We start from the raw sequence: 257,919 nt of genomic DNA, 5'->3' as shown, positions 1-257,919 counted from the left end.
AAATCACCAGAATAATATCTTAAAAAGATGAAATGCTGGGCAAAGATCACTGTAGGACTGCTTGCATGCAAATACCGATGTGACAGTCATGACTTTTGAGCAATTCATGATCACAGAAGGGTGGATATTCATTCATTCATTCGGTCAGTTTTATTCAACAGATATTTACTAAGTGCCTTCTCTGTACTGTGTGAGTGACGAGGATGCAATGAACAGAGCATTTCTTCACCCTTAAAAAGCTTTATGTGTCATGTTTCTTTCTGTTTTGTTTTTTTTTTCCCCCCTTTGGTACCAAGTTGGGATTTCTGGTTGATACTAAAAAACAAAAACAAAAAGACTCCTGGGGGGAATATTGGAGGCAGTGATGTGTCCCATGTTTCATCTGACAGTGGGTGTAGGTCTGACTTGTATAAGAGAATTGGGGAAAGCAAGAAGACCTGGCTAGGGCTGGTTTTAGGAACCACTGAGGAAAAATGAACTGCCCAATTCTCACATGAGCACAAAGCCCATGTCACAGATGGGATCTGAATCAGGGGATCGGAGAGGCAGCCAGGTTCCCAGGAATCCTTCCTGCAGGTACCCTATGTACATGTTTTCCTTTCAGTGAGGCTGTGTGTTCCTGGAGTGACTTCTGCCCATGACATCTTAAAGCCTCTGAGTGCTCTGGGGGAATGAGATCAGATATAGTTTTGGGTGTTCCTCACCCTGTTACTATTTTCTGTGGCTTTGCAAAACAAGTTCTAGGTGACTAAGACTTCCTAAACAACCATTCACTGAATGTTTAAAACACAATTGTATTTTCTTGGTGGTGGTTGTTTGTTACTGTTTTAGATGAGATGAATCACTAAGGTTCTAGAAGTCATGACACAGAAGCCCCTGTCATGGTTTGTTGTCTTTCTCCAATGGTCACCAGCATCTAGCACTAAACATGGCACATTATGAGCTTTTGACATTATTTATTGAAAGAAATAATAAAACCTGCAAATGATCATGGATTTCATTCACTAGGTAATAAATCAGATTTGCATTTTTAATCTAGAAGGGAATGATTACCAATTCCTTAAGACCCCACACAATTCTTTTGATCTCTCTCTGTTTTAATTTTCCAGGAAATAGCTTTTAACAACCTACACCTTGTCTATTGAATTTTCCACCAGTTCTTGCCCTTATCACCGTTGTGATACAGAGTATAGTCCTTCTTACTGGTGACAATTGAAATGAGATGATAAGTTCCCAGAAACTGCCTAGAAATAATCATCACTTTATTACCCTTTGAAAAGAAGATTGATAGAAAAGTCATTTGAAAGATGGTTCATTACCATGCCCTAGTACGATTTCTTTACTCACATCTCTCCAAAGCATGAGAAAGGGAGGATTATTCTCTGAGGTCGGAATTTGAAGTCTGTGTGTTCGCCTCTTTGAAGTCTTGGTATTTAATTTTCTGTAGTCATTTCTTGGGCAATTTTCTAAGAAACTAGTTGAAGCTAATTTATCATAAGTTAAAGTCAAATGACAGAAAAGATTTTTTCCCCCCTTAACAGTCTTTTATTCCACAGAGGTTAGCTTCTGAAGGAAAATGAGGCTTAAATAGCATTTCAAATCTCCAGTCACATGGGTGGGTACATAGAATAGAAAGCGTTCTGGAAACCACACTGTTTTTTTTTTTTTTGTTTTTGTTTTTGTTTTTGTTTTTGTTTTTGTTTTTGTTTTATTTAGCACAGTTAATACTTTGTGACTTTTCTTTCTAGACCATGATGTGCAGATAAAATATATTTTTGTGAAATGCCCTCCTAAAAATAATTAGTAAGTTGCTTAATTTTTCAAAGCGAGATTTTTCAGTCCTCAAGGGGTAACAGCCCTTGGTCTGTATCGTTGGCAGACTTTGGTATAACTTTGTATAATTTGTTTAACCTTTCTCTTAACCCCTAACTCTGAAATGGAGATGAGATACTTACCTTTTTTTTTAAAAAAAGGTGAACAATAATGAGAGGGCATTTATCAAGCCCTTTGAGAATCTCATTTAACAGGCTTCTTGTGAGCATGGGATCCAGTTCAATAAATAATAAGGGTTTTTCATTTTTGATATTATGTGATCATTATTTAATGTTTACAGAGGATGCTCAGTGGACCTGTTTCAGTATAAACACAAAAGTGGTCTTTGCTATTTCTCCCTTTCCAAGGGGAAAAAGCTCATTGCTCCCTTATTGTTTTGAAGCTTAATTAAATAGTTCAAAATCAGGAAGTTCACCATTTCACAGTGTCTTCTGTTTATTTTGTTTTCCGATGAATTTAGGTTTATGCAGCTAATTTCTTTGGCCATCTTCTGCCCAAAGAAAGCCTCCCATAACAAGTAAAGCCCAAACTGGGCACTATCGTGGGTGATGTTTTGGGGAATAAAAGGAGAGCAGGTTTAGAATCTTGATGCTTGTAAAGCCTGATGTTTTACAAAAATTTTAAATAATGGTGATTAAATTTTGCCTGTAGGGGGCTGTTTATTAACAAAATTCTGGCCTCTAGCTTGCCAGCATCTTTTAGCAACTGTTGAACAACACAAGTTTGAACCGCGCACGTCCACTTACATGCGCATTGTTTATAGCACTGTACTGTAGATATATTGCCCTTGATTTTCTTAATAACATATTCTGTTCTCTAGCTTACTTTGCTGTGAAAACAGAGTTCATCACACATATAACATACAAAATATATGCTAATCACTGTTTATGTTATTGGTAAGACTTCTAGTCAATGGTAGGTTATTGGTAGTTAAGTTTTGGGGAGGCTAAAAGTTATGTACAGATTTTCAGCTATGAGGGGGGGTTGACGCTCCCAATCCCTCTGCATTGTTCAAAGGTCAACTGTAACCTCTTTTAGAATTCTCATCTTCTCCCAGTGACTTTTTTTCATTGTGAAACTTTAGAAATTCCATTTGCTATATTAGTATCCCAGAGGCCTTACAAGTATTATGGTAGAAACCCTGTGACTAATGACTGTCCAAATGTGGACATAACAATTGCCTTTCCTTGCATGTATTTGGGGAAATCATCATTGATATCATGTGGTTGCATTTCAGCTACTAACGAGTCTTTTTTCTCTGTTTCCCTATCGCTCACCAAGTAAGAGGTTACAGAGCCTCAGGATGCTTTGGTAACCAAAAGAAACTCTTAGTGTGTGTTATAGGCTAAAATATGCCTTCCCTTCCTTCACACCCCCCCCCCCCCCCAGATTCATGGGTTGAAATCCTAACTCCCAGTACCTCAGAATGTGACTGTATTTGGAGATAAGGTCTTTAAAGAGGTAATCAGGTTAAATGAGGTCATTAAGGTGAACCCTGATCCGTATTACTGATGTCCTTATAAGGAGAGGAGATTAGAGCATGGACACACTCAGGAAAGATCACGTGAAGACACAGAGAGAAAGTGGCCACCTGCAAACCGAGGAGAGGTACCTCAAAGGAAACTAGACATGCCAACACCTTCCTCTGGGACTTCCAGCCTCCAGAACTGTGAGGGAATTAATTCCTTTTGTTTAAGCCACCCAGTCTGCACTACTTTGTTATGGCAGCCTTAGAAAACTGTTGTAGTTTGTCGCCATATTTGGGAACTCCTTACTTACTTTCGAAATTTTGTAGATAAGGACTTGAAGAGCAGAAAGACTGGTAACAACAAAGAGGAGGAGGAGGAGAGATGATTGTTGGATGCATTCATCTGCTGGGGGAGAGCATAGAGAGTCCTCATGGATGGTGGTAGGATTGTAAATTGTTTTATTGAGGGAGTAGAGGGCGGTGTGTTCTGGAAGTTCACATGAATGCGACAGACGAAGACAAACATGGGCTGGGGCTTCCTGAGACGGGATGATGACTGCTGAAGGGCTTCTGGGGATATCTTAGGGGATGGGTCGGGGGAGGTACACTCCTTAGTTTTGTACCACTGTTCAGTGTATATCCTACTCAAGAAATATTTATAGAGCCTTGCCATATCTTATGCCCTGACACTGAGGTTAGCCTTATTAGATAAGACCCATTTCTGTCTTCAAGGGTCTCCAGGACAAATAAGGAGTTTACAAAATGCTGATAATTATTGCCAAGCAGTAATAATTATAATGATAACTTTTTAATACTATTACTATAGGTAACATGTGTTGAGCACTCATTGTGTTTAAGGCATTGTGCTAAATGTATACTATGTGCAATTTCACTTATCTGAACCCCAACGTGATGGCTATGCCCATTATAAAGATTTGAAAATGCTGGTTGTAAGTTAAGTGACTTAATTAAATCAGCTACCCAAGGGAGAGCTAGGAGTTAAAGCTAGATCAAATTAGTAACAAAGAAGACTAGGCAATACTAGCCAGCATACTTGGAATTACTAGAGCATGCCTGAAAACTATAAAACACTTATTAAAGAAATTGAAGATTAAAAAAAGAAAAGGAAAATCATTCTGGGCTCATGGATTAGTAGAACAAATATTGTTAAAAATGGCTATACTCCCCAAAGCAATCTACACATTTAATACAATCCCTATCAAAATACCACCAGCATTTTTCACAGAGCTAGAACAAACAATCCTAAAATTTTTATGGGACCATAAAAAACCCTGAAGAGGCAAAGCCATCTTGAAAAAGAAAAGGGAAGCTGGAGGCACCACAACTTCGGTTCAAGTTATATTAGAAAGCTATATATATATATATTTATATATTATATATTTGGTTCAAGTTATATTAGAAAGCTATAGTGATGAAGACAGTATGGTACTGGCACAAAAATAGACACATAGGTCAATGGAACAGAATAGAAAATTCAGAAACGGACCCACCACCATATGGCCAACTAATCTTTGACAAAGCAAGAAACAATATCCAAGGGAAAAATGATAGTCTCTTCAATAAATGGTGTTAAGAAAACTGGACAGCAACATGCAAAAGAATGAAACTGGACCACTTTCTTATATTCTATGCAAAAATAAATTCAAAATAGGTGAAAGACCTAAATGTGAGATAGGAAACCATCAAAAAACCATCAAAAACACAGGCAGCAACCTCCTTGACCTCAGCCCTAGCAACTTCTTACTAGATACATCTCCTGAGGCAATGGAAGCAAAAGCAAAAATGAACTATTGGGGCCTCTTCAGGATAAAAAGCTTCTGCAAAGCAAAGGAAACAATAAAAGTAAACAGTAGCCTATAGAATGGGAGAAGATATTTGCAAATGACATATCATATAAAGGATTAGTATCCAAAATCTATAAAGAACTTACCAAACTCAACACCCAAAAAACAAATAATCCAGTTAAGAAATGGGCAGAAGACACGAACAGACATTTTTCCAAAGGAGACATCCAGATGGCCAACAGACACATGAAAATATGCTCAACATCACTCATCATCAGGGAAATACAGATCAAAATCATTATGAGATACCACCTCGCACTTGTCAGAATGGCTAAAGTCAACAACACGGGAAATAACAGATGTTGGCAAGGATGTGGAAAAAGGGGAACCCTCTTGTGCTGTTGGTGGGAATGCAAACTGGTGCAGCCACTCTGGAAAACAGTATGGAGGGTCCTTAAAAGGTTAAAAATACCTTATGACCCAGCAAGGTGCTACCAGTTATTTACCCAAAGGACACAAAAATACCAATTTGAAGGGATACATGCACCCTGATGTTTATAGAAGCATTATCAACAATAGCCACATTGTGGAAAGAGCCCAAATGTGCAATGACTAATGAATGAATAAAGAAGATGTAGTATGTGTACACAGTGGAGTATTACTCAGGCATCAAAAAGAATGAAAGCTTGCCATTTGCAATGATGTGGGTGGAATTAGAGCATATTATACTAAGTGAAATAAGTCAGTCAGAGAAAGGCAAATATCATATGATTTCACTCATTTGCAGAATTTAAGAAACAAAACAGATGGGGCACTGGGGTGGCTTAGTCCGTTAGGTGTCTGACTTCAGCTCAGGTCATGATCTCATGGTTCGTGAGCTTGAGCCCCACATCAGGCTCTCTGTTGTCAGCACAGAGCCTGCTTTAGATCCTTTGTCCCCCTCTCTCCCTGCCCCTCCTGTGCTCTTGCTCTCTCAAAAATAAATAAACATTAAAAAAAAAAAAATCCAGGCGAACATAGCAGGAAAAAAAAAAAAAAGGCAAACCATAAAACAGAATCTTAACTATAGAGAACAAACTGAAGGTTACTGGAGCGGGGAGATGGGTGGAGGGATGAGTTAAATAGGTGATGGGTATTAAGGAGGGGACTTGTGATGAGCACTGGGTGTTGTGTGTATGTGATGAATCACTAAATTCTACACCTGAAACAAACAAAAGAAACAACCAGAAAAACAAAAGAATTGCTAAAGCATGCATTCCTGAATAGGCTGAAATGCATATTTGAATGTCAGGACCTAACTTAGGCCATCAGATGAGAAAATCCAAACTGTCCTCTGTGAAATGTTACCTTGTATCTTCGGCATCTGTCCATTTCAAGGGGGGGGGGGGATATCTTTCCTGCACAGTTAATGGCCATTTACAGACTATGTGAGTCCATGGTAAAGCCACTCCCTTTTGACATCATCACAATGTAAGTGCAAAATGATGAGTGGGTTCTTTTAAGTCTGGCATTGTGTATGCCAGTGAAATTTTCTGCCTCTACTATGCTCTTTTTTTTTTTTTTTTTTTTGCCTTCCTAGACAATTAAATATTTTTTGGTGAACACAGCAACTAACTATTGGATAGCATCTCATGACATTCCAGTTTCTCAAATTACAGTGAAAAGTAGAGTCTATGAAAACTATAAAAACTTAATCAGCCTGACCATCACACTGTGTCCCGGGAGGCCTTAGAAGATGGATTATAATCAGAGGGTTGCTTGAAGTACATGGAATTAGAACAAAGAGAGTTAGATAAATCAATTATTTAATGGTGTCTGACTAAGACCTCCTGTTTCAACCCATCTCGTCCAAAGGGATGGGCCTGCTAGGGGGAGTGCAATACCAAAGTTTATAAAACTCCAGACTGATTCCAGAGGATGCGACAGAATTTCAGTTGGACTCTTAGATTAGCCTTAAGAAATATGGACCATAATTTCTTATGGAAATTTCTTATGGAAAATGTGGAAATGTTTTCTCCCCTCCTCTTCCCTCCCCTCCTCTTCCCTTTCCTTCCCTGACTGCAAATGTGGACCAAGAAACATCATTAATTTTACAAGCAAGGCACCAATTTTTTCCAGAAATGTAGAATTAGAAAATGTGAGAGCAACAAAGATAGATGAAGTAATGAGATCCAAAGAGACTGTGCTTTGCCCAAAGTTAATATAACTATTTTCAGAAGAGGGACTAGAACTCAAGCCTTCTAAGTCACCATCATTTATCTTAATAATGGCCAAATTTGTGTTAAGGCAAATAGTGGTCTCTTGTTGTATTAAAATATTTCTCTATTTTCCTGGAAAATATGCAGAGGTTTCTGAGACTAAGTTTTTAACTTGGAAATATTTATATGGCTGTCGTTAAGATGAGTCCAATAAGATTTAATTGTCTATGCTTTTCCATGATGATAATTCATGAGATATGTGATTGCAGAATTCTAGTTGCAAAATGATATTGCAAATTAATGCTTTTAACAATTCTCTTTACTTATTTGTATGTGTATATGTATGTATGTGTGTTTGTGTAAGTGGAAAGTAGTTATTTGAATACCAGGCTTGGGTAACCATTGAAGATATCAAGTGAAAAGATTCTCTAATGCTTGGAGTTCAGCAAATCTGTGAGATATTTCATTTATTGAGGACGATTTATGATTATTTCCTATTACCACAAAAAGCCTCTTAGCCCTATGGTATACCTTGAGTTTTCCCAGAATGGGTTACAGGGAATGGTAGAAAATTCTCTAGGTTTTGGAGCCAGATGGACTTAGGTTTGAACTGAAGCTTTACCACTGAATAGTTTGTGATCTTGGGCAACTTGTTGAACCTTTCCGAAGCCAGTTGATCATCTGAATATGGCAGGATAATCTGTTCATAAACTGACTTGTGTTTCTTCTTGCTATTTTCCATCCCAAGAACATAGGTGGATGCACTTGTCTCAGAGCATTAATGGCTTACTTCAGAAGTTGCAAGGTCCCAATATGCTAACCCCTTACTAAGATTTCTGGAACATTGATGAGGGCTGGAACTCGGAGTTGATGAAGCAGAGGAAATCTACCCCGGGAAAGGAAAGAGGAATTCATTCCTAGAGATAGGAAAGATGGTGGTGTTTTTGGTAAGAGGTATAGGGCTTGTGAAAGGGCTAGTTCATGGATGTTAGGAGGAGTGACTGAGAACTATGGCCTGAGAAGTCATAGGGAGAAATGTATGTCCATGCTAGTCATGGACCCAATGGAGCCTCCTGCCTGTCAATGAGTCACATGGGCTGGGACCCTGGGCCTGATGGCCTAAAGGTTAGAAACCCTTCCCTACTTTCCAAGTGCCCAGTAAACTACCTTCGTTATTACATGTTTTATAATTGTTTTATAATATGGCTAAGATTGACCCTTACCGTTTTAGAGAGAGGGGACTTCTATCTAGATTTAGAAAAATAAGGAAATGTGCCATTTCTTGTACCTGAATGTTGTGGAGAACATTATCTCTGCAACCTAATCTCTGTCAAATAGGATTATTCTGAGAATTAGAGATAACATGCCTAGAGCACTTAGGGCAGTGTCTGGCACAAAATAGACATGCTGAGCAATTATTAATAATTATTATTTAAGATATTTTTATTTTGTCATCAAAACAACCTCCAACTCAAGATTGGTGGACCTAAAGCTACTTCTCTCTTTTTAAAAAAATTGACTTTATTTTTTTAGAACAATTTTGGGTTCACAGGAAAATTGAACAAAAGATACAGAGATTTCCCATATACTCCTTGCCTCAACACATACATAACCTTCCCCATCTACTTCTCTTTTCAAACAGAAGAGTAATATGATAGTTCATGAGATTGATCCTAGAATGCCAAAATTGAAGGAGTCCTATATTAGGGAATACTAAGCAACAACGGTAGACACCAAAATGTGGTGACTTAACATTAAAAAAAAAATGTTTATTTCATGAGAGAGCACAAACAGGGGTGGGACAGAGAGAGAGCAGGAGAGAGAATCCCAAGTAGGCTCCACACTGTCAACACAGAGCCCGACATGGGGCTTGATTTCACCAAACATGAGATCATGACCTGAGCCGAAATCAAGAGTTAGCTTCTTAACCTGCTGAGCCACCTAGGAGACCCTTTCTTCAGAAATCTTTAATAAAAAATTCTCCTTATTTAGGAAAGGGCACACTTTTGACTAGCTGTCCATATCTTGCACCAGGCATCTTCAAAATATCATCAGATATATTCTCTTTTATTTTCCCATTATTCACTTACAATGGCAAAATCTGACACAAGAAGCAAGATGCAATTAAATGAAAGTAGGCTTTACTGAGCACTGCTAGTTTGGTAACAGCTACAAAATATGTCCATTGTAACTTTCCTTTCGCTGCTTGAACCCCACCCATTTTCCCCCTTACCATCCCTCTAAGCAACATCATGTGAAATCAAACATGTCTTGCCCTCATTTCTCAATTGCCTACAACCAGCTAGCAGGCATATAAACAGTGAGGTAAGAGTAGAAATTTACATAAGGAGCCTATTAATATACTATACAAATGAGGGTCCTGTGGAGAATGTTAATTCATTTCTTACACTGAATGGTCATGATCACTGTAAATTTTCATCACGGCAAGAGCTAAGATGGAGGTGGAAAACTTGGGATATACCTAAGAGATGGGAATTGACTACATTTTGTGAAGAAAGTTAATTATCACCTACCTTTTCCACAAAGTAGAGGGACTTAAAGGGTGCTTTGACTTCAAAGCTTGGGTGCATAAGCTTGGGAATAATTTTTTTTTTTTTTTTTTTTTTTTTTTTTAAATTTTTTTTTTTCAACGTTTATTTATTTTTGGGACAGAGAGAGACAGAGCATGAACGGGGGAGGGGCAGAGAGAGGGAGACACAGAATCGGAAACAGGCTCCAGGCTCTGAGCCATCAGCCCAGAGCCCGACGCGGGGCTCGAACTCACGGACCGCGAGATCGTGACCTGGCTGAAGTCGGACGCTTAACCGACTGCGCCACCCAGGTGCCCCTTGGGAATAATTTTTAAGAGTTCTCTTGGATCATTTCTTGAAGAGCAGTGAGTGGGGAATTGAAACATTTTATTTCATTTTATCAGATTTTAAAAGTGAACCCGTTTCTACAGTACTATTATGAAAATTTATGATCTCTTTTTTAAGCTGCCTAAGAACCACGGCTGATAGAGCATAGATAGACTGGACTAGATGTTATCTTTTGTGACCCTCTCCTTCCCCTGCCCCATAGCAGCTGCTCAATTACTTTATTGGTTAGTCATTGATTCATTGATTTAACTAAGATTTATTCACTGTGCCAAGATTAGCAAGGTGGCTACTCACAGGTCTGTGGGAAGACACATGTTTAAAAACCTCACTCTACCGCAAGCTACAATTGAGCCATTTGCAAAATGCTTTTGAAGTCAAGTGAAGGAGGGACACACTCCCTCGAGAAGGAAGGGAGGGCTTCACAGAGAATGATAAGAATTTTACCTGGAGAAGGGAATGGCAGCCAGAAGAGATGCTTGGGAACTGATGAGTAGTTGTGTGGCTATTCCTAGGGCACATCATGGAATAAGGTAGGAGGTGGTAGGAGGTGCAAGTAGGCATGACCCTGTAATTGACTGAGTTCTAGCCAATGGTATGAACAAAAAGATGTGTTTCACTTCTAGGGATGACTCATAAAGCCTCCCATGTGTTCTCCTCAGTGTTCTTCTCCCCTCCCAGCGACTGGACTGTGGATACCCAAGGGCAATCTTGAGATCCATCTGTTGAACACGGAAGAACCGCTGTCAGCCTGGGCCCTAGACTGTTAAGTAAACAAGAAACAAATGTCTATTTATTCTCCTTTCAAACAGGAGAATTTTTGGGGAAATTTGTTAAAACGTCTTCCATGTAATTCTAAGGAGTTAAGTTTTACCATGCAGGCTAGGGAAGTTAGGAACTGTTCTCCACATATAGTTAATACTGACTTAATTAATTAATTGAGCAAACATTTATTAATTATACACTGAGTATAAACTTCTTGGCCTTAGAAGCAGGACACTGAATATGATGTAGACCCTGCCCATAAGCAAGTTGCGGTTTGGTGAGTAATTACAACCAGGAGAGATGGCTCTACGGGTTTTTTGGGAAGCCCTTTAATTGCTCATCCCAACGACGCCTTCCAACTTCACTTCATATCACCGTTACCACCATTATTTCTTTGATGTGTCTGAAAGAAGTTTTTCTCAATCTATGTCAAGTACATTTTTAGAAAATACTGCTATTTTGTTGATACCTGTTGTGTATAGGAAGTCTGAAGCAGCAACAATGACAGGTTTTACTGTCACAGGGTATTCTAGGAGGTGTATACTGAGGGACACACAGACCCAAATCAATTGTCATAGCCCAGGGTGGAGAGAGAGAGAGCAAGTACATGCAGGGGATCTCCTATGGGTGCTTAATGTGCCTAGCAAGAGGAGGCTTCCTGGAGGGGCTCAAGCTTGCACTGAGTCCTGGGGAATGAGAAAACTAGGGAAAGGCAGGGAGAAGGGCATGCCCAGCAGAGGGCGTGGCGGGGAACAGGAGCATCAGTGTTTTGGACCAACTGCTGTGGTTGCTTTGTGGAGGAGAGAGCAGAGGTTGAGAGTGGGAAACGATACGGTCGCCTTGATAAGTGAAAGGTCTTGAAGAAAGTGTTCAGGCTTGTTTGACCAAGATCTGTTCCTTGATAACTATATAATAATTTAAGTGAGATGTGTAGGGAGAGAGGGAGCAAGGAAGGAAGCCCACTTTTATTGACTCAGCATAGCTGTCCCATAAATTCATTCTCTTGTTCCAAGAAACCTCATAAAACAATGAACATCATGGCCCCGGTATAAACTGCCAAAGATTTCTTTGGCCACAGTCTACTTTTCAAGGTTGTTGGCACCTCTCTCATGGTCTGCGTGTCCTGGTCTGAGAAGTGAGTGTTGCATATTTGAGCCTGGTTGGTATTCCTCACCTACTGGTTTAGTAAGAGACCAATTTCATTGTACCTCAGGGTCTTAACTTGGGATTCAGGAGAAGCTTCCTGAGCAAAACACACAAAGAACTGTAGGTGCCCATGATTTTAAACAATGAAAAATGTCCTTGCCCTATTTCATTTTTAGAGGAAGTAATGATAACGGAGGGGTAAATCCTCTAGCAGGGAAGGAGCATTTCAGCTGACCAGGTAGAGTTTCTCAAAAGGCCATGGACCATTGGTCCTCCTCATTGGGGTCATCGGCTCCACATTCTCCAGGAGTTGGAGGAATCTCCTGATACATGCTCTGGCCACAGTGCAGTCTAAGTTTTCTTTAGCAAGACAAGACCAAGGGTTTACTGGAAGGAAGGAGAAAAGTTTCACGAACTGTTCTTAACTTTAGCATCAACTTTCCCAGCTGTGGCCATTTCAAAAATGCCCTCATCTGGTGCTGCCTTCCAGTATCTTCTCTTTTTCTACCGGTATTAACTGATTGACTGTTTTAAACATCTGTGGGCTGTGTGCCTGATCCTTGCATCTCTGACTCCTGCCCCTGTTGAAAGTAATTCTTATATCATGAGAAAGTCTTCACGTTGGATATCTCTGATGTACCTCCAACTCCTGCAGAGGAAGTATTTCATTAGATTTTGGAGAATTAGCAGAAAACTCTGTCGGTCGCTGGGCAAAGGGGGATTCTACTGTGTGGACCTCCCCTCACAGCTGCTTGCCTACCTGGGAAGGCTACTTTGGCCCTCTCTTCTGGGAAGAAGGAAGCCAGATAAATGAGCAGTATCTTTGTTCCTCTCTTCTGACACAGAGAGCACCCATGCCTTCTGATCTTATTTTTGGCCCCACTCAGGTACAGTTCCCTCCCCTGTGTCCAGCGAGATCAAGAAACTCACCCCAGCCTCCACACTGAGCCTTCCGGCCCCACCAAGGACTTGAACTCGTGGTCCCAAGAGCAGGATGGATTAGCGCTCAGGGCTCCCACGCTGACTCTATCAAAGCTTTCCTCCGCACATCTCCATTATGTGAACAGCTCTGTTAACCAAACCTATTATCTTTCCCCCTTGGTTTCAAGTTGAGAAAGGGAAAGCAACTTCTTTAATGGCCCACAGATTGATGATTAACATTTTACATGTCCCTGCTGCTAAGTAAAAGAACTGCTTTGTGGACAGTGAAAATGCCTAGGAGAAAGAAGCGGGAGTCAGCTTGGTTTATTAAGTTGTGCTGCCTCATTAATCACAATCTTTTTTTATGGCCGTACTTAAAGGCCCATCCATTGTACTTCTCGGGAATGGGGTAGATCAAAAACAAGTGCTTTTAGTGCACCTTTGACATCTGGCAGAGCAGCCGGCTATGTGCGATATTGCTCTCAAGCAGTGTGGGGAGCTGCATTTTCTGTGACCATGCTGGCCCTTCTGATTTAAGCTACTGCAGAGGGCAATGAATTACCTTAAAGGAGCTCCACTGCCGAACTCCCAAGTTTTATGCCGGACCCCTGCCAGCTTCCCCACTTTATGAGTATGAACAATCAGACAATTGAACTGATTTGACTTTGCCACTCCCGGAGTTTCACTGCCGCGAACCCAGGGATGTAATGATGACAATGCCATGCTAAGGGCTGCCCTGCCTAGCAGCAGTGCCCGCTGCCCGTTCAAGTAGGGCACCCATTCTTGTTAGCTGAAAACTCTTCTGATTTGCAGCAAGGGGAAAAACAGATCCCACACAATCCGATTAACTCAGCTCCGAATGTTATTTTCATTTAACACTGTGGAACTAGGCAGTGTCCCAATTTTTGTTTTTAATGGTAAACTCATTAAAAGACAGGGTTCTTTAGCAAGGAGTCTTCTAGCACGGGTGCGGAAGGCACCCGCCAGGTCCCGATGCAGGTTGTTGACCTGCACACTTAGAAACTTACGTGCATAACGCTCTGTACCTACCTGCTCCATACACTGGCTCAGGCTTAACTTAGCATTGTCAAAAAAGGGCATCCGGTCCAGTCACAATCTGAAAATGGGTAATTGGCAATGTTTACAATTCACGTCAGTGTATACTCATTCTAGCTCTTTGTGTGAAACTGAAGAGAAGTGCTAAGGTTTAGATCTTGTAAATTTTCTGTATCAGAGACCATATTTACTTTCAGGATTTATTACATGTAAAACAAATTTCCTCTAGAGGCACCTGGAGGGCTCAGTCGGTTGAGGTTGAGTGTCCGACTTCGGCTTGGGTCACGATCTCGCAGTTTGTGAGTTCGGGCCCCGTGTCTGGCTCTGTACTGACAGTTTGGAGCCTAGAGCCCGCTTTAGATTCTCTCTCTCTCTCTCTCTCTCTCTGCCCCTCCCCTGTTCACACTTTGTCTCTCTCTGTCTCTCTCAAAAATAAACATTAAACATTAAAAAAAAAAACCCAAAACAGATTTCTTCTAATGTCTTTTGAAAATAATGTTATTGTATAGACAAAAACAATCCAATGCTTGTTGTAAAAAAATAAATAAATAAAACTCAAACAGTGCAGCAGAGAATCCAGAAAGATTGTGCAAGTAATCCACTATCTTACCACTTAGAGATTCTGATTATCAAAACTTCAGACATCTCTGTAAATGTACACTGATGGATTGTTTCATTCACTCATTTTGCATCTGTAAGTAATGTAAATATAGTTAGAACAGTGTGGAAAATGTGATCCAGTGTATGTAAAATGAACACACACAACACACACATTTAAACATAAAAACACCCTGGGATATCAGTCCCCTATGTTTAAATGTTTGCTTGACACTGACTGCTAGCCCTGGACTCCAGCAGACATCTAACACGATTTAATACCTAAACTCTTGATTTGTCCCTCCTCACTTAAAAAAAAAAAAATCCTCTGGTCAGAAGCTGCAAAAACTGGGGCCTGGGCCTGTGTTTAAGCTCCTTCCAGGTAAATACTGGTGACTGGGCTAGAGGGAGAGGTGGGGGAGGCATCCACTTGTCTCCCCAGTCTCTGGGGAGAATAGCAGTCAGCCACTATTTTTTTTTTTCTATATATGAAATTTATTGTCAAATTGGTTTCCATACAACACCCAGTGCTCATCCCAAAAGGTGCCCTCCTCAATACCCATCACCCACCCTCCCCTCCCTCCCACCCCCATCAACCCTCAGTTTGTTCTCAGTTTTTAAGAGTCTCTTATGCTTGGGCTCTCTCCCACTCTAACCTCTTTTTCTTTTTTTCCTTCCCCTCCCCCGTGGGTTTCTGTTAAGTTTCTCAGGATCCACATAAGAGTGAAAACATATGGTATCTGTCTTTCTCTGTATGGCTTATTTCACTTAGCATAACACTCTCCAGTTCCATCCACGTTGCTACAAAGGGCCATATTTCATTCTTTCTCATTGTCATGTAGTACTCCGTTGTATATATAAACCACAATTTCTTTATCCATTCATCAGTTGATGGACATTTAGGCTCTTTCCATAATTTGGCTATTGTTGAGAGTAGTTAGTCAGCCACTATTTTGATGCATAGGTGTTGCTCAGCTCCTTTTGGATTTATTTCAAAAGAAATTGTTTGCTTGTATATAGTTGTGCATTTGGTATGTCCACACGAGGAGGGGAGCTCAGGAGCCTCCTATGTCACCATCTTGGACCAGAACTTGAAGTGGATTATTTTTTTGAGTCTTTTCTCCTTGGGAAGTCAAGGCAGAGGAGAGGCGGGACAGGCTGTTCCCCATGTTCCAGGAATCCTGGGCCAAGGGTCCGTCTGCTGCCCTGAATCTCCTGACCTACTGCTGTTTAGCAGTTTTAGATGCCTTCCATGGAAGCTTGATTTGAACCATAGCTAGTTATCAGTGATTACATTAAAGCTTTTTTTTTTTTTTTTTTTTTTTTAAAGAACATTCTTGGGGCGCCTGGGTGGCTCAGTCAGTTGAGTGTCCGACTTTCGGCTCAGGTCATGATGTCACGGTTTGTGAGTTCGAGCCCCGTGTCAGGCTCTGTGCTGACTGCTCGGAGCCTGGAGCCTGCTTCGGATTCTGTGTCTCCCTCTCTCTCTGCCCCTCCCCGACTTGTGCGCTGTCTCTCTCTGTCTCTCAAAAACAAATGCAAAAAATTATTTTTCAAAAGAACATTCTTGAGCCTATATTTATCAATACCAAATCATAACACTTAATTTCAATTCTTCTTTATAGGCAATGAGTTTACTGTCTTTGCTTTAAAGATGTATTCTCCACTTTTTAATCTTCATTATTTTTGTCTGGAGTTCTGCATTGTATCATTTGAGACAAAAACTCTTTTTTTAGTGTTCAATTTTGTAATAACTGAAGTAAGGATTTAGATTCATCAGTCAACTCTTGTGATTCTTTAAAGCTTTATTAAAGGCAGTATAGTGTAAGGTCAGCAAGTTTCAAATTTGAATCCATAGTGCTGCAGTTCAAATCCTGGTGCCCCTTCTTGTTGACTGTATGATTTTGAGCAGAAAAGCGAACCTGTCTCTGTCTCAGGCTCCTCACTGGAAATGGAGAATAATAGTAGTAGCTACCTCATTGATTTGCACAAAAAGATTGGAATGAATGACTATAAGCACCCAGGAGAGTGCCTAGCGTATAGCAAGCGCTATTAACTAGTATTATTTTCTCTTTCCTTTGTGTTTGGCTCATCCTTCAGTGTTTTGGTAAGTGTTTTGGGGACGTGTCTTCTACTTTATCCAGAAAAAGTATACAGTTACTATTATTCTGCAATCTTGCATATTTGAATACGATTTTTATTTATTTATTTATTTATTTATTTATTTTTGCATCTTCACACAGGAACAAGAAATTGGTGGAGTAGGAATCTTGGATAATAATTCTTTTTCTCTGAAAGCTAGTAAATAGTGTTTTATTGTCTTTTAGCATTTACTGTTGCAAAAGTCAATGCAATTTTTGTCCCTTGAAGGTGAATTGTTTTATCTTCTTGGATTAATTAATCAATTCGATAAATATTTATTACGCTGTTTCTGTGTATGAGATGTAGTTATACGCTTTAGGTATATAATAGCAAACCAAACCTTGTGAAGCTGACCACCTCATTGAGGTATAGGGTGGGAGGAAGAATTAGCTAACTCTGGGTAATTGGGTAATAATTAATTAGCTAAACTCCAGGGTCTGAGGGAACAGTTCCCACAAGACTGCTCTCACTTCTGACACCAATTACAAGCTTGGGGTATTCACAGAACCACCTTCAGATTTGATGATTCACTAGAAGGTCTCACAGAACTTGCTACAGGCTTTTATGCTCATGGATATGGGTTATTACAGGGAAAAGATACAAATTAGAAGCAGCCAAAGAAAGAGATACATAGGGTAGATACTTAGAGGAGTACAAAGCTTCTGGTTGGCCTCTCTCCATGGAGTCATGGTGGCATTACCTCCTCTTGATCATGATGTGTAGCAATTGCCGAGCCAGGAGGCTCATCTATTTTTTACTGGGCTCAATTGCATATGTAGCCTGCCTTGCTGTATTTTAGTCTCTAGCCCCTCCTGGAGGTTGGTCTCCTACCTTTAGTCTCCTATCTCTCTGGAAGTTGGAACTGATGTGGCATGGCCCAAAGCCCCCATCATAACTCACATTGTTAGATTTTGTTGGATCCGGTGACCAAAACATCTAGATTAAGACACTCCTATTAGGACATTCCAGGGAGCTGTAGTTCATCTCGAGGAGCCAAGGGCAAAACCCAGACCTCCTTTTGGGTGAGGTTAATTCTTCACTGCACACCAGTATGTATACAACAAGTGCAGTGAAGAGTAACAAAGCATAGTAAGGGGGGTAGAGAGGGCAGTGGAGGTGCTTTTTCTTGTAGATGGGATGGCAAGAGAAGTCTCTCTTGAAGTTGTCTGTTACATCGCTTTTTTCATAGTTAACTTTTTGTCTTCTTGATAAATCTACTTAATTTTGGTTAATTTCTGCTTTTGTCTACATTATATCTGTCTACTTTGTGTTTATTTTATTCTTGAGCTGAAAGCTTAGTTTTGTTTTTTAAAACATAAGAATATATATTCACATATATATTTATTGGTTCACACATATACATATTGCATCCCATTAAGTATTGGTATTTAGAGCTTAGATTACTTTCATTTCTTTTCTTTTTTTCTTTAAGTTTATTTATCTTGAAAGAGAGAGAGAGAATGCGAGTCGGAGATGGGCAGAGAGGGAGAGAGAGACTCTCAAGCAGGCTTTGCGCTGACAGCGCAGAGCCCAAAGCAGGGCTTGAACCCATGAATCATGAGGTCATGACCTGAGCTGAAAACCAAGAGTTGGGCGCTTAACTGACCGAGCCACCGAGGCACCTCAGATTACTTTTATTTCTAAACAATTTTTAATTTAAGAAGTTTTGATTTCCTCTTTATCCAGAAATTACTTAGAAGTTTATTTTTAAATTTCTGGGTGCTTTTTTTTTTTTTTTTTTTTTTTTGGTGGTAGTGGTGTTTTTATTTTGTCCTTTAACTTCTAATTTTTTCCCATTGTGGTGAGTAATTTCTTCTTTTAAGAATTCATTGAGAGTTTCTTTGTGACTCAATACACAGTCCATGTTTACAAATGTTCCGTGTGTTTGAAAATAATGTGCATTCTTTGTTTATTGGGTACAGAGCTAAATATTTATCTCTTAGATCAAAGTTGTTAACTGTCTAAATTTTCTTGAAAAACAATTAATTTTATCTTCTAGGACCTGTGATCTGTGTGATCTATTGTAGCTTTTTCAATTTCTCCTGGGAACTCTGATGGATTTTGATTTATATATTTTAAAACTACATTGATAAGTACATTAAAAAGTAGATGACTGTTGGGTGCCTGGGTGGCTCAGTCAGCTGAGTGTCATACTCTTGATTTCAGCTCAGTTCATGATCCCAATGTTGTGAGACTAAGCCCTTCATTGGGCTCTGTGCTGAGTGTGGAACCTGCTTGGGATTCTCTCTTTCTCTCTCTCTCTCTCTGTCTCTCAAAAAAAAAAAAAAAAAAAGACTGCTCAATCTTCTAGGTGGATTTGAAACTTAAAAAAATGCTAAATAGTCCATATTATAATGTTCTTAAATTCTGGTTTGTCTATCTTTGTATATACCTAAGTGATATTTTTGTTAGCAATTATCTAGGGCATATTTTTAAATTTCTTTATTTGCAATGTTCGTGTGTCAATTTGTTTTGAGGCTCTCTTAAAACAAGACATACTTAAATTTTTACAAAAACCTGATTTGTGCCTCTACCTTTAAAAGGGAGAATTAACACATCTGTTTTAAATTATTACTATGCATAAACTTCTTTTTGAGTCATTTCATTACGTTTTCTACATATTATGCTTTCTGTTGTTTTTGTTGTTGTTGTTTTCTTCTCATTTTTCCTCTAGGAATTCATTGTTGAGTCTTTTTCTGCTTTATGAGAAAGTTTGTTCATATGGGCTCTGTACTTTTATTGTTAATTTGTCACTGAACTTTATAGTATTATTAATGTAGTGAATGAGATTTTTTTCCATTTCATTTCTTAGTGATATAATTTAAAATTTAGGTTTCTGCATATTTATTATCCATGAAGCTAATGAAATTATCTTTTTACTTTGAATAGATTTTTGAAAAGTAGTCTTTTGGATTTTCTAGATATTGTTTAGACTGTAAGGATGATTTTGCATTCCACAGCTGGATTTTTCAAGTGCTGATTACAAATATTGATGATCTTCTTAGCACCCGTTTTTCCCCTGATGGGCTGTTATGATACTCAGATGAGGGATATATGTGAAAAGCATTGTAAGGTGTAAAGAAGTCTGCTATGGTTGGTCACTATTATCAGAGTGGGCCCTCAGTCAGTATGTGCTGATTCAGTCTGATACCTAACTTGGCCACCTTTACCACATGTTTCCTTTTTCAATTATCTGTGACCTTTCCAAAAGGCATATGGGATCCTGTGCCCAGAGACTTAGTGGGTTCTGTGGGAATTACTTCTTCAGAAATGAATTACAACATACAACTTCCTTTTAGAGGCAGACATTAGGTTTTTTGGTTTTTCATTTTGTTTTGTTTTTCTGTTGATTCTGACAACACATCTGTGTAACACATGCATCCCTGTGGTCATTTGGTCAAATACAAAGCTGAGCAATTGCTTGCTTGAGCCCCAACCACCTGGCAGGACTTTGTTGTCTCAGCAAGAGTCTCTAGACTGGGAAATCCAAGGACACATTTCATTCCAGCTGAAGGCAGGACTATGATCTGATGATTTACTGTGAGACCCAAGCTTTACTATAGGCACCATTTGGAATGGAAAGCTTGGGGATTTGCATCCATCGGGCACAAGGACCAGGAGCCAAGAGGTGAATAATAGACCAAAGCTGTTTCACCAGCTGGTGAGACTTTGTGTTTGAATTCCAATGCAGGTAGAGTTGTGTTCATTACAAAGGGCAATTAGGCAAGCTGACACAGACCTTGCCTACAAGGGCTAGGGTGTTGGCCTAGAAGAGCCCTAGATTCCCACGAGACAAGTGGAAACTTGGAGAAAATATCCCCTGGCTTCTCCTAGGTTGAGTTCCATGAACTATTTCCTAACTAGAGAACTGGAGAGCCTCTGAGAGTCTTCTTCTGCTTTGTGCTCATCAGACGTGTTCAGGTGTCAAAGCTGCTGTGACTCGTGTTGCTCCTTACACAAAAATAATACATTATTATCAAATATTAAGATTATTCATGAAATAATAATCATGTTTGCCTCATCCCTTGACCACAGATATACATATAAAATTATTCTGAACACCCAAGAAATCTGAGGACTGAGAGAACAAACTGAACAACTAGAGGAAGAAAAGATGACACATTGTAATGTGGAAGGTAGGAGGTACAGAGATGTGATTTAGGGAAAAAAAGAATCACAGGTGCTGTAGAGGGGAAGTAGTCCTGATCACGGTGAGGGGAGAGAGAGAGAGAGAGAGAGAGAGAGAGAGAGAGAGAGAGAGATAAGAAAACAATATGCAAAGGATTGCATAAGAAAAATATTCACAAAAACTATTGGAGGAGGAAACATAATCTGGTATTATCCTAACACACAGAAGACAGAGACCTAGACAAAATGCCAAGATGAAGGAATCTTCCAAAGAAAGAACAAAAGAGGTCGTGGCCAGGGATCTAATAAAAACAAATATAAGCAATGTGCCTAAATCAGAATTTAAAACAACAATTATAAGGATACTAGCCAGGCTTCAGAAAAGCATAGAAGACACCACAGAATCCCTTACCATAGTGATGAAAGATCTAAAAACTAGTTAGGCTGAAATAAAGAATGCTATAACCAAGATACAAATTGACTGGATGTAATGACAATAAGAATGGAAGAAACAAAAGAATGAATAAGTGATACAGAAGATACAATTATGGAAAATAATGAAGCTGAAAAGAAGAGGAAAAAAAAATCGGATCATGAAGGTAGACTTAGGGAACTCAGTGACTCTATAAAGCATAATAACACTTGTATCATAGGAGTCCCAGAAAAGGAAAAGATGGAAAAGGGGGCAGAAGGTTTATTTGAGCAAATTATAGCTGAAAACTTCCCTAATGTGGGAAAAGGAACAGACATCCAAATCCAGGAGGCAAAATAACTCCTATCAAAATCAATAAAAGTAGGCTAGCACCAAAACATATTGTAGTAAAATTTGCAAGAATACAGAGATAAGGAAAAAATCCTGAAAGCAGCAAGGGAAAAGAAGTCCCTAATTTACAAGGGAAGACAAATCAGGCTTGCAGCAGATCTCACCACATAAACTTGGCAAGCTAGAAGGGAATGGCATGATATATTCAATGTGCTGAATGGGAAAAATATGCAGCCAAGAATACTTTATCCAGCAAGATTGTCATTCAGAATAGAAGGAGAGATAAAGAGTTTCCCAGACAAAGAAAAGCTAAAGGAGTTTGTGACCACTAACCCAGCCCTGCAAGAAATATTAAGGGGTGCTGTTTGAGTGGGAAAGAAATACCAAAAGCAATAAAGCTAGGTAGGAATAGAGAACATCTCCAGAAACACTGACTTTATAGGTAATACAATGACACTAAATTAATATCTATCAATAATCACTCTGAATGTAAATGGAGTAAATGCTCCAATCAAAAGACATAGGGTATCAGATTGGATAAAAAAACAAACAAACAAACAAGAAACTCATTGTAGAACTAAAGACACCTGCAGATTGAAAGTGGGGATGGACAACTATTTGTCATGCCAATGGATGTCAAAGCCAGAGTAGCCATACTCATGTCACACAAACTAGATTTTAAACCAAAGACTGTCACAAAAGATGAAGGGCACTATATCATAATAAAGCAGGCTTTCCAATAAGAAGATCTAACAATTGTAAATATTTATGCCCCCAACTTGAGAGAACCCAAATATATAAATCAATTAATAACAAAGAAACTCGATAATAATACAAGAAGAGCAGGGGACTTTAACACCCCACTTATAGCAATGGACAGATCGTCTAAGCAGAAAATCAACAAGGAAACAGCTTTGAATGACACACTGGATCCGGTGGACTTAACAGATATATTCAGAACATTTCATCCCAAAACAGCAAAATACACATTCTTTTCAAGTGCACATGGAGCATTCTCCAGAATAGATCACATACTGGGTCACAAATCAGGCCTCAACAAATTCAAAAAGAATGAGATCATACCATGAATATTTTCAGAATACAACATTATGAAACTGGAACTCAACGGCAAGAAAAAATTTAGAAAGACCACAAAAACATGAAAGTTAAAGAACATCCTGCTAAAGAATGAATCGGTTAGACAGCAAAGTAAAGAAAAAAAATACATGGAAGCAAATGAAAATGAAAACATGACTGTCCAGAACCTTTGGGGTGCAGTGAAATCAGTCATAAGAGGGAAGTATATAGCACTACAGGTTTACATTAAGAAGCAAGAAAAATATCAAATATACAACCTAATCTTACACCTAAAGGAGCTAGAAGAGGAACAGAAAATAAAGCCTAAAGCCAGCAGAAGGAAAATAATAAAGATTACAGCAGAAATAAATGGATATAGAAACAAACAAACACCACAGTAGAACACATCAACCAAACTAAGAGCTGGTTCTTTGAAAGAATTAGTAAAATTGATAAACCCCTAGCCAGACTTACCAAAAGGAAAAGAGTAAGGACCCAAATAAATAAAATCACGAATGAAAGAGGAGAGATCACAGCTAATACAACAGAAATACAAACAACTGTAATATTATGAAAAATCATACACCACCAAATTGAACAATCTGGAAGAAATGGACAAATTTCTAGAAACATACAAACTACCAAAATTGAAACAGGGAGAAATAGAAAATTTTAACAGACCCAAAATCAGCAAAGAAATTGAATCAGTAATCAAAAATCTTCCAACAAACAAAAGTCCAGGGCCAGATGACTTCCCAGGGGGATTTTGCCAAACATTTAAAGAAGAGTTAATAACTATTCTTCTCAAACTGTTCCAAAAAAAAGGAAGGAAAACTTCCAAACTCATTCTATGAGGCCAGCATTATCTTGATTCCAAAACTAGACAAAGACCCCACTATAAAGGAAAATTACAAACCAGTGTCCTTGATGAAGATGAATGCGAAAATTCTCAACAGGATACTAGCAAATCGAATCCAACAGTACATTAAGAGAATTATTCACCACGATCAAGTGGCGTTTATTCCTGGGCTACACAGATGGTTCAATATTCACAAATCAATCAACGTGACATACTACATTAATCAAGGAAAGATAAGAACCATAAGATCATGTCAATACATGCAGACAAAGCATTTGACAAAATACAGCATCCATTCTTGCTAAGAATCCTCAGCAAAGTAGGCATAGAGGGAACATACCTCAATATCACATAGACTATATACAAAAGACCCACAGCTAATATCATCCTCAATGGGGAAAAACGGAGAGCTTTTCTTCTATGGTCAGGAAGATGACAGGATAGCCACTCCACCATTGTTGTTCAACATAGTACTAGAAGTCAGCCTCAGCAATCAGACGACAAAAAGAAATACATCCAAACCAGCAAGGAAGAAGTCAAACTTTCATTCTTTGCAGATGACATGATACTCTATGTAGAAAACCCAAAAGTCTCCACCAAGAAATCTCTAGAACAGATATGTGAACTCAGCAAAGTCATAGGAAATGTACAGAAATCTGTTGAATTTCTGTACACCAATAATGAAGCAGCAGCAGGATAAATCAAGGAATGGATCCCATTTACAATTGCACCAACAACTGTAAGATACCTAAGAATAAACCTAATCAAAGAGGTAAAAGATCTGTACTCTGAAAACTTATGAAAGAAATTGAAGATGACACAAAGAAAAGGAAAAATATTCCATGCTCATGGATTGGGGGAACAAATATTATTAAAATGTCTATACTGCACAAAGCAATCTACACATTTAATACAATCCTTATCAAAATATCACCAGCATTTTTCACAAAGCTAGAGCAAACAATCCTAAAATTTGTATGGAATCACAAAAGTCCCTGAATAGCAAAAAGAAATAGAAATAGAAAAAGAAAAGCAAAGCTGGAGGCATCACATTTCTGGACTTCAAGCTATATTAGTTGCAGCAATCAAGACAGTATGGTACTGGCACTAAAACAGACACATAGATCAATGGAACAGAATAGAAAACCCAGAAACAGACCCACAACCATATGGCCAACTAATCTTTGACAAAGCGGAAAGAATATCCAATGGAAAAAAGACAGTCTCTTCAACAAATGGCAATGGGAAAACTGGACAGCAATATGCAGAAGAATAAAACTGGACCACTTTCTTATACCATACACAAAAATAAATTCAAAATGGATGGAAGACCTAAATGTGAGACAGGAAACCATCAAAATCCTAGAGGAGGAGAATAGAATCAGCAACCTCTTTGACCTTGGCCCCAGCCACTTCTTACTAGACATGTCTCCAAAGGCAGGGAAAATAAAAACAAATGAACTATTGGGACCTCATCAAGGTCCCAAAAAAGCTTCTGTAAAGCAAAGGAAACAATCAGCAAAAATAAAAGTGGCCTATGGAATGCGAGAAGATAGTTGCAAATGACATATCTGATAAAGGGTTACTATCCAAAATCTAGAAAGAACTTACCAAACTCAACACGCAAAAAACAAATAATCCAGTTAAGAAACGGGCAGAAGACATAAATAGATACTTTTCTAAAGAAGACATCTGGATGGCTAATAGACACATGAAAAGTTGTTCGACATCACTCGTCACAGGGAAATGCAAATCAAAACCGTGGTAAGATAGCACTTCACACCTGTCAGAATGGCTAAAGTTCACAACACAGGAAACGACAGATGTTGGTGAGGATGAGGAGAAAGAGGAACTATTTTTCACTGTAGGTGGGAATGCAAACTGGAGCAGCCACTCTGGAAAACAGTATGGAGTTTCCTCAGAAAGTTAAAAATAGAACTACCTTACAACCCAGAAATAGCATCGCTAGGTATTTGCCCAAATGATACAAAAATACCAATTTGAAGGGATAGATGCACCCTGATGTTTACAGCAGCACTATCAACAATAGCCAAACTATGAAGGATCCCAAATGTGCATCGATTGATGAATGGATAAAGAAGATGTGGTATATATATATAACGGAATATTAGCCATCAAAAAAGAATAAAATCTTGCCATTTGCAATGACATGGACGGAGCTAGAATGTATTATTGTAGGTGAAATAAAGCCAGTCAGAAAAAGACAAATACCATATGATTTCACTCATACGAGGAACTTAAGAACAAAACAGATGAACACAGAGGAATGAAAAAAGAGAGAGAGAAAGAGAAGCAAACCACAAGAGGCTCTTAACTATAGAGAACAAACTGAGTATTGATGGAGGGAGGTGGCTGGGGGATGGGCTAGATGGGTAGTGAGTGTTAAGGAGGGCACTTGTTATGATGAGCACTGGGTGTTGTATGTAAATGATGAATCACTAAATTCTCCTGAAACCAAGATTACCGAATATGTAAACTAACTAGAATTTAAATCACAACTTGAATCAAACCACAAAAATAAAAATAAGCTTTCTATTAGGCATTCCAGATCTTTTGTAACCAGCCTACTTTTGACTTTTTTTCTACTAATCTTCCACCATTGCTCACCATCAATTCAATTGTCTAAGGATCCAGGCAGGTTAGGAAATGAGTAGAGAGCAAAACTAGAGAAAACCCATCTTTTCTAAAGGGACAATTTTTCCAGATGAGAATATGGGAACATTGTTGTTAGATCTTCTGTTTTGTATAAAAGAATCTGGAGATTCTGATTTCATATGAAATTTACTATTTAAGTAAAGCCCAAACAAAATGTGTCTGAGGGTCATATTCAGATCACAGCTACCAGTGCTCCATGTTATAGACTTCTCACTGTTTTTGCACGTTCTTTTCCCCCAACTGGAAATATTCCTTTTTCTGACAAACATCATGTCACACAGCTCAGGGCTCAGTTCAATTGGCACTGTTTCTCTGGATCGCCCCATTTTCTCCTACAGCGATTCCCAAATAGATATAATTACTCCTTCTTTCCGGTTATCCGAACCCTCTGTTTAAACACTTTGAAATGTGTCACTGCTTTTGTTAGCTGGTCTATCCACCCCACTTTGCTATGCCATGAAAATCTCAAGGACAGGGGCCATGCTAACCGCCTTTTTATCCTCTGGATCTGGTATAATGCTTAGTGCATAGTAAGCACTCAATGTTTTATTGAATGGATGAGGGAAATAGACATGACTTTGGGATGTGAGGCCTGAGCTCAGCTTTTTTTCTGCTTAACTTTTATACGTTATTTCAGTTTGTTTTGTTTTGTTTTTACAGTTGATCGCAATGCCTTGCCTTTTGGCAGTTGTTATCCCTGACCTCTAGGGAAAAGCATAAAAGTAGCTAATACAATCTATGTGAAAAACTAGTGTGGAAAAACAATTTACTAGTTGTTTTGAACAAATGTCTGGGCTCTTTCGTTGAAGAGTTTATCTTTAAAGAGTATTTTACTGCACAGTCCATTGAGGGCAAACGTTTGTTCTTGCCAGGGTGAAGGGGAATGTGTGAGTGAGGTAAAAGCTGGATATTGGACAGAACAGTCTAGATAGCACCCGGGACTCCTCTCCAAAATGTGAATTAGAAAGAGTAATCTGACTGCTACCTTGAATCTGTCTGGATAAGAGATTTAAAATCTAAGAAATAGAGAAGTATTTCCCATAGAGCGATGCAATTTAACTATCTGAGGGTTGAGTCTCCACAAGTTCATACAACATTACTTGTAGGAATGTAATTCTTAATTTCAGGGGGGAAACAGTATTTTGGAAAGGAGAATTTGGAGAGAGAAAACTTAAAACCCCCATCTCCTCACTAACCTGGAATAATCAATTTTAATTAAAAAAAATCAATAAGGATGAAATTTTATTGTAGTTGGATGATGTAGAATTAAGTCCTACACCAGGGGATTTTTTACAGGGGGATATCATTTTAATAATTAATATTTTTATGACTGGTTTCTCCAAGACTCAAAACATCTTAGGGCTCAGTTACTTTAAGAACAAAACAAAAGCAACAGTTTCCATGTGTGTATCATGTTTTTATCTTGTCTGGTATGTGCACAGGGAGTTTCACTGTGTAATGAGCAAGAATTCCCTAATCATGTGGATGTGGGGCTTGTGGAGGGAGAGTTTCTGCAGTCTGAGGGTCATGAGAGTTACCATTTATCTGGGGAGAGTCTTTCCTGACTTTGCTTCCCTCACTTATCTACCCCCCAACCCTCAGTCAGCTCCATCCCACCTTAAAATGGCATTCCCCAACCCCCCAAGATGTCAGAGAGCTGCAGGGTTTCAGGTTTGTAAAGTGTGGTGAGGATGGAAAGTACCAAGGAGGAAGTTGTTAACACATTCTAGATGATACTAAATAGTATCAGTATGGATCACAGCTCAGGTAAAACTTTCCTGCCACTTGGCAGATGGAAAGGATTGTTAATTCCCTTCTCCATCCTGCTGGTTAAATATTTTTAGCTGGCTGTGAGGAAGTATAAATTCTCGGTTCATGTTTGGATAGAGAAGTGGGACATTTCGTATCTGGGAAAAGTACATGGAAGGATGACGGAGGGTTTGGGATTGGCCAGCCATATTTGAATCTCGGAATTCACACTTAATTCACTTACCTCTTAAATGCCTCCTATAGCATTCTTTAAACAACTTTATTTCTTCCCTCTACCCCGTTATTTTCTCATGCTGCTTCACCCTCTTTCCTTTGCATTCTGAACAAGTTGTGTGATGTGTGGATTATTGGTTCACACAGGTGTTCAAGAAAAACCTTTATTTTCTTGAGATCGATTTTGAGTGTCATCTCATTGAGTGGGTGGGAAACTACAAAATATCATTGGAATGAACACTATATGAGAGGAAGTAACTTGTCTGTTTGTTCATTACTTCTTCCCTAGTTTTTATCAGCTGAATCGTGTCTCTTAAAAAACAAACCACAAAATATTTTGGCTTCTTAACCCCCGGTACCTCAGAATGTGATCCTTAGATATAGGGGCTTTATAGTGGTTATTGAATTAAATTGAGCTCATTAGGGTGGTTCCCAATCCCATATGACATATAAAAAGAGGAAATTTGGACACAGATACATGCACAGGGTGCATGCCAGGTGAAGGTGAAAGCAGACATTGGGATGATTTCCAGAAAACCTGAGAGGTTAAGTGAGAGGCATGGAACAGATTCTTTCTCACAGCCCTCAGAGGAAACCAACCCTGCCGCCATGTTGATCTTGGATTTATAGCCTCCAGAACTGTGAGACAATACATCTCTGTCATTAAACCACCCAGTCTGTGGCTCTTTATTACAGCAGCCCTAGTGAACTATTATTGTAACGACTGACACACTGGCTGGCCGTGGTAGGTGCTTAATAAATAAGAGCTGAATGAATTAATAACTGGTGTCCCCCTCACAGGGGAGGTCTCTGCCAGGCCTAGAAATTGGGACTAAGTGCCTGTGTTCTAGTCAACATAATCACTGTGTGTATCTTCATGATCCAAACCTCGAAGATGAACATTCTCTTCTTTGGTGTTCTGTGTGAGACAGAATCATCCTTGCTGGGACAGGGACGTAGGAGCCTGGGACTCAGCTTTCTACTTTGTAAAAATCCTTGAAGTAAGGAATTGAGAGCCTAAGGTGTGAGTTTGAACCCGAGGAGGGAAAATGGAAAAACACAGATGAATTTCTCAAGAACAGTCTTTCCACAATAGCCAGAAATTGTTCAATTCTTCACATAAAAGGTTTGGGATCAGGTCTTCTCTCCTGTGGGTCAATAGCACAAATCAATGTGTATTAAGTATGTCTTTTTATTGTGATGCTTTGACATTTGGGGCCTTGCTGCCCCTGCAAAGACTAAAGACTCCCCCCTCCCAGGGCTAACCAGTTCCTAGGATAGTAAATGATGCCCAGAAGTGATCCCTTCAAATGTCTAGTGGCCAGTTGGAGCCCCTGCCCCAACCACTTCTTGTACTGCGTTCTCACAATCTGCTTACTGTCCCCCCTCCCACCCTAATTATCCAGGGGCCAGGTATGGAGGAGGACTAGAGACGGTTCCTATACCCCAGAGCCTGCTGAGATTATCCAGATCCAATGTTCTAAATTAGTCAATCCTAAACCTGCTCATCTTGCCTCATCAGTTCCTTGCCACGGAAACCACAAGAAAAGCTCTTTCCTGGTTTCTCCCCCATTCCTTCTGCCTTCTGACCAACCTGGTGCTTCCCCACATGGCATGGCATGACATGGGTGCCCCCTTCTCTTGGGGACTGTTGGCAACAAACTCTTCAATGGTCACTATCTCCTGATCAGTTGGCCTCACTGTACCTGAATAATAATAAAACCTAGGTTTTAAAACACAGGTGTCTACAAAGGCCATGTTCTAAATGCACATATGACTTCTACCATTGATATGGACAGAATCCCCAGTTGCCCCTCATGTCACTGATAAGCGTTACTGGTTGTTCTGAAGAGGTTCTTCAAATGAACAATACTTGTTATGAGCAGGTTATGTTGTGAGAGATGTCTGGGATAACTGTGAATTTTTAGTGTGTGCAAAGGAAGACTGGGGGTCGGAAGTGAGAGATGTATTTTATTTAAGGCATTGATATGGTAAAGAGGTTTAGTCACACAGTGCTCGGCTTAGTCTCAATAAACCAAACCAGCTTTTTTACTGGGGGTAAAAGATAGGACAAAGAAGATTTTGTCTATTTTTTAAAATTATTATTATTTTTTTAACGTTTATTCATTTTTGAGAGTCAGGGAGAGAGGGTGAGTGGGGAAGGGGCAGACACACACACACACACACACACACACACACACATACACATACACACACACACACACACACACAGAATCTGAAACAGGCTCCAGGCTCTGATCTGTCAGCGCGGAGCCTGACATGGGGCTCGAACTCACTGACCATGAGACCGTGACCGGAGGTGAAGTCGGATGCTTGACTAACTGAGCCACCCAGGTGCCCCTGCTTTTGTCTCACTATTAAGAAATTTATTAAATAATTAACAGTGTTTTTAAAAAACAAAACAAAAAAACCAGAATGGCAATGATGAATGAATGACGAGTGATAATGACTTCAAGAGTAGAGTTAAATAGAGAATAAATGACCATCTGTAGGAGTATCCTGTAGTTGTTTTTGTAGTTGGTAGATTGGTCGTAATAAAATTGATCATTTATAGTTATTTGTATTATGTCTGTGTCCTCTTGTATATCCACCTCTCTTGGACCCTAAGAGCAGAGTCTAATCTCTATCTGTCATATTTCATGATTTGTTATTTCTGGTGAACAGTGCCCGGCATACAGGAGCGGAAATAAATATTTGTTGAATAAATGTTTGTTGCAGTACCTGGTAGGAAATGAAATGAGAGACTTTCTTGGATGCCTTTCACATTGGTGTCGGGACTGCTAAGTGTTTCTAAACCCTGGTTTCCTTTACCCTGTGGCCGTACAGGTGGACAACATTCCCCACAACCTTTACTGTTGTTAAGCCAGGGGCCTAAATCTGATTGGTGGAATGTGGGTAGACCAGGTCCATCCAAACCTACTGGGTAATCTCGAATGCTCTCTCTTGCTTTCCACATCTCCTGGCCACACGCAAAGTAGCCAGTGACTAAGAAGACGTGTAAGATGAGATTTGGCTTACCACTTTGCTGCAACGGGAATGCATGATTACAACTGTAATAATTTCCATCTCTTAAAAAGCAGTAACTCCACTAAAATTTCTTACTTGTACAGTGAAATAGCTAAATAAGTGATCTGTTCTCCAGATTCTCTTTCTCTTTTTTTTAAATAATATTTTATAATGTTTATTTATTTTTGAGAGAGAGAGAGAGAGAGCACAAGCAGGGGAGGGGCAGAGAGATAAAGGGAGACACAGAATCCGAAGCAGACTCCAGGCTCGGAGCTGTCAGCATGGAGCCTGACATGGGGCTTGAACCCACAAACCGCGAGACCATGACCCGAACTGAAGTCAGACACTTAACCGACTGAGCCACCCAGGTGCCCCAGATTCTCTTCTTTTTGACTGAGACTTTGTGATTTGATCAGACCAGACTGGGGGATTTGAGAGGGGTATACCAAGCCCGGGCTATTATGTCCAATTTGTTTTACAAATTGGGCTCCCTGGTTTTTCTTTATTTGTTTTTGTTTTTGTTTTTGTTTCTTGCACAGCTGAGTCTTCTGTGAAAATCTGGGAAGTTATGTCTAACCTCTAATAGCCACTCAGGCTCCTTCTCTTATTGCTTTTGGTTAAATCTTTCGAGAAAAGAGGAGAAAGAACATTCTTCTGGTGCCCTTTGCCGAGGGACTGCCATTTACACTTTCCCTGCTTATGGTAAAAAACATGTCTAAATGGGGTGCCTCTGCAAGAAGGTGATTTGCTCAAGGGTAAAACCAGTGACATGACAGCAAGTAGCTGGGAAGCTAAAATTACAAAAGGAAAATGGACTTCAATACATGTAGTGGACACATGTATTCAGTGCTTACACAATGCCATGCCCTGCTTCATGAACTCGGGAGATTTAAAGATCTGTGAGACATAGCTGTAAAGAATTTTTACAGTATCTTATTTTACAGTAATAGTTATTCAACCAGTTATGCTTACCAAGGTCAAGTTCTGAAAACAGTGAGAGAAAACTTGTGTAGCCCGGTGGCTTGGTCATGTGAGACACCCCCTGCCTCCCACCAAGTTGGCATTAGGGATCCGCTTCACTTCTGCTTCTCTGATTGCGTCAGGCATCTGCTGCCATGTAGAGTATGGTGACAAACCCTGGCCACTGCTTTGCTCTCCCAAATGTCTCATGCACTCTAGTGTGGTGTGACGATGGGGACATGTCGCCAGTTCTTACTCTTAAATAGAGAAGAGAATCTATGGATGGAACAAAGCTGTGCACACAAAAAATGGCTTACTTCATAATTTTTGATAATGCTATCAAAGGTTAGTAACTGTCATCCTGTGTGGTCCAACCGGAGTTGAAAAGGGTGAAGTTTCATTTTGTGTTTCATTGCTCCCTCGATCTAGGTTTCTGGAAAAAAAAAAAAAAAAGATGATTTTACAGTAAAGAGTTTTTTTGTCAATTGTTGGTGCCAATTGGCATGAGCCTGGGATAGGTGGAGATAATATATGTGCTGTCTCCGACCAGTCATTTGAAGACCTGATCAGAAACCATGGGACAGACATGGTGCTCTAACAGAAAGATCGGGGAGGTTCTGTTTTTGTGTCCTCTGATCAGGGCCCCATGCAATCTGGAGGTCTGGAAAAGAGACGTTGCTTGAAACATTCTGCAAGGATTTCCACTGTTTCCAAAGACTGAAGTTGGGAGGAACGTTACCGAAGGCTCTCTAAGGCTTATCTTGTTGTGTGGGTCAGTGCCTTCAGTTTTAAAATCTGTTAAATCTTGCTTTAAGCTATTATTCTTGGAGCATTTCAGCTCTAGCGACGCCAACATGCAACAAACTCCAAGCACCTGAACAATCACCAGCCTCTCTCAGAATTGCCTTTTTCAGCATCTCTGAGAGTCTGTGATTATCCTCAATTACTTTCTACCACATCTCCGCATAAAACTCACGGTGTTCATATGTCGGAGCATTGAATTTGGTGATGGAGCAGCGTGGTCTTGCTTTGTTAGGAAAAATCAGACCGAGAGACTTCATCATTAGTTATTATCTGAAAGCTTTCATCAGACATAGGGATTGTCACATTTATTGTAAACCTGCGGCAAGAGGTTCCAACAAAGTGTTTGCAGAGGCGTTGCTACGGCTTTGCTAGTTGGGGCTTTCTTTCATGAAAATTCTAGAAAAGGAGGGCCACCATCTTTGAGAGCTGCTGTTCTTATTTCTTTAAATTTCATTATTTATTTATTTATTTTTATTTTTGAGGGGTGGGGGAGAGAATGAGCAGGGGGCAGGGACAGAGGTGGGGGGAGAGAAAGAGAACCTTAAGCAGTCTCCATGCTCAGCATGGGCTCAATTCCATGACCTTGGGATCATGACCCGAACCAAAATCAAGAGTTGGATGCTCAACCGACTGGGCCATCCAGGTGCCCCGCTGCTGCTTTTAATTGTAACTACAGTGAAGTGTGGGTCTTCTCTCAATGAGCACTTCTAACTCAGGCCAGGTCCATGAGGGCAGAAGAACTGCCAGAAAGAAATTACCCATGATTTCTTGGAAAAGGGGCAACTCTGTAGGTGAGGGCCCATGGGATAATGTTTTGAAAGCCAAATTTGTCTTTTTCATTCCCTCCTCGTTCCCTGTCAGGGGAAAGAAAACGACTAGGCAAGATTTTCATCTTTTTCTTCTTTTAATTTTGTTCAGCATTAAAGGAGGGAACTTCATAAACATTGATTGTCATTTACAGAAAACATTCAGAAATCATGTGTGCATTATCAGGGAATGCTAACAGTATTCAACTAATAATTTACAGGACATAAAATAAGGACAAAAACCTATTACATTCTAAAGTAATATAAAACTCTTTTTTTTAATTGTTAGGGAGTGCTGTTTTATTCTAGTATATTTATAATAAAAAAAACCCAAAACAACAACTCAATGCTTACTTCCTAAATGACTCAGGCTGCAGTTTTACTCACGTACACAGAAATTAGGGCTTATATATTAAACAAGGAGAGAGAAATCAGAAAATTGTAGATTTTAAAACTATGTCACTGGGTTTATTTGTGGTTTGCCTTTTGCCTCTATAGGCCAATAATAATAGTAATATACGGTAATAGTGTAATTAAGCTCCAGAAAAATCAATGGTGACTATGGGAGGCATTATTCTTTTTTAAAAAAGTACAATTAATATGCTTTTTAGAGTGAATGCTTTTATTTTTATGTATGTTTGGCAATGCAACTCTTGTGCATTGCCAGCAACGGTGTGCATGCTAACAAGAGATGTCAGGGGCACCTCACGGCCGCCCCTCAAGGTGCGATCCTGGTCGGTAGGTACAGCCGAGCCCCCGACAGTCCCCGGTTCCCAACCGCTGGGGGACTTGGAGTCATTCTTCACTTTAGACGTGCAGGTTGGAGCTAACATAAAAATTAAATTTCTGAATGTTGGAAGCATATGAAAATCATTTCTCTCAATCCTAAAAGCAGGGAAGCATTGTCAGGGATTTAAAAAATACTGGAAAGTCTCATTTAAATCTAAATATCTTTTTTTTTTATTATAAATCGATCATCATAAAATACTAGCCTTTTAAAGTCCTATTTGGGATGCAGGAAAAGCATCAGGTTCATCGGACTTGCTCCTGCCTGTGTTGTTAGAGCTCATATCACCTTCGATCTTCCTCCCTCTTGGGCTCTCCCCCAACCCTCCCCCAGGTTCTTTACAGCATTTATTTGGTGAAGGTCAGTTATGGCTTCAGCGAATGAGTGATCTGACCTCAGGCTACTAATACGAAATAAACGTGTATAAAAATATTTTGTTCATCAGAAAGCAGAGTTTGTGTTCCTTAAGCTAGTCCATGCAGAAAGGATTTGGACAAAGCCATTTGCTACAAGGAAAGATGACTTATTCAGGCAATGTGTTTTTTTGTTTTGTTTTGTTTTGCTTTTGTTTTTGTTTTCTTTTTAACTTTCCTTTTTCACGTCGTCTAGTTCAGATAGCGTTTGCAGGTCTTAGAGGCCAATCTTCAGTACAAATTCTTTGGAGCACATCTAATCGACAGCCCTGTCCCTTTCTCAGCTGTATTACAAAAAGAAGTGTACACATGACACCAATGGCCCGTCAAGATACTTAACCTGTTTACAACCAGTTTCTGAGAAGTACATAACACGCAGAAAGGAAGCAAGTACATATTTGCTCTTTGTTGGTTTTCCCCCTCTAAAAAAATTGTTACAAAGTCTTAAGCTTAAACAGAGACATAGAAAAATCAGTGTATTCACTGTCTCCAGTTATTTACAGCAAAAATTACAGAGACAGCATACATTGTATTAGACCTTCCACAAGCATATATTAAAAGTAATTACATTTGAAAAAATATTTTTATTTTTCCTCTACATTTCTACAATACATACTCAGTTTTCTGTGGGTGTGGTTTTCATTCTTGTGTGTGTGGTTCCTCGGGTGGAGGAGACAGGACTGTGCTTGGGTGTGGGGTCTGTAGCTTTTCAGACATACCTAACGTGTGTCACGACAGAGGCACGCAGATGTCCTCCGTCAGCTACTGCCAGAAGAGTATGGTTTCATACAGGGATCGCGCTGCCCAGCTGGGGTGTAGACACCCCGTGCCTCCCTCAACTGGGGGCTTTTTCAATTCTGGTAACCTTGTGCTTTAGTTTTGGCCATGAGAACAATCACTGAGCTGCTTCTTCTGACCCACTGGAGGTCGTGCTTACAGTCATGCAGGAGGCAAAGATTACTATGGCCAATTCACTTCGAAGGGATCTCAGCAGCTTAGGCAAAAAGTGCACAGACAGATGACCTCCATCTGTTGCATAGGAATCTGAGGTCCCGCACTTCAGAACACGGAGGGGACTACATTATCACGACTATAGGATAAATTCTGCGGATACGACTAAGGGAAAAATGAAAACTTGTCACAGATAGTGAAGCCACACATTTAAAGAGACACACCGAGACTCAAAAACGTAAAAGTCGTGCATTTGACGTTCAGAAAAAAGTGGCAAGAAATCTAACCACCTGGCTCTGTGAAGCTAAGAGTTTGGGCAAGGCAAATAGAAATGTCCTTTATATGCCATCGTTAAATGAATTGTCTTCATTTTTAGACTGCTGTGTTTTCAACGGAACTCTTACTATGTCCTCCGGTAGTGATAGTCAAATATGGAAACCAAATTGAGTATCAGTGGGCAAGAGTTCTGCCCCCACCCCCCCAATTCATTCTGAGTCCTGTCTGGCCAGACTTGCTGCCAGGAAACAGGCCCTTGGATTCAATTTTGTGCTAAACCAGAGGTTGCAAACTGTGAACCTTTTTCTGCACAGAGATGTATTTGTTTCGTCTGCATTAAGCTCTGAATCAACTGACATCACTTACAACTAGACAGATGTTATAAGATTCAGAAGCTTTAGCCACACTTGTGCTTTAGCTGACTATCGGATGTCCCTTTTCAGATGGGGCATTTCCTTGCCAGCTGGCCATTGGACTGCTTGCGCTCATTTGCATCGGCTCCCTGGCCCTTTTAGGCTCTTGGATTTTTAACTCTTGCTTTAAGGGAACACGTGCCTCTGGTCCTGAGACCTGGCCCCTGCCTGCCCCTCCAAAAATAGGTGGTCAACTCTTGTCTAAAGGCCCATGTGGTTTCCCATATCAGGTTGCTGCTTTTATTAACAGCTGGAAACAGAAAATTAAATACTACTTCGTCTAAAGCAGATGGTGGGCTTTTTTTGTCTTCTTTATACAGGGGGCTTTGTGCAAAGTTTCACTACAGATGCATACTTTCAAGTTATTGCTGTTCTATTGAACGGTGGCTCTGTCAGGGCACAGGCATCCTTGCCTGAATTCACTGCCAATTGTAGTAACTTCATTGGAAGCGAAAGTGTATGGAGAAAAGAGAGTCAGGGAAAAGTTATTTCTTCTTATTTCCAATAGCAGTGGAATTTTTCCTTGCTTCTATAATAAATGGAAACAAAGAACATGGAACAGAACTGATATCATTTGCATCTGACTGATGTTTTTGAAAAAAGCTGGTTAAGTTTTAGGTTGTCCTTGGGACGGAAGAATCGCTTTTGCATTCAAGCCTGGTACGCTTGGGACTGTAGAGAGTGAGCGTGAGTTGACTAGCCATGTGCGTGGTTTTCTACAATTTAGCTTGACTGCTGTGAAGTTATGTGTCGAACAAGGCAGCTACGATAGGAAATGTACGGGTGTCTCCCTGGAATCTCTTATTCATGTCCAGAGTTGACTGTGATTTAGGGTGTCACAGATTGTGTCCAAGAAGTTGAATTACCCAAGAGACCACCACATTCTCTGTTTATACCTACACTGTGGTCCTTTATTCCAGAGTCCTGAAGACCAGTATTTCGACAAGGGAAATCCAGAAAGGGTATGTTTGTAAGGGACACCTCTACTCTCAGCTTTCAGTCTCCGGGGAAAAAAGAGCCACAGAATAAGGGACACAAAGATGACCCAAGTCACGGGCAGTAGGAGTTTGTGTGGCATATTAAACCAAATTTGGAATCCCTTCTTCTCCTACATTCCCTCCAGAATCACAGTGGAATTTGAATTCACACAGCTTTACCTCCCTTGTCAGATTCAGGTAATGCCACTCAGATTTCTTATTTTCCTTGCTCAGGACTTGTACAGGAAGCTTGGGGCTGCTTGGGAGAGACACATTCCTATTAACAGGGTAGCTGGATTATTTGGCTCTTAGCAGATTTCAGAAAATGAGGCTAAGTTGTCCTTATTCATGTGCAACTTTTCAACAAGTCCAAACAGTTAACAACACAAAGTTACTGCCTACTGTTCTGAAAGCCTTGTCAGAGAGGTTCTCTCCCTGGCGTATTTAATTTGTGCCATTTACGTTTTGTTGTCATTTTCCTGTTTTTTTTTTCCCCTCCTTCTTTTTTTTTTTCTTTTTCTTTTTTTTTTAATGAAACATCCCTGAGTGGTTACAGTGCAATATCTGTGCCAAGCAGTGATTGTCATTTACGAAGCAAGAAGTGAAACGTACAGATCATGGGTTCTTCCTCCCAGTGCCCGTTTTACCATGAAGGTGTGGTGAACATTTGGGAGTCTTCGTAGGGAAGGGACAGAGATTGCATGTGGTAAGGAAAGGCGATCTTAGCAAAATTTCAAAACACCTCGAGATGTAGTCACAGGAGGTGTTCAAAAAGGCAGCTTTTCAAGGCGTTTGTCGTTACCACTGAAAATGTGATTGGTGGTCTTTTAACGGACAGATTTGGCAACTGTGGCGAAAGATGGAAATCTCTTTTCTCAACCGAAGTGGGCTGAGCGTGTACTCGTTTCCACTGTTTTGTTCTGGTTCAGTCGCTAGCTGTTTCCTGTCCCCTAGCTTCAAAAGGTTCATGCGGTCCCAGTGAAATGCCTGCACTAGTAGAAACGACAAACACATTCAAATCGAGTACCTCCTGAGGCAAATGTGGGGAGCAATCCTTTTCCTACATCACCCATGGGGCAGGGAGGAAAAAATTCTCAGCCACTTCATCAACAGAACCAATTTAAACCCTCTAAGGTAAATTGGAGGAAACAAACGATTCCCTTTGCAACTGAGCGGGAATTACAGGCGGACGATGGAAAACACTAGGCCAACAGAACAATGAAAACAAAGTTTGACATAAGTTCAAAGCTCAAAGGGAAACACCAAGCAGACACGTTGAGCATTGCCTATCACAAGCCAATCATAAAACATACATTGCATTTGGAAACGGCTTGGTTTAATTGAGCGCCTTCCATTACCCTGTTTTCCTAGCAATCAGTAAAGTAATCTTTCCATTAGAAGGAAATATGACTCTTGGAATTAATTCTTTATACAAAGAGCTAGCAGGAGTGACATTTACACCAAAAAGAACTGAGTCTCTACAGCCACATAATAAGCAGTCTGCAGCTGTCTTCTTAGACACCGAAGGTAATTTGGTTCAATGTAGTTAAATTAATTGAATATAACAGTAGTTGAGAAAGAGAGTCATTATTTTAAAGCCTTTTTGTTTTTCCCCATTGGTTTAGCATTCATCAATCATGAGGTGGGAAAAGGCTCTGTTTTCTAGAGAAATGACTAGCACTACTGTCTGATCATCAACGAGGGGTTTTGTGGCCTTGCGGAGACAGCTCTCAAGACCACGTAACTTCAGGAGAGCGTCAGAGATTAAAAGGAAATCAAGGTTTCCACCGATGGAAACTACTGAGCAGGTGTGCGTGTGTGTGTTTGACGAGGAGAAAAGGGCGGGTCCTCGGGAGCTGGCTGCTGGGCTTTACTCACAGGACAGCGTGAATGTCACTGTGTTACATGAGGCTCTGCTCCGGCTTCCTTTTTAAAAACTCTTAATTTTGGATCGGCTAAGACCAAAGGCATAGGGCCTCTGGAGCACAGGCAGAACAAGCTGCTTGGGATTTATGCTTTTCTGGTATTCAGTTTGCTTGGGGAGCAGGTGGAGAGGTGAGACTTACACTAGGAAGTCTTAATACTCCAAGCCTCATATCCCCTCTTGTATTCTGTGTTTTTGACAAGTTGCTAAAAGAAAGAATCCCAGGCCAGACGGATGATCTAATTGCAAACTGCATAGGAAATAGTTTGGGCTTTGGGGTGTATTAGTTCTATGGAATAACTCCGATGTGTTTTCGTTATCTGTCAAGTTCTTGCTCTGTGTTTGTAGTACAGCACTTTGGAGTTGAGAGAAATTAGAGGACCCCCCCCCCCCCGCCGCTAGAAGGACATATCAAATCCTGCCTCCCCTTTTATTGCTGCTTTTTCTAACAAATGTAGCAAAGAGAGTGAATATAAAGAACCAAGCTCTTTCTACCTCTTCGTTGCCAAAAAAAAGCCCCCCAAAACAAAAAAAAAACCCTCAAAAAAACAAAAAATATCAAACCCAGACACAACAGGTTAGAGAAAAAATGTCTACATGAAATGGCATCGGGGCCCTGGGTTCTGGTTTCCTCTGTGACTCTAATTTTATTAGAAAAAAATTGCTGGTGGTCAAACCTACAGACTGCATTTCTCTGGTGACAACACAGTGAGCACCAAAATCAGTTTCTTTACCCACTTGAAATCCAAAGGAAAAAAAAAAGTGTTTTATGTGTCCTGGTGAAAAATAGGAAATAGTGATTGGTCAAAAAAGTCCTGGACTCCACAACGTTATCTGTGGCCGAATTCTTAAAACAGGAAAATGGCTCCAAATATTCCCCCCACCCCCCCCCCCACCCGCCGATATTTACCATCCTGACAAGGCTTTGATGTCATTGATAGAAACAGAGTTCTTATACAGAGGCCGTGCATTATATTTATTCCTTTGTAGACGTTATCTCTGAATTGGTACCATCCTGCCATCGACGATAGTTGAAGATTCTGGCTGGGAAAACAAAATCCTGATTGTCTAACATAAAGGTAACATATAACACAGAAGGTAAATAATATAAGAGAGCCTGACTGAACCTCCTTTGTTAGTATGTATGGGATTTTAGGTCACAGTGCATGTGCATGTATAAGTAATAGTCATATATAATATTCTCAGATATTATATGCTTATTACATACATGCACAGTGCTTTCCAAGACAGCTACAAATTTACACATGCATCAGCTATCTAAAAACATAGAAATAGGTAAGCCTATTAAGTGGAATTTTCTTAAATTATATTTGAACAATTAACAGGAAAAGTAATCATGTAAAGTACCGCTCTGTTCTTGTACGTATCTACAATAAAATTCTATAAACAGTTGTCTCCCGAAACATACCCGAATAAAATAAAATTAAAAAAAAAAGATAACACCCAGTGTCCTATATTCGTATATTTATGGTCATTTCAAAAACAAACAAATAAAAGAGCCCCACTCAGGTGCGTATTTACATTCTTCAAACTGTAGCGGTGAAAAATAATTCTATTAAGTGCAGGACATTCCTAATGTTGCAGTAGTGACATTTTTCTTAAGTCTTCATGAACACATTGCTTTTGTCTTAATGGTGACGCATTCCACGACTAGGAGACAGTTCTCTCGTTGCCTTCATTTGCAGACGGTGGCACAGTCAGGATTAAAGAGCTCCTTGTACAATGGAGGAAAGAGTGTATTCACTATGTCTGGATGTGATTGTTTAAATACCTGCAGCTTCTCCCCGTGCAAGTTGCAGACCGCCGTGATGGTTGGTATCTTGGCTATTAACTGCGGAGTCGGGAGACCAGGGTCGGGTGTTGTGGGGGGGGGGGGGGGACGGGGAGTAGGGGGGTGGGGAGAAACAAAAGGGGAAGCTCATTAGTGCTCTGGCTTCTGAATCAGGGTCCTTCCTGGCCTGGGATGAAGGAAAATGGTTTTGGGAAAAGACGTTCACAAAGAAAGAAGGCTCACTTTCAGCTTCTCCTTCCCAACAAAACAAAACAAAACGCACCTCCTACCCCCCTCGGGAAAATAGAGAAGGCAAGCCAGCGGGGCCAAGCTTCCTGAGTCACTGCTCTTAAATAAAATGTGTATGGGAGGTAGTCGAGTTTAATCGATACGAGTGGGTGCTTTGCAGCCAGGCTGACTGAGTCAGAATCCTGGTTCCAAAATAGCTAAATGGCTGTTTGGCTGTGAAATACTCGGTCTCAGCTTTCTTATTTGTAAAATGGGCCTACTCATATTGTTGTGTGCACTGAGGTAATTCATGTAAAAGTGGTAAGAACACTATAGGTGTGAAATGCAATTGGGAGCTAATATTATCTATTATTTCCCAAAGATTTTTATGATACGAACACGAGATTCTCGGTTTTGGAAGGCGACGTTGTTAGGAAAGGTAGGACCTAAACTGTACGAGCCGCGATCCGTAACTGTCAGGACTAGCCTGCCTGAATCTTTCTAGTTCTTTCCCACTGTAATGCATAGAATGAAACCTATATTTAATCAAGAGAGAATTTCAGAGGTCACTGGCACTTGCTTCCTTGAGGCATTTAAAAAACTCGTGGGGGAATATCCACTTACCATTGGTAGGTTTTATTGTATATGTATCATGCAGGACGTGATTTTATTTTATTTTTTTTGAGTTCAAATACCCAGAAGACATTTTAAAATGTCCACGGTTTGCAAAATGCTATAACGTTCTTAGAAGATGAACAGCTCTAGCTTTTCACATATTTATAATTTAGGAACATGTAGAATTCATCATTTCATGTCAAAATTAGCTTAAAACCAAGTATCATTGTGATCAAATTACTGTTGGAATCAGATGTGTTCTCATATAGAGAACACTCTCAGAAAAGATAAGCCTGATAGTTTATATAGCTGACCATAGGAACACTTGAAAGTGACTATAAAAATAAAATGAAATAAACCCCATCTAGTCATCAGTTAGGCTCATTGTGCCCCCTCCCCTATTCGGTAATAAGAAGCAATTTTCAGCCTTTGGACTAAAAGAGCAAATAGATAATTAGTTACTTTGTGGCTCTTCAAAATCAGAAATTTCCACATTTATTAACTTTCCTTTTAACAACTCATGACTATGTAACCACACTATGAACAATTCAAAATACCATAAGGATTAGAGCTGTTGACATATTCTTAAAGGGATCTAGAACACATAAAGAAATTTGGGGTGCGGACTTTCCATTTCCAGGGCTATTTAACGATAGGGGTAGCAAGAAGAAATGTGAAATCTTTGTTTATGGAATGGATGTTAAGTTTTAGACTGAGAATCCAGACTTTCTTTCCAACATTATGAGTTACTTAAACTCGTAGCAGGCACTCTGCTAGCCGCCAAAATGCTCAAGACAGTACGGTTCTTTGCTTACAGCCACCTTGTGAAGACAGATGTGAGTAACGTTACTACACAGTCAAAAGCAGACTGAAAACCTGCGGTGGGTGCCATGCAGGAATGATCTAGAAGTGGTAGGTAATAGGACGTTCTGACTTCTTCTGTCAGGCCAGGGAAGGCCTCCCTGAGAAAGTGCCATTTAAGCTGAGCTCTGAAGTAAAAGCAAGAGCCAAACAGATGTTGGGGTCCATGATATGCCGCAGGGCCAGGCATAAAGATGGCGTCGTGCTTAGCGCACTGGAAGAATTGAGCAGTATGGGTGAGCAGGTCTGAGGGAAAAGCTGGAGAGATGGACGTGACCAGAATACGCAAGTCTATGTTAAGACGCTTCGGAAGGGTTTCGGGCGAGCAAGAAAGATGATAAGAATCACACGATCAAAGAGTCACTTTGGTTCCAGGGTGGAAAATGGTGTCTTTTCTGTATTTTCACAGGTAAAGATTATCCCAGTGTCCACATAGCTAAAGTCCCTTGGGAAATCATCCAAGCTCTCTCAACCAACTGGTTCACACAGACGGAGACGACAATTTGGAACACTTCTTATACATGACGGTCTCCCTGAAATAGCTATTGAATGCAGGGAGGTTTTGAAAGCTTTCTATAATCATCTGCAGTTGAACTGATGCTATGCAGAGCTCCTGAAACTTCCAGATGTGATTCTATAATGACTGCCAACCTTTACTCTGCATAAGAATCACTGGGGTGCTTCCTAAAAATGCAGATTCCTGGGATCTACCCCTAGGGACTCTATTTCAGTAAGTCTGGGTGGAGCTGAGACTCCACATTTGAAACAAACATCTCCTGGGATACTGATGGACTCGGTCCATGGAATGGACATTAAAAGACACTATTATAGGGGCTTCTGGGGGACTCAGTCGGTTAAGCATCTGACTCTTGGTTTTGGCTCAGGTCATGATCTCACAGTTTCGTGAGTTCGAGCCCCGTGTGGGGCTCTGCTGGCAGCAGGGGACCTGCTTGGGGTTCTCTCTCTCCCTCCCTCTTTGCCCCTCCCCCACTTGCACTGTCTCTGTCTCTCTCAAAATAAATAAACTTAAAAAAAAACTATTACAGAGGTTCAAATCATATAAATTTACAACTAATTTTCAAAATTGAAAAGTAAATTCTGTATCAAATTTGAAACAGTCCTGGGTGCCAAATGGAAAGTCAGCTCCTTTTCAGGAGGCAGAGACAGAATCATCATTCCCAGAGAAGGGAGGTTCCATTTGCTTAGCTCTATTAGTTTGCTGGGGGGACCGGTAATGGGATTCCCTGAGTTCCCTATGACACACAAATACAACATAGAGAAGATTAGCCTAGTGATAAAACAAAAACAAAAACAAAAAAGCTATGGGTTAGAAAGCCCAACTGTTGGGTTTGAATCGCGGACCTGCTATTTACAGCTGTGTGATCTTGGGCAAGTCAGTTAACTTCTCAGCTTCCTTATCTGTCAGACGGTCCCTACCTCAGAGGATTGTTGTCAGGGTTACCTGGGTCAATACAAACTGTCTATAGCGGTGCGTGGCACATGGTGGCTATATATGTGTTAGGTGTTATGCTTCCGTTTCCACATAATGTTTCCTTCAAAGAGAGGAATAGTCAAGGCTATGCTCGATCAGGGGGCAAGAACCCAACGTAACCCTTAACTGAGCACCGAAAATGGAGTCACGTGTTAATGTATGGGGAAATCAGCCATTTACTTTTGGTGAAATGAAAAAGCAACATCATATCGATGATCATTTTTTTGGAGCAATTAAAGTAACTTGCTGATTTAATAAACTGTGACGGATAAAGTAGAAGTCTATAGAATTCTTTTTTTTAAATTCAATTAATTTTTTAAATTTACATCCAAGTTAGTTAGCACATAGTGCAACAATGATTTCAGGAGTAGATTCCTTAATGCCCCTTACCCATTTAGCCCATCCCCCCTCCCACAATCCCTCCAGTAACCCTCTGTAGCATCCTATATAATTCTTAAAACTTTTTTTTTTTTTTTACCTTTAGTGAAGGGGAGATATGAGAAATTAGATGCATAAGAGGATGACCCTTCTGTAGTTGCTCATTTGCACTGGTAATATTTAGCCGTGTGTTTGGCTTTGGAAAGTGAATATGGACTCTTGCTTCCTTCCTGCTCCAAACTGGGGTTTAAGAAACGTCTGGTTCGGGTCCTAGTTCTTCCCTCTTTTATGGGATTTGGATCTTATCCCTGCTGCTCATCTGTATAATGGGCCGAGATGGTGAGGATAACTTTTTCTTAAGGGCAATGGGGCTGCTTGAGCAAAGAGCACCCTAACCTGCGTGCTCTTGGAAGAGGCTGTTTTAGAAGCCTCCAGTCAGCTGTGAAAGTAGAAGTTCTGACAGACAGGGGCATCCATCACTCCGGAGGCGGGAAGGGCCAGGAGGCCATGTGGACACAGCAGCAGCACTTGTCAGAGCCCAGAAGGGCCTGGTGGAGGAAGCAGCAGGCAGTCACTTACTTGCTCATTAATATTATGTACCGCAGCTGGGGGACCCCCATTTCAAAGGGAGTTTAGAGCAGCCTCAGCAGCAGTTAATGGCTCAACAACTTTTTAAACAGCTGGGGAGGTGATCCAGAAGCATTTGGAGATGGAGGGGGTAGTCGATTTCAAATCATCATGAAATGTCTTCATGTTTAAATAATCCCCATAGCAGGAGTAGACAGAGGGTCTAGAGAAAGGCATTTTCACCCTCCTCTTTCTCTTATGACCAAGCATTTCCTATAAGATAGGGAAGCTTTAGCTTATACCTACAGGGGTTGACCAGAAGAAAAAGCGGCTGTTGGAGAAGGGCTAATAATCCTATGCTTCTTTCTAGGGAGTGGTTTTATGAAAAAATCCACAATTTTATAACTAGTACATTCGCTATGGAAAATGGAACATGCAGAGGGTAAAACTAGTGATTTTGTTCATACGGGCTTCCCGGCCATTGCGATGCCCTCCAACCTGAAGCAGGAAGCCAACGATGGTTTGACCAAAGTGGAAGAAACTTCAAAATCACTGATAAACACAGGGCACATCAAGTGAGGCTAACTATATCCATTTCACTTGCCCACTCGCTTTTCTATATTTTTTATTTTGCTATTTCTTTATTTCTTTATGTTTAGCTAGACCTAGACACATGGATTAGAATTGGAATATCGGATTTGAAATATTCATCAGGTCATAAGCCTTCGCTGCCCCTCCTCACCCCATCCTTGGCATCCGTGTGGAGCTGGCCAACTAAAGTGGCAGTGGACATTGATTCATCTGCGCTCGGAATCTGGAATTGGACCGAGAGCCAGCAGCTTACTTTCGAAATGTAGCAGAAACTTCCAGTAAGTGAAGAACCTGAGAGCTGGCTGTATTTCACCACGAGGACCAGGGAAGCAGACTCAGCTGGTATTCAGGGCGGGGGAGAAGAAGGAAGGCTTTCCGATTTCTCGTTCCAGAGCCACCCTGAATGGTGGCCGAGTTTTCATCCTTAGGTTCCATGAGATATCTCTCCGTTATTTTATTTTTTTCTTTTTGCTTAAGCTAGTGTGAGTTGGTTCCTATTACTTGTTATCACAGACTTCTAATGAATGCACCAACTTCCAACTTGACATGTGGGAAGTTGCATCAAGACCTCTCTTTTCATTTACGGACCGTTAGTCTAATGGAGAACCTCTGGGATGTCTGGGTGTTAGACATGTGGCGCACGCCAGCAAACTCTGGACGGCTAAAATGGACCAAAATAATCTGATCCTTCACAGGAATTCTGCAGGGGAACCGCTCAGGAACACCACCATGTGTCATCACCACTTTCTCCCTTGCATCTGGCACAGAGCACATGCTCCTAATAAACATACGCTGAGGTGGAAAACTACCCCAGAAGAAAGCTGTATTTCTTGAGTATGGATTCAGAATTTAAAATCTTGAGCGACATGCTGAATTGCTTTCTATAGTTTTGCCTATGCTTGGGTTATTTTAAAGCATAAATACCATTGTGAGGAAGCCGGAGAAACCGAAGTAGGCCTTCTGGGGTGCCCGGTTTCACCCGGGGAAGTGGTTATGTGGGTATGTTACTTTTGTGATCGTTCACTGGGCTATCTACTTATCATTTAAGAGCTTTTCAGCATGTGTTATACTTTAAAAAGCATGGGAATTTTTTTAACATCTATTTATTTCTGAGAGAGAGAGAAAGAAAGAGCATGCACGGAGCAGGTGCACAAGCAGGGGAGGGGCAGAGACAGAGGGGGAGAGAGAATCCCAAGCAGGCTCCACACTGTCAGTGCAGAGCCCCACATGGGGCTCAATCCCACGAACCATAAGATCATGACCTGAGCTGAAATCAAGAGTTGGATGCTTAATCGAGTGAGCCACCCAGGCGCCCCAGAAAGCACAGGAATTTTCAAGTGTGAAACAAAGCCCTAGCCAAATAGAAAGAGGAATGAGGAGGCTCATCATTTGGGTAGGGGCTCCCAAGTACTTGCTGGACAGACTGCTCTTTAAGATTAAAGTGACCCCAAATCCCTAAAGCCACCTATTAAGAATTCTAGTATAACATCTAGTGTCTTCCAAGAAGAAAGCAGACTTTAGATAGCAACATTCCATTATTAGTCAGGACATAGTCTGTTTTGACCTCATTGAGAAAACAACGAAGGTCAATGTAAATGACGCCGTGCGGTTCTTATCCATCTCTCAGTCAGGATTTGCTCCATAGACTCTATCTGTGAATCAACATGGTTGTTTTTTGTTTTTTTTTTTTCTAAATCTAAATCAGAAGCACACCATTAATGTGAGAGTGACCAGGAACGACTCCTTTCAGGTAAAATTTCAATTTGTTACCATGTGAAATAGGGCTGTCTAAGCCTTCCATCTTGTAAGGTTTCATTTACTATCTTGGTTCTTTTACAGCAGAAAGAGAGGCTTCCCTCTCTATGTTGACAGTACAGTTTTGCTGCTGTTATGCTAGAAAGGGCCTCAGGATTTAAGACGTTAGTGTATCTGTTGGCTTGTACCTCTCCCTGCTCCACCCCTCACAGTTCTCTCTGGGAAGGCTAGAGCCTTCCAGATCTGAGAAAATGAACCTCAAAGAAACAGATTTGTCACCACATGGTGCAAACATTGTTCTTGTTCAGGACAATCTCTTTCCACAGTTTACCTGAGCTCTCTCCTGTGTTTTCATTAACATGGTGCAAACTTAGACGACTACCTTATGGATTGAAGGGTTGTGGTGGAACACCTTCCCTGGCAGCAAAGGCTTAAAAAGAGTGGAAGAGAGAAAGCCACAGGGGCAGGTAAGAACTTTTTGGCCATCCAGGAATAGGAGGAAAGAGAGGAATGAGAGACATTCTGAGCTTTAGCATAATAACTAGACTCCTCCATATTCTAGAAGAATTAGAAGTTCCGTTGGCACAGAGCTGTATGTTTAAAAACACCCAGAAGGGTGGTGTGGCCCATCTATAGGGCATGACAAGGCACGAGCAATTGAACACTGTTTGGAGAAGTGCATTGAAGGCATGGTCGTCGCTGAAGTTGTGGTAAAATAAAATGGCACTCCCTCCAGTCCCTGCATATGGCAAGATGAGTGAGCTTGGGGGTCCGACTTGCCCTACGAGCTCTCCACGCCTTTCCATTGGATATGTGTTGTTACGGAGTTTGCTACTTGTAAACTTCTCAGTACAGCCTGGGGCAAGAACATACCTTCAGGAGGGCTGCGTGTCTTTACAGGAGTGCTAGGAAAAGTAAATATACTGCCTAATATCTCATGACTCTGATTATCCAGGAGACTCAACAGTAGGGGCTGAAGACTTTACCAAACAAGCCTCCAGCTATGGCCTGACCCAGAGGCTGCACTTATGGTAGGGCTGGGATGTGAGCAAGTCGTCCGGATCAAAGCCCTGCCTTTGGCCATGAGTGTGCTGCCACAACCTGGCCCGAACTAACTTGGCTCCTTTGTTTCCTTCACCCTCTGTCCTCTGGTCTGAGCAACAAAAATGGCAGATTTAGTGACTTGTCATAAAGGAAGCCCAGAGGCCAGAGAATGGAATTGTCACCAGTCTGCAGCTGAAATAGTCACTGCACCCTGGCAGTGGTCATGCTGGCCTCAGCTGAGCGGAGAAAGAACCACAGGAACAGGAACTCCCCCAGCACGCTCCTCTCCCAGGAAGTAAACACCTCAGACTGAGCCACCACAGCACCCAACGCACAAGGTGATGGAGCCCCGGCTGAAGGCCTGACAGGAATGCTGAGCTCCGGCCGGGGGCTTCGAAAACACTGTGCTCTTTGCAGCTTTGGGGCCAGAATATCATCCTAAGCTAAATCACTGTAGCTTCAAGACTTTGAAGCTTTAAGACCTGGTGAGAGCAGTCTATTTCTTTATTAGCTGTAATGGTAGAATTACTAAAAAGTCTTTAAAATGAGTCCGTTGCGGGGCACCTGGGTGGCGCAGTCGGTTAAGCGTCCGACTTCAGCCAGGTCACGATCTCGTGGTCCGTGAGTTCGAGCCCCGCGTCGGGCTCTGGGCTGATGGCTCGGAGCCTGGAGCCTGTTTCCGATTCTGTGTCTCCCTCTCTCTCTGCCCCTCCCCCGTTCATGCTCTGTCTCTCTCTGTCCCAAAAATAAAAATAAAAAAAAACGTTGAAAAAAAAAATAAAAACTAAAAAATAAAAAAATAAAATGAGTCCGTTGCACCGAGTATTAGAGGATGAATGAAGATGTCAAGAGCAAGCTTTGTTTTTCTCTCTTGGAGTCAAAGAACATTCTACAGAAGGGACCTTAATGACCAGCCAATCCAACCTACTCATTTCCTAGACAGGGAAAGTGAAACTCAGAGAACAGATGGGAGCTTAAAAATATATATGTTGTGGGTTTTTTTTTTTTCATTTTTTATTTTTATGAGCTTAGCGAAAGTGACCAGTGTCCTCTTGTTTCCTGGCTTTTCAAATCCAGGATGCAGACAGATCTAACCATCACTCATAGTTCAAACATACCTTGTACTTTCTTACCTCTTATCATTTCCCCATCACTTAGAATGCCAAACCCCATCTCCTCAGCCCTCCAACTTGCATTTTTTAAAAATGTTTATTTACTTATTTTGAGAGACACACAGAGAGAGGAAGCATGAGCAGGGGAGGGGCAGAGAGAGGGAGAATGAGAGCATCCCAAGTAGGCTCTGTGCTGTCGGCCCAGAGCCCAACGTGGGGCTCCATCCCCCAAACTGTGAGATCATGACCTGAGCCGAAATCAAGAGCTGGGTGCTTAACCAACTGAGCCACCCAGGCGCCCCCAGCTTCCATTTTTTGCGTTTTCATCCATTCGTGATTAACTCAAAAACACCACTTCCAATAAAAATTTCCCTGCCGAAACAGAATTTCTTCCGTCCACAGCTACAACAATAGCACTTACACACCGTACCTATTATGGACGTGCAGCTTGCTTGCACGTAATACCACTCGGTCCTCACAATAACCACAGGACCTTGACACTACCCTTAGTCACATTTTACAAATGAGGAAACTGAGGCACAGAGAAGTTAAGCCACTTTTGCAGGGTCACTCAGCTAGGAAATGGTTCTGATGGTTTATTATAAATATGCTACATACCATCACGATGCTGATAAGGAAAGGAAAATAAATTCTCCAAAAGGTTTTTTGTTTTTTAAATATAAAAAACTAAATCAACAAAATGATTACTATATTGGGATTGAAATCGTCTAGTGAGTGGATACAGAATTCCTGAATTCTCATACCGTCCCTAGGTCCAAGTTTGGTCAAAAGGATAAGGCACGGCTACTTGAACTTTCATTTCAGGAAGTGAGCACGGCTGAAGTGTGGTGGAGACTGTTCTTTCAGGATGAAGCCCAGTGACTGTATCCGAGCCCTGCCTCTCTCACCTGATGTCCGTTACATTCCTTCAGGGGCAAACTGGTCGGCACTATAAAAAGTCTTTGCACATCACCCAGAAGGCAGATGTACCCCAACTACCGCAGACTTGAATACCACAGTCGGGTATGCGCACATTTTTCTAGAGATGGGTTTCATGATGTTTGCCAGGCTCCCCAAGGGGTCTATAAATAACAAATATTAAGAACGGTTGGCACTGTTATAGAGGCACTGTAGAGGCCGAAGAGTTCCATGGCTATGAAGGCAGAAGGAGAATTTCTGCAAAGATGAGAATTTGTGGTAGGATAGAAAAATAAAATGATTTCTTTTAGCGGGCACGATGAGAGGGCGTGCCTATACATCGATAGCACAGGGTCCTCACAGGGTTAAAGCAGTCAGGAACCTGAGACACTTACCCATCCCTCCTGCCACCCCCAGCCCTTGACAGCTGAGGAATCTGAGACTTAGACAAATGACTTAGACAAAAAACTTAGACAAATGATTCAGCCAAAGCCACAAAGTTCAGGACTGGGATAAACTAGAATCCAGCGCTCATTCTGTTTCATGGTCCCTCCACCTTAGCTGGTGGTCCCTCCTTAGTTTCATGGTCCCTCCACAGAGCATCCTATTAAAATGGTGACTTACAAGGAGGGGCCACACAAACCCCTATACCTACACATGACCTGTGGAAGCAATGCTTTGTCATCTGGCTCCAGTGAACTTTATACAAGAAATAATCCTCTCCTAACTCTTTCTCTGCTCCCCAGTTTTTTTTTTTAATTTTTTTTCAACGTTTATTCATTTTTGGGACAGAAAGAGATAGAGCATGAACGGGGGAGGGGCAGAGAGAGAGGGAGACACAGAATCGGAAACAGGCTCCAGGCTCTGAGGCATCAGCCCAGAGCCTGACGCGGGGCTCGAACTCCCGGACCGCGAGATCGTGACCTGGCTGAAGTCGGACGCTCAACTGACTGCGCCACCCAGGCGCCCCTCTGCTCCCCAGTTTTAAAACACTTTATAAGAATAGGACTGAACTGTGTACTTCTCCCCTGAAAGATAGCGAGTGGAGAGGGGAGGTGACCCACAGTCAGTGTTTTATTTTTATTTTTTTGTTGCCATTAAATATCTTTCATGCTTCAATTTCTGTCTCCTTTCTATAGCAAATACCTCCGACTGCCACCCTTAGAACACCAGGAGGTAGAAGATGGTGTAAGCGTGAGGATTTATGCACTGTAATATCTTAAACCTCAAAACATCTTTACAAAAGCAAAAAATGATAATCCTCATTATCCTCACATCAAGGCCTTAATTTTAAGATGGCAAATATGGGGAGGTCTTTGGGACATCCGAAATGCAGGAAACATCCCCTTCCATTAAGTGGCCAGATGTATTTATGGTATATTCTGCAGAGCGATTATAGAAACAGATGCATATATTTCTATAACCATCTTTTCTGCCCAGGAGATCTGCAAGCATGTGGAAGGTTTGCCTTAGACCCAAAGAAAACTGAGGTGCAGAGACCAGGTGATTTGTCCTTGCTCACATAAAAAGTAGAAAGTTCGGGGCGCCTGGGTGGCGCAGTCGGTTAAGCGTCCGACTTCAGCCAGGTCACGATCTCGCGGTCCGTGAGTTCGAGCCCCGCGTCAGGCTCTGGGCTGATGCCTCAGAGCCTGGAGCCTGTTCCGATTCTGTGTCTCCCTCTCTCTCTGCCCCTCCCCTGTTCATGCTCTGTCTCTCTCTGTCCCAAAAATAAATAAACGTTGAAAAAAAAATTAAAAAAAAAAAAAAGTAGAAAGTTCTACCAAAGGTAACTATCACTCTTCACTGTAAAATGAGGTGTTCATTTTAATAAAAATGTCACCATAATGAAACAGCATATTTGATTCATAGAGGTTTTTTTTTTTTAAAGGAGCCTCTGTATGTGTGAAGTCATATCTGATAATATCTCAGAGAGAGTCTTCCCCCTTTTTTAAAAATAAAGAACTTTAAGAGCAAAGTGGGAGGGTTTTAATGTTTATAAATATAGACTAGGATTCCTATCATCTTTAACCAAGAATATGCCCCATTTCCTAGTTGCTTACCGGCTAAAAAAGTCCAGTTCTTAAGAAATCAAAGATACTTTATGATCTAAAATAATGCTGAGTATCAATCATGAGAATATACTTCCTCTTGTGAGGATTCTACTCCGGTAAACATCTCTTCTTAAAGATCACTATTGTTAATTAAGCCGAACCGAGAAATTGATGGCTTTTGCCCCTGGGATTCTTCACCATTTTGAAGGGACCCCAGGGCATATCTTGTGTGAAAAGATTAGAACTGAAGGAAAATGTACAAGTAATCAGTCTAGCGTTCTACTCTGGGAAGGACTCTGATTTACAAGACACCTGAGAGGAAACCAAGCGGTATCTATTCGACTATGACCAATGTCAGGGAGCTCACAACCTCACCATGGTGTACCCCTCTGGTCAGCAATTTTAATCATTAAAAAAATTTTTTTTAATGTTTATTTATTTTTGAGAGAGAGATAGAGCGTGAGAGGGCGCGGGGCAGAGAGACAGGGAGATGCAGAATCCGAAGCAGGCTCCAGGCTCTGAGCTGTCAGCACAGAGCCGGACGTGGGGCTCGAACTCACAAAACCGCAAGATCACGATCTGAGCCAAAGCTGGCCGCTTAACCGACTGAGCCACCCAGGCGCCCCTCTTATCATTTTATAGTTCTCTCATTTTGAATAAATATCTACTTGCTCTTAACTTTGGCCTGCATCTGACTTCTGAAGTGACACAAAGTCTCCTCCTTCATCACATGTCAATTTTGAAGGCTTGATTCCCTGCTTCATGCTTTTGTTCTTCAGATAAAATGCTCTAGGTTTCTTTGCTTGTCTTCCTATGCCTGGGGTTCAGATCCATCAATATCATCCTTTCCTAAGAAAGTCATTCTCCTCTCAATCTATTATAATTTACTAGTCTCCCTTTTAAAATGGCCACCTCAACATTTATGCACCTTTGGTAACTTCCAGAAATTGTTGCTGCTGATAAATGCCTTTGCTTTATAACTAGCCCTTTTTGGCCACGGTGCTTTGAGCGGCCACAGCTCTACGATCTGAGGACGTACCTTTGCCAAGGTCTCGTCATCCAGGTGATTCTTCTGAATCACATGTTGAAGTGCAAAATAAATTTTTTCCTGAAGCTTCTGGACCTTCCTTGGTTCTATCAGCCAGGCTCGGTCTGACAAAGGAAAAGAATTAGGTAAGAAGGGAGGGGATGTAAGCTTTTACCTACATATATAAGTGCTTAGTTTCCGTTTACATAACCGCACATATTTTATAAGAAATACCCTGATGACAGTAATGTCAGATACATTGACACAGGAAATGAGGATGGAAGTAGTTAGAACCCAATGGTTCCAATAAACACCAGTATTTTTTTTTTTTTTTTATTGCCTGTGACCATTTACATCTCTCACTCTTTTTGGGGGACATATTCTTAGATTCTTTCAAAGTAGAAGTCAGTGACTTATGAAGAAAATGAATTATAGAAGTAAGAAAATCTGCACAGGACTGTTTTTTGTATTCAGGATTCCCCTTCCCTTTTTAAACTATGCTATAATTCATAGAATCTGCATGTATCAGTTTCAAAAATTTAATCCCCCAAATTTAACTAAGCTGTTTTTCTACATGGAATTTTAAAATGGTGAATAAGATAATCCCTTCTTTCCTTCCTCCCATCCTACCTTCTTTTCTTTTTTCCTTCCAACATCCCTCTCTTCATTCCCTCCCACCCCCTCCCTCCTCCCTTCCTTTCTTCCAAGGAGCTTTATATGCCATGGTGACAAAATTCAGCCCAACATCAATGCCTCAGGTTGGCGCTTCAATGACGAGACATCTAGAGTCTCCAAATGATGAACAAATACTCATGGAAAAGAACTTGGAAATGATCCATCTGAACACAGTTCAGGTCAGGCAAGAAACTCAATTCTGTAATCCTAGACAGGGTAAGGACAAGTCTAGCCAACAGTTAAGCAAACCCTTACGTAAGTGAGCACAAAAGCCTTCAGTGACAATTGTCAATCAGAATAAATTAAGTTTCCTTCCCTCTCCCTTCCCTAAACTATCTGGAGCTGAACAGAGCGTGGCTATTAGGGTAAGAACTGGGGGAAGGGTGGGGTCTGGCATGAGATAGAGCAGGACATCTATCTGTCTTTCCTCTCTTTTTGAATGTGACACTAGGCCAGGGTGGCAGACGAGGTATTTGAGAGTTTCAGAAGCCTCTGAGTGTGGGTCTGCTACAAGGACTGGAAGATTTTCCACTAGGTAGAGTAAGAAATGTCCTGTTTCCAAACCCAGCAGAATTTGATGGCTATACTATGTTCTGTTTGGAAAAAGGCTTATAATTCAACTGAGTTCTGACCTATAAACAACAGGCTTGTCTTACATCTCGGGCAATTATCTTCATGGATTATTTAGGCTTGATATACCATGTCTTAAGTATTTGCTGCTAGGAATTTACTGGCTTATTACAAACGTACCTAACAAGGACAGTGAACTTTGGCAACACCTTCTTTGAGCAAGCAGGAACCTGAATGAAACCTCCTCCCTCATCTTAGAACCACAGGCTTAGAATGAATCTAACGCTGAACTATATTCCATAAAAACAGTCAAATGCAATAAGAAAGTGGTAGCAAGGAAAATTATTTGGCATGTGGTTGCTATCAGATATAAATCTTTCTTGTCACTTCTCCCATTTATCTTTGTGCTTCTAGGCCTGGGAAACTTGGTCAGGTTCAAAAAAAAAAAAAAAAGAAAAAAAGTAAAACCAAAAGAGGCCTAGAGGAACAGCTTGATTGTAGACAGAGCCACAAAAGAAACTGTTAGTGATAACATGCCAAGTGATAATTTCCATTTTTGATAATGTGGTTAAATAAAAAACAGAAGCACATTAAAAAAAAAACCTTCAAGACTTAAAAATAAATAGATAAAGCCTCACTGATAGGAAGGGTAGAGGCTGGGGTTATTGGTAGATATCACTAGAATGACACGTCAATGTACCGTCACCGGTGAGATTAATTTCTTCCAGCCCCACTGAAAACTGTGTTAAGGTATCAGAAGGAATCTCGTCTCTAAGGTGGATTTTATAGAAAGAATGAGGCTCTTGGCCATAAAAATTATTAGGAATGGGTTCCAACAGAGAACTGTAAATGGCACCGCCATCTCCTCACCGAATTCTAACCAAGCAGACAGCTGAGAGACTGAGTTCTCCTTCTGGCTGAACGAACCACGTATTCATTAGCAATCTATACATTTTCGAGCTGGCATATACTTTTAAGCAGCATTTCAATTGCTACGATTCTGTGTGGCCTATAACCGTCACCCCTTACCTCCTCTGAAAATTTTGGTATTTTATTGCATTTTAGAGCTAGGTAGAAATGATCTTCATTATAATGAAGTCAAACCCTATTTATAGGCGAGGAAACTGCGGGTCTGGGAGGTCGAGCATTTAGGGTCTCACAGACAAATGATGACAGATCCCCGTTCTGGAATGTCCACTGGCACATCAGAGACTCTTCCTTTTCCAGTCTTTAGAGGGAGTTATTTTCCCCTCTGTTGTCCGTACCTCCTTTTAAAGCCCCTAATATCACTAATTTAGGCGGAGAAGCCAACACAAGAGGTATTTAAAGAGGAGAAGGTGTACGTTTTATTTACTTTTGTCCTCATGCTGGATCTCTCATTTAAATACATTTCTACTAAGTCTCACTTTTCTTCCTGGGCATTTTTTTTTTTCTTTTTTTGCGATGTCTTTTATTCTCAAAATCAAAATAGGACTTAGCTGTAACTCAGGCCGCCGTGTGTCCTCATTTATCTGTTAAGAAATGCTTTCGCTTGTCTGAATCTGGAGTGACCCTTAGCACACATCCTACTCTTGCTTGTGGGGCAAAATCGGTCATTTTAATTAATTTAAGGCTACTTTCCTTTGAGTGGTCCATAAATATCACAAGCTTGTCAAAGTAAACACAGTTCTTTTAAATTTCTGCTGACTAACTAGGTTTAGTGGGGATAATTCGCGTTAAAGATAGGACTTTTTTTTTTTTTTTTTTTTTTTTTTTTTTAAGACAGAGCCTCAGACCTCCTTACCTGGAGATATCAGAACAGCAGATGAGAACAAAGCAATCTCCTCCTCAGTCAGCTGCAAGGAACACAAATTCTTTGCAAAGTCAAATGCTTCATTCACTAGGTCATCAGAACCTGTAAGAGAAGGCAGATTAAGTGAGAACACTTGAATGGAATGGGGCAATAGTAAGAAAGTCCCATAGTCGAAAAGTTACTCAAGGACTTGCACACGAGGCAACAATATTTCCAAGTTCCTAATAATTATAGAATGAGGAAATTGGGAAACGTCTTGATCAAGTACGGAGTGTTGACGTCACCAATGAGGGGCTGACAGAAATGGTGTATGCTCATTGCCATATTCCCCTGGGAAGATGTAAACTAAATCTAATCTTGTAATGTTGAGATGAGCTCCAACTAGAAAAAATTTAATACGTGATTTCGGGATCCTTTGGTATAGAGACAGCATTCACAGAAAACCTAAAACATGATGTATGAGGGGCCAAGGGCTGTCAGTCTTAGTGGCACTTGAACTTGGCAATTTAGAACGCCGAGAGGCCTCAAACTGAGATGTTAAAAACGTCTTATAGATGGAAGATGAGGTACCTTTCAATTTGGTAACTTCCCTGGAAATCTTAGGGAGGGGGCAGGCATTCATTGCTTTCTACTTTCTGATGGATGCTTCAGGTCAGTCGCTTAGCAATTGTGAATTTTGGCATAATAATGCTTCATCCCTACACTGATCCTTGGTAAATGTTTATTTTATGAAGCTGGAAATACAGCCAAGTTGCCTGCCAAGACTTTTCCTCCTTTCTTGAAAGTCTAGCCTTGTAGATGACATGGATGTGTATCAACTGCAGAAGGCAAACGCTGCCTGTCGGATGGACTTGCTGTTAGCTACCGTATCAGCTAACAGCACAAAAGGTGAAAGGGCACTGGCCTTCCGTGATGCCCGTGGGCCGGGTATGGAACAAGTGGCACCGTCATCGTGAAAACCTTTCCTGGCATCGGCCCATCTTTGCTAACGTTCTTCTTATCTGCACCGTGTACTGATGACTGGATGTGAATGGTACACAACACTCCCGAGGATTGACTCTGCCCGTGCCCACCCACAGGAAAGGTCTGGGGATCATTTGGGGCAGGTTGGCACCCACTCTATCTGTGCTTCCAGAGCTGCATGACTTAACAGGAAGAATGTCAGTGCTCTTAGCAAGAAGCCAGTGAAGAAGCTCTTCTTTTAATTAAATATCTTAACTAATGATTATGGATTTACATAAGAAACTTAAGAGATCACCCATGGACCACCAGAGGTCTACCTAATATACTCTGTGGGGCAGTAAGCTACAAGGAAAATAAAAATTGATCCTTCAAAGAATGATCTAGAACACATCTCAGCTCTTCATTGATTTCTGAATGAGGTGTGGTCGATCTCAATGGGGTCTGTGGTTCTCTCCTGCCTTTCGTATTAGGATGCACGATTGTGCATCTCACAGGTTGGATAAAATATTGGAGGCTCACCTGGTCCAGACCTTATCAAATGAGATACCAGGTCACATTAAAGAATCAAGGCATCTCATTTACCCACTTCGATATGAGCGGAGAAACTGAAGGCAGCTAAGAAGATTATGTCACCACCAAAGGTAAACTTACCTAAGGCCTTGAACATCTGCATTCCTCCATATTTTCCTTCAAACAGAACAGTGTTGTTTAATGGGTTGAAGGCACGGCACATTCTCACTAAAACCACTTCCAGGCAACCTATGTATAAAAAAAAAAAAAAGAAAGAAAATAGGTATATATGTGCAATAGTAAAGCAATTCTTACTGTATTTAGGTCAACAGACTTAAAAAACTTTAAAACACACCCATGCAGATGCACAGACACACACATTCAGAAATGCATCAAGATTTCTTCCCAAGTAAAAGATAACTATATTAGAAAGAAACCTCTCGACATGCTTACATGAGGAATTAAAGATAAAATATACCTTAAAGGTGGCTAAAATGCAGGGCAGCAACAACACGTGTTGGGGAAGCATACATAGTTTTTGTTTTTTGTTTTCTGGACTAGTATTAAAGGTATTTTCCACTCATGAATTCACAAGGAGCTTTGCAGTTTGTTAACTTTTGTAGAAGTTTTGCTGTTGGGAAAACTTGCTCTCTGTTTCAGTTTTGAACATCCTCCATGTATATTTCAGCACAGGATGACTTTATACAGGAACCCCTTGAGGGTGTTTCTTGAGGGCACCATTTACATCTGATGTCTTGGAAATGAAGTTTTCTTGGTCAAATGAGTTTTGGCAAAATACTGAATATTATCTCACTTCAGAGAGTTATAACCCACATTCGCAGATCAAAGGCTTGGGAAAGTCCCAACATGAAGGAACTTGTTCAAACTCAATGGGCCCAGCATTTCTCTGAGTTCACTGTTAGCCCGGTGAGGGCGGGACCTTTGTCCGCAGCCACAGGTAGTGGTGCTTTTTTCATTCACTAGTATAGCTCCAGGACCTCGAAAAGTTCCTGGCGCGTAAATAAATAAATATTTAGTGAGTGAATTAGTTTGCCACCTTTGTTTTTCCCTCTGAACATTTATTGATGCTCTGAGGAACCAGCGCTGTGCAGTTTCTCCACATTATGGACAAATGGGCTTTTGCCCCAAAGTGTGTTGGAAGGTGACGGCCAGACTCAGAAACCACAAATTTGCAGGAGAGCATGATACGGGTGCTTTGGTTACATCCATGGTGTTCCCAAGGGACCCGTGGTGCCTTTCTTATGCTGCCACTTAATATTTGTGTCTCTGTCTTCCTTTTTTTGATCTGCTGATTTCTCCTTGCTTTCCCTTATATGCCACCTAGCACAGGGGCTTACACATAGAAGGGGACTTGTCAATATTAATTAAAACAGTGTTTCTCCGACAAAAACAATAATAGGTACCGTTTATTGAGTATTTATAGGGTGGAAGTCACTTTCCTTGGCCCCTTGCATTATTTTATTTGTTCCTTACAATACCATTTCAGGTAATTTTTTAAATGTTTATTTATTTGTCGAGAGAGAGAGAGAGAGAGAGGATCTGAAGCAAGCTCCACACTGACAGCAGCGAGCCTGATGTGGGGCTCGAACTCATGAACCGTGAAATCATGCTCTGAGCTGAAGTCAGATGCCTAACCGACTGAGCCACCCAGGTGCCTCCTGGGTGACTTTTATTAGCCCTTTCTTATAGGTGAGTTACAGGAGGCTTAAGGAGGTTATGTACTCTGCCTTTTATACTAGAGTCAACATTTTTACAGCAGTAGGGATGTTAAACGATTATATGGTGCAGTGGTTCTCCAATGTCAGTCTATGGACTGGTTATATCTGAGACTTGGCTGGAAAGACAGTGAAGTGGGTTCTGGGTTCTCTTCTAGGAGATTCAGATTCATGGGCCTCAGATGATGCCTCCGACTCAGAGCAGTCAATATTCTCCTCTGATGCTGCTGATGCAATTGTAAGTTTGGAATTCATTATTTCTGGTCCATCTCTTCATTTTTGCAAATGAGGAAGCTGCCATCTACAGAGGTTAGCTCAAGGTCACGTATCAAATGTGGCAGATTTTTTTTTTTCCCAAGGAGAGCTGCAAAAATATGTTCCATCCCACATGCTTTTTAAGAGCCTTACCACTCCCCCATCAAGAAGGATCCATGTTCAGGGCGCCTGGGTGGCTCAGTCGGTTAAGCGTCCGACTCTTGGTTTTGGCCCAGGTCATGATCTCACGGCTTGTGAGTTTGAGCCCTGCATCGGGCTCGGTGCTGATGGTGCAGAGCCTGCTTGGGATTCTCTCTCCCTCCTTCTCTCACTGCCTCTCCCCTGCTTGCTCTCTCTCTCTCTCTCAAAATAAATAAATAAACTTAAAAAAAAAAAGGGTAGATTCCAGTTCATCTACCCTTGAGCCCAGGTGAGCCGTCATGGCTGCCTTGACCAATAGAGTGGGGTGGAAATAGCACTGCATGACTTTTAAAGGTAAGCCAGAAAAATGCGATGCGCTGTGGCCTTGTTCTCTTGGCGTGCTAGCTTTTGAAACCTCGCAACCATGCTATGAGAAAGTCCAAGCGGCCCATGGAGAGACTGACATGGAGAGGAACTGGGGCCTGTGGCCCAGAGCCTTGGCCGAACTCGGGATCGTCAATCAGCACACAGTGCCAGCCGTGTGAGGGAGACAATTTAAAAGCGGATCCTCCTGCCTTCCTTCAAGTCCCTCAGTGAACACCACATGGAGCATTCCTTGCTGAGCCCTGCTCACATTGTAGCTTTGGGAGCAAAATAAATGATTACTGTCATCTTAACTAAGTTTTGGGGTTGTTTTTAGCCAGCAATAGATAACTGATAGGTCAAGTCCATGTTTGGGTCAAGGTCTGCATCAACTTTAATCACGTGGTGAGGAAGCAGCAGCGACTTATACCCTATGTGGCCCAAGTTCAAATGCCAGCTTTGCCATACGCTGGCTTTGTGATATTGAACACAGCCCTTCACTTCTCTGAATCTCCCCCTCCTTCCATAAGACGGAAATAATACCGGTGTCACGAGACTAAACGAGCTGTCATGGGCAAACATTAACATATGCCGGTGCGTTATCACACGCACACGTATACATGTTATGCTTAGTACTCTGGCCCAGGTCCATGAGGGTTAACAAACACCATGGCGGCTCTTATTTTCTACTTTCAAAGGTGGGGGTCAGGGAAAGAAAATTTGTTTCCTGTTTGGGTAATACCATCTGCGAGGTCAGTCATGTGCGGAATTTCTTGAGCTCCTTCCTAAGTGTGCGTGTGTCACAGAGCATGTGTTGGAAGAAGGGGAGGGAAGGATTAGAGCTCAGGGAGTTTCTCCGGGTCTATACTGGCTGCAGGCTATCCTCATTAAAATGATTGGAGATGACCACAGAGGCAGAGCTCTGCTAGCCTGGATTCCCCACCCCCCCACCCCAACAGAAGGCAAGTAGTGCATTTTAGAGCCAGCTCAGCAATTCAGCCACCTTGACACGCTAATTACTTGCACTGCCTGTCAAGCTGGGTAACTCAACCTCCGCAATTAATAGCTCCACTTTCAATAAGCAAAATTGTGTTTGACTTCAAAGGGGAACTGAATGAGTATCAGGGCATTTTTATTACTGAGAGTTTCCTTTGGGAGTTGGCTGACAGTGTGGGTGGTAAAAATGAACTACATACTGGAAGGGAGATTTTTCTACAGCCAACACTGAGCAAAGGGTTGACCACCTCCCGGGCTAAAACAGGTGCCCCACCCATGAATCTTCTCCTCGCTTACCTGACTTCAGAAGTAGAATCTGATCATTTTGACAGAGCTCCATGAAGCCCGTTATCCGCTTTGCAAACTCTACCACATACTGGATGGCGTGAGTGATCTGGATGGCGCATTGCTGCCATAGGGCTTCCCTGGACTTCAAGAGACGAGACACACAACGCACATGGAGCAAAAGCAACGTGGAGAGTCAATGAAACATTCAGGGTTTCCCTCCTGGAGCTCACCCGTCACTTGGGGCCCAAGGTGGGACTCTACCCCATTCTTTCCAAAGAGGAAGACAGTATTTTCGAACAGACTGTTTTGCCCTGTTTGAGCCTTGCTACGGCACAAATGTCAATGTACTGAGACTGAAATAATGGAAACACTGCAATAATATGTAAAGATAGATATGTACAGTTTCTTTACTCTCTTTCTCCTCCTTCTGCTCACCTAAACAAACTCAGGCTCTTAGTCCGTTTTGGGAAAACAAACTTTTGCACTGAGGACTAGTGATTTCGTTCCCAGGCTTCTGCACGGTCACTTTTATGTGTGCCTAGCAGACACTAAATCTGTAAGATTTTTACGTTGTGTTCTTTTCCCAGAACTTACGGAGGTTGCTTTTTTGGTATAAAAAGAATTTCACGGGAAAAGACCTCAAATCAAATCACTCTCTTAAGTAATATAGAATCTCAGAAATGTATTTTGATCCTGGGGTTATTTTCTTTGGAAACATAAATCCAAGTGTATTGATTCTGCTTTTTATTGACCATAACAATACCTATGCTTTTGTTTCCTTATTTACATAAAAGGGGTAAGATATGATTGTTCCCGTGGATAAAAATCAGTATTTTGTAATCATATGTTCAGATTTATATATTTTATATAAATATAAAGACACATTTATATATTTTATTTAAAATAAAATGATAATACCAGTCATTTACTAGTAGATCTTGTAATTGTGGCTATCAACCCCACAGGAAAGTAACGTGAATATATAACAGCAGCAAATTCCTTCTCTTAAAAACTTCTCTAATGGACAAAGTAGCAATCAAAAGAATAATGGTAATAATATGAGGTGAGTTGTCTTTTTTTTTTTTCCTTTGGCCTTTTTAAACATGTAGGGCAAGAGAAACATTAAAGGTGCTTTATTGCATATCTTTGTAGTATAGATTTACAACTATTATTACTGCTATAGTTTCTCAATCGTTTCTCTTCCTTGCCTGGCCCCAGGAAGCCACTGTGAAAAGGTTCTAAAGTCATCTGATGTGGGCACAATCTCCCTGGTCACTTAAATAGGGCAGTGGTTTTTGTTTTTTTTTTTAATTGGGGTGGTTTTGCCTTCCAGGGAACATTTGGAGACACCTGCTTGTGACAACTGTGTGTGTGAGGGGGTTGCTACTGGCATCTAGTGGGTAGAGACGAGGGATGATGCTAACCATCCTACAGCGTGCAGGACAAGTCCCTACACAAAGGCTTATCCAGCCCCAAATGTCAATAACGCTGAGTGAGAAAGCCGGAAATAGAGACATCACAGGGAGAAACATTGTCATAGTTTCCCAGAGTACCTTGCTCTGATAGGCTTTAATTTCCTCGTAGGTGTGGGTCTGCCATGCCAGCTGGTGCAGCTCCTCCGTGGTGTACTGACACGTCTCCAGGTGGGACTTAATGATGTTCTGTGCAATTCGATCTGTGGGAAAGAATGTCAGTTTGAGGGCTCATGAATACATTCTCGCTCTGCAAAGAAACAAGCGCTTCACGTTTACCACCGGAATACCTTTGGAGACACTTCAGTTGTACTCGACTGTCTTTAACACTACTTACTCTCTATCTAACAATCTCCAAACTGTTGTCCTTTTTTTTTTTCCTCCCAATTTTCAGTCTTTTAATCAAAATTTACTGCCTTTACTTCCCCCTTTTGGTTGCAAATCTGAGGGCTCATGAGTTGTAGAGTGTTCAAATAATTATTTTAAAAATAAATACAAACGACCATGTTTCCTACTCTGTGGCCTAAAATTCCACTAACAGTCTTGACATGTATGGTCCAAAGACTTTAAAATATCTTTAGAATCACTAGAGCTTTTCTTTCTTTCTTTCTTTCTTTCTTTCTTTCTTTCTTTCTTTTTTTAAATTTTTTTTCAATGTTTATTTATTTTTGGGACAGAGAGAGACAGAGCATGAACGGGGGAGGGGCAGAGAGAGAGGGAGACACAGAATCGGAAACAGGCTCCAGGCTCTGAGCCATCAGCCCAGAGCCTGATGCGGGGCTCGAACTCACGGACCGCGAGATCGTGACCTGGCTGAAGTCGGACGCTTAACCGACTGCGCCACCCAGGCGCCCCTAGAGCTTTTCTTTAAAAAGGTTAAAAAGACAAAATGATTACATTCACAAAAAAGCAGGAACAAACACAATCAAGTCTTTGGGGGCTGTTTACCTCAAATGAGTTGTATTTGGTATTAAACTTTCAATACTGAACATTCTGGATTTGGAGGTATGGAAATTGAGCAACAAAACCAGACACGGCAGATTTCTCAAAAATCTGCAGCGAGTTCCCTGAAGTTAGATACAGCTGTGAGGAGGTTCCCTCAAAATCCCCCCAGCTCTTTGAAGAAGGCGACATCTTGGGAAACCAAAGGACACAGGGATTCTGTCTGGGGGGCCTGAGTAGAAAGGAAGATGACCACATTGTCTGCCTGATAACTGTTCTTGGCTAATAGAGAAATAGATTTTTTCTAGTGTTTTAGGTCATGCCATTTCAAATGCAATTTCTGTTCTTTCTAAATAGCCATATTTCATTTCTCCAGGATAACTCTCAAAGCAGTGCTTGTAAGTACCTTCCTTTTACCTCGCTAAGCTTCTGGTATATGTGGTATGAAATATATTGAGCTTTGGTGATGTAGAGAATAAAAAAATGGAAGCTTGCACCTCTAATGAACTTTCCAAAAAAAAAAATCTTGTAGAGCGCACTGCCTGGCATATTACAAACACTTAATAAATGGTACCCATAATTATCATTATTAGGACATTCTGTAGAATTTGTCATCAGGGAAGCAATGCGATGACTCCAATTGGCACAAAACAGAGGTATTTAATTTTGGAGTCAGTGCTACTGAAGGAAGCCATTTCAATGTTTACTAGAGTTTCTCAATCAGAACCATCAAGTGCTAGATGTAGAAGATGCTACAAAATGCTAACTTAGGATTATAGTCATGCTCTATTGGGTTCCTCATTTAGCATTTCTAGACTTTCATTGCTTATCATATTCTAAAATCCTTTCTTTAAAAAATCCTATATGCAAATTTTATTGAATATCCTCCTATGTTGTTAAAAAAAAAGGGCAGGAATTACTTTATACATCATATTAAAATAGATGTCATGGTTCATCATTTTTCAATTTCACTTGGGCAGTCTAATTAGAAGCTAAAAAAAAACATATCTATTTCTCAGTCAGTATATAATGAAAACATAAGATTTCTATGGCTTTCTAGTTTTCAAACCTTTATCTTCTTGGTGTAGTCTGTTTTCATCTTCAAAGATATGCTGATTTGTCAGTAATTTACAGGCTTCAGGGTTTATAAGCAAAACTACAGCTGCCACTCAAAATTGAATTATGAAAAACTCTTTATCTGTTCCTTTATGGCATCTCCTGGGAACTACTGGCCAAGGTTTAAAAATTCTCTAGCCTTCTGCCACGAAAGCTTGGGGGTGTAGGGCATAAGGAGGAAGCAGTGGGCATAATAAATACATGGACAGGTTAAGGCAAAATTGGAAGTTAAATCCACACACAGGCTTTAGGACTCAGCTCAGATGTCCATTACTGGTGAAGGTTTCCCTCCTCCCCTGGCCCTTTGGTAGAGGGGTCGGCGGCTGTTACACTTGATTCTACGTCCAGAGCTCTTATTCCGCTCAGACTTGCACTGTGGTTATTTGTTTGGGTCTGTTTGTTTCTTACCCTTCGAGGTTGTGTGAATTCTTCAAGAGCTGGACTGTAGAGCCCAGCACAAGTGACTTTATATACTCGTTCAACAAATATTTTTTGAAAGGCTATTATGAACCAGGTTATAAAGTATAGATTTTTTTTTTAAAAAGGATGTTGTCTCTTTTTTTAAAAGGATCTTACAATATCATGTATCATATCATATCATCATATCATATTGTATCATCATATCATATCATATCATATCATATCATATCATGATATAATAAATGCCCTTGAGTTATTGTGGGAGCTCAAATAAGAATGTATCTAACTCAGTCTGCAGGAGGCTGGAATATAACCGCAGAAAAGATGCCTGTTGATCTGGGTCTGAGGAGAGGTTTGTCACATGGAGAAGAGATACGTATACCTCAGGTACAGGGAGTGATATTACAAAGGTACAGATAGAAAGCTAGTTAGGAGCTAGATAATTTCTCATATTACATTTCATGTCCTCACAGTCCTTACCTTTTACAACCAATTTCCCTCTTACTGAGGGAATGAGGGAGTGACTTTAGATCCATTTTTATAGAGCTAGCAAGTGGTGTTTTGAAATCAGGTTGTCTTTCCTGGCAAGAACACTATCGTGCTTGCGGCACAGAGTGCGTGGAGAGATGGGGAGAAATGAGACCAGGCAAGGAAATTGTCACTAGAGATCCGACAGCTGAGTAAGGCACGCCGAGGAATCTGGATTTTAACTTTAGGCAACGGGGAGCTAGTAGAAGCTGTGAAGCAGGAGAACGACACGGTCAGTTTTTTGTCTTACAAAGGTGACCTTGGCCATGGCAGAAAGATGAAGTGGCATTAGGGAGTACGTGAGATTAATCAGGGTTGGTGATCATTCAAGCAAGATACGAGGAGGTTCTGGATTCAAGACAGTTCTGAAATATTATGTACAGGACCAGAAGATGTGGCTGAGAGGGGGTGGAGAGAACATTAAATACAGAAGGTGCTCAACCAATGTTGAGTTAATAAAGGTAATATTGAAAATGTCCATCTATCCATCCGTCCATCCATCCACCCACCCACCCACTCTTCCATTTTCTGCTTTATTTCACAAGGATTTTAGAAAGCTTATACTGATCCTTTGTTCAAAAATCTTTTTTTATTTTTTAATTTATTTTGAGAGAGAGAGAGTGTGCGTGCAAGCAGGGGTGGGACAGAGAGAGAGAGTGAGAAAGAGAATCCCAAGCAGGCTCTGTGCTGTATTACGTAACTTGCTCTGTACCGTCACCGTGAGATCTTTTTTTTTTTTATGTTTATTTATTTTTGAGAGAGAGACAGAGTGTGAGTGGGGGAGGAGCAGAGAGAGAGAGGCAGACACAGAATCTGAAGCAGGCTCTAGGCTCTGAGCTGTCAGCACAGAGCCCGATGCGGGGCTTGAAATCATGAACCGTGAGATCATGACCTGAGTTGAAGTCGGACGCTTATCGACTGAGCCACCCAGGTGCCCCTCGAACTGTGACATCTTAAAGCCTAAGCACGCACGATGGCTTTGAGGTCAAACATCAAACGTGTGCTATTATTTCCCATGCCCTTGTGGCGAGAAATAGAAGGCAAATCTCTGTTTGACATGATTTATAACTATCAGCGACAGTAAAGACACAGTAGTGGCAGCTGCAGGACAGCCCTTCCCCACTTTGTTCCATGGGTCTGCCATGCAGAGGCAAGCCACATGCAAAACCCGACGGCCCTCTCAAGGCTCGGGTCAATAAAACACAGGGTAAAGCTAGACTTGGTCCCACGGGAGCAGGGCCCGAGGGCACGTTCTGTCGATGAGAAAGATGCATGGCCATTAGAGGAGATGGTCTGCCTGGACTGAGAGTCTGCGGTTGTGAAAAGGGGAGAAGGATATAAGAGGAAGGGGACAAAGGGAGAGACAAAGAACACAGTATACAAAGTTCCTGCTAGGAGCCAAAGGAACTTTCAAGAGTCCTTGCCTGGAAAAACAGAAAAGGTAATAGTAAACGCAGTCCTCTCCAGGGACCGACCACATGAGAAGCCCAGACAAAGAGACTGAGGTAAAAGAGTAGAGGACAGAGAATCTTTCTGGGCAATCGCACACCCTTCATCCGTTTCCCGGACTTGGATTGCAGTTGCTTGTTAGGGCCCAGTTCTCGTCGGATTCTTTAACCAGCGTGGGCCCTGGATGGCACATGTTAAAGACAGAGCCCGCCCGCACGGTGCTGGGATGAGGGGTTCGACAGCAGTATGGCCCAGGTGACTGGCAAAGGGGAAAGTTTCCCGCCCTGAGAAGCAATGTCCATGAACTCTGCCCTCTGCTCTTCCTGATATTAGGGATGAGGCTAGATATTTCTAAAGTGGATAGGAACACGCAGCTACATTTTCTCACGAGTTAAGATTGTATATGTATTCTGTACATGTTCAGTGAGATAGTGGTTTGTCTCGCTCACTAAGAGTACGCAAGCTGCTTTGCTAGTTTATAAAACGATGTCAAGGAATGAGAAAAAAACAATTTTATATGCTCAGTCACTTCTTTTCGATCCTGGTGAGGTGAAATGCAAACATAGATGCTGGCAAGGGAAAACTGGGTGTGTAATTACAGGTTAATATCAAGTCTATGATCCTTATTTTCTGTTTATAAATTGTATGAAAAAATGGCTTGCTCTCACTTTCTCTCTACCCCTGCCACCCCCCCCCCCCGATAAAATGGCTGTTTGTTTTTAGACTTTGACCCTGCTACTTTTCTTAAAGGAAGGCTTGTTGGCACACAAGACTTATAAGCAACTAATAGAGTTGGTAACTTCACATATTAAGTAATTTTCTTTATGAGATAGAAATAACATCTGAGTCAAGTGTAGGAGTCATCCTAGAAATCTTTAAAATAACTGTTATAGGGAAATGTTTATGGCACAGATTTTGGTACACGTATCTCCAAACCCACTGAGTTGCATATTTAATAATAGGAACAGATTTTTGTATGCCAATTGTCCCCCAATAAAGAGAAAGTAACCGATATAAAAAAATAAAATAAAAAAGAAAGTAACTGATATAAGCAAATTACCATCGTTGATGAAAAAATTCTAAAAAAAATATTTTTAAAATTGTCACACTTCTCTGGAACTCTTAGGGGTAATCTTAAATCCACTTATGATGTGGGCGATAAGAAGAGAAAAATTAAAATTTTGCAGAGAAAGCTGGAATAAAATTGACGGTAATTCTCAGTGGTGTGTGCAAAAATTACAGAACCCTGGGGCTGGAGCTAACCTCTTTCTTCCATTTCCAAATGGACTGTATCTAAATAATTCCAGAAGTGAGTTGGCTCCCTAGTCTCTGTGCGCACCTCTCCCCCATCCACAGCAATCTTCATCATGATCTGTTGAATAAATCAAAAAAGCAGGAAGGAAGTCTTTCCTTAAAGCATTTAGAGATGGTTGAGATGCATATGATAAAGTTCACAAAGGTAAAGGGAGTTTTAAAGATCAATCATAACATTGGAGCTCTTGGGTGGCTCAGTCCGTTAAGCGTCTGACTTCGGCTCAGGTCATGATCTCAAGTCCGTGAGTTTGAGCCCCAAGTCGGGCTGTGTGATGACAGCTCAGAGCCTGGAGCCTGCTTCAGATTCTGTTTCCCTCTCTCTGCCCCTCCCCTGCTCACACACACACTCTCTCTCTCTCTCAAAAATAAATAAACATTAAACAAAATTAAAACATTAAAAAAAAAAAAAAAGAAAGGGGTGCCTGGGTGCCTCAGTCGGTTAAGCGTCCGACTTCGGCTCGGGTCATGATCTCACAGTTCACAAGTTTGAGCTCTATGTCAGGCTCTGTGCGGATCGCTCGGAGCCTGCTTCAGATTCTGTGTCTCCCTCTCTCTGTCTGCCCCTCTCCCACTTGCATGTGCGCTCGCTCTCTCTCTCTCAAAAATAAAATAAACATTAAAAAAATTTTCAAAAGCTCAATCATAACACAATGCCAAAAATAATATTTGGAAGTAACCCTTAAAGAAATACACGAAAAATAGTTTTTCATATGCTCCGCACAGCAAAGCAGTTTGGAAACAAGTCGTCCAAATTAATTAATTCTCTGCAGAAAAAAAGGCTACGTGTGTCTATTTCAGCGAGAAATACATAAACTGACAAGCAAGGTGACAATTTCTTGTTTATAACTGTGATGCTATAAAACGAGGACCAGCTTGCAGCTTTTAAAATAGCAAGTGACCTTCTGCAACTCTGATTTCAACCACTCAGCGGGTTTTTTTCCACCAAAGGGGCTTATTTTAGCCCTCACTAGACATTTCAGCAAACGGTGCTCTCCAAAGGCTGCACCATCTCTGACACGGATTACACAGGTGGTTTCATTAGAATCCCACATCCTGGGAGCGGGGAAAGTTGAGTATATCTTTAAAAACTGCTGCTTTCAGTGTTATTACCAAGAGCACCGTGGCCCAACTGTACCAAGGCAAGAAAGCTGAGACTCCACGCTATATATAGGACTAGAGGGGGTTGCATCTGAACTTCCTAATTCTTTCTCCTCCCCCTCCTTTTTTTTTTTTTCATGAGAGAGTGCGGCTTCTTCTTGGTGAACTATACCCTCTATTCATTTTCCTCCACAAGAGATTTCTTTTAAACTTGCAAGTATCCTCCCTAAAATACTGTATCTCAGCCTCCATCAAAATGATTAATGAATTTTTAATTTATCACTTGCCTTAAGGATCTAGAGAACCACTCAATTCTCTGTTTCGTTTGTACTACTAGTGTGAAAGTGGAATTCTTAGGGGGTTTACTTTGAATGAATGCCAGGATATCTCTACGGACTTGCTCAAGGCGAGTTTTAAGTGCCTGTGTTAGGTTTTTGGGATATCACGATTCCTCAGAATCCACGCTCCGAGGCAGTGACTATAATATATTAGAACAACTGGTTGAAAAGTGAAACATTTAACCAAGTGTGCATTTTGCTTTTTGACCATAGACCGATAGTTTTGTACATTTTCTGTCATTAAATACAACAAGTGTACTGGTGAGGATGCACTAGGAGACAGTGTCAGAGAGGACAATGTCAATTTTAAGACCTTTCTGGTTTTTCTCATCTCTACTTAGTGATTATTGTTTTTCTAGCATAAATAGAATTGTGCTGTCAGCATAAAAACATCAACAACCTTTAAGCTTAATTAAAACAGCCACCTATTAGTGACGCATAGCCTCGACAGGAAAGTAGTATATTTTCAGCATTTAAGTTTCTCAAATTCTTTTAAGAAGGAGCTGGGGCATAAATAACCCACAGTCCCTTTGTTGGCTCACTTTCACCATCTAACCACCATTACTCCCTCACCAGTGAATTAAGATAGCTTCTGGTCTCCTTTTCGTACAAATTCTATTGCCAATTATTTGATCAAAAACTGGCATAACAGATTTGTACTTCATGTGGACTGAAACCAAAATGTTCGTAGAGTTCTTCAGAAAAAATACATTAACAAAATAAGAGATGATGTCCTTAACTATAAAAAATGATGAAAAGGTGATCCACACAGTTCAACAAAATAGGAACATAGAGAAAAACAATGAAAAAATCAGATAAGTAATAGTAATATCTGAGCAAAGACTGAATGAATGGATGGTTAATAAAATGGCTAATATTTTCTCAAATTTCGGGAGGCTCAGGTAAGAGCATTTTAATAGAAAGAAAGGAAGCACAATGTAAAGCATAAAGAAAAACTGAAAGAATCTATCCAGCATTTGTGTTAAAGCCGAATGAAAAAAGCATCATGAGCAGCAAAAGAAATGAACCATCAAGGGGCAGCTTTCTTAATAATTTAATAATGGAAAGCTGTTTGGAATTGCCAAGTGTTTTGTTTTATTGCGATGGTATATGTCTAACTTGGGGGGAAATTATAGTTTCTTTTCTTCAACTAGCTAATAAAATTGAGAAAGAGTCTATTATGAAAACATTACATTTCAAAGTTAACTTTCACAGTGAAAGATCTCCTTCAAAGAACAATCAGAAAACATCAACTTACTTCAATGTCCTAGAGTTGATGAGTTCTAAGGGAGCTATCTTGTAAAACAGCAGAAGCCAATATGGACCCCTTTAGACTTCTCCTTTGTGCCCTCTGGGACGTCACTTAATATCTTAGAGTCTTAGTGTCTTTGGGTTTGATTTTCTATCTACAGAAGGATTTAGCAGCAGAGACATCTTGTAAGGGCTGTGTGAAGCATGGCGACTTGAGTCTGAGGGGCTACGTGGGAATTTCTCTTTGTTTTGATTCATAAGGGGAAGTCTTTCAGAGTTACAGACAGTGAGGGTACAGCTCACAGTCTGAAAAGCATTTGAAGAGTCTCAGATGGAACAAACAAGAACAAGGTAAGTCAGAGCCCATTAAAATCCTTCCCTGCTCTCTTGAAAAAAACTGGACCTCCATACCCTACCCAAAGGACAATTAGTGGGTCACAAATGATGAAAACCTAATTATGAAAACTGCTCAGGGCCATCATTAGGATTGACTTTTTCTATTTGGATTTTGTTGGCATACGGATTGACCGTTAGGTAATTCATTTGAAAGTTTATTTATTTATTTTTGAGAGAGAGAGAATCCCAAGCAGGCTCCGCACTGTCAGCACGGAGCCCAACGCAAGCCTCCAACTCGCTAACTGTGAGATCATGACCTGAGCCAAAATCAAATCAAGAATTGGATGCTTGGCGGGGGGGCACCTAGGTGGCTCAGTCGGTGAAGCGTCTGACTTCAGCTCAGGTCATGATCTCACAGTCCGTGAGCTCGAGCCCTGCGTTGGGCTCTGTGCTGTCAGTTCAGAGCCTGGAGCTTGCTTCGGCCCCCACTCACAATCTGTCTCTCTCTATCAAAAAAATGAATAAATGTTAAAAAATAAAAAATAAAAAATTTAAGAGTTGGATGCTTGGGGAGCGTGGGTGGCTCAGTCGGTTAAGCATCCAACTTCGGCTCAGGTCATGATCAAACTCAGGTTTGTGAGTTTGAGCCCCGCGTTTGGGCTCTGTGCTGATAGCTCAGAGCCTGGAGCCTGCTTTGGATTCTGTGTCTCCCTCTCTCTCTGCCCCTCCCCTCCTTGCACTCTATCTCTCTCTCTCTCAAAATAAATAAATAAATATTAGAAAAAAAAAAAGAGTTGGACGCTTAACTGACTGAGCCACCCAGGTGCCCTGGATTGACCGTCAATTTCCTCCTCCTCCCCTTTAGTCAATGTACTTCTGACCTTAAGGAAAAACTAATTCAGAGGAAATCTTTGGAGGTAACTTTTACATTTTCAAACATTTAATCTAAAATTTTAAAAGTAACTTGATTACTTAAATAAGGCCTTTAATTGACTAGTGTTTTAAAATAAGTTTTTTCTAAGTCATCTAGCACCAAATCGTCCTACGACAAACCTGTCTGAAAACCACAGAGCAGTTCCACAATGAGTCTTACAAATGTGACTCAAATTTAAAGAGCAAAATTTTTTCTCTTCAGCGTTGAAGGCATTTTGTCACAGGAAAAAGTTTATATCCTAAAATAAAAGCAAAGCAATAATAAAGTAAAACAAACAAACAAACAAACAAAAAGTCCTTCCAGCTTGGAACACTTCCAACAGATCCCCCCACATTTGTGAACATCGCAGAGGTAAATCCTGTACCTGTTGAGCAGGAGAGCCTCTGAAGTTGGTTGTATCTTCTGCCAACAAAACCCGAGTGTATTCACCTCCAGTCACCTGGCCATCAAATGCCATGTCTGTGTTCCATGGCCCATGTGGAACACACGGTTAACCTTAACCAGTTTTTCCCAAAATAGGTGCTTGAGACTATGGTGAAAGTGGTACATATCCACTCCAGTCAGTGGAAAAGCAACTCAGGGCTCTCACCAAGAGCCAGTGTCAAAGCTCTCAATGACCTGAAATGCTCTTCTGACGTGGGGGCTATTTCAGAGGCTACCTTATAAGCATAGACATTTCCTCCCTCCACAAACCATAGGCAGAATCCCTCTCTCCTTTCCTCTTCCTTACTGTGGAATATTTCATATCTACTATGGCTTTTGAAATTGAGTATATAAAGTGGAATTGGTTTTCTGGCAGCTTCTCAATATTTATTGATTGACTGATTGATTGATTGGCTGGTGGATTTTAGAGTTTTCTTACGATGTTCTGAATTCTGAATCAAAAGTTAATCCCAAACTCGTATCTCTAGGAAAAGTCCACTGAGGAAGATCAATTTGGCGCATTTTTGTAAAAAAAAATTTAACGTTTGTTTATTTTTGAGAGACAGAGAGACACAGAGTGTGAGCAGAGGAGGGGCAGAGAGAGAGGGAGACACAGAATCTGAAGCAGGCTCCAGGCTCTGAGCTGTCAGCACAGAGCCTGACGTGGGGCTCGAACCCACCAACTGTGAAATCATGACCTGAGCTGAAGTCTGATGCTTGACCACTGAGTGAGCCACCCAGGTGCCTCAATTTTGCACATTTTCAACTGAAATTCAAAAAGGTGAGTTGGAATAATTACCTCACATAGCGAATGCTAGCACATTAGTGGGGGTACAAGCATGTAGGGACTAATATGCATTCATGTCATGTACAAAGACTTGAATTGCACGTATGTCTTTGTATTGCTTATAATGTAAGCCATATTTATATTTGTTTATAGAGCCTTGCTGGTCACAAAGTACTTTTGTATCCACTATGCCATTTACTCCAGTTGTGGAGAACTGCTGCACTGAGCATGATACTAAAGTGGGTGCAACATATCAGTGGGTGATTTTAGATCATCTTTGTGAGGTTATTGAAGAAAATCTAGAAGGATATGGATTTGAATGAGCCTAGAAAAGAACTATAGTTCCCTGATCCTAGGGCACTCTAGAATAATGCATGGCTACGGACTGGTCAATACAATAGTGTGACCACGGTAGAGATCCCAGAAATGTGACAAATGGAGTTGATTAGCCCAGTCCCCATACTCAGGAAATTTCTTTTAAGATAGAAAGCAGGATTCCAGAAATAGCAGCCTCTCCTGTAGGTGGCAAAGAACAAAGGGGTGTTAAAATTTCAGAGGAGTCGAGTAAGACCTGACCAAGGTGATCTGGCTAGGTCTGGGAGGTGAGGACAGGTGGATTTACCTCGAAGCTATGTCTGTACAGCATTTCATCCTTTACGTTGAATGTACCTAAACTTGGGGCATTTGGAGATTGGTTGCCACCTTCTTTTTCAGCTGCCTCTGGTTATCCTTGATGCTCATTTTAATCTGGTTTCTTGTTTTTGTTTTGTTTTGTTTTTTCAGGAGCAGGAATGGAAAGAAGACGCTGGTACATAGTTCTGGTTTGACTGTGGTTATTAACTGCGTCACGGACAGGGTCATCCCACCCCCTAAGGTCTTCCTCCCTGTGAAGGAGGCAGGGCTGGCCATGGTCTCAGGCTAGGGTTTGAGCTTCTCTCAGGACGGTCTAGTTGCCAGCAAGCCCCCCTCTCCATCACCCTACCCTTCTCTTTGGGAAGTGGCTGTAACAAAGGGAATGTCTATACATAGGATCAAAGCTCCCACCACAAGGTGGGAGAGTCATAGTTTTTCAAAGTCATTATATGCAATCCACCTGATTTTTCAGAGGAAGAGACGGAGCCTCGGAAAGCTGAACCAAGTCTGAACAAAGTCACATGGCGAGCATGTAGAGTAAGGACTCTCAATTCCAATGTGGTCCCTAAACTACCTGCAAAGGGCCTGTGGTTGGGGAAGGGAGCAAGAGGTATTAGAGAACAGTGGAAGCTCACAAGGTGTCTTCTCCAAAAGCAAGACAGGAAAAACAAACAACACTGCATTTTCCTTTTCCCCTATTGCTCGAATCATTTTTCTCATTTCGTCTATTTTTATCCGTTTCAATGACTAAGCAGACAGTTGTTCTGGAATCGCGTGCCTACCTGTCTTTGCTACCAGTGCCATGAGAGGGACGACGGAAACGTAGCTAGAGTTAAATTCTATTCCCTGTACCATATCTGAACGAGTAGTTAAATATGCATAGAGAAATGTATACTTATTAAATATACATGTGAATATGCATAGATAGATTTAAGCAGTTATAGAAGATTGCTCTGTAGAAGCATGTGTCATTAAAGGTGCTGCCTTAAGACCATAGCACCTGCTTGGTGTTAATAAGTAACAATTAAAATAGCAATCTTGATAGAATCCCCCAAATAAAACCCACTAGCGATATTCACTCTGTCTCTGTGTGGACTTCATAGAATAAAGTGGTAGTGGAAGGGACTAGATCACTTTCATACTCCTCTCTTTTTGTACTCTCCTCTATTAATACTCAGCATCTGGAACAGGTAACTTTTTTCAAAAAAGAGGTTTACGTCTAGTTTTGATGCTTAAAATTTCAGGCTCCATAAATAGAACACACAAGAAAGATGAAACTAAATCTACATTAAGATTATATAGGCGAGACCAAGGAGTTCATATTTCTTTGCCTTTATCTGGAGAGAAAATTACTAAATACAACAGCCAACTCAGGTAATGTGTGTAAAAGGTAGTTTATCCCCTCAGTCTCACAGCTCCCTTGATGGATTTCCCCTACTGTTTTTAAAAGCATATTTGCAGGGCACCTGGGTGGCTTGGTCTGTTAAACATCCGACTCTTAGTTTCAGCTCAGGTCATGATCTCAAGGTGAGTTCGAGCCCCACATGGGCCTGTCAGCACAGAGCCTGCTTGGGATTCTCTCTCTCCCTGTCCTTCTCTCTCCCTTTCCCTCTCTCTCTGTCCCTCCCTTACTCACTTGCTTTCTTTCTCTCTCAAAATAAATAAATAAACTTACCCACAAATGTATGGCCACCTAATCTTTGACCAAGCAGGAAAGAATATTCAATGGGGTAAAGAGAGTCACTTCAGCAAGTGGTGCTGGGAAAACTGGACAGTGACATGCGTAAGAATGAACCGGGATCACTTTCTTATACCATACACAAAAATAAACTCAAAATGGATAAAAGACCTAAATGTAAGACAGGAAGCCATCAAAATCCTCGAGGAGAAAGCAGGCAGAAACCTCTTTGACCTTGGCCGCAGGAACTTCTTACTCAACAGGTCTCCGGAGGCAAGGGAAACAAAAGCAAAAATGAACTCTTGGGACCTCATCAAAATAAAAAGCTTCTGCACAGTGAAGGAAACAATCAGCAAAACTAAAAGGCAACCAATGGAATGGGAGAAGATATTTGCAAACGACATGTCAGATAAAGGGTTCATATCCAAAATCTATAAAGAACTTATCAAACTCAACACCCAAAAAACAAATAATCCAGTGAAGAAACGGGCAAAAGACACGAATAGACACTTCTCCAAAGAAGACATCCAGATGGCCAACCTACACATGAAAAAATACTCAACACCACTCATCATCAGGGAAATACAACACAAAAGCACAATGAGATACCACCTCATACCTGTCAGAATGGCTAACATGAACAACTCAGGCAACAACAGATGTTGGTGAGGATGAGGAGAAAGAGGAACACTTTTGCACTGCTGGTGGGAATGCACACTGGTGCAGCAGCCACTCTGGAAAACAGTATGGAGGTTCCTCAAAAAATCAGACATAGAACTACCCTATGACCCAGCAATTGCACTACTAGGTATTTATCCAAGGGATACAGGTATGCTGTTTTGAAGGGGCACACACACCCCAATGTTCACAGCAGCACTATCAACAACAGCCAAAGTAGGGAAAGAGCCCACACGTCCATCGATGGATGAATGGATTAGAAGGTGTGGTATATATATATATACAATGGAATATTACTCGATAATCAAAAAGAATGAAATCTTGGCATTTGCAACTACGTGGATGGAACTGGAGGGTATTATGCTGAGCGCATTTAGTCAGAGAGAGACAAATATCATATGACTTCCCTCATATGAGGACTTTAAGATACAAAACAGATGAACATAAGGGAAGGGAAGCAAAAATAATACAAAAACAGGGAGGGGGACAAAACACAAGAGATATGGAGAACAAAAGAGATATGGAGAACAAACGGAGGGTTAGTGGAGGGGTTGTGGGAGGGGGGATGGGCTAAATGGGTAAGGGCGGCACTGAGGAACCTACTTCTGAAATCATTGTTGCACTGTATACTAACTAATTTGGATGTAAATTAAAACAAACAAACAAATCAACAAACTTAAAAAATTTAAAAAGAAATGAAAGCATTTGGTTATTTGGACTATCTTGTTGTCTAGCACCTCACAGATACATTATCAATCATCTTTTTTTTTTTTTAACGTTTATTTATTTTTGAGACAGAGAGAGACACAGCATGAACGGGGGAGGGGCAGAGAGAGAGGGAGACACAGAATCGGAAGCAGGCTCCAGGCTCTGAGCCATCAGCCCAGAGCCCGACGCGGGGCTCGAACTCACCGACCGCGAGATCGTGACCTGAGCTGAAGTCGGACGCTTAACCGACTGAGCCACCCAGGCACCCCTTATCAATCATCTTTGAACTTAAATGGGCTTTCGTTAAGAGTATTAGTCCTGCGGAATCCCCCAGCCCATCTGAGAGCGACGGCGGGGAGGGCATACAAGAGTCTCCCCTTTCTTCTTTGCTTGCTTGCCGGGTACCCCTTCCCCAGCATCCCCTCCCTACCACCAACCACTGCAAAATTTTACCCCGAAAGATAGAACACATCCTCATGCCAGCTTGCAGTGAAATTCCAGCTAAACCCAGTTAATACTCCTGCCTAAATATTCATTTGCAGCTTACTTTTGTCCCTGCGTTACTTCATCGCTTTTCCTCCGATAGGATTTTGAGAAACCCAAGGGTATAATTCTTGACATGTTTCATATTTTTGTTTGTTTAATCCACATTTTGTTTTGTCTTACCAAGACCATGGGAAGAAGCCATCTCTGATAAGAGATATGGTTCGGGGCAAGCCATACCCTCCTCTTCCTCACCTCCAGGAGGGTTTGTGGTACCATCATGCCCAGGACTTACAGTAAAGGACGCACTGAATTGCAATGATTTTTCTTCATGTCCACGTCGTAGCTGGTGAGGGCAGGAGCCACGGTCTGCTGGTTGTGAGTGCCTGGCACATTTCAAAAATATGTTTTTGAAAGAACGCCTGGCAGTCTGAGGTAGTAACCTACGTTGGAATTTAAGCTTTACCACTTAACTCACTCTGTTCGAGGAAAATCCCCTAATTTCTTCATCTGCACAATGGAATGATTTCGTCACTACCCACTTGAAGGCATTGCTACGAGGTTCAAAATGGCTAACATGCATTTTCTACACTTCTCTCCTTACATTGAGTCTTAGGTCCTTAACCTAAGAAGTCTGTAGTTTCTTTGGTACATTTTTAGAAAGACAAGTTTGGATTTTCTGGGGAATATTCCTGACTCTGATGATATTCCTTAAGCTTACTTTTTGGGATCTGCATGCTTTTGCTTACACACTCGTTTGATGCTTTTTATAAAATATTTATTCATTTATTTTGAGAGAGAGAGTGGGGGGGGGGGAGGGAAAGAGAGAGAGGGAGAGAGAGAATCCCAAGCAGGCTCTACACCATCAGTCTAGATCCCGACGTGGGGCTCAATCTCACCAAATGTGAGAACTCGACCTGAGCCCAAATCAAGAGTCGGATGCTTAACCAACTGAGCCACCCAGGCACCCCTGTTTGATGGTTCATAAACATGTATTTTTATTAAACAATTCCAAGCTGTAAGGCCATATTCTACATGAACTAGTCCGAAAACCGGTTTTACAGCTGTTTTTATGATAATTCAATATCAGAATAGTGTCCTGCTTGTACACAGTTCACTGTTCCTTCAGAAACCAGAGGAAGCAGACCAGGGCTTCTAACAGCCAGGCACGATGTTCAGAAATCCTGTAGCGCCCTTACAGCCTTCAATTCACCCAGTCAAAAATGTGGCTAAAATCAGATTGTCTCTTTTGTCTGCATAGGGTTTGTTCTGTGACAGCTTGTCACCAGCTAGATTAGTATAGATGCTCATTAATCAAGTCAGGTCAGGGGAATCTGAGTGGCTCAGTCGGTTAAGCGTCTGACTTCAGCTCGGGTCATGATCTTACAGTTCACGGGTTCGAGCCTCTCATTAGGCTCTGTGCTGACAGCTCAGAGCCCGGAGCCTGCTTTAGATTCTGTGTCTCCCTCTCTCTCTCTGCCCCTCCCCCACTCGAGGGTCTCTCTGTGTCTCTCTCAAAATGAAAATCAACATTAAAAAAAATCAAGTCAGGTCAGAAGGTCAGCTTTCCCACTCTTGAGAGCTCCTTTGTAGCACCTAGAAGAGCAACAGGCAGGCAACAAACACCAAGCATGTTTTGCTATGGGAATGCCAACTAACTTGCGAGGGGCTCCCTTTGTCTGGTGGGAGGACATATAATATGATGGTCCAAAGAATCGCTTTTGATGTTACTCAGACCTGAGCTCATATGTTTATTATGCTTTTTTTTTTTTTTAAAGTTTTGTAACTTCTGAGCCTTTTTTTCCATCTGTAAAATGGACATAAACATACTTCCATAATAGGCATAATACAATTGTTATGAAAATTAAATATAGGACGTTGCTCAGCACAACGTAGGTGCTCAATAAAAGGTAATTATATTGTCTGTAACAGCTGGTAATGTTATTAGTTATCGTGAGATGAATAAAATTGCAATACCATTTCTATTATAATAAGGCGAATGCTTGATTGGTACTGTCCTAAGAACTTAGGAATATTAACTCACTTCATCAACACACACTGGTGGGACTACTATTGTTCCAGGTTTACAACTGAGACTCAAAGAGGCTATTAGGTAACTTGCTCATGGGAAAGGGCACACCCGGTTTTGAACTCAGGCAAAATTCAGCTCTAGAATCATACCACCACCCCACACTACTGATGCCTTTCTGCCCAGCGATGCTGTTGCGGACTTAATGTTTTCGTGAAATGAGTGGCAGTTTTCTGGATGGTGCAGGAAAGAACAGTGTATCCCATTACTGCCGCTCGTCAAAGTTACCTACTTTTGATACCCATGGCAGGAGTTTGTGTCCACTAGATGGCGTTGTTGTGTTAACGAAATGAGAACCAAGTCAACACTTTGGCTTAGGAGCCTGCTAAATTTGAGACCAGCCACGACAATCTAATTCCATGCCTGACAGTCTGATGGAAGAAACCTCCAAACTTTACAGCATATCCAGAGAACTCTAAAGACTAGTGGTATCGAGAACTACTTAGGGAAAATCTATGCTAGCTTTTTTCTGAGCATCGAAGTTTGTAGAAAATCTGGAGGCGTTTTGAAACCATGTAGTCAGTCCAAATGCATCAGTTCATAAATAAATAGACTGAGGGCCAGAGAGGAAGTGTTACTTGGAGAAGGGTACCCAGACTTGATGGCTTTGGCTATAGTTCTCTTTCCCTAATACTTCCAACTGATTCTAAATCACAAAGAAACTGGTTTCTGAATTCTTGGAAGACTTTCTAAGTCTTCGTACGGGGCAGAAGACTGCCCAACGATGACGAGTTTTTGCCTCATTATGTTTTATACAGATGTTCAAAATCAGTAGCAGACTCAGACACTTAGATATTAAGGAAAAAATGAAACCTATTTCTTTTTCTTTTTAACATGTCTCTTGGAAATTGAGTGAGCCCACCTTAAAAGACTGTCCCTATTGGTTGACAGTGCAGTTCGTGGATATTAAACCCAGATCGGGTAACAGGGTAATAGATAAGCAAAAGGACTCTGGAATCAGACTGTCCTGGTGGACCCGAAGGACCCTGGGAAGGTCATGAGACATCTCTAAGCCTCTGAGTCCACATCTGTAAAATGGGAATCCTACTTTTACTTATAAGGTGTTGGTAAAAATTGAATGTATGTGAAGTGCCTGTGACATCGTTAAAAAACAAGGTTAAAGGGAGCAATAATAATGAATAATGAACTTTTGTTGCAATAGCGGATGTTCTGTTTTCTGTGTCTCTCAGTTGTGAATGTCTTTACAGGGGCTTTGTCAATCACCTCTTCAGTCACGGTCACGTGCTAAATTGCTGAACGAGAGAAATAACGTTTCAGGTTGTATAACTGTGTAACATCACTTCTTCCTCACCCAGATGGCAGAAGTAGCCAGGATACATATGGCATGTGCTTCATTATGTGTTCACGTCAACTTTATTTAAAACACTCGTAGGCTCCGGGCTCCTACTCACAGTTTAGACAGAGAAGGTGACTGGCATCCAAATAATAACAGCTAAGAGCAATTGAACACTTGCCGAGTGTCCAACATCCCTCTGCTTTGCGAGTATGAACTCATTTAATTCTTACTTACAACCGTGTGATCTAGGAACTAACACTTTTCTCTTTTTTAAACAGGAGGAAGCCGGGATCCAGCAACTCATCCCAGCTGAAAGAAGCCAGAGTCAGCATTTGAACTCAGGTGGCCTGGGTCTTAAGGACTCTGCTCGGCCAGGATGAGGTCAGGATGAGAGGGGGAGGTTGCTCCAAGGTTCCTGAGACCGAGCTTGCTCCCCACCCCCCAGCCCCCAAATACCACAATGAAGCCTGATAGAGACATGCAGCCTCGGTACCCAGGAGGCTCATGTGTTAAACCATCAATATTTTTATGGCAGTTAGTTGATGATGAGCTCAACTGGTTAAACATTTAATAGACTCCTGAGCTTAACAGGGTAAAACAAAGTTGTAACAGGTCGGGAGAGCGCATCCCTAGGGACAGGGCACTCTTGAGGACCACGCCTTAAGGGATCAAAGCTCACGGCGACCAAAGGAGGGTCAGGTTGCTGAAGCAAGCATGCCATCGTGCCTGTGACTAGCCCTGTTTGCTGTAACTCATTTGTTGCTCGTATGTTCCGTGACACTCCAGACTACCCTCTTTTCACTGCCAGTGATTCAGACTCTATTCCCATGTAGAATTCATGAATTCAGATTTACAAGAGGCTTAGCCATCTTTCTGGTCTACCCCTCTGCCTTTGAAAAGAAGCAAACCGAGGTCCCATTTGCTTACGGTTTGTCCCAAGTTATCTTAGAGCAAGAACCAGAGCCCTGCTCATTCAGTTATCACATACCGGTTCTACATCCCTTCGCTATTTTATTTTAAATAGTATCACTCAGAATTCTTGCTGAAATTCCCGTGTTTATGCCAAATTGAGCCCAAATTCAACAGATAGGTTCTGTTCTTTACGGAGAGCGTCTTTCCGTTTTCAATTTCTTCTCTCCTCCTTTGCTTGACATAAACTTTTATGGGGCTGGAGAACAGTGCCATTTATTATAACGCACTTTTTAAATCAGACAGTCTTATTATTAACATTTTTTTTCTTTAGAAGCCACGAATGCAAGTCATTGACTCTACACCTGAGAAAATGCCCGGCCTAAACAAGACCATGGCAGCTTCAAAGCGCGATTGCCAACAGCAAGGTGGGGGAGGAGACCGCCACTTACCGATTTCAGTCATCGTTATCCCGGGTGCTAGCTGCCCGTTGTTGAAAGAGCTATAGGTAAACAAGTTGGGTACGGAGGTGAGGTCATAGATAGGTTCTTGCTTTATCTGTTTGATTCCAGTCATGTCAAGTCCTGACTGATCAGGGGACGGCTGGCCGGAATCCACGCTGTAATAGCCCTCGGACTTGGGCAGGTCGATGACGTGTCCGTTGGCGTAGGCACCGCCGGCCTCGTTGCTCAGGTTGCCCAGGCCGTTGCTGATGCTGCCGCTGTAGACCCTGGCGAGGGCTTCCGCCTCCCCGCTCTGCTGCTGCCGCTGCTCCTGCAGCCGCTGTTGGTGCTTCTGCACCTCGGCGTACAGGCTGTCCCTCTGCTTCTTGGACATCCTCCCGAACTTCACAGCTGCGTTGGAGAGACAAGCAGAAGAGGGCACTTGGGGTTATCATTCCCGATCCATCCGAGGGGTCACGGACGGTTGTCCCCTCAGCATCCAGCGCACAGAATCCCAGCACCATAGCGGAAGGCTCCATGCGTTCGCACCCCACATTTGGTGAAAGGCTATGTCCAGGGGTGTTGTGCTGGTGTATGAGCAGAGCGAGAGCTAACCGTGAGCTAGGAAGGAATGCCAGGACTTAAGTTTATTTCTGATGGCCATGAAGTTAGAAGGCATATTTCCTGGTTCTTTCTTACGCGTGGGGGGAAAAAATCCACAAACCAAAAACTACAAATGGTACCTGCTGTTAAAATGTCAACCAACATTCAATATTTAGCCTCCCCTACTAAGCATTAGGGTTCCTAGATTGTTGGTTAGGGCCCTATTATTTCACCATTTTCATTTTTTTAGATCTCTGGACATGCCTCACCTTTTTATTATAAATGTTTATTTATTTATTTTTGAGTGAGAGACAAAGAGAGAGAGGGAAACACAAGCGGGGGAGGAACAGAGAGAGAGGGAGACACAGAATCCGAAGCAGGCTCCAGGCTCCGAGCTGTCGGCACAGAGCCCGATGAGGGGCTCGAACTCACGAACTGAGAGATCATGACCTGAGCCGAAGTTGGACGCTTAACGGACTGAGCCACCCAGGCACCCCCTCACTATTTTCTACACAGCATGTTGGGTAAGACCAACGCTGTGGGGCAGGGTGATAAACGCAATTTTAAGTATTTGTTTTCAGCTGGCTTTTGGGATCCAATTCAAAGAATATTTGGAAAACAGCAATCTTGTTAAGTCCAATACTCAGCAAGGAAGCCCACAGCTACCCCTCCTTTCTTGTTCTACCAGCCCCAAGTTTTATATTGCCCTTCTCTTCTGGCAAAATCCTTAGCCAACGTGAGGAAAAAGGAGGAAAAGTCTCTAAGAGGTCACAGAGTATTCTGAGGATGCTCTGATCTGAATTCATTGTTTCTTAACTGGTAGAGTTTGACCTCCTGATTTGTTACGGATATTGACATTTTCCCTCACAAACTGTCAACTCCCAGTTTAGGCTGTGACTATTTTAAGTGAGAGGCCACCCTGTCTGCATCATCAAACACTATGTCCTGCAGTTCATGTTAACGGTGGGGACTACGGCAAACTTGGAGGCTCCTCTCTGAGTTTCTATTTTCTTTTCTTTCGTGACAGTGTTCTCATCACCTGTTGGTATTTGGAAGCCCAGGGAATGTAGAAAGAAGGAAGTGGAGGGTAGGAACAGGTCCAGTTCCTGGATTCAGTTAGTCGGGTTCGTGAGAATGATTTCTGAAAATAACTACATGGTGAAGTGCTTACGGACTCTCCAGCACAGAGGGCCCACCGAAGAGATTCCTACTGTGGAAGAGCCACCCCCCTCCCCGCTGGCCATGTTCCATCAGTGCTCGTCTTCTCCTTCTGTTGGCTACAGAGTTATCAAATTTTATCTGAGCATCGGCTGCTCAGAATGGAGACCACATTTCCCAGCCTCCCTCATTGCCAGGTGCAGCTATGAGATTAAGTTCTGGATAAGAGGAGGTAAATAGAAATGCTGCATATACTTCTCAGTGTTGGGGCTCACTGTTTTCTTCTTTCCTGCCTGCTGGATTGTGGATATGAGGACTGGATTTGTAGCAGCCCAAACTTCCTGTTTTTCCTTAATCCTCAGTAAAAAAAAAAAAAAAAAAAAAAATGTTCAGGCAGGCATTCTGACGCTGCCTAAATAGAAAAACAAAGGGGTGATTTATCCAGTAAGTTTTCTGAATGAAGACAATTCATCTGTTTAATTCAGACCAAACTCCCCTTTCTACCTTTACTGTCATTTTAATAGCGTCTCGAATCATTTAGATCATTGTGTTTAACTTTGTTGGTAGAGATACTATCTTTATTAGGTTCTGTTTCTCAGACGCATGGATTTGCTTATTAATTGCGGTGATATTTCCAGTTTGTCCATGGGGCAAATCCTAAAGTAAATTTTAGGGAAAGCATTCCTTTGTACCTTTATATTATAACTTTACAAATATTATATATATTATGTAATATAATAATTTTTAAATAAATAAATTTATAAATAAATAAATATAAATTCTCTGGGGAAAAAACTTTTCATATCAGAAAAAAATAAATCATGATAACTTTTGATTCAGGAAGGACTCCCCACCCCCCACCCCACCCCCAGCAAGATATGAATGCGACATTCTTCTTTATTAGCTAACCTGTCTTTTGCATTCAGGTAGGTTCAGAACAGCAATTTGTTACAGAACTCCTGAGGATGATACAAAATTTCTATCTATTGGTAGATTATAAGATTTTGGTGGAAGTAGATTACTTTCTGAGTTACTTTAGTAGAAGAGCTTTTGCATTTGTTTGCTTAAAATCTATTAGAGAGCAAAGACTGAGAAGAGGAGGCTCTTCTATCATGGAGACATAAATGCAGTGCCTCCTTTTAAAACCCTTTCCATTTAAACCTTGCTTTAGATTTCCATGCACTCTATAGTTAGGTGAAATATACTTGTGGTAGATTGATTTCATTAATGACCCTGATTCCTCTTACCTATTTCTATGCCCTTCCGGGTGTAAATATGCAATGCCCTTTCATTCCAGGCAGGCACCCTGCCTCACCACTTGCCTCAGGGGCACGTTGATGAGGGAGCTTAAGGCAAGCTGACAGGTGACACCCCCCCCCCCCCACCCCTACCCCCAGGTGGGATATGTGTGATATTCCTCAGGCACTCCTGGCTGCCCAAGAACAAAGGAAAGGGGGGAAAAATGATAGAGATCATAGTCCTGGAGGACCTAAAAGTCTCCATCACCCCTCCAGAGTGATTGTGGGAAATAAAGGCTGAAGGAAATGGCAGATAGAACTCCATTTCCTTATGGCCTGCAGCGCATTGATAAATACTTGAGGCAGGCAGAGTAAAATGTTTCTCCAGGAACTAACTCCTTACTGTCTTCATGTTAATGCTTTGCTAGAGGGAAAACAACTTTAGCTTGACAACAGCTCAGCCTCCAGTACCCTGTGAGTCTTTAGCATACGAAAATCTCTCTGGAAACTTCCCCTGGACTTTACCTCCCCCAACCCCACAGTATATAACCAGTCTCTCCTGGTTCCTTGGCAGCTCTTCCTGCCCACGGGTCCTGTCCCCATGCTTCAATAAAATCACTTTTGCACCAAAAGACATCTTCAAGAATTCTTTCTTGGTTGTCGGCTCTGGACCCCATGGGCCCCACTGTCACCCCCCAAAAACCTCATCAATGTGACCTGCTTTGGGCCAATGAGATACTGACATATGTGACACAAACAGAAGCTTCAAAAGTTCTTAGGTGACTGAATCTCTCACCACAAAAAGGATGTGCCTGCACTAGCTTGCTAGACGATAAGGTCTTTCCAGAGAAGGCCATCTACCCTCAGCAGAGGCACAGACTGACCTGTAGCTGGCAGCTGATGAATGTGGGAACCCAGTTAAGACTCTACATTTAATAATTTTAGGTCCAGAAATATGCTGTTGACCATAGATCTCATAATCCAAGCAAACAATGTCAAATCAGTAGGCTGTCAAGACCTCTGTCCTGGTAAACATCTGAAAACCCAATGGTGAATAGTGATGCCTTTTCCAAGGTATTGACTTATCAGGTCACTGAGCAAACTGAAATATTTTCAGAGACGACCTAAAGCTCCACTACATTTTGGAACTAACAGACTTCATTCTAAATAAAGAACTTTGCTGGCAATTACTCTAATATTATTTTAGAATAGATTTTTCCATTCATGTCAGAAACAGTGATGTCCTAGTGGTTTTGTGCCCCTTTCCTATCATAAAAGTAATGACATATTTGGGGAAAACAGTTACGGTACATGGAACAAATAAATCTACCCAACCTTCCTGACATGTAGAGAATCCCTTTGTCACTATCTGTAAAAACATTTGTTGTATTCATAGGGGTATTTTTAACAAAGGCTGTATTACTGTTCTATTTTCAAGGATTAGCATTCTTCTTACCACTACCCATTAATCAGAATGGCACATGTTTTAAGTGTTTGCCCCTCTCAGACTTGAATCATTCTGTTAATGATTTTCACTTGAGTATAGAGGCAGCCTCTTGTGAAACTGCTAGCTCTCAAAGAAACTTGCACGATTCTGTATACATTGCAAGTGCCTTATAAATATTCAGTGATGGTGGTATTTACTCATGATATGCTCTTATCACTCACTCTGATCTCATACTAGCAAAGAACGATTTTATGCAAAGTATCGGGGATCTTTTCGTTTTTATTTGGATTGTGGCATTCTCAGTGGAATGGAAGTTTTTGGAGTAACTGTAAAACAAAGTCATTGCTTCTTTGAAGACTTCTGCTTACCAACACACGACAACCAGATATATGCTGTTGGTTTCAAGAGAGCCCAATTCTAGAACTATCATCTGTGACTTTCTGTAGTCATTTTGGAAATTATCGTATCTCACAATTTTCTGGCTGTCAAGTTCACCATGCTCATATCTTGTTGCTTACCAAGTAAACTGGTCTTAATTTAACTTTTTTCAGTTTCAAGGATGTGCCTTTTTTTTTTATAGTGCTCCAAGCTTTGTAGAAAAGATCAGATTCAATCTACCCAACCTTATTCCTAATTTCAAAATATTCTCTCACATCCCTCTCCTTTTCCAATAGAACTTCCTGTGATGATCGAATGTCATCTATGCTTTCCAAAATGGTAGCCACAGGCATATGGGGCTATTGACCGCTTGAAATACAGCTAGTGTGACTGAAGAAGTGAATTTTAAGTTGTATTTAATTCTAATTAATTTAAATTTAAATAGTGACATGTGGCTACCATTCTGGATATCGGACAATGCTGTTCTGGATAAATAGAAACCTAATTTGTGAAATCTGTCCTCGTAAGGTAGCTACTTACATGTCATTAGGAGGATGCCTATTCAATTATTGCAATGTGAGTATCATGTTTTCTCTTTGGGGCTCAGTATCTTCCTACGGACACCAAACATTTTTCTGGTTTTTATTTGTTTGTTTGTAGTAGTACGATTGGAAACAGTTTATCCTAAAGATTCCTGCAACTAACATTTATGAAGCTTCCAGTTAAAAAGAAAAGTAAATATGATGGTGGAGAATATGTGATGGGCATATACATGCTATCAGCTCTCACACATAAATACATGCATGTCTTCACCTTTAAATTTTTTTTTAAGTAGTCTTCACACCCAGTGAGGAGCCCAACGCGGGGCTTGAACTCAAGACCCTGAGATCATGACCTGAGCTGAAATCAAGAATCGGACGCTTAACCAACTGAGCTACTCAGGCGTCCCGGTTTCACCTTTTTATACACATAAACACACGTGTATATATTCCAAGTGGATTTGATTTTTGATTCTCTGCCCAAACTAAATTTGAACAAATCTGTTACTGCTGAATTTTTTTGTCCACTCATCTATGTGCCATGGCTAATAAACCATGATCAAAGTGGAAATTCAGGACAGAATGAAAGTCCAGGGATTTTAAAAGTTATATCAAGCTATCTACAAGTAGCCATCCATGGTTTTTCAGTGGCCACGTAGGTGAAATAAACATTCTTGGTGCCATGCATCCCTGACAGAAAACAAATGCGATTATCAAAATGAAGATGCCACTTTGTATCTGAAGGAACGTGGGCAAGGTGTATGTGGAAAGAAGCTAGGTATGAGGGCATCTGAACTTGGCTACTAGCACTACTGTGAAAGCACTTTGAAAATACCTGCTCAACCAGTAGAAGGTAAATATAATCAATTAATGGCAGGGGAAGTCCCAGCTCTCATTGCTGGGTCCTCACTACAAATAGGTAATCACCAATAAGTTCAGGGATTTTTAAGCCATCAATACCACAGGCCAGACATTACATATCAACAGGAGATAAAACGTGTTCAGCTACCCTGGTATTAGTAGAATTTATTTGGTATAAAGGAAATACTCTTTGTAATCAAGGTTCAGATGAAACTTCCTCTTGCGTAACAGGAAGAATTGTTCTCCCTTAGGAAGAATCCTTTTTTTTTTTTTCCTTCTGTTGGAACCTCTTATCCTCATTTCCAACCACCGCTCCTACCCTGGAGCATTTCTTCTTGTCATTAGTTTTACATAAGACACAGTTAGGAGGTATTTTGGAGGATGTCCCTGGCATCCTCAGAATGGTCTCTGGATCTAAAACCAAGATGGATCATTTTCCTGAATTTCCAGTATCTTCAGACACTGTATTGTTTTTACTCGCAAGTTTATATGCTACACTACATTTCTTCCCCCTTGAGAAAAGATCGTGGCTCTGTCCATTAAATGACCCTCCCTCCCAACACACTTTTTTTTCTTTTGCCATGGTATTCAAACAATCTCCTAGATTTTGTAGACATTGGACCATAAGCCCATCTCTTGTCTATGATTCTGTTCACCAGCACAGACCAAAGATCTGCCCTTCCAAAAGAGACACTTTCTTTTATTGTAGGAAGAAGTAACAAAGAAAAATAACCAATGGCTCAATCTCTTTGCACAATTAGTGGAGTTTTTCATATACTGTCAATTAATATGCTGCCTCTATATAGCAGAAACAAAGTACAAAATCACCAACTAAAGTTCCCGTAGAATTGCACTAAATAAGTGCTTAAAACTACTAAATCCCCACCTTCCACTTTCTTCACTTTAGTTATGTGAAAGTGCACACCCTAGGAGTATATTTACATGGCTAGCAAGTCTAGAAAAGCAAATAAACACAAAGTCAGGTAGTTAATAGAAAAGCTTGGAAACATATCTCTGCATTTTAGAAGCTACCTCTAAACTGAAGGGCTCAAGGTCAAATTCTTTTTATTTTATGGATCCAATTTGCCTCATAGGTATACTTTTATGCAATACAAGTTTAGGTGGGATGGGAAGTAGAAAAAAAGGTAAACTTTTATGATATAAGTATTTGGAGAATGCAAGCTAAGAAGTAAGCAGTTTTTAGGTTTAGATATCAAGACTTATGCAGAACAGATTCTATCCAAATGAGTAAAAGGCTCACATTTAATTTAATAACTCATAAAACTCCCTATATACCAAGAGATGGTGTATGCCAATTATCCCTATTTCTTTAAGATCTGGAAGTCTCCCTCTCTCCCTCCATCTCTCTGTCCCTCCCTCCTTTCTTCCTTCCTTCCTTCCTTCCTTCCTTCCTTCCTTCCTTCCTTTTGTCCACACTACCTTGAACTTCATTAGAAGAATGTGACCAGGAGTAGAGAATCTACAATGATTCACATAAAGAGAATAAGTACCAGGGGAACTGTCTGTCTCAGGCTCTAGGTAAAAGAGAATTCCATGGTTCATTCAACAAACATTTAGGTGCCTGCCTTTAACCAAATCCTGAGGATAGAGTGAGAACAAGACAGAAGTGCCCTCAGGACTCAGGGTGGCTGACAATCTGATACAGGAGTGCTGTAGCCAGTGTCTGGGGTGGGAGGGTGGGGGTAGGGTGGGAGATAATTAGTTTAGATGAGTACTTAAAAATGGAAGCAACACTAGATAAAATTCTTTGTGTGTGTTTGTCTTCTTTAATTAATCTAAGAAAATCAGTGGGGGGGCCCAGCTCACCCATTTGGGTCATATACTGAGAAGGACACCAGTTACACAGTCCTTTTAAGGCTTGGACTTATGCTATAGCTTTTGAAATTTTCATGATGCTTTAGAAAGTCCATGGCCAATAATAGTAGGGCTTCTGGGCTTCCTATGGAAGTAGGTTCTGCTGCTTAATATCTCCACACACCAAGCAACTCATGTACTAGTCAGACTCATCCAGTGACAAAATGGTCCTGGTTTGCCTGGCATGTTCCCTCGTTTTAGCTCTGAAAAATCTCACATCCTAGGAACCACTCATGCACATGCAAACTTTTGAACCTAGGCCAATGTGGCTTTCACCTAACCTTATTAGTACAGCTTGCTCCATGAGCTCCAGCAAAGTCTTTCCCGTATTCCTATTTCATGGGCAATGCGAAGTTTTTAGAAGTTCTACCAGCACATCGTTTTCTTTTCTTTTTAGCCCCAATTCCCTTTGTCTAAAATCCTTCCAATGGCTTAAATAGACTGCAGCAAAGCATCCATGTGAAAGCCTTTACTTTTTTTTTTTACCAATGTTTATTTATTTTTGAGAGAGAGGGGGTGCGGTGGGGGGAGAATATGTCAGAAAGGGAGGGGCAAAGAGAGAGGGAGACACAGAATCTGAAGCAGGCTCCAGGCTCTGAACTGTCAGCACAGCTTGAATTCATGAACCACAAGACCAAAACCTGAGCTGAGGTCAGATGCTTAACCAATGGAGCCACCCAAGCCCCCCACGTGAAAACCTTTAAGTAAGAACCTGGAAGGCATGTCTTACCATCTCTCGACATCCCGAGGGCAAGACACTTCTGCAGTCGGCAGTGTTGGCAACGGTTTCTGTTGGTTCTGTCGATTAAACAGTTTCTCTGCCTTGGGCAGGAGTAAGAGGCATTGTTTTGTTGGCTCCTCCTGAAGAATCCCTAGAAGAAAAGAGAATGGGAGGGAGATATTATTTATAAGAAGGAAAACGGAGATAATTAACATACATGTTTGAGACAATTAACATACACGTTTGCTATATTTTCTACCGTGAATGTAATGGAGTTTAATAAAAAAAACCAACAACTTTTTTTGGATACTTCTCCTTGGATATCTTACAGATGATTTGCCTGGGGGAAAATATGTACCATCTACAGAGATAGGAAGGCATCTTTCATTCATTCATTTAATCAGTGTTTACTAAAGACACTTGTGCGCTGTGTTCTTTGCAAAGAAAAACAGGACAGGGTTCCGGGCATCAAAGGAATGGCAGAGGACAGTGTCACTGCTAAGCCAAATATGACAAAACTTGAGGAGGAAAATAACACAGGCTTATGTCAAGTGCTGTGGGGGACATTGGTCACAAGAGCCGTACTGAGGAGGGTGGGCTCAGCATGTGCCAATATCTTCCCGGTTTCTAAGAAGCATTTTACCCATTTGAAAAACTTTAAATATGCCCAGAAGGCATCTGCAAGGTTGTTTTTTTTTAACCCAGTGATGTGCCTTATAATTAACCATATTTTTAAATAAAGCAAATATGGTATATAAACTGTTCAATAAGAATAAGCAATAAATAGACTATAGAGATGTAGGAGGTTTTCGTGCAAGTTAGGTTTCTTTCTGGTACAGAGTTAACTGCCATGAACCATACGTTACCATTCTAAATAAATCCATAACTGAGTTAATTATTAAAAAAATTTCTTTGGGGTGGCTAGGTGGCTGAGTTGGTTGTCTGACTTCGGCTCAGGTCATGATCTCGTGATTTGTGAGTTCGAGCCCCACATCAGGCTCTTCACTGACAGTGAAGGGCCTGCTTGGGATTCTCTCTCTCTCCTCGCTCTCTGCTCCTCCCCCACTCCTGCTTTCTCTCTCTCTCTCAAAATAAATAAACTTAAAACAAATTTTTTTAATTAAAAAATTCTTTGGATACCATGCGCCTTAGCTATCTTACAGAAAACCCTAAAGGTGGGGCAGGGGGCTCCTGGGTGGCTCAATCAGTTAAGCATCCAACTTTAGCTCAAGGCGTGATCTCGCGGTTTGTGGGTTCGAGCCCCAGGTCACGCTCTGTGTTGACAGTTCGGAGCCTGGATCCTGCTTCAGATTCTGTGTCTCCCTCCCTCTCTGCCCTCCCCCTCTCATGCTCTGTCTCTCTCTCTCTTTCTGAAAAATAAATAAACATTAAAAAAATTAAAGAAAACGTTAAAAAAAAAGAAAAGAAAACCCTAAAGAGGAAAATCTGGGTTTCCTCGATTATCAGCAGGAGGACAGAGTAGGGCTGGGACTAGGGTGTGGCTAGTCAGGCACCCGTCTTGGCCACAAAATTTAAGGATTGCCAAAAAACCTGTCAATCAGGATAAGTAATATTTTAACACAATATATTAAGAATCGACATTAATGCAAAACACCCCAAAAAGTTTAAAGAGGATCAAGATCATCGATTTTCCTTTAGTTTTGGGCTCTCCTACGACATGGCCTGTCACTATAAAGAGAGCTTGCCACTCTTTTCTTTTTTTTAAGTTTATTTATTTTGAGAAAGACAGAGATGGTGTGAGTGGGTGAGGGGCAGAGAGAGGAAGAGAGAGAATCCCAAGCAGGCTCTGCACTGCCAGCACAGAGCCCAATTCAGGGCTTGAACTCAAGAAACTGGGAGATCATGACCTGAGCCAAAACCAAAAGTCGACGCTTAACCGACTGAGCCACCCAGGTGCCCTGTGAGCTTGCCACTCTTATGAAGAACTTCGGAAATGGGTAACTCGGAAATGGGACAAGAGAGAAAAAAATGCCAACTGGTTTTGTGTTGTAAGCCCGAAGCCATTCAAAACAAGGACTAGTTTGGTCCCCACGGACCAGTGGTGGCAGGATGAGATATCCAACTGTCCAGTGTGAATGAATTCACAGAGCCCTTTCAAACAGAGATCTCATCCAAGCTGCCAGGGATTGAAAGGACGTATTCCATATACAAACGGTCCCTGACTTCAATGGTTCAATTTACGATTTTTCGACATTACAGATGGTCTGAAAGCAATACACATTCAGTAGAAATCATACTTCGAATTTTCAATCTGGATCTTTTCCCAGGCTAGTGAGAGACAGCACGATGCTCTTTTGTGACGCTGGGCAGGGCTGCGGCCACAGCTTCCAATCAGCCCAGCGATTGTGGGGGTCAACGAACGATAGCGCTCACAGTCATTCTGGTTTTCATGTTCTGTACAGTATTCAATAAATTACATAAGACATTCCATGCTTTATTATACAAGGGGCTTTGTGTTAGGCGACTTTGCCCAATTGTAGGCTAAAGCAAGTGTTCTGAGCACATTTAAGGTGAGCTAGGCGAAGCTATGATGTCCACTGGGTTAAGTGTGTTAAATGCATTTTTGACTTAAGATATGTTCAGCTCACAGTGAGTTTATAGGGACATGACCCCATGTAAGTCAAGGAAGATCTGTGCCAGCAAAGGTGTCAGAAAGCGAAACTTTGGCCCATCAGTCTTGGTAAAAGATGACTTGGGAATTTACATTTTAAGAAAGAATTGGTGGTTTTTTATCTTCGGATACTCCAGTGCCACTTAGCAAAAGAGCTGACAGAGAAGACTTCTAAAGTCACAGCTACAGGCCTAATTTAAGGCCAATTTGACATTAATTACGAGGCATTTCTTGCTTATCTGTTGCTCATTATTGCAAATGAGGTTTTTGGCACGAAAAAGAGATTCTGTTTCAAATGTTATTGAATGAATAGGAATTTGAATTAAGTGCGCAAGCTGAACTGATGTTATTTAAAATGGGTTGTTCATGTTGACTCAGAATGGTATTATGAAAATTCAGAGGTTGATACCGAATGCGCTGACACTGACATCTTATTCTAAACGGAATTTCTTGAGTTTTCCAGTTGGAGAAAAACACAGCATATTTACAAATGTGGGTTTTTCCATGAAACAAAAAAAAAAAGTAGTGCCCTGTAAAATGTCATTTTGCCTCAAACTTCAGAGTATGCTTCAAAATAGCAGCATAATTTCTTTGATTGTGTTCCCTGCTTTAAATAGAAAAGATGGCCGTACCCTACACACTTGTTTTAGCTGTTGGTCTATGGAATATATTTGTAAGGTTAGTTAAACCTTCTGTGTACAATGTTTTGCTTTTTAACAGGAACATACCTTCCTATTTTGAAATCGGGCATTTTCCAAATAGAGCTTTCACAATGACACAGATCTCCACTTTGACACTGATCTAAAAATATATATGCTTGGTGGGTACTTAATAAACTAGACCAGAGGCCTTAAAAATACCTACTAAACCAACACTGTAGTGGAAATGCTTTCTCTGGAGGGTTTGGATTCTGAAATTATTAGCATTTATGAAGAAAACTATTTGCCTACCTCCCCGAGGTAGTAATAGCTTACTCTAAGGAGGGTAAAAAATTGCTGATTAGGAATTTTGCTTTATTGTGTCTTCTGATGAGTTGAAAACTTTGCATCAAGGTGGATAACATGCAGTTCTTAATCATAGGTCCGCAGAGCAAACAGAGGAATACAAGGAATATCTCAGGATGTTCAAATATGGATTATCACTAATCACCTTTGAGGTCAGGATGTCGATGGGCGAGTTACATTCACGTTATTCTCCCTTCTCTGTGTCCTCTTCCCACTTTAGTTTCATTTCTTTCTTTTCCTTTTCTTTGCTTCAGTTTCAATTTCAGAATTCATACTTTTTGAGACCATTATGAAGACCTTGTCAAGTGTTCTCATAGCATGACTACTGGAGAGTTATGGTATGTTTTGTCTCATGTATGTTTGACTCTGTGAGGATTAAGATTAGTCCTTAGAATCCGTGATCGTGTTACATCTCTTTCAGGCTACTTATTTGTTTTTTTTTAATTAAAAAAATGTTTTAAGTAATCTCTACACCCAATGTGGGATTTGAACTCACAACGCATGCTCTATGGACTGAGTCAGCCAGTGCCCACAGTCTACTGATATTAAATTCTTTCTGCTTGCATCTTTTAAAAAATTTTTTTAAAGTTTTAATTATTTATTACAGATACAGAGAGAACACAAGTGGGGCAGGGGCAGAGAGAGAGGGAGACACAGAATCGGAAGCAGGCTCCAGGCTCTGAGCTGTCAGCACAGAGCCCAACGCGAGGCTCGAACTCACAAACTGTAATCATGACCTGAGCTGAAGTCAGACGCTTAACCGACTGAGCCACTCAGGCGCCCGCCCTGCTTGCATCTTTGATCAAAAATATGATTGTTTTCATCAATAACTTCGCCAACATATCACTTTTCACTCCCAGATTACACTGCATTTTGTTTCGGTGACACGTTGCCCTTTGAAATTAGGTGTGGAATTGTTTCTTATTTCCCCCTTGACACTTAGTCTCTCTTGTTTTTCCTTCTAAGGAAGAATTTTAAACACTTACTGTGAAGTTTCAAGTTTCCCTTATTTCAGATTAAGTCTCTGTTAACTGCTATTTTCAACTTTGTATTTTAAGAGCATCTTGCTCATAGGAATTAGTTTGTTTTTGGAAGGATTGGTTCAATGTCCTTGGAGGGGAACACTGGACCAAGAATGAAAAATCCTGTGTTTTTGGCCATACTTTTTCACTAACTAGATCAGTGATGTTGGCCAAATGACATAATCTTGTTTATACTTCATTATCTCATTGAAAATGAGGAGGTGGGGGCAGATAATTTTTAATTACTTCAGAGAGTATCTGGTATCCTTCTAACATTCTTCTTTTCTGGAATGTGAGAATAAAGGATGAACATATGCATATTGCAACTGTTACCTTGAACTTCTTTTGTAAGCAGATAAGGAAACATAGGCCGTTGGCTTGCCATCTTTAACCTTTGGTTGTTTCATACAGTAATAAATGCCCTTGAGTTTACTGAAGGCAGTACAGTTAAAAGAGAGCAGGAGGCAGTATGTATATCTCTGTAAATGTGAATAATTTAAGCTCTTAAATAACAATCCATTTTCCAGTCGTGGTTGACCAGTTAGACGATCACAAAAAGCTGAAAGGCCAAGAACGGGAAGCCAACCCACCCACACACCAAGCAGAGATTCCCGAGTGTCAGCAGCCAGCACAAGATTCCTTTAGCAGGCCCTCTTTAAAAAGATGTCACCACGTGCACGGTGACATACACGGATGCCTGGGGCAAACACAGACGCTGTTGGCAGCGTCCTGTCAAAGTCCCCCTACCTTGCAGCCTTCGCACGTGATGACTCCGTAGTGGATCCCGGAGGACTTATCGCCACAAATTTTGCATGGTATCACTTCAATTTGTGCTGCAAGGGGAAAACAGACATTTTGAGCTTCTTCCTTTTGCTTGCCTGGCTCCCTCCCCACCTCCCCCTGGCATGACCTGAGTGTTGGAAGACCCTGGCGTGGGCTCACCCACCACTATTGGCCTGGATTCCTGAATCTTCTTCTAAGAGAAAAGGTATCTATCCATCTACCAAGGTTTGCTTTGTTTTTCGAAAACTACAAGATATAACCAGGGACCGGAAGTCTTCTAAACTCTTACTTCACTGCTTTCTCCTTTTTATTTATTTATTTTTTTTTAATGTTTGTTTTATTTATTGTTGAGAGAGAGAGAAAGAGAGAGAGTGAGAGGCTGAGGGGGAGTGGAAGAGATAGAGAGAGGGAGAAAGAGAATCCCAAGCAGGCTCTGCGCTGTCCGTGCAGAGCCTGATGTGGGGCTCGAACACACAAACCATGAGATCATGACCTGAGCCGAAACCAAGAGTCGCACGCTCAACCGACTGAGCCACCCAGGCGCCCCTGCTTTCTCCTTTTTAAACCTGATCTCGTTATTGGGGCGCCTGGGTGACTCAGTCAGTTAAGTGTCTGACTCTTGATTTAAGCTCAGGTCATGATCTCACGGTTCGTGAGTTTGAGCCCCGCATCGGACTCTGCACTGACAGCTCAGAGCCTGGAGCCTGCTTGGGATCCTGTCTCTCTCCTTCTCTCTCTCTCTCTGCCCCTACCCTACTTGCACATGCTCTTTCTCTCTCTCTCTCTCAAAATAGACAAGTAAACTTAAAAATTAAAAAAAAAAAAAAAACACATTCAAAAAATAAACCTGACCTGGTTATTAATTAGACTAAAAAAATCCCTTGAACCAGTGGCTTCGGTTTTCTTATTTTGCACTTCAAACATCAAGTCACTGAGAGTTATCATGCTGCCTTATTTCAACAGTATTTTAAATAAGTAAACAAAGCAAAGCTGAAATGGAAGGGCGTGATTTTATAAATAATGTGGCTGGATGTTTACTTCGAGTATGTCAGTGGTGACAATATTTATTGAGCACACTCCATACGTCCGCTAAAATAATAAAAGTTGTTGACACAAGATATATTAGTGACACAGATTATTTCATTCATAAAACAAAATTAATGCATGGAAAAACCAGGAGAAAATGATAGAACGTGTGGCTCCTATGACTTCAATACGAAGAAAATAGTTTTGTGGAGATGAAGACATTAGGTAGGGTTGATTCCAAAGACTGTTGGGCTGAAGTGAAAGGAAAAGGCTGTTTCTGCAAGCAGAATGGAATGAAAGACGTCTGGAATGACTGTGGCTCGTGATCGTTGAGACAAACACCTCGACTCCACTGGAGACGTGGGCCATATGGCTGGGTAGAGGGAGGGATAAGAGATTATGGAGCTCCTGGGAGTTAGGCAGAGGAATTTCTACTTGATACCACTGGCCACAAGGGTTCAAGGGAAGGAACGGGGTGATGACAGGATCAAAGTGGTGGTTTGGGTACCTTTGCTAACTGGAAACAGGCAGGAGACTAAAAGGCTATTCTGAACCCGGTGTCGGGAGATGGAAGTGTGGAAGACGTCAGTGGCAGGATAAGGGGAGAGGGAGAAGCAAATAGAAGGACAGTTCTATGAAGATAAATGAAAGAAAGGACACAGAGGTAGAAACTGATGAAGAATCCAAAGATGACTTCTAGCTTCACCCTTAGGATGAGGTTCAACAGTTGGTTTGACACAAATGGAATTGTTGGTAAGGCAACCACTTCATGGAACATGGTGGGGGTGGGGGACAGGATTTCCAGTTTGCATGTGTGCATGTGCAAGCACCTGTATACAGAACCCTCTGGAAAGATGATTTTAAGGCATCAGCATTGAGGTTATGGATGAATCCACGAGATAAACTTTATTTAGAATGTAGTAATTCCTATGTCTCTGGTAGTATTCTAAGTGTTGTTAAAATTATACACACCAGGAAGAGCTGCTATTCCCGTTCCCAATTTAAAATAATTATGCAAAATATGCCTCAAAATGCTTTGTACATCAATCTGCCATGTGGATGCTTTTCTACAGTTTCTCACCCTTGAATATACAAAACAGATAAATGCAAGACATAACCCTCATTGTCTTATTATTTTACATTTTAAAAAAGATAATACTTAGTTTGAGGAGAGCATCGTAAATTTTTTTTGAAATTCAGTATTTCACGGTATGTTCAAATCATCTTTATAAGCAAAAAATTCAGCATTATGGCCTATTTTTCATATGAGAAAACTCAGAATCCAAGTGGTTAATGATGCCTTTGAGTTGATTTGGGAGATGGCAACCAGAAATTAGCCAATTTTCCTGATATTTTGTTCTGTGATCCTTTCCCTGCTTACCACAGAGACACAACATGAATACAATTTTAAATTTCTGTATTATCCTAATAGTGCCAGCTAAAGAGACAATGATAAAAATATCAAGAGATGAGACAAAGTCAACTAAAATACTTATTAGACTAAGTATTTCTATTGCTTCTGTTTTTTCAGCTTTCAGATTATATGAACTAGTATTTGTTTTCAAGATTTTGTGATATGGGGAAAACATGTGAGATCTGATGTAATTTCTATTCTGTTTTCCTGGATTCCTGTCCCGAACCTGATAATGATTGGGTCCATAGGTAAGATAAAAGTCTTATTTTGTTTCCTGGTTTATAAAGTTAGCTGACAAACTTCATAGATTTGTGAGGTTTAATGAGATATTTTATGTAGAACTGCCTTGCAAATAGTGAAGAGCTACAAAATGTCAGTTTTTAACAGCGTCAGAATCATTGCTAACTGGTATTTCTAATGCTATTGGACGAGAATTATGACAAGCCACATTATTATTCCTTTACTAAAAATCTTACTTAAAAAATACAAATGAATGACACTATACATAATTTGTACTTTTTTTGTGTGTGTGTGTGATAACCTTTCACACAGTGGATTCTTTACAATGATTACAAAATTGACTAAAAATACCAGGTATCCATTGTACAGTTGTTAAGCTTATATGATATTAAGTCAGAGGTGCTCTTTGCATAAATTACTCCCCAGGGAGTAACTTACACGTGGGGAGAATCTGCTTCAATAAGTTCTTAATTATAAAATGATCTAACTCTAAAGGAAATGAAAATAGAGGTAATTTGCCCCCTAGGGTGTGAGAAGATGTTTTTGAAAGCCACAAAGGTTATCTTATACAACTTGGAAAATACAAATGGGATCAGGAATGATTCGGTAGAGTATCTGCATATTTATACATATTTATTATCTTAGCTCAACATGTAATCCTGAAGAACCATAAACATTTTAACAGTATTTTTAAAGAGAAAGAAGTCACTTAAAAGGACATAACGTGTGTTGATATGTGTGGGGAGGGATTATCAGTTCAGAAAACCCATGGCTACTTTACCTATTAGGACAGAATGGGTTATATGAGGTTTGTTACAGGTGAAGATACTTTTTTTTTTTTTTTTTTTTTTTTGAGAGAGAGAGAGAGAGAGAGAGAGAGCGCAAGTGAGCAAAGGGCAGAGAGAGAGAGAGAGAATCCCACGAGGGGCAGAGAGAGAGAAATGGGGCTCACCCCAACAGGGCTCGTGTTTTACCCAAGGTGGGGATCATCCTTACCTGAAGCAGGGTTTGAGCTCACCTGATATGGGGCTCGAACTCACAAACTGTGAGATCGTGGCCTGAGCCAACGACAGATGCTTAATGACTGAGCCACCCGGGCGCTCTAGGTGAAGATAAACGTAAATAATGGAAAGCACTCATCCTTTTCCTTTGCGCTCATTTAAAATACACTGTTTCTGAGCTACAACATCATAGTTCATACTATGTATTTTATAATACTTCAAGGCGGAGTATTCCAGACAAAGATGAGGACAATGCATGATGTAATTGCTCCGATGTTTGCCCCTTCCAAATGTCTAGCCATTACTCCAGCCACTGTCTCCCGGGCAGTGATCTTGCAGTGAATGCAGACACGGTGGCATGCTCTTTGTCATGGCTTCAGGCTGAACATCTAGGGAGGATTTGGTGGCTTGGACCCCACCAGCTGTGACAATGAAGGTGCTCTAAGGAAACTGTGGGGGAAGTTCAACTTTCCTCCTTTTGCATGACTCATGGATCAATTCAACGGTAGCATTCTCTGAGCGACAAACGTAGGGGAGCCCCCATGCCCTGAGAGATGGCTCGAGGTGCGCTTTTTTCTCACTTTCTACATTGCTTATATCTTCCGCTCCCTTATATTATTTCTATTGGTAATCCTCTGTGGAGACTATACTTAACATTGCATTTACCGATGAAATCTCTTTGTGTACGAAAGCATATTTAAGTTTTTGGGGGAAATGATATTCTTAAAGAATATCATGAAATATTGAAACTAATTTGATGTTGTACCTTGTATTAGAACACTTAATGAAGTACAATTAATTTAATACCCTATGATTTATCAGGAAGGTCCTATTCAATAACTATAAACTAGTCACAGTTTGCGTCTTTGAAGATGGCGGGTCTCTCCTCTCCCCCCAGCACCTCCTGAAGGCCCTTCCTCGCTTAGCACCCCTTACAACATTGCACAAAGCCACTGGGTGTTCAGTTCTTCCTGATTATCAAAACGTGCATGTCTTTTTCTTCTGCTCCCTCAGAACCCCCTGCTGGTGAATGCAGGTGTTAAGTGAGATGAACTAATCCAGGCTGATGCATTCACCAGAAAATGCATCACTTTGATGCACCAAAATACCTTAATTCTTTTTTTTTAAGTTTATTTATTTTGAGAGAGAGAGAGAGGGAGAGAGAGAGAGAATGAACAGGGGAGGGGCAGAGAGAGACAGGGAGAGAGAGAATTCCAAGCAGGATCTGGTGCTGTCCACCCAGAGCCCAATGCAGGGCTCGAACCCACGAACTGTGAGAACATGACCTGAGACAAAATCAAGAGTTGGTCACAGGACCAACTAAGGGACGCAGGTGTTCCCAAGATACCTTAATTCTTAAAAGGATCCATCAGGAATGGTAGTCACAGTGGACTGTTCAGGCACTTTCTGGTCGAAGTAAACATTTTTATTGCATGTGTTCTTGTGGCTCTCATTTCCCCATTTCATCTCCTATAACTCAACCTGGCCCCTTCTATAGTCTGGGCATTTTAAGTCCATTGAGGAAAGGTTCCAGGTCCAGATAATATTTAAAAAAAATTTTTTTTTCTATAGAGACCAAAAGAAAAGTTGTATAGCTCCTTAAAGCAGTAATCCTGATTTTCTTTCTTTCAGTACAGCCAAGAGATTTGACATACTCCTTTTTATATATAAAAAAAAAAGGCTTTAAACAATACTGATCTCCCATATTTGAGCTGAGGAGTAGTAATCAGAATCTTGAGATCAAGGTGGGTATATATTTTGGAATAGGTCCCCAAGTGATTCTGATATGGTCAGAATCTGATATGGTCAGATTCTGATCTCCCATTGAGGATTCAACGAATCAAGTCATGAGCTAGGAATTCTCTGCAGCAGGAAAATCACCTGCAAAGGAAATAAGACCCAGGGACAAGGTGGTAATATGAAAACACAAAGGATGGGGCTACCGGGTGGCTCAGTCAGTTAAGTGTCCGACTTCAGCACAAGGCATGATCTCGCGGTTTGTGAGTTCGAGCCCCACATTGGGCTCTGTGCGGACAGCTCAGAGCCTGAAGCCTGCTTCGGATTCCATGTCTCCGTCTCTCGCTGCCCCTCTCCCGCTAACGCTCTGTCTCTCTCTCTCTCAAAAATAAATAAACATTAAAAAGAAAATACGAGGAAATGACCAATAATTCTCTCTCTGTGTCCTGACCTTTGGTTTGGGCTATACTTGTAGCATCTTGTTCTCTGCCTTTTTTTTTTTTTTTTTTTTTTTTTTCCTTAAGGGAAGTAAGAGGCATCTATTCAGTGCACAATAACTTCCATTCCTGGATACTGGGTTTGCTCCTCAGTTCCTGTTTCCCAGAATTTTACAGTTCTGCTAAAAGTGGGCATGCAGGAAAAACTCTTAGTGTCTGAAAGAAACACAATTTGCACATACGAAACTTGCAATAAGGATGACTCTTTTGGTGAAAATTCCCTCTGCACCTGGTATCAGCAGCCCAAGTTGTATTGTCTACCATTTGTGGGAAGTCCACATTAAAACCCCTGATTGTAGTTTCTCCCTCACTTCACTAGCAGATGGATAACTTTCTGCCTTTATGAGGCATACGATCTTCTGCTGTCACCTAAGAGCACACCTACAGGATGAAGCAAGTATTTCTAAGATCTGGCTCCACTCTAAGTTTTCACTGATCAGAAAAGAGCCCCAAGATTGAGGCGGAATGGAAGTGTGGGAAAAGGAGACCCTTAGGAAAAGAAGTAAGCATCTTTGGGCTTCGATATCATGCTAGGTGGTGAATCTAAGAGATTCCTGACATTGGATCAGGTACGTGTTCACGTACGTCTCTTCCGGGCGCACAGCATCTCAGTCCCAGCTTCCTGCTTAAATGCCACATAGAGTGCTTGCAATTCAGTGCACTCTAATTCTTACTAGGATCCTCCAATTCCTCTATCAGCATTTGGGATCTCCCTTTCATCTTAACCTCTCCTCTCTCTCCTCTGTAATATTCTGGGTGGTGGTCTGTGTGAGTCTTCACTTCCCATCAGTTGATAGACAGCTTCTGAGCGACCTATAGATAACATTTATTTTTCTATTATTATATCCCTGTACTACATGTCATTGGAAACTAGGGTAAGAAAAAAATTACTCTCAGATGAGAATGGCAAGAAATGATTTTTTTCAAAGGCATGGTTTATAGGATTATTATGAAGGGAGTTGACTTATCTTACATAGGAGCCTTCAGCCCCGAAGAATTGTTCGCCTATGCTAACTCTTCAGAAGACTGAAATAACAGAGATTGAGACCAACATAGGACAGTAGCAGCCATTAGTATTATCATTAATAGCAATTACTGATACTAAGGGAAATATCCCCCTTGAAAGTCGTAGTGGTTTTAAACTCGTACATTATGAATTAATTCCCATTAAACACATCTTGTCCTATCAAAGTTTTAATTATAACAAGATAATGTGTGTGTAGAGCCTGACATCATTCAGGATGAAAGCAGTAATGTTTTCTGTGACCACTCACGGTATGGCATTGGCATGATCTGGGGGCATGTTAGAAATGCAAAGAATCAAGATTTACCTAAGACCGATTTGAATCAGAATTTGCTTTTTAACAAGCTTCCTAGGGCAGACAGCATTGAAGTTTGAGAAGAACTGTTCTGTGATGTCCGGGTAATTATGGTTGTAGCTATTCTGAGAACTAATGGCATTTTTAATTTCTCTGGCATTAAGGAAAATTAGAAACTATACAGGATTCCGGAAAAGCAGTTCCTGCTATTGTCTGTTAGGTATTTCTCTTTTGTTCAAAAGGCAGGAGGACACTTGAAGGGTTCGTTACAAAAAGCCCTGGTCATTAACTGACAAGGCAGAAGAAAGAAAAGCCAGAAACATCTTGCATTACTGTCATTAACACACAGTGTACCCGGTTTCCTTTACAGATTTAACGATTGTGAATGGCGTCTACGTCATCTTCATGCTGTAACACTGTGTGGTACTACGTCCTCCCTCTTCTGTGGACTTGCTCTTGGGGTCTGGCCCATTAGCTGACTCTCTAGATACTCTGGCAGAAAAAAATCTCCCCTGAAAAGACTTTCAAAGGTAGTTTTTCTACTTAAAAATTTTAATTGCACAATTTTTTTTTTTTACTTCTTTTGGTGGCGGTAAGGAGGTGAAACAATATTTGAAACAGAAATGAACTAATTTCAGCTCTCCGTGGTAATTCTGGAAATGATACTTTTGGAAAGCTGCCCCATCTCGTGGACGCAGATTAGGTAACACGGAGCTCAGGGGTCATGATGGCCACTCATCATATTCCTCCCATCTATCATCACGCTGTCCTGAGCCATAGTACTCAAAGCGTGGTCCCTGACCAGCAGCACAGCATCACCTGGGCGCTTGCTAGAAATTCAGGCACTTGCTTATACCTTAGGCCAGTATAATCAGAATCTGCATTATAACATTATCTCTGTGATTTGTATGCACAGCGAAGTCTGAGAAGTTCTGGGAGAAAGAAAGGGAAGATAATCTACAATTTAAGTCTCAGGGTTGTCTGTCCCCAAACCACAACTCCATGTGAGGAGAACTTCGTATTGAAAAAAGAAGACATGTATTCTTGCTAGTTAATGTTTTCCATCACAGAAAGAAGAAAACAGCCATTATTTTGCTTCGTGGAAAACCCTGTCTCTCGGTAGTTCCTTCGTGTGTTTCTGAGCCCCTTTCTCTAGTCTCCCTTACAGCTGAAATCTTCAACAGGAAGCTCATGTTTGTGAAACACCACCTTCACTGAAGGAGAACAAGAATGGCGAACTCTACACAGGTGACTCAGAGTGGCTCAGGCAGGCTTCATTCCCTTGATAAAAACTCAAAAAGAGCAAAATCTCCAGTTTCTGGAAGATGAAAAAAAAAGACAGCTTTTCTATGTTAAAAATCAAATTGCATGAAGAGTATGAACAGACCAATCACAGACAGACAGAAAATATTGTAGCACATGTATCTGATGGAGGGCTTTTATTCAAAATATCCAAAGAGTTCTCCAAATTCAAAAAAATGGGCCAAAGACCAGAACCATACACCTCAGCAAAGAAGGTATATGGATGGCAAATAAGCGTATGATGAGATGCTCAACATCCTATGTCTTTAGGGAATTAGAAAATAAAACAACAATGTGATGCAACTACATGCTTATCAGAATGACGAAATCTAAAAAACTGACACCACCAAATGCTGGCAAGGATGCAGAGCAAAAGGAGTGCTTATTTGTTGCTGGTGGGAAGGCAAAATGGGACAGCCACTCTGGAAGGCAGTTTGGCAGTTTCTTATAAAACTACATCGTCTTACCCTAAGACCCAGCAACTGAATTGAAAACAGTCCATACAAAAACCTGCATTAATGTTGGTGGCAACTTTTTTCATACTTGCCCCACAAACAAGATATCCTTTTTAAACATTTTTTAAATGTTTATTTATTTATTTAGAGAGAGAGAGAGAGAGAGAGAGAGAGTGCAAGTAAGGGAGGGGCAGAGAGAGGGGGAGAGAGAGAGAATCCCCAGCAGGCACCAGCGCTGTCAGCATAGAGCCCGACGTGGGGCTCGATCCCACGAACCATCAGATCATGGCCCAAACCGAAATCAAGAGTTGGACATTTAAACGCCTGAGCCACCCAGGCGCTCCCCAAACAAGATGTCCTTTCACATGTGAGTGGATAAACCAACTGGGGGCATGCAGACAAGGAGTATTATTCAGTGATTTAAAAAAAAAAAGGTGACCTATCAAACCATGAAAAATCATGGCAGAACCACATAGGCATACTGGTAAGTGAAGAAGGCAGTCTGGACAGGTTATGCACTATATAATTCCAAGTCTATGACATTTTGGAGAAGACAAAATAGAGACAGTAAAACAAAAGTCATTTGGGGGATAGAGGGGACCATAAGTAGGTGAGGCAGAGAGAATTGTTGGGGGTGTGAAATTGTTCCATATGATATGAAGATGGACACATGTCTGTCTATTTGCTGAGACCCACAGAAAGACACAACACAAAGAGTGAACCTTAAAGTACAGACTATAGTTAATAATGTATCAGGATTGGCTCCTCATTTGTAACAAATATATCACACTCATGCAAGGTATTAATAATAGAGGACAATTGTATGTGTGTGTGGGGGGGGTGAGTAGATATATGGAACTGTACTCAATTATTCTGTAAATCTAGAAATACATTCAACATTCTATTAGTTATTTAAAATAATTCCACAAAAGCACTTCTTTTTTCGAGGTAGTGAGGATCATGTGAGACAGCCCAACCAACACAAGTAAGGGATACTTTAAAACAATTGTTCCAGCAAATATTTATTTGTTTCAGGCCACAAACACATGCACATTCAAACTTCCATCTTCAAAATGAATACAGTGATTGGACAGCCCCACACAGGTTTAAATAATTTGAATACAGGGCAGACTCAGAGACTGCTAGATGCACATGGGGAAGAGATGTTGATTTTAACTGGGGGGAGCCTGGAAGTTTTGTGGATGAGGTGGTTTTTGAGCCACCTCTTAGACGGCGAGCAGGACTTCAAGTGGTAACTATGGAGGAAAACGGCACCCCTAAAATTGGTGACTAAAGATTGAAAGAGGAAAATTCAATGATGAGAATAAAATTCCAGATGAGGGATGTAAACTTATTTGGGGGGGGGGGCTCGTTATTGGGGTTAAATGACAGCAAACAGTGGCAGAATGCTTTCAGAATTATCATACGACTATGCTTTCCATACATAGTCACAGACAACAGGCTGAACTACAGGAAATTGTCACTTTTTTATGCAAGGAAACACTCAGCATTGGCAATTTTATATGGCTCAATGGAGTATTACTGTTCACTGTGCTCTAAGAGGTGGTTTATATACTACTTTCTTAAAGTTTTATTTATTTTTGAAACAGAGACACAGAGCATGAGCGGGGGGGGCGGGGCAGAGAGAGGGAGACACAGAATCTGAAACAGGGTCCAGGCTCTGAGCTGTCAGCACAGAGCCTGACGTGGGGCTCGAACCCACGAACCGCGAGATCATGACCTGAGATGAAGTCGGACGCCCAACCGACTGAGCCACCCAGGTGCCCCATGTATACTACTTTCTTTTCAAGAATACTTGGGAAGGCCAGTTAGCTGGGACGTAGGTGATAAATATGAAAATAAAGACATTAAATTACATATCTGAAAATTCAAAGGTTGGAACAGGAACACTAAACACACACACACACACACACACACACACACACACACCCCAAGAAAATCCCAAGTGACTCAAGTTCGGGATGGAAAGCACACAATACTACTTCTCATTTTCTTCATTGGTAGAAGCAGTAGAGACCATTCCTGAAGTTCTCAGCACCTGTTCAGAGAGTTCAAAACCAAGAAAAATCTGTCTCTCTCTGCTTGGTGGAAAAGAAAGACTAAATCTCTTGAAATATGTTTAAAAAAAAGAGACAAGGCAGGACCACAGGGAGAAGAACGAAGTTATATTCTAAAATGCAGTGATCAGAATCCAGCATCAATGCCTTTGCTCTGGAAAAGGGAAACCTTGTAAAATAAAAATGGCATTCCATCCTCTCATAAGATATTTGGGTGGATCACTGTCCCATATGAAGACAATGTCCACATATTATCAGAATGTTAGCACCATACTAACATTTTCCCCCCTAATGTAATAGTGTTATTTAACTGGCTCATAATGTCCTATAATTTGCTTGGATGACCAAAAACTAAACAGTGGCATTATCTGTCACCCTTTCATATTTATAAGCGTATCTGTTTTTTTCATATTCTCTCAGCCACTGATGCAGAAAATGATTATATAAGCAAACTTTAGAACGTAGATGAGATATTTACATCTGTTTTACGTGTCAGAGAGACAGAGGAGAGAGAGACAGAATGAAATGGAAAAGGAACAGTTACTTCAAAGACTTTCTTTGCCATCAGAGGGTTGGTTTAGGGAAAAATTTGTATGAAGAGACACTCCAACAGGACATTAGGGAGTTTTCACTTATGGGAGGACACTTTGGACGTATAATGGCATCGGCGACTGTACTATAAGAACTCAGATTTTAGGCGAGCGTTTTTGGAATTATGGCAGCGGTGGACATCCAAGATAAGCTGCTGGGAATCTCTTGGGTTGACTGTTCCTGGATCCCCATTTTGAACTGTGGATATGTCCCGGATTACATTTCAGAAAGAAGTACTCCTTTCTACGACAGGACATGTAACAATGAAGTGGTCAAAATGCAGAGGCTTACATTAAATCAAATGGTTGGAGTGGAATACATCCTTCTGCACGCTCAAGAGCCCATTCTTTTTTATCATTTGGAAGCAACAGCGGCAGTCTTCTACCCAAGTTACCCCACTGGCTGATTACTGTATCATTGCTGGAGTGATCTACCAGGCACCAGACCTGGGGTCAGTTACAAACTCTAGGGTGCTTACTACAGTGCATGGCATTCAATCAGCTTTTGATGAAGCTATGTCGTACCGTCGATACCATCCTTCCCAGGTTATTGGTGGCACTTCAAAGATCGTGAAGAGCAAGATAAAGTCAAACCTAAAGCCAAAAGGAAAGAAGAACCAAGCTCTATTTTTCAGAGACAACATGTGGAGGCTTTGCTCCTGGACCTCAGGCAGAAATTTCCACCCAAATTTGGGTAGCAAAAGTCTGGAGAAAAGCCTGTCCCAGTGGGTCAGACAAAGAAAGAGGCAGAACCTATACCAGAGACTGTTAAATCTGAGGAAAAGGAGACCGCGAAGAACGTCCAACAGATAGCGAGCACGAAAGGCCCCCCGGAAAAACGAATGAGGCTTCAGTGAGTACTGGTCAGAGAGAAGCCTGCAAGAGTCCTCTTGTCCATTATTGGCACCTCATTACCATGACAGGCTCTTGAACTTTAAAATTCTTTGTCACGACCCTTCCATTTGTATAGAATGTGCTTGTTCTTTAAGAAGGATGTAAGGATCCTCATGCTTTTGATATGAATATTTTTTATGTATCTTTTGTAACCTTTCCCCTACTAGACTTGAGCAGCCTCTTACTCAAATGTATACTGCTATATATACATCTAAAAACAAAATAAAAGTATTTGTATAAATCAAAAAAAAAAAAACCTCAGATTTTAGGCACTTATGTTTTGGATCATCTGCAAGAGCTTCCATTTTATTTTTAAAGTTTATTTATTTATCTTGAGAAAGAGAGAGAGAAAGTGCACACGCAAGTAGGGGAGGGACAGAGAGTGGGAGAGAGAGAGAGAGGGAGAGAAAGGGAGAGAGAGAGAGAATCCTGAGCAGGTTCCACACTGTCAGTGCAGAGCCCAATGCAGGGCTCGAACCCACGAACCATGGGATCATGACCTGAGCCCAAACCAAGAGTCAGATGCTTAACCGACTGAGCTACCCAGGCGCCCCTGATTTTATTTTTAAAGCAGATAATGCTACAGGAGCAAAACATATGGCAGGTTTCTGCATTGAGAAATACATTATTATATCATTTCATGTTCTAGCAAAGGCATGTATAGGTTTAGTTCATCCTTATATAAATGGCCTTTTTCGAAAAATGAGGCACGTAGATTTTAAAGGAAGGTGTTCTCACCTTCACGCAGCACCAGAAATTATTTCAGGGGTCAAATGATAACTCAGGATGTCACCCTCAAAGCTCTGTCTTGTAATTTCACCCTATGCGAAATATCACAAAGGTCCCATATCAATGTAGGCAAAGGCTTAGCCACTCAACAAATGGAGAATTATGAGTGCACAGCTCCCTCGAAGACCAAAGTGTCTGTTCTGCTGATATTGCACACTTTCCCTAAAGAGATTACCAGCATAATCCTAAACATTATAGGACCCAAGCTATCTTATTTTTGAGCTCATCAGATCCAGCATGCTGCACGTAATCCGTCCCAGCTTTACTCAGTGTTTATGTAAGCTGGGGAAAGAATTGTAGGACCAACGGTAAGCAAGTACTAAGAACAAATATCGTCATTTTCAAAACACACTTTACCAAGTTTCTTTTTTTTGCTACAAGCCGAAAATGCACAATCATTGTTTGACAGTGTATGGTAACATTTGCATGGGGATGTTTGTGGCTGTGTTTCCTATACATTAGTTTCTACCAAAGGCCCTTTGAGGCTACCCGTGGACTGAATTGGTAGGAAAAAGTAAAGTGGTTTTTTTTTTTTTTTTGTCATTTCTTTAGAGGTTTGAGTTACTTCGGAGATACTTATTTTGGGGGGAAGTAACGGAGGAAAAAGACTAGTGAAAATCAGAAACTGCTAAGCACAGTACTAAGTATTCTACGACAGTGACTTTACAAAAGCTGCGGTTTCAATTTAGGATATTCCTTTTGACTGCACTAAAATTTAAAAGGAAAGTAAAATATTTGTTTCTCTTTGCAATATGTAAACACACATTGGCTCATATAATTCGTTTAAAAAAATGAGTTGTGTGTGTGTGTGCACATGCTCTTAAAATCAAAACCTGTTTTCTGTAATTTTATAACAGAGGGAAAATTCCTGTGTTTCTTTCCACCCCACCAAATGAGGAGAGAAAGGAACACTTATGTTTACCTGTCAGCCTCTGCTAATTGTAATTCAGACCCAAAGAGGATTAAGTGCATAGACGTTAATACGTCCAGTATTATTAATTTCTAAACAACAATAGCAACAATAACCTGAGTAAATCTGTCAGTAGTGAGGATAAATAGTTGTTTAAAGACTCCATTGATGTCACAACTGCAATCTGCTGTTAATGGCTTATGTCACTGATACAGTCTTCAAATACATACATTGTGAAATCAGCGAATAATTGCATTGAAATAATATCCATTCTTGTCTAAAATTACAAGCAACGGGAGGCTCGAAGCATTGTGCAAAGATGTAATTCCGAGTTTATAAACATTTGGGGAAGTTTTAGTTTGATTAGTAACTTTTTTTGAATAATCGTTAGTTTTGTATTATTTGAACCTAACAATTATGTTAATTTACATTTTAATATTTCCAACTGTTGTTCATTGCTATTTAGTACTAGCCAAAAAATGGCAAAAAATCATACATCATATTGCCCTGAAATATTTTTAGAACAAAGGCTCAAAACCTTTCTATGTTATGAGATAATGTGCGTTTAGGGAACTAGGTACTAATTTGTTAAAAATTTAGCAGAAAAACTCAAATAGGATTCACCTGATTGTTAATAATCATTCAACCAAATAGATTCTTTTCTTTTCTTTTTTTTCTTTTCTTTCTTTCTTTCTTTCTTTCTTTTTTGAAACTAGATCTTTTACATAGGAGGAACTGTGTGGTATAATATATTTATGAACTGAATATTTAAAAAGTCAGAAAAGTGAAATGATCATAATAATGATGCCAATGACTAAAATCAGAGCTACAAAATTGTGACAAGGATGTTCATAGAGTTAACCTCACGCTCGTGTAATGTGGCTGGTGACTACCTGAATTCATTCTCAAAACTCATGCATTTGGTAATTCACTACAGGGTATGATGATACTTACGTATAAATATGTTCTCCAGTGTAAAATAAAGGCTGAGTGGCTTATTTATTATATACATTTGCAAGTCAGAAAATATTTTATTGTTCCCACACCTAGACCTCAATTTCTTTTGCTGAGAGCTTACAAACGCTTACTGTTTTACCTGAAGGATAGTTCATACAGCTAAGTGTCAGAAGAGAGAAGAAAACGGAAAACTCACCAGTGGCGTCAGCTTTAGTTTTGAGCTCGTTCTCACACATTTTGACGTTAGCAATTAAAAGTCTAACTGAGAAATATTGCACTTTTCCCTGGAGGTCTGACGGCTGCCCCAGTGTTACTCCACAACTAGAATCCCAACAGACTGCATTAATGAGATTAAATGAAAGAGGGAGTTAAAGGCATCAACTGTTCCATTTCATTAAGTAAGGGTGAAGGGCTGCCCAGGCAAGGAAGGCAGGAGGGAGGATATTGGCTTTTCCTTTTGATAGCACTTATTCAGAAAAGAATGCAGCATTTGCTAAATCACAGCAGCAGTTTAAAAACATTATCCAGCTGCCCCCCAGAATTGTATGGAAATATATTATTTATATATATTTATTCTGCACTTAAATTCTTCTTTGTTCTCATCCCTTTGGAAACAGATCCAATAGGCATGTGCCATGTAAACAAGGGTCGTCTCTGTGATTCTAAAAGTATAATGCAATTTTCCTTCAGAATTACTTTGCTCCAATGATTCTAGACCCTCTGTTGAGGTCCAGGGATGAAGGATGGTGTGAAGGTATTACCGTGGTCCTGTTCTTCTAAATGCTGGATCATAGTTGTCTATGGAGTAATGAATACAGCACGAGATTTTAGAAGAGCATATTAGAAAGGAAACACGCATGCCTTACAGCATGTCTGTGGCAACAGAGCCTGGGAACCCGGTCTGAGGACTTAACACTAGGTGGGTCACCAACCTCAACCCTGAGGTCTAAAGTGACTTCATTCTCCCAGCATGCCCCAGTGCTCCCACTTGTAAAATATGAATGACCAAGCCACCTAGACAGAAATTTCTGATCCTCAACCCTTGTCACCAGGAAGGATAAATACATTACTATGTAAAAATTGCGTTAACTTCCATAGAAAAGAGCATGATCTTTATGTGAGAGCAAAATGCTCCTGAGCAGCAGCGTTATTTAACCTTTGCTTAGAGTTACCAGATTGACTGAGTGATGAATCTCAAACCTTTCTCTTCACCTTTTTCTTTCCTACCATCTGGGACAGTTCTTATTTTCTTTTCACTAATCATTTGTCACAAATGTTTCTTGATCTTCCCTACTATTCCTCTCTTCTCTTAAACATCTCTGTTTTTTCCTGGCCTGCAGTAGAAACTGCTTTCCTTTTTTTTTTTTAAAGTTTATTTATTTGAGAGAGAGAGCGTGAGAGAGAGCCAGGGATGGGCAGAGGGAGAGAGGGGGAGAGAGAGAATCCCAAGCAGGTTCTACACTGTCCATGTAGACCCCGATGTGGGGCGCTATCTCACAAACCATAAGATCATAACCTGAGCCGAAATCAAGAGTCAGACGCTTAGCCAACTGAGCCACCCAGGTGCCCCGAAACTGCTTTTCAAAGGGAAGTAAGGCAAGGAGTGGTGGGGTGGTCAGAGGAGGCTGTGCAAACCCACTCGGTATTATTGTCAGCATGGTGGAGCTGAGCCCAGTGGTTCTCAGCTTTGGATGCCCATTGGAATAATCTGGAGAATTTAAAAATATTGATGTCCAGGGATTTCTCTCTTACCTTCTTCCATTGATTTGTTTCATGTGGGCATCTGGGGTTTTTGAACAATTCCAAAGTGATTCTAACGGGCAGCCAGGTCTAAAGACCCCTGGAATGATTCTCAGAATCACCACAGACGCATGTCACATGTACAGATTCCTGACGCCCACCAGCCACTGAGTCAGAATCTTCTGAGGAGCCTGGGAAGCTATTGTAGTAAGCACTCATGTATTGGCAATGATTAGATAAGTTTTGGGAAAACCTTGGACTTTGAATTAGGACATCTGGTTTTAAATTCTTGGGTAGGTTACTTAACATTTTCTGTGCTTCCGTTTGCATATCTCTAAAATAAGATCACAACACCTACCTACAGGATCACTGACCACTCCAACCACCATGATTACCCCGGGACCCTATGTATCTACCACTCATTGGTCCTGGTATTCTTCATTAATCCTTCTCAGATGCTTACGTTTAACCTTGACTATAAGCTCCTTAGGGATAAGCACTCTCTGTGTTTCCCAGTGTCTAGCGTAGGGATTCAATAAATGTATGGAGCCCATCAGTGGGTGAGTATATGCCTACTGATTGACTGCATCATTGGGGGATCATACACAAGTCTCACTGCCTGTCTGCTCCCACCATTTCCTTTACCTCAAGTTTCACTTTTCTGGCTATTGGATCTTTGGGGCTTACTGGCTTGCTGCTCCTTAGTGGAAATAAGAGAAGGTTAAGAAAAAAAATTTTTGCCTCTTTGTGTTCTTTATTTAATCTTAATTTGTAATTGGTTCTTAGTGTAGGAACAAGGTTTGAAAAAATAACCTCTCTTGATTTCCTCTTTTCCCTTAATCTATGACTCTCCTTCCTCCCCTTTGTGAATCATCTAATTGCCTCTTTGAACTGTTGTCCCACTGGCTTAGGTCTTTCCTCTGTCCTGTTTGTGGATTGCTTTTTCTCTGGTTAGAAGTATTATCATTAGTTGACCTCTCCTCCTGGATGACTCTCCCTGGACCCCACTCTGCTGTAGGCAGAGGCTCTTATATACTTCTCACACAAGCGTGGTACTTAGACTGTCTCTGGTATCACAAGCCATTAAGCTAGAGGGACAGAAAAGCTCTTAAAAAACAAACAAACAGACAGACAAACAAACAACAATTCCCCAAATTCAGGGAGGAACATGAGAGAAGAAGCTTCTTAAACAAAAGAAATGTCATAACAGAGAAATGGCTTGGGGCGCCTGGGTGGCTCAGTCGGTTGAGCGTCTGACTCAGGTTTTGGCTCAGGTCATGATCTCATGGTTTGTAGTATTGAGCCCCGTGTCCGGTTCTGTGCTGTTGGATTGGGATTCTCTGTCTCCCTCTCTCTCTGCCCCTCCCCCACGCGCATGCACGCACTTTCTCTCTCTCTCTCCCAGAAGTAAACAAATAAACATTACAAAAAGAGAATGAAATAGCTTGATTTCATAGGAAACACTTCCTCTTTGGCGTTGGGGTTCTCAAAGTACAGGTCCCCAGACCAGCAGGGTCAGTAGCAGCACCTGGGAATTTGTTAGAAATGCGAATTGTTGGACGCAGTCTGGACCTACTGAATCGGAGACTCTTGGGGGGCGCGGCAGGGGTGTCCAGGCGCTTTCACAACCCTCCAGGTGGTTCTGAAGCACAGAGCCACGGGTTTACAGCATGGGTTTTTCAATCAGGAGGAGCCGGAGCTAATTCACAGCTCTGTCACATTCTGGTTGTGTGGTTTGGACAAGTTCTTTAATCTCCTGACACCTCAGTTCTATCATTTGTAAAATGGCCATCAGAACACCTACCTGATGGAAGTGTTGCAGAATTTAAAGTGAGCTAATTCCTGGGAAGTACTCAGCACAGTCCTAAGCACAAAATAAGCACTCAGTTCCTCTGGGCCATTACTCTGATATTACCTCAGTGGAGAACAGAAAGTAGTTTGTACTTTAAAAACCTCTGCTCTCTGCTTTTACAAATGTCTCAAAACTTAGCTGCATGTTAAAATCACTTGGAGACCTTAAGAAAATATATCTGATTCCCAAGAGACTCACTGCAGATTAATTCAGTAAGAATTTCTGAAAGTGAGGCCAGGCATTTTTATTTTAATTTCACAGAGGATGACAAGATGATTCTGATATACAATGTAATACACTGTTGTTATATATTAAAATCAATATTAAAAGAGGTGTGAGATTAAATGAAGGTAAGGATGAATCATGAGGAAAGTCGGATGTCATATTCATTATTTCCATGATTTCACCCTAATTCCATGGTAGAGAAGTACAGGGAAATGCTAAAATGTAGGTTCTAGACCAGGGTTCCCCACCTTGCCATTACTGACATTTTTAGGCTGGACAATTCTTTTTTTCTGGGCAGCTTTTCCGTGAATTGTATTTATCTCTGGCCTCTATCGGTCCTCTAGATGCCAGTATCATTCCGCAGTTGTGACAACCAAAGCGATACCAAGTATTGCCAAGCATCCCCTGGGGGGATGAAATAGTGACAACTCTAGTTCTAGAGTTGCCGTGTCTGGATACAAATCCAGGCTTTACTACGTAACAGCTGTATGATTACAGCAAGCTACAACTCCTTTGTGCCTCAGTTTCCCTTCTTCCGAAATGGAGGTAATAATACTCCCCTCATAGAGTTGTGTTGTGCGTTCGAAAGATAAAAGAGAAAATGCATCTAAAGCCCTGAGAACAGTATCTGGAGCATGGTAGACGTTACAGACTGAATGTTTACGTCCCCTCAAACTCTGATGCTGAGATCCTAACTCCCAATGTGATGGTATTAAGAAGTGGGGACTTTGGGAAGGTCCCCACTCATGAGGTCATGAGGTAGAGCCCGCATGAATGGGATTAGTGCCTTTCTAAAAGGTCTCTGGAGAGCTCTCTTTTCACATTGTGAGGAGACAATGAGAAGTCAGCAGTCTGCAGCCTGAATGAGAGCTCTCACCAGACCCAACCATGCCAGCATCCTGATCTCAGACTTCCAGCCTCTAGAGCTGGGAGAAATTCGCTGTTTATGAACCACCCAGTCTATAGTACTTTGTTATCATAGCTTGAATAGACTAAGATAGTACATATTTAGTAAATGTCAGCTATCATTTATGCATATGTGTGTGTAGATGTTATGTTATATATGTATATATAGCATATGTATGTGTTATATATGTATATATAGCATATATATATATATATATATATAATATCTATATCTATATCTATATCTATATATATATCTCGATAGTCTTATTTTGATTCCAAAATACCGGGAGAACTCTTTTCCTAAAGTCTTTACATGCAAGTTGTATATCCATTCATCAATTTATTCCCTGCGTAATGAATCAGAATGACTAAATACTCATATACATCCTGGGGTCTGCAGCTGGTGTAGAAGACAGAAGAGTGAAAGCATATCAGAATCCGAGCGGGGTGGTTTCTATCCTTTTGGAACTACGCGTTAAAAAAATTTTTTTTAATGTTTATTTACTTTTGAGAGAGAGAGAGAAAGACAGAGCATGAGTGGGGCAGGAGTAGAGAGAGAGGGAGACACTGCCTTGAGAAAGCAGACTCCAGGCTCTGAGCTGTCGGCACAGATGTGGGGCTCGAATTCACAAACCATGAGATCATGACCTGAGCCAAAGTCAGACGCTTAACCGACTGAGCCACCGAGGCGCCCCAAGTAATTTTTTATTTGCATAAAAAATTCTGAATATTTTATAAAAGATTTTAGTTTTTAGATCAGTATTAGGCTTAGAATAAATTTGAAAGAAAGATTTTCCACACACCTACTGCTCACCAATGCGCATAACCTCCCCCGTTATCAACATCCCTCACCAGAAAGGTACATTTTTTTTTTTTAACAAGGATGAGCTTACATTGACACATCATAATCACCCAAAGTCCATAATTTACATTAGGGTTCACTCTTGGTGTTGTACATTCTATAGGTTTGGACAAATGTACAATGACTTATATCTATAATAGCATACTGTCCTAATAGCATATAATTTCACTGTCCTAGAAATCTTGTGGGTTCTGCCTATTCATCTTCCCCTGTCGCTTCCCCAAGCAACCACTGATCTTTTTATTATTTCCATTGTTTTGCTTTTAATATGTTTGATATTGATATTTTTAATAAATGGCTTAAATCCAAGCCATTTAGGAGTTGAGACCTGAACATTGAAAATGGTGAAACCTAACTTCTTAAATTTGGTATTTGTTCATTTAGCATATCCGTGTTTGTTGAATGCATCCGATATTTTGGTATCTGAGTTAAATAGCTTCCCTTATGCATTCCAAGTATGTAACTGTACTTTTTTAGGAGGGCCAAGAGATTTCCCTGGTTCTCATGTAGCATCTGTTTGGTTACGATCAATGATGGGAGGTTCAGCACTTTGCAAGACATCCAGTTTCACTATTGCATTCTCCTGCTGATCAATCAATGATGATTTCCTAAAGCCCACATGTAGTATGCCCACAAGCCTTGCTGAAATGAAAATACGATGCCTCTGTTGTTCTGTTGGTCTTATCGTATTATAAAGTTATAAAAGCTCTATCAAAAAGTGCTTGGCAGGGGGTGCCTGGGTGGCTCAGTCTGTTGAGTGTCAGACTTCGGCTCAGGTCACGATCTCACTGTTCACAAGTTTGAGCCCCGCACAGGGCTCTGTGCTGACAGCTCAGAGCCTGGAGCCTACTTTAGATTCTGTGTCTCCCTCTCTCTCTGCCCCTCCCCCACTCACGCTCTGTCTCTCTCAAAAATATACATTAAAAGAAAAAAAGTGTTTGGGGTTAGTTTGCCATAACTTAATTTCTGGTGTCTCAAGATGAGTGCTGGTGATACAACTTTACCTCCCTGGTCCTATGGCTCTAGTTAGTAATTTGTTCTAAGGTTTTGCTATTGAGGGTCTTTAGTGCATATGTGTATATATGCATATATATGTATAGACATAACACATATCCATATCTGTATACACATATGGTATAAATACTTGCCTATATGTAATTCATCTTTCTCTGCCTGTTTCTGAATGTGGGGCATTTTAGTTATTTCTAATCTTCGGGAAGATTTTAGTTTGCCAGGAATCTCAAAGATTACCACGAAAGAAGAAACAATCTGCAATCTCCAATATAGCATTCATCTGGAGACTTGTCCTTACTTAAAGTAGCAAACTTCGCCCTCACAACCCTCTATTCACTGGTAAACTTCAACTCTGCCTTAACGACTCTTGTGCCTCCTTCCAGTCTGAAAGTCATTCTCCCGAGTGGAGGAGACACCATTCTTAAAAAGATGCAAAAAGATTGATACCATTAGAAGGTCTTCCAAGGTATCTTAACTTGGAAGTTGACTTCAGATAAGCTCCTCCGTAAGCCTGTATACGATGGAGACTAACATTACCTGGTGCCATGAGAGACAGTAGTAATTTTGCACGTTGCTGGACTTGCATCAGTGGATGTGATAGAGAAAAATCTGTTATAAGATGGCCGACAGGACTGATAGGGAAATTCCAGTCCCCGACCAAAGGCTCCCCTTCTGCGTTCTTCTTTCCACCCTTCTTGCCGTGCTTACTGCTAATGCAGGACGTGGAAGTAACAGACTATAAACTGTTCCCTCTGCTTATGCTCAGTGCTCAGACCTCTGGAGAGTGATCTCTGAGCCCGCCTGTGTAAAATAAACCTCCTGCCTTCCAAGATCTCCGAGTGCCGCTTGGTTCTTCAGCTGGGTGATCCAGACCAGGTTCCATACCAGATGAGCTTTGAGGGCTTTAACCCAGGACACAGGGCTACAAACTGCTGTACCTCGGACCTGCATTATTGGATATTCTTGCATGGGCTTCATCCATACCAGCTCAGAATTTTCTAGCAAAACCATTCTTATTTCTTAAGAGCCTGGTCTTCTTTCATTGCAGTAATCAGGAAAAAAAACATTATAAACATCAGTAATTTTTCACCCTACGTATCTAGGGTGTCACTTATTGCTATGGCTTAGATTCTACTTTTTTTTCTTTCTGTATAAAGGCACCAACAACATACCCTAATTTACATTTACATGAGAACCAGGCAATCCTGAATCCAGAATTCAGGTACGTTCATTAGGGCTAAGCCAACTCAGTTTTGCTCCAAAATCAGCAAAGGAGTTGAGTTTCTCATCTTGTATCTTCTAAGGAACATATTAGCCAAGAGACAACTTTTCAACCAGATACAGCAAACTCACTTAAAAATGGAGAGCCCAAGAATGGTAGCATTATCTCTGTGTGCAGTCCATGTTTGCATTAGGAGAAAGAAATCTGTCCCTAAAGTACCTTGCAAGATAGAACTGTGTATGGTTGTTTTCCTTCACTCCTCCTGGGACCTCTTACACATGTCACGGCCAACCAACATCGTGAATATTTTTACTGAACAGAATAAGAAACAAATGGAGTATGTAAAACACAAACAAATCACATGTCGGTAAACTAAATGTAGATTTAGCATCCTTGAAGAACAAAATCTTTCCTCTGTAACTCAAAAGTGAAAGCAGGAGTTCACTCTGATCTAAAGTTCAAAGCAGGAAATCCAGAGGACTGATCAAAGGCAAGTAGATGGGGCGCCTGGCTGGCTCAGTTGGTGGAGGATGCAACGCTTGATCTCAGTGTCGTGAGTTCGAGCACCACATTGGGTGCAGAGATTACTTAAAATATTTTTGTTTGTTTGTTTTAAAGGCAAATATATGAAGCCATTCACTGTTTTCATGTGCAGAATCCCCTCCAGGGGCTATAGAACTAAAGGGTCTCAGCTAGCAGAGACTGAGAACTTAGTGTGTTAAAGAGCTTCAGCTGCATTATCTTATGTATTGTCACAACTCTGGGAAGTACCGTGAGTACCCTCAAGTGGCTGGGAAAGAGACCGGGTCGCAGTGGGGCTAGGAAATAGAACCTTATAGTGGTGGTCTCGAAATGCGATCCACAGAGGAGTAGCCCCAAGATTGCCTCCCATTCCTCTGTACTTGTTAGAGTGCACATTCTTTGGACCACCCAGGATCTACTGAGGTGTGGTCCAGAAACTCCAGGAGTGAACATTATACCACTCTGTGTTTTAAGAAGCCCTCTGACTGATTTTAATGACTGCTAAAATCTGAGGACAGTGGCTTGTAGTCCACATTTAATAATGGTGAATCCATTTCTGTGTTGCCCATGCTCTAAATCATATACGCAAGGTATACAGACTTGTTCTCAAAGGTGAGTGATATTTAGAAGCACCACAATGAAGACAGATTTTTTTTACTGTTAAGTATTAAGCATTGCTTGTTCCTTCTATTTGAGTGAGTCCTGAAGGCCTGTTACCAGCTCTGGGGGTTTCAGCAGGCCTAGATGATTCCAGCAAAGAAGCACAAGTTGCATATTACGCAAGCCTTTCCCTCTTTATTTTTAAGGAGCAGACTGACACTGGGTTATCTCCTTGCTGGGTGCAGATTAGTGCTTGCCATGGTGGATAGCGTGCCCACACTGTTAAAAATGGAACACGTCACCACTGCTGAGGTTAAAATTCCACAAAATGTTTCTCTTGCAGACACGCTGGCCCATAGAAAGTTTTACTAACCCATAGTGCTGTAAGTTTTTCGTTCTAAAGTTGACCCGGGATTCTCCTAGCCCTCATGAAATATGATTACCTATTATAAATCTGTGTGTCTGGATGAGAAACGAATTGTGACTTATCTTCTCTTTCTACATTTTAATCATGATATGAAGCAGGGGTGGCATTTTTGTCACTACTGTTTTTACTTAGTATCATTAAGTACCTTTACTACACTTCATGGGGGATGTTACTTCAGAACTCAAAGAAAGATTTAAACTCTAGTCCCCCTGAAGAAAGAAAGGGGAACAAAGAACAATGCATGCTCAAGTTCATCTCTCCCTTTGCTTCCTAGGATTAAAGGGTTACTGCATACAATCGGGAGGCTTACTCTATTTTGCCACAACAAAGGGTAAAATAATGTGTGTGTGGGGGGGGGATACAATTTAGCCAATGTAGTAACACTGCCCTGACATTTTTTTTATATTTTGTTTGTTGTCCTTAATACTTATTAGGTGTTCAAGTCGCTGTCTTAAGCACTATTAAGTGGTAAATTAAAGTTCTTTTCAAACTGCTTGAAAAGCATTATCAAAATGCTGTTTTGGAGGTCAACAAAGCCTGGGGAATTTTTAGTGATAAATGTCATATCAAAGACTTAAAGACTTCTTTTCTTACCCTATTTAGGCAATTTTTTGGGGGGGGGGTGCGGCTGAGATAAAATCACCAAGTAGAAATAATTGCTAGTTAACACCATTACTTTTAGTAACAAAAAATAACTGGCTGATCTGCAGGAATAAACCCTGAATTATTGTTTTATGGCTGAAAATTAAAAACTGTATCCCATCGGCTAAAGAATCTTTCAGATGAGTAGGGCATGAATGCTGCGGGAACATTTCAATAAATAAAGGACAACACATATCTTTGACTCTGTGACAGAAACCCTCATAGAGTGAATAACCCAATTTGCCCCTGCCCTTACAGCTAATGGGTCCAACAATAGTGAATGCTTGGAATCCGAAAATTATCTTTTGTTTGCTAAAGGCAGTTGATGGGTGATGTGTTGGAGAAGGAACTGCCTTAGGTATGTTTCAGAAAAGTGCTTATTCTGATTTTCTGAAAAAAAGACTAAATGGCCTCACTGAAGAGTTTATGTAGCTTAGGGTATGAAAAGATAAAATCGTTAGGATACCTTAAAACAGGAAAGAATTCAAACATTTACTCAAAAAACAAATCAATGTGAGACTTAAGACAGAGCTAATCAGTACCGGATGCATCGTCCTGCCTTATTTGAGATTCTAGATCATTTATTCTGAAAATAACAATGGGGCTTTTTTTTTTTTTTTGAAGGATCTTATCCTATATAAATTATATGGATATGTGAACAACAAAATAACATTTTAGGCTTAAGCTCACATTCCATGTATAGGAAAATAATGCCAGCATACTCTGTTCTGTCCACATGTAATGGAATGAACTCTTTGCAATGGACTGAACGTTTGTGTCTCCCCAAAATTCATATATTGAAACCTTAACCTCAAATATGATAGTATTCGGAGGTACAGCCTTTAGGAGGTAATGAGGTTGTGAGGGTGGAAACTTCGTGAATAGGATTAGTGTCCTTATAAGAAGAGGGCAGAGAGCAAGCCAGCATGTGAGGATATGAGAAGTCTACAACCCAGAAAAGGGCCCTCACCAGAATCTGACCTTGGTCCCAGATTTTCAGCTTCCAGCACTGGGAGAAACAAATTTCTGTTGTTTCTAAGCCAGTAAGTCATGATACTTTGTTATAGCAGCCCAAATGGACTGACTCTCCCCTCTCCCTTTCCATGTTAGCATAATGGTAAAGTTGGAGCACACTTAGACCAGGCCAACACCTCGGTTCTCCTATGCCACCCTCTCCCACTTTCTAGAGGATTTCCAATTGTCTGTGGGTTTACATATGTAAAGTAGCAACTTTACAATGTCATATGTTAATCTGAGTTTCTCACAGAATAATAAATTGGAGCCGTCTACAAGCTACTCAATTACATGTTAATTTCAGTTAATCAACATGATAAAAACTTGTAATCCACCAAGTAAGTTACTAGTCTAATGTAAAAATGAACCGGTGGAACTGTCATTTGCCTATTTTAAGAACTGGAAATAAAAAGGGCTTGTAATATTTAATTAGAGATTGGCCTTGAGGAATTCATGGCCCTCCCAGTGACTCGAGGATCACGCTTTGAGAGACACTAGTTTGCAGCATGGGCTCCGGACCTGTGCTCATGTTCTAGTCCACTCAAGAGATGCATACTTAGTCAAGATGATCAACCTCGCTGTCTCTTGGTGTTCCCATCTAACAAATTGGTGTGATAACTCCGACCTCAAAGGATTACTGGAAGAATAAAATGATACCCTGGTGCAGGGTAACAGGTCCATACGTGGCACACAGAAAGTGGTCAGCATATGGTAGTCATTACTAAGCATGAAAACTGCCTATCCCATGGGGGACGTATATGTTTGGGGGTTGACTACCCAAAACTCCTATGACTTGGCATATCGTATATCAAGAAGAGCTGTCCCGCTGACCACGCATTCCTCCCCCAGATGGGACCTCACCTCCCAAGCTAGTTCTTATTCCCTTTAATTCCATGACAGGAAAAATTACACCTAATGATTAATTCAGCAATAAATTCTTATCAAATGCATACTAATTGCCTAGGCCAGTGCTCATATACACTCTCTAGTTATGCAGCTACCACGTTGCTTGTTATTTTGGGAGAACATTATAAACACTATCATTCTTACACTAATTATAACGGCAATAATAGTTATCATAAATAACAATACTTTATATGGCACATTTTTATGTACATTTCTATGTGCATTTTAGAATTTGAAAATGTTCACCATTTATAAATGAAACCAATTTACATAGTGAATAATTTCTTGGCAAGGCAGAAGGAAAGGTATTAAATAACAGATATGGGGAGAGGAATTGTTGCCCAGACACTGGAGTTCTTCAGACAAAAATGGAGCTATGTCATTCTGGGGTCAACCATTTTTAACCCCTGTGCAAAGATGGCTAGAGACGAAACAGTTCAGGGACACAAGAGCCCGTTAACAAGGTCAGCTGCAAAGGGCGGACCCACACTTGTGGTCACATTGTACATCTTGTCATCATTAGAGCCAAATGCTGCAACACGTCTTTCTCAAGCACAACTTCTTTCCTTGTCCCCAGAACTTCCGCCTGCACTGTTTTTATATAACATAATACACAGTGCCAAAAGACAGCATGCACACATCTTTAAAAAATATTCTTTGAAACAATACAAAATTCATCCATTTGAAAATTCTTGAGTGCTTATTGGTGCCGGGTTCAGGAATTTAACCAACAGTTTATATAACAAATTTCATTGACATCTTAAGATTTGATTTGATTTTACTTTTGTTTTAGATAGTGTGTACATGTGCCTGTGTGCTGGTGTGCTTGTTGGGGAGGGGCAGAGAGAGAGAGAGAGAGAGACTGAGAATCCTAAGGAGGCTCCATGCTCAGTGTGGAGCCCGACACAGGGCTTGATTCCATGACCCTGGGATCATGACCTGAGCCAAGATCAAGAGTTAACTGCTCAACCAACTGAGCCACCCAGATGCCCCACATCTTAAGATTTTATTTTATTAATTCTTTTAATGTTTCATTTATTTTGAGAGAGAGAGAGAGAAGGGGAGGGGCAGAGAGAGAGAGAGAATCCCAAGCAGGCTCTGCACTATCAGCACGGAGCCAGATGCGGGGCTCAAACCCATGAACTATGAGATCATGACCTGAGCCAAAATCAAGAGTTGGACACTTAACTAACTGAGCCACCCAGGTGCCTCACATCTTAAGATTTTAATCTGAGGAAAAAGCGCAAAGTTTCAGCAAAAAAGCCACAGTGGAAGACATTTTATTCTGCCCGGAGGAACAGCGGGTAGGGTTGCTCTCTAAGGTTTCCAGTTTCCTTCAAGTACAGTGAGGGTGGTGGCTTTGACGAAAGGCCAGCCAGGAGTTAGATGCACAGTACTGATGTAGCTGGACCCCTGGTCAGCGTGATGTAGAGCAGGAAGAGTTGGTGCTGGGTGGCTAGCTTATGCCATGAGCTAAGCTAAGTTCAAGGTCCAGTCTTGCTTCTAAGGGGAGAATGTGGTTCTTCCTTATCACTATAGCTTGTGCCAAGATGGGGGGGGGTTACGTTGCTTATTCTGCACATTTATACTAGAAGTATAGTCTTCTAGTAGCTATAGTCTAGGCTTACAGAAAGGAAAACTCATCCACTCCCATTCACCCACTGAGCCATAACAGGTTGCTGAGAGTTTAGAGTGAAAGTGCCCTGCCTGCATGACTCCAACTCCTTATTTTGCTCTTGATTACAGGTCCCTATAGACAGGTGGGCAAATAGGATTTCTAGCAATGTCACACAGTATTAAGTCTTTCTGCAATGAACATTTGGAAATCTCATAGGAAGCTTTATGGTAAGAATTGAGATACTTAGAGTAATAATTTCTTTTCACAAATTTAATATGAGTGTCCTCAAGGGAAAATAAATATTTTATTCACATGTGTTAGAACTTGTATGTGCATAAAATAACTCTGATATGATAAATAAGAGACTGTTTGTCTCTGATGGTTAGAGGTGAGGGGGGGCATTTATGGACTATCTTTTGAACTATTAAAATACTGTGTGTATATTATTTGAATATTCCCTATGCAGAATTAAATTCAATTAAAACTTAAAATAAAAACCAAACAATTGTGAAAATAGTTTCAAATAAACATTAATTTTAGGAGCTATGTAGTACTTCTTTAAATGGTTTGCCTTAATTCATTCAATTTTATCATAAGTGGTATCTAAGTTGTTTCTAAGACTTTTTTCCCTACAGTAAAATGCACATTTCTGTTTTATTTTCTTAGATTCCCATAAAAGGAACAGCTAAGAAAAAGGGCATAATTATTTTAAAGTTTCTTTGAACACTGAGCATGTTATGAGCATGCCTAATTATACTCTTTCTGACATTATTATTATTATTTCAAAACAGTAATTGCTAATGGAATAGGTGAAAAATGGCCTCTTGATATCTCAGGTTATAATATGATAACATATTTACCCCAGATTCACTTCTATCTACCATTTAACATAAAATTGTGGTTCTTGTATAGTTTGTATCTGAGGAATGCAAATTACCAAAAGCTATTAGTCTAAGAAAATTATAATTTTAAAAAGAAATTTGGTCAAGTCAACCCTAGGTAGAAATAGTCTTTAGGTTTCTTTTGGTTTTCGTAAGATCTGCACTATTTTAGTTCTTTGTTGGATGGACAATGCAGAAGATAAACATTAGGATTGATAAAATAGGATTGTACTTCAACAAAGATTTTAATTTATTGCTGTTTCTAGTCCTGGAATTCATCTTTGGAATTTCTTACTACCTTAATATCTGAGTCTATCTCGGTCAGAAAAGTATACCAAAGCCAACAGGAGACCTTTGAGTTGGTTCAGTTCATGTTGCACCAAATGACAGGTTTGGGACCATCTGTTGTTCACACGAAATGGTGACTATGAGTGACAGTCTGGGTGGCCCATTAGTGATCTCAGGGACACGAAGTGCCCTCGTGAGGGACTTTGTGAAGGTTTCTGCATCCTAGGGAAGATGGCCAAAGCATCTCAGTGGTGAATAGAGAGGTTTAGCTTAATTATGAATACAACCTTCACCTACAGATAGTTTCCATAATCTGATTAAGGACACCACCAAAATCTGAAAATATCTCATTTCTGGCCTGCTCTGTGTCTGATTTTCCCATTTGATCAGTTACTCCTTTGTTGAAGATATTCCTATCTCTAAGGAATTCCTTTTTTAAAAAATTATTTATTTTGAGAGGGAGCACGAGCAAATGGGGGAAGGACAGAGAGAGAGGGACAGAGAGAGAATCCCAAGCAGGCTAGATGCTGCCAGTGCAGAGCCTGATCCTGGGCTCGAGCCCATGAACTGTGAGATCACTACCTGAGCCAAAATCAAGAGTCAGATGCTGAACCGACTGAGCCACCCAGGCGTCCCTCTAAGAAATTACTTTTAAGAATGAAACCACCTCTAAGGGCCCCTGCTCTTCTTAATGTGAACTAATTGTTTGGGGCTCAGGAGCTCAGCAAAGCTCTAAGTGAAGGATACATGGGATGGATAAGCTTTAATGGAGAAGGGGCAAGGGATATGCCTAGAGCTTCCTCAAGTGTCATCATTGAAAAGTAGTCTTTATGAAGCAGTGGCAAAGTTTGGCTATCTTGGGAGATGACATGAGACCAGCCAGGAAATGGCAGGATAAGAAGGGAAATTAGAAATCTGTGAAAGAAAAAATTCAACCCCTTCACCATTTGTCTAGGGCTGGTCCTTGTCTTCAATTGGTCTGGGGAAGTTCCATACCAGTAGTTTCTGAAATAGCTTGGATTTCTGGGATGTTTGACGTTTGCTTGGCATGGTCTGGCTCAGAGATGATCACGGGGCAGCCATTAGGACCCCAGAAGAAAGTCAGATATGGTGTAGCTAGAAGACAGAGTCCCGGCCCTGCCACAACTCACCCTTATGACCCTGGACATGTCACTGAACCTTAATTCTCAATGTAGCTATAGTACTTACAACACATTGGCGATGATTTATTATTTCAAGTGAAAGAATAAAAGTTCTATAAACGCTAAAGTACTCTGAAATTACAGAATGAATATTATTGTCAGTTTTGCCATTATTATTAACAATTCTCTAGGATTTTGCAATCTTTGGGAGCAGGGGAGGAAAAGAGGTGACCACATTCATAAGTTTAGTAGGTTGTTTTAGTTTATTCCTTTAATTGTGGAAGAAATTACATAACAGACATGTTTTAAGTACATTCACCCTGTTATGGATCCATCGTCTGCATTCATCTCCAGAACTTTTTCATTTTCCCAGACTGAAACTCTGAACACTAACTCCCCATGCCTCCCTCCATCTAGTCTCTGGAAACCACCACTCTTTCTGTCTATAAATCTGATTACTTCTAGGTTCCTTATCTAAGTGGAATCAAACACCCTTTGTTCTTTTATGACCAACATAGTTCACTTAACATGATGTCTTCAAGATCTATGCATGGTCAGAATTTCCTTCCTGTTAAAGCCTGAATAATATTCTATTATATGCATATAACACACTTTGTTTATCCATTTATCTATAGGTGGCTGTTTGGGTTACTTCCGCCTTTTGATTATTGTGAGTAATGCTGCTATGAACATGGCATATTGATTTCATTAAAAAACATTTCATGTGTGTGTGGTAGAAGCAAATTCCATAATTTTGACCTTGGTGGTCATTGAATAATAGCTAGCCTTTCAATTCATGGGATTTTTGTGTCTGATGGAAAGACTTTTTGGAGTTGGGAGCCCAGTGTTTTGCTATACACAGTAGAAACAAACCTAAGTTAGCTACGAAGATATGTGTTTAGGAATTGCAGCCCAGTTAGAAAAGCATGTGTTATTGGTAATGTGGGCCTGTCATGTAGACCTCTGTGGCTTAAGGAGATTCAATCATCTTTCTCTGAAGTGCAGATAGACAGTGAGCTGTCAAGGCTTTGAAAGGGAAATCTTTGGCAGGTTTGTACAATGTTTGGAAGAAAAGCAGTGGAGAGAGATTATTTCCTGGCAGTTCATCTTGTAGGAATTACAGACTTTTAGAGTGTTATAGGGCCTTTTGGAGATCACTAGTCTACCACGCCTCTCCTCCAACTTAGGACCCCAAATAATTGATGGTAAATTGACAGTCCAAGAGAGTGAAGTTAAATTCTAGATCAGCACAGTCCAATAGAAATATAACGCAAACAATATACATAATTTAGAACTTTTCTAGCAGCCACATTAAAAAGTAACAAGAAACAGTTAAAACTAATTTCAATACGTTTTATTTAACCTAATACGTACCGAATATTATCATTTCAGCATGTAATCAATACACACATTGTTAATGAGATATTTTACCTTCGTTTTCCATACAAGATCTTCAAAATTTGATATGCATTTTACACACCCATCTCAACGTGGATGTTAAATTTTTCAACGGTTTAAGTTAAATATAGTTCTGCCAAAAGAATATAGCTGAAATAAGTGGAAAAATATTTTACACTGCTTTAATATTTAAATTATGATTATATATAATTATAATTATATTAAATAAAAGTTAAATAGTTTTAATTTTTAGGGGCACGATTCTAGTGCTCACTAGCAACGTGTGGCCAGCGGCCGCTGTCTTGAACAGTGCAGCTTTAGATAATACTTCCTTTCAGTTACAGAATCGAGGCCTGATATTCGTAGCCCCGTACTTATGCTGGTATCCCTCCTACTTCATAGAGAGCGTGGTTCTCAAAGTGTGGTCTAGTGAACAGCAGCATCTGCATCACCTGAGAACTTGTGAGAAATGCAAATCTGAGGGACCTCTCCTAGACCTACTGTGACAGAAATTCTGGGGGTGGGACCCAGCAATCTATATTTTAGCCTGCCCACCAGGTGATTCTGATTCATGCTCCAGTTTGAAAACTACCAGGATAGGTCTAAAGGCTTTTCTTGGGGTGAGGGATGCCAAGAGAACAAGAGCCTCCAATTTGCAGTGCTGTCCAATAGAACTTTCTGCGCTGTCCAATATCACACGCACTAGCCGCATGGCCACTGGCCACGTGAAACAGGGCTAGTGCAGTAAGGAACTAGGTTTTAAATTCTATTTAATTTTGATGACCTTAAATCTAAATTTAGGTAGCTGAGTTTGGCTAGCGGTTATCGAATGAGCCTCTCTTACAGGCGTGGGGTTTAGTGACTGCAGGGTCATTGGTCCAAACCTGCAGTGAGTTAAGAGTTAACTCAGAGGTGGAATCTGATAGGCAACAGCCCTGCCTTCTCCAGGGTTACTCTTTTAGAACAGAGATGAAGTGGATTCACTGAACCGGTGTGTGTTCTAAACCCAGGATTACTGGAATCAAAACAACCTGTAGCCCACTGCTTGCTCAAGACTTAGGGACTTATTTTTCCAGGTCAGAAGTAGAACTACAAGTTCTGACAAGGAGGCTATGACACAATAATGATATTTTGTAATTAATGATTGCACAAGCTGTTCTCTTTCTTTGGCTCTTGAGTTATCACAGTGGACAGTCTATTAAATTTTTAATGGTACAGGCAATCTGGCTGTGCTTATGGTGACCTTTTTTTTTTTTTTTTTTTATTTGTTCATTCTCTTTTCTAGAAAATGCTTTCTGGAGCTGACAAATGTCCCCACCTTTCTCCTGGACCCTTTCCCCTTCCACAGTTCTGGAGCAATTACTATGGTTTCCTTGAGCTTCCAAAGTATAAGCATTTTCCACAGTGACAGAGAGAAAAAGAAAATGGCTGTGTCTCCAGGTACTAGATAGAAAAACCTCAGTGCTATGACTCTTCTTACTAAAAATGACAATGGATAGGAAGACAAGTGGCTTGGATTTTTTGTTCGGATCATCACATCTTCCTTCAACCAACTTAACTCCCATGTTTCTGTGGACGTGAGCCATATTTGATCATGTGACTGATATAGGTTGTATGGGACTAGGATGTGGTTTCTGATGAACTGTACCTGGCAAAACAGAGGGACAGCGTAGCTGGCGGCACCACTGGGCTCCATCACAGCATGCTTTGTAACGCGGGTGCAGCCATGAGGGTAAGGTGCCCTCAAAACAACTCCAGTTCCTGAATCTCCCATCTGCCTACTCTTCCCAGAGACAGGAGACTCAGCTCGTACCTAGCTGTAAATGCTAGAACTTTTATGATGGCTGTGCCATTTTTATTTGTAAGCAGAACCAAAAACAACAACATATAATGCACAGAAGGTACCACATAATCTAATAAACTGGCAAAATAATTCTGTCGTTGACCAAAGGAAAGTGACACAAAGCTGTTGTTCTCGATACGTCTACCTGAAACCTTCCCGAACAATGGTCTACCTCATCCATCTGACACACCATAATTGGCAGACAGGGAAGTCTGATGGGAAAATAATGATCTCTTAAATACCTGAGAATGAAAAGCAAATTAAGTTAGCACAGTGTAAAAGGCATGTAATTACATAATGTCAATCCCGTTTTATACTGTTTAGTCTTAAACAGCACAAGAAGAATGGGCATGTTTAGGAGAGAAAACATAAAGTACCTCTTTAGCTGAGTTATGCCCTGCTTAGCCGGTGGAGCAATGATTGTACCAGCAAGAGGCTACCTGTACCCAAAGTCTTCTCTTTCTCCAGCCTGTCCTAATTTGTACCAACCCATGACAGGGTGAACATCATTTTGAGCCAAGGATTTTTTTTGGCTCATAGATGTGTTCCTGAATAGGAAGATGACTGGGCTGCACATGGGTCAAAAAGAAGAGTCACAGACAGCCTTAGGTGGCTGAGAGAGACCCAACTGAAGGAGGATCCCGATCTTTGGCTGTACCCAAGTCTGGCTTTGCGACTTCAGGCTGGTTTTTACCATCCACCAAAAAGGAATATTCTTGGGGACTGGATTTGTAGAATGATCTGTGGCGACGATAGGGAAGCCGCATACAATAAAAAGGGCAGGAAATCCCAGAATGGAGAAGGATGAAGGGAAGCTGACAGACTCAGTGGCATTCGGATCAGAGAGCCCACCTGCTCACTCTCACCCAATCCTTACCCTACCTTTCTCCCTTCCTGCTTTTCTTCATTCTTTTTTTCTTTCTTTACTTTCTTCCTTTCTCATTCTTTCACTCTGTTTCTTTCTTCCTTTCCTTCCAAATGGAAATACTAGTATTATATATATATAAATATATAGTACTTTATAAATATATAGTATTTTATATAGTATATATAAAATAGTATACTATATATACTTATATATAAAATAGTATACTATTTTAGAGATAAGTATATATATATTTATATAGTATATATAAATATATATATTTATATAGTATATATAAAATACGTAGTATTATACTAGTATTCTAGTATTATATACATATATATATATATATTTGTGTGTGTGTGTGTGTGTTCTTTGCAAAAAGAGATCTAATGCAGAGATCTAAAGAAGAGATCTAGAGAATCTCTAGATTCATAGAATGCAGAGATCTAAAGAAGAAAGAAGATGCAAGTAATCCTATTTCCCAGAGAAAAACCACTGTTAAAGAGTTTAGAGTGTATTTGTTATGAACTTTTTCCTGGCATATTCCCATTTCTCTCTCTCTCTCTCATATATGTGTGTGTGATAATGTAATATAAAATATATATTTGAATTAAATATACTATATCAACATACATGTTATGTACAAACTGTACATACAATTTCCGTGATACTTTATACTCAGCCCTATTTCTGCATATCCCCTAAGAAGCAGGCAAGTAAGAGTCGGGGTTCTTTTGTTTGAAGTTTAATTGAAATGATCCTTAAAAACCTGGAACCGGGCATTGAAATATGGGAAGGGCATGCTGACATCTCTGAGTCCTCAGATATATCATGGGCAAATGCTATGCGATGTTCATAAATGTACATCTGGCACAAAAGCTTCATTCATTCCAAAGGTATACTATAGTATATAGAATAAGTTAGGGTCCAATAGAGAGGGTGTCCCTAATTTCAGTGTGTTGATGTTATGCCAAGTAACCTTTATCCCTTTAAAAACATACTAAAGCCTCATATATCCAGAGCTATATAGCTTTGAGCCTTTGCAAATTCCCCTCAAGTGCTGTGGTTGCTCTTTCAAGCATCGAGATTTTTCTCCTGGAGCCTCTTCTCGTGGAGAGCTTTCTAAAATAGGTTGCATAGGTTTTATCTTTCTTTAAACTAGTATTCTGAACGTGATTTAACGTTTTGGGAAGGTTCGGCTCCCTTTTAAGGATCCATTTCACCGATGTAACACACTGTGGCCTGGATCTTGTGAGGTATAGAAATGTTGGTATCAACACGAAAATGGTTTCAGATGGCTGTGCTGTCTGAGCTCTTCTGTCTTCTGTTTGCAGATCTCTGTCTCTTTATTTATGGACAATCTATTGCCCTTCTGACTGAATCAGTCCATTTTCCTGGGGCAACAGCATTAACTGTCCTGTCCCTTTCTTTCCATCCATTCCAATTCGCTCCTTCTAGGGAGGCCTTGGAAACCAGATAACCGAGCTTGCTGGAATTGTGTATAAAGTAGAATAAAACAGATGAATAAAAATAGACTCAGAATTAGGCCCGTCCTGATTCTACATGGAAGAATCAGCTACATGAGCTTCAGTAATTAGCTTTGTTGCCTATTTCGGTTATTCGAATTTTTTTTAATTAAAAAAAAAGTTGAGTCATGAGTACGGTGCCTGACACGAACAGTCAATAAATATGTCAAATTGAATGAAACTAAATTTCTGATGTGTATCTGCGGGTTGAGCTATCGATGGATAAAGGGCAACACTTGGACACTATCAGGATCTGGGTGGACCCTTAAAAACCACTGCAGGTAGAAAGCTGCTGTGACTGTCACTGGCTCAAGAACCAGTATAGACCACCTGCTCTACAAGCAGTAGTACACAAGCAAGACCTTCCTAAGGTTCAGCAAGGTCTTCACGGGCCTGTCACCAATGAGATTCTCCAGTTCCCTAACTCCCTTCACCCCTGAATCGTGGCTTTTGGAACATCCTTGATAGGCTCACAGTGTCTCCTGGCATCCATTGTAGGTTTTGAGACACGTTACTGATCATCACTACCCAGCTTGAGTCTGGCTTCTCAGATTACACACAGGTAGTATCTGCTTTCCCCCTTGAAGTCCTTCACATGTGCACTTCCACTGGCCCCTAAATCACCTATTCCTAGAAAATTTGCCCAGCAGTGAGTGATACAAGAATATCATTTTCTTGACACCCTTGGCTGTATCTTACTCTCCTTACTTCTACAAACTATACAGCAATGTCATGGGGATATTCCAAAAAACCTGGGGGTTGGAGCTGGTCAGCAGTCTAGGGGACCTCCCAGGGCAATGTTTCCTCAGCCTTAAGGTACACAGAAATACTCTAAAAATGCAGATCTTGGTTCAGTAGGTCCCAGGACGGACTTGAAAGTCTGCATTTCTAATAAATCCTTCTACTCCGAGTAGAGTACATTTTCTCTACCAAGAAAGCCAACTCCTGTCTTGTTATTCCTGATGTTCTGCATTCCCACCTGTTATTTTCCAGGAAAAAAAAAGCAGGAAGCAGGAGATTGAGGGCTCCTGGCAAAGTGAATTTGGGTGGCGATGGTCAGTTTCCTGACTATCAATATCTGAGCCACTGTACATAGGAGTCCACTCCCCATTTTGCTAAACCAAACAGAAACAAACCTTAAATAACGATACATTGCCAGCACACACAAAAAATCAACCGTCATCTCACATCGCAAACACACACACACACACACACACACACACACACACACAAACTTCTCAATAATATTCTAGGCATTAGAAATGATGAGAAACATATCTGGTTAAACGTAGGAGTTAGGGTCCCTTCTATTTGTTGTACATTAATAAATGAAATGTAGTTTATCTACTGGAATCCCTGTGATATAAACAATTTAATGGGAATACATTTGGCTTCCAGCTGTCAGTGAATTTAGGTAAATCCAGCCTTGAGAAAAACATGCTTTATGTGAAAAACAATTTCAAATTCCCTGAAAGCACCTATTTATTATCTCAACCATATCACTCTAGAGCAGTTAAATGAATAATCAGACCAGTCACCAGGACTTTATGATCTATGTCCACTTAGTATCAGCTTTCCACCTTCAATTAGAATGTTTATGGCTTTGTTTCGTCTATGTTTGTTTGCTATAAATCTTAAGTTTTCTTTTTCTTTTTGTAACTAGGGTGTGTTTAACTTTTGTGTTCTCCTAAAACATTTTTAAAGCTAAGGGATTTCATCTTAAAAAGAGAATTAATGAGAAGACGGGATGTTTTACCTGCTGAATAGACATCGACTCCCGTCATGGAAGGCCATTCATTTACATGCAGACTATCATGGTCCCAATTCAACATTGGAGTGACTTTTTTTAAGGGCAATAGAAGGTTAGCTGAATTTTAGAAGCTCAGTCTACATTAAAGTCCATCTTATAAGATCTCAGTTTGGTTAGAAATTTCAGGGCTTTCTAGTATTTGGTGGAAGATGACTTCACCATTCCCCTTTCCACTGCCATGCAGTGGCCTCTGAAATTTCCTTTAAAATCACCAAATTGCTCAGATTAGGGAGCTTTCCAAAGTGAAAATACAAATAACTCCTAACATGCAACAAAGTACCCTTTGGCATTCCTTGTGAAGGACAGGATACAAAGCTGGACGGGTCAGAGGTCTTACTTAGATTGACAGCCAATCATGGAAAGAGCCTTACAGTGTGTAGGTCAGTATGCATAACATTTTATTTCTTTTTATTTTATTTTATTTTATTTTATTTTATTTTATTTTAGAGAGAGAGGGAGAGAGCACAAGCAGAGGAGAGGGGCAGAAGCAGAGAGAGAGAGAGAGAGCGAGAGGGAGAGGGAGAGAAAATCAAGCAGGCTCCATGCTCAGGGCAGAGCCTGACTTGGGGCTCAATCCCCTGACCCTGGGATCGTGACCTGGGATGAAATCAAGAGTTGGATGCTCAACTGATCGAGTCCCCCAGGCACCATACATAACATCTCATAAGTATCTTATTTAATCCTAATGAAAATCTCCATTTACTGGAGAGGAAATAGAAGATCGTGGAGGGTAAGTAAATTTCCCAAAGTGGCACAATATGTAAGTGTAGAATCATAACTTGAACTAAGGTCTGGCTGAGATCAGAGTATAGACCACAGCACTGTAACTCTTAGGGTATAACCCAGTCTATTAGCAAATACTGTTACTATATGACTGATAAATAATTTATGTTACATTTTAGAAGGACTCATAATTGACACAAAAGCAATCAGTCTGTCAACAAGCATATCTGAATGCCTACTATGTGCCAGACGCAAACCTAGGCACTGAGGATAGTGGTAACCAAAAGAGATGTGCCTTTCTCTCCAGCAAGGGGTGCTGCTACTCAGTGTGCTTAGTGCGCTTAGTCCTAGAATCAGTAACGAGTGCTACTACTTCTACTATTATCATTGCTACTAAGACTTGGACCTTGCTATGTGCCAGGCAGGATTTTAAATGCGCTCTCTATTATCTCCTTGAAACAGGTACTGTTGTTATCTTTGTGTTACAGATAAGGAAACTGAGGCACAGATATTAAGCGACTTGCCCAAGGTCATACAGGTAGTAAGTGGAGGAGGTGGAATTAGAATCTAGGCAGCCTGACACCAAAGTCCATGTTCTTAGCTGCCACAGAAAGCCAATCATTATGATTGAAGTTGATCCTGGCGTTCATATTTCATGCTATAGAATGAATTAATAGCAAGTGTGCCAACTGCAACAAAAAGAATAAGGTGTGGGGCACCTGGGTAGCTCAGTCAGTTAAGCATCCGACTTGATTTTGGCTCAGGTGATGATCTCACGGTTCATGAGATCAAGCCCCGAGTCAGGTTCTGGGCTGACAGACGGCAATTGGGACAGCCTGCTTGGGATTCACTCTCTCCCTCTCTCTCTGCCTCTCTCCCATGCACGCTCTCCCTCTTTCTCTCTCTAAACAAATGGATAAATAAACAAATAAACTTAAAAAAGAAGAAGATGTGCGTAACTAGAGACCCAACCTAGTGTCTGGGTTTGAAAATGCTTCTCTGAGGAAGACCGGAGGCTTGCAGTTTGGGATGGAGTGCAGATAGGGCCAGCTTAATAGGTCCTTGAGAGAGGACAGAATGGGAGAGGCAGGAAGGTGTGTGAGAAGCCCCTATGATGCTCTCATCCTATGGTTTTTTCTTTTCCTTTTAAATTTAGTGTCATGGATGTGGGGATAAGGAAGGAAAGTGCAGGAAGGATAATGGATATTTATTGAGTTAGGGTCCTTCACTAGATGCATTCCAGACAATAAATGACTTCTAATTCTCACACAGGTCCTGTGAGCTACGTCTTGACACCATTTAAAGAATGAGGAAACTGAGGCTTCCAAAGTGACTTGCCCAGAGTCCCACAGCACGTCGGTGACACAGTCAGGTTTTGAATCCAGTCCAGTCCTGGGCTCTTGTCACTGACCCATGGGGACTCTTTTTTTTTTTTTTTTTTTTTTAATGTTTGAGCGAGAGAGTGCAAGTGGGGGAGGGGCAGAGAGCGAGAGGGAGAGAGGATCCTAGGTGAGCTCTGTGCGGACAGCAGCGAGCCCAATGTGGGGCTTAAACTCACAAACTGTGAGATCATGACCCGAGTCAAAGATGGACACTCGACTGACTGAGACACCGAGGTGCCAGGAACCCTGTTTGAAGAGAAAACTCTAAGTCACGGAATGGGGTCAGGACCTGTATAGTCAGGTTCCAAAAATGGAAGAAATAGGGGCGCCTGGGTGGCGCAGTCTGTTAAGCATCCGACTTCAGCCAGGTCACGATCTCGCGGTCCGTGAGTTCGAGCCACGCGTCAGGCTCTGGGCTGATGGCTCAGAGCCTGGAGCCTGTTTCCGATTCTGTGTCTCCCTCTCTCTCTGCCCCTCCCCCGTTCATGCTCTGTCTCTCTCTGTCCCAAAAATAAATAAACGTTGAAAAAAAAAAAACAAAAAACAAAAATGGAAGAAATAGTAGTGAGACCCAGAAACCCCATTACAATTCTTTTAGGGTCACAATTTTTTTCATTCAATCACTGAAGAACCCCTCCCCCCTTCCTTAATTCCCCTTCCTGCCCATTCTATGTGCAAAATTACGAAATTCTTAGATTGAATCTAATTGAGGGAAAAATGATTCCAAAAAAATGTTATGACCTCAAACATGGATAAGTTTTTGAAAGGAATGTTTTAAAAATGTCCTATAATAGCATGTCCAAGCCATCCTGCTCTCTGAATGTTAACACAGTGTTTCATTTTAGAGAGAAATTATGGTTAGAATCACTCTTTTGCCAAACATGCATGGAAAAGCCTTTATCTCTTTCTGGGTCTCTTGTTTTTAAAAAAATCCCATCTAATGGTCAGAGCCAAACCCAAAGGAAAAACAAGAAGAAATAAGAAACGTTAACAGGGACAGCAAGCCAGAGAAATATACAACTGTTTTCCTCAGAGGATTAAAAGATATCTCGCTCTGAATCACTCTGTACCCATGCAACAAGGTAATACATGTTGTTTAGCTGACTAAACAAGATTCCATTGATAGCTTAAAAGCTCCGAGTGTTCTTATGTAATGAACTATTTCATGTACTAATGCCTCAAAAAGAATGAGAAATGCTTTTTTTAAATCTTTTCTTCAGAAGAAAAGTTAACGGAATGATGAATTAAGAATATAATACCCTTGTTCTAAATCAAAGAATACTCAGCCATAATAAATGATGAGCTACAATAACATTAGGTCGTATATAATGCATTTATTAGGATGAGAGGTAAACTCATTTCCATCGCTAGCTTTGGCTCTTGAAAGCATTATTTTATGTGGACATAAAAAAGCAGGTATTGATTTTTTTAAAGGCAAACATCCAAATTTATTGACTTGAGTTTGCCAAGGTCAATATTTTCCTCACAGAGCAATATATACGTATGTTTACTGAGGCGCAGAATCAGGTTTTATACTGTTATACATATTCTGGACACCCTGTGGTGTAGACTTTCAGAGTCCTTAGCCTAAATGCCTTTCTTTAGGTGAATAGATTGATTCTCACTGAAAGGACACTCTAACCGATGCAAACCCCAAATCCCCAAACCATCAAAACATAAATACAGAGCACTGTGGGTCCACATGGTCGGCATTCTTTTAATTATTTTTTAGTCATCCATAGGTTTTCCCATAATTTATCACACCACTGTCCATTTACATGAAGTTGTTAGTTTTATTTATGGAGAAAGTGAAGCTCAAAGTTAAACAGTCTGTTCTGCAAGGAAATACCAGCTAATATTGGTGCTAAGAAAATGCACACCTTGGTTAGGAGCCCACTGGATACCAGACATGACTTTTAATATGGAGCATTAGATAAAGAAACAATGCATTCTCATTGACACAGACAGGAAAGGGCAATGCTGTTAATTTTATGATTACACTGAAGCTAAAAACTGTTCAGTCTGACCAGTCTCCTGAGTGATGCCAGCACACATTACTAGAATTTCTCTCACTATCTCTTCTCTGCTCGAAATTCAAGTACATGGCAAAGCACAAATAAAGACATTTGCCAGGCTCAGAGAGAAGATCCAACTTTGTCCATGTGGAGTGGCATAACACAGAAGCAAAAATAAGAATTCCAAAAATAAAATTCTCTGAAAACACACATAACACACACACACACTTGTACATACACAATTTTATTTTTCTTGAATCAATAAGTACCAATAAAAATAAGTGAAATATATTTCTTCATAATATAAGCTATGTGTTAGTTCTAGAATTTCATATGCCATTGGCATCTATCGATCATTAGCACTGTGGTAAATTATGGACATGTCCAGTGCTAAATATCCTCTATGAAAAACAGTGGTGTGGGTGGGAGTGGTGAGGAGGGATGAACAGGTGGAGCACGGAGGATTTTCAGGGCAGTGAAAATACTTTGTATTACTATTATGATCATGGGTACACGCCCTTATACATTTATCCAAACCTATAGAACGTATAACACCAGGAGTGAACCCTAAGGTAAACTGTGGACTGTGGGTGATTATGATGTATTCGTCTAGGTTCATCCTTGTTAAATAATGTACCATTCTGGTGAGCGAGGCTGAGCATGGGTAAAACTATGTATGTGTGGGGGCGGGGAGTATATGCGAAGTCTCCATACCTTCTTCTCACTTTTTCAGTGAAACTAAGACCGCTCTAAATAAAGTCTAAAAATAATGTCTTAAAATTGGCTGTGTAGATTTTTAAAAGTATATCTAAATGCTCATAAACTTACATTGGGTGAGAACAAAGTGATAATATGCATATGCCTAAAAGTATTAGTTGAAAGCTAAATGTCAATAGCTTCCTATGGGGGAAAAAGAAGGGACTGATTGATAGTACACAGTAGTCCCGCCTTATCCACGGGGGATATGTCCCAAGACCCCCAGTGAAAACTGCAGATAGTCTGAGCCTTACATATACTATGTCTTTTTCAAATGCATACACCTATAATAAAGTTTAATTTATAAATTAGGCACAGTAAGAGATGAACAACTAACAATAAAATAAGATTGTAATAATACGATGTAATGAAAGTTATGTCAATGAGGCCTTTCTCAAAATATCTTATTGTCCTATAGTCACCCTTCTTGTGGTGGCGTGGGATGATAAAATGCCTACATGATGACACCAAGTGAAGTGAACGGTGTAAGCATTGTGACGTAATGTTAGACCACTGTTGACCTTCTGACAATACATCAGAAGGAGGACGGTCTGCCTCCAGATGGCGGTTGACCACGGGTCCCTGAAAGTGGGGAAATTGAAACCTCGAATAAGATGGGCTGATGTACCAATGAAGTTATTCTTCTTCATAACCTAATGGTTAGGACAAACAAAAGGTAGACTATGGCTGTCATCTGCATTCCCTCTAACATTTAAAATTCAGAGAGACAGGAAGACTTACCACGATCGCTGAAAAGCAACAGATCTTCAGTTTGACAAACCTTGAGTAATTCACGATCTGGTTGAAAAATCTGATAGCAGACCCTTGCTTATATTCTTTACAAAAGCTCCATATAGAATATGGTTATTTAACTTTTGGAGAACTCCGTTAACTTTTGTATTTTCATACATTACTCTTTGGGTCCCTGATATATTTTGAAATTAGGCTAGGGAGAGTGGTTTACAAAATTTGGAATAAAAAGACTTACTTAGGATAGGCAGATGTGAGATACATCCTAACTTGTAAGAATCTGTTGATGGGGAAGAGTCACAGTTATAAAATGCTTCCAATGCTCTCAGTGAAGCGTCTACATTTGAAAAAGGGTCACATCTATCTGTACAAGATAACATTTTTTAGCCCCAGGCAGGACTTTGTGTGCCTACAGGTTGGGTGACTCCGCCGTTACCCTGAGGGCCTCTGGCTGGACCACTGCATTAATGCTGAGATTAAAAGGGAGAATGGAGGCCTTGTCCACCAGAGCCCCGGGCGTATTATCCCATAGCATTACATTAGTGCGGTTGTTTTGTATGTGACAACACAATTTTACATCCACTGACGGTCAGTCCAAGTGTCAGAAGCCTTCCAGCATTTAACTGGTGATCTCCCTTTGAAGGCAGGCTCCAGATTCATTCCATTTCTACTTTCCTTGCTTACAGCTCCCTTAGTCTAAGGGTCTGCCACAATAGTTGAAGCAAGATGCGTAACTATTGGCAAAGCATGGGTCTCCGTTACTGGTAAACAATGAGTTTATACAGAATAAACTAATGTCTAGCTAAATGTGTCCTTAATGGTTTCTGTCCTCTGCGACACTGACCTGACGTGAAGAACCGTAGACTCTTGAATAAACAGATAACCTTTCCAATGCAACGAACGGTCTGGTGAAAGTCCCAGACTGCTCCAAAAACCTAGCGCACTACGCATCCCGGAGAAAGAAGAAGAAATCAACATTGAAATCAGTGCTTGCTACATGCCAATCATTATAGGAAGTCTTGTTTCATATAGTATCTCCCTGAATCCTCACAACAACCCCATAGGTGGTTATAGGATCATAATACTCATTTTGTACCAGGCAACTGAGGCATAGAGAAGATAAATGTTTTGCCTAAGGTTGTCTAGCCAGTACAACTCCAGACTGACTGGCTCCAGAGAACGTCTGCCACTCCATTATACTGTCTACAGTGCTGTTGAAATGACAGAGCTGTATTAAAAAAATTAAAAAAGGACAAAACTCATGGGTAAGATTGCATAGGGATGGGAATAAAATTCTGTATGATCTGCAACACAGAGCCTACCAGGAATAGCCCATTTAATGATATCAGTGGATATCAGTGGTCTTTAATTGTCAGTCTGTGCAGTCAGAGTCTCAATCTGGAGAGAATGTTTATCATCAGGACTAGCATAGAGAAGGACAGCACAGGCTTTAATCCTCTGAAATGTCTTGTTACCATCATGGAAGCCCTCGTGGAAAAGTTTCAGTTTGTACCAGCTCTACACAAAGATAGCATTTGCATAAACTTGAGAAAAGCCAAGGAAATTCTGAGCATGTTTCTTAGCGAATTTATTTTCTGGCTGGGCAAATGCTGAATTCTGCCTTGTGGAGGGAAAAGGCATCTTTAACTTGTAGACTACCCATCAGAACTAACACGGAGCATATTTGGAATCAGCCATCAGAGTCTGAAACATTTGAGAGGTTTAGAGCTAAGTTGTATTTACTCCTTAGATGCTACATCTCAACTGTAAGCCAATGCCCTCACATCCAGGAAGGATGAAGCTGGTTTATAGTCTGAAGGGTTTGTCTTCTGTAACTAGCAGATCATCGGCCTGGGGACAACTTTTGGCTAGACAAGCCTATTTGACTAGACAAGACGATTATTTTTGGCAAATAATTACGTGTAGAATTAGCAAACCAAATAAAACAGATAATAAATACTCAGAAATAGGAACAATCTTGCAAAGGGAGAAAAAGGGGCATCGGTTTTGGAGAATTACCAGGACTCTGTACAGGAAATGGATCAGTGGATCCATAGGGACTGTCTGGATGTTCAGGGAAGATGCTTGGGGCATGTGAATCTCTGGGAATTGCCTGCGTGTGTCAATGCCAGATCTTTAGTCCAAAGATTGCTTTATAAACCATGTACGTAGGCAATAGTACATTTCTAAAGAGAAACACATGAGCCCTAGAATTAGAAAGTAGGTTTGTGTCAGTTCTAGAAGTGGTAAGCCTTGCAGACTTTGGGGGAAAGAGGATGGGTATGGGAACCTAGGTATGCATTGCCTACCCTTCCATTTTCCCACACCAGGGTGTAGTCCCTGTGCCACACAGCTGCCTTGTAGATCAACAGAGCTCTGAGGACACACAATCCCATGCAAAGATGGGAGCAAGTGGTAGAACTGCCTAAGCCTTCTCTTGAAGACATAGCAACTTTCACTTTACTAACCTTTGGAAGTGAATTTTGACATCTACTGAAGACTGGATCTATTTTTCCCCCCCCAAGGATCAACTGCTGAGATCCTACAACTGTGTAACTTGTGCATATAAGAACTTTAGGAGGGTGCAAGCTCAAGTACCTTCTCAGGTTTGGGTAGGCAGCATATGTGGCTAACAGGAGTTGAGCACAAGACAATAGGGGATGGTGGAGACTGTGGCGAGCTGGGAAGCGTGTGCTCTGTCCAAAGGAGCAGCTTTGCTCAGATCCTACTGCCAGTTGCTAAGCACGGCTCTAGACATAAGGGGTGCCCCAAATTTTGTGTGACATCTTCCAATTTTTTAAAAATGTGTATTTATTTGAGAGAGAGAGAGAGAGACAGAGTGAGCACACGCACACAAGTGGAGGAGAGACAGAGGAAGAGAGAGAGAGAAAATCTCAAGCAGCCTGCCAGCTCAGCGTGGAACCCCAAACCAGGCTCAGTTCCACAACTCTGAGATCACGACCTGAGTCAATGTCAAGAGTCGGACGCTTAACTGACAGCCACCCCGGTGCCCCTTCCCATTTTTTAACATCGGTAAATGGTTCGGGTATTTTCAAATCCTGTAGGGATCAAACAAAATAATACTGTTGCAGGTATTTTGCTAACAGCCTTCCAATTTCTAACCTTTGTTAGGTTCTTTTTAACTTAATAATTTGGTCACATCTTTAAGTGACGCTGGCATTCCTCACCCGCGATTCTTAGGCCATTTTTCTAATATTGGTGACAACTTCCACTCGTCTACTTAGCCTCTCGGCTAAGCTCTTTTTTGTACACATAGTAAAAGCCAATTGGAAATTGATATCAGAGACAAGGAGGAAGTAAATTACCACAGAAGAGCTAAAAAGCTCATAATTCCCACCTTAAACCTTGGCCTTATTAATATCATGGCCCAATAAACTTAGCAAACCAGTCATGAACTTTTCCATTTCACTTAAAATATAATGCTATTTTGGGTGTTATTTCTTCTGACAGAATGCAATATTTCATCCATGCTGGGAATTTCAAGAAGAGATATACATAGACACTGGATAGATGATAGAATGTTTATGTTGTCACCATAAGCCCAAGGAATCTGATTTTTCTTTGAACTGATTGATATGGGTGAGAATTCTTTATTTTACTTCATGAGTACAGACTTTAAGTAAGAACTAAAATAATAATGCTATTTTTAAATGTAAAGTAACAACTATAGCAGGCATCTGAGTTTCTAAAGCTCTAGAGAAATAGCGGCATAAAAAATAAAATCAAGTGATCCACCAGAGGAACGCCCCATGCTTTAATGCATACTGGCGGTCATGGATTCAAAACCAAATGTTGGCTCTTGGGAGGATCACTTCATGAAGAGACAATTTCATTGCAGGTTACACAGACTGGGGCCTTTGACTAGATTGATGCAGGTGCATCTGTAGGAAGAGTGGGATATTGGAAGAGACGGATATAGGCTCACATTTTATCATTAATGCCTCTTGTGCCTTTGCATTCTGGTTTGAGGGCTACACACTTTTCCCTCTCAAGTAGATACAGGTATTTCCTATCATTTTGGTGAAATTGCAAAGTCAATCAATTCACTGCTGGTAAATTTTGCTTGCTAATAGAAGCCTTCCTTTGGTCTTAAGTTCCTGGGATAAGAGATAAAAACAAACAAACAAATCTGGTCTCCTTAGTAAATGATCTCTTCATTTGCTAGTCTAATTTTTATTCATCAGCTGATGAAGGAATGGAGCACATAGAAAACGTCTGTTTACAGTTTAAGAAAAAGGAGACCTTCTGGATCCCCCACCTTTGACCATGATCAGTTTTCTATAGAATGGTAACATTTTTGGTGCCTGATGTTGCATAAGCCTGTTTTCTAGGGCTCTGGATCTTTTAGAAGGTATGGGCTAAGTTCTCAAAATGCTGGTGAAATTTTATGAGGGAAGAAAGAAACTGGGAAACATATCCTTACTTCCACTTTGGGACCCAACGGAGATATGTAGGGTTTCTTGGGTTTTCTGCTACCAATGGCAGGGACTTGAGCCTTCAAGGTAGAGTGAAGGAGTCAGGCTGTTTTCCCATCTGAACTTCTGGCTCTTCTCCACAGCCTGATGGGACAAAACTCCATTCTCATCTGGAGATTCAATGGAGTATTTGATTCTAAAAGGGTATTTGATTCTAACTTTCCATTGCTTAATTTTGGACTTACTAGAGAAGTTTTCCTCACTACTACTTTTTCTGCTATAGAAATTCCCATTATATAGTTAGAGTGACTGAAGCATGGTTTATTTCAGTGATCTCCCCAACGTAAGGTGATATCATTGGTATGTAGAGTGTTCTTGCCACTCAACTGGGCTGATTTCTGTGAATTCCTTGGGAATTACAGCAGCTTCCTTGGGTCTCCGGAGAAAGCTACAGCTAGCTATTTGATCTACCATCCCTCACAAATAAAGTTTAGTGGCTTTAATTTCCTTCCTTGGAAAAATAGTATATTCCCTAAATTATTATAGAATTCTTTTTGAGGAGCTGCAGTAATAGGTAAGAGAAGTGACATTTTCTCTCAAATCATTCCATAGCCGCCATTAATTAGTACACCAAAAAGACTTCAGTGTCTCACACTGTCTTGCAGGCAGTAATTCTCAGAAAGATGATTCTGAATCCCAGTTAAGGGGCAAGTCAGTGAAATAAGTCAGACAAAGACAAATACCGTGTGGTCTCACTTATATGCTAAATCTAAAAAATGGCACTCATAGAAGCAGAGAATAGAATAGTGGTTGCCGGGGCAGGGAGAACAGGAAATTGGGAGATGTTGGTCAAACGGTACAAACTTCCAGTTATAAGATGAGTAAGTTTGGGGGATCTAATGGACACCATGGGGACTACAGTTCACAATGCCATGTTGTACATTTGAGAATTGCTAAGAAAGACCTTAAATGTCCTCTTTACCACAAAAACAACAAAATGGCGATTTACAACAAAAACAATGGTGATGGCAATTACCTGAGATAAAGTATGTGTTAACTAACCTTATTGTGCTAATCATTTTCCAATATACATGTGTATGAAGTAATCACATTTTACACCCTAAACTTGCCCAGTGTTATGTGTCACTTATATCTCAATAAAATTGGGGAGGAAAGGGGGCAAAACCACCAGAATAATTTCACTTTTTTGAATATTCATGCAAATCTTGGCAAGATGTAACATTGGCTTAGCAAATTAACATAGAACATAGAACATTCAAGTGTATTTCATGCATATTTTGGAGACTGTCACAGGGAAGTTTATGTTAAACTGTCTGATGATTGCCTCATTTCTTGTTGAGGCTTGCTACATGTGTGTCACTTCTAAATTTTACCTCCTCTTAAATAAAGGCCTTTTAAAGCTATTCTGAAATGCCTTCCAATGTTCTCTGGACAAATATGTCTATCCAAAGGGAACACAAACTGTCCCCTGGCAGAAGGGAGCCAAGGCTGACTGACACAAATTGAAATCAAAATCGAGTACTTTCAAATTCTTACAGTTGATGCTTTAGAAGATACTCCCATTGTGGTGATGTGACATGATGGGGAAAGTGCTTCTCAAGTTCAGGATTGCAATTTACATGCTTAGGCAAATAAGACTTCTTTTCCACCCCCCATTTATTTACCATCAACATTTTAATCTTGTGTGTCTATGCAACTCTTGTGCATAACAACACGGTAGCTTTTGGTAAGAAAAAGAATGGCCCACCCCTCAGAGTCCAGTTAGCCCTGATGTGACTCAAGGAGGAAAGCCTTTGGGAATTCAGCCCTCTAATCATGCTTAAAAGAGGCCGCCAGAACTCCAGACAAACAAACCAAAGAAAGAAACTGAAAAAGAAAAAAAGTGAAAGCACACTCTGCAATATGTAACTTATTGTTAATATATAAATAAATAGTAGTCTTGCTATTACCTAACACTTAGTGTCTACTAGTTTTAAGTTCCATGTCCATATTCTTGACTTGCTCAAAGTCAAAATTGGAAACGCCTTAAAGAACTAAAATATTATGTACTAAGTGTAAATTATTATTTCAGATGAGGGAATCATGGAATAAGCATTAGAAAATCACAAAAAGAACTTAATGATCAGATAAAAGATTCATTTATATAATATATATATTTATACGTGAAATGAATACAGTATATAAACTGGCTTGCTGGGAAGAGGTACTCATCTGCTCATCTATCTATTATCTATCTATCTATCTATCTATCTATGTATCTATCGTCTATCTATCTATATAAAATCAAGGTCAGGAGTGCCTGGGTGACATAGATGGTTGAGTGTTGGAATCTTAGTTTTGGCTCATGTCATTATCCCAGGGTTGTGGGATTGAGCCTTGTATCAGGCTCCGTGCTGAGTGTGATTTTCTCTCTCTCTCTCTCTCTCTCTCTGCCCTTCTCCTGGTCACATTGCATTTTTTCTCTCTCAAAAATAAACATTAAAAAAAAAAAGAATCTACCACTTCAAATAAACTTCTAATATTCAAAATAAAATCTTTTTCACTGCGTTTTTATGGTACAATTTTTAAGAATCCATTTGAAAGACAACTGTGTCCCCTGGCTGTCATAACCAACTTCCCAGAGTCCTTCCATGCCCTGGACCTGGACACATTGACTAAACCAAATTAAATATAAAAAGGACCATCCCCAAAGAATATGTTCAGTTTGCATCTTAATCGTGCTCTCTGTAAACTGTTACTATTCTTTTTCACATGAGCATTCGAAGGCCTGATATAATCTATATTTTCCCTGACTTTCCTAGAACACCTATTTTTATCTTCTGATCTCGGTGGTCATTGGAAACGAGGCTTAAAATGTAGAAATAAGATTGCTCTTGGCTGACCCCTACTGGCCCAAGACTTTCAATACAGAAAAAGAGCAGCAAGAGAAATGAGAAATGCCCAGAAGACAGAATGCTTAGTTCCAATTTTTGTTCAGTGTTACTGCCCTCATTTCACAGGGTTGGAAACTGAGGATCAGAGAAGCCAAATAACTGGAAAGTAGGAGAGCAGTGACTTAAACTCAGGTTTGTCTTGTTTCTGAGCCTGTTCAGTTCAATTTCACTTTGGGGGTATCAGTCTTAACTGTCTCTGAGGAAGTGTTTGCTCTTGAGTTTTTCAATTTTTATTTATTTATCATGAGAGAGAGAGAGAGAGAGAGAGAGAGAGAGTACGTGGGAGGGGGAGAGGGAGAGAGAATTTCAAGCAAGCTCCATGCTGTTGGCACAGAGCCCAGTGTGGGGCTCCATCCCGCGAACTATGAGATATGACCTGAGCCAACACCAAGAGCTGACCTTAACCGACTAAGCCACCCGGTTGCCCCATGTTTGCTCTTGATTTTGGAGGTGATCTACCACTCACCTCATGGTCTGTAGCACTCAGTCTCTCGCAAATGGAAATATACAAACTACTTTGCCTATTAACTAGCCTGTTCCACGTGAAGACTCATGTCCAGTGATGCCTGTGATTGCTCTCTAGAGCAAATGTAGGATGAGGCGAATGAAACCAGGTAGATTCCTAAAAGTGGACCTATGGCCACCTTGCATTTAAGCTCCTGACTCTAATTTAGGGAAGTGATAACTTAGAAAGCAAAGGGAAAAACACAAAGTTCATCCACAAAAGGGAGGTGGGACTCCTCTATAGAACCATTTGGACATAGTGAAGAAACTAAACCCGACTGATAGAATCAATTTCAGAAAGAAACTGAAGAACATAAAGAGAAAGAAAACAGCAAAATCCAATTGTTTCCATGCATAAGATCCACAGATCATGCAGATACGCACACACCCGGAACCTCTGTGGCACTCGCCTGGGAGTCAGGAAGGTGTGGTGGCTGAGAGCATGGATTCTGCGACCAGTCCACTTGGACACACAAACTGATTCCTCCCATTTCTAGGCTGTGTGACTGGAGATGAGTTAATTAGCGTTAGTGTGCCTCAGTTTCCCTATGGGTTCATTATGAGCATCGAGTTAACATATATAAAGAACTTGCCAGTAATGGCATGTTGTAAGTCCTAGTTAACTGTTAGCTGTTATTATTATATCAGAATGTTCTTAATCAAAGGCTTTTGGAACCCTACTGGTATGAAACTAAAAAAAAAAAAAAAAGCCTTTCAAAATAGCATTTTCTTAGTCTCTCAGTTGCTTCCATGGGCAGTTTCAAAAAATAGAAACTGATTAAAATTTTCAGTTTAAAAATGAAGCAATACAAGCTGATGGGATAGTTTTCCAAAATGAAATCCAGAGGTTTTCATGCTAGTCTTTTTAAAAAAGATATATGTTTGCATTATAATCATGGCCACATGTACAAGGACAATTCCATTTTCTCCCTCCTACTGAGCTCTCTTTTGTCCACTATGAAATCTTGAATTCCCTTTAAGTTCCTTTCTCCCCGAGCCTAGCTAATGCTCTGGTCTGCCACTGTTGCCCTTATCCCCACTTCTGTGATGTTTCCATACTTCAAGGCGGGCCACAGAATGGCTGGCATACAACTGGGAATTCCTGCAAGGCTCGCCAAGTTAACGGTGATTAGCTGCTACAGACAGGAGCCAGGATCAGGGTAGATGGTCCCAAACAATAGAGTGTAACATTCATCCGCAAAAGCTTTCATCTCGAGAACATAACCTCTTGTGAGATATAACCGGAAGTCTCAAGGGTAATTGCATTTCGCTGGAATCAAACCTAACAAGTATTTTATAATTAAAGATCATGCTGGTTTCCTTTACCATCACCTGCAACTTAATCATGTACTTGAAGCTTCCCACAAATAGCAAGGCTGTTTAATATTTATTGAACATCCACAATTACCTCTACATTTTGCTTCTCTGGAAACACTCCTTTGGTCTGGCTTCTAGGGACCTTGAGGAAGACCATTATTTCATTAAGAAGGGAGGCAGAGAAATCCTGTGTGATAATATCATTAATGACACAAGCTTACATTTCACAATGACTTTTCATTTACAAAGTGCTTCCACATGTCTCATCTAATTTGATTTTCCCAAATTTCTGTGTCCGATTTGTCCTCCTACTCTGTGGAATATAATATTCCCTGTATCATCCATTAAGGAGACTGCTCTTTATCCTTTCCCCTTCTGACTTTCACTGTGTGCAAAATTTCAGGAGGCAAATCCCTAACTTGTAGACAGGAAAGTGGATGCCAGTCAGACCTTTAAAAATTGAGCCTTTTGGGGGGGCACCTGGGTGGCTCAGTCGGTTAAGCATCCGACTTCGGGTAATGATCTTGTGGTTCGTGAGTTCGAGCCCCACGTCAGGCTCTCTGCTGTCAGCACAGAGCATGCTTCAGATCCTCTGTCCCCCCCACCTTCCCCTCTCCCACTCGTGTTCACTCTCTCTCTCAAAAAATAAATAAATATTTAAAAAATTAAAAAAAAATTGGGCCTTTTGGAATAGTTAGCTTATTCCTGGGTCAATGTCCAGACATGTACAATGATTTTGGAAGCCTGTAACAGCGAATAAGTCACCGCCGATGGAACATTTTGCAAGCAACCTATAAGAGCTCAGGCTTTGATGTCAGGCACATAGATTCAAATCATCCTGGCTCTGCCACTATTGGGTAGACCTGAAAAAGTTTCTCACCTTTTCTGGTTAAGGGAATAGCAGTGCTAAGCCACGTGAACGGACATTCAGTTTAAGTGAGAAAAGAGGCACAGCCACACAAACGCAGCTCTCTCCCTTCCTCCCTGAACTGGCTCTTCCAAGTGGATGTTGCCATTGAGAAATTCTAGAGCTGCCATTGAGGCTGGGTCTCAGCTTCCTCATTTGTAAAGTAAGAGGAATAATACCTATTTTTCGGGGTAATTTTAAAGACTAAACAAGGTGATTCTTTTATCACAGAGGCATAGAAAAGGTAATTTTGCAGTTGCTGTTAGTAAGAGTGAGGCATACTTTCTGCCCTTTCTGTACCTGTCCAGGTACTTGGAACGTCCACGCTCATTTCACACATGGCGCAATTGACTTCTGAAAAGATTCGGGACCTACTTAGAGTAATTTGAATTTCTTATGATTCTTTGCTTCTGTATTCTTCTTGAACAAATACTCCTTTGCCCCCAACCCGTGCCAGGCTTCAGTCCCAGACAAGCTTTGAACCGAGCAGCGTTCGGCACTGGTTCTCCCTAACGGAATACTTCCTTTTTGGAGCATAGCACCCTATCTTTTTCTCTTCATTTATCATCTCAGAGGTCACTAGAATGAAAAGATCTCTCGCCTTCTTGCTAATGTCAAAATCGTCTCACTGTGGGCTTGGGTTCTCAACTGTATCGCTAGTTTGGGGCTTTTTCATGGTCTTTCCAAGTTCCAGATTTACATGATAACTTTACCTATCAGTTACAGAGGATCCAGGAAGGCTGAAGTTTTTACGCAATTCTGACTTTGTGAGACTTTGTTCCTTTACAATAATCTGGTTACACTGTAACCTGGGCGGTGATATACGCCCAAAGGCTAAACGAATTGTGTTCTCAGCAGATACCGTGCTTAATTTCAGAGCTCTTTAAGGCTACTTCCTTATGCAATTGTTATTAACAGTGTATTTTAATGAACAGAGAACAAGATATGAAGGGAAAATGTCCATGAGGTGCCAGAAGATAATTTGAAGATAAACATTCAAGGAAACCAGCTTGACATATTAAGATGACTTAACAACATGGCAGGATGGGGGCTTTTCCTCTCATAAACTCGTTCTCTAAATTCAGATAGTACTTGATTTACTCAATATTGTGTCTACAGAGGACCTCCTGACAGTGACTCCGTGCCGGGACTGTTTGCTGACAATACAGTGGGAGGCATGTGTGTGAATGCAAGCCGTCCTTGCCCCCTTTTGGGGGAGGGGTGGGATGATAAGGACAGTGCCAGCCGATCAGGGAAGCAACAATGGGGAGGCAGTCAGTCAAAGCTGCGGCTATCTAGCATGGACATCGTCTTCGTCTTGCTGGGGTGGTGCGGGTATCATAATGGCTCCTCTGTTCCTTTAAAATGCTGCTCAGATAATGGCCCGGCCTCCCACGCACTCGGAGAGGGTGCCTCTAGCTTTACGGAAACCCAATCCTGACCACAGACCTTATTTCCCCTTGCAGCTTTGATACCCTGTCCAGCCAAGTTACCCTCTGGGGACACAGTTGCTGTGTCTTTCGATGTGTTCCACAGTGGTTTTCGAAATTGCTTCAAGAGCACCTGAGGACAGAGGTACCCCTGCCCGCCCTCCCCTCTCCCTCTCATGGCACACAGATATTGTCAAGAGTTTCATTAGTGAAGTTCTTTAACATTCATCTATGGAGACAAGCTGGCAGTTCGTTATCGCATTGAAAAGCAACCAAGAGAAGTTGGAAACCAGACTGTAACCGGGAGAATTTTTGCCAAGTGCTTTGTCCTTGCCACTTTCTGAAGCAGTGTAAGTCATTAGCAAGCCCATGCTAATTGAATTTGATTTAATGTCAACACTGTCACAGTCACATAGAGGACACCAATAAAATCCCAACCCTGTTTGCGGCAATCATTAGGCCCGGTTTTTTCACAACAAAAGCCCAGGCTTTGGTTGAAGGTTGTCCCATCAGGCTCGGAGAACACAGTGCTTTCCTGGCCTTCCATGGAATAAATTCAAGCACTGAAGTCATCATTTAGAGTGGACCCAAAACTGAATGGGAAACATCCACTTGTACAAATGTCACAAGTGGCTGATGGGCCCGTCGTCAGTATCTGATGTGTCGCCCCTTCAAGACAGTTATAGATCACACTTGAATTTTTTACAGGATGCACCAGTTGATCAAATGGCCAAAATGGCACCCTGTATTTTGTCCAAAAACTAAGCCTGATAGAGTTAAGATGTGGAAAAAGCGCATTTGAAAACTTGCCAATGGTTTCAGTGATCAAAACACATGTGAAACCTATAACCTCAAGTCATATATTTTATAGGTTGGGAAAGTGGGCCTCCTGACTGAATTACCAAAATAATTGAATGCCAAAAAAAAAAAAAAAAAAAAGGTGAGATCTTAGTACTCTACAGTCAAAAGATTCTGAATGGTGGAAATCATCTGTTCAAATTCAGCAATTTCCTCACATTCTAGAAATTCTCATCCTTTGTGCCACATACATGACAACACAATGGGGAAGATATTTTAGTGGCATTGGGAGCTGTTTGACTGTCCTGTTACACCTGGATGAGGAAATATATGAAGTAATGAAGTGAATCCTGCTGAGGAAAAAAGGAAATTTCAGCTGATTTTAGCTAGTTAGTCCCAAGACTGGCCTCGAGTGAGAAGGAAAAATATTCCAAGGGGTTTCCTTACCGGGTTCAATTTAGCTCTGGGCAATGGCAGTGTGGTTCTGCTGGTTTTGTATCTCGTTGCCCTCAAGATCACCCTGTCTTCCTCCTGTGACCTGAACTTAAAGGGTGATACCATTGCCTCATCAATTGCCAATGCCACCAGTTCAATAACCGGATATCACTGTGGGGCATCTCTCTTGATGAGCGGCAACTAGAGATCTTGGCTTTCTCCAAAAATAGCCTGCGTGACTATGCCAAGAGCATCCCAGGTTTCCTCAGTCATCCAAGCTCAGGAAAGAAGACTTTTCATCCCTGCACTTTCTTTGAGATGCTTTCATAGTCAACTAAAGATTGCATTTCCTGTGGCTTCGGTCTTGAGACATAACTGACCATGGTATTTTCTCTAACGCCAGTACCCATGACGTCCATTTTTCTTTAAAACCAGCGACAATCGTTATATAAATAAATGTGATCTGTGCTCCCCCTTCCTGTTGAATTTAGTGGCTTGAATTTTAAAAGAGAGGGAGAGAAAGAGAGAGAGAGGCTTTTATTTCGTCTCGCATGGCACAATAAGATTTCCTCTGGGGAACCTGCTTTCACTCAGCTCTGGCAAAAGTCGCAAATTGATATCTCGGGTGGAGATACGGTAGAATTTAGAAGTCCTTCCCCAGGTAGGGACAGAAGGTTCCCAGAGGGCTCTGTATTGTGCAACATAATGTAAGGTGGGACCAGGTAGGAGCCACAGGTGAGAGGGGGAGGTGCAGACACGGGAAAGACCTCAGCGTTCACTGAAGGAACGTCCCCTCTTAGCTCTGTTGCAGGAGATGGCTCAGAGACATTTATGCCACCCTGCATTTCAGCCTTGCCTCTACTCCAGGAGAGCAGATGGCTACATTAACACCTACAACCTCCGATTTCATCCAATGACAGGAGCAGGGCATAGTAGAGATGAGAGTTACATTAGATACCAGCACTCTCCTTTATGGAACTTGTAAGTTCAAAGTTTAAAAGAGACTTACTTCTTTTTCTATTATGAATTGAAAAGGGAATTATGATACAACACTTTTAAACTTTTGGTGATGTTAGGTGCTCCCCAGAAATGGTAACATTTGATTAAAACATCATAGGTAGTTTAAGTGAAAAAAAAAAAAAAACCAGGATAAAATTTAGCTTTTAAAGTGCTTTTAATACTGGTAATGTTTTTTAGGTAAAGAGGCGAGATGGTGAATAGAGAATTCTACCCTCTTTTGAGGAAAACAACGACTGTCCAACTCTAATAATGAAAAATAGTAGCTTTTTTTTTTTAATGTACAGGAGCAAATGCTCTAGTAAAAAATACTGCCCTGTGTACTCTGTGCGTAGTTCTATAGCTCATCAATTCTTTTTTTTTGTAATGTTTACTTATTCTTGAGAGAGAGACAGAGAGAGACAGAGCACGAGCAGGGGAGGGGCAGAGACACAGAATCCAAAGCAGGCTCTAGGCTCTGAGCTGTCAGCACAGAGCCCGATGCGGGACTCCAACCCATGAACCGTGAGATCATAACCAGAGTTGAAGTCGGATAATTAACCCACTGAGCCATCTAGGTGCCCCAATATAACTCACCAATTTTCACAAGTGGCTGCACACTACTCTAAAAGAAGTGTATAATTTAAGGGACACATTATTAGTCATGGTATAGGTGAAGTACTTTGTTTCAAATGTAATTTAGACAATATATAATTAAATTCTATTTTTTCTGAACAGTAATTTTGTTCCAGATTTACTGAGGTATCTAGTTGATGAATAAAATTTTATTTTTTTAAGTATTTATTTCTGAGAGACAGAGAGAGACACACAGCATGAGTGGGGGAGGAGCAGAGAGAGAGGGAGATACAGAATCCAAAGCAGCCTCCTGAGCTGAAGTCAGACGCTAAACCGACTGAGCCATCCAGGCGCCCCTGATGAATAAAATTTTAAGATGTTTATAGTCAACAGGCGATGATTTGATATACATAACACATTGTGATACACATAGACATTGTGAAGGGATTCCACTCATTGAGTACACACATCTGTCACCTCACATATTTGCTCTTTGTGTGTGTGTGTGTGTGTGTGTGTGCGTGTGCGTTGTGTGTTTGAGAACACTAAGTTAAATCACAGAAACAGAGAGTAGAGAAGTGGTTGCCAGGGGCTGATGGGTGGGGAAAATACGAAGTTGGTAAAAAGATACAAACCTTCAGTTATTAAGATAAATAAGATCTAATTACCTAATGTGTAACATGACAACACTATATTGCAGAGTTCAAATTTGATAATAAGAGTAATTAAACTGTTTTTAGGAAACTCTCTGACCACTGTAGATACCAACATCAACCACACGATGTCACCAATAACTACAGTACCGACTTAGAGCTCTGGGGAAGAACTTTAATGCATGCATTTCCCCATAGGTTAAATCATTTCGTATTTTGTTCATGAATTTTCTTTCTATTCATCAAACTACAAACACTTAATATCAATCTATTACTACATTTTTATTATTTACTATTAATTTATAACTAATTATAAGTAATTTATAACTATAGTGCAATTCTCAGAATTTATACATTTCTAAATTTATTTTTTAAAATATTAATAATGGAATTTAAAAATATCTTTTCAAAATATCCATTTGCTTATTAACTTTCACATATGTTATGATGATATAATTCAGGAGTGAGAAGAATTCATCAAAGATTATGTATTGAACACTGACTCTGCTGTGTTGCAGAAATAGACACATTTATAACACGTGCACACACACACACACACACACACGCGCACACACACACACAGCTGTATTACACTGTAGTCCAAATCAATACTACCTTCTGGTATTCTTTTCTTATGTGAAAGTTGGAAATAGGATGATCTTGCCCCTCAAAATTATATCAATCATATTTAATATTTATTACATAATTATGCTTTTTGGCATAACACAAGATTAATTAAAATAATATTTCACTTCTCTTCATGAAGCAAAGCCAATCTTTTCTACTTCCAATTGTTTTCACAGATGCATTCTGAATATACAAGGTTAAAAAAAGTAAACATAATGTGATGGTAAAATCCATTTTTTTCTTTAAAATGGTTTATCATAATATTATGCTTAATTATGCAAATATGCTGGAGGATTTTTTATGGGTACATCAGCCAAATTCAAATACATTAAAGATGACAAATACATATTCATTTACACATTCAACACATATACGCCCGTATGTGAGATTCTATTAATTTAACAAATAATGACATGTAATGATACATTAAAAAGCGAGAAAGTATGGAAAAAACTATTTGACAAACTTATGTAAAAATCCCTTTTACTAAAAATAACTCTAAGTTCTAGGGATTCATATTTTTTTGTTGTTGATTACTCTCTCTGTCATTCCCAAAAAAGTTTCAGAGGAAGAAGGAACTTTAGTGTTATAAGATAGTTTCATTAGCCATAAAGAATATCAACTGAAGTTTTCAATTATTGGAATGTATAAGATGTTCCTTTCTAAGGTACATAAGAGAGGGAGGGAGAATAAAAAACATGATCTCAACCAAACACTTTAATAAGATCTGAAAAAATGGAATAAAAATTTTAAATGTTTCTAAATATTTGGCAGGGAAAACATACAACTGAATTTTTTGTGGTTATGCCTGATGTTTGACTTTATCTGTATACAACCAAAGAAAGAGAAATTTGCATTTGTATTATAGTTGTCAAAGAGTCACATTTGTGAAAAATGCAGTGCATGGTTTTCTCTTTATAAGTTCCCTGAGGTGTTTTTGACTTATTTATAAACAAGAATATCAAAATTTAAAGATCATTTCAAAGAATGAGTTGGGCCTCAAAAAGCAACACACAATTTATCTTTGAAGCAAAGTATCTGTGACTGGTCTTTACATGACATTTCAATGCAATACATCAAATTTATTAAATAATCTTACCCCCAGACACCATAAAGTACAATGTAAATAGTTATTACCTTTTTTGTATGTAACAAGCACTCTAGAATTGGCCTAACTTTTTATGCTGTCATCATAATGAACTTCAGCAAAAATTAGCGTTGACATTTCTAATAAACCTTGACTATGGCCACACTATATAATTTAATATTTATATATTTAATAACATAAATTCCTGTAATTATATATGTATATTCCTAATTCCTTTGAATGCAGTCCTTTTAACAACAACAAAATTTAAAAAATGGATCTCACATTGTTATAAAAACTAAGAAAAATAAATCTGAACTTTGTAAGCTAAAGCTTAAAGTAATGGCAAATAGGTATTGCATTCATTAATAAAATCAAGGAAAACTGATTTTCCACAAATTTGTTTTTTTGTAGTCCATTAAAATTTTTCCCATTTGTGTGTTGCGATTGAAATAGGTTGATATATGCTTTATTCATATGATAACATCTCAAGAGTTTATATTCATTTGAGGAGCAAACTCTTTAACAAAAACAGTACTATTGGTACATTCACTGTAATTTCTTCAGCGGGGGGATATCTCTTACATGTTCCTAGAAGAGTATTTCTTATAATTGGAACTTTTGTGAAGTTTATGATTTTTAATATTTGGTATAATTATGATGAGGGATTTTCATAGCTGTAGAATTGTGACACTGTAAATATCCCGAGGAAACTATAAATATTTTAATAGATATTTATATTTAGAGATAAATCTTAGATTTAGATTTGAACTGTTCATCCAATCTAGATGAAAATGCTAATTCAAATTTTAAGACAAGTTTCTAGATTTTTGGGGATGGAGAAGAAATGTTTATTACTCTCATAGTCATATTTTTTTGGCTAATTCTAATCATTAGGTGACCTTTCTTTATCCCCAATGTAATGACCTAAAAAAACCACAAGAATTTTGCTGGATTTCCATTTTCAGAAAATTTACATAAATATTTGCTGCAGGCCAATATGGAAACAGAATACTTTCCACCTGAACCAAGCAGCTTTGGGGAGTGCTGTCCAGTGCTGAATTTTATTTATTTTGTTTTGTTCAGCAAAACTGCACTTCTAACATGTGAAAGATGTTATAAAAGTTTGAAATATTTGGGTCTATTGGGAGTACTGAGAGCAGGAAGGAATGGAAAATATGAATGGAAATGATACGCTCGATGATTAAACAGTAGAATTTACGTGTTTAAATTACAGATTTATGATTAGTGAACATATAGAAAGGCTCTGAGTTGTTAAAACTCTGGGCTGTAAAAATAAAATGACATTTGGGGCGCCTGGGTGGCGCAGTCGGTTAAGCGTCCGACTTCAGCCAGGTCACGATCTCGCGGTCCGGGAGTTCGAGCCCCGCGTCAGGCTCTGGGCTGATGGCTCAGAGCCTGGAGCCTGTTTCCGATTCTGTGTCTCCCTCTCTCTCCGCCCCTCCCCCATTCATGCTCTGTCTCTCTCTGTCCCCAAAATAAATAAACGTTGAAAAAAAAAATTAAAAAAAATTAAAAAAAATAAAATAAAATGACATTAGATTTAAAAGCTCTGTGACAAATCATCTGACCGCTCCTGATGTTTGCTCTGTAATTGGTAAAAATGTGTTTTCTTTCATGGCCCTCCAGTCGAAAGGAAGTATAGATATTTGCAATATATTTGAATAAAAGCACCCGCTCACCCAAGAAAAGAGATAGGCTGTTTCAGAGTACTGGAAATCAGACTGCTGGGTCTTTACAAAGACCCAAAGAAAAAGAGGGATCATTTTCCTTAAGACTGGCAGCAAAGTTTCAGAAAGAGAGGAGATGATGGTGCTGAATTAAATTTGATATGTGCCATTGCTTTGAAAAAGATGGTACCCATCAAAATTATGGTTTCTTTGTAGACCCTCATTGTCATACCTCCCCCACATTGACATACCTCTCATTGTCATAGAACCCACACGGTTCCTGTTCCTGAGAGCCGTAACACTGGGGAAGTCTACTCTTCATTCCTTGCTATTACCTCCTGTTCTTCCCCTTTTTCCTAGTTTGGTTACATGAGCTTAATTACTAAGAAGAAAATGTGAAGGCCCAATTGAACTGTATCTAAGATGAATCTTGCTTTGTCTCCTTTGGAACTCACCCAGCTCTCCCAGGACTAGAAAGTCCTGTCAAATAGAGGGCATCCCTGCCCCAAATGAGGCAGGTAAGCAACAGCTTTTGGAAAGCCAAACCCACAGACCAGATTCCTTTAAGCAGAAGTTTCTGGGCTATTTTAGGTTCCCCCAAAGGCAGATAATTCATATCTAGTGATGACATCAATATGGTTCCATTGCTGAAATACTAATGACTTCTCTGATTTAATTGGGGCTATTAGCGGCTCCGTAGCTCAGGGGTTAGAGCACTGGTCTTGTAATTGGGGCTATTAGCCTTACATCTTACCTCACTTCCCACAGCTAACTTAGAGAGGGATTATCAGAAGCCTTAGAGACTTATAAAAGATGAAGATTTAGGTGGCATAAGGAACCCCTGTAGAAATATAAAACTGTTGATAATAGTATAGGCGAGATAATAAAATGAACATTACTGATAAAATAATGGAAAATAGCAGAAATAACATGTCCTTCAAAAATGACAAGAAATGTGTATGCAGTATACCATAACCTTCCAACATCTGCATGAAGCAGGATTATTTTTGAGGTTCTAACTTAAATGTTTAGATTTCATAAAGCTGGGAAAAGTTGGAGAGCTGTAAAAACATTAATGGAGAGAGTTTTGAAGAATGCATTTCTGGTCTTGAATTTTTATCATTTCTTTGCTTTCCTTTCAACAGTTGGTAAAGGACAGAAGAGAAAGGGAACAGATTTACCCCTGGGCAGGGGACTATCTGACCTCCCTCAATAGATAACAAATACATAGGTGATTACGGTATTTTTCACTAATACTTTGTCAGTGCTTGAAAGCGAGATTATGACGCATGATATCTTTCTACAGAACCTTTTTAACAGGGAATTTTAGGACCGGAGATCATCAGAACATCTTATTCAAAGAGCCCTTGCCACTAATCAGGGCAGTTTCATCTGAATTAGACAATTCTGATATGCATGTAAGAGGAGGTCTTGAAGGGGATATGATTTATGCCGAAGTATGAAGAGTAAAACTAGGAGATCTCACTGACAGAACGGCCACGGGTCAATTACATATAACACGAAAGAGACAGTTTCCCAACACACAAACAGGAAAGCTTAAACAAAAATGTATGAAAAAGATGCTTTTTAAGAAAAAACATAAGATATTAAGACAGGTCTTTGTATCGTACGTTTTGAAAGAAATGCAAAGATAAATAATCTTTATCTTAACTTGACTTCACAGTCTTTAAATTGAACTGCTTATAAGTCACGTAAGGGCCCACAAAATGGAGTGTCTTTAAAAATAAAGACAATCACATCGATCTGTAAGATATAGAGTGCTTATGATAAAGTCTGATGCTAATGCCAACAAAAACTGAATAATAAACGATAACCAAATTCATCACATGTGTGAGTTCTTAAAAGTTTATTTATTTTTGAGCGAGAGAAAGACAGAGTGCAAACAGTGGAGGAGCTAGAGAGAGAGGGAGACACAGAATCCAAAGCAGGCTCCAGGCTCTGAGCTGTCAGTGCAGAGCCTGACGCAGGGCTCCAACTTACCAACTGTGAGATCATGACCTTAGCAGAGGTTGGACACTTAACCAACTGGGCCACTCAGGCACCCCTCATTTGTGTGATTTTAATCAAAGTTCTGATTTTAATGTGTCTGTCTCAACAATTCACTCCTCTAACCAAGGTCGTTAAGTGTTAAGCCAAAGAAGGAACTGTCAACAGCAACCCCATGGTTCTCTCTAGCAATTCTCAAACAGAAAATTTATTTGTGCAACTTTGTGAATAAGTGGATTTTGCCTGGGAAGCTCTCTTCTGAGTGCATATATTGTGGTGTGTGTTTGCAAAGGGTGAGTGCTAAGAATTGTCCTGTTATCTGGTATTTATGTCATTAGGTCCTGTGTACCAGTTTCAAGTAATACAAATTGGAACCACCACTGAAAGAAATTTAACAATAAAATAGGAAATTTTAAAGAGATGCCTTATTTTCTTTTCATGTATCTGACAAGTGCCTATTGCATTAAAAATAAATTCTTTGTAAGAGTCACCACTGCTTGAAGATGCCAGTGAATCAATATTTACTCAATCCACACTGAGAAGATGTAAGTAGAAAGATGTTTGGATATTTTCTGCCAATCAAAAAGCTACATTTCCCTCTATGTCACCAGTCTAAGCCTAGGCTCCTGGCATCTTTACATCCTTAAAAAAAAGGCACTAGGACTGAGATTCAGATCCTTTAAATCTCCACCTATCAGTGCTTTGTCTCATCCTATTTTTTAAAATCTTCTTTTCGGGGCGCCTGGGTGGCGCAGTCGGTTAGGCGTCCGACTTCAGCCAGGTCACGATCTCGCGGTCTGTGAGTTCGAGCCCCGCGTCAGACTCTGGGCTGATGGCTCAGAGCCTGGAGCCTGTTTCCGATTCTGTGTCTCCCTCTCTCTCTGCCCCTCCCCCGTTCATGCTCTGTCTCTCTCTGTCCCAAAAATAAATAAACGTTGAAAAAAAAAATAAAATAAAATCTTCTTTTCATTTCTAAGTACTTTTGAATCTTGGAGGATGCTATTTAAAAAAAAACATGAAAACCATGTTTATATTCACTCTATTTACCTTTCACCAACTGGATATTTACAGACTATTGAAAGAATCACGGTCACTTATACAAAGTATGACTACAGAAATTCAAAAGGGGAAAAAAACCCAGAGAAAACAAGAGACGGAACAGTCAAAATAGTTCAGTTCTTTTCAGAGCTATCCCAAAATGGGAGAAAATGGTGGGTTTGCAAGTTAAAGCTATTTATGATTTACGTAACTCACAGGGAAGTAGTGATATAGTAGATGCAAGAAAGGCACACTACATGAGAAAATGGTTTTCTTGGAAAACAATTCTAATAAAGAGGCATAGCTGTCCTCACCTCGAACGTGAGGCATAAACACAGATTATGCTTCATTTATTCTTGCTCTAAGTTAACGAATTGTGGCTTTCATAGCCCCACACCTATTACGTAGCTCAAAAACAATCTATGCAACTCCACCATGAAGGAGAAGGACATACGTTTAGGATGCTGACCTTACAGAGACTTAGAGGGGTTAGCGTCTGGTCTAAGGTAACATGGTCGGAAGGAGGTGATGCTAGCAAATGAACTTAGGTTTTCTGATACATAGTTTAGAATCCTTGATATCTTATGGTATAGAACATTACATATTGGAGCTTGATGGTACGTGTTGTTTAGAAGAGGAGGAATGTGAAGCGGGAAGCTTAAATTCTGCAGTGGCAATTCTCTTTTCGTCTGTGGATCTATTCTCTTTTCCTTTGTTTATGAACATCAACACTGGTCTTCTCTGCCTTGGGGCTTCTTACTGTATTTAGCCATTGAGAGGTACCTACTTTCACTCCCCCTGTTTTCTGGCACAACGCTGGCAGTGATTACCTCCCTCAAGACTATCGTTTTTCTCAAATGTGTACTCTAGGCCCTATCTCCCACAGGGTTCTAGCTCTAGCTCTTAACAGACTATCCCAAGGGCACGACTTCCTCTTTTGCCGGTTTTAAGTGCCTCTGCATCCCTTGTGGGTTTCCCTAACCCCACCCATATGTGTGAACCCTGTCCCTTCATTATGAGTCTCTTCAAGACACATCACTGTCAAAAATGCACAACTTCAATCTAATCATGAGGAAACATCAGACAAACCCAGTGAGGGACTTTCTATGAAATAATGGGCCTTTACACTTCAAAATGTCATCGCCATGAAAAAACAAAAAAAAAACAGAAAAACAAAAACACGCTCAAGACATATTACAGATTAAAGGATACTAGAAAGATGACAACTAAATGCAACGTGTGATCCGACTGGACTCCAGACAAGATTTAAAAGTTTTGCTATAAAGAACATTATTGGGAAAACAAGTGAAATATAAATAAGGTCTGTGCATTAGGTATTGGCAATGTATCATTGTTAATTTCTTGATTTTGATGACTGTAGTGTGAATATATGAGATACTGTCTTTGTTGTTAGGAAATGCACATTAAAATACTTAGGGAAGTGAAGAAACATCATGTCTTCACCTGACTTTCAAGTGGAACAGAAAAAACTAATAATGTGGGGCCCCTGGGTAGTTCAGTGGGTTAAGCATCGGACTTCAGCTCAGGTCATGATCTTGAGATTCAAGAGTTCTAGCCCTGTGTCGGGCTCTGTGCTGACAGCTCAGAGTCTGGAGCCTGCTTCACGTTCTGTGTCTCCCTTTCTCTCTGCTCCTCCCCTGCTATCTCTCTCTCTCTCTTTCTCTCTCTCAAAAATAAATAAACATTAAAAAAAAGAAAAAAAACGAATGTTTATGTATATAATATATACATGGTGATATATATAATCTCTCTCTATAGTCTTTATAAATGTCTCTTTCTATATTATATATAAAATTATACAAATTATATATAATATAATATAATATATATAAATTATATATATATGGAGAGAGAAATAGAAGGAGAAAGGAAGAGAGAATGAGAAAGAAATACTGATAAAGTGTTAACAATTTGGGAATCTGGGTCAAGTGCACATAGGAGTATTTTGTACTATCCTTTTAACTTTTCTGTAAATCAGAAATATTTCAAAATAAAATCTTTTAAAAATTAAAAAAAAGGTTTTTAAGAATTCTACTGAGAGTGCTATCTCATACCAAGACCCTCACTGATAAGGATTCTAATCTCCATGTTAACTGCTGTCTACTAAAAAATGATAATCCCACCGTTCAACCCTTTCATTGCTTCACAGCCACATGAGCCACCATGGTGAAGGCCTGGGGAGGAGAAAAGATGGCCACCTAGCTCACCAGGTCTAAGAAGGGGTAAAGAAGGTAAGATACGGAGTCACACCTAACATAATTGGATTAGCAGGATAACAGATTCAAATATGAAGCATATTTGGATGTAGAAGATTCACTGGTTCAAGGGTAGCAGAGTCAGGATTCCTAGTGATTTGGAAGATACCATCTTAGGCAAATGATCCAGATAAACGCCATCAGTGATATAACATACTGGTCCCTGATACAAGGTATTGAAAAGGACACAATATCACTTCTACGATATTTTAGCTGAAAATGGAAATTCAGTCTATTCATGAGAAAACATCAGATAAGCCCAAACTGAGCTGAGTGAGATTCTACATAATACCTGACCAAGTAGTCATCATAAGTGTTAAGTCCACAAAAACACAAGAAAGACTAAGAGATTCTCACAGGTTAGAGAGGCACATCAATGAAATAAAACACGGACTTCTGGATTAGATATTGGAAGAGAAGAACAATAGAGGAAACACTGGAGAAATTGTTAACATTAGGGGAAGTTGACTGTAGGGTCTATGTGAGCTCTCTGTGTATATTTGCACTGTTCTGTAGGTCTCTAAAATTATTTAAAAATAGAAAATAAAAGATTGACAGGGATTCATTCTTTTTAATAAAACTATTACAATTCTATCTTGAATGTTTTAAGTTTTATGCATAAACATGGCACATTAAGTCCTAAAATGTTATTTTATACGAGACATAAAAGGTTTGAAATTTTAAACTCATATTCATTTAGTTGGTGCTTATAGAGAGACGTTGAAGAATGATTCTAAAGGCTCAGAGTATTTATGCAAAGGCAAGATATTTACTTTGAGTATCTTTCAGGAGAATGTGGTACTTTATTCACTATCTCCCCTGATATTCAAGTCTATTTTTGATTGACACTTAGGACAAGAACTAGAGAAACATACATTGCTGGGAGGGGTTACTTGATCAGCTCAAATTCCTCTCATCTCTGGAAAGGACTCAAGGGAGAAGATTTCTACTCCTGCAATTTGGTGCAAATATTTCTTCTTCTGGTTCCATCCACTGGGATTATGTAGAAAAAGCATGGCTTATTCTTTCACACAAAAATGAAAGAAAAATTGCACCTACTGGAGGCAACATGATCTTTAATTTGTTAAGGGCTGGGAGGAGGAACAGCTTCATATCTACTCCATAGACTGAAAGCCAAGAACACTGCCTGATGCTACATTTCAGGCCTAATCTTCATGACAGATGTATTTTCAGATAGCATCATGGAAATGTCATACATTTCAATAGTTCTAAGAGGATCATGTAAAGGAAACTGTAGCCTCCCGGTTGTAGTAAAAAGAACTATTTATTTGTCTTACTTTCACTTTTACTGGGGCAAATGATTTTGAAATTATAGGTAAGTAGTAATCGTTTATACCTACTATATCGAAGGATGACCAAGGCCCTTTGAATCTGCTTTAAGATTTACCCAACAACCTTCAGCCTCTCTTTGGTAAAATCTCAAATGTTTTTACCCAAAGCTAAAGGTTATGAGAATATACATGTTTTTACGGATATACATACATGTATGTATAATTAACATACAGTATTCTATTGGTTTCAAGTGTAGATCATGGTGATTTAATATTTTTATACACTAAATGATTCCCGTGGTAAGTCTAGTTACCATCTGTCACTGTATGATGTTATTGCAATATTAGTGAGTATATCCTTTATGCTGTGCATTACATCCCATGACTTATTTATCTTCTGAATGGAAGTTTGTACCTCTGAATCTTCTTCTATTAGGTAGAAGAAAAGTAAGTAATCCTACGTGTTTGGGCTGCTCCTCAACTGTGCCCTCTTCTGGTAACCAACCTGTATCTGTAAATCTATTTCTATTTTGTTTGTTTGTTTTGGATTTGTCTTTCTCTGTCTAACTTATTGCACTTAGTGTAATGTCCTCTAGGTCCATCCATGTTGCTGCAAATGGCAAGATTTCATTATATGTATTTTCTTGAATCTATGAATAAGTAACTCTAATCATAATTTTCCCCCTGTATATTCACTTCAATAATCTGCTTTAGAGTTTGAGGTGATCAGAGCACAGCAATTGGTAATATATGGAGATACAGTGCTCTTTGGCTTGCTTTGTGTAAGATAACAATCTTGTGTTGCTGGAGAATTTAAGACATTGTGCTACAATGTGCCTTATGCCCTACCTTGGATTCTGAGTGCTTTCATTATGCACTCACAAGCATATGATAGATTAAAAATATCCTGCACTTTACGTTGTGACCTGCAATCTGAACTTTTTAGACTAGCCAGTAAGGGAAATAGCCAAAGGATGCTTCCAGAGATAGATTCGTCCTCTTAAATGACACGTTGTAGGAGAACCATGAGGTTTTTACATGTCACTGAAGAACCATGAATAGAAATGGGTAAATTGTAGAGGAAACAAATGCTCCAATTGTCTTAATATTTTTCAACACGTTGGCCATAGATTTTTGAGAAATATGAATTTCAAGAAGGATTCACTCCATATGATTATTCGGTATTAATACATTCAAATGAGATTTTGTAAATGGTTTGTAGTCTAACTTACAATGGGTTGTCTAATGGGTGTATGACATTTACGTGGAATTCTTAAATTTTTCCTTAGTGTCCCTGCTCCGAAGACTGTGAGAACACCAACTCAACCACTTTCTGTATGACCTTGAACAATGTCTTTAAAAGAAGAAGACCTTGCTTTCCTTTATAAACAAGATAGGATAATAGTATTATATCTACTTTATGGAAATGCTATAAATATTTCAATATTGCTATCAAGGTATATTCATCTCCTTGGTGGTAAGATGTTGTAGAAAACCAGAATATTACTATTATAATCACATCTAGCTCGAATGAAAAGTAAGCCCAAAGGTCCTGTCTTTGTGTATAAAACTCCAGTCGGAAAGATCTAAATTTGCTTTTAAATTTCATCAACTTTCTAGCTCTATCAATAATGTGCAAAGTCAAAGGTGAAACTCTGGCTATATTAAAAACAAAACAAAACAAAAATAACTCAGAGAGAGAAGAATGGTCAAGGAAAGGTGGTAGCCAAGGATATTGGGAAATGGGTTTCAGGGGCCAGAGGCAGGAGGGATGGCCCCCAGGAACTCCACAGGACAGCAGCCTCATTTTCACATTCTGGCCAAAGCAGCTCTGAAATTTCTGCCTTCCATTAATGACTGCACCTTGGATCTAGGGAGGCAATGTGTCTAAAGACTCATTATATTTTAGAAGCCACTACTTGGCATTCTGGTAAAGAAGGTAAATAAAACAACTTGCTCAAAAGATGTAAATATGCAAGGAAATAGGGTTTACTGAGATCCTATGCCTTGGATTTTGCAATATAATAGTAAATTCCATATATTATACTCCACTAGCCCATGGTGGTTATGAAATCCTATACCCCAAGTTTGGAAAAATGGGTACTAAATAATGCATTTTAAAATTGCTAACCACACTCCAGCTCAAGAGATTGAAGTCTTTATTAAATGGGTCTCTCCCTAGAATGTTCGTTTCATAATTGTTGCTAACAATGACCACTGACATATGTCTGCTTTTAATCAACCCTCTCCAAGGAGGACATTTAGCAGACAAGCGCTCACATCCTTTCTAGAGCTAAAGTCCCAGGATAACTGGCAGGTAACTTGTCTCAAGCCCTATATAAAACTACATTACAACACAAATTTGAATGGCTTGTGAAGAGAAGTGGGGTTTGCGGATTCTAGTTGTTTCTCCTCCTATTTCTTCTCATAATTGTGTTCTACCTTTCTCCCATTGTATTGCCATGATATTTTTAGTCTGTCTCCCCCAGAAGACGAGGAGCCCTGAAGGTCGGTACTCTGATTCACTTGTTTCCATGCTAGGGTGTGCTGAGTGAATGAATGAATGCAGTGTATCTTAAAAAGTGAATCTTCTGGTCATTAGAGTTCTGATGTCACCACATGGATCTGTTTAAATATAACCTGAGAGTGGAAATGACAGCTAAGGTAAGAAGGTAGAGAAAGAGGAAAAACTGACAGAAGTGATTGGGCATATCTCCAAGAGGAGCCAATCCCAGGGCAGTAGATAGATTTTCAATGCTGCGTAATAGCACTCCCCAGCTCTGACGGTGACCTCTCCCCCCCTTCTTAGGCTCAATTGAATATCCTTTCAATCTGTAGGCACACAAACTGGATGGAGTTACCTAAGGTCACAAAAGAAAGGTAGCTTTGTGGGGTGTTATAATTCAAATGGAATAGAACATTGATCAAGATGTCCACATGATATGAAAAATAAAATATATAAAAATAGCATTTTTACAAATATTAAGGAAAATACATACTCCTTGACAAGAGAGCACAAACCTATGTGACCATCTGCTGGCAATGATTTGCTATTGAGGACGGGACTAGAATAGGTCATTTCCACTTTCTTCTTGTTTTAGTATTTTAAGAATTTTATGTAATAATTGGTTATCACATCTGAAGTTCTAGAAACTTGGAAGTTAATAGGAAAATACAACACGAACCAATACATGTTACTAATATGAGCAATGGGAAGGAAATCAAATATGGTGTTTTCTCCTTGTTAAAATATCAAAACCAAAATGGAAATGAAGGGGCAAGACAGAATTCCTGTGTCTATGCTTCTGATTGCTACAATTTGTAAATGAGGTTGCTTCAGTTGTGAGGGATGTCAAAGAGTTCTTGGCCATTACCACAGTTAAAGACAAAGTTCTGGAAGGCTGTCTTAACAATGACAGTGGGATCTTCTGTCAACGCGCAAACCTTCCCTTAGCCCAAATCACACATTTGGGTGTATTCATATATCTGAATACCTTACCGCGTGTTGCATGAGATGTTCCAGCGGCAAATCACAGAAACTGTGACTTACGTTGGCTGACGTGATTAAAAAATTTAGTAAGTTACTTAAAGCACCTGGAGGCAGTACAAGTTCAAAGAACAACACCATTAGCATTGTGGCTGTCCTCCTGGCACTGCCCTCCTCTGTCTGTAAGGTTTGCTCTTCCAGTTGGCTTTTCCCATGGTTTCAAGATGGCTGCTGGCTGCACCTGCGGCCACTTGCTTCCTTATTCATGTCTCCGGAAGAGCAACAGACCCTCTCCCCCGCCCCAAGTATGGCATGAAAGTCCTTCCTATCAGTTTATTCGGGCAAATAATGACATTAGAGAATGGCCTGTGATGACTGGCTTATACATCTTTCCAAGACTAATCCCAGGCAAGGGAGGGTGGTTCTCTTAATTGATTTAGACTGCAGATAAGAATAGGATCCACAGTGCCTGAGTCTTATGTACTAACTGGGAAAAGTTTGTCCCTGGGGTTACATAAAAAAGAAAGAAAGAAAGAAAGAAAGAAAGAAAGAAAGAAAGAAAGAAAGAAAGAAAGAAAGAAGGAAGGAAAGAAAGAAAGAAAGAAAGAAAGAAAGAAAGAAAAAGAAAAAGAAAATAGAGAAAAAGAAAAAGAAAAAAAAGGGCAGAGGGTTGAGTGCTGTGGGGTTCTAGTGAATACAAGAAAAGGGGTCAATAAATACCGGGTAGACAAGGAATAGTATCTACTACATGGTAGTACAGTTATAGTGAGAAAAAATTATCAAGATATAAATCAGACACCCAGACTCTGTCGCGGTGGGGGGGGAGGGGGGGTTGGCATTAACAAATCATTTGTGAGGAAACTCACAGAATTGCTGGGTTTCAGCTATTGCAACAGTAGCAAGCTGGTGTAAAAATAATTCTATGGCCCCATTCAGCTCCATTATCAGATTGTTACTCATTCCCTTCCTCCCCCTATCCTGGCTGCCTGCTCCCCAGAACACAAAGCACCCACTACAGCATATAGGTAAATACTTTTAAAGGAATGACTTCCTGGTGAATTTTTTTTTCTTTTTCATTTTCTTTCTTTCTCCCCACCCCCCCCCCCCGACCCCCCATTTATCTCATGGCCGATCAGCCAATTGCTATGACCCAGCAAAGCAAAACAGTGTGTGGTGCAATTATCTGGGAAATATAAGACCATCTATGCCATCAGATAATGCAGGGAAGGGTGGGCTTTGTTTCCTGAACAACCTGCCTGGTCACTGTGGATGGTCCCCAAATCCTCAGATAAATGGACAGCCCTCCACTTTTCTTTGGCTGCATAACTCCGGCTCTTTGTGAATCAGGATCAAACTCCTTGCTGTAGAGATAAGATCATTTATGCCACATTTTAAAAGCAAGGGTTCCTTTTGAAAAGCTCATTTTCCTCTTTTAGTATCATATGACACTCTTTCACTATCCCAGAGAGGGTCCTAAGACCTACAGCAGAGGTGCTTGTGTTTCTACAATAGCATATATCAATAATAAGTTTAAGATATAAATGAGTTGAATTCATATTATGCTTCTGTCTTCCCACATATAGTTTCAGGAACTTACCGATATCATTTCAACAAAAGCCTTCTCATGGACGGCCATACATAATATGTTGAAATTTCTGAGAATAATTATTTTGTCTGTATAAAAATTACAAAGCAGAAAAAAAGGCCACCGATTTGTAATGGGAAACTTGATCTCCATGAAAGTGAATTAAAAACTTGCAGATACATGCAAATAAAAGAGCCATTGATAGTTTAGGACTCAACTAATAAAAAGAAATCACCAAATACATTTTTTAAAATGCAAACACTGGCTAAACTGTGGAATCGGCTGTAAGCGCTTGAGAGGGGACTTCTCTGAGAAATTTCTGCTGGGCTTACAGATGCTAATACCTTCCTATTTTCCCACGCTGACATCATATGCAAACTACCATGTCAAGAACGCATTTGCAGAATACATAAGCAGTGGAATGAAACATTATTACTTCTTATTTGCAGCTGCTGCCAGCCCCTGAGCCCAAGCTCTAATTGGAATTACAGTGCATTTAAAAGCAATGGACACTCCAGGACCTGAATAACATACACAGAGCCGCCATCCAAGACCTACATTCTTTCAAAATGCATACTTCTGAAAACTCGAAAGTTAAATAAACCCCCATGCTTTGTGACTTGACAAATGCAGCGTTTTAAGGATACTTTAGCAGTTGTGAGTTCAAATCTTTGCAAAGTTTTGTGTGGATCGTTTTAAGCAGTAATAGATTTAAAATGGAAACATACCATACATGTATATTTACTAAGGTCCTATTTTTCTTTGATGAAAAGTAATTTTTAAAAGGCTGTTGGTTTCTTCTGGATTCTTCTCCATCGCAATGAGCAAGCTCCCACTTTAAATGTTTCCTGATTACTGGCTGCTTCTCAGGCTAAGAAAAGCTGCTAAATCAGCTAGGACAAAGGTCCCCACTGTGGTGCATGAAAAAGAAGATTTACAGTCATATGCTATGCTGAACAGCCTTGTCAGGGCAACACAGTGCCCTGCGTCTGTGACAGGCTAAAACAAACCACACGCCAGCTCTGATTTCAGTCTTACATAAGAGGCAGTGGGGCTGTGGCCTCAGTGCTCAGGAGAACAAACTGGAGTGGGAAGGAGGCATGAGGGAAGATAAGCGGGGGGGAGGGGGCCAGGCTGTGCAATTAGCATGTGCCTCGTTTTAGTGACCAATTTCCTCAGATAGCTGATTCTCAATGTTGATTTGCTTCTTTGCCCATTTTTCCCCCCTCTCTGACTCCTCCTCTGCTTACCTCTTATGCACACAGACTCACTTGCAATCACACCTGCCAGAAATAACACCCAAGCATTGGGGTAACTGTATCGTATTTGGCTATATTAACAACCATAGAAAGGAGATGCCAGGTGAAGTTCTAGGATAACAAGATCTCTTTTTAGCGGGGACTGAATTCGTAATACCATCTGACCGGCAAAGAAAGGAGGGGGTACACTGCTATGGCCTGGTGCTACCAAATAGTCACTGGTCATCTGAATTTTCAGGCTAGTATTTCAACTATCTTTCCACTTCTACTGGGACCTTTGTATTAATTCATTCCTCAACAAACAAACAAACAGAAAGCTTGTATTCAAGCTATGATCAGATAAATGCTTGTGTAAATAGATAGTGGACCTCTATTCTTTTTTTTTTTTTTTTTTTTAAGTTATTCAAATTGCATCTGCAAGAGGCTGGACTTTGGGTAGTTCTACACTCTCTTCTAAGGTTTAGCTGTGGCTAAACAGGACTGGTTGTGCCTGCTCATTATTTATGCAGCTTCCAAACAACAAACTCCTGCAACTGTCCAAAAAGAAACGAAAGAGCCCAGGGCTTGGGTGAAGCATACCTTTCCCTGATGTAGGATAGGAGAGCGCAGACAAAAAGCAATGACGGTTGGGCCCAAACTGGGCTTCTCGGGTTGCAACTGCAGAGAAAGGAAGGAAGTCCAGTTCAAGATCCATACAGACCACACCAGGCGTCAGGAGGCCCAGGTTCTAGTCCTGGTTGTGATGCTAACCAGGGTCATCTCAAGCAAATCACATTATTCCTCTGCTTCTCAGCTGCCTCTCTTGTGCAATAAAGGTTGATCTAGGGGCTCCTGGGTGGCTCAGTCAGTTGAGCGTCCAGCCTCAGCTCAGCTCATGATCTCACGGTTCATGGGTTCGAGCCCCACGTCGGGCTCTGTGCGGACAGCTCAGAGCCTGGAGCCTGCTTCCGATTCTGTGTGTCCCTCTCTCTCTGCCCCTCCCCTTCTCATGCTCTGTCTCTCAAAAATAAATAAATGTTTAAAAAAATGAAAAACCTGAAGTTTGATCTAGGTCAGCAGTTCTCATACTTTAGCATAGGTCAAGAACGATGACTGACAGATCTTGTTAAAGCACAAATTGCTGGGCCTCATCGTCAGGGTGTTTGATTCAGCAGGGCTGGGGTGGAATGTGCATTTCTAACAATTTCCCAGGTGATGTTGATGTTGTGAGTCCAGGAACACTCGCTGGGAACTACTGACCTAGATGGTTTCCAGTGGATCTGCAGGTTCTAAAGTACTGCACGTCATTTCATGTGAAGTCTAGCATTATACGTGTTTATGCCTGGGTCAGGAGAACTGGAGAGTGGCCATAACTCAGCCTTCTATGGTTTGAGTAGAAAATCACAAGATTCCAGTTTTCTTCGAAGTCATTCACTTGACAGTTAAAACAGAAAGTGATGACAAATGTCTACCTGAAAGTGTAAAATGCTTTTTTTTTTTTTTTAAATTGGCAATCAATTTGTGTAGGCAAATTGACCTGCAAACATACAGTTGGAAATTCATTTGTTGACAGCTTCATGTTAATAGACTGTGCTCTCTCTTTGTATCTTCATTTCCTGCATTTAAAATCATGTTTGTTATATACATTTCAGCATAGTCATTACATACTTGAAAGTCACTAAGAGAGTAGATCTTAAATGTTCTCACTATAAAAAAGGAATAGTAATTAGGTGATGTGATGCAGGTGTTAGCTAATTTTGTGATATCTAAGTGTATCAAATCAACACATTGTAGTCCTTAAACCTGCACAATATTCTGTGTCAATCATATCTCAATAAAGCTGGAAAAAATAAAAATCCTGTTTGTAATATAAATACACCTCATTGTTAAGGTGACTCTAGTTCTTGGTAAATAAATGCTGGTCTCTGCAGTCACTGGTGAATCACATGACGTTAATTCTGATTCTAGTTCTGTTGTTAACAAAATACAACCGTAATTAAGTCATTTTACCACTCTGGGTCTCAAAGATCTTATCTACAAAATGAGAGCATTCTTGCCTTGAGTTAACAATATTTGTTTATGGTTCTGGATTTCCAAATATGTAAGTACATGAAATGTGTATCTGTTTTAGAACCAAAATATAAATGAAAAAAGAGACAGACTATAGAAGTCCCATCTGGTAGTTCTAGATTTAAGGTTAGATAATTGTTTAAACAATTTCCTCTTACCAGGACGACCCCAAATTGGTCTTCCTGCTTCTGTTTCCGCTCCCTACCTCTCTGGGTAAGATCTCCCAATGGTTTCTCATTGCTTTCAGAATAAAATCCAAATTCTGTACTAAGGTTCTTACCCTTCCCCAACCCCACTTTTTCCAGATAGCCTTCTCCTAGTTTCCCAAACTTGATAGTGACCTTCCCTGAACAAGGCAAGTTGGTTTCCTTCTCAGGGCCTTTACACCAATAGGACCTTGCGTCTGAAATGTTCTCTAGGCTGAATCCTCCCTTCAATTCAGATCTCCAAAGATATCCTCCATGACTGTCCAACCACTTTCTGTCACTTAGTCTTGTGTTAACTGCATAGCATTTGTTACTGGCTATTGTTCTTGTTGGATATTTACATCTTCATCATCTGTGTCTGCGCACAATTCCTATGAAAATGTAAGTTCCACGATGGCAGGAATCCTCTCTATACTGATCACCCTGTTCTTAGAGCCTAGTAGAGTACATGGTGAATTATATATGGTCAATACATTCATTTGTTGAATGAATGAATGAACGAGTGAGTGAATGATGCTACAAACATGATATGGGAGAAATCGTTTTGCTCTGCGTAGAAACATAAGCCTATATTAAACTAGTTAAACATTTATATTGTGTGTGCATATTGTATGTTAGGCACTTTTCCAAAGTATATAAACACTTACTTTGCATATCAAACTTAAGCTGTAGTACCATCATCATACTTCATGTTTTACAAATGAGGAGATTGAAGACCAGAGAAGTTAATGGACTTGATAAAAGTCAGAAAGCCAGTAAGTACCTGGTCAAGATTCAAATCCAGGTTGTCTGTTTTCAGCATATGTGCTCTTACCCATTATGTAATGGATGATAAGATGAGGCTCTTAAGAGAATTACCCCCTCCAAAAAAAAAAAAAAATAAATCCTTACCAAATGACTATCCCATTTATGTTTAATCATTTCTACTGATGGAATTCTCACCTCTTCGGAATCAGCCCATTTTGTATATTGAATGCTCTGGTAAGAAGTTCTGCCATATCCTGTGACCCCAAATTTCTCCCAATGTTTCTTCTACCCGTTGGTCCTACTTTTCCTTAAGGCCTACAGAACAAATATAATCTGTCTTCCACATGACAACCCTTCAAATTTTAGAAGCTATTTAGCACTGCCTACCCAAATCTTCTTTCCTCTAATCTGAACATACCTTTATTCTTTCGATGGCTTCTTGCTTGGTAATACTTTAGCTCTCCTACTATACTGGTTGCTTCTTTAGTCTATATCCTCTAAAAATTCGGTGCCAGAATTAAATGCAGTATTTTTCTTATGGTCTGATCAACACAAAAAAATGGATAAATTTTCTCCATCATTATTGATAATACAATTATATTAATGAATGTTATTAACAGAATTTATCAATGGGTATTAACAGAAAAAACAATGCCTTTATGGATAGCCAAATCACCTACTGATTCCAACTTTTATTTGAAAATTTTAATTCACTTGTGATGTAGCAAAATTCTCTTTTTTTTTAATGTTTATTTTTGAGGGGAGGAGGGGCAGACAGCGAGGGTGACAGAGGATCTGAAGCAGGCTCTGCGCTGAGAGCAGAGAGCCCAATGTGGGGCTCGAACTCACAAACTATGAGATCATGAGGTGAGCTGAAGTCAGATGCTTAACTGACTGAGCCACCCAGGTGCCCCCTATTTTCTTTAATTGTATAGCTTTGTGTTAAAATCATACTTTATTTTTTAAATAAAATCAGTATCTTAAGGAAGTTAATCAGTTGAAACAATAACACCTGTGACAAGATTTCTTTTTCTAAAATAGTGTTCCCTCAAACTGTGGACCACTGTTTATCAGTGGGTTATAAAAACTTTATAGTGGATCGCTAAATCTTTAATTTCCTTAAAGTAAAAATAATTATGGAGAATGTCAAACACACAGAAAAGTGGGCAAAAGAACACAATCAACTAACAGGTGTATGTCACCCAGTCTCAATGATTATCATCTTATGGCCAATCTCATCTCAACCTCACCTACCCTCTCTCCTCCTGAATTATTGTGAAACAAATTCCATGCATCATATCACTTTACCTAAAAACAAGAACATATAAGCACTTTTTATTTTGATAACTACCAAATTATTATCACATCTAAAAACAAATGCCTCAATGTCATCACATATTTCGTCATTATTCAAATTTCCCATGTTCTTATAAACAAATTGTACAACCAGCATTGAAAAACTTGAAGATAAAGAGCACAGCACATGGAGGAAGGGCAGGCACTATTTAATGATATGTAAATTTATGTGCACAATGTGTGTGTGTGTCAGCACGTGTGTATGTGCACTGGGTCATAAGGAAAAATCTTTCAACAGTGGGTCCCAGTCAAAAAGTTTAAAAAGCCAGCTCGGGATGTATAGCAACATTATTTACCAACATACTGAATTTTACCTGAGCATAGTTCTGAAACATAATTTCCTTTCTTCCGGTGAAGAGTTAACAAAATGAGTTCTAGACTCATCCATTCACTCCCTTTGTTACTATGGACAGATTACTATATGCATCCCGAGGACTTCATTTGGGAAACAAGTGGGAAGAATTAGCTCAAGTTTTCCAAACTGTGATGCTCTGAGCAGTGGGTCCACTGGGTATAGCATAAAGGTTTGGAAAATGCCACATACCGTATCACCAACTTGAAGAATCATGATGTTCATTAATAGCATTCAAGAAGACTCAGAAAGAACAGAATTCCTTTTAATAGTTAAACCCTTTCCCCCCCCCCCCCCAGAACTTTCTTCTTTCATAACATTAATCAACATCCCTGGATGATCTCAGGAAAGCCCCTTCCAGTTCTAATGTTCTACATACTGCAGTTCTGGGGTCTAACATTAGATGATACCAAGGAGTTAATGTTCTTATATGAGAAAGGCATGGTTTCATTTGACTAGAGAAAGGTATCTGTGAAGAAAATCGAAAGCATAGCTCTGAAGTTGGTGGTGAGATTTATACCTCAAAGAGACAACTGCTTCCTTCCAGAGTTGCACCCCGGATTATCCTGTGGATTGAGACAGTAATCAGAGTTTGGAGACATCCGTCTGACAGTGATTGCTGCTGTGTGCCCTGAAGCGTCCGGCCAGATAGCCTGCCTGTCCACACTGCCATGCCGTAGCTGTTTGCAGAATTTGCTGCTAACCCTATCTGGCTTCGTCCAGAGTTTGTGTTGCAACAACCCTGTCTGGTTTGCCGCATCCAGGCTGGTTATTTTCTCTGGATTCCCAGAGATTCCATTTTGGAAACAGTACTTTATTATGCCCTTAACAGTAATCTATCCTCCTGGGCTACAACTGAGCTGCCCCTTGGCCACTCTGCCTGACGAGAGCGAGAGCGAGAGAGAGAGAGAGAGAGAGAGAGAGAGAAAGTCTTATTTTAATGTATTTGAATTAACAACTAGTTCTGTGCTCGAAAAATCTTCAGCAGTTCTGTCAAATCAATTAAAAATATTCATGTTGTAAAACACAATCCACAATAAAGTTTTGAAAATCAAACAATGGTAACCACTATCATTTTTTTTTTTCCAGGACAAACTTCTTGAGCTACAATTACTCTGAGAGATTTTTATATATATTATGAATATATTATGAATATGCTTAAGATTAAACAAAACGAAATTATCTAAGTCTCCAATTATATTGTGTAATTTTAGATGCCTAAATTTCCAATAATGTGAGAATAAATTTAATTTGCTTCAGTGGGCATGCTTTATCTGTAGATCAGTGCTGTCCAATAGAGTATAATGCAAGCTTCATATGTAATTTAAAATTTTCTAGAAGCCGCATTTTAAAAAGCATAAAAAGAAACAGGTGAAATTTTAATAACCCTTTTTAGTTAACCCAGTATATCCAAAGTATCATCATTTTAACAATGTAAGCAATATGAAAATCATCAGTAGGATATTTTAATTTTTTTTTTTTTTGGAGTCCTCAAAGTCCATTGTGCATTTTATGCTTGTAGAACCTGTCAGTTTCAATTAGCCATATTTAACTGCTCAACAGCCCCATGTGGCTAATGGCTGCCATATTGAACAGTGCAGCTGTAAATGTTCATATATTTGTTTTTCGTGCTGCTCCTTTAGATTTTGCTGTTTATGACCAGCATATAAGACTGACCCAAGAACTGCTTTCTTCCAGAGTAGTTATATAAAAGGGGAAGAGAAAACTGTTCGAAGTGACATCCTTTTCTGCCAAATGGACTGTCAAGTGGTAATTGAAAGGTAGAAGGGACCCAAGTTAGCATTGTCCAATTAAGAGTAAGTTGAGGAGAGCTAGAAATAAAAGCTACTTTTCTTTTGCTGGAAACTAATAGAAAAGCAGTTCTCAACCTGGCTAGGCTAAAAGACCACTTGTGGCATTCTTCCAAACTTATAGTTACCCAAGCCCCCTCCTTGCTCTGCTAAATGAAAATTTCTGGAGATGGAGTTCAGGTCTAATTTGCAGTCAAAGTTAAGAACCACTTATCAGTGGCTCAGTTAATCAGTGCTTATTAAGTCAGTTAGGGCTGGAAAAGGGTACAGTTCTCAAAAGGGTGAGTTCTCTTCCTTACTGTCATCTGCATGGTATTTGGAAGTGACTTTTCTTTCATCGTATTTTAAAAGCATAGATTGGTTCTTTTCTACTTTAATTGAAAAAACACCTGAGATTAAAACAAATTCCACCCTTAAAACATCAACTGAATTAATGGTGGGAATATATAAAACACTTCAAAATAATTGAGAAAATATTGATAACTGTGTTTTTTTGGAATTTGAATTTCTATAATAAATTGATGAGAGCACTTAGTGTGGTCCAAAGAAAGGGAATTAGAAATAACACTCTGCCCTTAAAGGGGTAGAATGACGCAAGCATCTCAGAGAATGTCAATGAGAATGTGAACATGTCCAACTTTCACAGAAAATTACTTGACAGTAGGTTGAAAGTCTCTAAATACTCAGCATTTGGTCCAGTATTCCCACTTTGATGTGGTTAAAGACAAAGAGTTTGAAATTTGAATAATGGATGGGAAGCGCATCATTCTTAATAGATTTTATTTGAAAGAACATAAATATCCAATAATGGTACAATTATTAAACAAATAGGATGTTTTAAGTAGAATATTCCAAATGAAAGCTGCACAGTGAGTAGGATGATAAATTTGTTTGTAGCGTTATCTCAAATTTGCAAAACAAAAGCATATATTTATACATATGCATAGAAAAGGCTGGAAGAAAATTCACCACTAGATGTCAAAGGGCTCACTAACCTTTGTTAATGTTTTTTGTTTGTTTGTTTGTTTGTTTGTTTGTTTTTTATGTATTTCTGCATTGTCCACACTCTCTGCAATGACTAGTTACTACTTTTGAAACAGATATTGCTTTCTGGGTAGCTGTCTTGTGCAGGGAGCGGAGGCCACCATGTAAATGGTGGTTCCTGAGCTTGTGCAGTGCACTGCTTGTGTAACTGTGGGCGGCAGCTGAGATTATGTTGCAAATCCACTTATTCTAAAAAAAAAAAAAAAAAATGCAAAATAAGAAACACTATAAAGAATTCATCTGGAAAAAAAATACTGAATTCCACGGGATGAAGGAAATCTTTTCTAACCAGAAAGCTCATTTCTAGTAGGTGATTTGGCCCTGTGTTATCTTGGAATCATATATCGTCGATACTTCTCAGCCAATAGGCACTGCTGTTTCGGAGAAGCTGGAGTTGTGAAGATACTTTCTAAATACAAAAAAACAAAACTAACCTCTTATCTCCACAAAGGTAATACCATTTCAATGCAAAAGGTAAGGTCTGCCAAGTAGAGAAGGTGACCATAAGCAAAGTGACAATAACAACACTACCTCACACACATGAGCCGATCTCCCTTCTTTCCCTGGCCCTGTCCACCATGATCATCCCATTATTGGTAATGCTATTGCCCGAGATGCTCATGCTAAGAAAAACAGGGACTCATGCCTGATTTCTCATACACTATATTCAATCTATCGGCAACTCTTGGTTCTTTCTTTAGAAAGTATTTTAATATACTTTTAATACATTAAATACTAAATTTTAATAACTCAGTATCAAAAAAAAAACAAAAAACAAAAAACAAAAACACTTTCAGGGCTACAGTTTTGGTCCAAGACACTACTTTATAGCCTGGATTAACCATGTCAACTCCCCACTCCATCCTTGAGGGGATTCCCATTTTTACACAAGATAAACTTACATTCCTTGCAATCATGCACAAGGTCCTATGTAATCATGGATTATGGTAATCATGAACACTCCCCTTTGAATTCTCTGACTTTATCTTCTTGCACTTTGCTGTTCACTTAACACATCAGGTATTCTCCCACCTCAGGGCCTTTGCACGTGCTGTTCTCTCTGCTTGGGATGCTGCTCTTTAGCAGATTTCCACATCTTTTAGTCCCTCACCAACTTGAGATCTAGGCACAAATGTCACCATTTCAGTGAGGTCTCTCTAACCACCCTATTTAGAATCGTGCCTCTTGAATCTACTATTAGAAATTCCCAGATCAGCTATAACAAACCTTCCCCAATCTTGGTTCCCTTATCATAATCCAGTCCCCTTCACTCTCAGCTGCTCTTTTGTCCTTTGTTAACTGACAGAAATTTGTGTTAAAAAAAAAATGATTCAAGAAGACAATTTAGGTGATACAAATAAACACTACTCAACACTTCATGAAATGGACAGTCTCTGCTTGGAGAATTGCAAAATGGGGCAGCAGGCAGGATACTTTTACGGGATACAAAATAAAGAATAAACAACAAGGAAGAGAAAATGAAAACAAAAAACCTGACTAGCTGCGGCCACACAGTTAACCTTGTTTAGGGTGAGAAGGAACAAAGAACCAAGTAGAGAGCCCAGAGTTGGCTCAATGCTTGGGGAATGGCTGAGTGAATGTACACTGTGTTTCTGGTCAAAGGGAGCGTTTATAGGGACACAAAAGTCAACTAAGTTTCGATTTGCTGGTGCGGTAGGAGCAGGTCTGTTTTGGACAGGAGTGGCTCTGTCTTGGGCCTAGAAATCGAGCTCAACATTTACAATCATCAAAACTGCCTTCCCACGTCTCCCTACCTCTACACCTTAACGAACCTCGCCTCTTCTTCCTCTCTCTCTCTTTCTTCCCTCCAAGGAAGATCAAAACTTATTTGAAGCCATGATCTGCACTCATGCTCAGATCCCATTCCTTCCTCCCTGCCTCTGGGCTATGCTTCACCAGGGATCACCTCACATACATTTTTCCTATGGTTTTCCATCCTCTCTACCAATCCACAACCTCGGATCTCTCCTCTTAAAAACAAAATACGACCAACACAACCCAACAGATTTTGATCTTGACACTCTTCTTTCCTCCTTCTCCTTGCCAAAATTCTTAGAACACAGCTCTTTGCTCTATTTTTATCACCACTAATTCATTCGCAAGTGATTTAAGATAGCTGAATCGGAACCCCCAGGTGTGGATTCTGATTATACGCATTGCACAAAAAGAACAGAGTAACACCAGTGCCGAATCCACAGGTGATGCAGATGCACTGCGCTGGGCTGAGAACCACCGAGAACTGCCTCAGCTTCTGCCAGTCCGTTTGCTACCTCCCCCAATTTTTCCATCGAAGCTTGTCAGTGGTTAACCTTTTAATCATCAGAGTCAGTGGCTTTTTCTTAGCTCTCTGCCTCCTGAAACTCTCATCAGTTTACGAAGCCATTGATTATGTCTTCCCTCTCGACCCCATCTTTTTCCCCCACTTGCTTCTGTGATGGTGACCTACAGTGGTTCTTCGCTTTCTTTCTTTCTTTTTAATGTTTGTTTATTTTTGAGACAGAGAGAGAGGGGGGAGAGAGGGGCAGAGAGAGAGAGGGAGACGCAGAATCTGAACCAGGCTCCGGGCTCTGAGCTGTCAGCACGGAGCCCGATGCGGAGCTCGAACCCACGAACCGTGAGATCATGCCCTGAGCCGAAGTCGGACGCTCAACCGACTGAGCCACCCGGGCGCCCCGGTTCTTTGCTGTCTTGATGCATCTTTGTTAGCACCTCTTTCTCCTGCCTCCTGAGTGCAGACAATCCCCCAAGGTTCTTACCTCAGCCCTCATCTCTTATCTCACTAAAGTCTTGAAATAGAAGCTGCTTTAGCAATTTCAACAGTGACCTTTCTGAGATGATTCCTCAAACTCTGGCATATCTCTCCTTTCTAGGTGTAAATTCAAATTTCTACCACCGTCCCACCGTCACCTTGAGTCTGCCATGGATAGCTAAAATCAACCCCATTATTGTTTCCTGTAACCCCAGTTTGAAACCTCCAAGTCCTTTTTAGATTATTTTATCTAGATTATCCCCAATAATCAAACAGAAGCAAAAGCCCACATTTTCCCTTTCTGCCAAGTCTTTGTGTCTGTCCTTTTTTTTGCATAACAGAAAATTCTCACTACTAACACTCTCCTGGATTAATAAACAGCCTGTAAATATCTTTCCATTGATAATTTTTATCTTTTTATTTGTATGTGTTTGCATATTATTAGATGAATATGCCTGAAACAAAATGTCGACTTTGACTCTGATTTAAAAGCTCTACCAGTGATTTATTTATAATTGGTTCTCACTAATGATAATAGACACATCATGCCCCCTGGGGAAAAAAATGATTTTCAGGTAAAATAAGAGTCACTAAACTAATTTCCATATTACAGATTATTATTCTCATGCTCATTATAAATCTCCAAAAAGGATGCATGAACTATTTCCAAACTTAATTGACCCCGGAATTTTTTTCCTTTCAGAGGAACTGTCCTAACTTAACCAGATGATTTCTCTACAACTTCTCTCCAACCTCACCTCTCTGCCTTTACCCTGGTTTGTTCCTCTTCTTGAGGGGAGTACCTCTTTCTGTGATTCTCAAAGGCCTTTCTCAGATATTACCTATGTTAAGAAACTTCTCCTAATTGGAGAATCGGATTCATCCACCTGCTGGAACAGAGAATGACTTAGCCATGATAATGTAAGATATAGTTACTATAAACATAGACTTGGGTCATGTCAAAGAGTCCACTGGGCTAGTTTTCTTTCTTTCTTTTTTTTTTTTTTGCATAAGATAATGGAGAGATTTGATAGATAAAAAAAAGTCACTACATTATTACCTCTAGTAGATCTACCAGTGTGACAGAAATCACCATTATTTAAACAACGTTTTGGGTTATAACAGGGCATCCAAAAGGCCCCATTTGAAGCACAAAATTGCTAGGGATTAGCTTTAATTAAACCATGGGCTCCAGCCAACCTAACACTAGCTAGCTATCCCTTTGAAAAGCAAAAGGAAGGACCCCTGAAATGATTGCTGCAAGAAATCCTTGTGGCAATGGAAGTAGAAGAGAAGAAGAAGAATTGACATTTCTGGCATAGTACATTAGGATTTCCAAAATCAGTTCCAAAACTTTCCACGTTCAAGTGCCACAATATCCTGTGTAACGAATCCCAATTTTAAGATGAGGTAAACAAGCTTCTGAAGAGTTCAATGTCCCCACCTTCCCCATGGTACACAACGAGTTAGTGGCCATGCTGAATGCAAATTCTTTCCATTTTTTAATGTTCATTTTTTTTTATTTTTGAGAGAGAGAGAGAGAGAGAGAGAGAGAGAGGGAGAGAGAAAGCACGAGCAGGGGAGGGGCAGAGAGAGAGGGAGTCACAGAATCTGAAGCAGGCTCGGGGCTCTGAGCTGTCAGCACAGAGCCTGAGGCGGGCTCGAACTCACAAACTGTGAGATCATGACCTGAGCCAAAGTCGGACGCTTAACTGACTGAGCCACCCAGGTGTCCCTGAATGCCAGTTCTAGAGATCTTCTTTCAAAGATCTGTTTATCCCTGTAGATGATGAGGATCTGGCTGTGACCTTTGTCATCCTTCTGAGGGCTGGAGTTGCCTCAGCTGATGGAGCTGGCTAGGGGTGGGGAAGTCTTCCTCCCAGAGGATCGGGGTGCACATCGAGGGGAGAGGACTGTCTGTAGCGTTTCTGCAGGATGTGCACGGTAAAAAATCCAGAGGAGAGCTTGTGGTGATGGGGCCCCAGAATCAAGGCCTCCAGGAGCTACAGTATTGCACATGAGCCTGATGAGGCAGGGATAGGAAGGGGCAGGGTAAACATGGAAGGAGGAGGGAGAAGAGGTTCAGGCTCTGAAGGCGGCCGATAGCACAGAACTAGCCCTCTAAACCGGGAGCACTCCGCTCAGTGAACGTGTATATTTACTTATTTTGACCCACTGTGTGCAAATTAGAAAATTACGAAGCAATCAGCGGAGCACATCCCTTCCCTTCCCCCATCTTTGCTTTGAACAATTTCCAGTACAGAACTGTGCAATTGTGCACAGACATCCTGCGGTTGCTGGAAACTAAGGAACGGTCTTTACGTGTGTGTGAGTGAAGAAAAGAGGGCTTGCTGTACCGGTGTGGGCCTTTTCAGCCTCCCTCACGTGACCAGATAGCAATCAACATCAATAGCTGTGTCCTCAAATCAGAAGGATAATGATAGAGAATGGAGCAAACAGGGGCACCGAGGCAAAGGGAGTGTGTGGAGGAGGCGGGGGCTGAGGGCGAGTAATGAAGACAGAATAAGAAAGCGAAAAGGCATTGTGCCTGCTGACAGTACATTTCACCGGCTCTTCCCCACCAAAGCGAGTCACTGGCACACTATTCTGAAAGATTCCATCCAATTTAAGCCCTAGGTCAAGGGATTGGAAACAAAATCCTCTAGCACTTGAGTCTAGCTTCAAGGTGTTCTATTTAATTGCAAGCCCACATCACATCTTCGTTTACACAGAGAGACGAAACTAGGCTTCCTATTATATGCATTTAGCTGAGACTGTGTCCCACTAATTTCTTTTCGTGCTCAGATGAAGTGATATTAATTTCCTTCGCATTACCACAAAGGAAAACATTTCCCAACTCTCTTCTAAAGATCATTGATAAAGGATTATATTAGCTTTCGATACCAGCGATTAGGGAGACAGTAAGTATCTACTGACTCCATTTGTTTTTATTGCAACACATATGCATCATTTCGACAGTTCAAACTCTTCCATCAAAGCTAAGGTCTTTCTTTTTCACTCCAACTTCCTTGGGCTTCTAAATTAATCTGTTTTTCTTTATATAAGGTTTTTGCTTTTTTTCCCAAATATGCTCAGTCTTGTCTCTTATTTATTAGTCACATATTATGTATCACTTTTTGTTTTCTGAAACATAGTTAACATATCCTTGTTTTGAATTTTATAACCCCAATACCTGAAGTCTTTCTGAATCTAGCTTTGCTGTCTAGTGTTTCTGTCGGAATGCCTTGTTTCCTTTAGCATTTGGGTCATTTTTGATTGCTAACTTATGTTTCTTAGAACTTTTTTCTGAATTCTTTGAGATTTGGATTGAAGTTTCAATTTTCTAGAGCAGATTGCATTTGCTTCTGTTAGGGATCTGAGGGTACCGGCAATTATTTAAAATACATTTTTGAGGGGTGCCTGGGTGGCTCAGCTGGTTAAGCTGCCAACTCTTGATTTCGGCTCAGGTCATGATCTCAGGATTGCGCGATCCAGCCCCACCTTGGCACTGAGCACGGAGCCTGCTTGGGATTCTATCTCTCTCTCTCTCCCTCTGCCCCCACCCCCGTTCACATTCTCTCTCCCTCTCTTAATAAAATAAAATAAAATAAAATAGTAAATTTTTAAATTGGATAGTATTCCCCCCCACACACATAGGTCCTATAAATGTGGGATGCAAATCCACAAAAGAACTATTTTGTGGTTATGAATTTCCAAAAGAAAGACTTTTTTCCTCTAATGCCAAGGGATTAATGGCCTTTCCCAGTTTTATGTGGGGGGTCTCTCACTAAAATCTCCATTTGGGGAAGGTCCTAAGATCATTATTCTGTCTCTTCAACTCTCTCCCCCACCCCCCGTGGTCATCAAAATGGAAGGTCCTCGGGGCTGGCAGATTCCTTGGGGCTGAAAAACGGCTTCAATGCACCTCTTCTTCTCTCTCTCATTCTGGATTAGGTATGTTTATAAGTTTATTGAAGGCAAAGCATTTTTTTTTCTATGCAGAACTTTATATTTAAACTCTGAAAATCATTTACACTTTAAACACATGTCAAAATGATAAACACTCCTTTTTTGTTTTTTTTTTGAACAGCATCTTGCCAAAACACAAAAATGTAGCTTAGGAAAACAATAAACCACAAGTTGAATAGATTCCGTTTAAGAAAACGGAAGGTGAGGGGCACTGGGGTGGCTCAGTCGGTTAACCATCAGACTCTTGGTTTCAGCTCAGGTCGTGATCTCATGGTTCGTGGGTTCAAACCTTGAATCCAGCTTTGTGCTGAGAGCACAGAGCCTGCTTTGGATTCTCTCTCTCCCTCTCTCTCTCTGCTTCCTGCTCATGCTCTCTCTCTCAAATAAAGAAAAGAAAAGAAAAGAAAAGAAAAGAAAAGAAAAGAAAATGGAAGGTGATTTAGAGGATAAGATGGTTGTTTACAGAGGGGATTGTCCTTTACTGTGGACACCACTTTTAGTTCTTAAACTATCTTTTAAATATAATAGTATAGGGGCGCCTGGGTGGCGCAGTCGGTTAAGCGTCCGACTTCAGCCAGGTCACGATCTCGCGGTCCGTGAGTTCGAGCCCCGCGTCAGGCTCTGGGCTGATGGCTCAGAGCCTGGAGCCTGTTTCCGATTCTGTGTCTCCCTCTCTCTCTGCCCCTCCCCCGTTCATGCTCTGTCTCTCTCTGTCCCAAAAATAAATAAACGTTGAAAAAAAAATTTAAATATAATAGTATAGTAATAGCCTCCACTTCTTCTCAGTTTTGTTCCCCCCCCCCTTTTTTTTATGCCTCTCAGAAGTCTACTTTTTTGACTCTGGCAATGTACTCTTGTTTCTCGTTCTCATTGATTGCTGGTGGGGGGTACAGCATGGCACAACCACTACAGAGAGATGGTTGGGAATATTTAGTAAAATAACAATTGCACTTACTTCTTGAACCAGTGATATCACTTATGGAACTCTGTCCTACCAGATTTACCTGCATGCCTACAAAATGGTGTACTTATGAAGTTGTTCACTGAAGCACTGTTTGTGAAAGAAAACATTCGAAATGATCAGTAATGGAGAGATGGTTAACCCAAATATAGGACATCTGACCAATGGAATACTTTGCATCTAGGAAAAAAGAGAAAGCTCCATGTACTAATAATGACATGTTTTAAAAAATATATTAAATAGAAAAAGCATAAAGTATAAAACAGAATATGTTACATTCTTCCTTTGGACAATAAAGGAGGAAGTTACTAGTATATTTGCTTAACGTATTGATTTACTTAAGTATGTACCTAACACTTCAGGAACTCTTCTGTGTATTTTTTTTATGACCATCAACCCAATTCATCCTCATTTAAGACCCTTTAGGTAGATGATATCTCTGCTTTTGCAGGTGAAGAAACTGAAACACAGGTTATGTCATATCTCCCAGGTCACATAGCTGGGGATAGAAGGATACACAAGAAACTAATAAAAATGATGAACTACAGTGGAGTAGATGGGGCGAGTGGTGTTGGAACAAGAGATCCCCATGTATACCCTGTTTATATTTATTTTATGTTTTATATAATTTTTAGTTGCTTTTGGTGCTGAGGGGCTGGGTGGGTAGGTTGATCTGGTCTATGTAATTATCAAACTTCAGGTTTTTCTGGAATTGTGCTTGAAAATCATGTTTTACTTTTACCCACACATGACAATCATAATAAAAGGGGGCCTCTGGTTTCCTATCCCCCTTTATTACTTTACCTGCTTTATATTAGCTCATGATATTTACCAATAACGGTCATTTGTATTATTTTTGTTGTCATGTTTCTTTGTTCATGATTCGTCTCTCTTACTGAAATAATGAATAAAATGCTTTCTGAGGGCCAGAACCTTATCTAGTCTATTGATACTATAGCCCAGACACTTAGAAATAATGGTCCCCTTTCAATAAATATTTATTGAAGTTACTAATAGAACATGCCAGCTTAATCTCTCTACATAAGCATATACATTCGAAGTGAGTGGTTTTGTACATAATTTTCTGCTTCTTTCATTTGTTCTCATCCGAACAGTGACCAATCTTGGAATGCCATGCATTCATTTTCATGGTCTTCTGGAATTAGTTTCCCTAAGACATTGCATTTCAAGGGGTGTTACAAAGAGCAACCAGCAACTTCTCGATGAAATCTAATGCAAAACATACCTCGAGCTTTAAGAATAAAGGTACGTGCTTCTCTCTGATGTTTGCTACGGATTTCTGCTGTGGTTCTTCACTGACTGCTTATTTTCACAGGCATTGCTCAACATATGAAACACATTCATGAATGCCCTTCTACAGAATTTGTTTTACAATTTAATTCGATCTCTCTAACCTCATAAAAAAATGAACTTTTTCAGCATTTGTTTTTCTATCGATGTTCTCATGAGTAGTGGCAAAGGAAGTCACTCAGAATTTTGTTTTTGTGTCTAATTGCAAGAGTCCATCAGCAAAGACATTTCAGGAATAAAGACGAAAACAGCCACTGTTTTCTTCATGGAGGGGGGTCATTATTATCTCCGTTTTTTAGATTATGGAGCTGAAGATCAAGGAGGTTGGGGAAATTGTCCAAGGTCACACAGCCCAGCTTGGATTCAAACCCAGTTTTATCTGACTCCAAGGTGCATGCTCTTCATCACAACTGGACTACCTCCCTTTTACTATTTAGCTTTTCTTTTTAACCCTGTTTATTTACTTATTGTTTGCATCTTTGTCTTTTATTGCAAGCAACTCAAAATTATTTTATGAAGTAGATCATGCATAATAAATAAATACATATGTATACAAATGCCTCCCACAGTTCTCATTTTCTTTGTATATGAACTGAAATTAATAATTACTAATACAAGGGGCGCCTGGGTGGCTCACTCGGTTAAGTGTCAGACTTTGGCTCAGGACATGATCTCTTGGTTCGTGGGTTCAAGCCCCGCATGGGTCTCTGTGCTGACAGCTCAGATCCTGGACCCTGTTTCGGATTCTGTGTGTGTGTGTGTGTGTGTGTCTCTCTCTCTGCCCCCTCCCCCATCTCGCCCCGTGTCTCTCTCTGCCTCTCAAAAATAAACATTGAAAAAACATTTTTTATATAATTACTAATACATAATTGAAGTACACAGTATTTATATTGCTATTGCTGAAGCAAAACACTACAAGAGAAAGTACTTTCACAGTAAATTGTGCTAAAGAGGTGGCCTCTTGGAAATGTTTTCCCTGCTTTTCAAATCCTAGTTTTGTTTTCTTTTATTTATCTTTAGGTTTTTTTTTTTTTACTGTGAATAGTGGGCAAATGCAGATAAATTTCTCCAGTGATAACATTTCATTCCACTTTTAAAATTACCCAAGTGTTCTTGAGAATAAGAATACTGTGTGTTTTATCAGTTAACGAAAAATCTTTTTATTATTTCTATGTACTGCTGAAACTCATCAAATGACATTTAAAACTTCAAATGGCATGAATCTAGTCAGCAATGAAGCTCTTTGAAAATGTTTCATTTTAAACTAATGAATAAAATGCTTACTTTTGTAGCAGAATGAAGAAAGTTAAAATGTCATTCTTATTTTTAGGAAAACAAACACCTGCTTGAAGATTTCTTACATTTAACCAGGGTTGAGGGTTTCATGTGGAGGAAACAAATTAGGCTTTTCAAGTTTCAGGAGGGGACTTGCTTTTGAGTAGACAAAAGTAAGAGGAAAAAAATAAACCCCTTAAGAACTAGAAAGCCATGCATACAACAGTGCCTTTGCTTTCAGATGCTTAAAATATTCATGTCCCACTCACCTCTGTTTACTACATAAGTAAGAAAATGTACAGTCTTTATTCTTCAAATCCCCTAAGCAGAAGCCAGATTTTTGTGCCAGAGAGCATGTGGAGGAGGAGGTAATGATGAAGGAAGCATTGTGATGTCCTTAAAAATATTAGATTAGGAGAATAAAGGTTTCCGTTCCACTTCCAATTCTGTTCCTAGCTGGTTCTATAACCTGAAGTGAGTCATTTAAGCTCCTGGGGCTCAGTTTCCTTATTTGTAAAATGGGTTTTATATATGACTAATATATATCCTCAAATATTGTGGGAATCAGTTCAAATAAGTGAACTGCACGTGCAAAGAAGAAAAGTTCAATATCAATAGAAGAGAGAGAATTCTTCCTTATGTGGGTCATGAGCATGTTCACACATTTGAGGAAAGCTTAAAAATGCTTCCTTTTCTATGCAAGTTAAAAGGGTTTTGAATGGCAAATATTAAACTTCTGTCTTTATCACTGTCTCACCAGGTGACCTTGGGCTAGTCAGCTGACATTTCCTCTTTGTAGTTTTTACATCTTCAGGATGTCAGGCCCCCCCACCCCCCCGCCGCCCCACCCTTTTTCTGCAATGGGAACAATTTAATAAATGACTCCAGCTACACAATCCATTTTTGGAACCTTGAAGTTACTGACTTGGTCTTATTACTGCAAGACAGTCAGAGTGGGCAACTGATTTGAAATAGTATAGCCAATGGGTTTGCTAAAGAAAGTAAGGGAAAGGGGGATTGTGAATTGTTTATAATCTTTAGTTACTTAATGGTGCTTTAATGTTCCCAAAAGAGGTGAAGAGTTTCAGTTAATGTATATTTCCAAGGACTTACATAAACTCAAAAAACTAGTTTGCTAACACAGTGTCCTTTCTTTACATCATCCTACAAGATTATGTCAGAGTTAATATAATTTCTTTAATCTCCTCTTCCTTTTCTACCACCTTTTACATTTCTCCTCCTCCTTATCGTCATCATCATCATCATTAAACACTGAATTCCTACTCAATTTTAATGCAGTGCCTTAGCTCCTTTTAAGCGCAGAAAGTGTAACAGCTGATTCCTCCTTTTTTTCAAACCAAACCTAAAAATAGATGTTATATTAACTATTTAAACCTAAATTTTAACTAAGACTGCATTTAAATATCTAAACCATCGACTATGAATAAAGTCTTGTCTTTTCTTAGTTAGAAGCAAATTTAATGGAAAAATTTAATACTTTATACAAGCAGGGCAATTTTTTATGTGATGAGACTTTGCAATAGATTTATTTTTTATATATGATTATGTTGTTTCCATTTGGGGGTTATCTTTTGAGCCAATGACCTGAGATTGTCTTCAGACACAATTTATTATTTCTTACATCTGTAACTTATAGATAATCAACAACGACAATCCTAAAACTCTACAATACTTTATTATTGAGTCATTGGTTTTTAGATTTAGTTCCTTATATTTGAAAAATATTAAATACGCTTAATTTGTACACATCTAAACTATACATTCCAACACACATTATTAATAGGTTTCTTTTATTAGCAAGTTACTGCCTTCCTCCAAATATGGATAGCTCTCGGGTATGATTTTCATGATATACCTTGAAACACTTCTGAAGCAGCCAGGTGTTGTGTGTGTGTGTGTGAATATGTTTACCATGAAACAACAAAGGGAGTCTAAAATCTGTGCAAATACTGAAATCATTTCTCAACATTCTTTTTTAAATTTTTTTAATGTTTATTTATTTTTGAGAGAGAGAGCAAGTGAGCAGGGGAGGGGTAGAGAGAGAGAGGGAGACACAGAATCCAAAGCAGGCTCTAGGCTCTGAGCTGTCAGCACAGAGCCCGACGTGGGACTCGAAATCATGAACCCATGAGATCATGACCTGAGCTGAAGTCAAACGCTTAACCCACTGGGCCACCCAGGTATCTTCAACATTCTTTTTTTTTTTTTTTTAATGTTTATTTTTGAGGCAGAGAGAGACAGAATGTGAGCAGGGGAGGGGCAAAGAGAGAGGGAGACACAGAATCTGAAGCAGGCTCCAGGCTCTGAGCTGTCAGCACAAAGCCAGACACGGGACTCGATCCCATAAACTGTGAGATCATGACCCGAACTGAAGTCAGATGCTCAACCGACTGAGCCACCCAGGAGCCCCTCAACATTCTTAAGTTGAGAGATAAAAGTGGGAGTTTTTGATTTCATGAGGGTAAAGAGAAGCCTTCTGAGAGTGTATTTCACTGGAAGTAGGAGGAGAAACATGGCAAAATTTATCCCAAGATTTTTTTCGTCTGTCATCCTAAGCATAGTTCTGGAATCCCAGAGACATGGACGCATATTCCCATTAGGCAGAGGCTCCCTTGGTTTAGCCACTCTGAGTAACTTAGAAGCAATTGGGAAAAGAAAACTGGGTAGCCTTTATCCAATGAACAATGTCAATCCCTCTCCTGTGGCACAATGATTTATTTTTTATCTCCTTTCTCTACGTATTTTACTAAAGTGAACTGAACAGTATGTCTCTTTTTGTAAAAGGCGTGCGCGCGCACACACACACACACTCACACACACACACTCACACACTTCTATGTTGCTTTGGGAAAGACTGCAGTTTTCATGTAAAATAACTGCATGTTTCACCTTGTTCTCCGGGGCTCCAAAATGCCAATCTTGTGATGTGCTGTCACAACTTATGCGTGACTGACTGGTTACAGTGCCCGCTGATCTATATGGAGAGGTGAGAATTTGTCACTGTGCATAAGCAGAAAGATCAGTCAGATACAGTGATAGATCTGTTCTTTGCCTGGATTCGTCTGCTGCTATATTAGGGTAGCTCGGCAGCTGCCAAATCCAATTGTTAGTCTGGGCTTGTGGTTGAGAAAACAGGAAAAGAAGAAATGATGTCCTGACATAGCCACTTTGGGGTGCAGTAGCTGCAGAGTGAAAATATTGTTGTGATAATTGTATCAAGATACTCCCTGACTACACATCTACCATGGGGGATATAACAGCTGCTTCAGCATCCTTTCTCAGGCAATGCAGAGAGTTCATATGTTTGGCTTTGGGGTTCAAGTTGGCATCTGGGGTGCAAGGGGGCAGACAGGGTCACACAGAACTCCGTCTGACTTTTCTAGGCATGCTAATTAGAATTAGCATTTGTAATTAAAAATTAAGCCATCACTCTGGTGCCGGGGGCAAAATATGGCCAAATGACCCTTAAACAAGCTGCAGTAGTGTTCTATAAAAATATTACAGATTTTGCAAAACTCATTAATGATGCTGAAGACAATGTGCTCATTAGATTGGAGGGTATAAAATGTGCACAGTAGCTTATCTGCTTTTGTGCTCATTCACTCAGCTGTGTTCATTACTATTCATGTGGATTAAAGAGAGAAAAGAAGAAATAAGATCAAAGAAATAATATCAAGACATTATCAATCATATTTAACTGGTGCCCTTTGACACTCGACCTCCATTCAGCATTCCATATCTGAGAGAAACTTCTTTCTCAGAATGCTCTTTGCTCCCAAAGGGCATGCTGAAAGGCATTCTGTTTATCCTTCATCCCTTAATGAACCTGGCCATTTTAATAATAGCAAGAAAACAGGGAACACAGGGAAGAGATACGTATGAACTAGCAGGAGAAACTTCATCAAAAAAGTCACATTTGGACTCAAGTCTGTTGGAGAATACTCTGGAGAAATGAATACTTTTGTCAACAGATCAGTTATCCAGATGCCACAGTGGCCATCCGCTATTCGGATGGATTGTTTTCGCCATCACGACATGGCTAAATTAATGAGTCAATGGTAAAATGTCCACCTTTAAAGGGCCCTCTACCAAATCCATCCTGTAAATTTTTTTTTCAAGAACGTCACCAACTCATAATTCTTAGTAAGAGAACAGAATCAATATTCTTCAATGTCTGCAATTTCAGCAGCAGTGCATACATTAAAAAAGAATTAAAAACATTTCTCTAGGTCCCTTCTAATTAAGGAATCATAACTACTGTAGCTCATGGATATAATAACAAAGCCAAACTTGTGTAAGAACTGGCGCCATTATCTCCTTGGACTGACATTCAGTCATGCAATCAATTTAAATAAGCTTGACAGGCCCATCCACATTAAATGAATTTTTAAAGTTAGGGGGTAGATTAAAAAAAAATAATAAGCAGCAGAGCTTGTTAACCCTTGGAGAACTGCATTGTGATTAAAAACAAAGATGTGGGGGTGCCTGGGTGGCTCAATGGGTTAAGCATCTGACTTGGGCTCAGGTCATGATCTTGTGGTTCGAGCCCTGCATCAGGCTCCGCGCAGCCTGCTTGAGATTCTCTTTCTCTCCCTCTCTCTCTCTGCCCCTCCCCCACTTGTGTTTTGTTTTTTTCTCTCTCTCTCTCACTTTCTTTCTCAAAATAAATGAACCTGAAAAAAAAAAAAAAAGATGTGGAAGAGACCCTGCTTCCGTCTTACTGTCATTAGCATTATTCTGGGTAAGAATATTGCTGGTACTGCCACTGTTAGTAATTTTTCAGGATGCTTTACAGAAAGATTCACAAATGCAGATCTCATCATATTCCCAGGGTGGGAGCAGCCGAATAAGGGCTCCTGTAGAAGTATAAAGAAAAGTCTCGCAAAATTTTGCATAAATATGAGAAAAGCCACAGGAACAACATTTTGACACTGACTGGATCCTATCAGAAGAAAATATCTATCATTTTGCTTCAAGGGGAAATTGCATTTGTGAGATAATTCCATAAAATGGATTAGAAAGTCTTTGAACGATGTTTGTGCAGAGCAGAGGTAGCAAATTCAAAGGGCTAGGCAGGTAGCGGAATGAGTGAAACGAGTCCAGTGGGCTCAGGGGACAGACAGCGTGTGCCCAGCTAAAGAGGGAAGCTGCTTCTTGGTGGCAGTTGTTGCCCTGTAAGAATGGAGACCCAAAGCTCCTGATGTTTTGCAAAGAGAAACTGGAAATTTGGATTTTGGCGAAGTTTCCTGCTTTTAAAATGAGGGCAACTTATTTCAAAATGAGCCCAACCCTTAAACTAACCAACCAAAAAGCAGCCAGACAAAACAAGACAAAAAACGCCATTGGGATTCATCATACCAGCTGCCATTTGCAATTTACGGAGCATGTTATCACATTATCCGCGATTGTTAAGTCTCCTGAATATATGAAGAAGACTGTATACGCTGAAGACAGGGATTGTCATCTCAAAGAGTATTATTATGTATATTTGGAGAACTGACCCAAGTAAAGAAAGCAATTCTCCAACAGTATTGCAAAAGTACAGTGTGCTACAGCATTGCATTCTTCCTTTTACTTAGTATTTACCTGGTAAGTATTTACTTCCTTTTACTTATTCTTAATAGTAAGAACAGATCAGATTTTTTTGAGAGATAAAGACCAGAAGGAGTGAATGAAACTGGAGAGAGAAAATAAATTCTAATCTTGGAGCGGTAGTTTAGGGTAAATATCAGACCCAGTTACTGAGAAAAAGGGAAGAAGCTGGGTAGGGCAGAGGATCTGTTTACATTTTGAATGGTCTTCACAGGCATACATTTCTAGGCAGTGTGACTGCTGTGGAAATAAGACTGCAATCACAGTTGGTCATTTCCATGATGTGTAGCACAGCAGAGGAAAGAGTTATAGAAATATTCAGGTTTTGATTCTTAGAAACTCAATATTGACTGCAGAGGTCATGGATAGCTGATCAAGGATAGGTAAGCTTGAAAGAAAATTTCTGATTGCAAACAATTCCACGGCATTATATGTTCTTTTATTTTTATGCACAGTGACAGTGTGTCAGCTTAGATGAAAAGAAACACTGAAAGTTTTTCATGGGCTTCAAACATCACATAGCATTAATTCCGATGAAAAATTTCCAGATGTGACATTAAATAGCAATAATTTTGACACTGTGAATTTCAAGGCTAGGAATTCATCACCCCCTCCATGTAAATGGCACCCCATCTGCAAGAAGACTTAGTCTTTATAACAGATTATCATCCAAGATTTAGCATGGTTAGACTCAAATTTTACTGGGGAGGCATGGAGAGAAAAAAGCTATTCTGAGTTGACTTATATTTATTTTTCTTCTTCTTTTTTAAACGTTTATTTATTTACTTTGAGTGAGAGCGCAGGGGAGGAGCAGAGAGAGGGAAAGACAAAATCCTGCTAACAGTGCGGAGCCCAGCGTGGGGCTTAAACCCACAAACCGCGAGATCATGACCTGAGCCGAGATCAACAGTCAGATGCTTAACCGACTGAGCCAAGCTCCCCATTATATTTATTTTTCTTTCAAAAGAAGATATCATAAAAATGTAGAGCTTATTTTTTTGTGTATCAAAGAAGCCAAATAATATTAAAATTTGATTGTCATCCTATTTAAAGAAGGCAATTACACAGTGGTTATACATATCTGAGGGTCAGATGTCTGAACCTAACATGTCTGAACCTTACAAACTGATCTCGTAATAGAATTGCATTTTATAGGAGGATAAAGTGGCATAAAACCATGAGTTTGATATTTGTGAAAAGGGAATGTCATTTAATCAGGGAGGGAAATTCAGCTTCCTCATTACTTCGGGATCTTCACTCTTTGCCTGGACATAATATGTAGATGACGGGGAGCTTTGGAGACACTTTTGATTTGGCAGAGTGCTGCACACATTGGAACTGGACAGCTTTGGGGTTATGGCTGCGTCTTAAAAAGCAGAAAGCTTGAAACTACATTTTACCTTGATCAGTCATTGCCACTTTGACACAATAATCAGTGAAATCCCAGTGCTTAGGTTGTCAGTTTACATCTTCAACCAGATGTGAGCCCACTCATGCTGACTGACAACTCTCAAAGCAAACTGCCTCCCCAGCAAAGTGTTCCCATGTACCCAGAGTCTCTTTATGAGATAGTGTCTTTGCGGGGGGGGGGGTGCAGCGTTATCCTTATGTTGCAGAAGAAACGTTGAGACGAAGGACTTGATAGTCTAGTGCCTCATGAAACAACAAAAGAGAAACGAAGGGTTATAAATCAATAGATTTCTGGGATAAAAATCACACTTAATACACGGAAATGATTGGGGTGCCTGGGTGGCTCAGTCAGTTGGGTGTCTGACTTCAGCTCAGGTCATGATCTCTTGGACCATGAGTTCAAGCCCCACGTCGGGCTCTGTGCTGACGGCTCAGAGCCTGGAGCCTGCTTCAGATTCTGTGTCTCCCTCTCTCTCTGCCCCTCCCCCGCTCACGCTCTGTCTCTGTCTCTCAACAATGAATAAATGTTAAAAAAAATAAATGGAAATGATTAAGAAAGAAGATGTCATTTAAAAAATATCTCAAGTGCTCATTGGGAAATAAACAATTAGCCCACATTAGGAATGAAAGATAGAAGAGCTGCTGTCTTTAATTTGCACCTAAAAAATGAAATAAAGGAAAATGAGTAATTTCAGGCCATAAGCCATCCGTGTTTCTGCCTGATTGGTAGACGAGTGCCTTTTGATTACCAGCAAAAATGGCAAGACTTGACAATTTCTCCTCTACTTCGTCCAACGTCCCCGGATCCAGCTGACGAGAAAGACCAAATTTCCTCTCCAGGCGGCCATCTGGCCAATTTCACTTGCAGAAAGCTTTGCAAAGATTTCACAGCAGCATCCACAACTTGGCCGGTGTCCTCTTTAAAGATATGGGCATCACTTTAGCTGTTGGGACTTTATTTGGTTTCAAATTCAGGGTATGTCAAGTATGATAGTTTTGATTTTGCTAAGCCCAAAGAAAAGAGAATTTGCAGTTGACTCTCGAAAGGAGTGCATACAGCCATGTTTCCTTCCTTAACCACTGAAATCTAATAGGGAGTAAAATTTTACTTCCCTTTGGAAAGTATTTTGGATACGTGTAAATGCTCTTTCATAATACTTGCGCTGGGCTTGGGATTTATCTGAGATCTGTAGAAACAGAAAAGGAAGATCAGTCTTCGGAGGAAAACATGAATGCTTCCATGTTTGGGGTGAGAGAATATTTGCACTGCACCTTTTGCCGAGGCATGACATCAGTCTGATATACTTCCATGTGATACTGCTCTGGAGTGTTCTAAATTAGTTAATATACCCATTTAATGACAAATCCTCATATTTAGGATAGTCACTAGTTTTTCTTCTCCTAGGTATCATGGTCTTTTACACACAGACATGTAATAATAAAACTTAGTCTCCAACATTTATTGTTTACTGTGTTATTAGGCACTATTAAAAACACTTTTAAAATACTTTGTATTAGCTCTTTTAAATGAATTTATTATTTTGATTATCAGAACAGGGCGCTCAGCCAGGTACTATTACTATGCCCATTCTGACGATAAGACATGGAGGCAAAGAAAGCCTCAACTTTCAAAGACATAAATATCAAAGAAAATTCTACAGGGAGCGGAGGCTGTGGAGAGTTTTTTTTTATGATTAACAACTAAATCATTAAATCTGATCTTAATGTTATATTTTTCCTAGCATTCCATTAACCATTCTCAGCTTATTGGGTCCTTATGTATCACCTTTGTTCTTCTGTTCGATCTTCTTGCCACTACAAACTACCCTTCTTCCCTTCCTTCCTTTTTTCAGTAACAAATCAATCTTCAGAAGGCCTAGGGTTTCAATACCTCTTCCTTTTATGAAAAAAAAAAAAAAAACCACATTATTGTCTAAAAGTTTGTGCTTCCAAATTCTCTGATGGCATGAGGAATTATTTTTAAAATTATTAAGCTTTTGCTACTTGCAAAAATACTCTCTTCATTCCTTAACCATCTTCATGGATAGAAAATATGGGACTCCCCTTTGAAAAAATGGTAAAACAAAGAGAATTCAGTCAACATTTTGATGAAAGAAGCTTCATGAGTTTGAATCCTGCTGGTCTGAAATCCTAGCTCCAACATTCACTAAGTAGATGACTCTGGGGATGTAATTTAATCTCTCGTAACTTCATATCCTCGTTTAAAACATGACAGTAATCACAGTATCCACTTCATGGGTTTGTTGTGAAGGTGGAATAAAGTCACGCATGCCAATCCCTTAGCACAGTGCCTGGAACACAGTAGGCACACAAGAAATGTCAGTTCCTCTTCTTACCAGTGCAATAAAACCTAAAACCAAGCCCACAGAACTGGTGCCTCCTACCTCTTCAATAAATGCTAATTGCAACATGGCCAGCAAAGAGGAAAATCCTATCAGTAATGCTACAAAAAAGGACACATTACATTCATAAGAAATAATTTTCAGTTTGGCCCCGAACTGAATTGAATGGAACGGAATTGAATTGAAAACCCAATTGTAGTCACAGTTAATAGTGCACAGGCTGCTTTATCGGTCTCTATCTTTCTTTCATTTGATTGCACGTTACAGGTGGAAAGGGTAAGAAGACATTGGCCTGGAACACTAAATCCTGGATTGAAACATCTAGGGCTGCTGCCTTTCCCACTGCCAGACACACGTCTGTGCGAGGAGAGATTAGGAGACACTCGAGACATTGATGCCTGAGGCTTGCATTACTAACCATAATAAACAGTTTTCTTTTTTCAGTAAAGCAAATACGAAGGGAGCAGCTGTACTAGAATAGTATTTTCACAGTTACTTCTAGTAATAACTGCACTTTAAAAGTGTTTTCAACACTTGGACTACAAGAATCCGCCACTCCTTTTACGTAGATTACAGTTTTACTGAAGTAGGGTCATTTCCTGCCCACCTCTTCCTTCAAGGTTTCTCTGCTCCTTGCCCCCACTGAAAAATGATCTCTTGTTTTGTGTCACTGAAGTTTAGGGAAAAGGAAGTGACAGATTTGGAGTGTCTTTTAAAAGCAGATAGTTTAAAAATAAATTATGGCAAACTATATTTATGGTCATCTGTTGATAGTCTACATAGATCTCAGTCTTGGAAGATTTGCTCTGAAACTCCATTTGGAAATCGTGTGCAATTACGTCATCACTCACAACATGGTGTTAACAGCCATCTATCTTCAAGTGCATGAAGTCGACTGGCTAACCTATAAACATGCTGCTGGAGAGATATACACACAGAGAAATATTTTGGAAGAATGAAAATATTCTTAGTCAAAGTCTGGCCTCATTTGCAGTGACAAATGGATTTGAAGGAAATTCTCTAAACTCTTAAGAAATGCACATGGTACGTTGTGCATTTGTGTGAGTAGAGCTCGAACTCAGGCCCTGGGAATCTTAGACAAAACATGAACTGCTGTGGGCTCGGTTCTCTGTTCTGTAAAACCAGGGGTTGAACCAAATGACACCGAGTTTATGAATTCTAAAATCATTCTTGGCAATAATAAACATGGCTATCCTTTTATTGTGTAGACAGATGAAAATAGTAATTCCCTGAAACTTCTTATCCTGTTATCACCTCTATCCCTCTTGCTTTATTTTTCTTTGTAGATATGATTACCATCACAACACTATAGATTTTACTTTATCAAAATCATTATCATTGTTGTCTGTCTCTCCCTCCTGGAGTGTAGGTTTCATTAGGGTAGGGATTTCTGGTCTTTTCTGTTTGCTGCTGTATTCCCAGATCTTGGAACAGTGACTGGCACATGATAGGTGCTTAGTAAATCCTTACAGAATCAATGAGTCCTATAACTGTTCATAATTTAGCATCCTGTTTTCTGTAGTAGAGTACTGTAATTAAAGCGTCCCCTTGCATTCTATCTAAAACTGCTTGAGAATAAATTTCCGATTTAAAATTTGAATAATAATCAAAGTCCTTTCACGCTGAAAGTTGTATTACTAATAACAGATAATGGTCGACTGCTCAGGCTAATAGTTTCTAGGTCCAAATTCTCATGGGTGTTATGGCTAGCTTTAATTAATTAGGATGTTTTTCCCAAACTGTGTTTTGTGAATAGCTGTAAATATATCAACATAGAATATTATGGAATAGAATTTAGATCTTTAAGCCCAATATTCCACTCAGTGAGGTTTATGTTTATAAACAGCCCTGAAAGTCAACCATACCAAGCTGTGCTTGAACATGTCAAAGATTGAGCCCAACACAGCTTTCCTAGGCAATTATTCCTCATTATGGATGGAAATCTGCTTTCTAGTAGCTTCAACACATAAGGCTTGGCTCTACCAGTGTCATAGAATGTTTCCCTCTCTAACATTTAATCTTTATTGTCTTTGTTTTTTTATTTGGGGGTTGGAATTGGTGGGTTGATATTTATTATTGTTGTTTATTGTCTTGTTTGTTTTCCGTGTTTTATTTATTTGTTTAAGTTTATTTATTCTGCAAGAGAGAGAGAGCATGTGAGTGTGAGAAGGGGAGGGGCAGAGAGAGAATTCCAAGCAGGCTCCACGCTGTCAGCACGGAGCCCAGCGCAGGGCTCGATCCCACGAACTGTGAGATCATGACCTGAGCCAAAATCAGGAGTCCGATGCTCAACCAGCTGACCCACCCAGGCACCCCTGTTTTTAGGGTTTAAAAAATTTTTTTTAACATTCATTTATTTTTGAGAGACAGAGTGTGAGCCGGGGAAGGGCCAAGAGAGACGGAGACACAGATTTCGAAGCAGGCTCCAGGCTCTAAGCTGTCAGCACAGAGCCCAACGTGGGGCTTGAGCTCATGAATCCTGAGATCATGACCTGAGCTGAAGTCAGACGCTTAACTGACTGAGCCACCCAGGCTAAAAACCCTGTTTTTAGGGTTTTAAAGCATTCATTGCTGAAGAGGATAATCACCTGCTTTTTCTTCTGATCAGCCATGAGCATCCATCTCTGCCTTAGGTATTTCTTCTTATATTGTTATAGAAGTATATTTTGAAATTAATTATAATCACATAATTAAAAAAACCCAGAAATCATAGCAGCAAGACCAGAAGTCATGGGTGACAGACACGGTACTGTGCATCTAAGAAAATACACCTTTCCCAAATTTCTGGCACAATCTTTAATTTTTGGAAGTTGACAGGAAGCTTCTATTGGATGTCTCACACAAGCATCCCCAGTAGTCTGGAATTGTGAGAAACAAGCGTTTGAAGAAAATGTACCCGCAGAACTGTGGCAGCCTTGGTCTACAGAAGTGAGAAAGGACAGTGAGTGCACACGGAAGAAGAAACTGGAGGACCGTGACGGACTATCCAGCTGAGTCTCAGTAAATCTTCAGGCTTTTTCTCACCGAAAAGTGTGTTGGTAAACTAGAGTAATGAATTTCAAGCTGCAATGGAGAATCATTTGGAAGTCTTTGCTAAAGGGGATGTTTGTTAAGTTACTGGGCCCCTGAGTGAGAGATTCTGATCCAGTAATGTGTGCATTTTAAATAAATTCCCCAGTAGTTCTCAGCAAGCCAGGAGCTGACCAGATCTTGAGTGGTTCCAAATTAGGCAAGTCTGAGAGTCCATTTTGGTTTTCTGACTGTGAAAATAAGTACGTGTGAAAAAGCTGTAAATTAGATAGGAGCAGACGTTACTTTTTCTTAAAATTACTGCATCACATCTTGTATTTTCTAACTAGAAATCCAAAGGTCTTGACTTTTGCTGAGAAGCTGATTAACTTCTTCTTCTTCTTCTTCTTCTTCTTCTTCTTCTTCTTCTTCTTCTTCGTCTCCTTCTCCTTCTCCTTCTCCTTCTTTTCTATTTTCTCAATGTCTCTCAGTCTCAGCTTCTGTGCTGGAGTCACCTGAGATACTTCTGGTAAGAGATTCTAATTTAGTTGCAGATTTCAGTAAGCAAAAGTAAACACTCATCAGGTTGCTGCTAGAATGGGCATGGAAAACAAAAACAGTAGAGTTCTACATTGATTCTAAAAATTGAAAACAGGTCTTCTTTAATCTACTCCTCTTCCTCTAAGTACATCTGAACTAAAAAGCAGGTTTCCCACATACCTGTTTGCTTGCTGTATTGATAGAGGTAACATTCTAACATGTGGTGTGGTATCTTCTTTTTTAAGAGGGACTTAGGAATCAACATCTGGCTGGTTTAATAATTTGTGAAATGCAAGATTGGAAACGGAAGATTATTTGACCAGTTACAAAGATAAATCTCTAGCTTTCTCTAAGAAAGAATAAAAATAAAGTTCCATCACTCTACTACCTGACGATTAACTAGTCTCTACAATGGTTTGGGCTCCAGCTGAGTTCTAAAAAAGGATCTCAGAAATGACTTCTCCCTGCCTTGATGTTAGAAATCCTTTTTATATGGCATGCAAGCCTTTAGCCAGTGATGAAAAATCAATATAAGCTCCAATTCTTTATAACTTCTATATTTTACTTACAAAGGATTTAATCAGTCACAGTAGGAATTATGGCACATAGTACTTTTTTCTTTCTCCATTCAGTTGACAAAATGAGGTATTGCTTGTTTTCTGAAAATTGGAGTTAACACCATCATTCTTGATCTAAAGATGATATAGTTCAGGTTAATCATTTATGTTTATTTACCAGCACTGGGGAGGTAGATCACTGCGCGGACTCAGCTTTAAATTAAATTAAATATAACTTAGTGAGTAATTTTTAAATACTATGTAATGCCCTGAGCTTTGTGCTAAAGCAAATCCAAGGTGAAAAGTAGTAATTTCCCTCTCTAAAAGTCTTATTATGTATAATTAGGATCTAGGATATATTTTCCAAGAAATAAAAATAAAAAAAATAGGAAAGATCAGTAGGTTTCCAGATGTTATCTTTGCAGTTATATAATTCTATTTTTTCCCTTTTCATTGTTTGAATATAAAATGAAGACAAATAATATAATTTTTTGAATTTGGCTTTTCATATTTGAGCTATGATGGTTGACCTAGGCTTTGATTACCAGACAAGGGAAGAATCAATAGTGGTTGAAAAAAAGTATTTACATTATGCAAATAGAGAAGAGACCACAGGAGTAGCTTGAGTGAACAATAGAATAAATATTTAAACATCATCTTCTATAAATTAGTTAAACCTTTTCATGCATGTATTTAAATCACCAGCTCATCTTATGGGAAGGAAATGAAAAGGTCAGCAGAAAATAAAGTTAATTAGCTTCTCAGCAGAAGTCAAGACCTTTGGATTTCTTTCAAGATCTCCTAAGACTCTGTATCTAAGAGATGATAATGATATAGTTGTGGTATCAATTATTTATAGCAAGTTTCCCCCCAATTTCATTCTCCATCACATCTAGTAAAATTGAATTTCTTTTTGGGCATTGCTCTTGCTTGGGTTGATCTTCACCGTCCCTTTCGCTGAAGGCATCTCACCTTTCTTCGGGCCTTTTCACATGCAAGGCAGATTAAGTCCCCCCTCCTATGACCTTATAGCCCTATAGGTAAAATTCCACCCTGGCAAACTATTATGTGTTATAATTACTAGTTGGTCTTATCTCTGGCTCTCTATATATGATATGATCTTTACTTATTTCCCTTTCTTCTCTCAGAATCGAGCACGGGCCTTGGCACATAATATTTGCTTAAAAAAATTGTGGTTAACCCAGTGAATGAAGCCGTGTCGATAATTTCCATGCTGCAAATTTAAAACTAGTGGCACGTGATATTTACTTAAAAAACTGTGAGTAACCCAATGAATGAAGCCTTGGCAATAATTTCCATGGTTCAAATTTAAAATTCTGGTCTGTAGTACCATGAATTCTTCTCAAGAGTTTTTCATAATTCAGGAATTAAAGACGGAGTATAAACATTCAGCTACATAATCAATTCATCAAAATTGTCTGGCCACACTTATTACTGATGGTAGAAAAAAGATTTAACAGGAAACAAAAGATTGTTTATTGCTATTAAAAGAATTAAATTTAAGAAGTGCAAACACTTAACACTTTAATAGTCTCCTAGAAAAAGAGTCCAGCTGGAAAGCTAGAAAACGTAACAAGTGGCTTTTTTTTTTTCTTTCAACATTTGATTAATGGGCACTAACAATAAGGTCAAAGATTTTATTTTGGAAGTGCTTGGCTGGAGTGTTCTAGCTGTGAAATGTTCATAGATGTAAAACAACACAGATGCAGGGACAAATATACTTTTAAATCAGATCCATGGCCGGTAAATATGGATTTGTGTTTTGTATCCAACCCAGTGTTCAAAGGTACAAGGTGGAGATCTAGAGATCTCTTCTTTAATCCCATGGCAATTCTAATAAACTTCTGCCAAAGGTAGAGGTGTTTAAAGAAAAGGATGAAAATGGGCAGATTAAGGAAATGCAGAGGAAGATCTGGGTCAAGCAAACTCTTTCACACGAAATAAGGGGAAAAGTTACAAGAACTGAGATAAAGTGAACGGAATACAGAAAAAAGAAGAAAAGATGGAAAAACAACAAAAGAAGAGGGAAAAGGAATCAATCCCAAGGGGGAGAGATGATCAAAAAAAAAATTACAGGCAAAAAGGATATATTCTCATGTAGGAGAATATAAATTGAAAACATAAGACTATAGCTTAGATAGGATTTATAGACTATATTTTATTATACATCATATAAGTTTATAATAAATTTACATATAAATTTTAAAAAATGACAGGGGGAAAAAAGGATATATTCTCATGTAGGAGAATATAGGTTCAAAACATTAGACTATAGCTTAAATAGGCTTTATAGACTATATAGTTTATATATAAATTAATTTATATATAAATTAATCCTACTATAGAGAAGAAAATTTGGGAAAATCAAAGCTAACAACCTGAGTCAAACATCAAGAAATACTACCAAATGCTTCCTGCTTGTTAAGTACCTAAACTCAAACAGCACCATCCCTGAGCTATAAATCAGTGTGATGAGCTAGGTTAATAAGGATTAGAGACAGAGCTGGAAGCCAGAAAAAAGGTATTCACAGGCATTTTACATTTTCCTTCCTTCTTTTTTTTTTAGGTTAATAGTGATTTGCAGTGACGCCCCTATTCATCAAAACATTTCCTTCCATTCTTTAGTTTATTATCCGGGTACAGTAGAAAACCAAACAATGACTTCAGCTTATAGGTTGTTCCCTGTGAAGAATAACCTGTACGGATTCTGATTTATGCTGTTTCTCTTTTTGGTAACCAGTATAAAGAACTGAATATCAACACCATCCTCCAGGGAAACAAGTCACACACAATACGCTGCATTAAATGATCTATCTTAGCAAAATCAAAGAATTAGGCTCTCTCCTTACCGAGGAAAACAACCAATTTGTGATCGGTGCTCAGGTTAATAATGTGAACTCAATTTCTTGGCCTATATTTGACCTAAATACAGATAACTTAGAAAAAAATGCCAACCCCCCCCCGCCCCCCCCCAAGAATCCATAACCTGGAGAGAATAATTTTGGTCACTATTTCCTGAAGAGAAGGTGATATCTATCATCTATTTTTCTAATGCTTGTGAAATTTTGATGTCAGGCACTTTGGATCTAAAAATGCTTGATCTCAATTATTATATTAATGATGTATCAAGTAATGGCCATTTTCAACATGCTCGGTGGAAATCAATAAGTTCAGCACAGTGCAGTTCTCCAAAGATGATCAATTTCTCAGAGAGCTGAAAATGTAAAATTGAAATTGAAGGTGTGCTGCTATATTCAGCAACTACAAATGTTCTTTGAAAAGAAAGCTATTAGTTCATCTGTCTATCCATCCCTCCATCCCTCCATCCATCCATCCATCCATCCATCTATCCATCCATCTCCGCTTGGCTGCAAAAGGGGTCTTAAGTGACTGCTGAATAAATTTTTACTGAATGTATCTGTGGTGTGACAACAGAAAACAAAAGCCAGACAGGAGCAGAACCAAGGCCTGTTGGCAGCAGCAGCAGGAGACAGAGGAGGTAATACAGAACAGCATATTTATGAAAGATTGGAATATTCCAGCAATGTTGCTTTACCAGTCCTTGTGTTATCATAGTAAACCATCCAAAGGTGGGTAAATGTACCCATCCGTACCATCACAGACAGAAAAATGAGGTGTGGTTCCATTTCCTGGATGCATTCATTCAACATCTGTGTTGGGTACGATATTTTTCAATGGGGATAAAATGGTGAAAAATCAGTCTTGCGACAATCCAAGATTAGGGATGAACCGTAGAAACCTGATTCTTTTGGCTTACCCGTGTTACTCAATAACTGAATGACATCACCATGAAGTTTCAGGAGATTCCTATGGAAGTGTTCTAAAATAGATTATTGAGAGCTCTGCTATTTAGTATAGAGACATCATCCACTGTTGAGACTTTTATTTGCTGTGAAGATTTCTTGTAAAGTTTCTGAAAAGGCTCACTTGTGCAAGTGTTTAGAATTTATTTTGATCAGATTTTAAAATCTGAGTTTAGTTTTGCACTGCAGAGTAAATGATGGCCCCCCGTTTTATCCAATGAAAGACCCTGGGCTAATCCTTTCGGATTATGGTGAAAGAAAAGGAACACTTTAGTTAATTATAGAATGAGTTTGCATGATTTATCATCCCTAGATCTGTGATGGAAAACTTTCAAGGGATTCAATATACATGTGGTTATTTTTCTGGAGGATACTGTTGTTGTTACAGCTGGACTTCACCATCTGAATCATCTTGGGCTTATGATTAGACCCCTAAGTGAAACATTATTTTGAATAAATCATCTTCCCAGAATAAAAACAAGAGTTTCGGCTCAAGCTCGGTGATGAATGCGGTGGTACAACCAAGTTTTAGTTCACGGCAGGATTTAGAAGCTGGGAAGTTGTTTTGCAGATGTATTTTTCTAGCTGCTAGAGAATGCCAGCTAGCATCCGGCTAACCAATAAACTGCATACAGGTCAGTCACATGAAGATCGTTGCCTCATTGCATTTTGACCTGATTAATCCATCTGCTAAACCACAGAAGTTGACCATTTATTTCGTATTCATACCCAACAGGCCCAAGTGGTGTGGCGCTACAGAGAGCAAAAAAAACTAAAGGAGGTGAAAGACTCTAAGGTTGGTGGTAAGGCTTTAGCTGTTCTCAGACGAAATGCAGCATCAACACACCACAGGCAGGTTCCTAGTACGCGGCTGAGCAAGCCAGCCCCAGAAATATGAGCAACATATGAAATGCACTGCAGGTACATGAGGCTAACTTTTTAACACGCACACATTATACTTGATTGCTATCAGATAATAATCGTATTGCGAGTGAAGTTCCTGCTATATTTGGTGTTTATTGCCTCATTTAATTCTCGTACCTCTCCGACGAAGGAGGTCTCACTCAGCCTCTCATTAGGGGAAGAAACAGAGACTCAGAGGGGAGGGACTCAGAAAGTAAGCAGGGCAGGCAGAACGACTCTTAATTTCAAAGCTCAACGTTTTCGATTTTTTTTCCTTTTCTTTTTTACATCAGTCTGCCTTCCGCTACTATCCTCCTATAGCCATCCACAGAAGTAATGTGGGCTCTTTGCACTAACAACTTTTTATTTGTGTGACAAAAATTGCTTGTGAATGACAATCTATTAGACTTTGTGGCTGCAATAGATGAGAAGGAATAAGAATGTCTAGGCTCTAGTCTTATCGTCCCCCTGATTGCTTGGTTAAGCTGCTGACTTTTTTTTTCTTACAGCATTGGAAAAAAAGTCTTTCTTCATCTTCTATGAAATCCTTAAGGGCAGGCTTTTTCTTTTTCTTTCTTTCTTTCCTCTCTCTCTTTCTAAGTCTTTATGTGTTACCTACCTGTAGCAGTTAGTAAAAAAGTGGGCCTTTCACCGTTGAAGAAGGTTAACAAATAGCACACTATTGTACCTGCGTCTCAGAGGTATTTTAATTGATATGTAGTTAACAAAAGAGGTGGTGATGCTCCTGGAAATTGCTGTGAAATGTGAATAAAAAATGATCAACGGGACCGACAGGCACAGCTTGTCAGGCATGTTTTTAATTTGCATTTATGTAACTTTCCTATTTCTGGGCATCCGTGTGAGGACACATTTAAGAAATTAAAAGGGGAAATTTATTTTTCCAAAATGTTTGCTGACCTTCACAGCACAAAAAGCAATGAACCTGAGATTCCAAGACGACAGACTGTCGGGAATTATAAAGATGACTCCGGCAGTGCATTGTTCCGGCGGGAGGAGCTCAGGCCTTCCGCTAACAAAAAAGTCTAAGTCAGCATTTACTTAGAAAATTTCTTTTAAAAGAGTTACAGAGGCAGTCCAGAAGTATCAATATTCCCTGTACAAACTCATATCTTTGTTCTGTTCTCTTGCTCTTGTGCCGTCTCTCTCTTTTTGAATTTCCTATAAAAGCTAAATTAGGTCTCAAGGGTTCTGCACCACTAAGCAAGGATCTCTTCTAGTCCATTGTGATGGAAGTAAATGTACTCAGGAGGGAGATGTACTTGAAGGAAAGGCTAAAGTATCTCCCTTCATTGAATTCCCTTATCTCCCACACAAGCTACCCACCCTGACTTCTCTAAATACTTCCCGCGAGTGCGCACGCGCACACGCACTCCAACTGGCCCTCAGCAAAACAGTGCAATAGGCAGGATATTTATCTTAAATCAGCACAACCTTTCTGTGCTCGCCCCATCTCAACTCTGTCTAGAGAGGATGGAAGGAGCTTTCAAGTTTACAGGCCCTTGAGGTCTCTTTGTATCCCCTATGAAAGCGCGTTCTTGGGAAAGGATTTGGTAAACTCATTTACCACGGTATAAATGATATTGAGACTAAATTTCTCAGTGGTATGTACCTTATAATAGAATTCAGGAGCAATCAGACTCTTATTTTGAGATCTGTGACCCTTACTATAGTTCTAATGAATTATTGTGTTACTGGTGCATTGTAAGATGTGAGATGTGGGGCTATGTAGAAATACACTCTAATTCTAATAAAGTTGGAGACCAGGCACATTGTGCAGGACAGACCTATTCAATTTTAGAATCACCAAGGACATTCCAGGTCAGGATTTTGGAATCTTCTGGTCCTGATGCAGAATCCCAGTGCGCGTACCTTATACCCGTTTAGTTCCGAACAGACCACCTAATCTATAAAAATCTCTGATCCCTCGATAACCAGAACAACAGAGAACAGAGAACCAACAGAGAACCAGAACAACCTCAATAACCAGAACAGAGAATACTGGTAACATAGTATTATTATCCTTAAAGGCATGAATCCATGGACTTTGAAAGCTGGAGGCACCCCGGGGACAATCTTATTTAGAGACAAGGAGGCCAGCCCAAGAGCTGACTTGTCTGGGACACACAGTTAAGGGCAACAAAATGCTTCCTGGTTTGCATTTTAGAACTCTTCCCACTAAATCCCCAGAAGACAGTCTGGATTTTGTAAGACGGCAAATCATCACCTTGTTGGATACCGCTTGCATTTGGGTGCGAGCCACGCATTCTCGAATTAAGACGGGCTGTGTGTGAGACAGGTGCAGTGTATGGTCACTGGCGGCAATTTTTAAAGATGAATGTTTAGGGGTGCCTGGGTGGCTTGGTTGGTTAAGTGTCCGGCTTCGGCTCAGGTCATGATCTCACTATGTGTGGGTTCAAGCCCCATGTCGGGCTCTGTGCTGACAGCTCAGAGCCTGGAGCCTGTTTCGGATTCTGTGTCTCTCTCTCTGTCCCTCCCTTGTTCATGCTCTGTCTCTCTCTCTGTCTCAAAAATAAATAAACGTTAAAAAAAAATTTAAAGATGAATGTTTGTAATAGGAAGACCGGCGTTCAAGTGACTTCGAACGATCATCTTCTCATCCCAGATGCTCAGTTAATGGCGCCAAAAAGGGTCATTTTAACATATTGTGTGTGACATAAACAGAAAGGTGAACTAGAACTTTTCTCCCCAGGCCACGCACCTAGCTTTGCCCTGGCCAGCGCCCAGGAGGCATCTGAATGTCAGGCACTCCAGCAAAAGCCATTGAGACAGAGGAGACAAACAGTAGGACATCAGCTCGCAGCATCGGTGGCCATAAGTGAGCAATGGGGAGAGGGGAAAACACAGCTCCTAAAACCCTAGATTCAAATTCCAACTCCTCCCGGTGCTCTCTGGGTAACCTTGGACAAGTTACTTAACCTATCTGTGCTCCATTTTCCTCATCTGTGTAACTTGGATAAAAAAAATTTTTTTCTACTAATTTCAAGGACCTATTCTGATGATTAACTGAAGTAATTAATATAAAGTGCTCACAACAGTGCCTAGAATATAGTAAGTGATCAGTTAGAATTAGCTATGATGATGCAGAAGTATAGACTCATGCCAGGGGAACATGGGTCTTATAACACATTTATATTTATATAACATATTATTTCACATGATCAATTAATTGTAGTGGCATTTTAAAAATAAGTATCTTTACCTTTTCTGGAAATTCAGCCCTAAGTAGTGAAATAATTGTTTTCAAAAATGTCCACTGCTTGTAAGAATACTGGTTTTTGTTTTTGTTTTGTTTTGCTTTGTTTTAATTAGTAATGTCTGGTAAGAAAATATACATTTTTTTTCTGGATTCGAATAGAGTTCATCAAATGCCTTTCAAACATTACGGCTTTTATCTATATAAAACTTTGCATTCAGAAATAGGTTCTGCCTGAGAAAGCAGGTTTTGGACTGCTAACAAGGTGCTAACATCTGCACCACAACACTGTTCTTTTCTGCCAACTGAGTCGGTTTGTATCTAATTAGACCGTAAGATGCTAGGCTGAGTATAGTGCACATTATATAAGTCTCACCATTTAGATCTCCCAATGTCAGTACCTTCCGTTACAGCAGAAAACTCTGCTGAAATTATCACCCTCCTGATGGGAATCTTAAAAATGAAATGATGAACACAAGCGTTCATTTGTTTTTTAAAAAACTCGTTTGAGTTTTTTGTTTTTTTTTTTTTAAATTGCACATGCATCTTGCAGGTGTGTATTTGAAAGTAGATTCATATGAAATTTTTGAGTTTTTCCTAATGGAAAGCATATTTTTTTAGTGGGAAAAAGAGGAAAGAGTCGACTATTTTCGATCCTTTGTGGGATCTTTATAGGTTTGTGTGGTAAGGTATGGTAAAACAAAATAGTGAGTAGCTCCTACATAAAAAGTGGTAAGTTCCTTCAGCCCACCAAAAGAACAGATCAACGCTCCGTAGCTATGGGGGGAAAAAACAAAACAAAACAAGATGGGTATAATAATATTTAGCAAGACGGTATGTGGGAAAACATTGCAATTTATATCTGGTAAATGTTGTGTCTATAAGCTTTTTCAGCTGATCGTGCTAAACGAATGTACATAAATATAAGGAAAAAAGCACCAAACTATCATAACAATCTTGAATTTCTTCTCTGTAATTGGATGCAATACTATGCTCAGTCAGTGTTTTGAAATCAAATTCACTAGGTATGGTAGGACCTGGTAGGTGACAGTGAGGACACTTACTAAGAGAAGTTTGGGGAGGGGGGAACCTGAGATGTCAGCTAAGCCTGGTGACACCAGGGTAGGCCCCACCAAGCCTCCAGATCTCCTCCTTTTATCTAGTGACCCCTAAATTGTTAGGAGGTGAATTTTCAATGCAGAAGCAGTCATATATTTCAGTTTTTCAAAAGTTCAAACTCTAGGTCCCCAGCCTCAATTCATCTTGCGACAACAAAACTCTTCATTTGGAAGTTCAGCATCTCTCAGTTCCTTCCTTGGTCTAACCAAATTTCTACTTCTCAGAGAACTCTTTGGGAAAATTATGCATATGTATAGGCGTTGGTCTGAGGCTCTCTGAGCCTCAGCTTTCTCATTTACTATATAGAGATAACAGCACTTCACATTTTTTTGTGACAAAAATTCAATGAGGACTAAACGCCAACGCACTATGCTAAGTACTTTATAATGCTATCTCAGGTAATTTAACCCTGGCAATGACCCCACGGTGCAAGTGTTGTTTATCTTCATTTTACAAAAGAAGGTGAGGCCCAGAGAAGTTAAGTAATTTGCCTTAGGCCACACAGTACACACTGGAGGCTGGACTAGAACCTGAGTGTCTCACTTTTAGTGCCTGAGATTGTAACGAGCTCCCTAAGAGGTCAAGAACCTAATAGAATAGCTGACACACGGTAAGGGTTGCATAAATGTTAGTTTCCTCTCCTACATTTTGATTCATTTGAGGTGGTATACACATATAATTTCTGCCTTATACTTCTGTCCCCAAACTTTTGTCCATTCTGTCCTCCCCCCTCCCCCGGAAAAGTTCCTGTGCAATTCCTTGCTAATAAAATTCTACACAATTGGAAGGTTTATTAGTTCAAGTGGCTACCCACAAAATTCATCCTAATCACTGTAACATTGACCTTCTCACTTCCGAACTCACCTAGCCTTTACCTGTTACAGGAATCCTTTGGCAACGTGTTGTGCTCTTAGTTAACAATTCACATATGTCCCTTTGAGACCCCAGGGGTTCACTTCTCAAGAAAAGTGACAACATTTTGCATTGGTCAAGGACACAGAAAGCAGTAGCCTGCCCGGGCCTGAATCCCAGTATTGCCATTTACTAGATGTGTGACATTGGACAAGTTACTTAACCTTTCTGTATCTCTGTTCTTTTACCTCTCAAATGGACCTGATAATAAGCACTATTTTATCATAAGGTTGTGGTGAGGATTAACGGAGTTAGTATTTGTTAGGAATTAGACCTGAACATGACAATTATAAGAGCTAAAAGTTACTTATTTTTTTTAACAAATAAATTTTGTTCATTGGATATTTTCTGACGATTAGTAATGCTTAGAACATACCAGCTACACCAAATATTTGTTCATCAGCTAGCTCAGTGGCCATTTTTGAGTTACTTTTTCTCATGCTTCATTAATTTGAAGTTTCAAATACCTATTATGCATGGGTAAGGTATAGAATTTGGAGTTGGAAGTTCCAAGTTGTCTGACCTCCAGGGGTTCAAACTATAGAGAGGATAAACATGTAAGAAGTTATGCTTGAATATTAATTAATCACTCAATATGGGAATGTGTATAAATAATGTATTGCAGACTCGTTTTATTCATTGGGGCCAAGCTGCCTGGCATTTCTTAGAAATAGGTCTCCTTGTCTAATATCTAAACTCAATGAGGTTTACAATTCTTTTCCTATTCTCTTCCATAGGGCATTGTACAGCATGCTTTTAATACATTATCTTTCTTTTAATGCTTAAATACTTCCATTTACTCACCATTTATTGGGTGTCTGGTTTTGTGATGGGAATACAAAGTTCGATAAAAGATGTGGATCCTTTCTTCAGGCACTGGAAAGTCCAGCGCTGGGGCCAGGAAACTATTGCCCACCCAAATCTAGCCTAACACTTGTTTTTATGAATACAGTTTTATTGGAACACAGCCATGATCATTCATTTACATATAGACCATGGTTGCTTTTGTGCTACAGTGTCAGAGTTGAGCGGTTGCACACAGAACACATGGGCCATAAAGTCCAAAATATTAACTACTGGGGCTTTATAGAAAAATTTTGCGGGCCCCTGGTCTGGCGGAATGTACTGAAATGCCTCTTTTTTGAGAAGGATATTATTTCTCTCTCAGCATTGCTGGTTCTGAGGTTGGTGGTCATCCGGAACTTCTACAGAGAACTGGCACTTTAGAAACATGAGCTCAGTGGGGGCTCAGTCGGGTGAGTGTCTGATTTTGGCTCAGGTCATGATCTCGTGGATCGTGAGCTCGAGCCCCATGTTGGGCTTGCTGGTGTCAGTCTGTCAGCGCAGAGCCTGCCTCAGATCCTCTGTCCCCCTCTCTCTGTCCCCCTCTCTCTGTCCCTCCCCTGTTTGCACTCTCCCCAAAGTAAATAAATATTTAAAAAAATAAGAATTTAGAAACCTGAGTGAAATGAACAGTTGGTTATTGTCCAAAGTATCTCAGAAATGACTGTGCCTGGTTATCTATGAAAAGTCAAAAGGGAACAGGATATCATTCTTGGTTCTTAGAGTTTGAAACAGTTATTGCCTAGGTACTCAATCTAATGTAGTTCCTAAGCTATTAGGATATCAGGTTAATATGGACCTGAAAAAACTTGCAACGAAATTGCAAAGAGTGCAATTTCTGAGACCTTTTAGAGTTCATATTTTTAAATAAAAGTTACGAATTTCTCCTTAAATATGCTAATGAAATCTAAATCTCAAAATCTTTTGATATCCATATCATACATTTGAAAAGAAAATGCATAAATAAGGTCTTCTGTAACAGGAATTTTATAACATACACTTTCCTCTTTAAATTCATACTTCCATTTCACTCCCCCTGCTCCTTCCAGAATTTTATTTGGATGCCAACATTTTCATGTTTAAAAGACTTTTTAAATCACCGGGTTTACTTATCACCAAGAAAAGTATGTTTGTATATTCAAATTTAGCATTCCCCTCCCACCCTGGACATGGGTTCTGAGTTACGGTAACATTTCTTCTGGATTGATTTATTGCTATTGTTATCACTACCACACAACTGATACAAATTGCACAAATATATAACAAATTTTATGATTAGACATAAAAATAAATTTAAAGGAAATTAGTCTCTTAATGAGCCAGATGGGGCTCTTTTTTTCTTTCACTTAATTCTGGTACCTATACTTGTCTATTATTTACTCCTAGAATATGCTACAGCTTAGCCTCACTTTCCTTCCTATTTTTGTGTTTAGCAATGTTAAGCGCTGAAAGATGTATTCACATAAACATATAGACAGAAGCGAAACTAATTTTGCCATGGCAATTTAACTCACTCTTTAAACTCCTTCTGAAGCATACACCTCAAATCACATAGCGTTCTATCATCAAAAACTATTTTTAATGATCTAAAGTAACTGATAATTTGGTTAGATCTTCCTCCAATTTTGTTGAAGTTAAAGAAACGGAAACTACCTGACTTGCAAAAGGATGTTTTGCTCCTTCATTAGAATCATTCACTTTCTCAGCATCAAATCAGTATTTCAAGTTGTCTCTGTTTTAGGGCAATGGCAACTTTTCCATCTTGGGAACCGTGTATAGCCCATAATAAGATTTGCAATGAATGGGAGTTTGGCCTTTTGTGGAGTGGAAGTGGGGTTGTTGTGTAAGGGGAGGTAGGGAAAAGGAGCCAGCTTTTTCAGAGAACACCCGTAAAAACCGAGGACCTGTAAAGTGATGCTGCCTAGAAAGCCTTCATGTTTCTCCATCTCAGCGCTGCGGGTATTTGTGACAGAATAATTCTTTCTGGAACACCAGAATAAGGTGTTCCCGACCTTTACCAATCGGATGCCAGTAGCATCTCCCCAACTGTGGCAACCAAAACTGCTCCTAGACATTGCCGAATATCTCTTGGGAGGCAAAACCGCCACCTGTTTTGAACCATGGCCCTAGGGGTATGAGTACCCCTGAAGGAAGACTACCTTAGCAGTGAACATCACACTTGAATTCTGCCCTGCAGGGTACCAATGCGTTTGCAGCAGACTCAAGGGCAAACTGGGATTTCTTATCTACCTCAGAGCATAGGAATATTTATAAATTTCCCACAACCTTACCAATAGGAATCAATTAATCCTCTAGCTGCTTACATTTTGAGACTTCAGTATGTCTGTGATTGGGTTCTTTAATATCTCCAGGGATTGTAAAACTCCACAGCATTGCCAGGAAATACATACAGGCTAGTTTAGTGGAGGTAAAAAAAGCAAGTTGATTAATTTTTCTATATGAGTATCCTGATCTTTCCTCCAATATTTGAAATAATATATTTCTCAAATTAATATGAGCCTTTAGAGACAAAAAAGGCAGTATTAACCCATTCTTAATAAGATCTTAGGGAGAACCCTTCATTTCTCAGTGATGGAGAAAGCTTTTTCTTAACTGCATATTATTATTATTTACATTATTGCTATTTGCAGTACTTTTTATGAATTATAGCTTATGGCTTTCAAGACTAGAGTCTAAGATCTTCAGAGAATGAGAGTGAATCCTATCACCCCTGTATCTTCAACACTTAGGATAGTGCCTGATAAATATTTGGTTATGAACGAGTGAATAGTTGTGCAAATATGAAATAAGTTAATTGTCTTAATGTGTCATTAAACTTTCACCTTACCCCTATTATCATCCTAGCTGAACTCAGGCAAATGGATGAGCTAAAATACAATGAGTCATAAATAAAGTATAGCCTTACTATGCCAAATAAATTGAGCATTCACTTTGATACTAAGGACTAATCTACAAAGAATATATGGGAAATTTAGAATGCACAAAAAAAGGCAATGACAAAGAAAATAATTATCTGGTATCTTAATATCTAGAAGTGACTTTTAACATTTTTTGTATGTTTTTGTCAATTTCTTTTGTATGCATTTTATTTATTTTTAATTTTTTTAATATGAAATTTATTGTCAAATTGGTTTCCGTAGAACACCCAGTGCTCCTCCCAACAGGTGCCCTCCTCAATGCCCATCACCCTCTTTCTCCTCCCTCCCACCCCCCCCCCCCCCATCGATCCTCAGTTTGTTCTCAGTTTTTAAGAGTCTCTTATGGTTTGGCTTCCTCCCTCTCTAACTTTTTTTTTCTCCCTTGCCCTCCCCCACGGTCTTGTGTTAAGTTTCTCAGGATCCACATAAGAGTGAAAACATATGGTATCTGTCTTTCTCTGTAGCACTGCTAGGAATTTACCCAAGGAATACAGGAGCACTGATGCACAGGGGCACTTGTACCCCAATGTTTATAGCAGCACTCTCAACAATAGCCAAATTATGGAAAGAGCCTAAATGTCCATCAACTGATGAATGGATAAAGAAATTGTGGTTTATATACACAATGGAATACTACGTGGCAATGAGAAAGAATGAAATATGGCCTTTTGTAGCAAAGTGGATGGGACTGGAGAGTGTTATGTTCAGTGAAATAAGTCATACAGAGAAAGACAGATACCATATGTTTTGTATGCATTTTATATAACTTAGATCACATAATATATACCATATTTCGTTCCAACTTTTTTTATTATGACACTTTAGGTTTAGTGAGGTGAGGAATGATATTGTTCTTGCTCATCATTTTATCCCTAGAACCTAAAACACAGGTATGTATAATCATCACCTAATACTAGGGAAGTATACTGAAGTATACTACGGAAGTATACGTGGTAAATACATATTAGTGTAACAGCAACTACATACTGAATGAAAGTGTGCCGTAAAAAAAGTTTCCCTATATTATTGAAAATATCATGACGACAGTACAGTAAGTCTTCAGGCACAAGTCTTTAGGTATATAGGCTTGTTGATACTTTATTTCCTTTGGAAAGATTCCCAGAAGGTGAATTACTAGGCCAAAGAGTATGATCATTATTTTTTTTAATGTTTATTTTTGAAAGAGAGAGAGAGAGAGAGAGAGAGACAGAGTGCGAGTGGGGGAGGGGCAGACAGAGAGACTGAGACACAGAATCTGAAGCAGATTCCAGGCTCTGAGCTTTCAGCACAGAGCCCGACGTAGGTCTCCAACCCACGAACTGTGAGATCACGACCTGAGCTGAAGTCGGACGCTTAACCGACTGAGCCCCCCAGGCACCCCAAGTATGATCATTATTAAGCCTTTAGGCACAATGACTGTACCAATATAAACACCTGCTATAAAATATGAGGGTGTCCATTTCATCACACCCTGCTATAGTTTGACAGGTGAAGATGTTCTTCATATTGTTCTAATTCTTTAATAAGTGAGGCTGAGCTCTTCCTCACCCAATGTTTATCAGCCAATCACATTTCCTCCTTTTGGAAAACAGTTGTTTGTTTTTTGGCTGAGGACTATTTTTTTAAGGCACTGAAACCATACTCTTAAACCGCTAAAAAGCACTTTGTTTATATTTGGGGGTTTGCTTTGGCCCAGCTGCCCCAGGCACGCTCCTATCTCGCCCGTCCTGCGTGTCTCCCACGATCGCTGTGGGGATCGTCTAGGTGGCATCCACAGAAGCTGGCTGGAAACTACAGAGCACCACACACAGGTAGGAGATAATTTTCCTTCTCCCTGCTGTTACATTTGTAAAGATGTGACGCTGCGTGTGTCAGCTCCTCTCAGGTCTACACAGTCCCTTTTTAAAATGTTTTCAGAATTTTCCTTAAGAGCAGCCACGGTACAAAGACTGACAGAATTAATGAGCACGAAAAAAACCATATCCCCATTTCTGAAAGACAGAGTAAGCAAAGCAGGTATTTTACATGAGGTAAAACACAGAATCACCTGAGATAAGCCTACAATTTCCCCCACTATGATATTATTAAACACACCAGGTACTAAATATAAGATGAAGACAACTCAAATGCAGATTCTGGTGCAGTCCATTTTCTTTCTAATAGTAGCTGTAGTCAAATTTAGTCTAGTGTGGGAGTCGGGACCATTATAAAATAGGATCAATTCGAGACCTGGAGAACGAACACCAGGGTGGGGACGGTGTTTCGAGCTCTGTGTATGGTACAGCTTACCAAAGGGGCCTGAAAAATCAATAATAGTGCACTAATGATTGTGCTTTTAAAGAAATATGAATGGACTTCACTTGAAAGCACAAAAATTAACCATATAAGTGGCAGCTTGCTGTAAGGAATACTATGGTTTCAGCCAAAATGCAAAACACATTACACTGCAGTATTGTTAAGGCAGAGCAGAACTCTGTATTTATTTAGAATTCATGTCAAATTTAATTTTATTTTTCTTTATGTGGCAGGGCACAATTAGACATGGCTCCCCCTTAAGTTGTTGAGATTTTTCCTTAAGAAAATATTTTATGCTTGTACAAAACAAATTATTGGACAGGATGACGCTTTTGATGCAAATGATGTGCTGATGGGACTTTCAATCCCAGTCAATCACAAAATTAATTAAACTCAGGTGGGTCATCGGTGGTATACTTGGCTATTCAACCCATTGCTTTGCTTGAAGTGCTTATGGCCAAAGATAGATATCCCTCCTCTAGACAAACATAAAACTCGTAAGAGAAAATTGACAAGCTGAGGGACAAATGAGCAGGTTAACATTATAAATTATGAGGCAAGTGCATGTCAGTTACTGAATGAAGAGGAACTTCATATTTAAACATCAACAGTCTTTATGGCTACCTTCCCGTAAAGTTGTTTCCTTCCTTAAAGTAGATGCAGATAACGTTGGGATCTTAGTGGAGGAAAAATCTGTAAATACAGTTTGACTCAGAATTTGACATCTCTGTAAAAGATGGCATTTAGTTTATAAAACCAATTTTAGAATCTTTGAGGAAATTTTACTCTGTCTATATTTGGAATTTGTCATTATTTTTACTGGATAGTTTCTATCGAGAATCTGTAGGTATGTCCATAATACTTATTTTAATGCTTCCTGGGATCAGTAAATGTCATTCCCATTATTTTAGGAGTAAAAACGGTGGAGAGGTATTGTTTGCCCAAGGGGATCTTGTGATTGAGTAGAAAACAATTTTACTTCACGATTAGGTATTCTTTATATGGCCGAAACACTCATGAGAGCTTTGGTAAAAAGTTTTATCTCGAGGGCCAATGCTGGTCACACGGTGGTGGAAGGTGCATCTGCACTTAGCAAGTCCGAACGCCGTAATTTATTAGGCTGCTATGTAACTGATGTCCGCTGTGGGTGCAGCGGTGGCAAAAAAAAGTCATACAGCCTGAGAAAGAAAACACAGAGTAACGAAAATAGAACTGGAGTGAGAGTCAGAAGCCCTCGATTGAAGTCAAATTCTGATCTCAACCCTTTTTAACAAATAATTACGGACATGTCATCTATTTTTCTCCTTTACGAGAAAAGGATGTAGTCAACACTGGAGATCTGAGAAATTCAAATGAAACAAAAAGTATCTAAGGAATTCTGAAGGAATTTTCTAGGAAAACCACTTTTCTTGAGACTTAGAGGGCACCTATTACATACTGTAAGTACTCAGTAATCAAGATTTATGGAATCATATTGAAGCACCACCCACTGTTGGGAGGTCAGCTCCTTATCTGTCATGTGTTTTCTTTTACTTCTTTTGGTCACTGTAGTATGATTAAAAAAAAAAAAAAGTCTTTGTTTGACTCTAAATCAACACTCATCGCCAACTGCGTTAGATAACCTTTCAAAAATCATTAACGAAATTGCGGTGGAGAGGAATTCAGTATCAATTTATTTCATTAAAAAAGAACACTTTCCACAACAAATAAAATAAATTCTGACTAACTCTGACATGGATGGCAGCCAGAACTGCCCGTTAGAAATATTAGTAAACAAAACAAAATAAAACAAAAACATAACTGGAAGGGTGTTAATGCTACTAGCCTCCTGGCATTCTTATTATTGGTATTTCTGAGCTGTCTTTGGAAAGATAATCCTTTCCTTTGTTCCTTTGGTACTTCACTTTTTTATTTTAATCGCAAGAATGAAAATATATGTACAAGGGTGGAAGTGCCTAGAATTAAACCTTTTGAAAGATAGTCAGCATTAAAAAAAAAGAAGAATATTAGACTGTTTTAAGCTTAAGTTTTGAGCAAACTGATAATTAGATTAAGATCCTAAAAATTTCAAAATGAATTTATCTGTTTGTTAAAAAAAAAAAAAAAACATATTATTGCCAAGAAGCACTGCACCTTAATGATACGATGTGTTTTTCCTGAACAAATGTTCCTCTATTTAAGCAGACTGTGTGGCATTTGCTCATATTCAATAACTGTGGAAATTTGGAACAAGGTTTCTTCTTTTTTTTTTTTATGAAAAAGTGTTTAATTCCTTTGCTATGTGCCAGGAACAACTTATGTACAAGTTAATAGGAAATTTTCTGTGTAATAATTTTATTATTTGACCTGACAATAATACTGGTGGCCAACTATTCATTAGAAACTCAAGATGTCGAAGTCGTTTCAACTTGTGTGTTAATTGTTTGATTCTGGGATCTAGAAGCTAACAGCTGCTGGATGGTAAAATATGACTTGCACGTTCATTCCAGCTCAAGCGATACACTGAAATTTTTACTTGGGAATTTAGAATAGGGGTCTAATTCATGCTAATGCGGTGTTATGAAACACATCTAAAGTACTTTTATGACCCACGCCTTGGGCAAGTGAGATGAAACATATTTTAAATGTAGCTCGAAAAAGAACTAGTTACAATGATTTTCATTACACTATTTAGGCAAATAAAAATAGTACCACTGTCTGAATTTCCTATTCTCAGAATTAATTACAGGCAACAACACATTCTGATCCCATTTAACGGGATTGTCTTCAAATAGTCTTTTTAATAGAAGGATCAAAATAGGGGGTTAATGTTTACTAACTACTACGCATATTTCCATGAGAGCCAGAGTGAAAATCTAGACTCATATTACATACATCACTTCCAAGTAAAACCACTGTTCTCCACAAAGATTCAGTCTACATTTGCCACCTAGAAAAGCACACTGGCACAGGAATATCGTGGATCTATGTGTCCACTGTTGTGTAACACACCAGCACCAGTGCAGCAAGAGACGAGGGAGGAGGTGTCTAGAAAAACAGTTGCCTTCTTAAATAACTCTTCAATCAAAGCTTCTAGAAGCTAAAGGGGTCTCTGTGTCCCCTCTCTTCCAACCTCTCCCCTTTTAAGAAAAGCTCCAAGAAGAAATGGGGTCATTAAGCCGCCTCTGGAATTCTTCGAGGGCCAAGAAATAAACAGATCAAGTACAACAGCTGTTACATCATCAGGGTGTGTTATAAGAGAACAGCACCCTTCCTCGGTCTAATAAAGTCCAATTAATAATCAGCATTTTAATAAACATATCTGTTTTTCAAGACTGAAAACTTATGACTCTGCCTTGCTAGCCATGTAGAAGTTTGAAGATGCAGTTCATGCTAATGCAGACGGTTATGACCGAGAGAGGCAATTTGGCTGCCTGCAAGTCTCAAATGGTGAAACTGACTTTGGTGAATTCTCTCCAGCCCCAGGTCTGGTTGTGAGATTTGTAGGCTCAGAAACTTGATCTCACCAGTGTTTCAGAGTGGATGAGATCTCTGTATGAGAATTCAAGGTAACAAAGCTCACGAGAGCGATTGTATAAGACGAGAATGCCAAATTATCACTTCAAAATGAAGAACCTAATTATGAACTGCAGTGGATACTTTTTTCAGTCTGATCAGTGATTTACCTACAGATAGTGTTGGGAAGGGCATGGCCAATAGTTCCTTTATACACTCACATTTTTATCAGGATCTAGGAGGCCAGGAATCTTCCTTCTTTAAATATGCTTAAAAGAAAGAATAACTCAAAAGTCGCCAAGACCATTATGTGTTGACTTTATAGTTTAATTTCCAGAGTTCAATCTTATATCCAATTTCTTAGAATGGAAGAATTTGAAGAATATCACTTATGGCCCTTAGACACTGCTGACATACCCTATCACTTCAGTAGATTTTATTCTCTCCGATGTCCAGTAATCTAAGATACCTTCTAGAGCAGATATCATTACTTTCAGGCATTACCTTAAATGTTAAAGAAAATGACTCTCAATGTGTATCAGCCATTTCCTTATTTTGCATAATTAAGAATTTCTCTGATAAAAACAAGTATATAAGGACACCGTAAGGTGTCCCTCCTTTTTTCCCCTCCCTGGTGCTATTTTTTTCTTACGCGCTCTAGTCTTACAAAATTATTTCTCTCCTTCAGTACATTTTCTTTTTGTAATTTAAAATTACCTTAGAGGTTTCTTTTAATTGTCACTTGAAAATCATTTTACTAGTAAAAGTTTTGTATGAGAACAATACTACTACTTGTTCTACATCAGGAATGCTCTTTTTGGAATAGTTCTGATAAACTAAATTTCACATAGTACCAACTGAAAAGACAACTGGGGAATACAACAGAGAAAATTTTAATATATTTCATTCATGATGAGCCAATTAATTAACTAAACCTGGACTTGTATTCATCCTTACAGGCGCATCGCAAATATCACTTGCCCTGCAAGAGTGGTTCTGATTGTGTCTCCACAGCATTCTCTTCTGCTCTTGCTTTGACCATGGCTTTAACTCACGAGTTGCGTATTCTTTGCCAACGTGGGCATGCTTAAGGCTCAGTTCTGTGCCTTGCTTTGAGTAGATGCTCAATAAATCCTGAATAAATAAATGTGAGTCGCACACATTCCTGCTCGTATATAGGTATGTCTGCGAAAGATGAAATCTTAGGCCTATACTTTTTAAAATGGAAACTGGAAATGGAAACATTTGGGAAGATGATCTTATTCTTGTATTTGAGAGTCCATCTTACTTTGGACTCTGAGAAATGAGTGGCTCAATGAGTTGGACAAAGTTTTCAGAACAGTGGAGAATCAAAATTAGCTGGTTCCAAATAAGGAAACAAAGATGTATTTGGAAGTGGTATTAAAAAAACAGAAGATTAAAATAAAATATTTTATATTTTTTTTTGTGTGGCTGGTAATACTCATTTATTCCATGCCAAGAAATGACTGTAAATGCCAAGGCCTTTTAAAAATAAGCTTTTGCAGTTTCCTTTTTAAGGATGATTTTCTGTCCAAATTCATAGAATACCTTTTGTACTTCAGATTTAATTTAAAATATTATATATCTGCTGTTGTCACATGTTCACAACATAATTCTAATGTAAAGAATGTAACAGTCTTTGAAGAAGGATGCTTTACTGAATAGCCATATGAAAAAGTTTAAGAATGTAATTTAGATTAACTTGTAATATTTATTGTTAAAAAAGCTTTCCTATGAGATAAAAATCTATGCAACAGTTTTCCTTAAGCAACCCAAATCTTTCATATGCCCCACGGTACCAGGATACTGGGCTCACGTGAGTACAAAGTGAGAGCTGGTAACAGAAAAATAATTCAGTACACAATCAGATTAATTTTCCCATTCTTTGCTTTCTGTAATTCCTCTGAATTAGAGAAATAGAACCCAGGACCACATGATATGATGAATAATCACACACAAAAATGACATCAAGAGATACTTGAAGCAAAATACTTTGGCAAAGTGAGTTACAAAGTCAGCCTACCCAGCCAGTCAATAAAATATTCATGAGGCAGAGGTGAGCATGCCTAAGTCAGAACAAATTACTTTTGCTCTTTTATAAGAGCATGTTTTCAAACCAGTTTTTAGCTTCGTGTTTTGGAAAAAGGTGATATGTTCATTGTGTCTTTCGTAAGACCTTGCCTGAGCCAAGAACATCCTAATTTAATTCTAAGGCGAAATTTATCATAAAAGTATAATAATTATTACAAAGTTATATTCCATTCCAAATATTCATAAAATAGGCACTAACCAAGAAAAATACGTGTTATATTAAGAATAAAACAGTATACCTTCTAAGTGTTATTTTTAAATGTTTTAAATGCTTACCATGCAAGGTAGTAAACAATGTAGGTAAAAACATATATATTTAATAACATTTTGAACTCCTCAGATACGCACAACTAAAATTGCACTTATTGAGGAGAAAACAAATATGGGGCTTGAAATATTGATGGCCACATGATATATCTTTTTATTTTATTTTATTTTTTACGTTTTTAAATTTACATCCAAATTAGTTAGCATATAGTGCAACAATGATATATCTTAAAGGGGAACAGAGCAGACCGAAATTCCAAGTGGCTTGCAATGCATAATAATTTTGTGACACTAAGATCACACTGTTTTTTCATAAGAACCAACCCCCCTCAATGCCATTAGTTAACCACATGGTTATTATAGTTAGCTTGATTCACTATAAATGCCGTTATAACACCTGTGGTTTCCCTCATTAAGAATTGAATGGATGGGGTCAGGGGTTGAAAGGGCAGCATATGCACTATGAAAGAACTAGTTAACATAGCCTATTATATTGGTGCACTGGTAAATCTCATTTCTATTCATCAGATGATTAGTTCAATCAATATTTATTCCTCTATGCTCCCTTTGTCTTGTGCTACAAAGGAGACATCCTTCAATTCATGGCATCAGCCTTGTTATCTATGAATTTGTAGCTTAATTTGAGAGGGAATATTTTATTTATTTGGCAGTCCTGAGTTCTTTGATTCCTTTTCTCTCTAATTATCATTAGGTAGTATAATGGAGTTTTGTGTAGATTATTTATAAATAGATGCCATTAACAGTTTCTTTTTATGCGACTCAAGTACCACATGTATTCATTTCTTTCTTTTGAATGCTCTGGAAAGTTGCTTCTGTTTCTCTAAATATGTTTGAATTTGGAAGTCTGGATTGTGAAAGCAAAGATAAGAATGATTTTCTCTCTCAAATATTCATTCTTCTTGTCTGAGTGGGCGGTTATAGGCACATACATATACATATTGTGTATCAGTGTGTATCAACAGACGCCTCCAAAGACTGCTATTATCTGCTAGGGATTCTGTTAAGTCAGAGATTCTATTCAAAGTAAGATAAATATTTGCAAGAAGCTGTAATTGGAAGATGATTACAAAATTACAGGAATAATACTTTATGTGTAGAGCGCTCATTTTATCAAAGGTCATTATTCATTCCATTGCAAAAGACTTATTTCATTTGTCTACTTAATTTCTATCCTTTAGATAAGAATGGATGGAATGGTAAAACCACATATTAATTAGTAAGCACAACGTCCACTACTAATATTTACTTTCTGTATATTTTAACATCACAATAAAATGTTTCATTAATGTCTTTTACATTAAATGAACAGCACTATAATTTAAAGCCTTTATGTTTTGTTGCCTTTATACAACAAACACAAAGAAAAGAAATCCTTTTCTTAATGACAGAATAAGAAAAATATACGTATATACTAAGCCACCTCAATCACTAATAACTTTTGCACTAATAACATAAAGTGCTCATAACCTTTGATTTGTTTTAATCTGGCCAGAATTTGATGGCTTTAACCTGGAAATTACTTCTCCTGCTTCCTCATATAATTATCTGTAAGGCTTAGATTTCAAGAATGTACAGTAACAATGATGTTATTGTTCACAATTTAAAACCTTACTTGATTTACAAATTTGCCGAACACCAGCATATCTACCTATGTAGAATGTTTTTAACTTGATAATTTACTAGAATACTTTTAAACTCTGTATTAATTGAATGCTACAATATGCACTTTAAATTAGAGGTATATATACTCATTGCAGTGAAAAAATCTGTAAGTGTTGTGAGTCACACTTTTATTTTTTAGAACTATTGTAGTAAAAAGCATAAAAACTACAATGGCCACGTTATGTTTCTGAAAGGTGGACACAAGTTTATAAAATGTGATATAATGGCTGAAAAAAAAAAGTTTTGCTTGTCTTTCTCTTTTTATCTACAAAAACTTGAGTCATGTTAAAATCCTAGTGCCAATTCTATATATGCTACTTTTAGGGAAAAAGTAGGTATTATTACATAGTTCGAGTGGCATTTTCATGAAGACCAACCCTAAAACTTAACATTTTCTTGGTGCTGTAAAATCCTTGGTGCTATAAAATTAGGTTTCATGATTCTGTAACATTTAAATTTGAAATACAGTGTATCCTCATCACGTTCACACCAGAATAATTGCTTTTAAGGCTATTAATAGTTTAGTATTTAACAAATTGTCACCAAAATAAGTAAAGGCTAGCATTCATATTTAAGAGTGTAAAATAAACATGCTATTTATGTTAAAGTAAAGCTTCACATAAACTACTTTAATAATGATACAAGAAATCATCTTGTAAGGATTTTCTAAACAGTATAGCAAAAACAGTATAGCAACACTATACCATTCTTGATGTAAAATCCAGGACTTCTAAGTTTTAAATGAATTCTAACAAAGGCGTTTTAATCTTGTATCCCTCATGTTTATGAGGCCTGCTGTTCAAAAGTTCCCCCTTTATATTTCCATCCTGGTTTCCCAGTTCCTGATTATCTGAACATCTAGACAAGTAAAGACAACCCTTGCTGTTTCTAAGACATATCCCAAAAGCTGAAGATGTCCGACACTTCTGTGTCATAAAACTTGCTGTAAATTCACTCAGGGTGTTGGAGATGGGGGGAGGAGAGAGTCCCAAGTGGTAACCACCTAGGAACATATTTTATGTTTCTGGCTACATATTTTTTTTCCCAACAATACTTGAAATACAGCTTCAGAATTTTTCTTTAAACTGTTTAAATGTTCACTTTTCTAGGAATAAAGACAGCTTACTGATGATTATTTAATGAACATTAATGGACTATTCACAGACATGTCCTTCCAGCAATGTTTTTTTTTTTTAATTGGGAAAGGTGGAATCTTGGTTAGAAATATTTAATTGGAATTTGTGGAAGAAATTAAGATAGAAATCTCGGTTAGAAATATTTAATCGGCATTTGTGGAAGAAATTAAGATAGAGAACTCGTTTAGGAAATCGAAAGGCCTGGCCAGCAGGACGTTCAGAGCTCCAGACTTCCAAAGGGCTACCATGCCTCTCAGAGCAAGCTACTGTTTTTCTCAAGTTAGCAGTTAATAAAAATTAACTACCTGAAAATAATAGATGAAAACTGGGCTTTCAAAAAGCCAAGCCCCATCCTTGTTTACAGCAAGCATAAAACCAGATTTCTAATCCATAGAGGCCACAATCACCTATTGATTGCGAGGACATCTGTGCCCCTGTTTTGGGAGGTAGGGCTTTCTGCGGAGGCAGGGCTGAAAAATCTGACCATTTCTGTGTGCCTGTGTACTAAACAGCTGACAGGTTTCTCAGGAAGGAGTCTTGAAACCCACACCTGTGCTCACCCTTTTCTCACCTATGGACAGGGTCCAATTAAAAGTCTTCCCTTTCGCCTTTAGAAGCTATTAGAAGCTATTCTTTTCGAATGCAATCTGCAAAGTAGCATCTCTAGAACTTAAGTGGTACCCTCTCGCAGACAAAGGGTGACGTGCTTTGTGTGCCAACAAATACAACCTCCTTCGCCCCAGGCCAGCCCAGAGTAAGCCACCGAGCTAGGGACAAATCAGTTCAGTAGTGGGCACGATAATGACCTCCAGGATCAGAGCCTTTTAACCCCTTTCTTACCCCTCTAGCTTCCGTTGAGATAAAGTCTCTTTTAACTACCACAGATCTGCCCGAGGTCGGAAGGAGGTGGAGGGTGGCTGGGTTTGCTGGATTGGTCCCGAGGGAGACCACTTAATCCTGGTCCAAGTTTATGTGGCACAAAGCGTCCTGACTCAGGATAGTTACCAACTGCAAACACTGAAGCCGAGGCCAAGGCACTGACAGGGACCCCTTGGAGATGAGGAGAGAGAGAGAGAGAGAGAGAGAGAGAGAGAGAGAGTGTGTGTGTGTGTGTGTGTGTGTGTGTGTGTGTGTGTGTGTTGGGGGAGGGGCGTGCACGGGAGAAACGGAGTGGGTACACAGTAAAGCCAAGTTCAAAAACCATCCCCTCCCCTTGTGGTAGGCTGATTAGTATCCCAGGCACAAGAGAAAGCTGATTCGATTCGGCTCTCACTTCTCAAGTTCACACTCAAGTTCAACCCCGACTTCCACAAGACCTCTGAGTAGCCTGGATCTCTTCTCAACCTATCCTTAAAGAACAACTCCTGCCTTCGCGGGAAGGGGCAGTCTGTAGGAAATGCACAGGGATGGCTGAGGAGAGACAGTGAAGGGTCAACAAAGGAGAGCCTGGGAGGTAGAGGAAAGGAATCTGCCACCTTGTAAGCTTGCAAATTTTTCTCCAGTGCGAATCCCCGGGTCGCCCTTGTGAGTTAGAACTTGTAAGCTCTTCTGGGCAGCCTGGCTGGCGTGAAGCCTTTTGGAAAGTGGGTGTGGGCCTCGACTGGTTTCTAAAGGTGAGCCCTAGGCGAGGCGCCTGGCTTTCAACCCTTCAAGCTGCTGCAGTCCCTGAAGCGAGCGCGGTGGCGAACCCGGACTGCCTGGGCATACAGCTCCTTCAGGAGCAGCGCGATCAAGCTACAACCCACTCCTGCCTCATACTCCTCGGGTTTTCTTCAACTTAAGGGGCGAGTGAGCGGCTTTTACGCCGCAGGCGCTAGTGCCGGATCGCAGCGTAGGTGCCTCGTGGTTTCGGACCTTCAGTACATAAGAACACCGCCACGGGAGGAATGTTGGAAGGGTCGAAGCAAGGGAATTCCAGGCGACCTGGCAGCCCCAGACCAGAGGAGAGGAAATTGAAAGGAGAGCGGATGGTGGTGAGATGGGACAGAAAAAGGAAAACAAAGACCCGGGGCATCTTTCACTTAAAGGTTCTATACTCGCCAATTGCCCAGTATAGTTTTCTGAAAGAATTTAGACAGTGGAGCATGTGACCAAATCCCCAACTGGGCCCCTCAACCGGAACCAGCTCGCCAGCGCAGATGCCCCACTCCCAGTGCACGGGTCAATCAACCATCCCACCAGACCGTCCCTGTCCCTGATCTTCAGCTACTTCCCTCACACCCACTTCCTTGCACAACCTCTCTGTTCCTTCTCCTCCTTCCCTTTTCCTGCCACGTCCCCAGTGCCCAGCCAGCTAACCCAGTCCCTGCCCCTAGTGTCAAGCTATGGGGACTCACTATGCCCAGCATGGGGAGCATGCCGCCTGCTCCCTCGGGGCCCTCCTAGAGAGGTGCTGGGGGAGTGAGTGGGAGGTGTGCACTGCCCGGTGGAAGGTGACGAGTGTTTGCAGTTCTTCCTGTCGGTCCATCTGTCGCCGGGTCAGGGATGTAGGGAGGCCAGGGACTGGCCGTTTCCAACTTTCTGTTACCAGGACCCGGAGGGCACGCGGAGGGTAGAGGAGTGCCCCCACAAAACCGAAGAGTGGCCAGGAAGAAAAACGGGGGGGGGGGTTGGGAGGTGAGGCAGGTGCCCAGAGGCTTGCACGCATCCCCATGGCACTCTGGCACCGGGCCCGCTCTCCAAGAAAAGAGTGAAGTTGTGGCCGAGCAGAAAGTGAGGGAATGCGCGCAAGAAACTGAGGGTCCCAGCACTGCGCGGGGAGAGACGGACAGAGTGACTCCCTAGAGCCGGCCAGGCCATCTGCTGGGGCAGCCCGAAGGGTGGCCAGAGGAAGCGTCTCTCCCCTGTCCCCCGCGCGCTGCCCCACAGCTGCCAGCTCACCCCGAGAGACCTGCCACCGCCGTCGCCGCTGGGGGTCTTGGCTCGAGGGCTCACCCGGCACCGCCTCCCGCAGCGGCCCTTCGACAAAAGAACCTTCTCTGACGCGGGGAGCGCGGGCTCTCCTATCCTCTGGAACTTTCTCCGCACAACTTTTTTCGGGGTGGCGCTCGTCCCTGGACCGCACGGGCTCCGCGCGAGGACCTGGCCTGGGCGTAGCGCCGGCGCAAGAGAACCCGCACAGGGGACGATCCCGGAATCCGCGTCCAGTCCCGGGACACCGCCCCTCTGCCCACCACTCCCACGAAGGGACGCGTTCGCGGGCCGGAACGCCGGTGGGCCTAGCAAGCCCGAGTCTGCGTGCCCGCGCGCTCCCGGCCCGCCGCCTGCCCGTGCGCCCGGCGCGCCCCACCCCGGCAGGCCACCGCTGCGCGCCCGGCGCTTCTAGCCGCTTCTGCCGGGAGGCAGCCCGCTCCCGCTTTCCCTCCACCCAGGGTCCGCTTCCGTACCCGGGAGTGACAAGCAAACACGGCTCGGTGCAACTCGCGGACGGGGAGACCGCAACTAGCGTCGCTCCCCTCTCCAAAAAGCGCCCTCCTGCGTCCCTCCAGAACTCCCGAGAGGCATCAACACCTTCCCACAACTTTCTACGCCCAGGCCGCTCGTAGCCCACCTGCGAACGCGAACTCGAGCACTGCGCGCCGCGAACCTCTCTCCCCCCTCCCCCCGGGCAGCGTGCGCTCCCCTCCCCCATCTCCCCATCTGGCTGGAGTTGGCCGGACCCGGGGAGCCTCGGGGTCCGCGGGCTCGCTTACCTCGCATGGTGTGGCCGCTCTCCCGCTCCGCGTAGTCATTAAGCTGCTCCCAGCCCGAACCCCGGAGAGCCCAAAAATCCTGCTCAGCACGAGTGAAGAAGGTGGTCGGCAAAGAGCTGCTCCGCCGAGAAAACCATCCCTTTAGGCGGACGCCGTGGCCAGAGGGTGACGTTTGCCGCCGCCGCCGCTGCTATGTTAACAGTTTTGATGATGGTGGTGATGACTGTTTTGATGGTTGTTTGGTTGTTTGTTTTCAGGAAGGGTGGAAAAAAAAAATGGGCTGTCTGGCTGGTGCCTGGGTTTTGTTTTGCTTTTGTTTTTTTTTTTTTTCTTTTTTTTTTTTTTTCCTTTCTCTCTAATGTGCTTGCTTTTTAAAAATGCCACCGCCTCCGGCTCAGAAGATTTCTTTTGTGATCACTTGGACTGAGGAGGAGGAGGAAGGGCAGCAGCGGCAGGAGGAGGAGTTGGTGGTGGTTTTGTTAGTTACAAAGAAGGAGAAGGAGCAAGGGGGGGAAGAAAAGGAAACAGAAAAGGAAGAAAGGCGGTGTGGATGGCAGAGCATGTGCGTTTTCACATGACATCTGTGCCTGTTAGCGGATCCAGTGAATTTTCACTGTTCAGTTACAGGGAGGAAGGGAGCGAGAGAGAAAGAGAGGAGAGAGATGGAGAGAGAGAGAGCCGAGAAGGCGCTTATACGCGAGGGCGGGCTTGGCCGGGACTTCCAGGCCCCGCCTCCTGTCAGCGCCGCCGCCAATCAGCGCCCGGCAGAGCTTGGAGGGGGCGGGGACCACGGGGGAGGGGACGCGATTCCCGGAGCGGGGCGGGGGGTTGCAGCCTGGAGCCCGAAGACGGCCGGAGCTGAAACCGGTCACTAGACACTGTCCGAACTGGGCAGAGGAGGGGGAAGCGCCCAGAGAGTTGGGCAGACCTGCAGGTGACATTCAGTTCCGACTCGGGGAGGAGGGAGAAGGCACTTGACCAGTCCTTTCCAGGCGAGGGGCGCGGGGCTCCCCGGGTCCCACGTTCCGTCCCTCTCTCGAAGCGATTGCCTGCCCCGATAGTTAGTTTTGAATTTATGGCAGCGCTCCGCGGAGTCCTCTCTCGGTAAACTCCGCATCTCTGGCGGGGGTTTCCAGGAGCAGGACGCTTCAGCGTTAGTGGCAGAATGATGCAAATCAACTTCATCACTTTGAGCCTAGACCAAAATGCAGTCCCGTGCAAGTGTCATCTGCTTCCTTTGAAATCGTCTTTCAGATGCTTCCCGTCCCGAATCCTAAAAGCAAAACCCACGAAACACTAAGATTTCGTCTGTTAAAAAAAATTGTTTAAAAAACATTTTAATATCTTCTTTTTGTCAAGGACATTTTTATTAGCACTTGGAGGATCTCCTGGCATTGGGCTACCCTATTCAAGGATAACAGCCTCAGTGGACAGTGTGGCCACCTCAGTGATGCAAGGGAAATGGCTGAGGCCACAGGTATGATTGTCTGGTGCTGTTTATTTGATTGAGGTGCAGGGCTATTTAGGAGGGAAGACTTTTAAGTCCACTTGCGACCAGAAGACACTTATCTATTTATTGGAGACTGGCAATTAAACGTAAGTATTTTGTATTTCTTAGGTGAAAACTGCCATTTATTTGTATTTTGATAAAAATCCAGTGCGTATTTCAAAACTGTTCCTTTGCAAGTTTCCCCTGAGTGGACAAAGTAAACATATGGTGATCACATCTACTCCCTCCCGCTGCAGTAGGTTAACTGGTCCCCTCAAAGGCAGAGGTGAAAAAATTGGCTTCCTCCACTTGGTCTTAGGCATTGAGGCTTCAATTCATTAGTCTACCTGTTGGCAGAGCGGGCCTCATCATCATTCATGTGCCCAAATAATTTGATCTTTACTGGTATTTATTCAGATTTCGTCATGTAACACAAAGTGCGGTGCACAATTGGCAATTATGTAGTTAATTACTCCACCCTACAACTGCGAAGTAGTTTGTACTCGCCCCCCCCCACCATTTATATAAAAAATAGATTACTTGCTGAATCTTCCCTAGCGCTGAATTGACTTAGCCCTGCTATATGCCCTTCAATTTGCAAGCCAATGTGTAATTTAGAAAAATTTTAGTATTAAGACTGAAAGTTGATTGAGTCTTTAATTAAATGAAATGAACAAAAGGAAGTGACTGTTCAGAATAGTTATTCCCTTATAAATACCTTTCCCCTAGATTTGTAATTGACACAGTAGTTAATCTTTTAAGATAATATTTAAGGCTCCCTGGTTTTTATCATTTTTAATCAAGTAAAATATATTCATCATAACTACATTAAAGCTGCACTAAGTTATGCCTAATTTAGTTGCTTCATTAAAAATTACTGAATGTAAAATAGTCAAGAAACAAATTGTGACTATATCATTTTAATTTTATGTGCTTCCAACAGAGACACAGGAATGGTGAAAGTTCCCAGGTCTTTGTAAACACTATAATTATTATTGTTGTCATCATTTTAGATTTCTATTTCTGATTAAAGAGAAATTTCAGAATTCAAGAATTTTAACTCTTTCTTAGTCTCAAATTTCTGAACATTTATTGAATTCTTAAATTTCTTTTGCTGCTGCAATATCTGTAATTCTTAAAAAAAAAAGTCAACACATATATGACAAGTGCCTGTCCCCCTCCTACACATTTTTATGTGACTTTTGCCTTGTCGGTACAACAACGCATAATTTTGCTTACAACTCTATCACATAGTTTTTAATCCCTTCTGAATACTTCTGAAAAAAATTGTCAATTAGAAATACTTAAGTTATATCATTTTCAAAACTGTATATATATACATATTATATATGTATATATGTATACATGTGTATGTATTTATATATATTATATTATATTATATTATATTATATTATATTATATATGGTGCTACAAAAGTATTTCTCTTTTAGAGTGGAATAAATGTTGATCACTGGTTATACTGTGGTGATCTGGGATATTTTGGATCTTCCTAAAAATTCAAAAACTGAGTTCTTGAGCATTTCTAATAAATTGCAAATTATGTCAACTGAATGGAACCTATTTGTGTAAAATAAATATTCAGGACTTAAATCAGCATTTTCCAAGAAGTCATAAAATAGTTACATATAATCTGATGTTTTTGTAACCTATCTGCCAGCAACTATCCATATTTTGATTGGCATAATAATACATTAATATAATGTCCTTGCTCACATGAAATGCAGCGTCGGTCATTACTTGAATGATTGTAGAACTGTTTGGTTTCCTATAGTCTTGAAGCTCTGCTTTTGGCTCTGGGCCTGAAAGATGTTCGAAGCTGCTATCTAAATTGTGATAATTTTAAATGAAAATCAGTAGGTCACATAGTGCCGTGCTTAATCTCAAGAACAGATACAATTTTACTTACGTTCCTGCTAACTGTGTTCTGAACATACCACCATCCCTCAGGTTCAGCTCTAAGGCCACAGAGTAGTAACGACAAGAAATATCCTGACAGAGGCAAAGGTTTGTCATGAGCCAACCAGTTAGGGTGAACACGGCATGTAGGATTATTTCGATCCTCAAATGCTTCAACCAAAATAGGAAGTAATGCTTCACCACATTCTGAGCTGGCCAGTCTATAGATTCTACTTAAAATATCTCTGCATCTTGGAGGAACATTGGCAATATTGATAATGACATTACATTTAGAATGACTAAAAGACTGGGTGTTTAGGGGGCTATGTGGCTGTGAAAGTCACGACAGATATACAAAGCTACCTTAAATACTGGGAAAACGAGAAAAAAAAAGATAACTTTATATGTTTACACCTGTTAAAAATAGAAAAGGTGAAGTACTGAGCTTACTGTTGCTGGAGGCAACCAACAAAGATTGAATGAAAAACTTTGGTAAAGATGCTCTGGTTTACAGATTTCTTTAGTGGGCTGAGAACTGTCTAGATTAGCTCTAATATCTTCTGCAACTCTACATGTATTCACATGGAGACACTTACTACTGCCCCAGCAGCTGCAGCAGACCTGTGCTTCCTAACATGAGAACAGGAGCCAGGATTTCCCAAGACTTTGGAAGAGTTCTGGGTACTTTATAGGTGCTTGATAATTATTGGCTGAATGAATGCTTTCTACTCTTTTGTCCCCTGGATGTGAAACAGAAATATAACAAACACCTAAATAAGAGCTCTTCTTTCTTAGTTTCTAGTGGGGAGGAGAAGGGGAGGAAAGAGAGAGAGAGAAATGAGAGTTTTATTTTTTCATTTTAAACTCTCCTAATCTGTGGAGGAAAAAAAAAAAGAAACATTGATGTTAGGGTTTGGTTACATAATTATAAAAGAAAGCAAAATCTAGTTATTTTCATATTTGTTACCATTCTGTTTTATTCTCAGATGGAGGGTTTTCATAATTTTTAAAATTCTGCTTCATTTAAAAAAATGCTTATTTACTTTTGAGAGAGAGAGAGAGTGTGAGCACGTGTGTGAGCAGGGGTGGGAGGCAGAGAGAAGGAGAGAGAGAATCCCAAGCAGGCTCCTCAATGTTGGCACAGAGCCTGATGAGGGGCTTGAACTCATGATCTGAGCTGAAGTCAAGCGTCAGATGCTTAACCGACTGAACCGCCCAGGCACTCCAAGTTCTGCTTTGTTTTTAAGTATGAATGCAAATTCAGTAACTTTTCAGAATGCAATAAGAGAAAATATGTTTAAAATGTATATCTTGTGCTTTATGTAATAAATTGGAAAGAATGCATGGGCCAAAACAAAATGAACCCCAATAGGTGGGATAGGAGGTAAGGTAAGCTTTAGGAAAATGGCAAATTAGGGAAAAAAAGAGCTAACATTTATTGGATGAACCACATAGTCTATCAGCCTCTCTAATTTTTATTTCCTTAAAGAACCTACATGGTGTGTATTATATCTCACTCCCCTAACCCCTGCCTTTTTTTTTTTTTTTTAAGATAAAGGCTTAGAGGGGCGCCTGGGTGGCGCAGTCGGTTAAGCGTCCGACTTCAGCCAGGTCACGATCTCGCGGTCCGTGAGTTCCATCCCCGCGTCAGGCTCTGGGCTGATGGCTCAGAGCCTGGAGCCTGTTTCCGATTCTGTGTCTCCCTCTCTCTCTGCCCCTCCCCCGTTCGTGCTCTGTCTCTCTCTGTCCCAAAAATGAATAAACGTTGAAAAAAAAATTTAAGATAAAGGCTTAGAAAGGTCAAGTAACTTGTCTAAGATCACAAATCTAAAAATGTTGGATCCACGATTCAAACCCAGATATAGTCTCTAAAATGTAAGTTCCATTTTATTGTTTTCAGTGCTAAATTCCCAGAATCTAGCATTTTTCCTGGCAAATAGTACATGCTCCAAATGCACTTGTGGACATTTGGACTCTTGTCCACTGCACAGTACAGCATATCTATACACTCCATGACTGAAGTAGTTATTTGCTAAATGCCATTAAATAAAGAACAGTGACTTTAGAGATCAAAGGATACTGTGAAAAAATTATTATGCCTGATTCAGGTCCATCACGGAGTCTAGGAAATACTTTTGTAATAAATATTTCAGGTCATAAATAGTATGGGGCTGAATTAAAATGGTACCAGTAAGGGGCTCCTGGGTGGCTCAGTTGCTTAAGCGTCCGACTTCGGTTCAGGTCATGATCTTACAGCCCATGTGGGGCTCTGTGCTTATAGCTCAGAGCCTGGAGCCTGCTTTGGAGTCTGTATCTCCCTCTCGCTCTGCCCCTCCTCCACTTGCCCTCTGTCCCCCTCTCTTAAAAATAAACAAAGACATAACAAAAATTAAAATGGCACCAGTAAAAATGAAAAAAAAAAGGGTGGGGGGAAAGGTTGGACATGTTTTGAAAGGCAAAAGCTATAAAGTCTAGTTCATGGTGATATGGTGGTACTTGTGGGCAGTGCGTTGGTTAAGATGAGAAAGAAGTCAAACCACAGCTTCATAATTAGGAAGCTGGTAGAATGAATATACCATCAATAGAAATAAGGAAGGAAGGAAGAGTAGGTTCTTGACTGAATAGAGGAAAATGTTGAGATTAATTTTCAGTTTTTGTGTATATTGATGACAATATCTAACAGATGGTTGGGTAGGTAGAACTGAAGATTTGGAAATTGTTAAGAGGTGAAAATAAAGATTTTTAAGATGCTCAAAACTATTAAGCAGAAGCAAAATAACATGAGAAGAAACCAAATGTCTCTTTTTAAGGGGTAGTAGGTGGAGGATAAGCCAGTGAATAAGAGGATGGATGGGTGATGGTGGACTATGTTGGTATTGTATCAGAGAAGCCAAAGTAGGGAAGAGTTTCAAGAAAGAAGGAATGATCAACAATGTCAAATATGCAGAGAACTCAAGGGCCATTGGGTTTGCTGATTAGGAAGTTATTAGTGATTCCCAGGAAACCTTCAGGACAGAGGACTAAAGAGCTATTAAGTCATGGATGAATGCAGGGAAGAGTTTGGATTATCCTTTCTAGTTGTTTGGGGGATGGGAGAAGGGTGGACCATTAGCTGAAAAGATGGTAGATCAAGTTCTCTCTCTCTCTCTCTCTCTCTCTCTCCACACACACACACACACACACACACACACACACACACACACACTTCTTTCCTTCTATATAAATCTGGGACTGAACAAAATGGTAATTTTAAATATAAAAAGAGAGTCTGAACAAATGAGATCAGTGGTCATAGGTTAGCTTTGGTAACAACAGCACCTTTTCTTCTGAGACCAAAGTCAAGGAACAGAATGGATAGATAAAGACCAAGCAACATTGTAAAGTTAATGGGATTTGAAAGCATGGGTAGAGGGAAAATATTAAGGTCTAGGTGCCAGCAATTAATTTACCTGTGCAATCCCATGCAAGTCACATTATTTCTGCATCCCAGTTTCCCCATTATACAGTGAGTATCTTTTTTTTTAAGTTTTTATTTAAGGGGTACCAAGGTGGCTCATTCGGTTAAGCCTCCAACTTTGGCTCAGGTCATGATCTCGGGTTCATGAGTTTGAGCCCTGCGTTGGGCTCTGTACTGACAGCTTAGAGCTTAGAGCCTGCTTTTGATTCTGTGCGTCTCTCTCTCTCTGCCCCTCTACCGCTCTCTGTCTCTCCCTCTCTCTCTCTCAAAAATAAATAAACATTAAAAAATTTAAAAAACTAAAGTTTTTATTAAATTCTAGTTAGTGAATATACAGTGTAATATTAGTTTCAGGTATACAATACAGTGATTCAACAGTTCCATACATCACCCAGTGCTCATCACAACAAGTGCAGTGAGCATCTTAAGGACAGTAACTCTGTCATTTTCATTTTGGTATCCAGCACCTGGTGTTCTAGAAACTGCTTGTTAAATGATTTAGTTCAACTTGACAGTTGGATCATTAGTGAAACTTTTGTCTCAGTTTAGTGCTTGTCCTGTTATATTTTGGTAAACTCCCAATTTTTTATCATGACCCTTGAAGACTTAAATATAACAAATCCCCATTTACATAAACTAGATTGAGTGGATCTCCTTTTGTTGCAAACATACAAGCTCTACCAAAACAGGCTGATTGAAAAAACATCAAAGGCACAAACTAACTCCTGGCTGCCAGTATGTTCCAGACACTACATAGCAAAAGATGAGTTATGCTTTATTTTATAAAACTAGATTAAAATATTTTAATGTTTCTTTAGAAGAATAAATGCCTGTGAATAGCTAATGAAATTACTTCAAAAAATAAGGCTGGTTCAGAATGAATTTAAATGTAAAATAATGCTTAGCCAAAAAACCAGAAACTACACTAACAGTAAAAAAAATTTTTTTAACATTTGTTTATTTTTGAGAGCTAGAGAATGAGCAAGGGAGTGGCAGAGACAGAGGGAGACACAGAATCGGAAGCAGGCTCCAGGCTCTGAGCTGTCAGCACAGAGCCCGATGTTGGGCTCGAACTGACAAACTGTGAGATCATGACCTGAGTCTAAGTCAGATGCTTAACCAACTGAGCCACCCAGGAGCCCCTACACTAACATTTTAATAGAGAGTAACCTGAAGAATTAGAGGGAGAGTGAAGACTATAACATTTTTTGTGCCATATATTTTGTACTGTTTATTTACAAGAGGTAAATGTGTGTGCGTGTGTGTGTGTGTGTGTGTGTGTGTGTGTGTGATAAAAAAAGATTTTTTCAAGACAACCAAAGTAGAAAAAAAGGAGATTAGTACAGGGGACTTCCCTTACTAAAACTTACTTTAAAATCATTCCAATAAAAATAAAATATATTGTTGGGGCATCGGGGTGGCTCAGGCGGTTAAGCGTTCGGCTCAGGTCATGATCTCGCAGTTCATGAGTTTAAGCCCCACGTGGGGCTCTCTGCTGACAGCTCAGAGCCTGGAGCCTGTTTCAGATTCTGTGTCTCCCTCTCTCTCTGCCCTTCTCCCACTTTCACTCTGTCTCTCTCTGTCTCTCAAAAATGAATAAACATTAAAAAAATTAAAATATATATATATTATCACAAAAGTAGGTAAGTATCAGAGCATACATAAATGATTTAAGACTGTGAGAACTTTATATAAAAATCAAAATGGTTTTTAGGTTCAGGTTAGAAAATATGCATTTTAATATCATGGGCAATGCCAGATTTCTATATCATATCACATACAAGAGTACATTTCAGATGATTAGAGAATTTAATGAAATATATAAGTAAAAGCCCAAAATAATAAAATTATATTTTTGTGTATATTTATATAATGTGGATAGGGGCAAACTTTTCCAAAGTAGTAAACCCAGTCCCTATGAAAATAAAAAGTTAGATGTATGTCCTTATGTACAAAGTAAAAAGGTGAATATTTTGAATGGCAAAAGGCCCCCCAAATAAAGTGAAAATACACACAGCAGACTGGAAAAATACTGCTGTAGAAACAAGTAGTAGTTTTTATAAAAATGCATACACACTTATACATTATAAGAATTGGATAAAAAAAATCTCAAAACGGGGGGTTGGTAGAGAAGAAAGGGGAGCTGCTTAATTTAGATTTTTTTTCCTGATTGTTTTTGCTATAGATGAACATTTCTCCTTTGTGTTTGTATTTGTTAATGCTACTGAAAACTCCCTTTCCAAGATCATCTGACAAACTTTAAGATACTTTCTTGTTTGTTATGAACTAGATGCAAATGGAAGGTTTCGTATGGCTTCATCTTAGCTGCTGATACACTGCAAAATTTATCTTGAATTGGCTATTTTTCTCTATATTCCTGCCCCATCAATTCAAGCTACTGTCCCTCACCTACCTAGATGGGTACCAGGTTCTCAGAATTTGTCTCTCTACCTCCATTTTTGCCCCTTAACCTATATATTTTCCAACTGGCAGCTAGACAGAACATTAAAAAATGTAAGTCATATTGGGGCGCCTGGGTGGCGCAGTCGGTTAAGCGTCCGACTTCAGCCAGGTCACGATCTCACGGTCCGTGAGTTCGAGCCCCGCGTCGGGCTCTGGGCTGGTGGCTCGGAGCCTGGAGCCTGTTTCCGATTCTGTGTCTCCCTCTCTCTCTGCCCCTCCCCCGTTCATGCTCTGTCTCTCTCTGTCCCAAAAATAAATAAACGTTGAAAAAAAAATTAAAAAAAAAAAAATGTAAGTCATATAATAGATAACCCCTTGCAAAAAACATTAGAGTGTCTTTCTATTGCACTTAAAAATAACCTTATCAGGGCTTACAAAGTGGGTGAAAACATTCTGGTTTGCACTGACGCCCTGAATAATTATTAGAAGTGCCCTGTTTCATTCTCAAAAGTATTCCAGTCTGAGCAATACGTAATACAGTTGCCCTAATTGTAAGCGTCTGCTGGCTTAAAGGTTATGTTTTCAGAGAAAATCGTCCCTCATCATACTATCTAACAGAGTACTCATTCATAATGCTTTTTCAGAGCATCTTTTTGTGATCAGATCATAATTATGATTATTTACTTTTGTCTTGTTATTATCTAATGAAGGGAATGAATTAATTTATAATTAATATTATTTGCTCTACGAGGCAAGGACCACATCTGTTATTTTGTATCGTATCATCAAGACCTAGTATGATGGTTGACACCTACCCCATGCTTAATCGAAGTGTGTTCAATAATCACTAATTTGGACTGATTGTCAAAATTTAAGCAATGTAGGGGCACCTGGGTGGCTCAGTCAGTTTAGTGTCAGACTCTTGATTTGGGCTCAGGTCATGATCTCATGGTTGGTGAGTTCAACCCCACGTTGGGCTCTGTGTTTTTTAAAGTTTTCTGTTGGTTAAAGTTCTCTCTAGCTGCCAATTGGAAAATATATAGGTTAAGGGACAAAAATGGAGGTAGAAAGACAAATTCTGAGAACCTGGTCTTCATGTAGGTAGGCAATGGACAGTAGCTTGAATGCTCCTTGATGAGGCAGGAATATAGAGACAGCTCATGTGCCCCCTCTCTCTCTTTCTCAAAACAAATAAACATTAAAAAAAATAAAACTTAAGTGATGTAAGTAATGCTTTTTGTTTTCTTTTTGATAACTTGGACTATACATTTGCTAAGATGTCTTCATGTCTCATTATGGGCACATTTAAAAATACATGTGATATTAAGTTTTTCTTTTTAAGACGATATATATCGTAATGATTAAGTATATCAGTTCTGGAGTAAAATGAAACAAAAAAACACCCCCTCAAAAAAACCCATAAATTGTTTTCCATTCCAGATCTGCTATTTTTAATGTGAGCTGGTAGTTAACATGCTTAAAATGCGCTTAAAAATATTTAAATAGGACTAATGAACTCAAAAGGATAAAAGGAGATATGCTAACATAGTGCTTAGCACATCATGATCATGCAAAAATCATCAACTATTTATAATTTTATGACTTGCTTGTGGAAAATCTGTTTAATGAGTTAGCGACAGCAAAGTTTTCAATTCAGGTCAATTAGACGTTGCCTGTCTATCACAGTTCCCAGTTACTTGTAAACGATCAACAAAAGCACAAATATAAACTAATTTATAATTTTATCAGTTGTTTTCCATTTCCTTTTCCCCAAATGCTTTGCGACCCTGCTTTTTTTTTTTTTTCTCCTTTCTTAGTCTGAATTGATCAATTTTGGAGTATTCCATTTATTTTTCTCCCATTGGTTTGCTGGTTCCACATCTTTACTATTCTTTTGGTAATCCTCCTAGAGATTAAACATGTGTCCTTGGATTATTAGAACAAATATAAATGAGTACTTTTACCACACTGCGGTCAATGCTAAGACTTTAACACGTTGAACTCTGCTAACCTTCCCTATCCCATTAGTGCCATTAGTGTTATTGTTGTCATGTATCTTAGTTCTACATATATTTTAAACCCCATAAAATATTATTAATATTGTGATTATTATTTTGCATCATCAGTATTCCTTCAGATTTGCCCCAAATTGAGTCATATACTTTTTTTTCTGCATTTTTGTGTTTCTCTTGTGGATCATTTTCCTTCTGCTTGAAGAACTACTTTTAGCATTCCCTTTCATGTCGGCTGCTGCTGCTGAACACACTTGGTTTTTGGTTATCTGGAAATGTTTATGCTGCTTCACTTTTGAAAGATGGGTTTTTTACTGGTTGCTGGATTTCTTTCTTTTTTCCACACTCTGCTCATATCATTCCATTGTCTTCCATCTTACATCTTTTCTGTTGAAGAGTCACTTCTCAGCATTATGGTTGTTCCTTTGAAAATGATGTATCTTCCTTTTTGGTCTCAATTTTGGGATTTTCTCTTTCTCTTTGGTCTTTAGTTGTTTTACTGTGATGTGCATAGATGTGGTTTTCTTTTCAGTTGCCCTGTCTGGAGTTTAAAACACTTTTTGAACTTATGGCTTGGTATCTTCTATCAATTGGAAAGTTCTTGACATTTTCTCTTCAATATTGCCCTGGCCCCATTTCCTCTGTCTTCTTCTGGAGGGAGATGGCATTATATGTATGCATTATGTATGGCGTGTATGTTTGTATGTATGTATGTATGTATATGTATACTTTCATTTTGCCCCATATATCACTTTCCCCCTCACTGTGTCGTTTCTATCCTTTTGTTCTCCAGGCTTCCATCAGGTTATTTTATATTCACCAACTTCTAGCTCACCGATGCTTTCCTTAGCTGTATCTTTCAGTTTGTTGTTAAGTCTATTCGGTTTTTGTTTCAATTATTCCATTTTTCGGTCCTAGAATTTCTATTTGATTATTTTTTATAGGTTCCTATTATCTGGTAAAATCCTCCATCTTGTCATCTATTGTTTTAGATTTTAATTCCAGTATAGTTAACACACAGTGTTACGCTGGTTTCAGGTGTATGATACAGCGACTCAAGAGTTCTATACATTACTCAGTGCTCATGATAAGTGTGCTCTTAATCCCCTTCACCTAGTTCACTTATTTCCTTGAACATATGAATACATTAGTATTTTAATCCATAGGGACAATTTCAATATCATGGTCATCTGTTAGTTTTTATGTATTTACCAGAATTTTTTATTGAAATTATAGACACAGTCTGTAGTTACACAGGCTAATGTCTAAATGGTGGTCTAAATGCTAATTTTTATGGTGGTCTGTATCTTTCTGTGTTTCAGTGAAGGTTGAAATGGATAAAGAAAACAGAAGTGAAGGCAATTTTGAAGATTTTAATTTAAAAAAAACAAAACAAAACCCAAAAAACGTTAACAGGCAGGTATGTGGACCAAATGACCCAGGGATTCTCCATTAAGATTAAAGAACTTCCTGTATGTTTCCAGTTCTCAAATATCAAAACTGTTATTTGAGACTGCTGCATGTCTATAATATCACTAAAAACACTACTCTCTTTTCAACTCATTCACCGAAGTCAGACCGTTTCTCAATACAGAATGCTTTCATCTTTTCTATTGGGAAAACAGAAAATAGATGGGAATCTGAATTTTGCTTAAGATGTTCTGAGATTTCATCCTTGGTGCTTAACACCACATTTCTTTCCTTAAAATAAAGAATGTACAGCTAACTGCAGCTACTTTAGGGACCGAGATTATAATCACCATGCAACTTCCCTTAGAATGAATTCACATACATACATGCCATGGGATTGCCCAGTTTGAATGCCTGGCAGACCTGGAGACTGACGGCATTTTGATAAATGATGCACATACATAATTTGAAAATCTAAAATGCACTGGCAGAGATCAGGAGATGTTTGTGTTAATGAAAGCATGATTTTCTGGATCAAAGCAGACAAGGGAGGCCCAATTCTCTCAGATGAGGAGGGCTGCAGAATATGTTTAGTGAATGAAAAGAGAGGTTGATGCAAGATGAGCTCTTTAAATAAAGGCAAAGTACTTTATCAATCCAAACCAATTCCGAATAGTCCGTCCTCCTCTCTGGAGGACACTGGGAGGAAAGGTATGAAATCAGCATGCTTTTTAAAAACTCTAAGTAAGTATATCAGGCCTCTCCAGTGGGGCACTTACAATCCCAGTCAGCTGGTATGAAAATCTGGAGAAAGAAATTTTATGTTTTATTTGAATGTAAATTCTCCTCAACCTAACAGCCAGGACATAGAAGACAGAGAGAGAGAAACATGGGAATAAAGGTGGGAGAAGGGAATAAAATATGAGAGAAGGATGTGAATTCAGGGGTTTCAAAAGCCTTGAGAGGAATGGGGAAGGCACATGATGTCTTGCATACAGTGATAACTCAAGTGTATTATATATTTAGTGGCACATGTTTCAGATTAGTCATTCTGTGATGAATGAAGACAAACACTGGGCTGGGACATATGATGGAGAGCAGAAAAGGAAGAAGGGGTAAGGAAAAAAGAGGTGTAGATAGTGGAAGCTTTCTTTGTTTGGACCCACTTACTGGCTTCTGGTAAGGGCAGTTGATTACTTAGGACTGGAATTGGTTGTCTTGTTTCCTGAGTAGTGCCTGAGGGTTTGTTTATTTGTTTGTATTTTTGGCAATTCAGTCCCAAGGGTGTTCTCACCATGGTACCCCTAAACTATCTGTCCCTATCTTTAACCACTATGCTCTATGGGGGAAAAAAAGAGTGATGCACATTTCGGCTCAGGCTAATCTACAACATCCAAATATGAAACCAGTAATACAGGGCAAAATTGACACTCTCCAGATAAACGTTTCAGAAAGGACTTTGTTTCTCTTTCCCGCAAAGTACACACATAACCATTAACTAAGATGTTTTATGATAAAAAAAAAATTGGTAAAGTTAATATTGTTAATTTGGAAATTACTTAAGTTTAATGAAATTAGTGCTATGAGACAGCTATTATCTTTAAAGAGGGAGAAAAAGTTCCTTCCAAATGCCAGGAAGTTGACGAAAGGTATAATACATCCAAGTGAATCATTTTTTCCCCACTGTATAGGATTGTTACACTTACAGTACAGGAAAAAGGGGAACAGGGCTTTGAAAAAAATGAATTTTTGCTGGTCAAAAGTCTCAAAGAGTTATGTAATCAAAGCAGAAAAGTATGAAAATAATTAGTCATGTCATATTTGAAATACATGTGTAAGCATGTCCCCAGAGAGGGCTGGTGTATGTCATGTATTTAAACTCAAGTTAAGCTGATAAATGATTGTAGAGTGTTGCTTAGATCCCGTATTTGCTATTCTTGCTTCTGGAGACACTGGTGGAATTTAAATGAAATAGGTAAGTGGAGGCATTCAAAGCAACAGACAAGCATGTGGTTTCTGCCCCACTCCAAGGGGCAAACCGCATTCCTTTCCTGTCCTAACAGATTTGGAGAAGGGAGAATATTAGTGTCCAGCAGAGGTCGCAGTGCTGGAGTCAGGAATGGTTCAACAACCACCTACTGGCTGAAAGGAACCGGAGAACCTGAAGACCCAGAAGTGGCGATAATAAAAAGGCCCGGCATCTTCCCATAGTTAGGAAGTCAAATCAATATTTGACCTTCAAGCCCCCTGAGCTCAAAATTAAGTATACAAACCAACCATATTCACCTGCCTTAATACTTGTGATTTTTTTTGAAGTATCAATGAGGAGCTCTCAGCTATTAATTTTTCATAGTTGCCTTCAATCAACAAGAGTATGTCTTATATACCTGTCTGTTGAGTCAATTATTGTGTGTGTGTGTGTGTGTTTTTCTGGCTTATTCTAGGTTTATTCCATTTAAATGTTAAGATACTAGGTCTTTAGCAAGTTGGCCGCACGTGTGAGACCAACCTCATCATCTTCATCAACCTCATCAACCTCTTCATCTTGTGAGACCACCTCTTCTGGGCAATAGTAGGTCCTTACATCAGCTCTATGGAAGCATCAGAAAGTCTAAGGAAAAGGCAAGCAGGTTTTGATCCTGTGGACAGTGATGGGTAAGCAAGCACAATGCCTGCAAGGACAGGGATGTGGTAGGAAAATCTGGATGATACAGTTATAAATGACTGAGATGAAACTCAAGGAAAAAAGGAATTATTTTTAAAAAAGCAGACGTTGTGGGGGCGCCTGGGTGGCTCTGTCGGTTGTGTCTGACTTCGGCTCAGGTCATGATCTCACGGTTCATGGCTTCGAGCCCCACGTTGGGATCTGTGCTGACAGCTTGGAGCCTGGAGCCTGCTTCGGATTCTGTGTCTCCCTCTCTCTCTGCCCCTCCCCCACTCTCTCACTTTCTCTCTCTCTCTCTCTCCCAAAAATAAACATTAAAAAAATTCGGGGCGCCTGGGTGGCTCAGTCGGTTAAGCATCCGACTTCAGCTCAGGTCACGATCTCGCGGTCCGTGAGTTCGAGCCCCGCGTCGGGCTCTGGGCTGATGGCTCAGAGCCTGGAGCCTGCTTCCGATTCTGTGTCTCCCTCTCTCTCTGCCTCTCCCCCGTTCATGCTCTGTCTCTCTCTGTCTCAAAAATAAATAAAACATTAAAAAAAATTAAAAAAAATTGAAAAAAATAAAAAGCAGATATTGTGAAGCTACTACTATGTTTACAGGTAGGTTTTTCATTCATTTAAAAATTCATTGAATACAGATTAAGTAAAATCTGACATTTCAGTCACCAATATATTTCAACAGAGCTCAAACCTTGAGTACATTGTGTTACAAAGACAATAGAAATGGTTAAAAATCCAATATTTACTTAACTAGGAATGCTTCTATAAAATATTCTAAGACATAAGCCTGGAAATTTTGCTTTAAAATTTATGTGGAAAATTTGTAATACTCCATAACCAAAAAGTTTAGCAAACACAATAAAAAACAAAGCTAGAATTTATCAATAAGATAAATTTTTTGTGAATCACGTTTTGTGAATCCCATCAAAATTTTATTATTATTTTATTTTATTTTTTATTTGACAGAGAGAGAGTTCGAGGAGGGGAGAGGAGCAGAGAGAGAGAAAGAGAGAGAGAGAGAGAGAGAGAGAGAGAGAGAGAGAGAGAGAATCTCAAGCAGACTCCACGGTAAGAGTGGAGCCCGACTCAGGCTCAATCCCACGACCCTGGGATCATGACCAGAGATGAAATCAAGAGTAGGACAGTCAACTGAATGCGCCACCCAGATGCCCCCAAATTTCATTTTTAATGCTTTATTTTTTTATAGCAGTTTGAGGCTTACAGGAAAATTGAGCAGAAAGAAGGGTGTCCATATGCCCCTACACTCCACTGCCAGAAGAGTTTTTCCTTTTAATAGCATCTTGCATTAGGGTGGTAGTTTTGTTTTGTTTTACAATTAACGAAGCAATATTAATACATTATTATTAAATAAAATCCGTACTTTACATTGGGGTTCACTCTTTGTGATGTATACTCTGGGGGTTCTGACACGTGTATACTGACACGTATACACATGTGGCATACAGAGTTGTGATTTCACTACTCTAAAAGTCCCCTGCAAGCCACCTATCCATCTTTCCCTCCCTCTTCCCACCCCTAACCCTGGAAACCACTGATCCTTTTACTGTCTCCATAGTTTTGTCTTTTCCAGCATGTCATAGAATTGAAATCCTAACAGTATGTAGCCTTTTTCTGATTGGCTTCTTTCCTTTAGTGATATGCATTTAAGTTTCCTCCATTTCTTTTCATGGCTTGGTACCTTTTTTATAGGCAGTGAATAATATTTCATTGTCTAGATGTACCACAGTTTATTTATCCTTTCCCTTTCCTGAAGGACATCTCCCTGAATTTCCACTTGGAGCTTTATATAAGTAAGGATGGAGTCTGGGAATCGCAGAAAGACCAGTTTAATTTAGATGAATTAAATGGAGAGTTTTGCTGCTGTTTCTGTTTTACACTATAAGAAGCCATATGTAAGTAGGCTGGTACGATGCCTTCATGATTCCATCAGGGACACAGCTCTCTCCTATTGGTTCCTCAGACACTTACAGAATAAGGCCTTGTCCTCTTGCTTTTTCCCTGAAGACCTCCAGATATTTTCGCCCCCACCCACATTACGTCAAGAACAAGGGGGAGGCAGAGGGTAAAAGGTGCAGCACGCCAGCTAATGGTCTTCCCTGGGAGAGAGGGAAGTGGCCCTTGGCAGCAAAAACTGGCCTGGCACTATCTACCCGGACTTGGTGTTGCTAGGAGCTGGCTTGGCACCCACAGCTACGCCTTGGAAACTGGAGGGACAGCACTAGAGATACCAGAATAATACAAAGGGTTGCAGAGAAAAGATGTGAAAAAAAACCTCTGACTATTCACAACTTGGGCTCGATGTGACCTTACTCCACAGTATTCTGCCCGAGTGGACCACTGCAAATATGGCCAAAACGTTACATTCCCTCTCTGTCTGGATTATGTAAATAGTTTCAGAGAAAACAAACTGAGAGAGCAAGTGGCAAAACTGTGAAATACAGTTATATTTGCAAATAGGAGAACCTAGTTTTGACATTTTCTTAAATAACCAAGATTGATTCTTTAAAACATGAAATAACACAAAGTGATACATAAACACATATGCATTATGAAAAATTCAAATAATACAAAGTGTATGGTGTAAAAATGACAATCCCTTCTCCCCTCCTCCACAATCCTCTCTTTTCACTAGCGGGGGCTGCTGCTAGAATACGAGTGCATTTATTAGAAAACACCTCACCTTATGTTCATACCCACGGTTTTAGTTTTTCTTTTGCATATACATATACATACATGTGTCCTTCTGTGTGTATATGCACATATACATATATACATACACAGGTATATACACACATATTATGTATACACACATATTATATATGTGTATATACATGTAAAATATTCTACAAATTGCTCTTTATTCCCATGTCAAAAGAATTGCTAGGTATAAGATTTAGCATTTTGACATTTTGGTGGATATGGTCAAACTCCAAAATGTCCCTTTCCAATTTTGATTGTACAATGGTGTACTGAACATTCATTTTCCCTTATCCTCATCAACTGAGAGCCCATTTTCCCATTTAGCACTTTGTACCCACTGTTGTTTTAATTTTCTGATCAATGCTGATGTTGAAGATCTTTCCACATGTTGATGGGCCTTTAGGAATTGTTCTGTGTATTATTTTTATCATTTTCTTGCTGATCTGTAGAGGCCGTTTTATACGGCATGGATATTAGTCCTTTGTTGTAAACGTGTTAAGTTACGAACATTTCTGTCTGGACCTTCTCTTCTGACGTTTTATGGTGTCTTTTTTCTTCTAAGAGATTTTATTTTTATGTAATGACTTAAAAAATATTTTCCTTTCAGCTTCTGGGTTTTGTGTTTTTTAATAAGGTTTTTCCTTACCCTCTCCCAAACGATTATAAGAATATTCTCCCTTGTTTTATTTAAATATTTTATAGTTTGGCTGTAGGTTGATTGCAAAACAGGAACTCTATTTTTTGGTATGCTGTAGGTAGGAACCTAACTTATCTTTACCTACTTGGTGTAATAGAGTCAGAATGCTTGAGTCCATTTTCCAGCTCTGCTATTTGCTTGTACTTCTGTATTACTTGACTCTTTGGGCCTCACTTTTAGCATCACACAATGTGGATAACACTTTTACCTACCTCATAGGATTATAGGATGGATGAAATGAATTCTTCAGATGAAAAATACTTAAAATACTTCTCGGAATAGTATAAGCCCTTCTTCATATATATTAGCCCTGCTCCATCCTCCCAAAAAACCCAAAACCTGAAACAGAAATAGCAACAAAACAAATCCAGTCCTTTCTCTAGTGGACTGATACACAATATTTACTATAATTTCTGTTACATAAATGGGTCTGTTTTTTTTTAATTTTTAAATTTAAATTTTCTTTTTTTAATGTTTATTTGAAAGAGAGAGAGAGAGCATGAGTGGGGGAGGGACAGAGAGAGAGAGAGGGAGAGAGAGAATGTGGGGCTTGTTCTCATGAATGATGAGATCATGACCTGAGCTGAAATCAAGAGTTAGATGCTTAACAACTGAGCCACCCAGGCATCCCTGTTTCTTGACTCTATTCTGTTTAATTGAACTTTCTGTCAATTCCCTCTGTTTTGATTACTATAATTTTAAGACATATTTGCTATCTGGAAGAGCATATACCTCTCATTATTGTTCTTTTTTTTTTTTAAATGACAGTCTTGAACGTGTTTTTTGTACAGATGAGTTTTCTTATGGAAATTATCAAGTTCCATAAGAAACGTCTTGTTGAGTTCAATCAAAGATCTTAAAGTTCCAGACAAATTTGGTTTAAGATTGCATTACATTTGTAAATTACTTTAGTGAGAATTGATATCTTTATGATACTGAGTTTTCCTGGGAAGATGGGAATATGGTATATTGCTCCAAAAATGTAAGTCTTCTTTTCTGTGCCTCAGTAAAATGTTATCATTTTCTTCATATCTTGCCTTTCTGATTATAAATTGGCTGCGGTACTCCACGTGTTGTTACTGTTAAGAGTCAAGCCCAGAGGGACAATGTGGGAGTCTCACCGTGTCTCAATAATTTTGACTTGGACAAGTTCCCATCTCTGAACCAATCATTGTAACAAGACAAATGTGATACACAACTGGCTTAAGTTTAGTTCATGTCCCCCACTGGGAACTCCTGGGTGACAGGAAAATTACCCAAGAGAGTAGAATGTATGTGATGTCAATTATTCCAATTTGGACGCATATTGATATTTGGTCTGATTTAAAAAAAAAATTTTTTTTTTTACTAGGTTCTTAAGTATCTTTCTCAGGAGGGACTTCTAGATCTTATGCTTTCTGAGTCCCTGGGTGTCCAAAAGTGTCTCTTTTTTTCTTGTTTATGTTTATGTTTATGTTTAAACATTTATAAAATGTTTAAAATGTCACTCCATTGTCTTATTTTTCTATAGTAAATGAGAAATTGATGACTGCCTGCTTTTCTTTATTTTCTACATAACGAACTCTTTCTCTCTCTCTAAAAGAAGCATGTAATATTTTCCTTTATCCTTGGAGTTAAAGTTTTCATCAAGAGGGCTAGGTTTAATATGATTTTTGATACATGAATCTTAAGTATTTAGCTTAGTTTCTTCCAATAGCTCTGTAATTCTTGCTTTTTTCCCTCCTCTTTCTGGAACTTCTATTATATGTATTATATCTAGATTTATCTTCCATTAATTTTTATTTTCATTCATGATTTTCACTGTATATATATATGTATGTGTATATATGTATATATACATATATATAAATAATCAAATACATAATCAAATATGTAATGGAATGCATGTGTAGGCATATGTGTGTTTACATGTACAACAGCTCCTTCATCTGGTGTTTGGTATCATTTAATTGGTGGTTTGTTTTATTATTTGATTCCTCTACAGAGGGTTTAAAAATGGAAATCATGTCTATTTTATTTCCAAAATTTTGTTTGTCTTATTGACTTTCCTCTCCTCCTCTCTCCTTCCCCTCCTCTCTCCTTCCCCTCCTCTTCCCTTCCCTTCCCATCCCTTCCCTTCCCTTCCCTTCCCTTTCCTATTAAGATAGTTTCTTTAGATTCCACTCAATCTTCCTGAATAGGATCTTCTGTTCTGGTTGCTAGCTTGGTCCTCCTCCTTGAAATAACTAAAACCCATTAAATTGTGTTTTGTTTTTCTTTGTCAATTATGCAAGTTGGGGGTGAGAACCTCTTGGGCAGTGCTGTATTGGCCAGCAGTGGAGACAAAGGTAGTACTACATATTTTCAATAGTCTTTTTCTAGGACTGAGGATACTTTTTTTCATGAACTGAGTGGGCTCTTTTACCAATCTGTTGTAACTTTTAAAAAGTTTCAGCATTAAAGTTCTCTGCCCCATGCTTTACTATGGAGGCTGACTTCCTCTTAGTCTGGTTCTTCATGTCTTCTGGAATGCAAGAACCTCCTACAAGTCTTTTCTGGGTGTGGTTGAAACCAGATCCTCAGATGTTTGTGGGGTCTCCTTTAGGCTTTAGAAGTAGGCCACGGTTCTCCCACCTCCTTCCCACTTCCCTACACATCTATCACTGCTTGAGTTATTTTATCTATAAGCTCGCTGAGAAAGGAAGCAAAGGGATTGCATTCAGACCACCATCTTCCAAGAATTGCCTCTGATTTATCTTTTGATAGGAATATATTCAAGAGGATCTGAGGCTACTGTAAGTCCATTCCTCTCTAGCAAATGCAAGATGCATTACCTGTTTTAGTGTATTATTTGCCTTTTGAAAAATTTTATATATTCCTGAACTCTTGTAACCTCATATAATTTATTTCTCTTTGTTCAAATCAATGCTAGGCATCTGGAAGATATAACAATTTTTTTTAGACTCTGCTATTTATTGACCATTGCTTAGTTACCATGAAAATTCATTCTTCTGAATCATTTATTCATTCAGCAAATAGTTTTTAATCCCTTCCTTTTGTCAGTTACTGCATTCAGTCCTTCAATGTCTTCTAGAAATCCTCACCTCTCATTAGGTAGCACAGACATCCTGGGGAGAGGACTGTCATGTGGGCTTGTCTGTTCTATTGTTTGACTTAATACAGTTTTCATTTATCAACTTAAAGAATGTTTTATAACTGTTTTAAAAACATGGCCAGAGTTCTCACTAATCCCACCCCCCAAACCTTTACAATGTGACTTTGCAGTTCCTCCCATCAGAATGTGGGGTCTCTTTCCCCACCCTTCGCATCTAGACTGGCCTTTTCACTTGCTTCGGCTAAAACATGTGGCAAAGTGACGATGTGCTGGTATTGAGCTTAGGTCATTCGAGGTCTGGCAGGCTTCAGCTTTCTTCCTTAGATCCCTGTGATCACTGTGGGAGCCAGTCTGGACTGGCCTGCTAGAGTAGAGATGAGCCATTTCAGCTGAGACCAGCTGAACCACCAAAGTGAGCTCAGCCCAACTTGCCAACTTGCCGAATTGTGAGCTAAATAAATGGTTGCTTTAGGCCATTAAGTTCTGGGATTTTTTTTTAAGTGGAAAAAGATTACTGATACAATATTGAAGTGAAATTTATAATTTCATTCTATTCACTCCTAATAGGACCTCTGTTAGGATATAGGAAATAGATTGCAAAGTAACTATGGGCATTTTGTTTCACTTATTTCTATCTTCATTGAATAGGTATCTATATCTATATCATCTATATCTATGTTTATAATATGTACATATATCATCTGAATCTAAATATATTTGTATCTCCATCTACATCAGGAGGGCAAGCTCAGTCTAAATTAGAATTCAGAGTCTAATATCTAGTAAGCAGCTCAGCTGGGGCTTATCATAAAGATACATTTGGATGGCTTAATTTGCATTAGAAGGAAGAGAGGCTCTAACGAGGGCATTTTGGAAGGAGCAAAAGAGAGACAAAAAATTGTTTCTTTTCAAGCCCAGATCATGGGCCATATATGAGCCCTATGGGCATTCTCCTCATTTCTGTGGAATGTCATTTTGATTTGGTGCATTGATGCTGGAAAGGAATATGCCTGTTTTGACAACTTGAGGTTCATGTGCTGGGAGGCTCTGACTTAATGGAGGGCATCAACAGAGTGGCAACAGAAAGGTGGGATCTTAAAGTGGAGTTACAGGTGATGGAGGAGAGTTGGGGGGAAACTTGAGAGGACTCTGTGAGCCAGGTGTACCACAAAGAGTGACAAAAATAACTATAGGGGACTAGGCAGGGAGAGGTGGATAAATAGTGGAACCAGAGTTTTAATATTTATATGAATTCATTGCTTTCCATTGGCTGGTGTCTTCTGAAGGTTTTAGGTCACTGTAATAACCAATAATTTACTACCAATGCTCCTTTTAATTTTCTTTTTTTTAATGCTTATTTATTTTTGAGAGAGAGAGAGCGAGCATGTGAGCAGGGGAGGGGCAGAGAGAGAGGAAGGCAGAGGATCTGAAGCATGCTCTTTGATGTGGGGCTCGAACTCACAAACCATGAGATCATGACCTGAGCCGAAACCAACAATCGGATGCTTAGCCAACTGAGCCACCCAGGTGCCCCTAATTTTCTTTTGACTGCATGTTGGAAGTTAAAAAAAAAAAAGCTGTTAGAGGAAAGATGTTAATAAAGAGTGAATTGCCTAATGCCAAATGGTAACAATAGACTTTTAATAGTGAAGAAAATCTGAAGTCAAAATGTACAGACAGAAGTAAAAATAGTCAGAGAAAAAGTAAAAAGTGTACTTATTTGTCATAAATGATATAGAGGAACAGATTAGTGAAGGGAGAGTAATATATTATCTGTGAGTGTTGTGTTGTGTTTCAAAACTTACACTACGTATGTCATGATTTAATTTAGTTTCTCTTGAAAATTTTTAGTTCATCATTGCAGTACTATTTATGACTACTAGAACTCAATATACCTTATGGAGTCAAACATTTTCTGTTGAATTTTCAATGCTGAAAAACAAACTATTTCAGAACATAATCATTATTTGGGTGCCTGGGTGGTTCAGTTGGTTATGCGTCTGACTTGATTGCGGCCGAGGTCATGATCTCACCATCAGTTGTGAGATCAAGCCCCACTTTGGCTCTGTGATGAGAGTGGAGCCTGCTTGAGATTCTCCTTTTCTCTCTGCGCCTCTCCCACTTGTACTCTCTCAAAATAAATAAGCATTTTTTAAAAAGAACATAATAATTATTATATTTAGGAAAAATTCCAAAGACATTCGATCTGAAAAAAGTTTACCCCAATTACATCAAGTTCTAAGTAAAATAAAAATAGCCAAAGAGGAAGGAAAACTACATCATTTGAATGGAGCTTTCTCATTTTTTGGATGGCACCAAATTGTTTTGGTTTTCCTCCTACTTCAATTAACTACTACTTTTTGGTGCTTTACTGCCCGTCAGTCATAAATATAAATGCTCTTCAAGGGTTGATCCTTACCTCTCTTCTTTTCTCTCATTATTTTCTCCATGATATACTTTCTCTATTCCTTCTAATCTAATGGTGTAACAATGCAAATGACTCCTTCCTTCCTTCCTTCCTTCCTTCCTTCCTTCCTTCCTTCCCTCCTTCCTTCCTTCCTTCCTTTCCCCTTCCTTCCTTTCTTTTTATTGAAGTATAATTAACATACAATGTTATGTTAGCTCCAGGTGTACGACATATTGATTCAACAGTTCTATACATCACTCGGTGCTCACCATGATAAATGTAATCACCATCTGTCACCATGCAACATTATTATAATACTATTGACTATATTCCTTGTGCTGTAGTTTTCATTTCTGTACCTTATTTATTTTAT

The 257,919-nt window shown here is 40.0% G+C and overlaps 1 protein-coding gene, 2 long non-coding RNA genes and 1 pseudogene across 4 annotated transcripts; 3 read left to right on the top strand and 1 right to left on the bottom strand.

The window, feature by feature from the left end:
* Nucleotides 1–33,969: 33,969 nt before the first annotated feature.
* RORB (RAR related orphan receptor B) lies at nt 33,970–233,553 on the bottom strand. 2 transcript variants are annotated; one of them, XM_045470256.1, is made up of 10 exons: nt 233,278–233,553; nt 97,903–97,988; nt 92,507–92,648; nt 83,687–84,088; nt 63,905–64,026; nt 62,361–62,493; nt 58,714–58,821; nt 57,091–57,201; nt 54,075–54,187; nt 33,970–41,483 (listed from the first exon to the last, which is right to left on the bottom strand). In XM_045470256.1, exons 1-10 carry the CDS (start codon nt 233,282–233,284, stop codon nt 41,328–41,330), a joined length of 1,380 nt encoding a protein of 459 aa, XP_045326212.1. In that variant the 5' UTR covers nt 233,285–233,553; the 3' UTR covers nt 33,970–41,327. The 2 variants fall into 2 exon arrangements, with proteins under 2 accessions (XP_045326212.1, XP_045326211.1); XM_045470255.1 differs by lacking the exon at nt 233,278–233,553 and adding an exon at nt 113,344–113,482.
* On the top strand, nt 42,033–43,783 carry LOC123593780. Its single transcript, XR_006710497.1, has 3 exons — nt 42,033–42,090; nt 43,084–43,178; nt 43,537–43,783. It is a non-coding gene; the product is annotated as an uncharacterized LOC123593780 (long non-coding RNA).
* On the top strand, nt 109,723–110,845 carry LOC123593778 (annotated as a pseudogene).
* An 80-nt stretch (nt 233,554–233,633) lies between the features above and the next one.
* On the top strand, nt 233,634–246,020 carry LOC123593779. The gene is made up of 3 exons (XR_006710496.1): nt 233,634–234,211; nt 234,637–234,754; nt 245,878–246,020. It is a non-coding gene; the product is annotated as an uncharacterized LOC123593779 (long non-coding RNA).
* The last annotated feature ends 11,899 nt before the right edge of the window (nt 246,021–257,919 follow it).

Source organism: Leopardus geoffroyi, chromosome D4, assembly GCF_018350155.1.
Source record: "Leopardus geoffroyi isolate Oge1 chromosome D4, O.geoffroyi_Oge1_pat1.0, whole genome shotgun sequence".
Lineage (NCBI taxonomy): Eukaryota > Metazoa > Chordata > Mammalia > Carnivora > Felidae > Leopardus > Leopardus geoffroyi.
This window is presented reverse-complemented; position numbering and strand designations above follow the sequence as displayed.

What these genes read in the sequence shown, in the direction of transcription:
- RORB (XM_045470255.1), bottom strand. Translation starts at nt 113,383, where the DNA reads ATGTGTGAGAACGAGCTCAAAACTAAAGCTGACGCCACTG. An exon ending in CCTCGGGATGTCGAGAGATG is followed by an intron (nt 84,089 to 92,506) that starts GTAAGACATGCC and finishes TCTCCAACGCAG; the next exon opens with CTGTGAAGTTCGGGAGGATG. An exon ending in TTAAAGCCTATCAGAGCAAG is followed by an intron (nt 62,494 to 63,904) that starts GTACTCTGGGAA and finishes CGTCTCTTGAAG; the next exon opens with TCCAGGGAAGCCCTATGGCA.